General features: G+C 39.6%; 8 protein-coding genes across 19 annotated transcripts in view; 7 read left to right on the forward strand and 1 right to left on the reverse strand.

Moving 5' to 3' along the window:
- Positions 1–10259: 10259 nt before the first annotated feature.
- Positions 10260–49264, forward strand: abl2 (c-abl oncogene 2, non-receptor tyrosine kinase). Of its 3 annotated transcripts, none has more exons than XM_036579173.1 (11): positions 10260–10494; positions 39550–39714; positions 42156–42451; positions 42595–42867; positions 42976–43060; positions 43291–43468; positions 43926–44110; positions 44354–44506; positions 44759–44848; positions 45605–45784; positions 47494–49264. In XM_036579173.1, exons 1-11 carry the CDS (start codon positions 10260–10262, stop codon positions 49197–49199), a joined length of 3546 nt encoding a protein of 1181 aa, XP_036435066.1. In that variant the 3' UTR covers positions 49200–49264. The 3 variants fall into 3 exon arrangements, with proteins under 3 accessions (XP_036435066.1, XP_036435067.1, XP_036435068.1); XM_036579174.1 differs by lacking the exon at positions 10260–10494 and adding an exon at positions 38082–38988; XM_036579175.1 differs by lacking the exons at positions 10260–10494; positions 47494–49264 and adding an exon at positions 38082–38988 and having other exon boundaries at positions 45547–45937.
- Positions 49265–55037: 5773 nt separating this feature from the next.
- On the forward strand, positions 55038–107492 carry fnbp1l (formin binding protein 1-like). Of its 3 annotated transcripts, XM_036579179.1 has the most exons (16): positions 55038–55233; positions 85865–85980; positions 90188–90238; positions 92403–92550; positions 93583–93645; positions 96517–96621; positions 96808–96936; positions 97139–97285; positions 98220–98423; positions 98996–99148; positions 100573–100587; positions 101039–101148; positions 101310–101442; positions 103383–103480; positions 103690–103832; positions 104833–107492. In XM_036579179.1, exons 1-16 carry the CDS (start codon positions 55210–55212, stop codon positions 105009–105011), a joined length of 1818 nt encoding a protein of 605 aa, XP_036435072.1. In that variant the 5' UTR covers positions 55038–55209; the 3' UTR covers positions 105012–107492. The 3 variants fall into 3 exon arrangements, with proteins under 3 accessions (XP_036435072.1, XP_036435070.1, XP_036435069.1); XM_036579177.1 differs by lacking the exons at positions 98996–99148; positions 100573–100587 and having other exon boundaries at positions 55041–55233; positions 104833–104991; positions 106095–107492; XM_036579176.1 differs by lacking the exons at positions 98996–99148; positions 100573–100587 and having other exon boundaries at positions 55041–55233.
- Positions 107493–108973: 1481 nt separating this feature from the next.
- On the reverse strand, positions 108974–189038 carry bcar3 (BCAR3 adaptor protein, NSP family member). Of its 4 annotated transcripts, XM_036579180.1 has the most exons (12): positions 188769–189038; positions 173975–174305; positions 159721–159760; positions 125160–125288; positions 119079–119518; positions 117221–117321; positions 115929–116692; positions 114302–114417; positions 112774–112945; positions 112520–112631; positions 111068–111274; positions 108974–109750 (listed from the first exon to the last, which is right to left on the reverse strand). In XM_036579180.1, exons 2-12 carry the CDS (start codon positions 174295–174297, stop codon positions 109575–109577), a joined length of 2580 nt encoding a protein of 859 aa, XP_036435073.1. In that variant the 5' UTR covers positions 174298–174305; positions 188769–189038; the 3' UTR covers positions 108974–109574. The 4 variants fall into 4 exon arrangements, with proteins under 4 accessions (XP_036435073.1, XP_036435075.1, XP_036435076.1 ...); XM_036579182.1 differs by lacking the exons at positions 173975–174305; positions 188769–189038 and adding an exon at positions 168269–168732; XM_036579183.1 differs by lacking the exons at positions 173975–174305; positions 188769–189038 and adding an exon at positions 161204–161547.
- A 52741-nt stretch (positions 189039–241779) lies between these two features.
- Positions 241780–251853, forward strand: paox1 (polyamine oxidase (exo-N4-amino) 1). 4 transcript variants are annotated; one of them, XM_036579187.1, is made up of 10 exons: positions 241780–241859; positions 241998–242130; positions 243205–243365; positions 246247–246402; positions 246973–247393; positions 248555–248748; positions 249834–250083; positions 250350–250462; positions 251093–251250; positions 251493–251853. In XM_036579187.1, the coding sequence occupies exons 4-10, from the start codon at positions 246249–246251 to the stop codon at positions 251646–251648; spliced, it is 1446 nt and encodes a 481-aa protein (XP_036435080.1). In that variant the 5' UTR covers positions 241780–241859; positions 241998–242130; positions 243205–243365; positions 246247–246248; the 3' UTR covers positions 251649–251853. The 4 variants fall into 4 exon arrangements, with proteins under 4 accessions (XP_036435080.1, XP_036435081.1, XP_036435079.1 ...); XM_036579188.1 differs by having other exon boundaries at positions 243305–243365; XM_036579186.1 differs by lacking the exon at positions 241998–242130 and having other exon boundaries at positions 241791–241936; positions 243305–243365.
- A 1276-nt stretch (positions 251854–253129) lies between these two features.
- mrpl55 (mitochondrial ribosomal protein L55) lies at positions 253130–255326 on the forward strand. Its single transcript, XM_036579190.1, has 3 exons — positions 253130–253276; positions 254162–254363; positions 255067–255326. The coding sequence occupies exons 1-3, from the start codon at positions 253227–253229 to the stop codon at positions 255217–255219; spliced, it is 405 nt and encodes a 134-aa protein (XP_036435083.1). The 5' UTR covers positions 253130–253226; the 3' UTR covers positions 255220–255326.
- A 272-nt stretch (positions 255327–255598) lies between these two features.
- Positions 255599–273839, forward strand: slc5a9 (solute carrier family 5 member 9). Of its 2 annotated transcripts, XM_036579184.1 has the most exons (13): positions 255614–255742; positions 255908–255979; positions 256394–256498; positions 257075–257239; positions 257448–257553; positions 257641–257721; positions 259831–260036; positions 261588–261723; positions 262381–262488; positions 265720–265870; positions 267181–267349; positions 267968–268183; positions 273469–273839. In XM_036579184.1, the coding sequence occupies exons 1-13, from the start codon at positions 255614–255616 to the stop codon at positions 273799–273801; spliced, it is 1977 nt and encodes a 658-aa protein (XP_036435077.1). In that variant the 3' UTR covers positions 273802–273839. The 2 variants fall into 2 exon arrangements, with proteins under 2 accessions (XP_036435078.1, XP_036435077.1); XM_036579185.1 differs by lacking the exon at positions 257075–257239 and having other exon boundaries at positions 255599–255742.
- A 2911-nt stretch (positions 273840–276750) lies between these two features.
- gclm (glutamate-cysteine ligase, modifier subunit) lies at positions 276751–284499 on the forward strand. The gene is made up of 7 exons (XM_036579192.1): positions 276751–277065; positions 279321–279386; positions 280188–280272; positions 280376–280432; positions 281455–281657; positions 282767–282881; positions 283190–284499. The coding sequence occupies exons 1-7, from the start codon at positions 276943–276945 to the stop codon at positions 283357–283359; spliced, it is 819 nt and encodes a 272-aa protein (XP_036435085.1). The 5' UTR covers positions 276751–276942; the 3' UTR covers positions 283360–284499.
- Positions 284500–286766: 2267 nt separating this feature from the next.
- dnttip2 (deoxynucleotidyltransferase, terminal, interacting protein 2) overlaps positions 286767–288358 on the forward strand; it is a 6722-nt gene continuing 5130 nt past the window's right edge. The window contains exons 1-2 of the mRNA XM_036579193.1: positions 286767–286859; positions 288321–288358. The exon at positions 288321–288358 is cut by the window's right edge and continues 2625 nt beyond it. Coding sequence (XP_036435086.1) covers positions 286782–286859; positions 288321–288358 — 116 coding nt within the window. The 5' untranslated portion in view covers positions 286767–286781. The remainder of the gene's footprint in view (positions 286860–288320) is intronic.

The following is a 288358-nucleotide window of genomic DNA, read 5'->3' on the forward strand; positions in this document are numbered from 1 at the left end:
CTGGTTACAGCTTTGGGAGGGAGCAGTTAGGAAGCATTATGTCTAAGCATTAAACACAACACACAAATACTGACTTTGAATTTAACTGCCTTGTTACTTTAATAACTGACACAATACCTTAAAGGCTACTTAACCTACCTTTTTGCACTAGGAGAAGATTTGTAGGGCAAATAAAGACTAATTTTCAGATTTTTCTTTGTTTTCTTTACCACAGTCAGCTTTACTGCAAGCTTGATATAGCTCAATAAGCAGCATAAGCTAGGAACTTGCACAGCTCAGCTAAATTCCCATAATTTGCAGACAATTTATAATAATAAAGCCTGGCCACAACTTACTAAGATGTGGGGATGGGATCAGGATAATGCATGGCTATGATTTATTAAGGCATGGGAATGAGATATTAAATCATGGCCAGAACTTAACTATCACAACTTAACTATATCATTCTCACGCTTTACTAAGTCGTAACCATGGCCTTGCATTATTTTTATTAAGAAGGGATGTCACCAGCAGGGCTCTGTACAGTGGACCAGGGTTATGATATGTTTACACGTCGGCGTTAAAAAAGCACTGTTCCATGCCTTATTGTAGTGGCGTAAAACTCCATGCAGCATGTAAGTGTTGCCAAGGTGATAGCATTCGCCGAAAATTGCCGACGAGCTTTGGCCACCTTTATATAATTGAAGGTGGAAATTAAGGCACGAGGATGCAAGGCTTCAACGTGTTTGGGGTTCATCCTGAACTGAAAGAATTTTTTTATTGACATGATTGAAATACTACAGCGACTTTGGGGTGTTCATGCACTGTGGCTCAATCAGACCCCTTTTACTGAGTGCAAGAACAGGCCCTTGTTACTGTAGTGACAGGCAGTGAGGTCATAAGTGTTTGTGTGTGCATCTGTCTTGCTCTCTCCATGTCAGAGGGCACAGGGGAAGTCTTTCACACTCCAGCTGCCTGTTAAATGACTCACTCTAGTCTTTCTCTCTCACACTCTCACTAACACACACACACACACAGCATTCTTCTATTTTCGGCCAAACACACAGACACAAACCCACAATGTATTTCCCCTACTTCTCCCTCATTCTCTCACTGTCTCTCCTTCCTGCATGTTGTTATTGTGAGTAGTGGCCTGTTCTAACCCATCTGCAGTGTCATTCCTGTTTACTCGTGGAAAAGCAAGAATGTCAGAGATTGACAGTATGTGCTCTTGCAACCTAATGCTTTAGCATGTGAACAAATTAGAACTGAAACAAATATGCACGCTTCTCAGCTGTTGTCTAAAGCCTGACAGTGGACTGAGTGATATGGGATTTATAATGATTTTTCAACATTTTAAACCAGTGGAACCAGCGGTCATGATGTCTACAATGTAAAGCCGTTGTATTTACTATCCAGAAACCTGGGCCTACATGAGTCTCCTGAGATTTTATATGAAGTGTTGATAATGGCAAAGTGGTGGTAAATCCAATGCCCTGCGTGTAGTTTACACCATGAATGGATTTGGAAAATATGTTTAAGGGCCAAAACAATCAGAAAACAATGTCTCAGGCATCAGACAGTGTATTCATAGCTTTTTGTGTCAGAACTTTTAGGGACATTAAATGCCGTCATTGTAAACAAATCTGACTTGGTTAGTTTGTCTAGACTGAAGCATTTCACTGCATGACTTTTCTGTTTAGATCTAAACGATTGATTTATACAGAAATTTTGAAAAACAGTTTCAATTGCACTTGTGCTATTTGTGCATTCACTGTTTTTACAACACAACATTTAAGATCAATTTTATTTTTTAAGGTATGGTGTTTCATTGGCATTTGTTAATTGCAGTACTAAAGAAAGAATGTTTACTCCTTAATTATTATTTCTAAAAGCTGTAATGATCTGTTTTTAAAGCACAGAGTCACGCCGAGGTGTGTGGCTGATCTGTCCTTGTGCAAACAATGAATCTTTTATAAATAAAAGGAGATATTTGTTTTGGGAATTCAGTTGATAGTGTTGGGTGTGGTGTGGTACATTTAAAAAGCAACTCTTTTGCAAGGATGTTTCTGTTGCCTGCCATCTAGTGGTTGAATGATGTAAACACAACCATGGATTCTTCAGGACCCAATGAGCCTTTCCTGGATTAGTGCAAATGTATCTGTTTCATTAAGATATGATGATAGAGAAGGAAAGTGTCTTTCAATAATACAAATGTGTATTATAAATACTGCATAGAAGCCTTGTGTAATAATAATACAATAATACTAGATGGCCAAAAGTATGTGGACTCCCCTCCTCATTTTTAAGTTCAGGTGTTTCAGCCACACCCTTTGCTAACAGTTGTTTAAAATAAAGTACATAGCCTTGCAATCTCCATAGACAAACACTGGCAGTAGAATGAGTCATACTGAAGAGCTCAGTGACTTTAAACATGCCATTGTCATAGGATGCCACCTTTGCTACAAGTCAGTTTGTGAAATTTCTGCTAGATCTGCCCCTGTCAACTGTAAGTGCTATTATTGTGAAATAATAATAAGTGTTTAGGAGTAACAAGAGCTCAACCATGAAGCGGTGGATGACACAAACTCACGGAGTAGGGCCAGCAAGTGCTGAAGATGTATCCTCGGGAGATGCATCATATCTTCACTACACAGTTCCAAACTGCCTCTAGAAGCAACATCAGCAAAAGAACTATGTGTTCGGAGATTCCGAGCAGCTGCACACAAGCCTAAGATCAAAACGCACAATGCCAAGTGTTGGCTGGAGTGGCAGTCTGATGGATGAATCAGGGTTTGGCGGATGCCAGGAGAATGCTCCCTACTGAAATGCATAGTGCCAACAGTAAAGTTTGGTGGAGGAGGGGTGATGGCCTGGGGCTGTTTTTCAGGTTCAGCTCCTTAGTTCCTGTGAAGGGTTATGTTAATGGCTCAGCCTACAAAGACATTTTAGACAATTATATGCTTCCAGTTTTGTTGTAGCATTTTGGGGAAGGCCCTTTCCTGTTCTAGAATGACTATGCTAGTTTGGTGTGGAGGAACTCAGATGGCCTGCGAAGAGCCCTGACCTCAACCAAACTAAACATGTTTGGGATGAACTGGAACATCGACTGCGAGCCAGGCCTTCTCATTCAGCATCAGTGCCTGACCTCAGAAATGCTCTTTTGAATGAACAAATTCCCACAGACGCACTCAAAAATGTTGTGGAAAGCCTTCCCAGAAGAGTGGAGGCTATTATAGCAACAAAGGGTCCTCCATATTAGTGCCATTTGATTTTGGGATGTCCAGCAAGCTCATATGGGTGATATGTATAGATGTCCACATACTTTTGGTCATATAGTGTATGTTGACACCTGACCTATATGAGCTTGTTGGACATCCCATTCCAAAACTAGGTAGTAAAGTATAAATCGCTTCATAGAATATGTTTCCACTGCTCCAGAGTCCAGTGGCGGTGTGCTTTATGCCACTCTAGCCAACGCTTGGCATTGCGCTTAGTAGTCTTAGGTTTATGTGCAGCTGCAATGTAAACTAATGTCATGAAGCTACTGTTGCACAGTTTTTGTGCTAAGGTTGCCTCCAGAGGCAGTTTGGATCTCTGTAATAAGTGACGCAACAAAGGATAGGCACCTTTTACGGGCTTTCACATTACTAACACATACAGTTGAACGGGGCAGATCTAGCATGACAGAAATTTCACAAATTGAATTGTGGCAAAGTTGGTGTCCTATGACAGTCTATAAAGCCACTGCACTCTTCAGTACGACCCATTCTATTGCCAGGCTTTGTCTATGGAGATTGTGTGACTATATGTTTCATTTTATCCACCTGTTGGCAAAGAATGTTTCTGAAACACCTGATCTCAATAATTAGAAGGTGTGTCCACATACTTTTGACATATAGTGCATATTAAATAGATTTAGGAAGAGATATAACTATTGTGCCTGCATGGAATCATGTGCTTGCCCCAGAGAATGGCTGTTCTAACACAGGCTTGAAAAGTCCTATTTGTGCAATACATTTCCAATTACTGAGTTCCTTTAAACTGTATTTATAGTCCACCTGTTTTCAAATTCCACTCAAATAAGCACAAGTAAATGCATGTGGTACATATGACAGTGGCGGCTAACATCAGAAGATGGTATAAACTCTTGCTCATAGAAGATCAGAAAACCATGTCTTTTCTGGCTTTACACAACATTTTGTTGGGGATTTTACAGGTGATGTTTGTCCTCCAGTTTTTCTCAGTTTTTCTCTTTCTGCAAAGCATCGTCTGTGGCAAAATGAAGCTCAACTTCTTTTCGACCTTGAACTGAAGCCATTGTTGTAGGGGTTTCTGTCCAGAGTTTAGTTTTCTTCATCTGATTCAGTAGATCAATATCACTAAAAAGTAAAACTAAAAACTAAATTAAATGTGGAAGGTAAGTCAAAATATACATCACTATCTTATATACACAAAAAAGATGGTTCCTCAAGGGTTCTTTAGTAAAGAAAATAGTTCTATATAGAATGAACACTCAAGGAAGGTTAGAAATTAAAGGGTTCTTTGCATCATGAAAGGGTTCTTCAGATTAATGGAGAATATGTAGTAGATGGTTCTATAAAGAACCTTATATATAGCACCCAAAAGGGTTCTTCTATTGTTACAAGCTTGATATCATCAGCACATTCTCCATCAATCAGACGAACCCTTTCATGATGCAAAAGGTTCTTTGAGTGTCCATAGTTCTATACAGAACCATTCTCTTCACTAAAGAACCCATGAAGATCCATCTTTGTTAAGAGTGTAGTGACTTGGAGTTGTTTTTGATGCTGTTATTTTCTTGTGTTTAGTCATCATTGTTCAAAATGAGTCCTTGCACACCATGGAGTGTGTAATTGTATGGGCCTAATTGTAGTTAATGTCCCAGAGAACACATTGTAAAATATTCAGAATCTTTGTATGATGCTAATGATGAGTGTTATATTAAACATCTGATTAATCTGATAAAGTCTGAATTAAAAGAAACAAACAAACAAAAAAAAACAATACAAATATAAAACATATACCTATCTGAAAACTGTCTAGGCATGGTCCTAATATTTTAATGAGCGTGCTTCATTCTCAGCCTCTGTCCAACACTCCCAGTCTGCTAGACCACTGAAGCAGAACTGAACATAACAGAAATGAGAAATGAGTGTAACAGCCTTTATTTATACAGGTGGTGTTAAAGACCCCTGCTGTGTCCACGGCTCACTAAAAAGCATTATCCTTTTATATGGCATGTTAAAGAAAGTTCTGCCAGACATGCATCTAGAACAGCGGTCACCAACCCTGGTCCTGGAGATGTACCTTCCTGCAGAGTTTAGTTCCAACCACAATCTGCCACATCTGCTCCAGCTAAGTGACTTTTTTGCCTGAATCAGGTGCCTTAGGCCCAATCCCATTTCACCCCTCCCCCCTACCACTTAGCCCTAACCCTCCATTTTGCACATTCATGCCTAGGGGGTTGTGTGTCATGATTCTTGTTGAGATAGAGGGGTAGGGTGAAGTGTTAGGGCTACATGGCCCTTTAAACAGAGGTTTTTCAGTAGCACACTCCAAACCGAGTGTTATGAGAAAAAAAAGTAAACTGAGTAACCAGTTGAACCTGAAAATGTATTTTCTTTGATAAAAAAATATGATAGCCATTTTAATATCTTAATTTAATGTAATTTCAATGTATTATGGTCCTTTTCTTCATAATAAACATGAAAACTGCTAATACTATGATGACGTCTCAGTAGCTAGCTGGCTAAATTTTCCGTTCCACCTCTTTGAAGGCATATGATCCTCTAAATGTAACTAAAGCCCAGCAGCAAAGTTGCTGAACTTTACCCTCCTCTGCTATCACTGCAGACTGGCAGGGTCGCCTACAGAGCACCGCTAGTAGCTTGTTAATGTAGTAATGTTCTTTTTTATTTGAGGGATCCCGTTTCATAGGGGAAGATTTCACCCACTACCCCTTGTAACTCAGTTCCAAGGGGCAAGGAGACACTTGAAAACAAGGGCTAGGAGTAAAAATAAGAAATGGGATTGGGCCTTAGTGTTAGCAATGTGGGGAGGGGCATGTTAGATGCAGGTTGATACTAAACTCTGCAGGAAAGTAGATCTCCAGGAGGGGGCAGGACAAACCACATCAGCCTTGGGATCAGTGAGGTTATTGCTTACAAAAGCAGTGTCCATGATTAGGACCACCCAGTTTACATCAAATAAGGAGGATGTTGGAGAAACACATTGCTCAATTATTGGGTATTGGTAAGTTTTTCACAGGGTTTTTTTTCTACATGTACATTGTGTGTCCACAAGAGCAATATTAACCTACTTAGAAAGAAAACACAGATGTAGGCTCCCTGGGACTTTAACGATTGAATGTATTCCCCCTTTTCTCAGTGTACTCATGAGTTGTGCCTAATAGCCTTCATGCAGATCTACCTTCTTCCCTTTCTTTCCACATCAGAACATCCTGGATCACGTGCGTGAGATTTGAACTGGTAACCAGCATGTAAGGTAGATATTCAGGAGAAGGGTTGGGGAGCTTAAACATAGATGATTTTATTTTGCACTGGAGCTAGATTTGTAATTTGGTGTGCAATCAGTTGAAAACACTAATGGATGCACACAAGAGAGTCTTTAATGAATACAAGTGAATAGAGCTATGCTGCAAAAATGTTCATTAAATGTGTTTCTAGTCACCCACAAAGGAACTTCTTTTCATTTTGGGAAAGTAGGAGTTGAAAAGTGCTAAAAAAAATAAGACAACAGTGTTGGGAAAATGGGAGCAATTGTTTGTTAAAAAAGAAATGTAATTTTGTATAAAGATCTGTAGGCCTTTATTCATATTGGACAAATCTTATAGATCTTACAAATGCCCTCTGGTGTCTAACCTACCTGGAAGAGATTGCTGAGTAGGAGATCCCCCTAACTAGAACATTTACAGAAAATTTGGCAGATGGTCTCGTCCAGAGCGTCTTCCAATTTAAATCATGTGTCAAATATATGTGAATGTAGTGTTACGAGTCTTACCCAAAGACTCCTTTTGGTCAAGTGTGGTGTGCTTGCCTGGGTATTACCTGCTGCACTACACCAAGCCACGGTTGTTGAAGAAATTGCCAAGTAAGCAACCGCTTATAGTGGTGTTAAAATCAGATCTGGGATGTCCTGCAGAGATCAGTGATTTCCCTCTTCTAACACTCTGAAATCAACTCATGGAAGCCTTTGTTTACCTGATTAGTTGAATCGGGAGTGTTAAATGAGGTAGAATGCTAAACTCTGCTGAGGCCCTCTAGGACTGGAGTTTAACCGCCCCCTGTTCTGCATCTGTATATGGTTGATTTCCACAGGCTGTAATTTCAGCCCCTGCCTATTGACTCCTATTTTAAGTGTGTACAGGTGAACGTGTCACAGTTATTGTCTGTGGTAATCAAACTGTACGCTACAGATGGGGCAGATTGAGATGAGGTAGAAACGTGTTAGGGAACTTTCACTTTTTCTTGGTTTTATGCATAATAGCTTATCAGCTATTTTTGTAATATAAAAATGAAACACTGTGACCAAAATGATTTCGTCTGAATTAGTTGCAAAATGACAGGTTTAGTCTCACATTCATAGTAAAGTGTTGTTGCTTCCTTATAGTCATGTTATAGCCATTATTATCTTCAGAGAACATATATATTGCAGGTGGTCTGGCCATTGACCTGTCATAAAAGACCAGCAGTTCGATCATTCCAGGAAAAGACAGAAATACATCAGATAAGATTATGTAGTAATCTGTGACTGAATATATATTTTTCTATGAATATATAAACTGACTGTATATAAACTATAAGACTGACTATTTGATTTCTGCTTCAAGTATCACATGCCCAAATATAAATACAGAATAGAATTCATAGGTTTTGTAATGTAAGGGGAAACAGGCATTTTAAAATCATGTCAAAAACTGAAAAACAACAAAAATGGAGATATCAGGTTTTCCTGCGACATATTTATACATATATATATATATATATATATAATATATATATATATATATATATATATATATATATATATATATATATATTATCATATAAAAGCTGCATTTTGTCTTTACTCGTGTTATCTTTATCTTATATTAAAATTAATTGGATGGTCTGAAGCATTTAAATATAAAATTAGTTAAAATAAGATCAGAAATCAGGCAGGAGCAAATACTTTTTCAGAGGATTGTACAATTGGTTAAAATGTATTATATTGACTTATAACATATCTATTATTTTTGTTTGAAAAAATAAAAAGTTTTAGGCTACTTTAAGAAAAAAAAGTATAGCTTTTATTGTCCACATTCTACTACTCTATTAGTAATTCCATCACATTTTTGCTTGAGTATATTGTGGCATCCACCACTGGCCACACTGCCGTAGGAACGTGGGAGCTGTGGCCATGCAAAGTGGCCATGCAGAGAGGCTCTCGGGAGGTGCCATGCTCCCGGTGGGGACTGGACATTTATTTTTGCTAGATACGTGTGTGTACATGTCATTTGTGCTATTCTTTGTCAGGCTGTGGGGAAGTTGGCGTGATGTGCGCTGCTTACAACCCTGCAAACTCACACTTCCATTTTGAATTATTATTTACACACTTACTGTTTGATCCAAAAAAAGGAAATAAATAAATAAATAAATAAATAAAAAGAGATGGCACCAATTCGAGGCCAGATATCAGGATTGAGTCGGTATCAACAGAAAATGATGGATTGGACATTGGAAAAATAAAAAGAATGAATTCAATCCAATCTGAAAACAAATCTATTCTGAAACAGCACACACTCGTATTGTGTGACGTGATGTTGTATTTCTTCCTACAGGCTGTACTTGTTCCTGCAGAGTGTTTGAGTAGTTTGAGCATGATACCCTGCTCATCATATTCATCTACTCAAAGTGCTTCAGTTAGAAATAGCTTCTTTGGGGCTTCCAAGTTGTACAACCATCTAAGCGTCTGCCCTATCATCAGGAAATTGCAAGTTTGATCCTTATTGATGCTGCAGCCATCTTTGGCCAGGAGTCCAAGAGAGCACAATTGGCCTTGCTCTCTCTGAGTGGGCAGGATACATCACTGTATCACTCAGCACGATGTTAGCTAGTGCAGATGTCTGTTAACAGTACTGGTGGTTAGTGTTCTCCTCTAAGCACATTCAGCTGTCCAATGATGTTGCATTAGCGGCAGTTCAAAAAGATGCGGTGGCGCTTCACATAACTTGGAGGAAGCTTGTGTTTGCCTTCTCCCTCCTATCACTGGTGGTATTGTGTGATTGGAGAGACCTAACTAGTGGGTGGAATATGACTAAACTGGGGAGTCGATTGGAAAAAATTCTGCCCCTCAAAAATAAAAGTGGGTCTTTTAAAGTTTAGTAGTTTTTTCCGTATCGGATAGATCCTGGCTGATTTTGAAGAAAAAGTATTGTCTAATCTGTAATAGCTCAGTCAATCAAAAAATAATTAATTTAAAAATAAATACATGTGGAAATAAAAAATAAAGAAATTTTCATTTTATTTTCTTAATTCTTTTTTTTATTTTATTTTGTTTAATACATTCTTCTTTATTCTTTATTGTTCTTATTACCTTTTAAATTTTTAATAAGAAACTTTATTAGGATCTAAAAAGAGTACCAACAATATACCCCCACCCCACCACCATCCCGCCCCCCCCCCAAAAAATCTCAGAAAATACTGATTTCATGCAAATTCTCTATTCTAATAGGGTTTTTTATTACCTAGGACACTCGGATATTAGCGCTTTGAAGCAGTGGGCGTGGTTATCCCTGTCCCTTCCCCCGCTTTGGCGATGACCACGCCCACTCCCCCTCTCCCAAACCACGGATTGGCTTGTGAACTGCACGCCACTGATTCTGCGGTAAAGATGGCGGCGTCAGAGGGGGCGCATAGTGGCTCGAGCGAAACGGAGCGACCCCGTTCGGGCCCGTTTTAGAAAAAAACAAAAAAACTCCGCTACCAGGGGGGTCGACCGCTCCCGGTTCGCCGAAACGCACACCGAGCAGCGCCGGTCAGTAGAGCTGAGCGTGTAGTGACACCATTGTTTGCTGGGTGGGATCGGGCGCGCGGAGCCGCTAGCCGTGGCGCTAGTGAGCGGAGGGGGAGCGCGCGGGTGGAGGAACAGCCAGCAGGCCGCTGCGCTCTTCGGCCGGGGGGGATGTGATCCGGCCGGACGGCGCGGTGTCCCTCGCCTCGTCCCGCGGATCTCTGTTTTCGCGCACAACTCGCACAATGGGGCAGCAGGTAGGCCGCGTGGGGGACGGCGCCTCTACGGGGCTCCAGAGCCCGCCGCAGCCGCAGCCCCACTCACAGCAACAGCAGCAGCAGCACCAAGGCAGAGCGGCCCGAACCAGCGGCTCCGGGAGGAGAACCAGGGAAGTTACCAGCGCTGGAGCACCAGCGTGCAGGCTGCCCGCCACCGCTAACATGCCGGACCCGGGGGTGAACGTGTTCACCCAGCATTCAGGTAAGGGAACCGTGACAGGGCTGGCTTTTCCAGCTCACAGCTGTTTGTTTTCACGCTGTCAGACGAGAGTAAGGCAGATTTCTGGGAGCTGACGTTGTCCAAAGATGTTTAAAGCTAGCGGAAACACTGCACAGAGGACAGCGGTTTGCTAAGCCGGCTAGCAAGTATGCTAAGGTCAGCTGTAGACAAAACATTTCACACGGTTTGTCCGCTAACCAGTCCATTCTTGTTCTGTAAAGGTAGTAACAGTGAAACTAACCCAGTACTGGGCCCGCATATATTACACCCTGTCTGCATGTGTGTATGCAGCTTCCTCCATTTGGATATTGGGAGCTGTTTCTGTGGAAAGGAAGCACTTTTTCCTGGCCTGGAGGTTTGGACATTGTTATAAGCTTCTCAGTCTTACTCATAATAGAATGGTCAATGGATGCTAACTGGTGTCTTTTTTCTAAGCAGGCTGCTGGTTGATGGGAAGCATTGATGCCATATTGACACAGCCCAAAGGGAAAAAGCAAAGAGCTGCTTATAACGGTGCTGTCTGTATTTCAGTGGTCACGAACAGTTCATTTTAGTAGAAACAAGATATGATCCCTTTTACAATGCTCACAGTAAGCGCCATGGTCTATAGAAAAGCTGTTCGCGAAGCTGCCACTTTATCAAATTTCACACATGCCATTTCACTGACTCAGTTTCACTTGACTGCAGGGTAGGCACACTTATGATGGTGAAGATGATAATAAGGGTGATGTAAGTGTCGTATTGATTGCCATGTTTTTCTAGCCTGGCTTAATCCTTTTATGACAAAGCATCGTTCTTTTATTTTCGTAAGCGGCGTTTTGCATACTTGGCTGCTTTAAAGGCTGTCGTCATTTTCTCTGTCCCTTTCATTCTCGTGTGGCACCCTGAAGTGACAGGGTTTGCTTATGGGAAACAACTGTTTGGAATCCTAATTCTCTGAAATGAGAGGAAACAACCTCGTCCAAGGCAAAGCCGCAGCCTGTCATACACATTATGTAGCCCCAGATGTACATGGCTAACGAAAAGGCCAAAGATAGAAGGGATAACTACTGACTGAGGGGATACTCAGGGTTTTTTAAGGAAACTCAGTTTGGGTTGGGCTATAGTCATGTCACTAGTCTCCTAAAGGCAGTAGGGTCAGCTCTTATGGCTTCTCTGGAGCTGGTTCTCGTGCCCAGTGAAGGCCTCTTTCCCTGAGGGTGGCTCAGTCAACGTCCAGGCTGGGATCGGAAGTGATGGGGATGAGGGAAAGGGCCGGTAGTTTGTGTGTCTATTAGTAGCGAGGCAAAGAAGGGCTTGTCACATCTTGACAGTGAAACCCCTTCAGCTGGAAAAGCTGACCTGCAAAGGGCATCACATTTGTTATTTTTACTCCCTCGTTCTCTCAAATGTCAAGTGTCCTTTTCATAGTCCGAGATATAGGATGGGTTGAAAGTTATTGTAGTAAATCAGAATAATGGGTTGTGTGTGTTTGTGGTGGTGATGGAGCCCCCTGAGCGGACATGCCAGGCTTGACGGTGCACACGTCGTTTTGCGTCATGCGATGGAGGCTCATAGGCAGAGATTGAGGCTGGTTTCCTGTGCTAAGCACACCTGGCTGTCCTAGCCACTGTCTGGAGGAAAGAGCTGATCCTCTCACATCTGTTTCAGCTCGGTCACAGCAGGCACCGTTAGGAACATGTACCGATTAATTTTCCCTTCTTTTCATTCACTTTCAGTCAGTTGGGGATGTGCAGGCACCCAGATGACCGAAGTCATTTCCTAGTGGCTTACTTGTTTTTCTGGAGTGTGGGAAATGCTGAATCACTGAATCTACAATATCTGCACTGCTACATAAAACAAGTAATGAGGGTTGTTCTTCCAGACTCTTCTATTGTTGATATTACAAGCTTTGCACCCACTATAATGTGTGAGCTAGTACCTTTTTATTACTCTACTTAAGCATAAACAAAAGAATGAGCTGCTTTAACATATTGAATTGCTGGCAGGTTTATAGGATCTTTTAGTAGTCAGTTCTGTCCAATGTTGTTTGTGTGCATATTGGCCAATGAACATGGAACCACCTTTTAAGTTTTAAATTATTTATTTTTCAGGAATGATTTCTGGGTGTAAGGTAGTCCACCTGCTTCAGAAAGCAGAAAGTCAAGGAAAATAATTGAAAAACAAGGAGTTTCCAAAACTGAAGTTCAAAAAAATGATTTAAAAACATAGAAAATGGGGCTGCTAACGACCATACAAGAGCTGGTAGACCACCAAAACCATCACCATCAGATAAACAGTACTTAAAGCTTTCATCTTTGAGAGAGAGGAGAAAATCAAGCTCGACTCTTATTTCAAATCTGAAACTCCACAGGTGTTTCTGTCCATCCTGCCTCACTGTGGGTCTGGGAGGATGTGAAGCTGTCAAGAAGCTGTTACTGAGAAAAGGAAATGGACAAAAAAGAAGAAAATTTGCAAATCAAGTATAGAAGCTGACGGTGTTCCTAAAACAATACACTGACCACCCCAGAGTCCAGGTCTCAACATCACTATATGTGCTATTTCTTGGTTGTGAGAAGCACAAAATACAACCAGCTTCAAAGACTGAATATTGAAGGTAGAAAAATATCCCTTCAGATTTCGTTAACAAACTGAAAGCAAGGCTCCTGAAAAGAATGGAAGCTGTAATAAAGGTAAAGCGCGGACATTGAATACGAAAAATTACTACTGTGTAATCTTCTGTTAAGTGTATGTTTATATCATACTTGATGGCCATTTTGTATGGGAAATAAATGAAAGGGGGTCTCTGACTTTGCCACAGTACTGTAGCTGATTACTGCAGTGGTTTGGACTCAAAAAAATCTTTTTCATTTTCCTCTCATTTTCGTCTCTAGTGGTGTTCATAACAAAATTATGTCTGCCTATTGTTAGCGTTCCTGGGTGCTTCTGTTCACGTGTAATGTACCAGTGCCAGACTCTTATCACTGCACTGATTATGCTTAGAGGAACAGCAGAAAATGTGATGATGACCGACCCTATTTCACTAGATAGAATTTAGATTCGGATGAGTCAGCTAAGAGGCTGTGAAAAATCCTTCCTGACCCAGAAGATGCTGTGTATCTGTTCTCTGTGAACCAGGTTAAGCTATTTTGCCTAGTACACACAGACACAAGGTTACAATAACACACTCTCATTGATATGCCTGATTAGATCAAGGTTAAACGGATAGAAGAGTAGCTCTCTTTGAGCTGTCGGAATGTGTGTTTTCACATTCACCTCGGACACGCAGACAGTGAGTCACTCAGCAGCAGGCCCTGTGAGGTCACCGGGCCACTTCAGCTTTCTCCATCATTACTTATTCATCAATTTTGTCTTGCACTTTATCTTGGTAGTGTACCCTGCACCACGTCTCTAGATTCAAAACGATGACTGCTGGAATGCAATGCACTTAACCTCTGCTTACAGACTGGAGGCATTTCGTGTTTGTTTCTGCCTCTTCAAGATCTGATGGTCTTGGTTCTTATGTTTTTTTGAGTCTTTACTGTCATTGGAGCTGCATACATTATGGAAATGTGGTCCTTTTCATTGCTTGTGGAGCTCTCTCGCTCTCTCTCACTCTTTCCTGCTCTGCTTTATATCATCTTAATCCACTTTCATGAAACTGGCAAGCATCACAACCAGCTAAAATAGCCCAGGATCTCTGATGCATAAGCAGATTTGCATTAGGGATAAAATTGGATTAGGCAAATCCACTTTTCTGCATATACATGAAAAAGATTTGACAACATCAACAAAAAACTGACCCAAGAAATGTCATATTTTGAAAGGGAAGTTGTTAATTCACTTTATTTTTTAGCTGCACACTTGGCAGGCCTGGTCTGTGGTCCGATCAGCTCTCAGGTCCAGCAGTAGGGGGCATAAGAGTGCCACCTGGTTCCATGCTTTTGAAAGCTTCCAAAAAGGGCATTTCTGTTTTTATGATTCTTATTATTTTTTAATTATAGATTGTGTGTCTCTATTACAACCTGTATGGCATCATTGATTCCATCAGAATCTGTGAGGGCTATGAATAATTGATGCTTGTCTCTCTGGTCTGGGCTTGCTGAGTGAACATGTGTGGCTGTGCTCCCTCGCCTCTCCCTTAATCCTGCCTCATTTAAAAGGCCTTATCCTGCTCGGGCCCCTCCCAGAGCAGCTCCACTCATCCTACCCTCATTAAAGTGTGGATTAGTGGGAGGAGAGGAAATGATTTGTCTCTGTTGGGGGTGGAGAGGACCTCACTGTTTTGCATCAGCGGACCTAAGCCCACTTCTATGGGTAAACAATAGTGGGGTCCACTAGATCATTGTTTCTCTTTTTAGTTTCAGGAACCAGCTGTCCGTGGCCCTCTTCCTGTAAAGATGGGTCCAGTAGAGTTCCGCATAACTATAGCCTTGATTTAGAGGCTGCAGCAGAAGATCAGGGCAGGCTGAAGCTGAATGGTATCAGATGATGAGTGCATGGTAGTTGCTGGCCAATCAGTGCTTTTGTCTGGGTGACTTTCTTATCAGGTCTTTCTCCCAGCTGGAGTTCAGTACGGGCTTCTCCATCTGACTGCAGCTCACTGATCAGATCGCTGTGGTTAACCAGGAGCGCTGTTCCGTTCTGTTCTCTTAGTTTGTTTCTCAAACATTTGTTTTTGCTCTCTCTCTGTTTTTGACTCTTATCCCTTTAAGTCTCTGCCTCTTCTGCTTTCCTGACTCACGTTCTTTCCACTCTGACTTTCTTTCTGGTTCTCTCTTACCAGAAACTGGCCTCACTCTCCCTCACACTCTTTCTTTCTTGCTCTCTCTCTCTCTCTCACTTACTCTCTTTCTCTCTTTCTCTGTCTTTCTCTCTCTGTCTCTTGCTTTGTGTTTGTGACTCTCTCCCTCTCTCAGTCTCCCTTGATATCTCTCTTTCTCAGTGTCTTTTCTTCAGTTTCTCTCTTTCAGTTTTTGCATTCAATCTGTTTCTCTCCTCTGTCTCTTTGTGTCTGTGTCCCTGTCTCTCTCTGTCTCTTTCTGTCTCTTTGTCGCTTTCCTTGTCTTTGCACACTGTGTGTCTCATTCCTTTAGTCTCTCTCTCTGCTCTTTTAGCGTCTCTCTTGCCCTTTCAGTCTCTCTTTTTCTGTCTCTTGCCTTCAGTTTTTCTCATTGTGTGTTTCTCTTTCTGTCTTTCTCTTTTTCAGTCTCTCTTTCTTTCAATCTCGCCCTCCCTCCCTCGTCTTATACCATACACAAATAAAAGAATTAGGGGTGCACAGATATGTGATATAGTGTTTTAAGCTCATGACGTATCATTTTACATAGCCATGACATTGTTGCCTTAGACACAGCGATTATTGTAAACATGTACAGATTTAGCAGATATTCTTGTCAACAGCTCCTTTCAGGTGGATGTGTCAGAATTAGCCATGAATGATTAATGCATGTTTTGGACAATGGGGCCATAGGCCTGGGTGAAATCTAAAAATAATTAGCACAGTATTTTCTAGTTTAAAAATTGCGATTATCGATTATATCGACACTCCCCCAGCCAATACACGCAGTCCTCAGCTTTGTGTACTTTCTGCTGTCTTTTATTTTGACTATATGCTTAAACTGCTAAACTGTTTTAATGAAAGCCTTTAATAAACTCATGTATAAGATAATATAATGGAGCAACCCAACATCTTTTGAAAACTGCTTCGCCTGTCGTCTTAATGGATGTTACTGCAAATGTGTGTTTATAAGCTTCTTCTGGTGTAGATTCATGGATGCTACCGTCACTCCCTGCTGGGGAAACTTCAGACTGCAAGCAACTTCCAAAGTCATTCCCACGTGCTTTACATATTAAAAAAACAAGGCTTTTTCCATCATTATAGCGGAGTCACTCTGGAGTTCAGCTCTAAATGCCTCTGGAAAACCATGTAGTTTTATAATGTCATAGTTTTCATAAATCAGCTAACCAATGGGATACTTAGGCTATATGGAAAATACTGCAGATTATACTCAGACAGTAAATCGCACACAGCAGACACAGTGGGGAATTTAATCTATTGTACTGAAGTAGATTAAATTATATGTACATGATACTTATTTATGTTTTCTGATACAGTTTCCTGGCAGATGGAGTTCAAAGGAACTTTCTTTACTTCTAAAAGTTTCAGGGCTGGATCTAACTAACTTTAGTTTGGTTGTTTTACTGCAGGAGGTCACACTGAAGCAAGTTGAAGTTCCAAAGCACATCAGCATTTATTTTTGATTTCATACACTCAAGCTAACATAAAGTACAGTACAAGGAAGGAGAAGATACATGCGGTAGTTAAAGCTGGCATCACAGTGTGTAGCAGAGATAACAGGCAACTTCCTAACAATCTCTCTCTCTCTCTCTCTCTCTCTTTTTAGCGCTCTCTCTCTTGCGATCTCTCTCTCTCTCACAAACAGAAAAAAACTGCCTATTGGGACATGCGCCCGCACACTTCTTAAAGGACGTGAACCTGATTTTCCAACACGTTTATCAAGCTGTTTAACAGTAAACTAGTCCTCTCTAGTTCTCACTTATTTCTCTTTCCCAAAAACGTGATTATCGCCTCTTACATTGTCATCGGGTTACTTGTCAGTCGCCAACAATACCTGATTGCATTGCCCTATTGCCCAGGCTTAGGACCAGCAAATTGTCGATTGTGATTTTTACTGATTCCAGTATTGGGATAATAATAACTAAATATTCTGTATGGTAGGTAATATCGTGCAACCCTAAAAATGTTTAATTTTCATTTTCCTCAGTAATTTCTTGCTGCTTGATCAGGATAGAGGCTTGTTTGAAAAGCAAAACAGCTCTTTTTGTACTTTGTCAACCAGTGCTACCTGAGGAAGTTTTGAATGTAACACAACACTGTTCTTCATGTGGAAGTGATGCAACTTTACTTCCTGGCCTGTAGTCACTGTCCTGTAGCTCCATTCAGTGTTCAACCACCTGGCCTTGAATATCATTCATTTTTAATATTCATTTTTGCACCATAGCCCACCACTCTCAACTGTTTTGGCCGTGTTTCTTGATTCCTCAGTTCTTCACTGACTCTTAGTGTTAGTGCAGGCCCAGTGCACACACACTAATATGCTCATGCAATAATTTAAAATGAAAATTCCATAATTGAGGCCACAGAATCTCATAAATCTGTGATTATCCTTACATAAGGGTTATCTGCTCTCAGTTTATAGGATATGAGGTGCAGTAGCTCCAGTAGTGTTGGCTGGAACAGGGCAGGCAGCCAGCAGTGATGACAGACTGAACTGAGTAGCCCCTGGGTCTAATTCATTGGATTCCCATCATCTTAAAATGCTGCGAGAGCCTGTCTTTGAGATATGCCATTGGTCTTAAAAGAGCTGTGTTTCTCAGCCTCAGTTCTTGAGTCATCACATCTCATTCCATCATCCTGAGTTCTACAGAAACTGTGCATTCATTCATTTTGAGAAGTAAAACTAACTGGAAGAAGTTACAGTTTTAAGAAGTGTTTCAAATTTTCATAGCTTCTCTCTTTCACCCAAGTGTAATTGACTGGCAAAGTTTGGTGTGCAAAGTTTGCTTTTTCAGTTACGCACTGGTGCTATGTGGCTGGTGTAGCTAAAAAGTAATGGAATTTGTTTCGTGTGACAGACCTTATTTATCTTTGGAAAATAGTGTAACTTTGATATTTCTGTGAACTGTTCCTTGAACACACTCGTTTTAGGTTGATTGTTTACTATGCCTCTGATGAGGATCTAATGCACACTACCAAAAGACTTAATTGGAAGTCCATGCATAAAGTAAACAAGCAGCTTTAGCAAAAACGGGTTTGGTGTGGAGGACTCGATTCTAGAGAAACTTAACGAGTCAGAATTGTTCACATAGGTGGTGACAGGAACCAGATGTCTAAAGTGTTAAAGGCCTCTAAAAGCTCCTTCACAGATAACCATTGCATGAAATGATTCATATACGTTGCTTGATGTCTGAAACATTGTTTTATGCTCGCTTTGAGACAATTTTGTTCTAAAATGTACTTTTTAAATACATTCATTATCAACATTACATGTGAAAACACAGAAGACACCTGGTTCCTATCACCACCACTGTACAGAAATCTGAGTTGGTAGGTTTCTTTGCAATGCACCTTTTGACATTAAAGCATTCTGAATGGCCTGTGTACGTCTCTGTGATTGAATTTTGCAGAAATACTGTAAAATTAGTGGGATTCCCCTTTAACTATTGCTGTACTTGCTGTAGCTCCCTCTGTTGGTGAAAGCAGCTTTGACTGATTGCTGCCTGTGGCTATGTTTACATGCCTGAGCCTGAACATGTTGCATTACATAACATAGTAATGCACTGCAAAGATGTCTAATGGAAATCTAGCCTGAATCGTAAACAGCAGAGCATGACCAGACAGGGCTGTCTGTTGCATACAATTGCGCAGCCCTTCCTACCTGTGAGATCACTGTGGGCTGATTGTCCATTCGACTCATCGACTTCTCATTAACCTCCATGGCTCTGCTTGGCCAAGCTCGTTAAGCAGTGAAGGCTTAGGTTCTCTTATCTCTGAGACTGATTCAGCTCTGTCAAAGCTTATGAGATCGACTTCACCTGTAGACCGTGATGACACCTGGTCTGAGAGTGCTTATGGGCTCTATAGGCTCATTGACTGAACGGAGCCTGGAAGTGACTCTCATAGCTTTCATGTTGTTGTGTAGGTTGTTTCTGTCCAGGGCTGGATCTTTTGAGCCAGAGTTGAATGCTCTTTTGTTCTTAAGGGTCCAGTCAGGAACTCTTGCAGCATACCAGAGACTCTAAATGATAACAGTACCTCTGTTAAATCTTAGATCAACTATGATGTTGATTGGGTTTTTCCTAACTGGGAGTTTAAAGCACATCACTTAAAGTGAGTGGTGTAAGATATCAAACGCAAGGGCTGAATATTAGCCTAACTGCATTTGTTTTAGGACCTGACCAATAGAACATGAATGACACACAGAGCTGTTATGTTTGTGTTTTATATGTATGCATTTTACAGGTTTTTATTTTAAGTATCTTAAATGCTGTTATGGTGGAGCAGTTGGTTACATGAATTCATTCAAATCCTTAAAAATGAACTGCCGTCATCATATCAGAGCTTAAGCTATTTGGTTTTAAGCCTTTTTTTTCTTTATCTGCAGTGTTTTTCCTGATGCTGATAAATCCACATAGTTTTAATATCAGCCTATTTTATTGGCCTACCTAATTTATTGAAGTTCTGTCTGATGCTGCTGTGACTTAGTAGCTATATGATGCAACTGAGGTAAGAAAGAGGCCTCTCCAGGTGATGCAAGCAGCCGACTTGTTAATGAATCTGCTTCCTGGGGGCGTTGAGTCTGGGTGACTCACTCACCATGGGGGTGAGTGAGGGGCGAGGGGTTAGGAGCTCTGGGGGAAATCTAAGAACACCTCTGAGACAGTCTGTTGGGTCCTGTGATGACCAGAGAGATCACCTAAAGGGTGCTGGTAGTAAAAGAGATGGGAATGTGAGGAAGGAATTTAAATTAAGTTAATTTTATTTTATGATAGCCCGACTATCAGAATGATCACGATTTTATCATTGTTACGAGTAAGATGCGCCATTAACGAAATTGTGATCAGTATCCTACTTTTTTATGTACGAATCTGCCAATAAATAAACATATTTACTCAAAACTAGGGATGGCCTGAACAGCATTTTACAGGCTGTGAAAACGAGTACTGGAAAACTAAGGAAACGGACTCGCGTCCATTTGAATCAGTGTTTCACTCCACGCTGGCTGCCACACACGTGTCCTTTCAAACTGCTGTTTTTTTTCCCACTTGGCCGTTCAAATCACATTTTCTGTAGTTTTCTAAACTATAATTAAAATAGATATTTACTAAATATTTACTAAAATCATTTTTGGGTTTTGCACTGTACTAACAGTGTCAGGATGAGTAGGAGGCTCTTCTTGGATATGGTGATTAAAAATAGGACTGTACGATACTGACATAAAATAAGATGGGTGATAAAGCTGTTGGACATCAACATTACGATATGAGAAAGGATTAATTGTTATTAAAATAGTGCCTCTGACTGGATGTGACTACTTCATACACTTAAAACACAGTACTGTAGTGAGAACAAGCCTAGTGTTAGAGGTGTTTTACAGGCTTGTAGTTCAGGATGAAGGAATTTTTCAGCTGTGTATGTAAGTGTTTTGTAATTGGCTGTTTGGCCTAATGGTTAAGTTACTCGTCCCAGTGTGGGAGAGCAGCGTTTAATCCCAGTGCAGAAACATTCCTTAGACTTTAAATGGTTTGTGCGGAAACTTCTATTGTGATAATGATAAATACTATTTATCTTACTGGCCTAATTAATAACTTGTGATTTTGTGATTTTCTACAAAATAAACAGATCTGCTGTTTGCTGTCCATGTTTAAACCTGCTGTGAAACTGTTTAATTAGCTCTTTTTCTACTATTTCTACTGCTACTTTTCTAATATTCCCACCTGAAGCAGTTATGTGGCCAAGCTTAATTAGAGGCTGTGTGGATTTGATGCGTTGCCATTCTCGAATAAAAGTCACTGTATTTACATATTTGAGATGATTCATCAAACTTGTCATACCTCTACTGCATACCAGCTTGCTCCAACATGTGATTTCTGAGGCATCTTTGCTCTTGTAGCTTAAATGTCTGTGTGGAAAGCTGTGCAGTCTGAAGCAAAGTGACATGGGTGCCTGGCATTAATTTATGTTGCAATGAATCAGCTAAAATGTATTTATTTTTAACCTCCATATATTAACACTAATATAATTCTATGCTATATTATTTAAAGCATTTTGCTGGGTAGATTTATTTTAGGCTACAGTTTTTGTAGCTGACAAAAAGTACCGGTATTTTGTTCTCTACGAAATGAAGAACAAAATACCAACGTAATGAACAAATACTTGAGTGTACAAAGTTATTCAGGCTAGCCCTGATCAAAACCACAGAACCTAATATGGTGGAACTGTATTTTTTCATAACACCAAAAAAATCAACAGTTTTTTGAATAAGTATGAAATTGCCAACACCAGTAATGTAGGAATGGTATTCAAATTCTATGTAAACATGATGTCCTGGCACTTGTATTGCAAGAGTTTTACAGAGTTTTCAAAATTATTCAAATTTAAAACATTATGATTACCAGCGGACTGTGTACACTAGGGGTGCGGGGAAAAACTCGATTCTTAGATGCATCTCGATGCAGATGTGGACGATTCTGAATCGATTAACAAATGTCAAAAATCGATTTTCTAAATATTTAATTTATAAGCTCATGTTGACGGAACGCAAAGGGCGGAACTTGGAAGTGGGTAAGTGCAGCGCCCGGACAATCTGTGACGGCTCACGACAAAAACACAAGTGGATAAGTGAGAAATCCGACCAGCTCCCTCTGCATTAAAAGCCAGGTCAGGTCAGGAGTCACAACCCAAATGATAAGAGACATTTTGTCCTTACAACAAAAATCAAACCACCTTGGGAGCCACAACATTTAATGTCCAGTGTGTTTCAGTATATGATCATGTCCTAGTTTAGGCTGAACAAACGAAAACACAGACTTACTCTGCTCTGCTTTAAGCTTCAGCTATAGCCGCTTTTCTTCCAACTCCGCCAGAAAACTTTTCCTCAAAAGTTGAATAGTTTCTTGTAAAATGTCTCTCAGCTTTCGGCTGTTTTACAAGGCTGAAGTCGCTTCTCACTCGCCAGCTTCTTGCTGAACTTTCCCGATCCACCTTAAATTCTGACTGAGACGCCGAATGTAATTGCGGCACCATTTAAGGTGGAACGGGAAAATTAGAAAGAGAAGCGACTTCATCTTCGCCACTTTTTAGTGTTTGACAGTCTCATATTTAAAGTACCAGGAAACCAAGTGCACTGCTTATAAATGCGAATAAGTCCGTTCGTCTCCAAATGTTCGTCTGTCTTTCTCTTTTCCTTTTTCGTTCACTACTAGCTCAGCGAAACATCGTTGCTCGGTGATCTGCAGTCTTTTGCTCTCCCCCTCCTCTATCACAAGACCAAAACCGAAGTTATAAAATCACTAAAGAATATATGATGTGCTGCGTGGACATCCATTACCACTGGATCTTATTTCACCGTAACAGCGCGTTTTATCGCAGATAAGTGGCAGCAGCGTCTCTAAACAAGAGCAGTGAATGAGAGCCTTCTAGTTCATTTGCCATATCACTTCCATTTGTTTTATTAATAAAAGATATTGGACGTAAATGCATTATGGATCATTACAAATACTTTGTTTTAAAACTACAAAGTTCTCAGACAGTAAGAAAATAGAAATCATGTATAGAGAAAAAAGATGCATTGAGATGCATCGATAATCATTTTATAATCGCATCGCAGCCCTCTGAATCGTAATCGAATCGCGAAGTGCCTAAAGATTCCCACCCCTAGTATACACTGTGATATATCATTAAACTGGTAACCTCTGTGCCTACAAATGAGAAGAAAAATGAGTGCGAGGAGACAGATTAGAACTCCTTGTGTGTGTGAATAAGGTAGTGTCTTTGTTATATATGTGTGTGTGTGTGTGTGTGTGTTGGTGCGAGGGTGAGTCCTTGTGGTTAATGCCGCTCCCTCTAACTGTAAGTGTCAGCCTGCACTTCTTACTGGCTCCTCTTACAGAGCCTCAAGCCCTTAAGACAGACTGTATTACTTCAGGCACTGCAAGCTGATAGGACTCGAATCCTCCATTAACCACAGGTGTTACAGCCAATAAAAGGAGGTTCAAGAGAATGTACGTATCAGATTCTTCATATGAGATCGATGACATTCCTTGTTTGTCATTGGTGCTTATGTGTACCTGGAGGTGGTGAAGTGAACGATAGATAGAATTTGGAGAGAAAAGAGGGACTGAGAGAATGTGAATGTAATCTTCATTTAATTTACTGATGTCCAGAACATGCAGACCTCAGGGATTTAATCTCAGCTGTACACTTTAATTAATCTCTCTGTGGCCATGCTTGGTCGCCGGCTAACGTTTGTGGCTAACTGCATGCCAGTTCCCATGATGGAGGCTTATGCTGTAAGCCTGTTCATCCGTACTTGCCCCGTGATGCTGTAGGGGCCCATGCACCAATTTTCTAACCAGTCTCTCCAGGATAATTAAAGCACAATAACTAAAGTTGACATGGTTTGTCTGCGTCGTTAATTATGTCACATTAATTCATGTTAAGTACTTCATGCTTAATATGAACATGGTGTAAAAAAGGAATTGGGGATATAAATTTGGTATAAATATGACCAAAAATTTGTAGACACAAATACATACATTTCTTCTGAAATCAAGGGTAAAAACAAGACAAGTACTAGGTGTTAGAACATTGCTGTGAGGATTTGATTGCTTTCATCCATAAAAACAACAGTGAGGTCAGGTACTGATGTTGGATGTTCCCATCTCAACTCATCCCAAAGGATTTTTTAGATGGTGCTCCATCTCTCCAGAGAATGCACTTCCACTACTCCACAACCCAGTGCCGGAGAGCTTTATACCTTTCTAGCTATGGCTGAAAGATAAATTATTTTTAATACCAAAATTGCAATTAGAAAGTGTGCAATTTTTAAATCGCAAGAGCTGCAAATTTAATTGTAGCCTGCAAATGCAGAAATTTAACCTATTAACATTGAGCTTATGCCTGTAGATTAGATCAATCAGACGCAGCCAAACATCCACATGATGCACTCATCATGTGGACATCATGTGAACTAACCGCCAGTCTGCTGAACCACGTTCAGTGTTCAAGCCTCAAGCCATAAAAAGTTTATGTGCTTCTTAACCGAACAGGCCTGAATCTTAATTTTTAGAAATAATTGCTGTTTAAATTACAGTCATAATATGTTGATTTAAAAAAAAAATCACAAGTAGATGTTTTCGCTAAATTGTTCAGCCCTGCTTCTAGCCCATGCTCGGCATTGCACATAATGACCTTAGGCTCACTATCAGAACATCCCATTCACAGTGCTTTGCTTTGGAGATTATTCAAGCTGCATGTGTGCAATTGAAAGCCTGTGTCAGCCATGGGTGCATCTTAAAGCAACTAAATTCCCTCATTTGAATGGCTGTCTGGATGCTAATGGACATGTAGTGTAAGCTACACTGTGAAACTGTCAAATAAGCTCCTATACTGATCACCTATTACCAAGCATCCATAAATAATAATGCAGAACCTGTCAATGTGCTTTTTGATCAAGTTGCTGTGTATTTTTTTTAATGTTTTTGTTTACTGCCATAGTAAATGTTTTATATATAGTCACCTTCAGATCAAAGCCTTACAAGTTCATCTTTATTTTTTTACATTTTTCAAAATATGTATGTATTTATATTTGCATCATTTGAAAACACCCTTACTTTGTGTGAAAATGTAAGGAGGAATCCAGAAATAGTCCAAGATGACTTGGAATAAAACCTTTAACCTTTTTCTGTAAAATTTCTGTTTTGGACATATGAGTGACAGTATGTTGTCTTGTGAGTGAAAATATTATGTCTGCAAATCTGAGGATAAGTTGACAGGTTTTCAACACCGCTTCCTTTCTCACTCAGATCATTCTTTTCCTGTCGCTTTTTTCAGGGAAATCATATGCCGAAACTTCAACTGAAACTTGCTGACTAGTGCTAGTGTTGTCTCATTTCCTCTTTCCCGCATGACCAGCAGCTTCCAGTTGAGTCATAACGACGAGGGGAGCAGTGGTCTCTGTTTAACCCTAGGGCCACAGGGCATTCCTCCCCTTTACTTATTCTGTCTGTATACCTGTTCAGTAGAGATGCAACGAATCTGATACCCGGTATTGGATTGGAACAATACCAGCAGAGAGTGCGATGTTGATGGAAAAAGGGGTCTAATTTTATTTGATTTCATTTAACAGTCGAGCCTGAGCAAGCACAGAATTGTTTGTAGTGCATCACAAGAAAAAGGAAAGTAAAGCAGGTCATATGAAAACAATAAAAAACACAGCTGAATATTAAGATAAACAAGTAGCTAGCTACTAGATTAGGCCCTTTTCACATTTCTGCATTTTTTCTGCTGGAAGTAGTTGTTGCAGGGTAACGCTGCTCCTGCTAAAGCAATAACAATAACAACGATAATGAGAAGAGCATGCAGAGCTTACTCAAGTGTTCGAGTTTGAAGCAAAAACAACCTTATTTCTCTGATTCAGTGGTTTGTCAGCTGACGATGAGCAGATGAAAAATGGGTTTGTGCAGTTAACAAAGGAATAAACTTTGTCATATGGAGGAAAAGAACCTCTGTGTCAGCATTTCACTGCTGCTGACTAATGTTAACCTGCCGTTCATGCTTTAAAGTTGCTGTTTCAGCCGCTTTCAGATAAACAGTTTTTTTTTTTTTCCTCCCTCAAAAGCTGTCGACATCTGAGAAAGCGGGTGCTCTGCAGGAAGTAGTTGTTCGTTCACTGGAGCTGGTGGTTGTGGGAAGCGTCTACAGTGGCACTTCGGAACATGACGACCCAGTGCCCCCCCCTGCTGGCATGTGTGCGTGTTTAGCTTTTTGCTAACTAGTTTATTTTTAGCGAGCTGTTTCTAGCGTTCTGGTTATGGTTTTTTCACGTCTCCAGCGATTTATAACTCTGTAGATGTTATTACACTCTGACAGCTGTAAAAGAAATTTTTCCACAAAGCATTTACATTTTTTTATTTAGTTTGGACTTCCACGTTTTTGTGTGTTTGGTTCTTCAAACATTCTGGACACGAATCCTCGAATTTCAATCTTGGCAACTATGACAAAGATCAAGTGACACTTCTGTGGTGAGCTAAAGTGATATCAACGCCTGTATTTCTAACTGTCCGTAAGGCAATAGTGGAACTTGTTTTACCCAGCATTTAAACCCCTTCTGTTTCTTATAAAAAGGGCCTATTATAATGCCTTTTTTGAATCATGTAATTTCTTTATTTTAAATCATGTGGCACTGTGTTTTTTCATGTAGAGTAGTACAGTGTTGATCTAAGCAGTCTGAGCATGGTACTTTTTAGATGGCGGTCTCAAGTGAAGTGCTTCAGTTAAAAATAGCTCATTTTAAAGGAATATTAGCAGATCAGTGTTAGTGATGTGCATTCCGACTAGGACTGCATGAATAAAGTAGTGTGCCTTTCATTAGATGTGCTGCAAGTACAGACTTTTTTGGCTACACATAATAAAATAATCAAATATTTGTAGCTGCTTACAAAATTACCATAGGACTGTAGGCTTACTTTTCTAGAAGAAGGCCCTGGATGTTTGAATTTTTTTATTATTCAAAAATAGCCAAGGGAAATCTGTAGGTCTTCATGTTAGATGAGTAAATGTTTCTTGACTGTTTTTGAGCCTAGATAAGGAGGCAAGTCATTAGCCTCTACCTCCTCAATCACATTCTTAACAACGTGTCCATGGCAACATGTTCAGGCACTCTTGTTTCATAATAGCAAAATTCAATATTTTGCAGGCATTTTGAAACATAATCAGTAAATGTTACAGAATTGTGATTTCAGTGTTTGAATACTGGCACCTTGAACGATTAACCGAATAAAAGTAACCAAGAAAAAGTGGTGCTATACTGTATTGTTTGGTCTGTGCTCTTGACCAGGAGCTGATCAAATGGTGTTTGACCAAGCAGCTATGGCCACAACGGTGACAACTTGGGTCCCGGACACACCAAGCCAACTGTTGACTGTTAGACACTGTCAGGCCATCAGTTAGTGTCGGTTGCTGACTGTTACCTGTAGCTTATGCTGTGTGTCCACCTCTGTTGGCTCTGTTTGACCCCTGTGCAAGTGCAAGTTTTATTGCTACTGAGGGACATTTTAACTGCTTGAATGTACAAATTTTAAAACAGTATTTGAATAGCAGATACCCAACAGGAAAATAAAGACACATTGAAGTTCTGAATGCACACAAACGTAAATAATAAAGTATAGCACACTGTCATTGCATAGACTTAAACATGCACCAGCTGTTTAATTTCACTCTTTAATGAACATTCACTTTTAAAGCTACACTGTGTAAGATCTGGGGACCTCTCTGGTGGAAATGTGTAATTGTACATATATTAATCAGTTTAGCCTTTCACACAGAAGAACTAGGGCTGAACAAATTTGTGGGAAACTGTTATTTGGGCCAAGAGGACCAACATATCCACTTTCTCTTGCTTAAGGCTCTAACCTGGGACGTATTCTGCAAGACTGCCAGTTATTTGTGGTTGTGATGATGCACATGGGTATTTGGTTGCTTTTGATTAGTCTAAATAATCTACAGGCAGTTCACTAGCACTGCGTCATTGGGTTAAACATCCCCACATGAGACTTGTTGATAATGTAAACTATAATTAAAAGTACAGTTTTCATCATTTTTAATTGCAATTTCCATTTAAAAATTATCCATCTTTCAGCCCTAAGAACATTTAACATGGGTTGTGTTTTGCACCTCTTTCCTAAGCAGATGAATCTGATGATTGTGAGTGCATTAAAAGTGTCTTAAAAGAGAACTCAATCAAAACTTTGAAGGATGAGTCTTATGAGGAAGTAAGTGAATTATGTGCTATTATCATGTTTTCATCAGTATAATGTTTATTTTGCATGTGACTTCACTTTTAGGCATGTGTGTGTGTGATGTTAACATGTAAAGAAGTTTGACATGGTCCACAAACTCCGCAAAACGACTTAGATGAGTTTTAAACTCCCAAAGCGAGTCCAAAATGAAAGGGTTAAGATGGAGCATTTGAGCAAAAGCATAGTTTCTAAATGCTTAAACATTTTTTATGTAAAAGAATACATTAATTTCCTGAATTTTAACATGACTGTTATATTTTTAAGAGCTTTTAAACTGCATTTATAGAAGTTTAAAACATCGCCTCATTTACATTCATAATGTCAGTGAGTGCAAACAGCCAAGTCGGGTTTTTAATGGTCTCTGTTTCATCTTCATAAACTTTATTTAAGTAGTAAAAGGACAATACAGATGTTTGTATTAGGAAGAAATGCAATGCAAACAAAAACCACTTTATGTGTGGCGTCCAGTTTGAAAAAACAAGCGTCTTGGAGTGGTTCCAGATTACCACACACATGCCGCGTGGCATTTGGTGTGAAATGGGTTTTAGCTGACGAAAGTTCCTTATTGTTGGTTTGCTGTTTCTAGGGCCCTTATGCCCATTTCCTCAGCGATTTTCCTTGTTTGTCAGTGCGTGCTTGACCTTATGGTCTTAAGAGTCCAGCGGGAGGAGGGGCTCATCCAAAGGAAGATAAAGCAGAGAGTGAGTGGACATGCGGAGAGCTTCATTAGAGCCCCTGATGGACAGGCTACCATAGAATCTTTAACTGCTGTGAATGCGATAAAGAGAAGGCTTAGATAAATGGCTTTGGGTGCTTTTCCCCGCTATACCCCCAGTGCATAACTATTCAGGCTGCTCTGTCAAATTGATGGGCACTGGATGTCAGGCTGACCAGAAGGCCACTTAGCTAACATTAATGCGCTAACCAAAAGGGATACAGTGGCAGTTTTCTAGTGTAGTGCACTTTAGGCAGTGCTATTAGGTATAGTGTTCTAGTGATTCATAAAATGTAGGCAGACTGTGATGATGCACTGGCATCTTTTGCACTGGCAACCCTTTCAGCATGATTTGTAGTGTCGTAACTGTTGTAGAGTCAGTGAATCTTTGGTGATGTGTGAAGGGAAGGCCTGATCTTTCAGATGGTTTCAGCATTACTGGGTGGAGACAGGTATGGCTAACACCTGAGGTAATGTCCTCACATGGTTTAGTTGTTGCACAAGTGTAGCCAAGTGGTGACCACAATTCAAAACAATGCTCAAGAACTTCTTTCCCAGACTGAATGTCCAAGAGCCTCTAGGGGTAGTGAGTGGGGGGTTGATGGGTGAAATTAGCTCAAATGTATATCATGGTATTCTCTACTGTTTGAACAATAACAGAATTATTTTAATATCAAATAAGTAAAAAAAAATGGGGGGGGTGGCGCTAAGGCCGTAGTTAATGCTCCTTATTGTTAACTAATTTAATTATATTCTTTAACGAGAATTTCATATACAACACAGAGTAACTCTCTTAATATCCTTTGGTAATAAACTTTTCAACCTCTTACGCGTTTGCGTTTGTTAGATCCTTCTAAGATTTGTGGCGGTTTTTTTCTAAGTGATAAAGGCTAAAGCAGCTTAGTTATGTGTATTAAATTGACTTGTGTGCCTCCTGTGAGTTCCACATTCAAACAAGGTATTTTCTGCTGTTATAGCAAAGATGCTTTGAAATTCAGCTTTAGATGCCTTTGGGAGAACATGAAGTATTATATCTTTATAATTTTACTGCTTGTAATAGTTGATATTGTTTAGCAAACTGTTTAAAATGAAATTAGTCTTCTAGTTCTTTCAGTTCTCTTTCCCAACATGGTTATCATTGAAGAATTGTTAGCATTAATATGTTTAATCAAAACCATAAATAAAAATTTTCCATTTCAGTTTTCAGTCAAAAATTGTCATTTTGATACATCACTAATAAATATTATTACTATCATTACTATTATTATTGCTGGTATTATCGGTTGTACCAATTTTAAATCATTCAAAGTTAATACATAATAGTGTTGATTAAAAAATACAGAATAGACAATTTTCAACTAAAACCTTTGTTTTTACTCACTCTCCTACAGCCTTTCTTCAGGTTTGTTTTTTAGCTCCTCACTCATTCTCAATTCCATTTTGTACCATATATCTGAAATTTGTCTATAAAATAATGTTTTACTGTATCGAGCAGGGCGGCACGGTGACGCAGTGGGTAGCATTATTGGACATGCTAGATTGCCCCTAGGTGTGTGTGCGTGTGTGTGAATGTATATGTCTGTCTGTCTGTCCTGCGATGGACTGGTGACCTGGGTGTATCCTGCCTTCCACCCAATGACTGCTATGATAGGCTCCAGCTCCCCCCACGACCCAGAAAGAAAAGCGGCTTAGAAAGTAAGTGTGTGTGTGTGTGTGTGTGTGTGTGTGTGTGTGTGTGTGTTGAGCAATAGCACAGCCAGGCTTGCTTAGGTAAGCTTACCACATTATCTATACTCCCTGCCTGTTGGATGGTATTTATGAGCTGATTTGTTCTTCCTTGTCTTGTTCAATAGTTATGTTAAATCCTATTTTGCCCAGCAAAGTGCAACAAAAAGAGTAAAAATGGAAAACATTGCAAGGTAATAATCTAGGTCAACACTGCGTGATGCAGTGGCAAGCAGCAAACAGTAGACTTGCTTTGTGGCGTCTGTTGTGTTGCTTTTATTAGTGCTGTGTAAAAGGCTGCACTGACTAAAGCAGGAGCATCTATAAGGGTTATTCAGCAGTGTAGTTACAGCTTTTTGTCTGAAATGCTCTCTTATTTGAGTTTTGTTTAAGCCGTTCAAGCTGAAATTTATCTTGTCTTGGTCCTGTTTGTGATTCACTGTTTTTGGGCTTATAACGGTATCCACAGTATGGCAAAATCATATGACAGTGTCATAGAGGTATTCACTTTTATACTGATATACTTCCAACCCAAAAGAACTTAGTTTTTAACATTTAAAATGAGCTCTATGTAGGTATGGATGTATTCTTACATTCCTGTAAACACCAGTGGACAGACTGACCCAGGCATGCAACTGATATGTAGATGTTGCCTTGATGTGTTTGAATGATTTTTGTGGAGATGAGCACATCTTGTTACATCTTGTTTTAACAAGTTGTAGCTAATACCTGAGGATACCGCTGCAGTAAACAAATTGGCCACTACATGTTGCCTGTTTGGCATAAAACGCAGAACCTTTAGAAAAAATCGTGGACTGTGTATAGTATACTCTGCTGCTAGTTCTATAGGTTTAACCATTGATCATATAGATCATTTGTTGCTTTGTTAATGTAGATTCATTCAAGTTTTATATTACTAGGCCAGAACTTTCATGACAGCTGGTGTGGCAGTGTTTACTGGACTCGATCAAGCAGAGTGTTAAAGAGAAAACACCAGCTTTGTTCCTGCTGAAGGACCTTATGCACTCTTCATTCATTTCAGATGGACAGTATCAGTCTTTCGTAGTTGACTACTCATCTGGGGCCATTGTCTGAGGGAATCATTGTTTGGTGCTTCCTGTGGCTCACTCTGTGCATTTGCAGTCTGGTCATTCTTAAGGTATTTATGGGCAGATTGTTTCGTTTTATACCGTGGCTAAAAATACCCACCCGCCCCTGCATTGTGAAGCATGCATTGTGATAGCGTGCTTAGCAGGTTCAGATACGGAGGCCTCAGGGCAGGATGTGCGCATGCTATCACGCTGTGCCTCCTGAGTGTTCATCATATAACATCCTCTTCTCTCACCTCCCAGTTTTAGTATGAATTACGGGTGTGCGTTAGGATATGTTTATATGACAATATGTTATAAATATCATGTTATCATGATAAATTTCACCAGAGTTATCAATCGTTCTCTGCCGATTACAACATTGTTTTGTAGCTCCGTCAGGCCCCTCTGTTGTGGCCTGACGTCCCCGGCTTACGACCCAGTCAAAATCTACTGCCATGCTGTGAAGTCCATGACTCAGTCCCTAGTCAGAACTCCTCTGTCGCAGCACAAACTCCCTGGCTTGCAGCCTAGTCAGAATCCGCTGTCATGCCATAAAGTACCCAGCTTACAAGCTAGTCAGGATCCCCTGACATGCTGCAAAGTCCCCAGCTCATGGCCTAGTCAAACTGTGCTGTCATGCTATGAAGTCTGTGGTTCGCGGTCTAGCCAAAAACTCCTCTGTCGCTACGTGAAGTCCTCTGCTTGCGGTGTAGTGAAAATCTGCTGTCATACCAGAACACTGAACAGCTAAGTGTATCATAGAAATGACAGATTTATACCAAATATAGAGACCCCTAAAATAATAACAACCAGTTTATGACTACTGCCATATTGCTCCTTAACATGGACTTAATTATGATTGCAACGCTCGTGAGCTGTGTGAATCCATGCTATAACCTGCAGAAAAATCCCCCACTCTCTGAAATTCTCCCTTTTCCCGAAAGCCTTCCTCCACCCCCTTGGTCTTGTAACACTCTTCATGACATGGTAGGTGGGTGGGCTGTTGAGAAATGGTTCATTTCTATGCTGGTTTAACAGAAGGTGATTTCTGATTTCTGTTCATGTTTGGTTTATGTTCAAAAATGTATTTTATTATGCTGTTATTGATGTGCATCATAAGACCAAAACTGAGGTCTTGAGAGCAGAGGGCTGTCTATCACGGATGTTCAGTCCAGGTCTGGTTTATGATGGGAGTTTAAAAGAGTGAGTGATATTTTGTGCTTTTGTTTTTGTACTTGTTTTTAAACAACTAATATTTCTTAGTTTTCTTTTAGTATGGTGGTGACTTGGGGTTGGAATCACTGACTCATCAGTAATACAATATGCATCACTGTACATGGGTCGAGATTTGATTCACTAGTGAGGTCATCAGATTTAAAACAATACAAGATTTGTAATATGGTACAGCAACCATTATTACCCCAAATCTGGAGGATGCTTAACCCTTAAATGGCCAGAACATGTTGGCATGTCTGTTGCTCGCCACTATAACTTAAGAATAGCTCAGCCCTGTCATTTGTATTGTTTTCCCTATAGTTAGCCTTAGGATGTGACAAGCCTGGGATTTTAAGGGGTTAAGGTTTTTTCCAAACTATCTTGCCATTTTCAGTTTCTAATTTCTTTTTTTTTTATCAGACACCACAATAAAATGTCATTTGTTTTGAATCATATTTGTTCTGAAACCTTCTTTTCCTTTTTTAGTTGGAGGTCAGAATAGAAAAGACTAAAGAAATGTGTTTAGCTAGAACACAGTCATCAACTGACCCCTTTCACATTTCATTTTTTTCCTTGGCGTTTGTTTGGGTTTTAAGATATTGGATTTGGATGGGTATAGATAGAGAGAACCACTTTCTATCCAGGACATAGGGCAGCAAAAGTGCACTCTGGCTGGACGTTACCTTCCCAAAATGATATGTTGAGTTATTTAAGGGCCCATATCTTACATTTTTTTTTGCATTTTTTACCCTGTGGACCACTTACATTTGTCATTATACATGTGTTCATGACCATTTCCAGCCATTATTTTTCCCCTTAAACTGGCTGTGTTTGTTGCTGTGTCTTTAAGACTGAATATACATAAATGTTCATGTATGTAAATGATCTCTGTTCTGATTGGCTGCCCTATGCTGTCTCAGTCAAAAAACAGTCAGGCTGAACCATTACCTATAACTTAAGTGGGATTGGGTGGGGCTACACTTTTGTAGGCTGAGGAGGAAGATATATGTAAATGTGTTGCTTTTTTATGACATCACACAAGTAATGAATCCCCCCCCAAAACAAATTGAAAAAACTGTCCTTACGAATGCAAGCCACCTACAGTGGCGACTGATTCTGGATACCGTAGATGACTCCAGTCTTTAAAGCACTTCTACTGGGATTTATGATATGGCAGTTAAAAGAGCTGCTTCAGAGACTGCAGTAAGGGTGTTTGTATCAGAAGTCTGTGCAGAGGTGCTGCTTCAGCTGTCCCGGGTCTGTCCTGAGCTCAGCGCAGCAGCTGTGTGAGGGGCTCTGATCAGGGTCATCACACTGCCCCCCCCCACCACCCCCCACTCAATATCCCCATTCAACTAGACCCTCTGCCTTACCCGCTTCCCTGTCCCAGCTGTCCCACATGGCTTTTCTCCTACACTGCATACACAGACATACTGAACACGTGCGGCAGACAACACCCTCGTTCACTGCACACAGGCACACGACATGCCCCATGCAGGACAACTGTGCCGAATCAGTCCAAAGGCTTCCAACTGAGGCCTCTCTGCAGAGAAATGAATGGTGCATGGACCATAACTTTACAATAATGGTAAACAGATTGTACTGTCTAATCTTTGTAAGCCTCTTTTCCACTGTAGGGCCAAATGGTTCCATGCGTGGAAAGTAACACGGATCGGTATGGAGCGCTTGCAAACAGTCCTCAGCGTGGTTTCCTTGGCACAGATAGCTAACTGCTCAGAGCGGCAAAAACGTTCAGTGGGAAGTCATGACGTAGCTGTGCGCTGGCAGGTTCTGCGTTCACGTCACTTTTGCGCCACCTCTTCCTGCTTTATTTCAAAACTGAAGTTCAGTTCAGTTGCTCGCCAAATAAATGAATGCTATCTGCAGTTTTTATTCCATCATTTAATGTATGCCAAACCATCAATCTAACAACAATTTCCTGACGCTAATCTAACGTTAGCAGGCTAGATTCAGGCACACCACATGACACAGTACAGAATTGATTCTTACTAACTGGGGCATTACTTACACAAGTGTAGATAATAAAAACTCATGTCTGGCAGAAGAAAGTCGAGTGACTGGTGTCGGAGTGACAGAAATCAAACCTGTTCTGTGGTGTTTGGAGCTCTGGCCTGTTAGCCTTTCTTGAACTAAGGCTACAAATAGCACAAGTTGAGTGACAGCAGAAATCAAACATTTCCGACTTTTGGTTCCATAAAGAACCTTTCAGTGGATGATTTTTTAAAATTACCCTATTTTGTGTATGAGATGTGAGAGTGTGAAGAACCTTTTTAAAGATCCTCCGCATGAAGTTCTATACCATTTTTTACCCTAGAACCTTATGTCCAAACTAAGAACCATTTAGGTGTCTTTTAGAGTGAGCACAAAAGCACTTATGTTCCAGGTACAATACTGATATTGAAACCTTAAATATCAGCTGATACCAATTCAGTATTTCTTCTTTGAAATCTATTAAGCTTTAAAATGAGCTAAAAATGTAAAAGTTGCACTGACATAACACATAATCCAGCAAAGCAGAACATTTGTTCTTTTACGGTTAAACGGTTGAGTTTAATGGTTGAGATTACAAAAGAAAAATAGTTGTGGTTTTTTTTGGCATATGATTCATCAGAAGGAGCTGCTGGCTGTTAACGCTGGGAACGTCACTTCAAGGATTTTCATGGCATGTATGAATGTGTGCATCTCTGCACGTGTGAATGACGCAAAGTCCGAACATCACCAGTAAAAGTATCCCGGGTTTTGTCTGTGAAGGTGAACTGAAGAGCGTGGCTGATGAGAACAGTGTTTTGAAATCTGGGCTTTTGGTCTTTGATGCTGTCTGATACAACATCGTTCTTCCTAATTTGATCTCCGGTATGTTCAGGCTTTTGCTTATTAAGGTAACATGCCCTGTAGGAGTCAAAGAACACCACTCAGCCTGCAGGTCTTTACCAAATATTTTCCATTTGGGATCCTCAAGAGGTTTTTCTTTTCTAAATGGTAGGAGCTTGTAGGTCTCGAGTGGTGTGAATAATTGAACATCCTGTTCTAGTAAAACTTCAGTTCCTCTGTTGAGAATCAGATGACAGAGTTGGAATTACACGCCTTAATAATTTGGCTACTTGCTCCTTCTATTAAATTCTATCGTCTTGCTTTTCATATCTATCTCTCTCTCTCGCTCTCTCTCGCTCTCTCTCTTACTCTTTGGTTGGCATGCGGTACAAATAGAGACATCTGCCAAAAGCAAAAGCCCACCCCCACTACTCTGTGAAATGACTACCCCCTGACTCCCCAGCACACTTTCCAACAAGACCTCCGTATGAGCTTAACTCTCCACATATCACCCCACACACACACACTCTTGCATGTGTCTCCTTCTGACCAGGGCCAGTTACCATGTAGACGCACAACCGTGGTGGGTCAGCTTTCCAGGAGCTGTCTTGGAAATTCTGAATTCTGAGCCACATCAAAGACCAAAAGTGGAGACTTCTGGCTCCTGAAAGAGCCTCAGCAGACAGGAGTGGGTCAAGCTTTCTTGTTTCTTTACTGAGACGACTGTGCCTGCTCTTTGCTGCCCTGAGCCTGCTGGACTAAAGCCTAGTGGGGTTCTGCCTAGGCTTCAACTTGGACTGGGATTGGACTTGTTTTACTGACACTATGTACTGGGAGCTGTGGCTGAGTCAGGTGGCTGGGAACAGAATGCACTATGTGCTTTTTCGGAACAAAGGTGGGGTGAAAACTTTTTGGCGTGGTCTGCTTTACCATGTACATCTCAACAGCATGTTCCTGCAGGTTCTCTGTGCCTGTGACACGTTACATAAATACTGGCAATCTACCACCTTCCGCAAATACTTTGTGGTCATGGCATTTTCTGACAATTAACAGCTTGAGTGTGCCGGTTGCTATGATGTTGTGATGTTTGGTTGTAAGGACTGGGTTGGCCCTGGGCGTATTTTTCTAACCACTATGTATACTCAGGAGCTAGTAGCCTGAGACTTGAGTTATTGGGCTGTGTAGTGTGGGCATCTCAATAGTGTTAATAGCTTTTCATCATTCTTAGAGTTTATATAGATATTCTATACAGAATTATATAGAGACGAGAGGAAGATTTTTTTCACAAACATTAGCATATTCTTTTTACATTATGCAAAATGTTGATGGGTAATCTGCAGACGCTGAAAGCAGTGTATGGTAATGAATATGAGGAATGTGTTGCCCAGAAAGCCCAGGTAGCCAGAAAAAATGTTCAAGCTCTAGCGACATATGAGACAGTCTTCAGAAGGCATTTACAGTTGCACTACCTTATGCACTAAATTCCCACTAATTTCCACTTAGTTAATTATTCACTTATTTAACATTGATTCTCTGTATTGTGATAATTTTAGGGCTGGCCCAATTAATTTTAGTACTTAGGTGTGCATTTATATTGGAATTTGTTTCCTATTCCTTATTTAGTATTTGGAAGTTTTGCCTTTTGTTAAAGCTTTGGACCCCACCAGAATTGTGGAACACTATTTTGAATTCCTCAAATTTTCATAGTTGGGTTTTCATAGTTTCAGTGATTTTAAACAAAAGAATTGATGAAGAACTCAGGAGAAGATTGGCAGGTACATAACAACGAACGTGATATTGGGCTATAAAAGAAAATCAGTACCCTGATAACGTTAGCTAAAGGCTGAACGTAGCCTCACTTTCCCTTACAATTTTGTGAATCGCCCCTTTTCTTTAAGAGACTGAAGCAAGATAAGCTAGTGAAAGGTATTAAAATGGCAAACAATGTTTAAACAAAGAGAAATAACCAAATACACTTCAATTTGTTTGACTGTAGTTTTGATTGTTGAACGTGTTCAGTGAGGAAGCTGAGCACGTCCACAGTCTCTTGTTTAGCCCACATGGAGTTGAGAGATGGACACCATTAGATAACAGGCTCCCTAACCAATTTTACTGCAATCTGCAAATCTATACAAATTTAGTATTAAACACCAAGTATTCAGTGCTGAACGAGTTTTGTTTGTCTATTAAAGTGATTTTATTCGCAATGGAACTGAGCTAAGCAGTTAGCAGTGTTAATATTAACTTGGAATATTAACATAGGTTATGAAATAACTGCTCACTCAAAGTGTGTTATGTTGAATAGTAAGCTATTTATATTGAACCAAAGCTGCATGACTCACTACCAAACGTTTAGTGCACTATCTAGGTATAGAAGCAATAGTTTAATGACCTATGCAGTGTACTATACAGTGAGTAGGAAGCCATTTTTGATTTGACAAACATTAATAAAGAAATACTTTATTTTTTAAGGTAAGTATTAAGAATGAGTATTCGTATATTTGTTCGGAAACACCAGCGAATGTGCGAAGCCAGTAAAATGCTGTCTGGACCAGCCTAATAATTATCTATATAATTAAAAGTAATTAACCCACTAACATTCTGTCCATATTCTAAGGTTTATTATTCAAAAACTACATATAAAACGATGTAAAAGTCATGAGAGTGAATGAACAGGTCGAACAGGTCTGTGAATGTTCTATCTTCTCATTTGTTGATGCGTTTTACCAAAATGTCAGGATTTCACCCAGCTTTAGAAAACACTCATTTTGCCTGTTCTTTTCAGTTTGGTCTCGCTTCACATCTTCCCCACCCTCGTCCTCGGCCTTCTGCCCCCACCCACACTTTCCCTTACTTAAGCTGTGGTGATGGTTATTGGAGGCAGCTGCCTAGACTTGTTCTCTGACTGTGTGTATATACATGTGTATGCGTACATTTATGCCTGTGTGTTTATGTGGTTGGCAAACAGCTGTGAAGGAAGGCCAGTAGACGTAGGCATGCTTGGGCAGTGAAGGGGGAGTGGAAGCTCCCCCGCATTATTTCTCTAACCGTGCGTTCTTGGCCCCTCCTCTTAGCTCCATATATTCCAGCCTGAACAAAAGCCCTCTCAGACAGGCACTCCATCCATTACTCACCAGCTCCCTGCTGGTTTCTGTGGGGAAAGACATAGGTACGATCAGTAGTTCTCTTTGGAGAGAACTTGGAGTATGCCACTGCGGACCCTACCATCTAAGAGCAGCTTTGAAGAAGACTGGGGTAGGCTGACCGGCCCATTGGGCCCCAGACTTCAGGACGTGGCTCGCTATAACCTTCCAGGTATACTCATCTTTCAGCAGTGGTCTGAGCTGAACGGTCAGGAATATCCCTGAGTTTGGGAAGACTTGTTTCATGGAGTTCTTGTCCTTTGGATTGTGGGCTCATTTGGATACAGTGGACTGTATATCTATGTGATCTACATATAAGCAGCTAGGAGCGTTATTGGGTTGTCTTCATCTATTTTCTGATGCCATGTGTGGGGTTTACTTGTGGATTAATATGGATTCTCTTTAATAGATAAGATGTGAAATGTTTGTTTACTCTTACATTACGTTGTCTTAATTCTTGAGTGTCTTTTCTACGTGCTATGACTCGCATTCTCCACCCTCTTCTTCTTTCTCTTCTCGCATATCTTGACGCTCACTCATTCATTCATCATCCCTTGTTTTCCCTCTTCCCTCCCTCTTGCATCTTTCTGAGTCAACCTTCTCTTTGCCCTTCCCAGAGGCACTACCTTCTTTGACGTCTTATCATGCCATTCCCTCTTTTTCCACTACTTGATCACATTTTTTTTCTTTCTGACTTACTCATTCTCTCTGTTTCTCTCTCTGTTTGGGACAGAAGCCCTGCACAGGCCATTTGGGCTGGACTCGGCTGCGCTGACGGAGGCTGTACGTTGGAGCTCTAAGGAGAACCTGCTGGGAGCTACGGAGAGTGACCCCAACCTCTTTGTCGCACTTTACGACTTTGTTGCTAGTGGCGACAACACATTAAGCATTACAAAAGGTATGATGATTTGAAAGAAGTTGCCTAGTATCTCAGGTTGACTTGAATCAACAATCCCCTCCCTTTGACACCCATGCTAACTTGTTTGCAGTGGCATGATGATAATAAGGGGTGTCCAGTATTACACAAGGGTTTTACCACTTTACTTCATTGTCTTAAAACAAGCATCTTTCCTAGGGATGTGATTGTAGAGGTCAGACTCAGATGACAGCCCTTGTGTTGGGCAGCTAAAATCCTGAAACGTTTTATTACTCTGAAATAGCTGAAGGACATTGGGCTTTCGTGTTGGATAAGTAAGAGAATCTGCCTTTTCAGATGAGCTAATGAGATCAGCACTAACAGGTACATCATTGGATGTTGATGAGGACACATTCTTCTACTGGAGGTCTCTGGTCCTCAGTGGACGATGTAGCAACATGTTACTTTGTCAGAGGAATATCTGTCCTCTGTTTCTGGGCCTAGCTAACATCAGCTACAGTAGTTAGCCTGGTAAGCAGCAAGGCTGCGCCAGAGCTGGCCAGTGGCCACACTGTCTCTGACTTTGTCACATCCTTAACAATGCATTGTGGGCAACGCGCGCATGTAAAGCAATTCCTGTTTTCAAATAGCATAGTGTAATATGAAATTATGCTTGCAAACGAGTGACTTACCACATTTTACTGTCCTGTTAAAAAAAATTTACTGAATTGTTTTACTGAATTTTACATTCCCATAATGAATAAAAAATAGTGATTTCAGAATTTGAGTTCTGGCACGGTAGCTTGAGTACTCGAGTACCCATGCACAAGTACATGTTCTGTTGGTCCAGGTGTCATCATAAATTCCACTAAAAATACATGTATAATCCACACTCAGTTTCGCGGTTTGTCCAGTATGGAATTGTGCACATTCAGAATCCAGATAACTATTTGTTAGACATATTATGCAATGTTTGGCTGCAGGAGCCAGTACTTTAAGATCTACATAGTGCACTATGTAGGGAGTAGGGAGTCATTTGAGATTCTGTCTGTTCGGTTGATGTTATGTACAGCTATATTTAAGTGCTGAAATTATAGTGTAGTTATTATAAAGTGCATATACAGTATATAAAGTTGAAGATGTTATTATTGGAAATATTTATTTATTAATTACATTCTTCTTTTCCTCCTCTCTGTTACGCCATTACATCTTCCTCTTTGTTAAAAGTTCTATCCTTGTTCTTCCCAGCAGCAGTGAGAGTGATCAAAGCTGGGCCAGATACTGCTAGCACTACCACTGCTAGAAGCACATGCTGAACCTTTTGCTTTAACGAACCAAACAAAGCAGCAGAAAAAAAAACAGAAGCACAATTTCTCTTTTTTAATTACACAGTAACGCCAGTGCCTCATACCAGGCTTCTGTAAATGAGGCTAATGTTCGTAGCATGAATCAGAGGTTAGCATGGACGCCCCTTGCTCCTTGTGTCACGCTAATGCACATGCAGTTTGTAATCCTCCCAGCTGGTCTCATAGCAGGTGGGTAAACACAGACGGGGCTGATCAGAGCAAGGGAGTTAGCGCTTAGTGGCTATATTTTAATCTGTCTGTATCTCTGCAGTGCCATGCCACTGCCGACTAATGGCTAAGTGGTGTGATGTCGCCTGGCTGGCTCCGGGGTGGCCGCAGCTTCTGTGCTGGTGTGGAGAGAAAGGGGCCAGTCTGCTGGAGTTGGAGGTCTGGGGGTCTTACTACCGCCTGGTGGGCAAGTTAGTATTAGTTACAGAGATTCATTGCTGTATGAAGAGACATTGGTGGTGCCTTCTGGTCCTTCAGCCTCTACAGAGATAGAGACAGGCAGAGCTGAAGATGGCTTAAAAGAGAGGAAGAAAGGACATTTGAGTTAAAGAGATGGAAGGATAAAAATAGAAAGCGATATGAGAGAGAATGATAGGTTGAGTGAGGTGAGCTGCAGTGAAGAACAATTAGAGGCTTTCTACTGCTGCAGTCTTTTATGTAGCTAGTTCAATACAATGATTTCTGATTTCTCTCTCTCTCTCTCTCTCTCTCTCTCTCTCTCTCTCTCTCGCTCGCTCGCTCTGATCCCCACCCTCCTGACTTGGACTGCAGTGGGGTCCAAACAGCCTGCACTTTCTTCTCCCTGATCTCACTGTTGTGAATGGCTACATCACTCTTCATTAATAACTCACTGGATATAGCTGACCAGCCAACAATCATCATGCATTTGCCTCAAACTGCATTGAGTTGTTTGGTAATCTGAAATAGATTTGCTTGTATGGTTTCTGATACAGTGTAACATACTGTTATCTTTAGAAGTACAGGCAAAATTCATGATGGCTGCTGCTGCTGTTTTTAGCTCTGTGACATTGGTTTGCACATTTTTATAAATAACCAAGGCTGTAAGTTTTGAAAGGACTGTTCTTTGAACATTCTCTTTCTCTCTCTCTTTCTTCATCTCTATCTCAGGAGAGAAGCTGCGGGTGCTGGGCTACAATCAGAATGGGGAGTGGAGTGAAGTTCGTTCTAAGAACGGTCAGGGCTGGGTCCCCAGTAACTACATCACTCCGGTGAACAGTCTAGAGAAACACAGCTGGTACCATGGGCCCGTGTCCCGCAGCGCTGCAGAGTACCTGCTCAGCAGCCTCATCAACGGCAGCTTCCTGGTTCGGGAGAGCGAGAGCAGCCCTGGGCAGCTGTCCATTTCACTGCGCTACGAGGGCCGCGTCTACCACTACCGCATCAACACAGCCTCCGACGGCAAGGTACAAGCCTTCTTGTTGTTTGTTTCTGTTTCTGCACTTGATTCTTCTGTTTGGTTGTTCACTTTCACTTCAATCTTTTCACCATTTTATTACTCTGGATGCTCCCTTACCTATTTTGTATCCTGATTTCCCCCCACCCCAAGGTATATGTAACATCAGAAAGTAGGTTTAGCACATTAGCCGAGCTGGTCCATCATCATTCCACTGTAGCGGACGGCCTGGTGACCACACTCCACTACCCTGCTCCAAAATGCAACAAGCCCACAGTTTATGGCGTCTCCCCCATCCACGACAAATGGGAGATGGAACGTACAGACATCACCATGAAGCACAAGCTAGGAGGAGGCCAGTATGGCGAGGTCTATGTGGGTGTCTGGAAGAAGTACAACCTCACTGTCGCTGTTAAAACACTCAAGGTTTGTATTTTTCTGTTCAACACTTGGTACCAGACTAAAGGGCTTTTCATGGTAATATTATAGAGGAATCTGATTATATCCATATAATGCTATGCTTTTGCATGACAGGAGGACACTATGGAAGTGGAGGAGTTTCTGAAAGAGGCTGCTGTCATGAAGGAGGTGAAACACCCCAATCTGGTGCAACTGCTAGGTTAGTACTTGGAACGTCAGCAGTCATTTTTAAACCCTATCCAGCATTCAATTTTCATAATTCATTCTAACAGCCATCTCTGTGGGGTTTGATTTAGCAGTAACCACACTGTACTTGTAAAACATCAGAAATGAAATCATATACATTACTTAACACCAGAGACTCAGCTGCATTCTGGAATCACCTGTTCTTGAGGAACTTAATAGGTTGACATTGGTCTGCTTGTGCAGGTGTTTGTACTCTGGAGCCTCCATTCTACATAGTGACGGAGTACATGCTTCACGGCAACCTGTTGGACTACTTGCGCGAGTGTGATCGAGAGGAGGTGAACGCAGTAGTGCTGCTCTACATGGCCACTCAGATTTCCTCTGCCATGGAGTACCTGGAGAAAAAGAACTTCATCCACAGGTAGAGCAGAGTAGTGGAGATCCTTGGTAATGTGCTCGGTTTTCTGTGAAAACTTTTAGCGTGAATATAGAGTTTAATATATTATTACTTATTATTATTAATAATAATTATTATTCTTGTTTTGACAGAATTTACTTTGTTTCTCATTGGTGTTCTCTTACAAAAATACCCAGTATATATTACACATACAGCATACAATCATTGATTACCCCTTGTGGTGTCAACCAGTCCTGACGGCTAGCCTTGTTACTGTTCTATAGGCTTATACCAAAAAAAAATAAATTAGTATTAGGTTAACTTTTACCTCAGCTGTTGAACAAAACTGTAAAGCTTTTTTCACTTTGTTCTACAATCTCTTTATTAAACTACATGTAGCATAAGGGTGTGCAGAATTGCCTAGTGTTCATGAAGACATAAGTAATTCTTTATCCTATTCTCTGCTCTTATGGTCTCTCAGGGATCTGGCAGCACGGAACTGTCTGGTAGGGGAGAATCATGTGGTTAAGGTGGCTGATTTTGGCCTGAGTCGCTTGATGACGGGAGACATATACAAAGCCCATGCTGGAGCCAAGTTCCCAATCAAGTGGACTGCACCAGAGAGCCTGGCTTACAATACCTTCTCCATCAAATCAGATGTCTGGGGTCAGTCACTTCCAGTTTCAGAATGAACTTTCTGGGAAGTGGGAATGAGTTTGTTTTTGAACTCGTTGTTGTTTTTGATGCTAAGTTATGGGAAATGGAGATTTTGCGCAGAAGGGACTAAAGCATCACCAGTGGAGGGAGATGATTTGGCAAATGACAAAATACTCACAAAGAATTACAGGCCTATTAGGGTTTTGTGTTGTTTCTGGCATGTCTGATAGTGTGTCTGTTTGTGTTCTGCAGCATTTGGAGTGCTGCTATGGGAGATTGCGACCTACGGTATGTCTCCCTACCCTGGTATTGACCTGTCTCAGGTATATGACCTGCTGGAGAAGGGCTACCGTATGGAGCAACCAGAAGGGTGTCCCCCTAAAGTCTACGAGCTTATGAGAGCATGTAAGTGCACTGCAAAATATGTTGTGTTTAGTTAGAGTAATCATGTTATGTGACTCTATTGGTTGCATAGCTAAATGCTAAAAGTGCTTAAGCTCTACACACATAACATTCCCTACATTGCCAGACAGGATATCCCTAAAACTATAACTAGATCGCTAGAAGAGAGGGATTTAATGTGGCCTTTCACTTAAAATTACGTACTCTCGTCACCAGTTTGTTGGTTTTGATGTGTGTATTATTGTACATTCTCAGGTTGGCAGTGGAGCCCACTGGACAGGCCATCTTTTGCAGAAATCCACCAGGCCTTTGAGACCATGTTCCATGACTCCAGCATATCAGAAGGTATATGCACTTCAGCTCTTAGCCTTAACTTTTTTAGCTGTAGTAAGTATTAACTTCATATAAAGGGAAAGACCCTAGTCCTGGATGGCCATACCACTTGACAGCTTGACGTTTTCCCTGCTAGACCAAATCTAATTGAATTCAGCAAGGCATATTAATTGCTGATGGCTTCAGTCAGGTGTGTTTGTGTCATGGCTATTTTTGGTGGGCCGAGGACCACACAAAAAAAAAAAACATCTATATACACACACAAATATACACAAATAAAAAGGTAAATATCTCTTAAATTGAGCTTTTGAAATTTTGGTTAATAACATTGTATTATATTTTGTTAATACTTCATTTTTTAAAAGGAAAATAAGAATTTCATCAGTTACATATAGTATAAAAATGTTTGTTCTCTCATTAGGTGAGTTGGTGGGGTTAGGGTAAATCTCTGGTGAGCCATGCTTTGGGCAGCCCTGGTCTAGGTCTTGGGTTAATTTGCATTTTGGTACTTCCTTTTTTTCCACAGCTGATGCAGTATTGTGGAACAGATTATTTGGTTGCATTAAAAATGTGTTCACCTTTAAAAATGTCCAATACTGGCAAAATGGTTAGTCAGTAATAAACATAACCAAAATTAAGAACGAAAATGAGGGCAGAATGAAGTCAGCCCAGACTCAGTTAGTGACTCAAACTGTTTTTCTTTATCCCAGGTGTTTTAGCAGTTGACTCAAAACGTCAATCTTCTCTCCATGAACTCTTGCTTTGCAGAAGTGGCAGAGGAGCTGTGTAAGACTGCCTCTTCTGGTAAGGGTGGGGCAGTGCATGCGTTCGGCCATGACCAGCCCCTCCTGCCCTGTAAGTCACGTCCACAGAAGAAGCACTCGGACAATAAGGAGAACATGGAGGGGCTGGACGGCCAGCAGGAGCCTGGAGCCCACGGCCCTGCAGGTACATCGGCTTGGCTCTGCTACACCCGAGTCCAGCGCAGACTCAAGAGAATGGGAGTGGTGTTCCTCTTAGACTAAAGGAGTACAAATGTATATACACAGGCATTGGTACACGTGTGGGATTATGTATATCAGCAGTATTTTAGGGTACAGTATTATGGGGAATTTATCTACATACAGAAGTATGCATGTAATTATTTTGTATTATGTTTGCATTATACATGTAAAGTACATTAGCATGTAACATAGCTTTGTGCTACAGATGTTTCATTGTGTAGAACAGTGACAGTATTTTTAGGGCCAGTTTCCCAGATCCAGATTATGCTTAACCAGATTATGAATAACCAGTGCCTATCACTATTTAGTCCATGACAAAGCTTAACCCATGTCTAGGAAACTGTTCTTCAGAGTTTATGTATAAAATTAAAGTATAAAAATGAGCTTGAATCACAAATTGCAACAGAAATTCAACAGCTTGGTTCACTGTACAAACTGATTTGCAAATAACAATTTTTATGTTTGTTCCTTTTTGTCACTTTGTGTAGTTGTCTCTTTACTCTATTGTCCTCTTTCATTGTGCATTACTAAACAAGTCTGCACAAGCACCTATCACCTCCACCCACCTATACACCAGCATGTTTACCTGTGTTTGATTAAAATCACTTTAACCTCTCTGACATGTAGCATTGTTGATGTAATATCTAATTTTGTTTCAACTTTATTTTATTTATTTATATGTATTTTTTTATTTATGGGAGGCATGTGTTTATACTTCACCAAAACATTTTTCACATATACACACAAAGTTCACTCATTGCATGGCCTTGCGTTTCATTTCAAATAAAAGAGAAACATTTTACATCTTTAGTCATTATCTTACTCACCTTTTCCTAAGCAGCCTCATGTTCTTCCCTTTTTACCTCATAAAGAAATCGCCTATCAGTGTGAATTAAAGGACCCTCATGTCCATTGTCTCATCCTCAGTATTGTTGTGGTCATCAAATACCTTGTGACTCCATTTATTTTTTTCTTAATCATGTATAAATGCCTGCTGCCCTATACATTGAGTGAACTATCACAAATTACCAATACAAATTGTCCAAAAACACTTGGATAAATGGGCATTAAAATGCAGGACATTTTTCCTTCTATAAAGTTTTTTATAGGAGAGGTATAAGGTTTTGTTATGACAGCAACAATGTGCTTCATGGTTGTTTGTAACCTTTCATGTTTTTGTATAAATGCATAGTCTCAGCATGACTTCCTGTTATTCCACCATATCTCTCACTGCCCCAACCACCTGATCAGTTTATTATTAACCTTCACTGTTTAGTAGTCATAATATGAAAAGGGAAAAATAGGCTGTCATCTCTTGAAGTAAAATAATTTGGTGCTTATGAAGTGAGGTACACAGCCACTGCACATTTTATAGAGATCAGCCTGAAGAACTGTAGGCAGCAAAAAAATGTACACTGGCTAGAATTCCCCAAATCTGGATTGAGACCCCTGTAGATTACACCATCTATGATATAAACAACCCAAACGAACTTCAGTTTTATTGAATATTAACCAGCTCAGTATTCTAGCTAGTAATGTTGCAGGTCTGTGTAACGTCACTCGCAATAAGATTACTCTCCTGTAAATTAGGAAAGTTTATGGTCCCCTTCTTGTTGATCATCTTTGACCTTCGCCATGTTGTCTTGTGTTTAGGCCTTGCTGCATCCCTGCTGGCGGGTGATAGTCGTTCTGGCAGCTCTCCCGCTCTGCCCCGCAAACAGCGAGACAAATCTCCTTCCAGCCTGCTCGATGACCCACTGGATGCCAGCTTTACTCGCGACCGCAAAGCCGGATTCTTCAGCTCCTTCATGAAGAAGAAGTCCATGTCGTCATCCTCGTCCTCTTCCTCGTTTCAGCCTCAGCACAATCCTCCCATGCCCCCAGAGAGGAGCAACTCCTTCCGTGACATGGAAACGCAGCCACACAAAAAGTATGATCCTGCAGCCGGTTTCGGCGCTCCTCCTTCACTACCCCAGACGGATGGTTTGGGCTTCTCTCCGTCTCACGGAGAAGTCAACCATGTCCAGTCACGCTGCTGCGGTGCCACATTTGGACAGAAACCCTCGGGGTCAAACTCCTCTGGAGGCACCTCTTCACAGGTGGGCAGCAGCAGTAGCTGGGCAGGCCTAGCAGGCTTCTTTACCCCCCGCCTTATTAAAAAGACCCTGGGTTTACGAACTGGGAAACCCTCTGGAACTGATGATTCTGGGGGACAAGCCAAGCCTTTCCCTCGGTCTAACTCTACTTCATCTATGTCTGCTGGCCTGCCAGATTTGGAGCGTATGGCTTTAACGTTACCCAGGAATCGTAGCAAACCAACATTGGAGCGCACAGCCTCCACTGCTTCACAGCCGGAGAATGGCGCCGCCCGACCTCCGGACATTCTGCAGAAGAAGCTGGACGAGGGTACGGCACAGATCCGGGAAAGGCCTAAAGCCAAGCTCCTGCCTCGTGGTGCGTCGGGAGGAGTTAGGGCGCCAGGGGTAGGGGGCGAAGCAGAGTCAGATGCCTGTCGGGGTAGAGATGGGCAGGACGACAGACTAGGCTGGCCTTCTCCATCGAAAACTTCCACAACAGGATCCACAATGGGTCCACACAACCACAAAGTCCCAGTTCTGATCTCGCCGACCTTAAAGCACAGCCCAGCTGATGTGCACTTGGTTGGGGTGGACTCTCAGGGCAACCGCTTCAAGCTGCTGGCTGATGCCAGCAGTGATCGGCCACGACTTATCAAGCCCAAGTGCGCCCCCCCTCCTCCGCCCACACTTCTACGTTCCCTCCAGCACGCCTACAGTGCAGATGGAGCTGAAGAAGTCTCTAGTGGTCCGGAGGTGAATGGAGATGGCGTCAAAAGGTCAGGGAGAGGGGCAGGAGGAGCACGACCGTGCATTCCACCACCGCAAGTGCCTCCAGTGCTCTCTGGCTCCTCTGGTAGCACAACCACAACTGCCCCGACCAAGATGGCCAACGGTGCCTCTGGTGGCTCAGCCCCTGCCTCCTCCAAACTGACGCTGAGACGGACTCGGCAGCAGGCGGAACGTGTGCCCCTGGAGAAGATCAGCAAGGAAACTCTGTTGGAGTGTGCAGAGTGCCTGAGCAATGCTCTCCACAGCAGCACTGAACCCTCCTCCAGCAGCCAGGTCCTAGATGCTGGCCACCAGTTGCTCGACTATTGCTCGGGCTATGTAGACTGCATCCCGCAGACGCGGAACAAGTTTGCGTTCCGTGAGGCCGTGGGCAAGCTGGAACTGAGTCTTCAGGAATTGCGGGCTTCTTCTACTGGTGGGGGAGGGGGTGTGGGTGCCCTGGACAACTTGCACTCTTGTATAAAAGAGATCAGTGATGTGGTGCAGAGGTAGCCGGTGGGTCCACATATCTCCCCCCCTCAACCTGCCCCTCAAGACTTCCAAGTTTTTTTTTTTTGTTGATGGTTTTAATGTATTGTTTTACAAGATTGGTGACAGAGAATATTCTCTAAGTACCTCAGTAAAATCACTACAAATGGTCTCTCTCCCTCTCTCATTGTTTACAGTTGAATTTCTCTTTGAAATCGCCAGTTGGGAACAGAGTTTTACACTTCTATATAAGCTTATTATCCAAAAATGCATTACTGCAGGGGTGTCCAATGTCCAGTCTTATCCAAAAGGTTGATGTGGCTGCATATTTTCATTCCAACAAAGCAGAAGCACACACAATCAGTTGTTTGAAGACTGAGACAAACTGATTGAATGAGTAGGATCAAGTGTGGTCCAACGTGTTTGAAATGAAAATCTGTGGCTATGCTGGTTCTTTATGGTTAAGATTGGACACCCCTGCTGTATGGTCACAGTCCCTTTTACACAGGTTTATCTACTTACTTTGTGACAACTTTGAAAGAGTAGAGACTAATTATTACCCATTCTCTGGTTTATTTCACATATTTATACAAAGACATTAGAAAGATTTCTGACTGTCGTGACTCGCACTAAACAGTTTACTCACAATACAATAACTGGATATTGTCTGTGTCTCAACATACAACAGATACACTTGGTAGAAGTTGATCAGGCATGGACTGTTTGGGCTCAGTGTACACCATTCAGTTATTAAACTTAGCAGTACTGAGCCTTTAACATGAATGCATGTATCATGCAGTGTCGCGGTTAATTTCATTATTTCATAGATCTTTTTATGAACATTTCAGCATTTAATGAAAAGTGATGCCAGTGTGCAGAGGGCGTAGTGCCATTTACCCAGTTGGAAAGGAATATGTTCAATATGTTTTGTGCATTAAATTTTGAAAGTACTGAAAAGGCCTTGAGTTAGAATGGCATAGTGTGTCATGGCCCGTTTTTATTTAAGTGACCTTTAAAGATTACTTTGAGATAGAGTTTTCTGTCTATTGTGGTCTTTCAGTGGAGAGTTCAAAGATTTCACTTGATATCCACAGAATCAGAATCATTCTATTGTTGGAACACTGACCAAACATTATTCAATAAACACAACTTTGTAAAGTTGTCATTTCAGTACAGAATGTTGGGGGGGAACATAAGCCAAACTAACTGTGAATAGGGAGAATCAAGTAGGCATATTAGCTAATAAGGGTAGATCATTAATTTCGGAAACGATTAATTGCATATCAGTTTACATTTGCAAAACTGGGATACATAGAGCTTATATGGTTACACATTTATTGGTTTTGGAGCAACGGGTGTGCTTGTGTCTAGCTATAGAATGACTCGTGAGTTGTGAAGGGTCATTTCAGATCAATTATCAATCATTGTCCACATTTATGCCAAAATGTAAAATATCTACCGTATTCTGGTGTTCCTGTATGTATGGGAATATTGATTATTAGCTTCAACCTTTGGCACCTCAACTCAACAATTGGGTTTGCCAGTGTTTGTTGAAGAATGTTAGGTCAGTGAAGCCTGAGCTTATTTTTATAAACAGATTTGTGTTTGTCCAGATGGAACACAGGCACACGTTTGGACACTGTATTCCCACTGTGACTGGACACTCACTGCAGAAGAACACAAAAACTGCAATATTGCTAGATTTAAATGACACCGCAAACTGCCATTTCTATAGCACATTGATTTCTACAGTTCTGTTTTTTTTTTTTTTAACTTCAGAATGTTTAAACTTGTGTAAACTTGAATTTTAAATTATTTTTTATTAAAAGCACAGGATTTATGTTGTTGTAGATATAATTGTGCATTTATTTCCTTCTCCACAAAAAGCATTCAAGGTCATGTTTGTTTAGATATTGTGAAGTCCTCCAGTGGTTGGGTGAGCAGAAGGATATTGTTTCTGACAGGAAGTGTTGCGATTAAGAACAAAGGTCCCCATCTGAGCATTTACAACATGAATGTATCCATCTGACAAAGACAAGAATGTTGTGTTATTTTGTATGCCTTGGTCTGTCCCCGAAATACTGAAACGCTATCGTTTTAAGTAAGCAACTGAATTAGTTTCACCCTTTTTAAAAGATATATAATCCATATAATTTAAAGGAAGATTATAAATGGTCTACAAAACAGGGTGCAATTTCTTTTTTCTCTCTCTTGTTCTCGTTGTCTGTGTCTTGAACATATAAGAAAGAAAGTTTATCCGAAGCCTCGCAATATCGTTAACATGATTTTGTACTTTTTACACTGGATGTCATTTTAGAGCATAGATGTTGATGGCCTTGCCTTAAACCATCTATGAGATGTAATATGGAAATGTGTTACTGTGTCTTATCATTCATCTCTGAATTTCAGTCCCTCTGTAACAGAACAACATGTGCATAACATACATTTTAGGGAGCAGTTTGGGATTTTATCAGTTGAAAAAATTCCAATTCAAGCTTGGTTTGACCATTTTCCCTGCCATACTCTCTTTTTTTTTCCCAGATTTCATGGTGCCTTTTGTAAGAGATTTCATGGTTATAATACAGAAATGTTCGAATATATTATGTAGATGGCAATGAGGAGTGGTTATTACTTTCAAATCTAAAGTAACATTTAAGTCATCAGGGGTCATAAGGCATCCAACCTGAGAAAGATGTGCAATGTTTTGTACTGTATATGAGAGAAAGACTGAGCTTTTAAGTCTGTTGTTATTTTGCTGATGGGGTCGATTTCATTGGTTAGCTTTTGTTGGAATTACCTCATTTCTGATGGATTTCTATGACAAGCAAAAATATTGCTTCTCTTCCAAAAAAAAGAACTGAAATATCTAAACTATAAACAGAGGTCCAGATTATTCAAACAGCAAGAGGTCTATTGTAACTAGTCAGTTCAAAGTACTATGTTTTACAATGGTATAGCTAAGGTGGGCAACAAATAGGTTTACCCCATTTTTGCATGATTTTCAGGGAGCATTTTGCAGTTGAGCCATTGAAATGGCAAAGTGCTTATGTTTAATTGCCCCTTTTTAACTGCTGATTGATTTCATTTTCACAGTCAACACAGTAGTAATTAATGCCATAAGATGACCATATAATTGAGTTTGCCTTTGTGTTGTTATTTGGCCTTTTTTCTAGTTTGGTATCTTCATTATAAGTGTATTGTATGAGTTGCCAGCTAGACAAACTTATCATTTACATTATTCGTGTTTTTTTTCTTTTCTAAATATCAGTGGAGAAATGGTCAAACAGAATTTCCCTCTCCTATTGTTTTGCCTCTCTACGTTCAAAGCCATCTTACAGTATGTATTAGACATATGCTTTGTCAGTACATATAATCTAACACTTCACTCAACACTTTTTCAAGTTCAGTGCCGAATTTCACTCTTTTTATTTTTGACACTGTCTTTTTTTAATTTATTTTTGTTTTTATTTATTTTTTTTTATATTGAATCCTGGAAATCACACGTTCTTGAACATAATCTTTTGTATTGTGAGGTTTTTAGTTTGTAGTCTTATGTAGATTTTATATACCAAAGGCCACCTCTGCAGTCCTTCAAGTGCAATGACAAACGGAACACTCTTAATTTTGAATATGTGAATTTAACAGGGATTTAAAAATGGCAGAGGTTGACAAATTAACAGTATTTTTCTGTTATGTAAAAAGTATATTTTGTGTGATTCTAATTTAAAGCTCACTTTTAATAGTATATTACTGTGAAGTGCTCCCTCAGTGTTACACTTGATGTAAATAATTAAAATGGGTTGAAACTTACCGTGGTGCTGTATGTATGTGTTTATTTGAAACTACCCAAATCATGTTTTCCATATAGTACATTGTACATTTAATTCATGCGTTATTGCACCTACACAATATTAATAATACTGGTATACACGATTCAGTAATACTGGTATAGTATGTTAACATTTAGACAAAATAATTTACTGAAACAGTGCTTATGTTTTGTTGTAGTAGTAAAGTGCAACAGTAAGAAAGGAATATCTTAAGAAGTTATTGCACTTATCTGTCTTTTCAAATGATATGCACTTCACTTGAATAGTAGCAGCAGCTCTGCTACGTCTTAGAGTCCATTCAGACTAAGCAGTGCGCTTTTCTACTGCCTATTTTGCCATGTTATACATGCCATTGATTGCACTTTCTAGACAAATATGATGAAGGTCCACTGAGGGTGACACATTTTATGTAAAACTGTGTTGCCTTAAATGCACCTTTATATAAATATCCATCTGAGTACAGTGTTTGTGAATTAGGCTATAGCTGACTGCTATAGATATAAGTGGATTGCTTATAGTATGCTGAAACTGTTTCTAGAGTAATTGACAGTAAACATTAAAGCTGTTAGTGTTGGTAATATCCTCAGTAACAGTTTATTGTTGATGTACTTAATAGCATTAGAAAAAGTTTTAGTAGTTACTCTCCTCTACTCTATCTTTTGAACATTCAACAGCAGAACAAAGCAAACGAAACTGAAAATGTCAGAACAACAAACACCTTGTTACCTTTAAAACATGATTAACTGCAGCTTGCAATGGGTAGATCAATACGGTCATGTCATTGATATTGATATTGATATTTTCAATCCCGATGATTCCTTTTGAGAATCAGTCCTTGCACGAAAACATCAGTACCAGGCAGCTGCGTAACAACTCCTCCCTAGGCCTGTATTCAAAGCCTTTGGACTGGCTTCTCTTTAATCCGACACACAAACAATCATGAACAACGTGTGCGAATGGGTGTCTGTATTATCTATGAGCAGAAATTTCAGTTTTATGTTTCAATTTTATTTAGCCTATGTAATACATGTTAAAACAACAGTGACAAAGTGCCATACAACAGAAAATAACCTAAGCCTTGCAACCCCCACTGTAACTATGACTAACCAAACCCGGTAATGAAATGTTTCTGGTTAATATGTGGATAGTGGTGTTTACCTCAGATATATCCAAAGCTGACATTCTTTTTTTCATTTATTCATTTTTGTTCCCTGACCGAATGGAACAGTTAACAGTTAGGGTATTAATTTAAAAAAGATATTCACCAGAAATGTTGCCAGGCTGCTAAACAGGGCTAAGAAAATGAGGTTTGGCTTTGAATTGCATTGAAGACCCTGCTGTAAAAGGACCATAAGAAACCATTAGGATCCTTTACATTGTGATAGCAACCCATCACTGTTGTCAGAAGAAAACTTCATATCTCCATTTTTGGTGTCTTTCAGTTTTCAACATAATTTGAAAATACCTGTTGCCCTTTCCATTGTGTGTGTGTGTGTGTGGTCTGGTTCCACTGACTTACAGTAAAAGTAAGTTTTTTCCTTCACCTGCAAAGTTACAATTTTGAAGATGTGAAGTTTTTTTCTGACAACAGCGATATATGTACATACATGTTTATACACACACACACACATATATATATATATATATATATATATATATATATATATATATATATATATCGTATGCAAGTCTATACCCTGCACACCAAGATTCTACATCACTGATACCAGGTGTTCTCCATATGCATTAATTGGACAATTTCTTTTTTCATAAAGTTATGTTAATACCAAAAATTGGGGAAATGTTTGTTATTGGTATCGGAATATGAGCCGCGGTATTATTTGGTACCGGATCAAAAAGCGGGTCAGTGATATCGTCCATCCCTGCGAGGATACTAATAAAGCATTTTTGTGGCATTGCCACGAAAACTGGGATTTGTCCGTGAACTTTCAAAATGCGGACACATGGTGGTAGCATTGGACTAACTTCTGACCATCCACCCTCATTTTTCGAGGTTTTTTTTTGTGTCGTTGCCGAGTCAAGAGTCCGCGCTGTTGCCTGCTTGCGGGAAATGGAGAAGCCGTAGAGTGGCTGCTGCTTCACATTGGTTTAACTTAGACGACGACAGACGGCGAGACACTCAGCCTTTGAGTTCAGTGCCGGGAGACCTCAGTTTTGGAGCTTTTTCTTCAGCGCAGAGAAAAATGAGTTGGGGAACGGACCTGTGGGTAAGAAACGATTAATTCTTCTCGTCTTTTGTCGGCACATAAGGTCTCAGCGCGTTTGGTGTGACTGGAAAAGGTGCTGCTGGTAGGCTTACCTTGGTCAGGGTTCATACAAATCTCCCGTGTTGGCTCTCATAACGACCGTATGTGTGCAGACGGAGCTAGCTGGCTAACTTTACCTCAGAAACGACGCTTAGACAGATGAACAAAGGACAGTGCGTTTGACATTTTCCTCTTAATTACGAAGCTTCTTATTCGCCAGCTTCTTGTTCGAATTCTCCCATTCCACCTTAAATGGTGCAGCAGTTTCATTCTGGCGCCTGTCTGCCTGAGAATGTAACTGCTACACCGTTTAAGGTGGAACGGGGAAATTCGAACAAGAAGCTGGGAGGCCAACTCAGCCTCATTAATTAATTAGCGTGTATTTCTGTCAAACAAACGATGTATGGTTCTGCCATAGTTCAGAGGGTTATATTCCAGAAATGACTCGCAGTCTGTCCCAGGTTTTTCACATCCTAATTCTCAGACGGAGGTGGGGAGGAGACCCACTTCTTGGGACCAGTTTAAAACAGCGTTTTTCTTGCATTATTGTCGTAGTTTCTCGACTTGAACGTTTTTACATCTATTTTTATACAAGGTAAATGAGCGATAGGTTAACGTACTGTCTCTTGTAGTCATGGTTGCTGGTTGTCAGGTGCCTAAACAATGCGGATACGAGGTCAACAGTTCTTTACTAAGGTGTATTATCTACGTGACTTTTCCGAGATTAGCTAGATTTTTAACAGACATAAATGTAAGTGTTTCTTTTCTGGGCTGCAGACTAACGTTAGCGTTAGCAGTTACCTCACGTTCACGTTATGCTTCCATTCACTCAAACCTTTTCGGTACGTTAGTGCTGACTAGCCTATGGAGCTAAGGAGTTGAGTAGCCCGATCATAGTCCTAAATCATAATTTAATCCTGCGGCTTGTATTTTTGGGCATGTTTCTTATTCCAATGACGAAAAACAGCTAGTCGTGATGAGGTGTTCAACGAGACCGTCGTTTTGTGACATCTTTTCCTCAGAGCAAGGACAATGAAGCCCCTCGAAGATTCCCTGTTTTTAGCCTGGGTGTTGCCCAGTGTTTCACCAGCGGGCTGCCGGAGCCATGACTCCAAAATAAAGGAGAGAACTGGATACACCGCTTAATGTTTTCTCTGTAGCATTTAAGACACAGTAAAACTAAAATTAAAATGAAAACCATTTACTAGGTTTTTAGTGGGCCACGTTGTACGTTTGGTTCACTGGTTGAAAGTAGGAGGGACCCAAAAGTTCGGCTGTAGATCCATTGTCTGTATCGCACTGGGTTGCAGCGCTTTGAGTTCAGTACATATGACTAAACCGGGGATCAGTTTCATATTTCTGGACTGTGCGTTGGCAGTTTCAGTGAAGTCGTGACCACACCAGAGAGACACTCATCTGAGTGATATGATTTGCATCGTATGACGTGGAATTAGATCGCCCATTCCCTGGTGTGACGATTCAGTAACTTGCTACCTATCAATATACACGGACCAGCCATTAAAACCTCCTGGTTTCTACACTCACTGTCCCATTTTATCAGCTCCACTTACCATATAGGTGCACTTAGTAGTTCTACAATTACAGACTGTAGTCCATCCGTTTCTCTGCATACTTTGTTAGCCCCCTTTTACCCTGTTCTTCAGTGGTCAGGACTCCCACAGAGCAGATATTTGGATGGTGGATCATTCTCAGCACTGCAGTGACTCTGACGTGGTGGTGGTGTATTAGCATGTGTTGTTCTCGTACGAGTTGATCAGACACAGCAGTGCTCCTGGAGTTTTTAAACGCTGTGTCCACTCACTGTCCACTCTATTAGACACGCCTACCTTGTTGGTCCATCTTGTAGATGTACATTTAGAGACGACAGCTCATCTGTTGCTGCACAGTTTATGTTAGTCATCCTCTAGTCCTTCATCAGTGGTCACAGGACATTGCTGGCTGGATGTTTTTGGTTGGCAGACTATTCTCAGCCCAGCAGTGACACTGAGTAGTTTAAAAACTCCAGCAGAACTGCTGTGTCTGATCCACTCGTACCAGCACAACACACACTAACACACCACCACCACGTCAGTGTCACTGCAGTGCTGAGAATGATCCACCACCCAAAGAATACCTGGTCTGTGGTGGTCCTGTGGGAGTCCTGACCACTGAAGAACAGGGTGAAAGAAGGCTAACAAAGTATGGAGAGAAACAGATGGACTACAGTCTGTAATTGTAGAACTACAAAGTGCACGTTTTTGGTACTTGGAGCTGAGAAAATGGACAGTGAGTGTAGAAACAAGGAGGTGGTTATAATTTTATGGCTGGTCAGTGAAACATGCTGAGCTACGTGTCACGCACCATGGAAATATCTAGGACATTTTTTGGCTATATCACCCATCATTAAGTAATAAAACTTGAATCACTCTGATGTTTGGTGGGCTGGTGTTTGTTTGGTGTGGACTGTACATAAAATCCCTCTTGTGCTTAGACTGCCTGATTTTTCTGGACATTTTGAATTGAATCCGCCAATTTATGAAATAGCCCATGCTCTGATATGCATTTGTTAAATCACCACACACTCAGGAAGATAAAGTGCTCTTTAGTCCCTGGCTGTATGTCATCACTGAGGACCCAAAACCACAGTCTTGGTTACAGGCCCTGAAACTAGCCTCTAGTTGCACTGTGATTCAGTATCCACAGTTTTTTTTGTTACTTTCATGCCAGGGGCGCTAGGGGTGTTCTTTTTTTCCAATATTGTAAGTGATATAGTGTAGGTGATATAGTGGTGCTATGAAACCCACTTTGACCAATTATCATGGATGTTAATCTTAATGTGATACCATGCTTTGTATTTTTTTTAGCCTTAGCATAGTCACAAGATTTGAGTTTTGTCAAAAAAGGTTAAAATCAATATTAAAACACAATTGTAAGGGTAAAATTGGGTAAAATAGTTCGCTGCGTAACTCAGTATCAGAGTTTCCTACATCAACAGGTTTATTGGTCATTCTACTAATAGTATATGTCATAAATATATTATTATTTTTTTTATTTTTAATAAAGATAACTAAGTCACTTATTCTGAGAGCTATGTTCCCATTGGCTGTGTTATTAGTTAACTACGAGTGTTCTTATCCAGCTTCTCTTTTGGATATTGACATATGCTCTGCCTAACTCTGAGAAACTGGACATTACACAGTGGCCAGGTGACTCATGGCCTTTATTATTTGTACTCATTGTTCTTGCTTTTATTGTACTGGTTGCAACCACAGTAAGCGCAAAGTATTTGTCCAAAGTAAGTTCTGTAAACCTGCATGTCCTTTAGAAAAGAACAAGCGGTAATTAGCTTGCGCTTAGTTTAGGTCAGCAGTGAGCTTTGGGTGTGGATCTGGAACTGTGTGCGTAAGGGAGTGGTGGTTCACACTAACAAGGGAGAGCAGGGTGTACAGACAGGCCTGATGTCCAGCTCAATGAGTATGTAAAATTGCAGGAGTCAGAGCGTCGGCTGTGTGATCCCAGGGGTCGCCTGGAGCTGTGAGGGGAAATGCGGCTGAGCTCCGTCAAATCGCGCAGAACAAAGGGACGATGGAAACTCAATCACAATCATCTGCGGACAGGAAACGGACATCATGCCGCTAAACAATCACAAATGAGTCACAAATGAACGGCAAGGGAGCTCTTGCGTACAATAGGTCTCGTATCCACTATTTCATGCATAACCGTATGGAGAAGTGTTGTGGAATATTACATAATTGCTGACATTCCAGGCCTTGGGTGGATGGTACTGCAGTGGAGAGGCTGTATCATTTGTTTATGTGATGGTTTACATCGGGGCAGACTGGTTAGACCTGTCGGAACACTTTCTATCCTGGAAAAGAGATTTGATTTTAAGTGCATGTGTCTGTAAGATGGATAGATTAGTCATTCTCAGGCTGTGAGCATTTACAGTGCGAAATCTTTCTTGTTCCATCGGCGCGGTCTGACCTTACCATAAGGAGAACACTGCTTTACTTAGTTTTTGGAGGGATTTGTTAAACCCCCCCCAACTTTTGGAATGTGGAGTCCGTCTTTCAGCAGTCATTGTGTAGTGTTGGATTTATGCACAAAGACAAGGGCAGTGAGAAAACCATCCTTCATAAAGTTTTGGTTGAAGTTGCCTATTCACACAAATGAAGGGTTCAAATCAGTAATGCTATTTGTCTTACAGTGGTTTATGTTAGGGTTTGGGTAAGGAAAGCTGGCCCTAAATCAGCAGAATGGAGGGAATTCTTTTACCCAGAGCATAATCCACAGTGCCTTAGTCAGTTGAGGTAACAGCAAGAGGAGTCCTCTTTTCAAGACAGTTCCATTAAAGCTAATCCTCTGTCCTTGGCAGGAGCTTTCAGTCTCTGGTTGGCTGTCTTGATGATGGCTGACCCTCCTCCCCCCAAGCCCTTGTCCACACAGGCTTAGCACACTCGCTGGCAGATGTTGATAGTTTGGTTCGAAAACCGCTAAAGAAGCTTATTACGACTTTGCTAGTTTAACACCTGCACACTGAAAACAAGCTGTACAGCCTGGACGTCCTGTCTAGTGAGATGAAAGCACAGCAGCAGTGAGATTAGATGTGCTTATCGGTTTACGCTTTCAAATCTCATTTTTCAGAAATTTTAGTGGAGAAATTGAGTTGATTTATGGAGTGGATTAATCATCATAGCAAACACTGTGTCAGTTGGAGCCTCAGAACATTGTACACTGTAGAACAGCAGTATGTTGCTATATTTAAATGTTTGAATATAAGGCTAGCAACACTTATTTTCGTCCCTTAAATCTTACTTTGCTTTAGGGATGAAAATCAGTGTTGTCTGGACATGAGAACACTGTAAATCTGCATTAATTCTGAATTTTTATCTTAGAATTAAAAATGGGACGGTATGCAAATTACCTATGTGATATCAATGAATATATTATCTCGGTCTTATTATAAACTACGGCATATGTTTAAAAAGCACAAATGGACATTGAAATCTTTTCACCATGGGTATCATTTTGATTTTATTTTTCTTTTTAACACCAAAACAAAAAAAAAACTCCATATAGATCCAGTCAAATCACAGACTCATGCTTTCTATAGCATTCTAAACTATATTTTAAACAATAACGTACTAAGCGTGATCTTGTTGGTGCGGTAATTACAGAGCAGCTCCTGCACTGTACTAACATTGTGTGGAGGGGACTCTACTAGAAATATGGGCGTAAAGGCTTGTGATTTCATCAAAATGAACAGATCTGTTGTTTGTGCTGTTAGTGTTTAAACCTGCTATAAATATAAAATGGTTAAACTAGAAAAAAAGAGAAGAGCTTATATTCTCACCTGAAACAGTTATATGACAGAGCTGAGTCGGAGGCAGTGTGGATTAGAGCCCTTTCAGAGGCCTCTTTGCTTCCAATGGCCACCTGAAAAACTGTTTGCAGTTTGTGGTGCTCTCATGAATTTATTGATTGATTTATTAAGCATTCAACTAAATTATTTTTAATATTGTTTTTACATCTAAAGGCCTTTGCTAATGGAATTTATTTTAGGCTTTTAGTTTTAGTAAAAATATATATATAAAGGGAAAGGTGGTGTGATTATCATTAAGGTTTATGGTGCAGTATATCATAGTAACCATCCCATCCATGATCAGAATGGTCATGTGCTTGACACATCTGTTGTCCCTAATTCAGAATGTACGTCAGTAATCTTTCCATTCATTGGTATTCTTACAGAGCTTAGATCTCTGTGACAGTGTTGGCTTTGTGTAAGTGCACAGGTTGCTCAGTTGTAGTAATCTTTGTTACCCGGGGTACAGACAGGTGAGACTTGGTGAAGTGATTTATGTGTGTGCCAAGACTTGTGGTGCTGCCAAGCTGTCAGGGTGACCCTACACACACACACACACACACACACACACACACACACACACACAGTTACAGTAAAACATAGGTCAGGAAACAGTTTGTTTGAATTAAAGTCCTTGTATGTTAGTGTGTTATTGCTGTGTGTATAGTAAGTAATATTTTGATTACATACAACACAGACGTGTGTACCTGTGTTGAGAGAACCAGTTTTCTTTGACGTATTGCTTTTGACCTATTTTCGTTGAAGTGAATGCAGGTGGTTTCACAATAGCTTTCCCTTTTAATCTGCCTTTGACCGCACAGCAGATAATATACACAACTATTTCTGTTTACAGATAAGCTGTTCACTGTGAATGTTGAATTCAAAACAGTTTTGCTGCATTTAAAGGGCCCATGTCATGGAAAAACAAATACCTCACATTTTGGAAATAAAGGTTGTTACACATTTAACGGCATGCGAAAAAATTACACGAATGCAAAATAAATATATTTATTTTTTTCTCATTAAAAAGGTCATTTGCTCCTCACAAAATGGACAAACTGTAACATTGTACAGGACGATTTCCACTTGGGAAAAGTGAAAAAAGAGTAGAGTTTCTCCACCTTATTCAGGAGCTGAAACGTTACGAGGGCTTTCACTCGCAGCTGAGTTTGAGCTGAGTTTGAGCTGATTTTGGAGAAGCACAACACAAATTGGCTGAATATCTTTAAGTAGCAAATAAAATCCAATTCTTTACTCCCAGCTGAACGGACAAACAGTGAAACTGGACTACTGTTCATTTTGGAAATGTAGAGAGAAAGTAGCGTGAGGAGCTTATCACTTCATTCAGAAGCTGAAACGTTGAGCTCTTTCACATTTCCCCCGATTTAGTCCAGTTTGAGCTGCTTTCAGAGATTTTGATCTTTCTGACTTTTCTGAAAAAGTTTTTTGCTGGAACACAGCTGCTCCATCATCTTAGTTGTTGTCATGCTGACAGCATGGGACTGTAATTGGTCAGTGAGTTTTTGTCATTGGTGCAAGTTTGCAAAAAAACGAAGAGGGTAAATAAAACAACGTTGCGTGTTCATCGCTCAAGAAGTCATGTTTGGAGGGAAAGACACTGTCAGTTATACATGTGCATGAATTATTATATTGTGATCTGAATAAATCACATGAAAAAATCTCATATAGACAGTACAGGACAGCCAGTGAGAACAGAGGTCATTTACATGCATCAGTCTTAAAGGCGCAGTGTTGTTTTACAGCCTAATTCATTCTAAGGAATAAAGAGAAGTTGTGAAATGGTCATGTAAAAATGAATAAAGACTGTTTTTGGTACATTAAATTTACACGTTATAACTAATCCTCAGGGGGAAAATAATATGCAAGAAAATTGCAGGAAAAAGTCACTCTTAGACTTCTGAGAAGAATAAAATAAAGTAGCCAACCTGGCTGCCTTCAAATGTAGAGTTTGTTGAACTTCTAATAATTAACAGAACAATAAAATGTGTGTTTCCTTCTATTAGCTTATCATTTAAAGTTTAATGAAATTGGAAAAAAAGGCTACCAGTTTAACTCAGGTAAAACAGTGAGTCATATTTTACAGTGGACCTTTAGATATGAGCCTGCCTTGTCTGTAGCCATCATTTTACCAACTTTAAAGTGATAATGATGTCCCTCCCCAGATAAGAACTACTGAGACTCTTCACACTGTCCCAGTCAAACACAGGCTCTTGCTGTTGTCTGTGTTACAGACTTGAAGCTTTTCACAAGCAGAGCTTTGTAGTCCATAATCCTCTCACTTGGCTGTCTCATTGCTCCCTGGCACTCTGTGAAAGGCTAGCAGCTGGATGTGTGTGTCTGTATCACATAACAAGGATTTATTCAGTTTTAATGTCAGAGTTGACATAAACAGAGATGCAAAGCTGAAAATTGTTATGATGGACTAATTAGATGGTTATTAGTTAGGGGACGGCCACTGTAGTGCTGGAGACCACCAGGCTTTGAGGGTCCTGTAACCCTTAGCCTAGTTTTTCAGAGCGAGGTGATTTGAGAGAGATAGAATTCCAGAGAAATTAAGGTCTAACATCACATAAAAGCTGTTTCGTAACAGACGTTGGCCGGACGAGGAGAATGCTCTGATTGCTTGTGCTCTCCTTCTGCGACGTGTCTTTCCAAACACAGCTGTATCCTGGATATAACTCTTTTGTCCACTAGCAGAGAGAAAGCAATAAGAGCAGCACCTCTGCTAGTTTAAACTGCGGCTTCTGCTATGTTTGATAACCCAAGCCGACACCTGCGTAGCCTTTAACCCATTGAAAAACATTTAAAGTGTCCTGGACACTCCACACGTTTCCCAAATGAATCAGGGACTGAGTCATTTTGCCCATACTAAAAGTGATGTATGGTTGTGTCATTTTATATAACTCATATGGCATGGGATCATTTAGCTCGGGGAATTCTGAGCACTCAGAATCAGGGCACTTAGTGTCTGAGCTGTTTTGACAAATTAAGGATAGAAAGTTTTCAAATATTGGGTTGTTCCACGTTTAGAGCTTGAAGAATCACATTTCTATAAATTAGATCAAGCGAACAGGAGGATTTTTTTTCTAGTGCACCTCTAACTAATTCAGTGCTTAGCAGGAGCTTTTATAATGAGTCTACTAATTGGGTAACAGAATTTTAAGCCATTGTGCTGTCTGAATGATTAGACTTCATTTGCCCTCAGACTCCTGTGAGCCAGCAAAGAGAGAATGCCAGGAAGAGGAGAAGGCAAGAGGGACTGTAAATGATCGCCTGGATGAAATGTTTTTATTCTGTGATGTGGTTTTGATTTTCACAAGTCATGATTCTTGACATATGTGCTTGTGTCCTGCTGAGCTGCAGTTGTCGCCATCACCAGTATAGCATATAGTCCCCATTGTAACAAAGCCTCATATCAGCAAAATGGTTTTAGAGGTGTAATGATGCATTTTTTTCAGGTACAATAGGATTTTTCAAATCTGAGGTAGAGATTTGTGTGAATTGTTGGTATTTTATACATTAACATGTCTTGAGCTCTATTCTATACTACACAGATTGGCTCAGATAAATACGTTTTCTGAAATAGAACTTTTTCAATGCTGCCAGCTTTCTTACAAAATAAGCTGAACCACTAGAATTTAGAAATGACTTATAAGCAAAAAAAAAGCCCAGTCATTTGAGCGTGGGTGCGTACTGAGCATAACCCCTCCCCCAACCCATTCCCTCCCACCTCCTCCATCTTTACCCTGACAGGATGCACCCCAGATGCCTAGTTTTGATCACAGGCAGTGGTTTGTACAAAAGACAATTAAGAAGAGACCCTTGAAAGAGACAGAGGGGCATACCAGCAATACAGTTTAAATTTATTTGCTTTAAATGTTGATGTATTGAAATTATTACACCCCTCCTTTGCAGGAGACAGAAAGAAATGTTCTTAACATTTAATGTATGCTGATGTAAGATTTTACTCTAAATTATTTTAATTGGCCCAATGTTCATTCAATGTAAAAAGCAGCTGGTGTAAAAGGAAAAAAAAATTAAAATAATTAAACAACGCTTTTTTTAAACAGTCATGATATGTGGTCATTGTAAAGACAGCATTTTGCTGTAGATTAGTAGTTTATCAGTTTGTCTTTAGTGCCAGTTCTCCACAGTTTAAAACCCTCTGCATCAAGTCGAGCGCTTCTTCCACAGATCACACTGTTACAGGAATTCATAATAAACCTGTGTTGTTGATGTGTTGCATCACCAGGAAAGATCTAACAGACTCTACCACCTACCAGGATGTCTCACAGTCAGAGAATCCCTCATATGTATTCCTTCAATAATTCATCAGCACTGGACCTGAGCGTTCGGTCTCCATTGTTCTCCTCTCAGGAATGGGAAAATGAATTCAGGCTGAGCTCAGGCGGGCTCTTTGGGAATTGGCTGTAGCTCTGCATGGAAGGGTAATAGAGTTCATTGTTCTCAGACTCCCCCATTCACATTTACAGGGCCCCTCAACAGCCCTGACTGATCGTTCATCCCTGTATACAGAGAAAGAGTGAGAAAGAAAACACAGAGAACCAGACTGGACTTTTCCCGCCCTCCACCTTTGTCACGATGACATGCATTGCTTTGTTTACTGCTGATGGAAACATTCCCAGAATCCCGTGATTGGTCACCAGAATGCATTGGGAATGTACATTCACTCACCTTGATTCTTGTTTCGGAGACAGTTTTATGCTTCCCTTCCAGGAGCCTGTTTAAAAAAAATCAGGCAAGCAAAAGTTTCAGGGAGTCTAAGTGACCTGCATACTAACATATAAAGACTGAATTGTGGTTTTGTATACGATGGAGTGGTCTATTGGTTTCCAAGGTAATCCCATGCAATACTCTCTTCTCACAGCAAGTGTCCTTAGTTTCCTTTAGGTTTGAATAAGTAGCCATCAAGTCTTATGTTTTTCAGTTTAAATGCCTGTCAGGTACTCTACCTTTATCTGTTTTAGTCCAAGAGTGCGGCTCTGCGTTTTGTCATCTTAATATACGATTGTACTGTATTTTACAGCCAAACATGAATGCTTTAACCTAGCCAGAAATGGAAGTGTCCTGCTGCTTCCTGAGTTATTCATTAAACATGAGCATGTGAGCAACTTGTGTTCTGTTGTTAGAGCCCTTCACTCTTTGACTAATCATGTTGAACAAGAAGCCTTAGTGCCATCTGTCAATATAATGTCATCATGCTTCACACAACATTTATTTTCTGTTATTTTTGGCATTCTGCAGACACCAGCTCTATTTGTATCATGTAATTATGTGCAAATGTTATCTATGGCTTGGCATGTGGTGGCTTGTCATTTGTGTTAAGTGAAAAGAAATGGAGCGTTGTTAAACCATAAGACTTTATAGAGGAGAAAGCCAAGTGTGTTCACAGTGCCACTGCTTTAGCGTTCTTTTCCCATTTATCGGGCAGAAAGAAGACCCCCTTCTTCATTCAAAGTCACCTTCAGAATGGTGGGGGTTTGCTTTCTGTGCTCTTGTTTCTTTAAACAGGGGTTAAGTCAGTACAGGAAGAGGGGGTGGTATGTGTTGTGTGTGTGTGTGTGTGTGTGTGTGTGTGTGTGTCTCAGCCCCCTCCTTTCCCAAATCGCCAGCCAACACAAAAGAGCCATCTTAAAGTACAAACTGCTCTTAATTAAATGGCCATCAGAGATGAGTTGCAGCGGTGGTGTCCCTCCTCTATAGCCTCTCCAGATGTTTCTAAATCAGCATGATCTTCCAGCACGGCCACCCTAATGAATTCCAAATGAAGCCTACTCTCCCGTGTGATAGTGCAACTTGCTGGTGTTCGGGGACTGTCTGAATGAAAAATGAGCACAGTAATTTTCTCATCCAGGCTGCTTTTGCGTTACGTTGATGAGCATAATAACAGCTGGATATCAGAGTAGCTGTTTAAGACTTGGAATGGCAAAAGAATGTATAATGTTGCCTGATACTTGTTTTTTCCCACACTTTAGTGTCAAGGGTACAGGAAAATCATTACTGTTCATGTTACAGTTTGAGGCTAAAAAGCCTATTGCTTATTCTGTTTGGACAGATCCAGGAATGAGAGAGGCAGGAGGCCAAGCTGTGCTGAAGCATTTATGTTGTGCTTTCCCACTTGGGTTAATATATGTTCCTGTTTAAGCCCTTAAAAGCATAGGCCAAGGACGCTAGAGCTGCATGCACAGATAGGCAAGTGTGGGTTGATGCTAATATCTGCTGATGTGAATGCCAATACATTACCATTTATTAAACATGGTAATTAGGGACTAAATCTACCTGTAGACCTGTCACAGTTGACTGAACGTGTTTATATAACCTGATTATTTTCCACAGTAATGTAAGCTTTGGCTGTCTCTGTAACTGTAGACACTTGTTATGTACACTGTAGTGCAATGTATCATCTCTCATAAGCTGCCAGTTTAGCTACTTTAGATTTATACTATATTAGTTGCATTAAATGTACAAAACAGACAATTCAGTTGTTAATTATGTATATAATAATTAGGCCTAATTGTCAGCTAAAATTTTATCATGATAGGCCTGAATTAGCATTACAGAGATATGTAACATTTACATTATTTAATATTTAAGTAAAGCTGCAAGTGCAGTTAAAATGAATAGCACGTGGCCGTTTTTGCACAGTATTCAGTTCTCCAACTATTCTGGAGTACAATAAATGTTCTTAAATATCGATTTGTTTATTAACATCTGTCTACTGACAGTTATTTGTCAATAGTGATATAAATTCATTGTGCATCCCTAAAGGAAACGGCAAGTTATTAAAAATGTCCCAAATCCCTCCAATTAGTATACATATATGTAGCCTTCTGAAAAAAAGGACTATTGCCTGTAAAAACCCCTCAGCAAGGGAGAGAAATTTTATTTGACAGGTGATAACGACTGACTGTCTCCACACAAGGACGAAACAGTGGCCCCTTTTATTTTTTTTCTTCCACAGCTCCAGCCAAAAGTGGAGCTTGATCTCAGACATGCAGCCGCTGTTGGGTCCTGCTGGTCAGGTGCTCATCAGTGCTGCTTCAGTCGTCATGCTTCTCTATACAACGCATCCAGTCCTCCACACACTGTCTCCTTGTAGGGCTGTGTGTTAATCATCACAGAAGACTGCAAAGTACAGATGAGGCTTCACTTATTGTGTGGGACGGGCAGTCAAACCAACTTCAGATGTTTTTAAGGCTGTCATGATAAGTCATTTACATGAGGTAACAAACATAAGTAGTTTTGGTTAAAGCAATGTAAGCCAGTCTTTAACCTTATCGAGTCAAGGGTTCACTAGTGTTCCCCTCACATAGGCTATACTTAGATGCCCCCAACACCACTACCACCCACACAAGTGTATTGACAGCTACTCAAGTATATTTTCTCACAGTTTAACAATTTACAATTGCTGTTTTGGCCAATTTGAACAGATTTAAAGTTTCACACAAAGTGTCATTGTTGCAAAGCATCACTTATTGTCTCTTTTTCCACCGCCTGAATCTTCACTTCAGCCAGGTTCATGAGATGCTTCACATGGAAAAAAACTTGGAAACATTAACATTCACTTAATTATTGTTTTATTTGAGTACCCCTATAAGTAAACATATGCTCTGATGAATTCAGATATCGATATAGCCATACCACCCCACTGGTTCACTCATGTGTTTTAAGGCATATTACCATCGCATTATGTATTAAATTGTATTCAGCTTGTTCATTGTTGTTTCTTGCAGAAGTTTAGCTTAAACCGTTTCAAGATGGAAGATGCACTTCATGATTTAGAAAAATAGTTGCTAGGATATGTTTTCTGACTGGAAACATGAGCAAGTTTTAACTAATCTTGAAAAGCATCAGAGCTAACTATTCAACCTGTTTTTTCTCTTGTAATGTCAACGGTAGTCATTGAAGGCGATTCAGAATAAAGATTTTGCCTAGGATTCTGCTTTAAGACAAGAGTTGGATGCAATGTTTTGGCACGTGGTTTAGTATTTGTCACAGGAAATGTTTTCAAGAACAGTCCATTTAAAGCGAGTCTTCCATCCTCTCTCTCCTCGTGGCCTTGTCCTCCATCGTGTCTCCAGCAAGCAGCGATGCAGGAAGGAAGCCTGTCCCTGCCTTGGCCTGCATGCCAGAGCTCTAATTGATTGCGGATGTTTGGAGCCCCTCCATTTTTTTCCTCCGCACAGAGGAGGATCTATAAATGCAGCCCATGACTTTAGCTTAGTGTCATATGAGCTGGATGCTTTGAGCCCTATGGGGCATTAGCTTTGCCAGTCATGTTTCTGACTAACATTTCCCACTGTGCATGTTCAGTCCAAACCGTAATGATAACATTAAAGCCAAACTTGTACCTAATGCTTAATCCATGTTTATATAACGCATATTAGCCTGGAAAGTCACTTGAAAAATCCCCGAGGAGAAGCATGAGAGGGTGTGAGTCGGGTGTTGCTCACAGCTCAGAGGGCGTTTTATAATAAGAAATCCGAACACAGGAAATGAGGTGGCTAAATGCTGGAGATGATCAGTGGAGTTTGTTTCTCTTTGTGCTGTTTACAGCTTTAGAGAGCATGTCTCACCATTGAATAATGTCTCAATTGGCCCAGCTCAATAGGTCTTCATCACTGGGCTGCTGTAGAATCCTTCCTTCGGGTTTAAAGGAATGTGGATGGACTGCTGAATGGGGTGCTAGTGGTTTGGGTTGTATTAGCAGTGCCTTTATAAACCATTAGATGAAAGAAAGTGCAAATGATATGAGGTGCTGACAACAATGTGGAGTGTGTGAATCCACTGAGGAGTAGGGTTTTGTGTGGTGTGTGTGTGTCTGTGTCTGTGTTTATATAAAGTAGCAAAATGAAATCTGACAGGCATGTGTCAGAAAATGGAGTGGCAAGCTACTTGTTACACGTGTTAATGCTGCAAGTCATTTGGTTGGGTAATGTGTATTTGTGTGTGTGTGTGTTTTGTTTTCACTTTCTAGCATGGCATCTGGCCTTCCAACCGGTGTTAATGTTCACATTACAAGCCATGTTGTTAAATTGACATTTTCTTTAATTTGGGATGTAAATGATTAACTGATTAGCTAATAACTGACTTGAAAGATTGTTCAACCAATGCTATTGGTAAAAGTAAAACGTCAGTTTCAATTTGAATAGGTGGGTTTATTGTACAAGTTGAGGATTGTTTTTGAATTGTACACATGAGGGTGCAAAAGGTCATTGGCTCTGCTAGATAGGCCTACTACAATGAAGCACACGGCTAAAAATAGTGGTGTTTGGGACCAATTTTTGAAAGGACGACTGCTGCTACAATGATGTACTATATGGAAAGCAAACTGACAACTACTTTGTCAATCTTCTCCAAGAAAAGGAGTGATGAAGGTGGTGTGAGGATCACACAAGTATGCGAAATTACAAAAAAGGATGTGGTGGACGACAACAGCTACTGAGGCACTGAGCCCCAGGTCATGGCATTTATGTCCATGTTTTAACTTTGGCTAGTGCTGAGTGGTAAATATAACTTTAGAGTGTAGAGCTTTCAATAGCCCATCATTGTGTGTTCTTTGTAGTTTTTGGTCATATCATTTTGGGCTGTGATGAATGTTGCTTTTACAGCTATTACTGGCTCTAACTTCAGGCTAGCTGCAGACACTGGATAACGTGCATGTACAGTGAAAAATGCTTGAATTCTTATCTGATCATACTTAAAAGGGTCACATGGGCACAAATAAGATGCATTTGCTCTTGGACGACATAAGAAAGTTGTCCAGTTGGATAGGTGCTGAACAGTCAAAGTCTAAGTGTACTCATTCATTTAGTTTACCTGCACACGGTCAGAGATGCCACTACAATTGCAGTGGTACTACCACTGTGGCAACACTTACATGGCCTGCAGGCCTCTGTCAATCATGTACTGTCTGCTGATTACTCCAGTTCTGCTAGGAGGCACGGAAAACTCCAGCACCACCATGTAAACACAGAATTACCTTCCTGTGTCTTCCAGAATAACTCAACAGACATTCTGTCACTTCAGCATTCTGAACTTTCCTTTGTGATGCAGCATCATTCTGTGTTTTCCCTGTCAGCCGCAAACATGCCGGAGTTTAAAATATGCGAACATGAAGCCTCTGCCTGCTACAGCAAGCAAATTTATAGCAGTGACTCCACTGTTTTTGATTCATTGCTGTTTCCAAGTTGTGGTTTCTAAGACTTGACCTAATACAAATGCATGTGACTGTGTGTCAGTGAAGCTGAAACAGCTATAATCTAGGCATAAAAGGATCACGTCTTGCCTTTAGTGGCCATTTGACTCATCTTGGGTGGAAAAAGAGTGGCATTATTTTCACAAATAGTACAAAATAATGTGACAACACTGTACACAGTGCTGATCTTAGTAACCCTTTTCTGCCTGACATTGCTTTCCTGCCTGCCTTCTGTTCTACTCTATCTAGTTTATGTCTGTCACTACATTTGATACTTTAGACACACGAAGCAGAACTTTTAAACAGGAGGTAGGTAAAAAATTGTTGCTGTCAGCCAGATGAAGCAGCATCAATATTAATGAAGTAAAATCTATCATTAAATTACCTGGAAATGTTACAACATTGACAAACTGACCACTATATTTTGTGGTAACATATTTGATAGCCAACATAACACATGATAGTCTTTTCTGCATTTAAATAAATACTGTAGCCATTGAAACAGTCACTGCTAAAACAACTTGTTTTGAATTCATAGTTTTTATGCTGTTCACTTCAAACTTACAAGGAGTGTTTTACTCCAGACTGCCTTCAGAATGAGAGACAATGCAGCACAGCCAATCAGAACAGAAGTAAATTACATATCACTCCCAAAGGCACTGTAGCAACAGCCTATTTAATTCGGAGATATATAAAGAGGGTGGAAAATGAATTATGACCTGTTTTTGCTACATAAAGCCACACAAATATTGTAAGTGGATCTTAGGGGCATTAAATAATAGAGGATATGACACCTGTACAAATTCTGTCCTCAAGCACTTCTGGAGTAGTTACAAGTCAGTAGCAATTGGATTAAATTCCAAATGTCTTGGTTAGACGAATGGACCCAGGCCAAGTGGGAATTCATGTATAGGGCATTGCTGTGAAACTTGATGTTGGTTTTACGGTGGCAGTGGAGTTTAGCAAGTCTGATGGTGGTGTTGCCCTGCCCAGTGTTTAAACTAAGCTGTGTGACTTAGGCAATTAGTCAGCAGCTAGTTGTGAAACAACTACACCTTGGTTTCTGTAGCTTCTTTACTAGCACGTCACTACAAATATGCTAGTTCCTTTATCTTGATCTACAGCCATGAAGTTTTAAACAATACCTGCATGAATGATGTGCGTGTTACATTACAACTCATCCTCTGTTTGGCTTGCTTGGCTCATAATGGTAAATTAGATTTTGGTTTTCATGATAATCGCTGTTGTATTGAATACTAGTACTTATCGCTGATGTGCAATGAAGTCAGGTTGGTAAGCTGCATCAATTTGTAGTAATCTAACACCACTATCAGCAGCTGCTGAGTTTACTGCTAATCAGTCCCAAATGAGAGTATGTGTAGCTCTCTGGAGGGGGTGTGTGTGTGTGTGTGTGTGTGTGTGTGTGTGTGTGTGTGTGTGTGTCCTGAGGATATAGGGTACCATGGCTGTTCATACAAACGTGTTAGTCCTGCTCTGCTCTTCACAGAGTGCTAAAATGCCCCAGGCTAATCAGATAAATAATTTAACTTTTTAAAGATATGCATTTAGAGTAAGGATCCAAATTGTGGTAAATACTTTTGACCAATAACTGATATAACTTCCGGTTGGTAGTTGCCCATTAATCATTAACTGCCAAGCCTTACATGAGGGACGCAATCAGAGGAACAGTCTTAAAACTGATAGTTCTCGTTCAGAAATCTGGTTTCCTGGGCTGCGTTCAAAGCCGTTGTAATATACTTGATGTCTTAGGCCTGTAATGATCAATTGGCATATTAGTAATTGCAATTAAATGATTTAATGTTCTTTCTTTTTGTTCATTGTATGCAGCTGTTGAAGTGTAAATTGGCTGATTTAGCTATTTGCTTTTTAGCTATCGATACTTGGTAGCTCCCAATTGACAACAGACACAACTTAACTCAAATAAACAAAGCACCAGAGGTCAAAGGTTAGAGCTTTTGTTGTTTTTGTAGGACCCAAGATGTGTCTCAGTAAATGCGTTTGCCATTTTCTTTTATCTAGATGCATTTGCCCCAATTCAACAGATGCAAACGCACACAGTTAACATTCTGTTTGTTGTAGCATAAACATATGGAACTTAGTACTGATTTGTTGGACCAGGGATCAGCTTGTATATGACGTCAACAGTTTGAAACTGTATTAAATATGTCCTATCTAATAAACTGTTTTTAGTTTAAACCAAGGGACTGTTGGCTCCTGATGGGCTAGCAAGGATTTGGTTCAGTGTACATCAGTAGCTGTTGTGAAAGCTGTTGCTATAGTCATGCTATCATTCTCTCCAAACGTGTTCCTGAAACCAGTATTTTTAGCTGTGTACTTTGTAGAGATAAACAATTAACTAATTAACAGTGAACCAACCAATAAACAATTGTTTGACCAATGTATGCGAGTGGCTATGCCTCAATTCTGTGCTGCTCCTCCACCACTCACCACCATTTCCCTTGCACTCCTCAGGGAGATGAACTGAAGCTCCTCTCAGTCAGATGTCATTCTCTGGCTCCGGAACAGTCATGACCTCACCATCTCCAGGACAGATGGTGCAAGGGTCAGCCGCTCTCTGCTATTGGCTGCCTTGCAGCTAATGACCACGAGCGCTGCCAACAGGACCGTTTTAGGGCTGAAAAACATAGCCTGACAATATTCCTTTTTCTCTCTGCAGTCTTCTAACTTTGCCATGTAGTAATTACAGATGTCACTATGGTGCTGAAGTAGCCAAACTGTCTTTTTGCCATATTCCATAGATGCTCAAGGCCTTTCTGTGGCTTGTACATCAACTGCAACATTTAATTAGTCATGATAATTCAGTTTTACCAAGCAAATTTGATTTATGAATGACCAACAGACCTCATGGCTCTATTTTTTTAATGAAAGCTCCCTGTTTACGGTATGTCTTACATACTTACATACCAAGAATAATTACTTTAAGTGAACATTTAATCTAATTATTTAAGCATATTTCTTAGACTGGGGACTTCAGACATTACCACAGATGTAAAATATGTTCTTTATTTTGTCAACGTTGGCTATAAAATGGTCAGTTGTGCAGAAAACAACTGAATAACGTGGTTTGCACAAGATGCTGTTGGCCACATGTTCTTCCCCCTGGACCCTTTCAATAAAGTCTTTATTGAAACAGAGGAGCTGCAGTATTATGAGTTATAAGAATAATGTGCAGCCTCTGACTCAATGACCTATTAGTTTGTACTCCCTCTGCATTTTCTTTTGTTCTTGGAGTGCGTATGAGGGCATATGAGCCATTTAGGTCACTTACTGTCATAAAAAGTTGTTGTTCACAGCCCTTGTGGTACTGGAGCTGTGACCATGGTGGTAGCTTTTGCTTTCTAAACATGCCCTATGACCATAAATGCATCAAACACTACCCACTTCCTTCCATTTACTGGAATACCAGTGCGTGTAAATCCTTTTTATCAAGCATTTCTTGTGGTAATCTTGTTCTGATTTTGTAGTTTGATCTTTGGAAATAAATAAATTTTATTTTTTCTTGTCACTGACTTGTTCAGTTTACTCATGTCATTGTCAGATAGAAAAGGTAAATTCTGCATTCCCCAAGCCAGTTTCTCCATCTGATGCTGTAATTATTGTCTTGTTCTCAGTTAGTTTAACAGCTCCTTATCATCACACTCTCACAGAATCTCAAAAGCAGTGTTTGTGTGACATTTCATGCTTCATCGTGGTTTCAGTAATTGATCATGGCTGTTGCCGTTCAGTTCCCGACCCAAGGGCAGATTGTTGAAGTGGGCGAGGTTTGAGCTGGATATGACATGCATGTGACTTTTGTGAAGTGCTGTAAGTCTGTACTGTGCTTCAGGCAGTGAAATACTCTGCTCAGCCCCCCTCACTCCCTCTCTATTCCTCTCTCATGGCCTAATGCCACTGCCTGGAACTGAGATTGAGGGACCACAGAGCGAGTGTTTATCCAGCGGCCTCTCCTGAGGTCTTCCCGGTGCCGTTTCCGGTGATCACTTTCAGCTTCAGACTTTTGCTTCAGCAAACAGGCCATCCTCAGAGGACAAAGGGGGACTGTCTTATCTTTATGCTGCATGCATATGAGTGCTCTTGCATCATCTTCATGTAGTGTAAAGTACAGCTGGCTGATATTCTTTAGCCTTTTGGTGAAATAGGTTATGTATCTCTCTTCATGTAATCAGAAGATTCATATTTGTTGTTGCATTATGTTATATATGCAGGGAAATAATTGTGAATACACTGTATATCCAAAAGTATCCAGGCACCTCTTCTAATTAATGAGTTCAACTAGTTTAAGGTGCAGCAAATGCTGACACATGTTCAGTTGCGCGCACACAGCTTGTAGAATCTCCTTAGAAAGCATTGCCAGTAGAAAGCAGATGTTAAAATTTGGCCAATATTTCAGCCTGATACTTGATTATGTTTTTATTGTACTATTGCAGAGCAGAGCGCTTAGGTGAATCTGGGCTTTTCTAAAATGTCTGCTTTCTTTTTACTTTTTCTGCATTTGTAACCCTCTTTGACTACATATTACATTTTGTAAATGTCATAAATGTTCATGTATCAGAATAGGCAGACTTGTATGTGAAAGAAAAATTCAGTTATTCTATATTGGTACGTTCTAGTATAAAGCTCTCCAGCACTGGGCTGTGAAGTAGTTGAGCTGCATTCTCTGGAAAAACGGACCACCCCTAATACCTTTTGGGATGATTCAGAGTGAAGTTTGTGATCCAGAACTGATCATCCAACATAAGTATCTGACTACGCTAATGCTTTTGTGGCGGAATGCAATCAAATCCTCACACCAATCTCTCAACATCTAATGCAAAGTCTTCCCAGATAAGTAAAGGCTAAAAGCAAAGTGGGGACAAACTTCCTATTAATATTCGTGATTTCATAGGAAACGTTGCATGATCAGGTGTCTGCAGTCATTTGGACTTATAGTTTTATTTTATAATAAATATTCAGTACATCCCTAGTGTAAAGATTCCACTATGAACTGTGGTCCTCTTACAGTTCTATACTGAATGTGGGAAAGTGTCTTGTGGTGGAGATTAACATGAGGGTGACACACTTATTTTACAAAAAAACAGACCTGAAAAAGAGTAGTTGTCAGGTTAGAAGGATTACTGCCCGAGACGTTGTACTTTACTGTTTCCTTTTGTCACTGAGAGACAGGATACTTTATACCTCTGAATAGCCTCCATGTTGGAGAATGTTTATTTTATGGTCCAATAGAACAAAATGCACAAAGGCTTACTGGGTTGAATGGAATACATTTGACTTGGAAACTTGGCTAAAAACAGCTTGTAGACATGTTCATAGCAGAACTACATAGTGTGTTTGCTGGCTTGGTAGCTGGTCAGGTATGATAATGAATCAATGAATCTGGCTGGTTCATTCTGAAACCAGCACCATGTACTGGGGGGGCGGGCTTTTCTCTCATGACTGAAGTCAATACCATCCATACTATTGTAAGATTTGCTTTCTTTATTTCTTCTCGTCCTTGACAACCCCCCTCCCCCCACTGTCCTGCAGTTTCTCTGCTGTATCCTCTGCAAATGTGATCCTCCCTGTAGGCGTCTACCCATTGAGAGCCTCATGTTACTGCCACTGCTGCTGTCTCTTACTGGCCAGTCAGCATTCTGGCCACATATCTAGCAACAGTGTCTCTGGAGCAGCTTTTAGCATTTGTATTAGGAAAAAGATTTTCAGTGCTTTCAACAACCAGTTGTTTGGTTAGATTTTCAATGCATCACTTCACTTAAAGAGGAAAAACATTTCAGAGATGACTGAGGTTCCACCTGTGGAAAATGGAAGTCTACTGAAGTGCAGGATCACTTTACAGGTCTTTTAGGAAAGATGAACTTGCATGGCACTTGAGCATGACTGTGGCGCCTGACCACCTGAAAAGAAACCTGTGCAAAGAACAACATCGGCAGAGTTTTCTGGTCCTGCCATTTACTAAATCTTTGACTTTGTAGAACTACTAAATATGATTGGTTCTAGTGAGAGCCAAGGGTCCACCTTTACCTTGAAATTACATTGTACAGATGATTTTGAGTAAAGACCAGTTTTATAAGAAATAGGCCTGTCTGTTTTTTTTAACGATTGTGTTTTGAGGTCTCTCAATTGTAAAACAACTGTGAAAATGGTCCCAGATCTTTTGAAGTAGAATTTCTATTGCTGCTGTGTTAAGTGATGGTAGAATAAGCACAGCAACTTCAGAGGTGCTTGCATGCTTTGTGGAGAAACTGCTTACGATGTGAGAATCCCTTACATTGGTGAAGGACAAACCAGGCTAGAACATTTACATTTAGATAGCATAAATCTTCATTTTCTTAGCTTTAGGCATGTTGCTAATAATGCATTCAGTAAGTTTGCAATATTATAATAAACATAAATTTGATTTTTTTTTTTTCAAAAGAAAAAATTTGATCAATTAAGTGATGCAGGCATCAATAGATTTGATCTCTTATCAAAATAGTCATTAGTTGCAGGCTGACATTATTCTGTCTGCATCAAGGGAGCTGATATGTGAAACCTGAAACCCATGCAGGCTGCACGCAGAACATGGAAGACGATGAAAAGAGGGGAGAGGGATTTAGCCAGGAGGTAGCAGGGAGGATGTGGTTGAAACATCAGAGCCAAAAACCCCTCACCACCCCTCCCCCAGCCTCACCTGGGAATTTCCTCTATAGCTGCACTAAAAAAAAGAAGAAAAAAATGAGAATTTGCCAAGGCAATGTAACACAACTAAAATGCATTAAAATACTAATTCACAGTGCAGCAAATATGATCAAAACAGACCGAAATGTGAGGAAACCCATACCGCTGTGAAATTCGCTTCCAGTCTAACTGATACTTCTGATATTTTCTGATTGATCTTGAGCCTGCTTCTTTCACAAGCCCCCAACATGTGGTTTCCTCTTTTAATTTTAATGTTTAATGCATGAAATGAAAGCTGAGAGTAGATATGTTTGTCCCCTCCCAAGCCGCTGATTCTTGGAGGTGTTGGCAGAACTGAAGTTAACTCTGCCTGGCCTGGGGCTCCTGTACAGTTGATCCTAGCTGTTCTGACAGTGCGACATTTCCGTCCATGTCCACTCCAGAGCGCGCCAGATGAGGTGTGCATGCAGCATGTCTGTGTCTGTATTCCTGTATGTCTTAATTCAATGTCTACTTCAAGTTTGACTGTGATTACTGTTCTTCTCTTGCAACCATGTCTATGCAAATGAAGCCCTGATATCAAAGCAATGTCGAAGCATGATTTGCATTTACCTACATTCCCCTAGGCCCTGCTTCTGCAGAGGAATACGCTGTCGTGACTAGAGAAGCAGATGTAGTCCTCTGTTTATTGCATTGTCCTTTGACTTTAGTCATGCTGGTGGAGCCCAGTTAGGCTTTCGTACTCCTGCTCTCTCTTTTGACCCAGCTTCCTGTCATTATTCCACCTAAGGATGTTTTCTTCTGAGGAGATGCCTTTCCTGATAGGGCCATTGTCCAGCAGGTCTCCCAGATCTAACTCACTGTTGTTTGTGCTGTGTTTTCAGAAATGTTTTAAATCTATTTTATAGAATTTGAACAGTCTTTATCTATTTCAGCTCTTGTGCCTGTGGCTATTCAATATGTAATGCTTACTTTGGTTATTTAGCCTTCGCACTACCACCCACTACGCTCTTGGATGTACTGGTATAGCATCACAAATTTTGTGGAGCTTCTTTAAACTCTACAAACTAGTTCTTTGATAGGGTTGCAAATTTTTGACAAATTCTTTTGACCAATAACCAGCAGTCATTAGTCGATGATTAATCATTAACTGGTCAGGAGGAAATCAAGGACAGGGCCCATTAAATTATAAATGGATATATCTGGTTATAAAGTCTGACTTGCTGAGTCACGATCCAAGCCACTGTAAAGTACTTGATATACACACACATCAACTGAATTCTCTATTAATGCAACATGAGATTTAACAAGTGTTCCCTGTATGGACTGTGAAACATAGTTGGGGCCAGGTTTAAGCATGTATGAGAAGTAAACAGCCCAAAACCACACTAAACCCTGTGTAAGAACAATTAAAAATTAATAGTGGAATTAAAAATTAATAGTGGTCTACTGCAAGTTCTGTATTCCAAAGTTCTGAAGTTATATTTATCGCTCACTACCAGTCCAAGTTAAACTTTAATTCCATGACTGGGGCTAGCTTTGGGTCAGTGTTCATCAGTGGCTCTGGCCGCCCACCACATCCTTCTCGATAGTTGTGCACACCCATGTGTGATTTCCTCACACCACCGTGCATCAGAGAACATGGAAGAGTATTTGCCTGCCTTAACGCTTGCTGATGTTTGCTTTCTATATGGTTTATCATTGTAGTTGTGCTGTTGTCCTGTTGAAAAGTGGTCCCCAACACCTCTATTTATAGCTGTGTGCTTGATTGTTTTTCAATAGGTCAATCTAGTAGAATTACCTGTTGCGTACCAATCAGAAATGTTTCCGAACTTGAAGGATAAGCCCAGCTATTCAGATAGGAATGATTGTTTATTGGAAATAAATTTATTATTATTATTATTATTATTATTATTATTATTTCTTTCTTTATTTATTTATTTTGATCAGTAGCTTTGGTTGAACAGTTGTTTTTGTTGTTTAATCGGTTAATCATTTCTCCCTATTCTTCAATATACTGTCCAGAAAAGTGTTCTTTAGGTAAGTGGTTCATCTGTGGTGTCACTTCAGACACCCCTTTTTAGCACCTTTTATATTTACTAATGTGCGCAGCACTGTTGAGTGACCATGTTATTATTGCACAGCATTGTATCACATGGCACAGAATCTTTTTGGTTAGCAATGTTTATGAAATTCCTTTGCTCCATTTACGTTTTAGGAAGTGGCTTTTTATCTTTAAGCACATCAGCTTTCCTTCTTCTCTGTACAGTTTTGACATGATCTGGTTTACATGTTAAACAAATTATTATGAAGAGTGATTTGGCCCATTTCCTGTGAATATTTGTTATGGAATCTGAATGGGGCTGTATTGTAAACAATTGTCATGATATTTATTGTAGCCTGTGGGGTTACACAGCATGCCTCACATTCACCTTTCTGACTGCAGCCACTCAGGACTGTAAATGAGCCTTGTAAATGGAAATTGAGATTTCATATACAAGCCACAGGAATGATCCTACCAGAGTTGAACACAAACAAACAGCTTTGCGCAAGAGAAGGGGGGGTTGGGTGAGGACGTTTGGAAAAATGGGAAGCTAATAACGTTGGAAGCAGCCCCATGTCAGAGACACCATCCCTCAGCAGAGGACGGAAAGCTTGTGGATTGAGCTGAAATTCTCAGGAAGCCTATGAACAGAGGAACTTTCCCCCCCCTTTCGATTCCCCTCCAAATCCACATTTCATGGACATCCCAGCCGCTGAAAAGTGAGTCTGCACTTGGCTCTTTCTTTTGTGCTGTGGAGTTGACACAGCAGGGGGTCCATAACGCTCCACAATGGAGTCAACACTGAGATCCCTATCAGGTGTCTGTAAGCTGAGATCCAACGACTGCCAGCATTGCCAATCCTATCACCTAGCAACCATAAATGCCAGTCATCAAAGGAAGGCGGGCATTGCATGAGCTCATGGCATTAATTATTCATGAGTACAGGGCTTTTGGAGGGAAAGGTGACGTAAGATGCGGAGCTGTAGAGACACTGAGCATGCCCATCTGCCCCTGGCTTCAACAGTAGCCCTCGGGAAAAGCATGCCAGCCAGAGGACCGGAAACAGTATGGCAGACTTGGAATTTTTTTTTTTGTTTCATCACACTGTCAGACCACAAACAGACTGGAATTTTCCTCAAAGCTGTGTGAAATGTGCTTCTTACGGTGCATATTTAGTAGCCACTGCCATCTGTGTGTATGAACCACTGTTTAAAATAACAATTGGTTGAGACTTTACCACTTTCTATTTCTGTGCTTTAATACGGGAGACATAATATGCATTTCCATACAGGCTAGGCCAATTTGTTGGTTTGCTAATGAAGTAGCTTTCAATGCATTTTCACGACTGTGGTTGTCTCGTACTTTATGAGCCTCTAAGTGTCAAGAAACTTGTATGTCAGTTAAAGAGAATGTGGTTCTGATTTTCACTTGGCGGGAAGAGGCCTCACCATGGATGGGCTACAGTGAGAGATTACAGCTACAGGATCCTCTTTTTACTGGGGGAGCATGCCCAATCAGCATTGTTTGCTGTACGAGGTAGTCTTTCACCGTCAGTCCAGCACTTTTACAGTACTTTAGTTTTTTTTTCTTCTGTATTTCAGCTCTACAGTGCGTTGGAATTGACCTCATCTCTAAGTCCTCTTTCCTTGTCAAACTTTGGCTTTCTTTCAATGGATCTTGTGTTCTACACCTGGTTGTCTGTAAAGCAAAGTGTGTTCCTGGAGTTCTGCATCACTTCAGTATTAATTCAGTTCAGCTCAAAGCAAGGAGAATACCAAACTGTCAGGAACTGTGGTGCTTTAATACCATATAGTTAGATATATTTTAATAACATTCTCTATATTTTAATAACATTCTCTACCTATTATGGCTGTCACAATTACTTGCTTAAACTTGATGTTGTAACGATTTAATGCAGTATCCACTCAACTGTTCACTCTCAGGTGTCAGGTTGAGAGTTCTGTCTTTTAAAGAACTTTTGTTATACAAAGGTATACAGTGTATAAGAACATTTTTTTCATGGACCTTAACCATATGTGAGGACTAAACTTTAAAAGGTTTTTCAAATATGGTTCTTTAGTTGATGTTTTGTTTTTTGAAAGATTTGTAGTTGAATGGTTGGTTAGCTGTGTGGCTGCTCCTATTGTTTTGCCACACCTGAACCAGGAAACACTTTGACCTCATTCTGGTCCTTAGGCATTAAGACTCAGCCATTTTGTGACACAAATTAGACTGCTGTTTTAACTTTCAACTGACCTCAGACCAGTTTCATTGTTGCTTTTCTGATGAGGAAGGTTCAGGTTTTGGAAGAGCAAGCTGGTCTTCAGTCAGCACTGAACTATAATCGTTGTGAGTCAGGAATGTGTAAGCAGGTGTATTGCTGGGTGGAGCAGTCACAGGTCTTAGTGATACGGCTCGTGTTGACTGAGTGACGCAATGTTCTAAGCTCATGAGTGTCAGTTATGGTGTGTGTGTGTGTGTGTGTGTGTGTGTGTGTGTGTGTGTGCGCGTGCATATATACACTCGAGTTAAATGATAGTTAAATCGCCGCAGATGGCCGTGGGAGAGCTGTTTTTCCACTCGGGTGAAGCACCAGTCTGCTGCTAAAGTGATTTCCTTCAGCCACCATAGCTGCAGGGGCTAGCACCGACTGCCTACTGGACTGAGAATAATACAGGCCGTCTGTAAAAAGACACACACGTTCTCTCTCGCTCCCTCTAACTCAGACTCTCACACACACAAAGCCGAGTGCAGTGCCTTCATCTTTGCAACACACTGACGCATACGTGCTAGCTTGCTCTGAGCATCACCAGCCCAGAATAAAGTCCCCCGTCCGCCCTTGGCAAAACTGCGGCAGAGTCAAGCTGTGTTTTGTGTTTGTTCACTGCCTGCTTCCTTTCAGACATGCTCCTGCTCTCAAGTCTGTATTTGTCCTCCTGGCACAGGGCTGGTCCTGATTTTCTGCAGAGATCTCTTACTGGAATTTAAATCGGGGTTCAAACCTCTATTTAATGATTCCGATCAGTCATTCTCAGCTGCTAGCTCGACTCCGGCATGACTAAAGCAAATGATCCCCTCTTTGATACTGGCTTTTAACACCTGAGTAGCGCTTAACTAACACGAAGGCCTTCTCTGAAAACAATGATGAGAAGAGTCCCTTAGTCCCTTAGTCCCTTTTCGTCTTTCTCTCTAGTCCCAGTGCTCCTTCTGCTGCCTTTTCTCCCAGGTCCGAAATGCCTACATGTGCAGGGTGTCAGCATTATCAACCTGCAAGTTCTTCTCAGGCAAATTAAGCGTGTTTGACAGACAGCCTTAAACAATTTTTCACTTTTCTATTGACCCTGTCTGATCTGTCATATGAAAATGACAGGTCAGTGTTCACTGAAGCCTGTTGATATGTCATTCTTGTGAAAATGTTTAGTGTGTAGCCTGTATGCAGACATACATTTTGTAAACATTTTATAAAGTGTTACAATAAAGGGTTACAAATGCAGTAAAATGAATAAGATGCAGTCATTTTAGCACAGTAGCCCAGTGTCTCTGAAACGTTCTGCTCTTCTGGAGTAAAGTAAATAAATAATTTCACTATCGATTATATTTGTAATCAAATCTAGCAGTTCTTTTGAGGATTAATCAAATACATTAAATTTGTAGCTGCAAACATGCACATTCATGAGATCCTGCTGGTGTGGGTTTCCTCTCTTTCAGTGATTCATACAAAAGCAGCTTGAAATATATCAGTCGAATCTGACTGAAGCTGATATTTGTTTTAAGCAAATATATGCCTATACACTTATGATTCTGATCATTCTGTATCCCTAATTTTCATGCATCTTTATTTTGTTGTGCTTCAAAGTACAGACAGGATGATTTGACAGAAAAATAACTTGTATAATAATCATGATAATCAAATTTGCTTGTTGAGGCAAAACAATTTGGGTTGGACTAAATTTGACAGCAAAATAGTAGTGTTACATTTTAAGAAAGTCCTTTTAGCATTTAAGCGTTTAAGAAGAAGCTGAGGGAAAAATCAATCAGTTAGTAAAATTGCATTAGTTAGGATAATGGCAAAATAAGCTGGCTGCACGTTGCTATACACTGATTTTTGTTTACAGGCTCTCTATAATTAGTATAAAGTCTTTAGATGATGGATACATTTGTTCAGTGTTCTAGAAGTGCTAGCAAAACTCATGATGTGCTCAGAAAAGCGTATTGTGACGCGAGTTTTCCGCTCCCTACTTTAAAGTGGCTGTAGTGACCAAGATGAGCCTGAATTATTTGTGGACGTGTGTTGTTTGTGGCGTTGAGGCTTCAGTTGTTGTGATCCATGCTGCACATGAGGAGAGGCTGTCTATTGTTCTCTGTGAGGAAATCTGCTGGAGCTGTTTCACCTCAGTGTGTCCCACAGAAACAGTGCCAGAGCTGCACAGCCAGAGAACACACTCCCAGAGTACACAGGGAGCTTCCTTTACCTCTCTCTCTCCCCTTTTCTCCTCGCCTCATCGCCTCACGTCTGGGGAAATTGTCTGAGGGAATACTAGCTTGCACTTATGAATATGCTGCCTTAGGGTTTCAGTCTGCTTTCTCTTTCTCTTTTTCCTCCTCCCTCTCTTTCATTTGTTCGCTGGTTCTTTCGTCCTTTTGTTTCTCTCTGTACCCACCTCCTCCCCTCAGTCTCATCATGAAACCCAGTCTGACTGCCCCGGGCTGGACAGAGGCCAGAGCTCTGCAGCCTGTGGCTTCTTTTAATCCCCCTCGGTTTAAACAGACAGGTTTCCAGTCAAAGAGTGTCTCTGTCTCTCTCTGTCTCTCTCTGTCTCTCTCTCTCTCTCTCTCTATCTCTCTCTCCCTCCCTATCTCTGTCTCTGTACTGTGTCTCTCTTTCTCTGTCTTTCTGTTGTCTGTCCTGCTCTCTCTGTCTGTCTGCACTTGAAAGCTTTACCATAAATAGATTATAACGATGCAGACAGTGTCTAGGCTATTCCATAGCGAGGCGGAAGCAGGCCCATCACATAAATGTTTATTTCAGGCATAGTGTTGTATCAGAGTCCTGTGAGTTGGTTGTGAATAAGGTGATATAATACTTGCCTGGTGCTTAGACCAAGTTGGCATCAGGCAGCCATTTTGTGGACAGAGTAATATCATAGTTGCATGTGTGCTTGCCAAGGATAAGTAATACCATATAAGAGCATGTAGGTTGGCACTTAAGAACATATTCATATTCTATAAATGCCTACCCAAACACATATACAAAACAGCACTGGCATTTGTTATAGAGTAATGTCAAACATTCGAGCTGACCCACAAATAGTTAGGATAAATGGTAACACTTTACTGTAAGGTGTTGTTCATAAGGCTACATGACACCTACATAAGCTTGTCATGACAACTGACATAATCCAACATAAATGTTTATAAAGGCTTATTCCAATAGGCGTCATCTGTCATAAAGGCTACTTTAGCTAATCTTTGGTCAAAACTGGCAAATGTAACCTTTTATAGCAAAGTATGCCTATTGGAATCAGCATTTATAAACATTTATGTACGGTTTTGTCAGTTGTCATGACAAACTTATGTATGTGTCTTATAGCCTTATTAACAGCACCCTACAGTGAAGTGTTACCAGATAAACATATCTAATATTCTTAGCAGTGGTGTAAAATATTATCTGATACTGAGGGATTCAACCGTATTGATTTTGGAATGTTAGAATGAATTATTATTGATTTATTATAATATTAAATGAAATATATGGAATTTTTTTGACCAAAATAAAACTCTCAGGCTATTTTCAAAAATAACAAAAGCGTTCAAAACTTCCAAAAACAGCTTGGTGAATTCTGTTTTCTGCTACTGTCTAAAAAGATAGTCTGTCCACATTGATAAGTATTTTGTAAAATAATTGTGAATAGTACCAAAAAAAGCATATATCTATTTTAAAATAGTGAGGACACTTCAAACAATACGTTGTTTCCTACAGAATCTTTGACAAATCGAATCATTGAGGTCAAGGATTTACATCCCTAAGTGTTGATGTTACATGCAATTTCCTTTGAAATGTATTCTGAAATGGCAGTTTTCTAGTTTGTTCAGCAGTGATTCACGTCTGTGGTTGTCCAACAAAATCATGAGTATTCTTCAAACAGACCATTACATATTCATATATCCTGCCTTACACAAACAGAGAAGTGCCAGTGAAGGCTCCTTCACCTCTCAATGCTCCTCTGTGTTCTCTCACTTCCTCCCATAGGACCAGTTTGAAAACCTCGACAAGCACACACAATGGGGCATCGACTTCCTGGAGCGCTATGCAAAGTTTGTGAAAGAGCGGCTGGAGATCGAGCAAACCTATGCAAAACAGCTGCGGTGAGTCTTCTAATAATAATCGCTACACACACACACACACACACACACACACACACACACACACACACACACACACTGGCTACCTTGTGTGTGCCCATGCACTCTTCCTATCTAACGTTTGAATAAATCAGTACAGGGACGATGGATTCCTGATCTTTTAATTCACTCAAGTTTACAAACTCAAATTAATTGAAGGCAAAACCTTCATTAAATATTTATTGTTGAAAACGTATTTTAAGCATGTCAGAGATTTAGTGCAGTTTTAAAAACTATAGTACTGTGCAAAAACAGAGACCACCCTTCAGTTACTTGATTTCCAGTCAAAACAGTCGTAACGTATAAGTTACTTATGTCTCAGTAGATATTTCTGGGGAGATTTAATAAAAAGAATTCCACTTGCGTAAGGAAGGGAAAGCTCAAAGAAGAAAGTGAAAAAACAAGAGTTTCCCAAACTGCAGTTCAAAAAAATGTTAAAAGGGACATATAAACAGTAAAACTGGGACTCCTAACTACTGTGCAAGACCAGGTAGACCACCAAAACTGTCACAGTCAGATAAACAGTACTTTGTTTTTCGTCTTTGAGAGAGAGAGGAGAAAATCAAGCTCCACTCTTGCTTCAGATCTAAAAAAAGCACAGGTGTTTCTGTCCATCCTTCCACCCTGTGACGACTCAACACTATGTATCAGAAAGGATGCGTCAAGAAGCTGAGAAAAGGAAGTGGACAAAAAAAGAACTGTTGGTGTTCTCAGAACAGTAGACTGACCAGCCCAGAACCCAGAAGTCATCAATGAATGTATTTGGGATTACTTGAATCATGAGAAGCAGAAAGTGCAACCAACTTCTAAGACTGAACTTTAGAAGTGTGGAAAAATATCCCTGTAAATAGCTTTGAAAAGCTGAAAGCAAGTCTCCCAAAAAGAGTGGAAGCTTTAATAAAGGCAAAGAGTGAAGAGTGAACACACTAAATACTGCAGAAGTGTGTGTGTGTGTGCATATGTGTGTGTATATATGTATGTTGTTGAGGCTTTTAGGCATTTTTTAATATCTGTTTTCTGCTATTTTCCTGATGCTAAAAATGAGTAACTTGTATGGCTATTTTGACTGGAATCAGTTCATTAATATTTATAATGTCAATGTTTCTGTTCTTGTCTAGCACAGCAGCCTCGTTTTAAATTCCACTTCTCTTGTTGTTGGTATTTGCCTTCAAAAATGTATTTTAAGGGCTCCCAAATCAGCACTGCAGCCAAAGATTTAAAGTGGCAGTTAGCCACTTTCCTTCAGGTCACCATGTAACGGGTGTTTCTCTCCTACAAATCTGTCTGGCACGTATTCAGCACACTGCAGTTTGTAGGTCAACTTAATGTTTAATAAAGCATTTTTTGCTTGAGGCCAAAAAAGCAGTTAACATGCAAAGAAAAAAACACTGTAATCAGACCATGCATTTATTTTATTTGTTTAATTTAACCTGTTATTTTCATGAATGAGAGTCACATACCACAATGCAGAAATTATATTCCTAACTTGAGTATATTTCTAATGGTTTATACATGTAATTCAGTCAGAATGGTCTGCCTGAAGCAGTTACCATGCTGTTCAAACCATAGTATTGATTCACTCTATAGCATACTCTAATACCATAAGGTGCTTCAAAATGCTAAAAGCCCATTGAGCATTTTCCCTTGGAGGGAGGGAATTGTGAATGTGATGAAAAATCAAACTGAGAATCGGCCACATGCCATAAATCTGCTTCAGGACATGAGCTGAGCAGCAGCTGTGGCCTCCCCTCTCCTCTCTTTCTCCTCTCCACTAACCCCACCGCCAAGTAAGCCGGGCCTCCCTGCGCTCCCTCTGCGTGCTACGCTGTTGCCTGGATACAGCAGTGGAGTCCCGCTTCACCCCTTGTAATCTCTATGATGGTTGTGTTGTAGCACCACAACACACAAGAGGTGTCTGACAAGCCTCTGCATGACACAAACTGACCACTACGCCTGAAATGACACCATGCCGTACCCCTTTGAGGGACAGTGAATGATAGTGGACTCAAGGTTGTTTATTTGGGAGAATTTGCATGATGGGGAAACACTGAGACTAATAGCATTCATAACGAGAATGAGTGTTTATTTGTCCTTGATAGAGGTTTACACTTCATTAGAACAAACATTGCAGTAGTGAAGGCTACAGTCATGTTAAGTAGAGCGTTAATTGTTTTCTGGGTTTCGTCTTCCAGATACGGTTTATTATGTGGAGCTTTCAAATTACACTAAGATTACAAATGTGTTCGTACAGGTGGTAGCTAAATGCATTGATGTGTGATGATACATTGATCTGATCGTCAGTTTTGGGTGGTTATTTATTATAATAATATTTAGTAAGGCTGTGTCCTTTTTTTGGCAAAAATGAAATTCTTACGCTATTTTGAACTTTAATTTAGAGTCACAGTATTTGGAATTAAAATTGACCTCTTTTTATGTATTTCATTATGTACAGTTATTCATTACACAGTTCATTATATCATATTTAAAAGACACCATTCTTGTTTTCCCATAATCTTTGATCAAAGTGTAGTGACTTGCCTGCCTTGAAAACATGAGTCGTAGTGTGTCATTTAATGTCATAGTGCACCAGCAAAAATGAAAAAATATTAACCAATAATGTTTCACCTCCCACCTTTCCCACCTGTCGTTGAGAGAAACATGTGTTTCACTCAGAAATGCATGATGGTTTGGCAGGTAAATGCAGTATGATTTCCAATTTATGCAGAAAATATGAATCTTATTAAAATAATCACATTTAATCAGGGACCTGGGGAGTGGGGCTACTGAGGATGCAACAGTACCTCCAGATTTCAGGACTGTTAAACTGCAGTTGCTAAAAATAATAACAATATCTGACCTTGATCGCAGTAAAGACCTATCTGTGCTGGTTTTAGAGTTTTTATTTTTATATTTTATTCATAAATTTCAAAATCTGCAGTAGCCGTTCAACTTAAATCAATAATGTATTTTCATTGAAGCGAGCCAAATCACTTCTCTCGCCAGCATGGACGTTTTAGGGGCGTGTTGTTAAAACACAAGCAGGTTGATGCAAAGAGGGAAAGTGTGTGTATTGCTGTAGACCATTTCTGTGCCCCACAGCAGCCTAATTATTTTTTTTAACGTCCCATGAAAACGTCCCATGCTTTGAATACATTTGCTTTTTATCAACTGTTTTATCTCCTGCTCAGTGTTCGTTCGAGTGTTGAATCTCAGTATGTGACTATGAGTGTGCCACAATTGGTTACCGTGCCACACATCAACTATCTGATTGGACACTCATTTCATTTTCATAAAGTTTATCCAGAAGGAGAGAGAATAGAGAATTCAGGGTATGCGTCAGTGGTTTGATGCGTCAGTTAGACGTGTATATTTACATGTCTTGCCGCTCACCACCTCACCATTTTATGGCTGTATGGCTATTTATACCATTGTCCATTTTATCAGCTCCACTTACAAAATAGGTGCACTTTGTAGTTCTACGATTAAGACTGTAGATTGTGTAGAGTGTAGATACGAGGAGCTGTGCTTAATGAAGTGGCTGTTCTGTGTATACTTTAATAAGAAACATGATGAGAAACTGCCGTGACTCTGCTGACACAGGTACTGGTGTGCAGTTTTTCCTGTGATCCTGCTCTATATATTAATCACACAGGGAAGTGATCAGTCTGAGCTGCTTTTATTAGTGAATTAGAGGAAGCACGTTTAAGGGAAGTGGTAGGCATCATTAGCCCAGCTCAGTGGGTGTCTGTGTGGGGGGAGGAGAACTCATTTAGTACCATACAAACTCCAACCCCCACTGTATGTCCCTCAGGAGAGGAACATGCCTAAACACAGCAAGGCTGCTTCTCATTTATCAGAGAACTACTCCGTTCCCACTGCCTGTAAATATAGCGTTTTGGGGAAGAAGTGGGGCAAAGGGAAGGGAATTAACATAGTGTTGGGTTTCTCTCTTGTCTTTGACCTAGTTTAGCTCTCTGATGTGTAAACTACACAGACTGTTTAGTCTGACTTCTTTTGTTCTTGTACATGGAAATGAATATGATTTTAAAAATGTTTATGTTCAGGAATGTAATTTCTGAACCATTTGTTTAATCATTGTGTGTGTGTGTGTGTGTGTGTGTGTGTGTGTGTGTGTGTGTGTGTGTGTTTAAATATTTTTGTTATCCAACAGGAACCTGGTGAAGAAATACTGCCCTAAGCGATCCAAAGACGATGAGCCCCGGTGAGTCTTACTTGGAATGTTATGAACAAGGGAATGCAGCTCATTTTAGCTCTGTTACTGCTGTCACAGCACTCATAACTTGTTGCCATTTATAAGCCCACCCATAACATTGAAAGTACATGCTTTATTTTGCCCATTTTTTAAAATACATTTTATAGCTTAAATAAATCCAGCACACTTGTTCATGGTGAAAAAGAAACAGTGTTCTGTAATATTGAGCAAACATTCTGCCAATGGGGTAAACAAGCTTTACTTACTAAGATTTCTTGAAATTGGTAATAAAATCTAGTTCTTAAAGCTAGTTTCCATGAACAGTAATAAGATAAAGGGACTCAATATTAGTCTGTTTCTCTCATCCAAGCCTTTTGGTGAGGTTGTACCTACTGTACAAATGTCATAATAATACTGCTGATGTAGACAGCGGGGAGTATCGGCTGGGCGTCAGTTCAGGAGACTCCCTCTTCCTATAATGAATTCCATTAGATATGCATCATTTGACATGGAGGACTTCTGTCCCTCGCACATTCCATCCTGTGCTGTTACAGTGAGGGGATATGCTGAATGGACAGTGGAGGGGAGATTGTTTGCTTTTGGTGGTAATTCCTATTCAAGCAAAAAGGGGGGATGTCTGTCAAGAGACAGTCAGGATGTTGTCCTCTGTCCATGACAGCAATGTGTGTGCATGTGTGTAGTTTAATAAAGTGAGCAGGTCAAGCTTGTCTGCTTGGCAATCAGTCAACATCAACAATCTCCAGTTCTCCAAAGCACATATTACAAAAAAGAAGTAATGCACAGTGGTGTCTGTGCCACTAGTCTGAGGTAGGGCCTAAGGGGTTCACCTTTTGATCATTTATGAAGCTAGTGATCATTTGTGATTCCTCATTAGTGAACATTCCTGCTTTGATGAATGCATTGCAAAGCCACCCTAAGTTTCTGCAGCTTGAGAAGTGCTCTCTTTCTTTTAACGGAATTAAAACCACACAAAATTTAGGCAACCAGACAAGACATGCTTGATGTTTGATGTTTGCTTCTTTAGTTATGCATTGGAGCTCTACAGGGCCTTCTGGGCCTAATGACTTATAAAAATATACGTTTCTGATTTTGAATTTATATTTGTTTAATAGAATCATCATGCTTGCTGTGAGTATTGTAGTAGTGTTCTTATTTCATTGTGAAGTTTTGGCTTAAAATTGTCCAATTAGGATTTTAGGATTTGACAGATGCCAACTGAGCTCTCCTATTGATTAGGACTTAAGGAGCTAAACTGAAGGCGAACACATCAGATTATTCGCTAACAGTGTGTTTGTCAGTTGTTAGAAATGGAGGACAGCAACAGCTGTGTGCCAGAGTTCTTTACTGAAAGTGTTGCTGTAAAACTGTAAAAATGTCAAATGTTTGTGTTCAGTGTAGAACAGCAAAAAAAATGTTAAATAAATCACTATTAGCTTGGTGCCAATATGCTGCTAGAATCCCGTGGTGCTCTAGCATTTTAGTAGAGGTTTTATGGCACAAAATGAGGGCATCTTGTCTCTTGTTATGGTTTGCTACTGCCAGTTAGTATCATGCAAGCTGTGTGCTCATCACATACTTGTCTCAAACTATGTCAAGTTGTTAAGCAAACTCAAACTTATGTGATTACTGGCACAGTATTACATACTGTTGTCTGGTTTAAAAACATTTAAAAACATCTACTGCTACTGTCTTTAGCTAAGTGACATACTTTTGTTCATTTTTACATAACAACATGTCATAAAGTGTAGTTTTAAGTGCAAAACTAAAAAGCAAACTTTAGAAACGCTGCCTTCATTTGGAGTAGAGGGAAAAAGCCCAGCAATATAAATCTGAATTTTGGCTGAACCATTGTTTTAACCAACTCAGTCCCAAGACTAAGCATTTCAAAAACAAAAAATGTTTTGTTATGAATGTTTCATTACGTCTGCTGCGTGCTAAATATAAGTGTATGAATTATTTTTTTGTTTACTGGGAAATATATAATATTCAGTGTCCAGTATACTGGACATTTAGACTACTTGGCTCGAATACCTGGGGAAAATGAGGAAGTCTATGCTGATTAAAAGTACTGTTTTTGAATGTAAGGTTTTATTATAATAAATCAAGACCAAAGTGCTGAGTGTCTGAGTGAACGTGTGTTTCTGTTTTGCAGGTTCACGTCATGCCTGTCGTTCTATGCCATACTAAATGAGCTGAATGACTATGCGGGTCAGCGAGAGGTCGTTGCTGAGGAGATGGGTCACAGGGTGTATGGAGAGCTGATGAGATACTCGCAGGACTTGAAGGCAGAGAGAAAACATGTGAGTATCTCTGTCATACAGTGCAAAACATAAGCCTTTTTACTAGGATGTGACCAATATGAAACGTTTGTAATGGATGCAGATTTTTAAGAGCTAAAAATTCTGATAACCAATAATATTGAATGATATAATTTAATATTGTCTAAAATTGAAGACTCCAGTAGTTTCCAGTTTGAAATTGTTACATTTTTTTAAACCTAAATGGCAAAAATCTTTGAATATATTGTAAATATATAGTAGCACCAAAGCAGAGTTTCCCGAAATTCTAGAAGCACCAGATCTAGGATTCTGGGAGACTCTGTCCAGGAGATACAATATAAGGTGGTAACTACAGCATAGTAGTCTTTTTAAAAAGACCAGCATATGAGAATGCGCCATCCTCGGAAATTAACTGTTTTCTTCACATCAGAAGTATTTGCCCGTTTCACATGTATAAACACACCGTAAAAGGGCTTGTGTCATGGAAAAACTAATTTTTATGGAAAACACGATTTTTAAAAGCATTTTTTATGAAATGAGAGTTTGATGTAGTGTAACTGTTTCAAAATATACCGCTCACTCTCCAGTCTTGTCCACGTATGGCAACTAAGCTGCAAAAACAGCCCATTTTCATGTGATGTCACAAAAACCAACAAATTGACATACCAGCCATTCAGAATATGTCAGTTTAGCTTCTCCCGTTCACATTAAAGTTAGGAAATGTTTCAGCCTGGTTATTAAATGAGGCATAATACATGGCAGCCAGTCAGAACAGAGGTCATTTGCAAATCTGTCTTAAAGGCACAGTAACAAAAATAGTCTGTTTAATTGCATGGGATAAAGAGAGTTTTGAAAATGGTCATGTATAAATTACGACTGTTTTTGGTACATGATATATAACTGAACATTAGAAGAAAAATAAAGAGGAAAAATGGGCCCTTTTAAGTAGTGCTGCTTTGTTGCTGATATGATAAATATTCATCTGCAAACCAGTATTTTGCTCCAGCTCTGCTCTTGAGCCTGTGTTTTAAAAATGTGTTGTCCGTTTCACAGCACCTTCAGGAGGGACGGAAAGCCCAGCAGTATTTGGAACAGTGCTGGAAACAAATGGACAATGTGAGTATTTGTTAGACTGTGTGCATGCATGTCTGCGTCTGTTTCAGCTACAATGGCAGAGCGTGTGTGTGGATGACCGATCCACAAACCTTTCTCCAGCTGTGACCTGCTCTCCCTCACCCTCATCCAGATATTCAAATCCACACACACGCTCTGTGTGTGTGTTTGTGTTTGAGAGGGAAAGTGAGAGAGCAGGAGGGCATGAAAAGAAACAAGGAAGGGTACAGCAGAAGGCTGTTGGCATAAGTTCATGTATACTACCCAATCTAACCCCCCCCGGCCCCTCCACAACATATAGACACACTTCCTTTACCACACACAAACAGCAGACTGTAACACTGTACAGAGCAAGGCAGTCAGTGTGTGTTGTAGACAGTGAAGCTGGATTGTTTTTGCAGCTTTATGGTTAGTGCAAGTACTAGCCAGCAACAGCTGAATCTCACATCGAGAGTGGCCATGCTGTAATGCCTTAGGTATTCCTCTTTGTGCACTGTCACAAAATTAAACACAGATGTTCTGACAAACTCCAAAGAACAAATTGCCACTTTCGCTCTTTCGCCCCACTGATTTGTTTGCTACTATATTGGATTCTGTCTGGTTTGTTCTATAAAAGTGATGCCAGCTGTTTGATGGGTACAGTGGTGCGAGAGACCTTGTGAACCCTTTAGAATTCAGAAAATATGTTCAGATCTTTGTCTTTGAATTAAAATCTAGTAAAATAAATAACAAACACAGGTACAGACTTTTCCATTCACTTATTGAACGGACTGATCCAATACTAAATAATTATGGTGGACTAATTATGTGAACCTCTAGCATTATCAGTTTAGTCTAGGGGCTAATTTGAGTCAGAAGGTTCAATATGTTGGATAAAAATCAGGTTTGACTTCGGGTGCCTTATTAAATCAACCTGCATCTTCACTATCAACATCTGGTCTTCAGAAAACGAGGTTTTGATGCTCATCAGGCTGGAATTTTTACAAAGTTTGGACTGTCCACCTTCAGGACACTGGAGGACAGGAAAAGAAGGGTGATGGAGGAAATTTGGAGATGGCGCAGAGACGCCCAGGGTAGAGATCTGCAGGCCTCTCTTGCACTGGCTAATGACATTGTTCATAAGTCTACCATCAGGCAAACACCGGACAGGAACAGTATGAATGAGAGGATAGCAAAGAGAAAGCCATGGAAGAATGTGCTTTGGATGGATGAGTTACAAAAATATCTTTTTGGCTTGAATGAGAAGTATCACACTCCTTAAGAACCTCACCCCAGCTATGAAACATGGTTGTGGCAGTAACCTGATTTGGGCTGTTGTGCTGCTGTGGGACCAGGGCAGCAGGACTGATCAATATTTACAATAAACGTTTAGTTGAAGTCATTCCTGCTCACAGAGGTTAAATGAAATCATAGGTTCACTTTCTTTTTTCCTAGAAAGAGATTTGATGTTGGATCATTTCAATAAAGGAATTAAAAGTATAGAATTGCATGTTGTTGTTTTTTTTTATTTTTTTTTATTTTTTTTGAGCTATGTTTATTTGTATGACTTAGATGAAGAACTGACCACATTTTAGGTCACAATGGGTCACAGATGCTGTGTGTGTGGGATAGCCTTGTTTATACTGCATTCTGCCGAAGCTGCAACACATCAAGCAGTATCCGTGTCTTTCTACAACATGCCAGCAATTTCTGTTTTCAAAAGAAATAAGAACTTTTATATGTAGCATGAATTTGATGGACTCAAATGGTTTATATTAAGCTAGCTAGCTACACTGGCTAGAAGCTACTGCTAACAGTAGCTATTATCCCAAACTAGATTACCAGGCTTACAAGTTAGCTAGTAGTCGCGTTTTTGATTGAGCAGTGAAAGGTGGTATTATCCGAAGTATTGCTTCAAAAATTGCCATTAAACTAAAAGAATAATGCTGTTTGGCAGATCGCTAACATAGCTAGCCAGATAGCTTTAAGGTTTGCTACTCATATGAAGCTGGTGTTCCTTAAACTGCTAATGGTAGGCTAGCTAATTAGCGACTGTAGCCTGCTAGCCTACCTTCAGCTAAAAGAGAGTTTAAACAAGGTCTGTAAAATAGACTTCACATATAAAAGTTTTGGTTTGCGTTTATAATATTAGAGAACTCGCTGCTGTAAATGAGTCACAGAACCTGCTCCACGTTAGTCAGCTGGTGCCAGCAGCTAATGAAAACTAGCTCCCTTGTTTAGGAATACAGCTAAGTTACAGTTAGCAATGGCCTTTAGCGTAGCTAGCTACAGCTAAACAACGTCTTTCAAATTCATACTACATATAAAAGTTCTTCTTTCTTTTCAAAACCGAAATATTATAGAAATCGCTGGCATGTTGTACAAAGACAGAGAGACTGCTTGATGTAGGGCAGCTGCAGCAGCAGTAAGCAGGGCTGCACCACACATACAGATGCACACGTTTTAGCTCTGTTTAAAGTTAAATCAGTGCTTCCATCCACTTTCTGTTCTCACTGTTTGTCATAACAACAGTGTACGAAAACTAACATATGTCTGCTGTAGCTCAGTATTTGAGGATTATAGTACACTACTATAACATTTTTGTCATCACTTCTGCAGTAAGTTAGTTGTGTGGAGCGGAAGGTAGTTTTACCCTGTTAACGCGGAAACCGGAAGTAATCTTGGCCCTCTGTGAAAAGGGCCCATTATGCAGAAATTCCGAGAATTCTAGAGAGTTTGCGAACTTTGTAGCAGCGCTGTTCATGATCATTATACATCAGCAGATTAGTGCGTGCAGATTAGCACTCTCGCTGAATGATTGTTGCATGTGTGACCAGGTCATGTTTCATATCAAGCTAAGCTTCTGTTCCTGTTCTTCCTGTTTGAATATGGCAGAGCAAGAAAAAGTTTGAGCGAGAGTGCAGAGAAGCCGAGAAGTCCCAGATAATCTTTGAGAGGTTAGACAACGACATCAATGCCACAAAGTCGGAGGTGGAAAAGGTAGGCAGAAAGTTGTCTTTGTGGCTTGCTGCTGTCCACATTGCTTTAAAATGTTGCATAAGCACTACGTTGGTTGGTCCTACTTCTAAAATATAGTGAATTTTCATTCCAGATCATTCAAGTCACCTTAATTCAGTTTTGACTGAACTTTCTACTTACTGCACCTTAAGTTGGAAGTCCTGTCAGGCCAAAGCCCAGCTGTATTTGAGAACCCACATGGCAGATGAGAGTAAGAACGAGTATGCTGCTCAGCTGCAGAACTTTAATGCTGAACAGTGGAAGCACTTCAATGCGGCCATCCCACAGATATTTAAGGTGAATGTTCGCTTCCCATCTGAATTGTATTGTTTTATATTGAAATGTTTTTAGCTAATTTTTTAGCTAATTAAAAAAAAAATACTATAAAGTTTGTTTCAGCTAAATCATTTTAAAGGTGAGCCTCACTGTTTTGAAACTTCTGCAGAGGACACTTGTATTTGTGTGCATAATATAATTTTTAGGTTTGCTTATTTTACAGAACCTACAGGATATGGATGAGCGTCGAACAGTGAAACTGGGGGAGACCTACCGGAGCTTTGCTGAGGTGGAGAGGAAAGTCATCCCCATCATTTCCAAGTGTCTGGAGGGCATGGTGACTGCTGCCAAAAACGTGGATGAGCGCAGGGTGAGTGAAGGTGCAAAAAATGGGCAACTGTATCAATCTAGTTATCTTGATATTGTGTGTTGGCATACAAAGAAAGAGTGTATTACCTAATCTGATAGCCAGAGCTTTTATCAGAAGTGACACAGCAAAGCAATTATTGCAGTATTTGTATAGCATGTTTCACTTTCTCATATATCAGTTGTCATTACGCTGTGAAGCTGTTGAGAAATGTATCCCCCAGCCTTTGGGCCTTAGGCAATGTAGTCTGGTAAACATTGTCAAAAGTGGGAGTTGGTTTTAAGGAGGATGTTCAACATTGTGGCCAGGGCTTACAAGCTCTTTCCCATGATGCTCATAAAGAGGTCCAATATGACTTTTTCAATCCTATTTGGCTTAGTCTCACTTTCACTATCGCCCAGTGTCCCTCCACCCATGGCCACGGCCCATCTCCTACCCTCTCCACAGAGTAACAGTCCAGTTATTAGAATATTTGTGTTAGTGTTTGTGCTTTGCCTTGCGTGTTTACAAGTGTAGCTCATGCTCTTCTGAGGGTTTCCCATTATCCTGGGCTGTGCTTGTACAGGCCCCTAGGAGCAAGCTGTGTGGATCTGGTGCAGGCTCTTCCAGAATGTAGACCACACCCTCTGTGAACGTGCACGTTTCAGAGTGGCTGACCATCTGGGGACCTGTTCGTACCATTTGGCAATGCCTATGATTCATTACATATAACATGAATAATATGATTCATAACTATCCTCAGCTTATGGAATGGTTGATATTAAGTGTATAGGATTTGAAGAACAGGTTGATTACACAATGTTGCAATACCGTTTACCACGGCTCAGTAGTGTTCATGCAGTCCAACTCACTGCAAAGATCTCATTCCTGTTCTTCAGCAGTGTTATGATTTAATGATCAGCGTATGTTATTTTAACTTGATGTCATTCTACCACAGGACTCATCAATCGTAGTAGAGTCATTCAAGTCAGGGTTCGAGCCCCCAGGTGACTTCCCCTTCGAGGACTTCAGTCAGAACATCCAGCGCACAGGATCGGACGGCACTATTGGAACCCCTAAAAACGACGGAAGCAAACCTGACCCCAAACACTCTATTGGAAAAGCCAAGAACAAGCTGTGGCTCTTTGGGAAAAAGCCCAAAGTAAGACCTGCACACGTACAAGCACATATACTATGCTAACACAATGCCCCACCCTCTTACCTGCTCAAAGTCACAAGACGTTTTACTGTATACATTCATATATGCAGTTTCAGCTGTTTTTAGTGCAGTATTTAAATTTCTGGAAAGACATTTTTACATCAGGTTCTCCTCCCTAATGATTATAAAGCAGTTGCTTTTTCAGAACAGGTTATGTAAACCAAATCTTACAGGCCAAGCGCAAGACTTTGACCTGCCAGGGCTGTAAAAGGTTTAACATGCTGTTAATCAGTAACCTGCTATTTATGGCATTACACTTCATACTGGCATGCCACCAGGGCATTACGGGTTTTGTTTTGTTTTTTTCATTTAACTAGACCACAGTTGTGGAAGTTGATCATGCAGTCATTGTCACCGTCCTTGTTTTTGTAGCTTAGCTTTGTAGCTGCATTTCATGTCTTGATTCTTGTTTTTAATGTATTTAACTTAGTGACTGGGAAGCCGTAGCGAATGCCTTTTTGTTTGTTTGTTTGTTTTTGTTTAGTTGTTGACCTTTTGATGATTTGTTGCCCCAGCTTCCCCCATCCATCCCTCCCCCACCCCTCCCTAGTTTCCGTCATGCCCACTTTCAGTCTCCTAAGTTCCCCACCGAGCGGATAGTTCATTGTCTGAATGAAATGAGAACGGTAAAGTCCAAGATCCCATCTTTCCGGGGTCTAAAGAGAGGGGTAAGAGTTTGCTGAAGTGTGTGTTTGTGTGTGTGTGTGTTTGCATTTCCTGATGATTTCAGTTATTGACTAATCTTTCAGAGAAAGGCCGGTTTTGAAGGTCAGTTTATCATCCTTTTAGGTTCTTAGAGTGCTGTTCTTGGATCGGTTCTTGTATGAATTTGATTGTGGAAAGGAGTTGATGCTAGACCAGCACTCATAGCTGTGAAAAGATTTTGTCAAAGGTTGAAATCAGGGGTTACAGGTGTTGGGTATTTCAGTAGGTATTTTAATGTTTCAGTGGTGTTTGGCCACTTTTAAAGGAATGATTTGGCAAAAAATCCGATTCGCACAAAATTCCACTTAACCCAGATGTAACTGACCAGCCAAGGCATGTTTGCCGTCCAAATTTTACTTCTTTTTTTTAACGCTTGAGCTGCAAGGTTCATGTTGCAAACCACTAGAAGTCAGTAGTCACTCAAATGCTTTTTTTGTAACTACATCCCCAAAATTTCTTTCAACTCAGTCAAACCGCATCTAGGTCTTCATTAGTGTCATGCAGACTTGTTGATGGGGTTTAGGACACAGTATGACTTACTGTAAGCTATAGAAATGAACAAAGCTTAACCATGTAAACATTGTGTAGCTGAAGTGTCTAAAAAGCTACCTGGTGAAGTTTTGTGGTTCAGAGTCATACTGTTCTCTAAACAACATTGACAAATCTGCACGAACTTAAAGACTTGGAGGCTGTTTGAACGGGTTGAGCAAAGTTGGCTTTGTAGTTGAGCAAAAATTGGCTTTCTAGTGTTACATTGTTTGCAGTGTTGGCCTCTCAGCTCCAGCACTAAACTAAAGAAGATACATCTGGATGCTGAACATGTCTTAGCTGATCAGCTACATCTGGGTTAAGTGGATCATTGTGTAAATTACATTTTTCACCAAACCATTAACTATCATTCGTACCAACTCATAACCAGACACTGATCTTCCAGCCAACTAACTACTAAAACTAACTACTAATGGCAATTAGTAGTTAGTTTCAAACAACAAAACATCTTCATGATCATCTGCTCAGCTCTGCATCTGCATTATCTTTCAAGGTCCTGTTCTGAGGCCAGCTAAAGAATAAGTGGCGTCCCTTCATCAGACTGATGCACTCAATAGTGGTCTGTAGTCTATGGCGAGTGTTTGTTGACTACCATAAGAACACTAACTGTCCTGTCCCCTTCCTTGCTGTGTTAACCCTATCTCACCCAGGGGAACCTTTAGACACAGTCTAGGTTTCCAGGCCTCAGCTCAGGTCTGTTGTGTCAGCATGATGAAGTGCTGTTAGTGTCTAAATCCGTCCTTGGAGCCAGAGTATTGACCAATGCTGATGAGCTACTTGTGTCATTGTGTGTTTCTGTGTGTTTGTGAAATGGCGTGGTCTAACCACAACTGCTCAGTGGTCAGTGAAGCTGGTGAGTATGGAGGTGGTATAGTGCTGGAGTGCTGTAGAAATAGCCCTGCCTGTGGACTTGAGTAGAGTCTAGGTCCTAGAGTCAGTCCAGTTTTAGGATCCCTCACCCTCCCAAAGACAGAGAATGAGAGCTTTCACTCCTATTCTTCCCTGCTTATTTGTAAAGATGTCCTTCTTAAAGTGTTTTGGGTTACATTATGTAAACAAGTCAGTGAAATAATGTATTTTTATATGATTCCAATTTCCATCCGTTCTAACCAGTCATGCCTGATTTTACCATACACATTTAATTCTGTGCTGTAAAAGTACATGAGCCCATTAACTCTGGGAAGGACACCTCGTTTGGGATTTGTTTTTGTTTCATAGTGCTCTCTGAGACTGTAGCTGCGTAAAGGTGTCTGCCCACAAGTTTCAACATGTTAGCCGCTAACCGCTAAGCTATGTCTTTCCAGGCCCCAAACCTGGAAGATCTCAGCCACCTCCCCCCGGAACAGAGACGCAAGAAATTACAGCAAAGGATCGACGAGCTCAGTAGAGAACTTCAGAAAGAAATGGACCAAAGGTTGAACATTGCAATAACTGTCCATAAAAATGCATTTATATATTTCTATATATTTTATTTATTTATATAATATCATTTAGATGAAACTGACATGTTTTGTGGTCCGTGTTGTGGTTGCTAGTTTGTGAGACAATTCTCTTCTGTAAATCTCCATCTTACAGAGATGCATTAAACAAAATGAAGGACGTTTATGAGAAGAACCCTCAGATGGGCGACCCTGGGAGTCTCCAGCCAAAGATCTCAGAGACCATATGCAACATGGAGAAGCTGCGCTCTGAGATCCATAAAAATGAGGTAACCTCCCCAGTGAAGCGCCCCATTGTTATGGTCATATAAGGAAATGCAGCCCCCAAAGGCACATCTGGAGAAATGAGCTGTAGTGCACAACTGGATAGCACTGTTTGTTAGTGACACCTTGTGGAGAAATGGACACAGTGCATCTCCCTTATGTTTTATTTTTTTATTTTTGAATTTTCCTTTTACAGAAAGCAGTACTGATGAAATGAGGCATTGGTTTCCTTTGTTGTAAGATATATTAAAGGAATAGTTTGGCACTTCATCCTTACTGCAAATGTGGTTAATCATCTAAGACATGTTTGGTGTTTAAGTTTGTTTCTTCAGTTTTGCACTAGAGATACAATACTGAAGTAGCTATTGGGAGCTTATAGGACAAATCAGTGTTACGCAACAGCAAATAACTTACTTCAGAATGGATAACACAGGTAGCGCTTCTTTGATACAACAGGATTTTGTATTAATCCTGAGATCCTGACTTTTTTTTAAAAAAAAACAAGATATTGGAAAGCAATGTGTTTTTTTTGTTACCTTATTGTAACAGCTTGATAAATCTTTGTTGTTAATTTCCATCAAATTAATAAACATTTCATTACAGGGATTAATGAAGAAGCACTTGCTTTATAGCAGTGTTTTTTCCACTGCACATCTGACCCAATCGGGAACCAGATGAAATTACAACTTTTGTTTTAATTCATTTCCCACCTGCTTGGGAGACAGCTAAAATAACAACAGCATTTATTTGAATAGCGCTTTTTACAACTAGTGTTGTCTCAAAGCAGCTTTACAGAAAAGCAGTTATGGAAGGAAAGCAGTTTATGGAAGTGTTATCAAAGGGATAAAAAAGAAAATAAGAAGTCCATGTATAGACATAAAGAACTGAATCCTGGTCCCATACCCGCATGAGCAAGCCAGAGGCGACAGTGACAAGGAAAAACTCCCTAGGAGTAAGAGGAAGAACCCTCGAGAGGAACCAAGACTCAAGGGAGGAACCCATCCTCCTCTGGTCGACCCCAGATGAAGAGAGAATGACATAGCTAATTTGCTGTTGGCTTTTTTTGGCTGCAAGTCTTACCAAACTCAGGTCTCTCACTGGGATTAATGCTGTTTAAATCAGCTCTGCATGCTTTGAAAGCAGGAAAACTGGAAAAGTGTGTCTAAAATCCATTACGTACTTGGGTACGTTTGACATTACAGCCTCAAACACAAGATTTTATCATTATTGTGGAAGTTTTGCATATTCCGTTTGTATTTACTGTAAATTGTACCATAAACTGAGCTGCTTTCGTGCTGACTCGACGTGAGTTGTCCACCCAGAAGTATAGCCAACATGTATGTTTACAGACATTCTGATTTGGTCTACACAAATTAGCATAGTGCAAACTGCATGCTTAAATCACCCCACACTTCTCAAACTGCTTACAGTCATTAAGTATTGTCAAATAGACTTGGTCACGTGGTTTTTATGCTGTATGACATCTTGCTATCTATGAAAATGGATAAAATACATCATATCTTGTAGCCATGTGTAGCCAACAGCTGTAGCCATCTTTAAGTCTGAATTTTGTCAGTACTTTTTCCATTTTCGTAGAGATCGATGGGTATTTAGAAGCAAGTTTAGAAGCTACATAAGCCTATTTCACAAGTCTATTTGAGATTACATGATTACTTAAATACAAATGTAGGATGATTTGGATGTGTAGCTTGGCTGATGTTAATTTGGTGGGGAGTATACTTTCATTACTTCCTAGCTGTTTGTTATTACCCTTTAGTGCTACAGTAAACATGAGACGTCAGACATGTTTTGACTTCCTTTGGGGTAAGGGGAGAACTGGGTAAATTGAATGCTGATCTATTCTTTTAATGAAAGAGAAAATCCAAGTTGGGAGTGAATTTTTCTAATTCTTACTTTCAAGTTTTTCCTTCTGTCTCTCTCTCAGACATGGCTGGCAGAAGTTGAGGGGGCTAAGCAGAGTTCTCGCAGTGAACGACGGCCTAGCACAGATGTAAATCATCATGCTCCTCATGGCAGAGAAAGGTGGGCATTTAAATTTGTAGCTGCCATAAACAGAACAGTATCATTATGCTAACATAATCTGATCTCCTCTTATTGAGTGTCTAGTCTGACGCTGTCATTTACTCGCATCAAAGTGCAGCAGCTTGTCATCACTGAATGAAACTAATGATAGTATTCATATAGATTATAAGACTACATGTTGTAATTGTTTCTCTGTCTGTGCGTTACAGTCCTGAGGGCAGCTACACAGACGATCACAGCCAGGAGCACCGGTCCCCCCCACAGCCCGACCCACACGAGTTTGATGACGAGTTTGATGATGATGATCCTCTTCCTGCAATTGGACATTGCAAAGCGCTCTATTCTTTTGATGGTACAAACTTATGTACCTGCAGTCTCTCTTTCTGCTCACACAAGTATAGTTTTCTGAACATATGTTTGTGAAGTAGTGTTACCACAGAATGTCTTTGTCTACATTGTCTCATTCACACCAGATAGATGGGAGTGTCTACTGTTAATGTGTTGTCATTGCACCAAAACTGTGTGTACATAACTTGGGTAATTGGTAGGCTGTGTCCATAACATGTATGTAACATGCTGAGGTTTAGTTTCTGTCCATGCCAGAAAGGTGGCAACAAAATCTCAAGGCCTTTTCACACTGATCCATGTTTTGCAGACCGAAAAAAACCCCACTTAACAAGTTTTGAAATGTACATGTTAACACAGTGTTTCACATCAGAGCTCATGGCTGCTTCCATTGCTTGTAAACTCATTTCAATTTGAGTTCCAAGCTAAAGCAGAGCATCTTGTTCCTATTTTCTCAGTTTTAATAAAGATTTAACTATAAATAAGCACAAAAATACTGTTTCTGGTAGCTCCCTGTGTGCCAGCATGCCAGTGTGACCCTCACAACCAGCAAGTCATTGCACATATCAGTTTTATGACTGTTATAATTATCGATAAACTGGTATGTGGTCCCAGCTCTAAAATATTTACCAACATTTGTATGTACCACCCTGTACTTGGTACAGCATTGATACTATTGGGTTATTTCTACAGCTCATTATATAGTTGTAAAAGCTGCTCTAATCTTTTCAGATGCATGAATCCACATTTTGTCAGGAGTTAATGATAATGGATTTGGACGGGACAGAAACTCACACTGGAGATACACTGGAAATAATAAACTCAGACATCCTCTGGAAAAAATTACATTGCTGCCCCCCCAGTATAAAACTAATTCTGCCTGAACAGTACTTTACTTTATGGTGCAGTTATATAATGCAGATTGTTCCGTGAACATGTTATTGCTTGAATTAACTTTTAAATACCTGTGTTTTTGTGTGGGTGTGCATGCACGTGTGTGTTCACAGGCTCTAACGAGGGCACGTTGGTGATGAAGGAGGATGAGGTGCTGTACGTTATAGAGGAGGATAAAGGAGACGGCTGGACGCGAGTCCGTAAGCAGAGTGGAGAGGAGGGCTATGTGCCCACATCCTATGTGGAGATCACACTGGAGAAACACAGCAAAGGTGCGGTCACCTACATTTGATCACCCACGGCATGGTGGCCTGTAAAGACATCAGGAATGGGAACATGTGCATGCCAGAATTGACTCTTTGTGTTGGCAGCACGACTCCCTGAATCATACTCTGTTCACTGTGTGAGCCCTGGACAAACACATATGTACACACACCCATTCTTCCTGAAGTGACCAGGACAACTTTTAGTGTACTATGACTGTATGGTAAAGTATTCTTCCTAGTTGGGAAGGCTTTTCCACAGTGATAGATTAGCTCCCTCTTAAAAATGAACCGTTATTGACCTTTTATTGATTTTACTAGGTGTCAAGCGCACTGTTCTTAATTTGTTCCATTTTGTTTCTGCATGGAAAATTTTGAGCAAAGTTAATTGATTGAATAGTGATTTCTTAATTTTCTTTCATTTTGATTATCCATCATTTTGCCATGACCTCTCGGTCAGCATTGCTAACACTACGTACTGCAATCAGCTGCTCTGCAACTTGTTTTTTCCCATAGTTTTTCTCCAGTAATGCAAGAGGATAAAAGACTTAAGTACTGGTAATGTTTATCAACCATTGTTAATAAATGTTAGTCTCATTTCGGTAAATCTGTTCAGCAGGGACCTTTCTGTACAGAATTGTTGATTCAAAAGCTGCATTTCAGAAGATCTCCCATAAGTGGCAGTGTTGCATGACAAGTTTTTCCACGATGCCATCTTAGCCTTGTACTGCAGAGGTCAGAAATCACTGAGAATAGTTCAAGAGGCTTGGTTAATTAAGTGAAGAGGTTTTGAGATGGTCATATAAACTTGGTGTTTTTTGCAGCCTATACAGCTTTTACGTACACCAGCTTGAGTGTCCTGAGTCCTGAACAAGCAAGGTTGCCTATGGTTATCAGGTGCATATGTACAGCCCCCATTTTTGGCACTAGTGTAGATTTAAATAAGATGATGAAACATATATCTTATTATTTTATATCTTCAAGTCGTTTTATCATGGCTTACAGGATCTCCACAATGATTGTCTTAATCCTGACCTCTTGTCATCGGCCAGCGCCTCTCTAGTGTTGGTCTGTGTGAGTGACTGTACTCTCTCCTCTTTCTGTGGCTACAGGTTCCTGAGTGGAAGAGTGGGGCTCTGTGGTGTTGGTGGAGGGGACATGCTGCTCTGGGTCTATTAATAGGTAGTTCAGGGGGTTTCAGACTGAAATAGACAGAAAGAGTGAGGGTGAAAAACGTAGGAAATGAGGACAGGATGCATGTCTTGCATGCTGACACTGTCATTGCCATTAACATCATTCCATTGCAGCAGAGGCTTGTGGTTTAGGTGTGGGGAGTATAATGCGAGGAATCAGACGCATGAAAGGAGAATAAAACCCAAAGCTTGTTTGATGCATTGATCTAAAAGTGTGCCTGGCACTAACATTCCATCCTGTTGAAGTCCATTCCAGCGCCGTCATGGAAACATATATTTTTGCCTGCACCATCTCACTTAACATGCATGATCTAAACTCATTACTTCCTTCCTCAGGGCTGACCAGTCAGCCCCTACTAGGACAAAACCACTTCAGCCTGTTAACTTCTAAACTCTTGTCACCCTACTTATGATGTCTTGTCTTGTTTGTGTCCATTGAGTATTTTTTTCACATTTCGACTACATTCCCTGATGCATCCAAGAGTCATTGTCATGCCTCCGTGTTCCGCCACCAAAGCATGAACAAACCAGGGTAGAAGCAGGGTGGGACCACAGTAGCCACGCCAAAAGTCCCCAACACGAAAACCAAGTGGCTGCCTGTACTGTGGATCACTGCAGCCTGGTGCAGTACTGACTCAGACCAGCAGGGGGGCCCGCATCACCATACACAGGCGGACCAAAAGCTGGACCTGTGATGACCCTCAGAAATTCACTCAGCATTCCAGCCATCCACTTCCTTACAGCCTATAGAAACCCGTCACTCTGTTCACGATTTCACATGTGCTTGAAGAACACGCGAGAGCCTCATAATGGGGCTCCGAAATGTCCATCTTTCAGTGCGTATGTTTGTGAATGTGATTTCATACATATATGAAAACAATGTGTATGCATATGGATATATGTATACATGTGTATATACCTAGTTAGTTTTTATTACTGAATTGTAAGTATTAACAACTTTTATTTCATACTGAATGTGTTTTTATCGTGTCTTTTTATAGGGTTTTTAACTGCGTGAATGACTTTGCTTCGCTTTTAAAGAATCGTGCCGTTATCTGTTTGTAATCATCGCTTTTTGTGTCTGAACAATACTCTATTGGACCCTGGTCTTAACCAATGCACTTTTTTACCCTATTGCATTTGAATTTGAACTTCAGTGAGTAAATGAATGACTGAGTGAATGAGTGAATGGTGTTGGCGCTGACTGCTATCTTTGTATAATTATATTGTACAGTAAGACAGTGGTGACCACTATGTTCTGGGTTGTGTTTGATCAAGAGCAAACGAGAAATAAATACTAAAGTCTGTTTGTCCCAATCCTCCTGTTTGCCCGTGCATGTTTTGTGTGACGGGAGCTTTTTCAGTATTAAGCATGGAAGACTGATATTTCTTCTATGTTTTGGTATCTCTAAATACTTACTTTCTTGAAATACTGACTTAGCATCTCAAAGCAATGCCTTGCCGTCTCAGGATAATGATGTATTTTCTTGAAAAATTTGAATTGTTTTCTGAAATTGCTTTTTTCTCAGACTTTTGAGATACTATGTCAGAATGATAGTCAATAAATTTAAGAATGTAATTGATTTGGGATAATGTCTTTTTGAGAAACTGCCATTATTTTGCGAAGCTAAGTAAATATGTCAAGATGCTAAATCATTATTTTGAGAAAATAAGTAAGTCCTGTGTGATACTAAATCAATATTTTGAGAAATGAGTCATTATTTCATAATACTAAGTCAGTATACTGCTGCCAGAAATCTAGAAGGAGGGGAAAGACATGGGAATGGGCTTCCATTAGTAATGTATAATAGGATAAATTCTTGATTTTTGCCTGATCACTCTGTTGATCTAGCTAGCAATACCCAAATTAGTATTTGTGGATTTGCAGCCTAATGGTGATACTGAGGCTAAAAAGTAGACAACTCTCTCTAATTATTGTATTTCTTGAGCTACGCAGTTTGTTTATACAGTGATCAAAAGGTCATGGAACACCTCTGTCATGTATTATTGTTATTATTTTTTTTCCAATGATTGCATTTAATGTTAAATGTTAATGTTTTATGTTTTGTAGAAATTTACTGATCCACAATCAGAGTCTAACATTCCTGACTGAGATTAGATGCAAGGACAAGTCCAAAATCAAGAATCAAAGATGTACAGTTTCAGTGGAAAGTGACAGGATCTGTTCCCGCCTCAGCATTAGTTTCACAAAATCACTCCATGTCTAGAAAACGTTCAAAAGAAGGGATATAAAACCTACTACTAACGTACATGAAGATAGGAGACACTAAAGCTTTTCCCACTCATAGCTGAAGACCTTACTTACCTAACTTCAGTTTTCACTTAGTTCCTGGGATGATTTTGAGTTTCAGTTAGGAAACCTGGCTGTTTGATAAAACTTTTTTCTTCATTCTTAGTTGCATATCTTACATGAAACATTGCTGTCTCAACACTATCAGTCTTCAGATTCAGTGGCAGGAGTTGAGTGTTGTGAGCGATTCAGCATTTTCTCAATAAATTGTTCAGTGAAATCATACAAGTCAATGTAACATTAGGAAGAAATAGTGAACCCCTAACAGGCCATCATCTTGCTCTGTTAACAAAAAATATCAGCTTTTGTTGAGTTAAACAGACATTTTATTTAGACATTTATCTATACAGTTGTTGCATCATTTCATATAAAGATATTAAAGGACTATTTACATGTCAATGACACTTAAGAATAAAATATATAACATATAGACTAGCATTCACATGCTTGGCATCGTAACGATTATTTACACCATTTTCCATGTATGTTTTCCCCCAGATACACTGTTGACCAATGTGTACCTCGATACTTTGATTCCAGACTTTCTAGACATTTATTGCTGTACAAACACTACATATTCATATCAGAACACGTTCAAAATGTCCATAAGAACAGAACTTTCATAGTCCACTGAAGCACGTTCATGTGCCTTTCATCCTCTTTCCCCACTCATCACCTGGCCCTTCATTAAAACACACAATTGCCGGTTATGGTAAGTGATGAACCACATGCTTTATTTTCCTCAAACACTTATTTATGCTCCTCGTTGCATCTTTTGTCTTTTTCAATTCTTCATCTCATTATTATTGTCATCTTGTCTTTGAGACCCAAAGAGCGGGAAAATATCCTCTTGTGCTGACAGTCTTAAAAGACTGCTTGTTCTGAGTTCTGTGTACACGATTGGGTTTAATCTTTAGACATATTTTTCCTTTAGAAGGTCCATGGTACCAAAGTACTTGTCAAAGGGGCTTCTTCTTTCACACCACTTTTTTAGACCATGGGGTCCAGTCTTCTGTTTGTGGTGTTTAGAAGATTTAGAAAGTCTTTGCTTGTGCGCAGCTCTTTGAGCTGATTCTAGTCTATTTTCCTCAGAGTTCAGTGTGTTTGACAGGTGGCTCCAGTTTTCTGGACAGTGCGGTCAGAATGAGTTTGAACTTGTCGTATCGTTCCATTTGGTTCACAGCAGCCCCTCTGCTGCCCCACAACAGGCGGAGCTGGAAGTCCGTCTTCAGGATCTCCAGCATGTCCTCATCGGGACAGAAGTCTACAAAAAAATGCAGAAAAATATTAAAAAACCCCATAAAAATAATCAAAAACACCAACGGGACTAACTCCATATTAATGCCTATGGATTTAGAATGAGGTGTCACAATACTTTTGTCCATATAGTGTAGCTCTTTAAAGGAACAGTTTGGCAAATGAATGTATCCAGTTTTCCATGTAGCCCACATGTAGGTAATTGGCTGAGACATATTTGTAGTCCTCATTTTGCTTACTTAGCTTAGAACTGCAGCTACAAGCCTAACATTGCTAACAAACACTGTAACTCAGTAGTCACCCAAATAGCCCAAATTGTTTCAGTAAAAATAAATCCATAAAACTTCTCTCAACTCGCCCAAATCCAGGTCTTGTCAATGTGGTATCGAACACAGTATGACTTAATGTGAACTATAAAAACAAAACTGCACCACCATGAGGAGCCATTTTCTGGAAAACACCAGGGCTGATATTCACATAGCAAGACTGATCTTGGATCAGATTCCTCTGTATTTATGACTGTCACTGTCACAAAAACTGGTTCTAGAGGTGGTTTGTGAATACAGACCTGTTGTCTAAAATGGGAGTTTTGTTCATTTTTATAGGTAACAGAAATTCATCCTAAGCCACAGGAAGACCTGGATGTGGTTTGAGTGACTCGAAAGTTTTAGTGAAGTATTTGTACAGAAACAGTTTGGGATATTTGGGTGACTATTGCATTGTAGTGTGTTTAGCAACATTCGCCTCGCTGCTCAGATTCCGAAGTAAGGGGTAAGTAAATATTAAGACAGTTTTATTTTTCATCAAACTTGAAAGCTTAGTAGTTTTTAAAGACGAAAAATTGTCTCAGTATCAGCCAATACTGCATGTTTCAGTATTAATATCAGGGAATAAACATTTGTGTCATGGCATTTTTAATTGAATTGCAAGAAATTTTACCAATCCATCAAAATCTACTGGTTGATAAACAAAAGTTTCACTGATACTGAAGTTTTCATTTATCACTTAATAACTTATAACCAAACAAAACAGTTTAATCAATAGAAGTTATGTCAGGTTTATAAGGCATTCCCAGTATCCTGGAAGCACAGGGTCAGTCACCGAATGCAAAATTAAATATCTGATACATGATATTGTGACATATTTGGAAAATACCATGATATTGAATTTTATCTGTACTGTCCAGCACTAGCCAAGCTTGTCATTATCAAAGTGTTCATGCTAGAAGTATTTATCTCAGTACTTTTCCCTTTTCACTCAGTGCTACAGTCTACACAAACAGGTTTTTCTTAGTGGCTGATGACTCCTCAACTAATTGTCTTACCTTTCAGGACTCGTTGAGCGTTGTAGGAGTAGGTGTCGGCGTTCCGTGCAACAGCGCGGGCGTCCTCTAGATGGCGCAGCATGATCTCACAGCCCTGATCATTGCTTTCCCACAGCTCCATGCCCTCAAAGGCCACTGCAGGTCTTTCCATCAGGGTGAGGAGGGGCATCAGCAGTGGCACTGTGGCACTGCTCAGTGGCACCTCCGCTGCAGAGAGCAGAACAGTTAGTTCACTCAGGCTCAGTCAAATTATTCACCCATGCCAACCTCCAACACGTGCTGCTCCTGAAGCAGACACTGATGGAACATGCTGTAACTTTAAGACTTTTAAAATGTTACGATATAAAAACCATAGATCAGCAAAAAAGACTGATGTCTTAAATGGCTAATGTTAAAGCTAGTATTTAGCATTGTGCAAACTGCATGCCTGAATCATCCTCCAAACTATAGAAGCAAACTTTAGCCATTGAACGCATCATGTGATCAGGTGTATAAGGGGTAGGAGGGAAAACTGTGTAGTTTAATGTTTTTTTTTCCGGATTTTAACCCTCAGAGAACCAAGCAATGATTTGTTGATTTTTTTTTCTCTTTAAACTGTTTTTACTAAACTTTGATCATAAAAAACATGCATTTTGGAATGTTGTTGCAAAATTGCAGACATGGGTTTTAAAGGTTATTACAAGTTTCTCGTTATTTTAACACAGTTTAATTTAATCTGATCTTAGTGAGTCTAACACACAAAGATGTATAAATCGCCAATTACTAAATGTACTTGAAAAAAAAATCGTTTTATTAACTTCCATTTAAAGTTAAGAAAATTTTTTTCCTTCTTCTGTAAAGTTACCTTTTTAAATGCTGTCGTTTTATACTTAAACAGTAGATTCATTTATATTAAACTGTACTATGAATATATGTGTTCCATATATATAATAAGGACAAGTCCTGAGTTCCATGCCACAAAAGACCTGTTCTGTCTCATAAAGGGTTTGATTACCTGATGAGTTGGATCAGGTTTTATGAGATGAAAAAAAGTTTACACTGTTTGTGCCAGAAGGTCTGCAAGATTGGAGTTGGGCCCATTGATTATAATGGAGAAAAGTGTCAATAGAAAAGTGGTGAACTTTAAGGCCCATGTTGCAGCTGAGCCTCAAATTTGTGTATTTACATCTATAATTTGTTTGTTGTAACTTTTTATGACTGTGTGAGTGTAAATTGAGGGGAAAAAAAAATTTGCACAGCTCTAAATTTGCTCCAAAACACAGAGCAAGAGAGTCATTTGGAGGAGGTTGCTGCAGTTTAGAGTGTGAGATGTTGGAAGATGTAGTTTAAGTGACAAACAATTACTGCAATTTTGCTACAGTGGGTCTCTGAGGGTTAACAGTCTACAACATTGTGAGTCATTGATGTTTGCAGAAGATTCTAACAAGAGGCGTGCCAAAGACAGAAACGTACCACTGCCTTCATACAGGCCTTTGTAGAACGGTTTGAGAGATTTCTCGTAAATGATGGCAGTCTGCGTGTATTTCCTGCGTAACGTGGTCCATGTGTGATCCAGTCTCGTGATCTGTGATCAGAAGGAAGATCAGAAAGACTTAAGCCTGTTTCTTAAAGTCTTATCACACACCAAGCATCTGTCTCAATCTTTCCATTTCCAGCTAAGCTCAGCTGGTCTGTGAGGTAGAGGGGGGTTGCTGAGTGTGTGCTACCTGAGGCATGTCCAGTGCTTTCATTATGGAGGAGAAGGCATAAAGGTCTCCCATGGAGTCTTTCAGTTCCAGAGCGACCAGTATTATCCGGTTTAGTGTGGCCGCTCTCTCATCCAGGCTGCCTGTACAGCCCAAGATGTCCACTGCTACAGCAATCGCCATGGTGTTATGCCTGTATTAAATAGATAGATAAAGAAATGGACAGAATTTACACAGTGCTGGGCAAGATATCGTATACCTGTATAGGTGCCACATATAATAGTGATACTCATAGTATTTTGTGGATTTTTTTCATGGCTTTCCAGATTGTTTAGAAAGTAAACCAAGAGTGAGTTATTTTTCTGGAAAAATATTTTCTTTCTGCTTAATCTCCATAGCACTGTATGTTTCTCCTTGGCATAATAGAAAAACTAATACAGCCATTTTATTGGCTTTCCAAAACAACTAGTGAATCTACACATATCTTCTGAGTTTTTATATGTAATGATAAAGAGAAAAATAGCATTAAATCTGAAAAATTAGTTTCCTGTGAGGACTGTTTTGCCTCACTATCACCTGCATGTACCCCTCTGCCATGAATGAATACAAAAAAATCATTTTATGCCAAAATCTCATCTTAAAACTCTCTGTGAGGAAGCTTTTGAGGCATTAAAGCAGCAATATGTATTTTTTGGTTAAAACTGAAAGTAGTAGCATTATGGAGTAAGGAGAAAAAGAACAAACTAAAATGAGGTGTGTGTGCCCTGCTGTCAGTCACCTTGTTAAGCCTGAAATAATCATTTAAAAGTCAGAGGCAGTGTGTAGTATTACCCAGGATTTTTTTTTTCAGACCTCGTCATACATCTTGCGTATTAACGTCACATGCGCAAGCTCAAAAAGTAGGTTCAGCTCAATATTTTGGTCTTAAACAAAATCTGCACTACACTGATGAAGATGTCATGACAATAGTAGTCCTCCTCGGAAGACATCAAACTTCAGCAAGTTTTGACTGAGATCTCTTTAAATTCTCTTTCAATGTACTCGCAATCATCAGGTTTATCTGCTCTCGGGGTCCAAAGCACAACCCACGTTACAAAATGTTCATGTTGCATGCAATTACTTATTTCCACCACAGAGGTCTCCAAATCCCCAAAACTTACACAGTGCAGCTTTAAACTTGGACGTCCTGTTCCTATAACCACAGTTCTAAAGAATTCTGACCCTAAAATGGAGCATTTTACATCAATGAATGAATAATCTAAATGGCTTTGTAACCATTTACTTATACCAAAATTCTGAAAAATTGCTCTATGTATCTATGCTATACTGTTGCAGTTTGCACTTAAGATTACTGTCCAGCAGCCACACATTTAAAAATGACCACTGTCAAGCTGACTGGAAAGTATTATACAGCACCACAGGTGTTCTGGATTACAGTATTCACTCTTTGCTAACTTGTAGGTGACCAAATACACATGTATGCCTATGTCTACAGTGTAGGTCATCAGTGTGCATCAGCTGTGAGGGAAACTGACAGGGTGCTGTTTACCTTTCCATGAGATCCTGGCGGAGTTGTCTTCCATGCGGAAGGGTCACCAGCTCCAACCCAGAGGTCACACCCATCTGACCTTTCATCTCATCGGAAACGTTCAGTATCCTGGCAACCTAGAAAATGCACAGCCACCACTTAGCACTGAATGTTCTTGCATTAAATAGAAACGAAGAAGGAAGCTTAATGTTACTAAACCATGTTTACAGAGATATTATGGGGTAGATTCCATCATGCTGTTTTCTCATTCATATAGTTAGTCTGGAGGCTGATATAAATAGCCAGTCTGTGATCTAATTTACAAATATCCAAACAAACAGCCTTGTGCCTTTACTGAGACTTAAATGCGTCTAGAACAGATCATTTTCCTCTCAAATAAGACACCCAGTCCAGTTTGTGATCCTGACCTAATTGGATTCATTCTCTACATTTAGCTCATGTTGTCTGACACAGCTAAACACCTCGACCCTGCCTCCAGGTCTCCACCAGGCTGGCAGGAAGAACCAGTCTCTAACTTACTGTCTGAACAAGCAAGAGTCACATGGAAATGCTAATTATGGACCTGTCACTACTGATTGTAGTCAGCCTGTGGGTGTGGATGGGTGGTTTATCCTTTGCCGTTTCATTAGAAGTTGCATGGAAAACCATGGTTTTGTGGAATGTCTTTATAAACCAACCCAAGGTTTTTACTGTACGAGTCTAGCATTTACTTAGTAACGTTGCCCCCAACAGATTCCACCAAAAGGCAACACATCCGTTTGTTTGAGATGTGGTTATATTAACCACTCGCCAGAAAATGTGACCATTTCGGCGAACAAATTAAATTTGCGTTGATTTTTTTTCTCCATCCCCAAATGTGGTCCACCTGCCAAAACATGTTTGGTGTCTGAAGATTCCTTGTTGAGTCTTGTAGCTCTAGTATTGCTCTTGTGAAGGCTAATGTGCATGACACTGTATGACAGTATTCTATTAAAATAGACAAAAGTATGCAGCATAGCTAAAAACAGTATTAGCAGTCTTGAAGCCTGGATTTTGTCTGTACTGTTGTCTGGTTTTGTACATAACAGTAAGTCATACAGTGTCAGAAACCACTTAAGTACTAATTGGTGGGTATGGCAAAAAAATCTAATTTATGCAATTTTCCACTTAGCCAGATGAAGTCGATCAGCATCCAGATCTTCATTAAGGTCGCACAGGCTTTTAAAGCACAGTATGACTTACTGTGAACTATAAAGGTCAGCAGAACATCACTGTGTATCTGAATGCTGAGGGCAGTCAAGAGGTGTTGTGCGGAATTCTGAATCCGTATGTTCAGCTGTTTATTTACAGCTCACAGTAAGTCATACTGTGTTCTAAACCACACTGACGAGTCTACTCGTTTTTGAGAATGTTTTAATGGAAAAGATTTGGGTGACTTGACGTCTAGTGTTTGTTAGCAACAGTAGCTCCAGTTTAATATTAAAGAAGCACTGCAAACATGTCTTGGCTGATCAACTACATATGGGGATCATTTAAAATGTGTGTTTTTTTTTGGGGTTTTTTTTTGACCATTCCTATAACATTTTTTACTTCCAGTGGGGCAAGTGGACAATTAAATACAAACAGTGATGTTGTATTGTAAGCATACCTCACAGTCAGCTTGCAGGATGTGCTTGGCAATGGTCTTAGGGTCCTGACTGACCACCAGTTCTTTGGCCTTTTTCAGCACAGCCATCTCCAGTGGCTTATTCTCTGCCGGCAGAAGCCTAAAGTCAGTGTCCCCTGGCCTGAATGCAGAAACTGTCTCAAATACAGGCCTCCTGAAGCCTTTAACCTTGTCTTTTTCAGGTTCCTCTTGTTCTGCTTGTCTTTGCTCTTTGTCCTCCTCCTCATCTTCCTCCTCACTGCCATTCTCCAGGGCCTCTATAGCGTGATGGTAGGAGCTGCGATCCAGCTTGGTGGTCCCGCCACATGTGCTTTTCTCCTCGTCCGTCTTCAACCGTTCCACGTAGCCATTAGCGTTTGCCTGCGGGCCACTAATCATTTCCCATTCAGCAGGGCTACAGGGGCTCAGTTTGCAGTAGTTCATCTCCGGGCTAGCCAGGCTGACCGGCTGCTGCTGTTGGAGGGGCAAATGCCGCTGCTTCTGGGGCTTCACTGGAGGTACAGGGGCCAGGGGCTGCAGGCACGGAGAGCGGGGAAGTCTTGCGGAGGGCACTTTGCTGGGTTTAGGGGGCGGCTTGGGGCAGAGCTGGCTGTCGGAGCCCCGGATGGCCTCACCCGGCTGGGAGTCGAAGGCCATCCTGCGAGGAACCGTTGGACTAAGGGCAGGCTCACTGCCAGTCCTGAACACAGAAGACTTGGAGCATGACTGGGTCTCCATATGGTGGGTCTGAGCTTGAGGCCTGGAGCCTGGAAACCAAAGAAGATGCATGAATTATTGATGATATCATTATTTATAAATTCATTAGAACTGACAGCTTTTATAGACACTGAAGACACTCTAGACACTCTGAACTAAGAGAGATGTATTCAATCTGATGTGCTGAGAACAAAAAAGGCAAAAATTACAGCTTTCAGCTTGGACACCTAATGCTAAGCTACAAATGATTTCCCAATCTCCAGCCCTGTCAATTGGAATGACATGAACGTGAAACATTTCTTCTGCTTTTCCATATTCTAGATCATCCCGCATAACCTTCCTCCTCAAAACAATTACTTAGCATTCCAATTCCACGCCTCACTTCACACATCAGATTCTCGACAACCGAAAGTGAACTTCAAAGTAAGGATGCCACGTTGACTTTGAGAAAAGACTTTTGCTGAGGTACATGCAAGAAGGAAAATAGTGGGTTTTCAAGGCTGTCAGTGCAGCAGACTGTCAGAGAGGGAGCGTGACAGTGCATCAGTGAGGATGAAAGCGGACGTTAGAGTGCTCACCCAGCGGAAGGAAGCTTTCGGACTGATGGGTCTTCAGCGGTCCTCTCCGCTCCTGAACATGGTTCAAACACGCCGGCTGGCTCCCGCACTTGTCTTTGGTGCTGTGAAGGACAGAGATGGGACAGTTAAACTCTCGTCTGAACAGCTTTGGAGAAGCTGCCGCACAACATAGTAGTAATTTTATACGCTGTGTATGTGTGTGTCGTCTGTTGAAAAGAAGCCTTTAATTTTGTTGGGCCATTTTTTGTCAAGGTTTGTTTTGGCATTTTGCATCATGTTGGTTTTCTTTCTCTTCAGCTTCGCTCACTGACACACATACTCATACGGGCTATCCCCTCCTTAGCCACAAGATTTTTTTTTATCTCTCTTGGCTTAACATTAAAACAAAACATTTTGAGATCACATATGCTTTCATCATAGAATGAAACAGATTTTGAAACAGTTTGTGTTCACTTCTTGTAATTCCTCCCCCTGTATTATATTACATCCTACATTTAATCTTCTTTCCCAGAGGTCCACTAATCACAATTGTGTGGCTTATGTACCAAAAACCTTCACAACTCAAGAGCACTATACTCTATACTATACTCTTTTGTGGCAGGCTGTTTTTGGTACTGGGTCTTTAAGACTGATATTTTCTCACTGTCACACACACACATGTCTCATGGAAATATATATAATTTATATATTGATAAACATATTTTCGTGATGAATGGACTGACAGAAATGGTCCAAAATTACATGGAAAAACCTTGTAATATTGACTTCCATTTCAAGTTAATAATGTTTTTTATTCTCCTGTAAAGTTACCATTTTGAACATATGACAGCAATGGCATGTACATGATTTCTGTTCTGATTGGCTGCACTGTATTGTAAATTGTGTTGTATGTAAATGTGTTGGTTTTTGTGACATCACAAGAACAGTGAATTCAATTTGCAGCTTAGTTTTCATATATCAGTCATGTGAACTGAGGAGTGAACAATATGTTTTGAAACTTGTTTACATACAACATCAAATCCTCTTATTTCAGAAAAGTGAGGAAAATTCAGTTTTCCCTGACATGGGCCCTATAAACATCACACCTACACTACAGTTCCCAAACTCCTATTTCTTTGCATTCATTGGTGTTTCTGGGTATGGTTAGGGGTATAAATATCTGACCTCACAGTGTTTCTGTTTGATTATGGTTCTTTTGGAAATGTGATCTTTCAGACAGCAAACATGTGTCATTAATTAATTCACACTCCATTTGATTTTCGCAAGCGACATGAACTCACTCAACAAATCACTGTTGTTTCTGGTGTTGGCATTGTAACAACCATGATGACAGATTGGCAACTAAAACTTTGACAAAACATCAAGAGGATTAGTTTGTTTTCTTCTTCGCCACGTTTGTAATTGCATCTCCAAAAGCAGCTCAAACTGAGTTACAGACATCTGATCTATCTGTGAAAGCTCTAAGTCTCCTGAATGAAGAGATGAAACTCTCAGTTGTCTTTTCACCTTTGTAAAATGGAAAGTAGCCTTCCCGATATCACTGTGAGCATGTCTTTTGGGATGGCTTTTGGTCACTTGAAGACATTCTTTCATTTATTAGATTTTGTTCTGGTGTGCGTAGTTTTGATGCTGGGATAAAGCTCATCTGAATTAATAGTTTTGTTTGTTCACGTTGTGTTCAGTGTGTAATGGCTTTAACATTCCTGGAGTTTGCCACCTTCAAATTTGCTACATCACAATGCACAGAAACAATACATCAACTACCTTAATACACCGATGCACCTTGGGGATTTTCACACCTCTAATAACTGGTATGACGGGGACACGGACGACAAAATGCTCTGAACTTGTTCCTCACCTGAGGAGGTTCCCACGTCCAAGGGTGTGATCGGGGACGTGCCCGTTCATGATGTTCAAGCTCAGTCGCTTGGAACTCTGGTTCTTCCTCTCTCTCTGGCCAGCCTCCACACGTATAGACCCAACTCCATACTTCTCCTCCAGGCACCTGAGCGGCAAGGCTCTGTTGATGGGCTGAAAGATGATAGCCCCCACTACCTCAGAGACCGGCTGACGATTGCCAACGTAGTATCTGACCAGAGCGGGAACACTGTCAAAACCATCCTTCTCGAACAGATACTGCACGCGTGAGTAGGCCTCGTTCATGGCCACCACCTCCTTGTTGATTTTGAAGTGCTGCGGGCTGTTCTTCCACTGGCAGGTCAGGACGTAGTTCCCGGGGCTGGATAATGAGTCTCGGATCAGGAAGTCACCATCTCGCTGCACCAGGTTCTCAGCCACCTGATGAACAATTGTACATGGAGAGGAATGTTGGACAAACATATTTTTGTAAAGCCAGTGATTAGCACTGCTTATCATGCAGTAGCTTTACATTTTCATGTTTTTCCTGCTCTAAATACACTGATAAAAAAAACTATTAACACCATAATTTATCGCAAGAATTTTCTTGATATTGTATTTGATTAAGTGGGGCGGCACGGTGGCGCAGTGGGTAGCGCTGTCGCCTCACAGCAAGAAGGGCCTGGGTTCGATTCCTGGCCGGGCGACCAGGGTCATTTCTGTGTGGAGTTTGCATGTTCTCCCCATGTCTGCGTGGGTTTCCTCCCACAGTCCAAAAACATGCAGTCAGGCCAATTGGACATGCTGAATTGCCCCTAGGTGTGAGTGTGTGTGATTGTGTATGTCTGTCTGTCTGTCTGCCCTGCGATGGCTCCAGCTGGCTCCAGCACCCCACCGCGACCCAGAAGGATAAGCAGTTTAGATGATGTGTATGATGTATGTATGTATTTGATTAAGTAATGCACATTTCTAAATACATATAAGAGCCTCTGCCATTATAAATGACAGTTCATTGATATCAATGAAGAATCAGTGGTATTGATATGGTATTCATTGGTATTTTTTGATACCAAAGGCTTAATATACAGTACTGTACAGAAGTCCACCAATCATTTATTTCATTTCCAGTCAAAACAGCCATTAAGTACAAGTTAGAACAAGTTTCAAGGAAGTATTTCTGACTTAAAGACTTTTGACTGGAAATTAAATAAATATGGGGTGGTCTTTGACTTTTGTCCAAGGCCAAAAGCACTACCTGGCCACAAAACAAGTATGTAGTGCTGCTGGACTTGATTGGTTTTCAACAAAGGAAACAATTATGCCATTATTGAAGGATTTAACATAGTTGACCTTTAAGCTTGTATGTGAGGCAGGGCATGCAGGTCACTGTTTTGGCTTTCAAATAATCTCTGTCACTTCTTTAATTTAGTCTTTATTATTAAAAGAATCAAACTTTTCTGTCAAGCTTAGCTGTGTTAGACATCAACTGAATTATCAAGTGTGGCCAAGATCTCTGCTGTGAGGTTGCGCATAGCAGCTGTTCTCAGACATCATTTATGGACTAAGGCCAGAAAGGGGTGACATACATGAGGTCAGTGTCTACAGAAGTATCAATGTCTCAGAACAGGCCCATATCATGCTTATAGTATATTCACATTAAAACTGCTTGAAGAAACCCATTTAATGCTTTGAACTCCAGCAGCTGTGTAGACAAAAAGTCCATTCCTAATTTGTCATACATCATAATACTGCTTTAGATAGTGTAATTCTAGATGTTTTAAGACGTTCAATAATGATTTGAGATCATTTAAGCATGATGAATATTCTAGTTTCTCAGTGCAGTTTAGTGTGGATGGGGGACACTGATTTGTTTTGCACTGATTTATCTGCGCTATGTGGTTTTGTTCACTTCTGTAGAGGATTCATAATGCAGGTTGTTACCTGCCTGATATCACGCAATATTTAAGTTATGCTGAAAATCACCCTTGTCAACAGAGGGGATGCAACATTCCCAGGAAATTCCAAGCTTCAAATTTCGAAATCAATCACAAATGATTATCCGCGCCGTTCACAGAAAGGGCAACAGACTCAGTGAACGTCTGGCTGCCTTTTTCCTTGTCTGTCGTTTGTTTTATCAACTTTGGCTGAGCAGGTCTGACTTGTTCCTGTTGAAAGTAGCCTGATATTGTGGCTAAATGTGACCTTTGCTGTGGCCCACGTGCTGGGGGCTTTGTGTGGTGAATAATGCGTAATCATAGGGTGTGTTTCATGCTCAGAGCTTCATTTACACACTGCTGACTGACGCGGCACTCAGAGAAGCATCTCCATGAGCATAACATTCAGAGGCCTCAAAATGTAAGTGGAAGTTTAACTCAAACCTCAGGCTTATTATTAACTGGTAACCAGTACAAATTATTAGGTAACTACTATGAAACTAATATTAGAGGAATTGAAATGGGGGCCCACATAAGGACCCTTGGCATTTAAAACAATGGTTCACTGAAAAATCAAAATGACAAAATGTTCTCCTTTTCTCAATTATAGCTGACCAGCCAAGACATGCTTGGTGTCTGAAATTTCTTTTAGTTATTAGATAGTATAAAGATACCAGACTAATGAAGCATCAAAGTAATGGAAGTCCATGACACCCAAAATCTTTTTTAGTGACTATGAGGCTAATGTAGTATAAAAGCAATGGAAGTGTATGTAACCCAAAATCTAGGTGAGGTAGACTTTTGTTATATTAGCCTTTAGCTCCAGTGCAAACTGAAGAAGCAAACTGTGGATGCTAAACTGTCTTGGACGATTAACTACATTTGGGGTGAGGGTAAAATTGTAAATGTAAATTTTATAATTCAGTGAGCCGTCTCTTTAGGGGGGTTAGCTGGTTCCATGTTCATGCCCACAATTTAGTACATGTATGTTTACTGTGTAAGCAACAGACATGAGGGTGCACAAAGGTACTAGTTCCTGGCCATCATATGATATATGCTATAGTGTTACACTGATACTATATGTCTTAATGTCTGATGACAGTTTTTCAGCACTGACCAATGAGAGCTGGCTCTAATGAGCATAGTGAATGATTGATCTCCATGTTCATGGCTCGAAGTCAAGTCCTGTAAGCGTGGGAAAGAGCAGAGATTGGGCACAGCACCCCCATCTGCTATGTTTCTCTCAATCTCTTTTTTTCATTTTTTTGGAATGGCTCTAAATGAGGCCTGGTGTGGATATGCAGTGTAACAGACTCTTTTGCAGCCAGCTCATCTTACACCTTAATCCTAAAGTTTTGAGTTCGCCTTTAGTTCCTCATTGTTTGAGGTTGACTCAAATGCTGTATGAGTAATTTAGCCTATTCATTTATTTTTGAATATAATTAAAACCCAGTACACAGCAAATGATTAAAGTCTTACTACTTCCCCTCCTTTTTTGGAAAACACTATTAACACATGAACCTGACCGGCCCAGTATTGTGCCTAAAACAAAAGAAAGCTGCTCATTTAAATCTCCCGCTTACACCAGCTACACGAGCTACACCACGTGCAATGGTAAAATCATTTTTATCAATTTCAGCAAGCAGAACCAGAGCATTCTCTGTGTTACGATGTTTCCTATCACTATATAAAACATGCACAGACTTCCTTTTTGCAGTCCTATTTATGCGTTTTCTTGTTTAAAATGGTAGTTTATGGCACACGGTAAATAAAACATTTACAAATCTTTGTCTTTGTTAGATCATGTTCTTTACATATCAAACACACATAACTAGGGATGCATCGATACTGATACTGATATCAAGTATCGGACTGATACTTGATATCAGTCCGATGCTCATTTACTCGTACTCATAAAAATGCACTGATACCAACATCTGATAACATCTGATACCATGTGATGTATAACTAGTGTGCACAAATACTCAAGCTGAAGTGAAAGAGGGTCTGCTTGTGCAGCAAAGTGCTGCTGACCCCATGGCAGTCAGACCAAACCACTGGTCACTTAAACATTCTGCCTTGGCATTTTGCCACTGTGAATACACTGTGCAATTGTAGCCCATTTATAGTATAGAAGTCCATATATACCAATTCTACTTTGTTTGACTAAATAGAACTGCAAAGTGTAAACTTTATAATAGTGATTTCTTAAAAAGTGTCTTTGTAAAATGAGCTGTCTGTAGGGGCTGTGTTGTATCAATATCTTCAAGTGCTTAAAAACATGTACACGTAGTCAGTCATAAAAAAGGTATTAATGCATCCCTACATGCAACAGCAACATTCAGAAAATGTTGGCCATAACAGGTTAAAAAACATTATTGCACGGAATTAACAAAACATTGTTACAATGAGTAAATATTGAAGTATGTCATGGTTTGTATGTTATATAAACATTTGTTTTGTTGCCACAGAACATTATCATTTAGTAAATAACTGCAACAAGCTGAAATCACAGTTCTAAGAAAATTAAGAAAAGCCAGTTAGAGTAAAGCTGGTCTAGGGACCCCAGACAGAACATAAAGGTTCTGATGTTTCTTACTTTTTCTATAAAAGGTGGAAAAATTATGACATGTTCTTTAAAATGCCAACAATAGCAGGTTTAGCTCCTGTGAACTGACTAATGTTCAGATACTGCTAACTTAACTCACTTTGTTGCCACATGAACCACAAGAGTGTAATGCGGCAGTTGCTCGTATCAGGAACTGAATCCTGGTCTTCCGGCTTAACCAGGTAACAGCGCAGCCTCTGTGGGTGATGTACCCTTCAACTAAATTAACAGCAGCAGAAAAGTATAACTAAAGTCAGAGGTTTTTAATAGCTTGTGTGTACCTTCCATAGCAGGAGACTGCTGCACTGAAATTGTGTCAAGGATGAGCTGCAGCAAACACAGCCACATGTCTTTATTTCATTATCATTTTCCACAAAGAGAGTGAATGTTCCTCTGCCAGAGTGGAGGCATGACTCCAGAGCAGTGCAGTGTCGCTCCAAACAAGCAGAAAGAAAACTAGTTAAGCACAAAACATGGCAGTGAAAGTCAACACTGGCTTACAGACATAGCCCATCACCTTCAGTTGAGGGATAGTGCGAGTTCTTCTTCAGCAGAGTAGCTCTGTCTGACATATTTCAGTGTTTTCCCTGATTTAGCGCACCCACTTCAAATTAGGATGGGCTTAACCCCTTGAACCCCTATTATTCAGTTACTAACCTTAAGACTTGTTATTCATTGACTTCATTGACAGATAACACCAAAATATCCAGGATTACACTCCTAAAGACAGCTCCTAAATGGTTCTTAGGTTGGCCGTATGGTTATAGGAAAAACGTTTACTTTGGATACCATTTATATTATGTGGATTAGAGGTGGGCGATATAGCAAAAATATAACACCACAATACTTTTCAACATTTTCGATACACAACATGCATCACGATGTTTCGTTTTTGTGAGGTTTAATAAGTTGGAAGAGACAAGAAAGAGCTAGTAGCTTGACATAATTTAGATACAAACCACCTCATGGACCTGGCTTGGAACCCACTCACTCACTCACATTTAGCAGGCTGAAAATTCTCCACAAGGGGGCGTCCCCTGTTATCACTAAAATAGCTTATGGTGCTTCAGGAGAGCAGTGCTTCGCATCAATGACACTATGTGACATTGTTCATTTACTGAACTGTGCTGAATCCAATTAAACAGGACCAGTTATGCTGTCTTTGTAATGAAGCATGCCCTTGGTCAGTGTGATGATATTTACTATGTTCTCAGAGAAATAATTTAACATGATAACTCTAAATATCACATTGTCCACTGCTAATGTGAAGGTTCTTTAAACTTTAGAAAGACTCTTCTCAGATGCACATTTTACTTACAAAACTTTAAAGAACCATTCACTGAAAGGTGCTGTAAGGAACCAGAAGTGGTTCTTCTATGATATTGCTCCAAAGAACCTTTTATGACACCTTAATTTTTACATATTCTTTCACATACACAACACACAACAGTTGTCCACTATGATATCTAGCTGATCATCTCTCAATTCGTCCAGAGCTTTGATTCAGCCCCTCTCCGCTTCATACCCCGTGTGAGCGTACCTGTCTAGGGATGGCTCCGTGGTACCAGGCGTGGCTCCGCGGTTCTTCACTGCACTGCTTCAGTTCCTCCTCCAACTCTCTGCGCAGCTTCTCAGGAGCTCCATCCATGATGTACTTGTCCCGGGAGAACTGCACATAAATGGGAACAAGAGAGTCTTTCAGCGCCCTCACAGCCATGCTCACGCCGTACACACCGCATGCGTGTTTCTGCCAGAGAACATCCTTCACGCTTCTCTCCCTGGCTTTCATTAACTCTCTCCCTCTCACTCACTCTTTCTCTTTCGTCTCACAACCCTTCCTCTATCTCTCCGTCACTTTCTTTCTCAATATGTAATTGGCTGATGAAGGTACCTGTTCATTTCCTTGACTCAAAAGAAAACCTCCCCTCCCCTTTTTTTCTGAAGTGGAAACTCATAGGCCTTGAAGCACGCCCTACCCTTACCTGCAGGCTGACACACACATACACAAACTCGCTCATTCCTGTTCTGCCGTCTGACTCACCCTGCGCTTTCAGTGGTTCATTTGGGGGGAAACAGAAATTGTGTCACAGGAGGGTTGTGTAATAATCCAGGGGCTGAATGGGAATTATATTATCAATGGACTGTTTACAGGAAATCAGTACGTGAGCCAGAGTCAATGAAACCTCATTATCCTGGTCTCTATGAAACATGACCCATTATTACCACCAACTGGATTCACTAATATTAGCCAAATCTATCTACAAAAGCGTAGTTCCACAGTTAATGTATGAGGTTGCTGATTGTGTATTAATGTGTTAGATAACCAAACCAAATGCGTGACCTGTCAACAACAATGATGAAACAGTGGCACCACATAACAGCTTGTACCAGACAGACAAGACTGACACAGATGAAAAGAGTCACACAAACACCCACATATACTACAATGCAAGCACTAACCTGCACAGTCACAACAGTTCTAACCCTGATTATTCAAGATAACTCTCTCTTGAAATGAAAGCTTTTGTTATAAAAGCCTAATCTTGCCTCAAAAATAGAGTTCCACAGACCCTTCTGAACTGAATAACCCCCATAAAGCAATATAGTCCTGCATTCAGAGCGCTATACAAGGGAAGGGAACCAAAAGTTGTTCTTCTATGGGAGTGCTCCTAAGAATCCTTTCTGACACTTTCATTTTTAAGAGGGTTGGGAACAACTGCCCTCACAGATACACAAAACACAGCAGTGATTCACCATGATCACATGATCACCATGCTATATATCCCTACATTCAAAATAATACACATGACTGATAATAGTGACTCTAAGTAGAGAATGTACAACCAAAGCCAAATACCATTGTATGTGATTTGGTTTTGGTTGTACATGGTGCTGTGTCTTGTGATGATGATGCCTTTGCAGCAGTGCATTTCATTGTCGCTGTGGTGGGGAGACCCAATAGTTGTATGATGTATTTGTACAATGCATGCTGAGAATTGCAGTGGTAGAACATTAATGGAAAAAAAACAAGAAAATCGTGGATTCTGTCAAACAGACGAGGCTGCGTGATGCACTAGAGGATATTACACTACAAACCATAGATCCTTTTTCTCACAGTTATGTTTAAGTACAAGTAAAAGTATTGTAGCATTTACTGCTATTAAAAGAGACCCAGCTTTCACACAAGTCATGGTGCTTTATTTTCTTGCTGTTGTTGGCCACAGCTATGGCATACATAAGCAAGGCTTTCCTCTAACATTTCGCTCTCTGACTCTGCTCACGTCTCTTGTCTCCCTCTCTCTTCAACATGCACACTCACCCAGACACTTCCCCCCAGGGTGGTTTATAGCTCTGCCCTCTACAGTAAGAGTCCTTAGCAAAATTAACTGAGTGCAACAAAGGCTAGAGAATGCATAGCCTAAAACTAACATGCAAAAACATTTCTTAAACATGCTATGGAGTTATTACAATTATCTACAAAATTTAAGTTAAGTTTACAGCAGAGGGCAAAAACATTTTTTACTTTCAATGTCAGTTAATGTAAACGCATTTTATTCCATGCAGTTTTGAAGCAGTTCTATTGGTTCATTCATCATGAAATTTTCTGACAATATAAAAGGCAGCTACTGAGCTCAAGTGATGTAGAAAAGTAAAAATCAATAAAATAGAGATACAGTTTTTCTTTGGACAGCGACGATATGTAACTGATTAAATGTAACTAGTTAGGCTACTATCAACGGGCCTCATTCGGCGACATTAAAAATAAATTTCTTCTTACACAGTTTCTGACATTCACCAGTGTTTTCTTATTTGGGGTTTGGGGTCATGAATGCGATGTAGACTTTTTCTTAGAACCTTTCTTAAGAACAAACTAAAGAAAAAACATAGGAAGATATTGGTGAATGAGGCCCAACCTCTGGTCCAAACCATGTAAAATTCAGTTATTCTACTCTGCTGAAGTATCTGAGAAAGAAAAAATGTTTTCTGGTATAGTGACTGTAATGGCGTATCTTTCTATTAGAAGCAAAAATTTCCCCATTTTCGAGGGAACATTTGAAACTTATGCTTGTGTCTTTGCCCTATTAGTTAAATGCTTGGAATGCATGCTATGTGCAGTCCCCAACCTCAGAGACTTAAAGTACCAGCCTCATGCCCAGCAAAGTAGTTGTGTGGCCCTGCGAATGCTCCATGTGGTACCACCGCTTAACCTCAGGCTAAATCCAGCTCCTGAGAGAGAGCCTCTGCACCACTCTGCATTTCAGCTACAGAGGCCCTGTGAGTTATATGGCAAATAAAGCTGACGTAAGAAGGCAGGAAATTGGGGGAAAAGCATGTTTGTTTGTGTAGTGGAAACGCAAACTGATATGGCAATGGCTGTTTGTTTCAGTGGACGCTTAATGAAGCAAGCTGAACTTCAGTCACTCACGCACATGCACTCTCGTACTCAGGCACACTTAGCAAGCTGGTATATTTCATTCCATTTAGCAGAGAGTGTCCCTTTAGATTAAAATAGCTTTTATGGCTTGATGAACTACTGCTCTGGACTCTCTGGGGCCTGGCTCTCTGTCCTGTGGTGATGTCACTGGTGCTGTGCCTTGCGATGATGTCACTGATCCACGGCTTTTCCATGATGTTCAACATAAAATACGCACAAACAAAGAGATTGCTGCTAATAAATAATCACATCCCCACAGGTAAAAACAAGTACCTGCAGACTAATGGTACTAACGTGTTTTTTATGCTTTCATAAGCCGTCTGAGTCTAATAATGACTCAGATGTCTGAAATATCCCAGGGACTAGATTATTACAACAGTGCTAAGGTTGACTATGCAAGATAGCATTTAGTTTTCAAATTCCTAGGGAAATTCCTAAGATATATGCCCATCATACATAACTGATGAGTTAAATCATGAGGGTAGGTTTTGAATGTACACCTAAATGCTTATATGTGGAATTTCAGGATTGTTTAACTGCAACTGCTAAAAATAATAAAAACAAAATAAAGAAACTCAACTTTAAAATAAATGAATATGTCTGCTTGCTTTATGGTGGAGATTTGAAATTGTGTATTTTTTTATGTTTTGTTTACATATTTCCAAAAGCTGTAGTAGCCGCACAATGCTTAGTGGCCTAATATTGTTTTTTAAACTTCAAAAAATATCTAACATTATCATCTCCCACTTTTTGAACGCATGAGTTTTTTTCAACCATTATTTCTCCCACTCGGTGTGTGTTCGAATGTTAAATCTCAGCCTGCAGCTTGACTACGGGCATGACACAGTCAATTACCATGCCACATATCAACAATCTGATTGGCCACTGCTTAGCTCATTTGCATAATGTTTATCCAGAAGGAGAGAGATCAGAGTGAGCAGAGTGTGCATCAGCAGTTTGATGTGTCAGTAATATATGCATATTGCTGCCTTTTGACGCTTTCTAGCACATTGTGACATGTTCTGTTAAATGCAAATAGTCCAAAAAATTCAAATGAAGAAAAAACTTGCATTTCATTTTGCATAATATGCCACTTAAAATTTCAGCAGCCCAACTCAAAACAACCTTCTGCAGTCCTGCCTAAAGGAATAATCCACCGTTTCTTAAACCCAATCTCTGCCTGCCACATCTGTAGCATACAGTTGGTTATGGCAGATAATAATTTCCCTGCACTTAATAAACACAGAAAACCTTTTGACTTAAAACACATTTATGACACTGCAAAAAATATTGTGGCAAGTAAAAACATGTTGATTATAATTACTTAACCTGTTTAATTGTTTGAAACAAGCAAAAGTATCTGCCATTATTATACTTTCACTGGATGAAAAATGTCTAGAAACAGGTTGGATAGACTTACGATATTCTTACAACAATCACATAATGGGAACTATTAGACATATTAATTAGATTTAAGATGATATCACATGCTGAGGTACCATTTTTCGCAGTCAGTGGGAAGGTGTCTTAGCATCTGCCCACTGGCTTTTATTATGACTGTGGTTTGATTCAACAGATTTTCTGTTTATTTTTTTCTACTTTCAAATCAAAATCATTGCCCATGGTAATTGACTGTATGTTCCAAATGTGGCAAGCAAAGATTATGCTGAAATATGGTGGTCTATTAATTTAACGGCATTTGTAATACACAGTGCCTGATACCAAAGGCCTAAATGACGCACTATGTTGTTACTGTCCTAACAACACCTTATTCTGCTTTGATATAAAGAGGAAGAGACAACAAAACATACACACAAACTAAGAGTCTACTGCTTGCAGATAATCCCCCGCAAGTGCTGATGTTACAGGAAACAAACGAGTCTGAATACAAACATTCCTCACTTACATTGTATGTTGTCATAAGCTTACAATAATGACTCGGTCTAAAAGAGCGCAGTGACTGAAATGGAATGACACGAGAGGAAAAGCAGAAGAGGGGCACTGTCAGCGCACTGTAGTGCATGTTAAGGGTGAGGTGTAAGGTAGCTGTCAGCTTCCCTCCTTCTACATCCCACCAATACCCAACCCCCACCTCTGCCACCCCTCCCTCAAACTCCCATCCCAGGAAAGGATGCTGTCAACCATGTTAGCTCAGTATGAAGTTAAAGCAATGAGCACAGCAAGTTCCCTGCTACTCCCCTCCATGCTCTACCACAACCCACTGCCCTCAGCCCCAGCAAGAGATGGGGAAATGTCTAGATATGTAATCCAGAGAGAGAGGAGATGGCTGTGTATATGGTTGAAATAAGCATATATAAGAACTATGGCTTTATATACAATGAAAGAGAAATCATAGCCACATGCTAAGCCATGCCCTTGATGCAGAGTCATATGTGATCTGTTCTATAAATCACACGCATACTGTTCTACTGACTAGCAAGAAATAGAAGAGGATTAGATTATTTTTTCACTGGGAGAGCCAATGAAACTATCTTATCATAATTGAATTATAATGCATTTTTTCTAATATGCTAAGTATTGCTTACCCAAATTTTCCCCCAATTTAGTCATTGTGACTTCCAATTGCTACATATGTATACACAGTGCTGTCCATGTGGGAGGGGGCGGACCAGCACCTGCTGCCTCTGAGACACGTGAAGCACCACCACATCTTTATCAACCTGCCACTAAGGCAATGCCATTGTACAGCTCAGCATACTTGGAGGAGAACGCTAACTGCCAATTCTGTTACATCTGTTGTATATATGAGTTGTGGGGGAGGTAGTGCCACCCATTTAGAGTGAGCCTCGATTTATAGCTTTTGACTACAAATTATGTCCCCAAACGAAAGCTTTGTCTGTTTTATCTGATAAAGTTTATACAGCAACACTTTACTTGAATCCTTCATGATGTTGATGTAACCATGCCATAAACATGACATGGCAGATGTCATATTACCATTACTGTAATTACCATGACATATGCCGTAATGTTTTATGTCATGAAAGTAAACTAGAGTAATTTATCATGTGACATGACAGGAATTATTATGGCATCTGTCATGACAGCTGTTGACATCTGATGTCTGCTATAATATGTTTATGTCACGGTTATGTCGATGTTATGTAGCAGGGTTCAAGTAAAGTGTTAATGTTTATACTTTAGTGTAAAGTAAATTAGTGTAAAGTAAAAGTTTACATAATTTTTTATTGAAGCAAAACAGAACAGTGAAGTAGACAAAGCAAGATTTCAAAAACGTTCTTCAACCATGGCATCTTTTATTGCATGGATTACTCTTACTAGTATAATAGTGGAGTTTCAGACTGGACAGGGAATCAAATCTTGACCTACTGTGTGCAAATGATGGTATTATCCTCTATGGTATCCAGTTGTTCCTACCAATATCAACACCCAGAGTTAATATGTGGAAAAACAAATGAATGGATTTGGTATCTATTAGTCTAACATTTCTTTGATACATGGATGCAAAGTTTAATGTAACTATTACCACACTTTCATGTCTATAATGCTGCTTTTCTTATGTCTGTAGATTTTGCTGCTTTTTAGCTACTGTCAAGCCAGGAATCTGGGAGTAACACTCACTTGTTCTGCCTTCTTTTTTCCATGTTCAGGTCTTTGAGCTAAATAGATTTAAGCATGCCTTCACACGAGCGCATGCATGCTTACATAAACCCATTTGTGTGAGTTCTGATCAAATGATTGTTTCCGGAACGTTTGTGTATAATGTAGCTTGATTATTTATCCTCATCCATCACCCTGCTGTTGATGACTGATTACTGTCAGCATTGATGCTGTTCACTCAATAATTCCAGCCCCTGCAGCGCTGTCTACTGTAACAGCCCCTCTATGTTTTAATTACCCTGCACAGCATGAGAGAGCGCGTAGGTCAGAAGTGGAGCTGTGTGGTTTATGTTCTGTTCTGCTGCACTCATGTGTGAATGAACATGTGTCACACCTCTAGAGGCTTGACCGTGCAGTTCCCACGGTTGCCAGAGACCAAAGGGAGCCCTGGGATGGCAAAGTCAGAAATGGGCAGGACTTACACTGGACTTGAGTTTAGAGCCAGACAGAGAAAGAAGGAGAGGTCACGTTATAGTTAGATGAAAGCATACCACAGTCCGCTGCACGTAAACACCAGTCCCTTGAGTGAGATGTTTGAGATGGTCAGGCAGTGTGGATTTTTTTGAGCAGCCAGGCGGGGCAAGTCACTGAAAACGGGATGGGCAGGATTTCCAAATTCCTAACTTCAGTCAAATAAAATTATTCATTGCCATTAAATTTGTATAATGGGTAACAATGTCAACTTATGTAAATATGAAGGTATGAAGGAAAATGAAAGTATCGGAATTTAAAACTATAAGGTCAATACCGCCCCCGGTTAATTCTGAGGGTCTCTCATTTACTGCCTTTCGTGGAAACCGTTGATTAAAACTAGACATCTGGGTGCCTCCTGTCAGGGTAAAATGGGCAAGGACGAGTTTACGCTCTGAACACACTCATGCTTGAATTACTGGACTTTTTTCCTGATGTTACTCGGAAATTCTAGAGGTTGTGATTTTGGGGCTTATTTTGTTTGAAGGCTTCATGGCAGGTTTTGAACTACAAACTACAAATAAAATCCTTAGAAAGAAAAAAGGTTGGAGTCAAACACAAAAAAATGATATAGTATCCATTGCATTTGGACATTTTGGCACATAAAATATCAAAAATGGAGCTGAATACCGAAGACCTCAGAGTCAAACATCATATAAATTCTTAAAATATATAGCATGTAGCATTACAACCAGGCATGTGCACAGTTAGACCCCAGAGGGGGCTTAAGCCCTCGCCTTTTACCCTTACATTGTACAAGTGCCCTCTTGGTCAGCGTGTATAATAATTGTGCTTTATGTGGCCATTGATAAAGAAATAGGAATAGACATAGTGTTCGGCTAGGGTTTGATGAGCTTCATCGCTCTTGGGTGCCCCCTCTGGTGCAGTACTGACAACCTGTGGAGATTTTACCTCTTAACTCTGACCTGTCATGGACATACTCGTCCCCACAGCACTGGAAACCCCACCAACAAAAGCACTGATAATTTCTTTAAGAAAGCATCACTTTGCACAGTAGTTACATTGAACAAGTCAGCAGTAAAAAGTGCTAAAAACCTGCTAAACCAAGTTTGTGTTATTGTAAAAAAAAGCATAGCTCTTAAATACAGGTTACACTCACAGGTTTATATTAATGAGATAGCATAATGTGTAACATTACAGCCTAGTATGCGGGACACTGGGGTTCAAGTCACTGCTTTGGTAATAATGTTGTTATTTAGGTGGCCTTCTGAAGAGGTTCTTAACACTAGGTTTGGTGTCCTCTGAAACGTGATTAAACTGTCTCCATTGAGGAAAGTGTTTTCAGTATTCTGCAATTAAATAAAACTTAACCTCTTAAAATCTCAGGTTTATGACATTCTTTGGTAACTACAGGGACTTCAATGCAAACTGGCTGTGCTATTCTGAGGTTATAGAAGTGTGTAATAAAATTTTGGGCCTGCCGACGGGCGCTGGCCATTTATGGGGTAAAATTGGTGTTTCCTTAAAAATGACTGCCCATACATCTCCTTTATATATGTTGTTTAAAACGGGGTAAAGGCAAAAAACAACAACAACAACAACAAAACATGGAGCTACAAGGTTTTGACAGGACAGCGACAATATTTAGACACTGAGAAACCCTTTCCACAGTGCTAACTGAAATAAACCCTGACGCGACTGGTATTGTAGTGACGGGTGGTGCTCTCTCGCAATTTTAGTCAGCAGCGGGCTGAGCCAACACCCCGCAAGCCACAAATTACAGTGACCAGACGACGCATTCTTTTATACTGGCTGCAGGAACCATCGCAAAGCAGTTGTTTGCCCTTAGTCTCTTTTTAATCCCAACACCATTACACAACACAGTGACCAAAAGTCTAAAAAAACACAATAACAGAGAAGCAAAAATTCCAAAAACATATTCTATCACCCTACATCAGTATCACTTACAGTGTATGTGTAGTATACAGTGAAGGATTCTCATAGCTCTGAGGTGAAGTTGGAGTATTAGATTTTTACAACTATTTGTGTGATTTCAGTGCCAGTGGAGGTAGGCTTTCCTGGCATCTCCTGTGCATTCATTCTGCAGTACGCCATCTCTGCATGGAGCTTGGAGCTATGAGAGTGAGCTCAGGCCCATTTAGAGGTGTGCTAATGCCATAAACATTTAAAAATAGCTAAAGCTCGATCACTCTAGCAGCTCCATATCACTGCCATCGCTGTTAATCCTTCCATCAAGCAGAGACATCGGCAACGCATTTACGCACAAATCAATCAGCTAAAAGCCTCCAACTTTTAATAACGCTGACATTTATATTGGGTGTGATTTCCAACCCGCCACGTGGGGTCTATTTGAGCGAGTGACTGTAGGGATTGTTTTTAAATACCAGTGTCATCTTCGACTCTCTAGTTCTGAGTCATAAGGGATTACTGATTTGATGTGTTTGTGTGTATTATTGCAGTCTGAGTGTTCAACCTGGTGGGTTGAAATATGTGGAGCGACCTTTACAAAGACTGACAAAAGTCAGGAAAGGAAGGAATTAAATAAACATCATCACTGTCATAGCAAAACCTTGTACCTTCAAAATGGTAACTTTGTAGAACACTTAAAATAAATAAATAAATAAATCCTCCAAAAGGCTTTGACTAAGTAAAACCTTTAGTATAGAGGTTATTTAAACTTTAAAGGGCTCATGTCTACTCTATTTTTCCCCCATGTCCACTGACAGTGGTAGTGTGGGTTTGTGTATCATTTTTACATGGACATTTCCAACCTCTTCTTATCCTCTGGAATTTTTTATTTTTTAAAGAAGCATCCATTAATAAGTGGTTCTTCTATGGTATCACTGGAAAAAATTCCTTTTTTGGCAGCTTTATTTTTAAAATGTGGAATATGTAGAGAAATGATGTAAATAACTAAGTTTTTAAGCAACAATATGTAGTCTGAATGTAGCCTGATTTTTAAATAGGTTTTTTGTGCGTTCCCTGCAGTAACCCACCCACCACAGCTCAGTAAGGGGTTGCTAATGAGTTGATTAGTTGAAACATCTGTTGGGAGCAGGAAAAACACTAAAATGTGCAGGACAGAGGGCCTCCAGGGCCAGAGTTGGGAACCACAGTTGCAGATAAGTGTCTCAGTTTAAGTAATGCCATCTGTCTAAGACCTCCTGCATATCCAGAGTGTCATATATGTAAAGATTCCTTAATGAAGGGCCCATATTCTCCATTTTCATGTATGTTTTTGTGACATCACAACCATAATGAATTAAAAATGGCTAAAAAAATGGCAAAAATGTTTATTGCAGATTAGTTGGTATATGTGGACTGAATGGGCTACTGATTTAATGTTACATCTTGAAACTTTGACTGTGTTTAAATAACACAGCAAACTCTTATTTAAAAAAAAATCTAAGTTCCCACTCTGTGGGAGTTCATATGGCTGAATGAACTCCCACAGATAGTGAAGCCAGTGAAAGGAATTATTCTCATCTATCTGCACTGAAAGACTGCTTTAGCACCAATCCTCTTTACTGTAAATGGGGTCTTACAGTCAGCATATGTTGTGCAAATGGTTAAAAATCTCTTGGACATAAGGAACCTAAAGAGCCCATCAGCCCCATGTGAATTTACACCTCAAATGTGCTTAAGATGAAACAGCATACTAATCCCACTCTAGCAAGTTTTGCTCAAAGCTTCCTGTGGGACCTGAGGGACAACGACAAGATGCACTAGGATTCCCTAGAGTTTTTGTGGGCAATTAGTGGCCTTTCATGGGCAGTTGTACTAGTCTCTTGTGTTATTTGGTGTAGAGTCTCACCCTTCCTGAGCTGGGGTAAACTGAGACCTCCATATTAGTCATCTTTGGGAGCTTTACCCCTCTGGGGCCTGAAACACACAGCCTGCTTCCGTCCGTATCACTACCATCTCACTGTCCTGGCCTGGTTCAGGGTCCCAGGGGTCAGCACCACATCCATGCGTTCTCTGTACAGGCTGAGGCAACACAAAGCTCTGGGGAACGTAGCGAATCAGAGAATGGCCTGTGGTGAATGCTTATGGAGGATTTATGACCCTTTTACTGTAATTGCAAATACATGTTTTGTTTCGCTAGGTCATCCCCCCAGCCTCATGGTACAATATGTAATCTTTGATGCCCCCCAGACGCCCATACACACATTCTTATTCAGTCCTTAATCCAAAGCTCAGGCTTTTTCATACTTTCCCAGGGTGTATTTGGCAGATTTGTGCATATTGTTTGGCTGAAGTGTAATAACACAACACTCCGAATCTACTTTGTGCCTAAATCAAGCTCCGCCCCCTCATTTTTCCATTGTTTTCTCACTTTCTGTATTTTCTCTTTATTCTCAGATATTATGCCTCCCACACACCAGTTCTGCTAGCTTCTGCCTATTTATATCTGAATTATTTAGATGAGTTTTTCCTTCAAATCTACAGTGATAAAAAGGATGCATCGAGTTACTTGATTCAAATATGTGTTCATAGTGCATAAAACATATGAGTTTACTTTAATTACTTTAATTTTAGTCACAAGTAAGTAAGCTGAAAGATGCGTTGATGTAATATATGATTTATGTCTATGCATTAGAATCAAGTACATTTTAGGCATCACTTTTTTACGGAGCAGCTCTGCTAGGCTTTGCCTATTTGTGCCTGTATAATGTATTTTCCCTTGATCGATCTATCTATCTATCTATCTATCTATCTATCTATCTATCTATCTATCTATCTTTTCTCTCTCCCTATCCAACTCAGATTCCCACTTCAGTTCTAATCACTCTGAGCCAGCTCTGGGCTGGTAAGGAGGGCCTGCGGAGAGGGGATTAGGGCCTGGGGCAGCTGTGTTGGATCACTTTGAACTGTGGCCTCTTTTCAGTATTTCCTCTAGCATGCTGCATTTGCCCTACAGAAAGACAGAGAGTGGCAGAGAGAAGAGGCTTAGCCTCAGGATCCAGCGTCTCCCAGAAAAAGCCTGGAAAAAGCCTCAGAGTTAGAATGAAGATAGAGCCGACAGGAGAAAGACAAGCTAATATAATGAAGTGCCTACACAGAAAATAGTGATGTATTGACTTTACATGATTCAAATGTACACAGTACTGTGCAAATGTTGGAGATCATGAATCATGTATTCAGTTTCCAATCAGAATGACCATTAAGTCATTGAAACTATTCATTTTTCAAGCTCCACTCTTGCAGCAGATATAAAAAAAAAGTGTCTATCCTTCTACTGTAAGAAGACAACTCAACACTATGAGTATGAAAGGATGTGTAGCTGTCAATAAGTCATTAGTAGGAAAAAGAAATAGACAATAAAGGAGAAAATTTGCTAATCAAACAAAGAAGCTGCTGGTGTTCTCAGAACAATGGACCAGCCATCTTAATTCAATGTTTTGGAATTACTTCAACTGTGAAAAGCAAAAAATGCAACTTCTAAGACTGAACTTTGGAAGTGTGGAAAAATATCCCTGCAGATTTCTTTTTCTATGTAGTTTTCTGTTAAACAATAAATATAGTGTGTTGAAAAATGAATAACTTGTAACTTCAAGGCAGTTTTAACTGGAAATTAAATAAAGTAAAGGTGGTCTCTAATTTTTGCTGAATGCTGCACAACCATTTTTTCACATGATTAAAATATATTCCAACACAGTTGCTGACAGAAGTAAGGAAACTGAAAAAAAGATTATTCTGGTGATGAAATATTTCCAAAATTTCCAAATCTCCAAAATGCCAACCTCATAGGAGAATGAAAAACATTCAAATGGTGTAAAAAATAGATAAATGAAGTTTTGATATAACAGTGATGATATTTCATTCTTGTGTAAATGACATACACGTTATAATCATGTTAATTAAACGCACCATTTTCTTTCAGTGTACTGCAGTGAAGGCTTTCTTCCCGAGTACTAAGCCTCCCATCTTTACCTCCAGAACGTCCTTTACTCATTTGCACAAAGCATCAAAATCATTATCACACTACTCGTGGCCAAAGTGACAGCAGAGTACATCAGCCAGCGATGATGTACAGCTCTAAGTCAGAGTCATGCGGGAGGCTGAGGTGATGTGTGCTGGGAAGCACAGTTGCTCAGGGTGATTGATGGGAGTTTGCCAGGCTGTGTCAGCAGCTCCGCTGTGGCCTGTCAGTCAGAGGGCTTCCCACGGCCCCCCGGCTCTGCTGAGCTCACACTTCTGCCACACTCACCAACCTTATGCCATCTCACACTCTCGCAGTGTGTGAGGAGACTACTGTGTGTGTGCTGGCGGGAGGGGTGGGGGGTGGCAGAAAGAGGATAAAATGGACAAACAGAAAGTGCAATATTGGAGCATGGATGTGAGAGAGAGCGAGAGACAAACTGTGAGACACCAGGAGTGTACATGTTGAATTGGAGTACATTTGTGTGTTTGTTTTCATATTTTATTAATAAAAAATGAAAAGAAAACAGCAAGTTCACAATGTCAGGGCCAACAAAATGGTCCTGGCTTTGAAAAGTGCTTTTAAGAAAAGCTACATTTTTTTTAATTTAAAGACAAACCCATTTGGTTCTGTAGTTAAGGTTAGGGTTAAGTCTAGGGTTAGGCTTTTCTTATACAGTGCCTTGCAAAAGTCAGAGACCACTCCTCAATTCTTTAATTTCCAGTCAAGTTATTGATTTTTGAGGAGGAGATTAGACATAAGACAATCCACTTAAATAAAAAAGGGCAAGTCAAAGGAAAATAAGTGGAGAAAAAAAAGAAGTTCAAAGAATTATTAAAAGATCCAGAGAAAATCGGACACCTAATGACATAGTTAGAAGACGCTATGGGCTAGAAGCCATTACTAAGAAAAGGAAATAGGCAAAACCAAACTTTATTTTTATTTCCAAATAAAAGAAAGAAGCGTCTCAGAACAATGGACTGGTCACCCCAAATGCAACCAACTTATAAAACTAAACTTAGTTTTTTTCCCTGATGCTGTAAAATAAGCAACTTGTTACTAAATCACTGTTTTGACTGGAAATTAAATGAATGAAATGTCTGACTTTTGCACAGTGCTGTAGATGTCACTGTAATATCGAAGCCTTTCAATTGTTTTTCTCCTTTTATATTGACAATCGCATGATTTTCATGATCTCTCCAAAATTACTTGCTAAAACTCTTGTTACATTTACATTAAAATTTGTTTTTCCTTCTCCTCAAAAATGACTATTTCATAGACACAAAGCAGAGACAGTATAATACATAAAGGATGTAAAAGATATGAAAGATATGGTAATAAATTTAACTGAAGCGGATGGGAAACTGGAGGGAAAGTATGTGTGTGTATTTGTAGCTACGTGAAGCACGTCCATCAAGTGTTAATATAGCACTTTGGTAAGCATGTAAGCCAGTTTATTTAGGGCAGCAGTGCCAGGCTTTAGTTTCAGGCCTCCGCAGGGCATGGCAATTTTCACAGCTGTAATACACATGCCTGCTCTCCTTGGCAGCTGCACTCACACCCCACCAAAATAAAGCCTCCCATGTTGCTTTCGCCCGGAGGAAATGAACTTTGCGACTGCTCTGCTATAGACTTAGCCCTTCATGGACAAGTCCTCCCCAACTATGTGAAAGGTTGCTCGGTCCAGTCTGAATAAAGAGTCCATGCAGTCGACTTGAACACTGCCCACTCTGTCTGCCTCACACCCACTGTCTCCCACACCAGCCCAGCCCCACACCACACACCGGAAGTCTCCATGACAACCCTTTTCTATATATAGGAACAATCTCCCCCTGCAAAAAATCAACAAGCCCTGAGGAAATCTTCTAAACTTGCTTGGGTCTAGTGGGCTCCCTGTCTAGACACTGGCAGTAATAAATACACTGCTAATTCTGGACAAATTGTTCCGATTTTAAAATTTAGGAATTATATAGATTGATTTCTACTTCCAGAATTTGAAGAATTAGCCTAGGCATCCCAAAATCTGGTTCTAAATGAACGAATCCATGCTACGCCCACAAATGCATTACTCTACAGCTACTTTTGGAAGGCTGGACAAGCTTTCTAGAGCAATGGTTAAATGTCAGTCAAGGTACTAATACCTACATTAAAGTACATTATTAATTTTAAATGAAAGTTTTGTTACATATGCTTCAAAGGTCACAATCTTAGGATAGACTACATCATTTTTTGTCAAGCAAATGTAAGCATGGTGACATTTGTTATTATTTTCAAGCCAGTGATTTCAATTGACTACAGTAACATAGTCCAGCATGGGAGTGCAACATTTTAAAGGAGAAAATCTATCGATGTCTGCTACAGCTTCTCATTAGGGTCCATGGGATTTTTGCTAATGTTCTGTAAAGCTCTTCCATCTTTGCAACAGTTGCTATGAAAGAACACATTGTAGGTGGAGCCCAGGCATGTTCTGAAAATTCCATCCTAAGAATGCCCTGAAAAACAAGCCCAAGAATTCCACATTCTAAAAGTTATTAAATCTTACAGACATTCTAATTTGTACCCGGTATCACTCAGTGTGTCAGTGCACTGATCTCTGTTACTTCCAGGTCTATAACCAAGTGCTAGATTGATAGTTTAAATGTGGATCGATGGCAGGGGAAAGAGCAGATGATGCAGTGGACACTTCTCCAGAGAAAATAAAAATAAATCCATTAATATTGTCTCCAGTTTTATTTGTAGATGCTGTGGATTGTTTAAGTTTTAAATTGTTCTGAATGAGCCATTTAGATGTTTCTTTCTACATTTAGCCTATTAATAATCTATTTATTCTGGAACATCCCATGACACATTGGCCCATCTCATATTACGGGGCTAGCATCATTTCTATATAAACACATAAGGAGAAAATAGTTAGCTATTTCAAGACTTGCATCCAACATACTTAACTTGACATCCTGAATAGAACGGTTTTCCCCCAACATAGATCAAACGAGCTATCAACAGAACACTTGTTCACACTCAGGGTCAGTTTAAAGGCCACGATAGGCTACTATACTGCTGAGGAAGAATCAGCATATTTAAAATGCTTTTGAAATGACGCTTAAGAATGTGCATAACTCACAAAAGTGAGCACACAAATACTCTCAAGTATCACAAGAAGCTATACACTGATGTCTGGCAGACATCTTCACTTACTTTAATGAAAGCAGCAATATATCTAGAGCAAAGACTGGCACAATAACCTGCTTTTTACGACACCCGTTTATCTTCCCTAGTGATCTCTAATCTTCGCACTGCTTTGACAGCTACTCAGGCCAAGTGCACATGTTAACACATAAGTGTCTTAACTTGCGTGTCCAGGAAAGTGGCCAAATCCCAATACAGTAATACAGTTGCAAGCAACAAGAATGTACATACTGTAATGCAGTGCAAAAGTCAGAGACCACCATTCAGTTATTTCATTTCCAGTCAAAAAGACCATTAAGATCAAGTTATAAATTTTTCGGGAGAGGACTAGATAATCCACTTGCATAGGAAAATGGAAAGTCAAATAAAAAAGCTCTCTTGCTTCAGATCTGAAAAATCCACAGATGTTTCTTTCCATCCTACCACTGTGAGAAGACTACTCAACACTGTTGGTCTGAAAAGATGGGCAGCTGTTGAGAAGCTGTGAAATGATAAAAGGAAATGGGCAAATCAAACAAATAAGCTGCTGGTCCATAGAACGATGGACTGTCCACCCAAGAGTCTAAACCTCAGCATCATTGAATGTGTTTGGAATTACTTAGATTTTGGAAGCTGTAATAAAGGCAAAGGGTGGACACAGTAAATACTGAAATATCTGATATAATATTTAGTTGTAGAGGTTTCTGTGTCATTTCTGTCTGTTAACAAATAAATAACTTGTATTCAAAGGCTGGAAATGAAATAAATGAAGTGTGGTCTCTGACTTTTGCACAGTATTGCATATCTGGATAACCTCAGACAAACTAGCAAAATGAGCACTTTTTAGTTAAAAACAATTACTCTCGCCGACATATCAAAACCTCATAACTCCATTTTAAAAAAACAGCTGCTGTTTATATTGTAAGAACATTTCATGATGAATTGGCCAATAGAAATAGTCTAAAATGACTTCTCATTATTAATAAAATCTCATTAACACACACTCATTACATTAAAGTTGAGAACGTTTTTTTACTCTTCTTCTATAAAGTTACCATGGCAATCCAGAGCAAAGCTGTCACTCACCTTGGCCCCAATGACTGAGCTCTTGTGGTAGAAGCAGCACAAAGCTGCAGTGATGGTCCTCAGGACACTGCATCTTTCAGACATTGCTCTATCCTCAGTAATTCCTCACTTTTCCTTTGGAAATAAGTGATGCACCCTTACGTTCGGTTGAAACTCACACTCACTGCTTCCCGGCCACTCTCCGCTCTGTGAGCATGTTCGCTGCTCTGCATGTGTCTGTGTGTATGTGTGCCACTCACTCAGCTTTGGGGTATGAGTGCGAGTGTGTGTGTGTGTGTGTGTGTGTATGTGAGAAGGTTGCATATGCTGCTCCATGCTGTTGCTCTCAGCCCTGCCAATCCATGTATGGAGTGGTGCTTTTCCCATGTGATCCCAGGAGCCAGCCAATCAAATCAAAGCCATCTGCAGTCAGCATACCGCCAAACGCTTAACCACACCCCCAAACACAGAGAGAGAGAGAGAGAGAGAGAGAGAGAGAGAAGCTGGGGGCACATGGGCTTGGGGGTAAGGTGTCAGTGAAGACACAGGGAGGATGAGAAAAAAGGTGAGTTTGAATGTGTGGGTGAGTGGTGTGACAGGGAGTGAGGCCGAAAAGAAAGGGCTAGTAGTAAATTGTTGCTGCCAAAACAAAAATGCATTTCCATTTTTTCTTCCTTTTATTTTTTCTCCTTAGATCCACTTTTTGAGTTCTTCAAAAACAGTCATGATTCACTGCTACATCACCATTTTCCAGCCTCTCTTGATCTCTTAGAATTAACCAGTCTATTTTTGTTGCTCTGCCTTTAAGACTGATAGATTTGATTTACTGCTGTTCTGATTGGCTGTCCTGTATTGTGCCTTATTCAAAAAGTGATCCAGGCTACTACTGTTAACTTCATTGTGAATGGACAGGGCTAAACATCTGTAGGTCGAATGGGCAGATATTAGTAAAAACGTACAAGAAAAATGCCCTTTAAATAAGACACCCTAATAGCTTCATTCAGTAAAAGGAGATGTTTCTTTGCCATTTGTATTCAGCCCATATGGTTACTATATGTACACAAATCCCTTGTTTAACTTGACAGACAGAAGGAGCAGGGTCAGCAACATTATGCACCCCCACCCCACCAGAGCACATGGGAGTTAAGTGACTAGCTCAAGGGCACTATGGTCACATTTAGATGGTAAGTGTGTTTACTCGTTCGTGACTCATTCACCGCCTGTTCACACACGCCACTGACACCAGGTACACCTCATCTGAATGAACAGAAGATATTTAGTAAGATGGTAACTGTCCAAAGATTTTGATGCTGTGTTGCTGTTTTTGTGAAACAGATACCTCTCAATCGAATAGTAAATCAGTTCTTAAAGTCAGCCTGAAACTTAAAATGACCTTTCATACCTTGTTATTTCATATTAGGGCCCATATCCTATTTTTCACTTGAGGTTCGCTTGTAATGTTTGTGTGATTTTATGTACTAAAAACAGTCATCATATGCCTCATTCAAAAAACAGTCAGAGCTGAGGAACTCCTTATAACTTCAGCATGAATAGGAATGTGTGGGGCTAAACTGCTGTATACTGTGCTGCTTTTCATGACCTCACAAAAACAGTGATTTCAAAATGGGCCATTTAGTTTCCATATATATATAGTGTATGGACTAGAAAGTATAAATGAATGGTACTTTTCACAAACTTCAGCAATGTTTACATATTATAGCAAACTCTTATCTTTCAAAACGATGAGGAAATTTCAGGTTTTCATGATACAGGCCCTTTAAGCACAATTCATCATATCACACCATTTAAAAGATAAAATTCTTGTTTTTACATAATCAATGATTGAAGTGTAGTTACATTTGCATACTTTGAGTTTTAATTGCATCAACATGCATCAGCATGCAGGGAAACATTACATTAGTCAATGATATCACATTTCACCTCACCCTACTGGTATCATGATTATATTGCTACATAGTGCAATTGGGATAAACCTTGTTGTATTAAAAATGCACTGGGGAATCAATAATATAGCATAGGTAAAGATCGGCCTGTGTTATTTTGACCAAAATAATGTACTCTTGTTGGATTTCATGAGTACCTTTATTCAACAAAACATCCTAAAACTGATTGGTCAAGCTGCTCTCAGCACACCGTGATTGGTTAGGAGATGATTTGCAGCCTTTCACAATATCAGTATTGCCTATGTATGCAAATATCACAATATAGCAATGTTGTGCCACCTTCATTTTAACATAATGTGATCTCACATGATTATTTTGTCAAGGATCAAACATACAAAAAAAAACTAAGCCATTTAAATGTTAATATGATCCCTGTTTATCTAAATAACTCTTTCCAGAAACAGGATTTGACATGAAACACTTTCTAAAGCCCTGATATCACTCTATCACTAGTGACATTTAAAAGCTAATTTCAAAAGACCAGAGAAAGCTGCTCCTACGATGCATTACAAACAGGATGAGGCAGAGAGAAGGCGCAGTGTGATGGTGAGTGACAGCTCAGCGCTCAGGGAGCACGCCTGTGTCTGTCAGCATTAGCACTGGCCAGCTTCAGCTAGCGCTCTGAGCTCCGGTGCGGCAGTGGGGGGTTTATGTGGGAGAGCATTCCCCAGCAGGGGCCACTCTATCTCCCAGCAGGCCACTCCGTCTGTCCAGCTGGTCTGACCCTCAGCAGGGGGACCTGGGGACCGGCTGGAGCCCCCAGAGGCTTTAAATGGCCGTCTACCTCGCTCCCTATGGGGCTCAAAACCAAAGGCCCACTCACTCTCTGACTAACACAACACTTAACGTTATTGCTTTAGTCCAGCTAGCTGGCTAACTAGAGGGGCTTTTCTTAAAGGGCGTGGGGGTGGTGTGGGCGGCAGTGAGGGCAGCCAGGGACTTTCTCTTGATTAGCTACTCTGTTATCCCTGTAATCCTGAGCCAAGCGACTATTTCTGCTCTTCTCTATTAATAACTTGATTTCTCAGTGTTGTTGTTGCGTTTCTTTTGATATGTAAAGAATATAAAGTAACAAAGACAAAAGTTTGTAGATTTCTATTTTGTTTGTCAGAAACTACAATTTTGATTAATACAACATATGAATAGGAATCTACTTCACACTTCAGTGTTCTTTTAATGTTACTCTGACAAATCATTATTAAGACTTTAACAATCTAAATTCTGTTCTGAATGTGAGCACCCTGAAACAAACACGGAGTCAGACTCTGATGTTCAGAATCTGTCTGCTTAGTAGAAAAGCCAAAGAAAAAATAAGCAAAGATAAATTAATTACAACAGTTTCTGAATGATTAATTATTGATGAAAACTTGATTAATGTGTCTTTATATATATATATTTATTTATTTATTTTTACTTTTAAAGATGTAAATGAGTCAAAGTGCCAGTTAGCAGACTAGCCTCTTAGCATCCACATTGCTTTTTTTCTCACACTTTTACAGCAAAAGAAAAAAAAGACTTCAGGAAAAAAGAAGTGAGATTCTCATTAATTAAACCCACATATGAGTTTAACTACCTACAAAAGTCACTACACTTTGATCAAAGATTATGGAGATACATGAATTTTGTTTTTCGAATCACATGACACAACAGATTGTGCTTAATATGACCAAGAACATGGACTAACAAGATAGAAAAGGTCCATTTTGATTTCAGGTTGACTTTAAAAGGCCTGTCAGTATCTTTTGGCTGTACAAGAGACTGCTTGATGCTTGATTACAATTATGAGTGGCTAATGCTGTTTGAAAACCCAGAATATAACCAGAAGAAACAGTTTATAATCAAAATAAATTCTTTCACAACAAAATCATACAGAGCTGTTCTAGATCTGTTTAAGTGAGTTGGAGTTCTCTTTTCTTCAGCATGGTAATCTTCATCCGTCAGTTTCATACTAGCATGATTAGATGCTTCTACAGATTACTTGCTAAGTGTACTGCAGTTGTACGATCAAAGTTGTGCAGTCAGCTGCTGCAGGTAGCACACACCAGCACAAATTACATACAAATTACATACACATGTTACTTTGTACGTTTGTAATGTCACAACACTGATCTATTTTATTATGTTCAGTTACTCAGGCGGCAGATTTTAACAAATTAAAGGGGACAAAGTCTCTTTGGTTGATGTTAAGCAAGACATAGTGGTGGTTGGAATGAGTGTGTAAAGCATTTGAAAGCTAACAAGCTTAAAACAAGACTCTTGTTTTTCAGTGTGTTTGGACAAAAGTTGACCAGGCCTGGGTTCCCTCATAGACTGGCATATGAATCAACACACTTCAATGGAGCCTGTATATGCCTGAACACATATGACTGATGATTGGTAGGGTGTGTATGTTATTAATTGCCCCTGTTACCCTATCGTTTGGGGGGAGGGGGGGGTACCTTTAATGCTGCCAACAGAGGACAATTCAGTCTGACTCAAAATGTATTTGTATAACAGTTTTTACAACGGACGCCATCACAAAGCAGCTTTACAGAGATCCAGATCCAAGCCTCTAATGAGCAAGCCGAGGGCAACGGTAGCAACTAAAAATTCCCTGAGAGCTTGAGGAAGAACATCTGTGCGTTCAGTCAAGCAATCAAAGCCTCTCCACACCGTATATAAATGTAGTATTTTAAATATACAGTATATATATATATATATATATATATATATATATATATATATATATATATATATATATATATAAATGCAACAAATAACAGTGTTGGCACAAAATCTATAAAACAAATGATGAAGTTTTAAAGGTCTGCACTGTACACACATGCACTACATCATATTTGGAAAGCTAGTGTATCTGTGAGAAGTTTGGCTGGACTGCCTGCACTGTTATCAGTGTTAATTACACCTGAAACATTTATAGACACAAACCATTGGATGTGTATCAGCAAAGTTTCGTTCTGTCCCTTTTTTCCAAGATCATTCCTAAGAGGTAAACAAAGACATTATGGCTGGCTGGCACACCCTTGGAACAATTCTGGAATGTTCTCCCAGAGGGTCAGCTCCTTAAACCAGCTAATTATGCTCAATAAAGCCCCAGCATCCTGTGAGCAAATACATTTTTCCACAGCCTGCTGCGAAAAGAGTCCGGCTTGGTGTTTTCATTCGTGAGAGTGAAAATGACTGGTTTAAAAACAGAACTGAGAGAATGGCGCAGGCCAGGGTAAATATACATCCAACCACAAAGACCAAAGAAATTACTTATAGCAGGCCGCATGGTACCAGTTCCTGTTTAATTATGACATTCTTTTCCTTAGTTACCTCAGAAGCCAGTTGGAAATGCTCGACAGGTTGCTATTGTCCTGTATTGACCACTAGAGGAAAAATATTCAGTTTAATTATAGAAGACACAGCTCATACCTTTAGTCTGTGCCCTGATAAATAGCCTTAATATGGGTGTTACGTATGTGATGACTCATGTAAACGGAGAGAGGATATCTTAGATGTCTACAAGGACAAAGTAGGTCTGGTTTTAGCACCATATAATGTGGGTATATCAGCTGATATAATGGTGTACACACAATGTTATATAATCTCAATGTCACTTACACACATACATAATTGCTGTTTCAATGAGGCCTGAAAAACCCATAAACAATTATTTTATACTTTTCAAGGCACCATGAGACTTTTTAGTTCATCATCTATCCAAATCAAAGCCTTGATTTCTAACAAACTATGGAAAATGCATATTTTAAGGGGACTTTCCAATCTCCTCCAATCCTATAATGTATGACTTTGGACAGATCCACCAGTCCAAAGTCACATTTAGCCCAAACAACACTAGCTGTTACCAGTTGCTGTGTAAAACACAAGCTTTACCACTAGAGGGCGCCTTCTCTCTGTGTCTGTGTTGCCCCAGTGTTTGCTATTGGTGAATACACTGAGAGATGCATTGAAGCTAAGAAAAGCTTTGAAACCAAACTTTCTCTTCATACTTCTCAGACAATGCTGTGTTGGCTTTTGAGCTCTGTGGTGTTGTAGTCTGTGGTGTTCTGATGGAGCATGTGAGCTCTTAGTGCCCAGTTCCACTCATCCTGAGTGCAGTCCTTGTTTAAAGCTAGGTGAAGTTAGCAGCAGCTGATTGATGGGCTTGGCTTTGGTCCTATAGTGAAAGCACTCTCAGCCAACTGTAGTTAAACTCACAGACCTCTGCCTGCAGCCAGGATTTTATTGTGAACGTCAATGACAGTAGCTATGCGCCTGCAGTTGTTTGCCTTTGTGTGTGTGTGTGTGTGTGTGTGTGTGTGTGTGTGTGAGAGAGAGAGAGAGAGAGAGAGAGAGAGAGGAGAGGGAGAGGGAGAGAGAGTCTTGAGGGTGAGCTAAATTGAAAGAGCCATTAGTGCTGGTCTAAAAAATTGAAGAACATGGTCAGTTCCAGAAATAGCTATTAATCCACCCTGTAAATGTCTCCAGTGGCAGCCAAAAGCTATTCTACAGAAGTTAGAGTAATCTATTTTACAACAGAGAATGCATCTGTCACTGCTTAATGAATAGAATCGGTCTTATTGTTGATGTTAAACAAAAAAATGATACCGCTGCTCATATTTCTGAAAGGGTGTTGTACAGGAGATGGAACAGACTTGCTTAAAGCAGCACTACATAATTTTTTTGTTAAAATAGTAGCAGAAGGAGGAAAAAACACGTTAAAATATGGTGTGCATGCTAGTGTGTGCGCGCTGCTACACGCTGCTGCGAGTTGCCCTGCGAGGCCTGAAATCGTAATTTAAAATCTAACTTAATTTCATTTAAAAGAGGTGTCGGGTCAGATTTCGCAGTCTCACTCAGAAGGTCCGAGGCACAACCAATATTACAAAATGTTTTTCTGCACATTGCATGCAATTACGCATTTCCAACAGAGAGGTCTTCAGATCCCCCAAGTGTAGCTTTAATGTACACTAGCGTTCAAAAGTTTGGGTCACTGTTTTTAATTAAATGTGTGAAATGAATATATTATGATGCTACTACTAATTAGTAGGAAAACAAAAACATCTTAGATGTGTCCAAAATGATGAACAGAGCTGCTGTAGATGATTCCTTAACAACTGAGAAAGCTTAAAAACATTGAAAATGAAGTTATAAAATTGTAATAAAGTAATAAAATTGACATCCAGAATGTATATTTGAAAAGTGGCGATCAAATCTCAGCTGAGTAACTTTTCAGTATTTCAATCTACCTTGCATAAGTTGAAGTCAAATGAAATAAAAGCAATTATTAGCATGACAAGTGATTCCAAACACTTGAATGCTAATGTATGTTAATATAATGAGTTTTTATTCCAAATAAAATGTGATAAAGACAATATGTAGGGGTGAATATCTTCTTCCTGGTTACCCTGTACTCCTCATTAATCCTGAAAGCTAACAGTGTACTGTAATGTTGAGGCAGAGGCAGCTTGCAAGTGCAAAATGGCTTTATTAGGGGCAGTTGAATGCTCATAGTCCATAAAATAGGCAGGGGTCAAAACACAAGCAGGCAAGAGAAGATCTATATTCGAAAAAACAAGCAGGGGTCAAATCAAGTGAACAAACAAAGAGAAAACAGGCTCAGAACTCAGATATTCAAACGCAGAGACTTTGCAAGCTAAGTGAGAAAACAAAGGAGTATATCGCTGCTGTCGGAAGAAAACCTTGTATCTCCATTTTTGGCGTTTTTTTAGTTTTTGACATAATCTGAAAATACCTGTTGACCTTTAAACTGTGTGCAAATTTCAAGAGGAATGGATCAAAAGAAATGGCCCAAAATGACTTGGAAAAATATCTGGTTCCATTGACTTAAAAGTAAAGTATGTTTTTTCCTTCTCCTGTAAAGTTACCATTTTGGAGATACGAGGTTTTCTTCCGACAACAGCGATATGTAGCAGTCTTAATGAGTCCAAGATCAGATGCAGTTGTGTGTGGTGAGGAGGAGAGTGGGCAGAGCCAGGGAGAGTCCAGAGGGAGGGAGACATGACGTACATCAAACGAAAGAACTGTAAATATAAATGAAATTGGACCACCACCAAACACCCCATAAGTATACTTAAAATAACTCAGTGTATGCCTTTCTGATACTCAGCGCTGCTAACACTCTGTGCAGTGATGCAGGCAACCATGTAACATCAGTTGCAGTCAGAAGGAGGTCTCAGAAAAATGACAGTGATTAGGGGTTCTTCTTAGCAGCCAGTGCATGCAAACTCAAACCACCATGTTGTTTTGGCTTGAAATATTTCTTTTTGCTTCAAAATGTCTTTTTCATTTGAAGTATAATGTTTTAATTAAGGTTCTTTATGTGGGCCTACCTTCAGTCCCTCAAACCCACCTACATAACTTACACATTAGTTTCATAGTACTTACTTAATCATTTATAGTATTCACTGAATGATACTCTTGCAGCTTAGTAACTAAATAATTAGGTCAGGACTGAAAGGGAGTGAAGGCTTGAAGGTTGATGGATTACTTTTATATGGATCATTTTTTGAATGCTGATCTAAGAGTTTTTCAAATGTTACCCTCTACTGGAAATCAGGTGTGTAGTTAGATTTGTCCTAACCCTGCTGGTCAGTCCTCTGGGTCTGTGCGAGGTCTTCTGGCTGAAAGGCCGCTGTAATGCGGTCAGAGCTCAGCCTGGCTGAAGGGCTCTTTCAGAAGGCTCAGAGGACAGCAGATCTCACAGCGAGAACACAGCCACATTGTTCCTCTAAAGCTCTTTCATGAGCCCTTAGCAGCTTACTGAGCAACAGGCCACAAAGTGTGTATGTGTGTGTATGTGTGTGTATGTGTGTGTGTGTGTGTGTGTGGGTGTGTGTGTGTGAGAGAGAGAGAGAGAGAGAGAGAGAGAGAGAGAGACAGAAGGATTTGGCAAATTCTCGTATGAGAGGTTCTTGCCTCATGAGCACAGTACGGTCAGCTATTTGCTAAGTAGCTTGCCCTTTGTTTCTGGCACTTCCCTTCATCTTTGTGTTCCTGCTCCTTCACTATCTGCCCGTCATTCTAATGATGAGTTTCCGGACATGTGTTTGTGTCCTTCACACCATTCACCCCAACCACGATGACAAGAGATCATCCAGTCCTGTTCCTGCTTAGCACCCTTTTAACTTGGCACAGCAAGAGGTCATAGGCCATCACTTCTGTAATCTAGTACACTGATTTCCACATAGGGATATGTAGGTTTAATTCTAAGTGGATTTAATATTTTGTTGACAGGATTACAAAAATGGGGATTTTTGATAACGTGCTTCATTAAGGATATAAATGCAGAAAACTGGACTTAATTGAAGATGAAGTGTTATTTGACTATCAATTGCTTTAATCTAGGAAAACTTTTTTACTGTGTACATTTGTTTTATTTTACACAAGTATTTGCAAATAATTACGTAAATATATAGTTAATTACATATTTAGATAATATTGAGCTACATTTATGTTTGATTTACTTTCTGTATCAACAGCTTTGAGTTTGTCATTCTGTTTGTTTCAGTGTCAAAAAAATGACCAAAAATGGCAAAACATGACAAGTGCTTTCACTTTCTGCATGACTGTACACACAATGGTTCACCAAATTACACTTCTAATATTGCTTCCTCTAATTAGGTTAAATGTGGCACCAAATGAAAGTTTAGAAACTGCAACTTTGGCTGGTTTTATCTGTTTAAAACTATGAGTGAGAAAAAATTAAATGTATTGAAAGTATACAGCCAAAAAAACATGCATAGGTGTATGAAAGTAAATGTTTTTCAAGACATGCCTTGAATGTCTTAAAGTGTCTTAAAATTTTCAATAAATTCTTAAATGTAAAATTTCAATACAATTAAACAGCAGAAAGAACTTCACATGCATAAATAGTGTGATGTCATAACCATTGCATTGCACAGTATTATCGCTCTCATGTGGTTTCACAAGTTCACAAGTACTGATTCTTGTACAAAATAAAAGTTGTAAGCAGTTTCATTCACACTGATATGAATTTCATGATAATAAAAATAAAATGTGCAAGAACTCAACTCATTAGCAGGAGGAAAAATGGAGGAAAATCTCATGGCCTTGGAGAGTAGCAAATCCTTTGAAGGCCTAAATGTAATTGAGTAAGAGTACTCAGTTTCAGTGACACTTGAGTAAAGTACAAATGTTCCAAAATAATACTTAAGCATAGCATTAGAGGACAATTCTGAAAGTATTTTCCACTCCTGATTGAAGATACCAGTCCAGTTCTGTTGCAGTGTTTATGAGGAACGTATAGTTTAATTGTTCATGCTCTATGGGCACAGAGATGGGCATGGCAGAGTCATTCAATCAAAACCATTGTTGTGACAGGGGTGTCATTCTAAAGCCTTTGTTACTCAAAACCGCCCTTCCAGTTGCAGTGATTCCTGATCGGCGCATTAAAGTCGTGTCTGGTGTCATGAATCTGTGAAGAGTGCAATTAAGCCACTATAATTTATGACACTCCCTCAGTCTCCCAAACATGCTCAGCTCCCTGAGGGTAGTGTTGTGCTCCACACCCAATCAAACACTGATATTTTTAGACATCCAGCCCTCCTCCAAACAGTTTCCACCCTCCTCCCTTTCCCGATCATCTTTGATGATAATAGCCACAACACATCAGAATGAAAGCGATCTCTGGTTCTCACGCAACACTAGCCAGCCCAGTGACTGACATAAAAAAGGACAGCACAGATGATGGTACACCCCTCTATCTTTCACTCAAGCATGCCATCACCTCATATCCTAGCATTCAAAAGTCTGAAATCACTTATTATATTAATAATAATAACACTTTCGTAGCACTTTATTTGGATGGTCCACTGTAGATGTGTTGTAGATGCTCAGCATATCTTTAAGTAACGTTCAACTATATATCCATTATTTGCAACTGAACTTGAACTTCAATGTGAAAGATTCTATTAAATCTATCCGTAACCCTAAACCTAACCCTAAACCTAACCTCAGTGTAAAACCTACACCTACTCCTAACGCTAATCCTAACCATGATGTCATCGATAATCAACTGAATATCACCAGAATGTTTGTTAATGATTTAAGTATCTGTAGAGCATCTATAGGGGACCGTCCAAATAAAGTGTGACCAATATTTTTTGCACAACAAAAATACCATGTTTTTTGGCAATAACAAGACATTATTAAATGATTAATAATATCTCACAATTTCAGTACTGTAGAGTAATGTTAGACACCACCCATCATTTCATTATTCGCCAGTCAAAATGGCCACTATGTCTTCACAACTATAATAGTATCTTCTTTCAATATGTAGCTTGTTCACCCTTTGCCATTATTACTGCTCTTTACAAGACACTTGCTTTCAGTTTTTCAAAGAAATCTGCAGGGATATTTTTCCACACCTCCTAAGTTCAGTCTTAGAAGTTGGTTGCATTTTCTGCTTCTCACAATCCAAGTAACTTCAAATGCATTCAGTAATGTTGAGGTCTGGACTCTGGGGTGGTCAGTTCATTATTCTGAGAACACCAGCAGCTTCTTTGTTTAATTTGCAAATGTTCATCTTTGTTTCAAGCTTTTTCTCAATAACAGCTTCTTGACAGCTACACATCCTTTCAGACCCACCATGTTGAGTTGTCTTCTCACAGTGGAAGGATGGACAGAAACACCGGTGGATTTTTTCACATCTGAAGCAAAAGTGGAGCTTGATTCTCTCCTGTCTCTCAAAGTACTGTTTATCTGACAGTGACAGTTTTTTGGTCTACCAGGTCTTGCAGTTGTTAAGATTCCTGATCTTTTAATGATTTTTTTTTACTTCAGTTTTGGAACTTACTTTTCCTCTGACCTCCCCCTGTTCATATGCAAGTGGAATATAAAAATGAATAACTTCTACTCAATGGCTGTTTGACTAGAAATTAAACAAATGAAGGGTGGTCTTTGACTCTTGCAAAGTACTATATCTATTTATATTATTGTTACACATCTTTTCTAATCATTATGGAGTATTTACAGCTTCCAACAAATGATTTAAAAGTTTTTAGTGCACTAGCATTATATTAGAACAATTAATATGTTTCAGCAATAATCAGAAATGTTGAGAATTTATAAGGGTTTTAATCATCACAAATGTCCAGGCATCTCTGAACTCTGAAGTTCCCCTTTTGTCCTACAACTCCAAACCCTGACCTTAACCATAGGTGAAACCAGTTGGCACAAAAAGGGAGCATTTACCGCAAAAGAACAGGCCATCTGGCCTCAGGAAGTGACATCAGCACACTTGGACTTTGATGTTTCTTCTCCGACTTTCTCTCTGATTGCTAACTTCCTGTTGGTGTAAGGTAAACATTAATCAGCAGTTTGAGAATCAGTTTAGTTGGGCAGGAAAGAGAAAATCACAGCAGTAGCAGCTTATGTGATTAAATATCAATTACGTTTCCAAACATAGACAGACATATCATCACTGTCCGAACAAAATGACAAATATCTCTATTTTTTATTTATATTGTTTTACATTATTTGAACACAGCAACTGCCGTTTACATTGTATGAATTTCACAATGAATGGAGCTACAGGAATAGTCCAAAATTACCTGCAATAAAATATTTCACACTTATTTACATTAAATTACATGCACAGCGACGACATTTTAACTGTATGGGGGCCAACACTTCAATTGTTTTCTCTTAGAACTACATAACAGTAGTTTCAAACTTTAGTTTTCAAACAAAGTAGATGCATTAAAGGGTAAAATTAACACCCAGTCCGTTCTCCCAGAGGCACTGCCACATCGCTGCAATGTACATTGTAACAGTTTTGCACTGCAATATTATAATGTCCCAATGTATTGTTACACCACTAATAATAAGCCTAGGGTTCAATTGGTTAAGTGGCCTGAAGCTTCACAGTGCAACACAATGCAGATTTGCTCGCAGCTATAAGGCTGCACTGCACATACTTTTTTTCTATACAGATCTTCCTGTAGTGATAGAGAGATAGACGCTGCAGGCAATATGTGCTAGACATGCTAAACTCTGCGGGAGTTCTGATAGGGTAACAGTTTGTTGATCCATCAAAACAGTGCTGCCTCTGCAGTGTTGGTTAAACAGAACAGAGGAAATCCTACACTGTCTAATGACAGCAAGCAGAGGTTCACCTTCACCAGGGTGGTGTATGTATGTATGTGTGTGGTTAGGAGTAAGGGAAAGAGACAGGTAAAACATAAGAGCTTGGCACAGCAGAAGAGCCTAAGCCTGTGTTTAGATATTTACCCCTCCCCACCCCCCCCAACACACACACACACACACACACACACACAGACACACATATACATATACACATATACGCAACACCTAACATCTAATACTTGATATTCTTTAGATAAACACACATATACAGACTTCCTGCAGTTCCTCAGGTCCTTGAGATCAGTTCTACTCACTCGTAAGCATTACTGAAGCTAGATTAGATTTACCAAGAGATAATCTGTAACATAATTTGTCAGAATTTGAGCCAGATCATATGGGTTAAAGTGCACTATATGCCCAAAAGTATCCAGACACCATTTCTAACCAGTGAATTCAGCTCCTTAAAGCCCCCCCAAAGTTCCAAAACTGAGTTCAAAGCTCTCCAGCCCTGAGCTGTGGAGCAGCGGAAACTGTGTTCTCTGGGGATGAGTTTGAGGGTGTTTATGAACCAGAACTTATCATCCAACATCAGTACCTGACATCACTAATGCTCTTGTCGCTGAATGCAATCAAATCCTCACAGCTTTGTTGCAACATTTAGTGTAAAGCCTTCTTAGAAAAATAGAAGCTGTTACTGCTGCAAATGAGGGAATAAACTCTCTATTAACACCCTTTATTTCAGAAGAAACACTGGATGGCCAGGCATCCGGAAAAATGTTGGACATATGTTAGTTTTTTCCTAATATTAACATATATAGGCCAGTTTGAAAGATTGTAGTCGGGGGTTCACAAGCTTATTCAACAGGCACCACACTCAGTGACCACCACTAGCATCATACATGGTTATGTTTATCAACAGCTTTTAGGTTGTGTCCTTACTTTAGTGTGAGGTCAGCTCAGACAGTCTAGTATTACTGTTACAGTCTACTATATATATATATATATATATATATATATATATATATATATATATATACACACACACACACAGTATACACATATAGTACTCATAGACCTCCCTTAATTTAATTCATTTCCAGTCAACAGCCATCAAGTACTATTTTTTTTCAAGTTTTTTTACATGTCATTTTTCAGGAGGTATTTCTGAGGAGATTAGATGGGCTATAGAAGATATACTGAGCAAGGCAAAGGAAACTAAGTAAAAAAACAAGAGTTTTCAAAACTGAAGTCAAAAAATATTGAAAGTTCCAGAGAAAACAGGGCTCCTAACAACCATGCAAGACTCACAGACCACCAAAACTGTCACCATCGGATAAACAGTATCTAAAACTTTCACTCACAAGCGTTTCCACTGTGAGAGCTTAAGTCAACACTCTGAGTCTGAAAGGATGTGTAGCCGTTACTGAGACAAGGAAATAGACATGAAAGAAGAAAATCTGCAAGTCAGTTATAGACGCTGGCATTCTCAGAACAGTCTTTGGAAAAGAATGAAAGTCGTTACAAAATTAAAGAGTGAACACACTAAATACTGAAAAAATCTGTTAAATATGTTTTCTGCTTTTTTCCTGACCCCATTTTCTGTATAAAAACAAGTCTGTGTGTGTGTGTGTGTGTGTGTGTGTGTGTTTGTGTGTTTGTGTGTGTTTGTACTGTCTGTACTGTAAGTCTAAGGTAGGATGGTGAGGGGTTTACTAAGGGGTTTACTCTTCACAAAGACTTGTGAACCCTTAGATGATCGCTTCTTACAGAGAGAGCGAGAGTGTGTGTGAGAGTGTGGGACGGTATCTCAGCTGGCTGAGAGAGGTGAATGTGTGGTGACAGAGTGAACTGACAGCCCTCATCAGTGTGAGAGAGCAGACTGCAGGTGTGCACACTGGAAAACCTGATACACCAATACACACTCTGCCAGCCCGTTCAGAGCAATAATACACATCTGTCTGCCTCTGCACAACGAGGTTACCGTCTGTGATGGTGGACGTTCATCAGGACATGATCAGATCACACTCTGGTGTACGTGTGTGTGCACTGGTTCTGTGTTATGATTGTTTTGCTCAAAAAGAAACCAAGATTGTTTTCAATGATGTATTGTCTTGCGCTGATGTATGACTGGAACTACTGTGCTATAAATGCTTAAAGGGGAATGTTAAAACTTCTACGTAATTTGGTTGTTAAGATGTCAAGAGTGGTTTGACGTGAAATGCACCGTTCTAGAGGAACTTACCAAGAATTGTTCACAGTGGTGGTGATAGGAACCAGATATCCCAGTCGTTTAAAAGCTCCCACAAAATTTTTAGTACATGATACGAAACTATTACATGAAATGGTTGCGACGTGGGCTGATAGTGAGACATTTTTTCAAATTTTTGAAATGAGGCCATTGAAATGAAAGCCATTCATAGGGGAGAGGAACATGCAGGGCACAATGAGGCAATATAGTCCAAAAGAAAACTTATTCTTTAAGGTTTACCAGTATTTAACATTATCAACATTAAAAAATTGTCATAGAACATTAGTCCAATGCTATTACTTTTGTAAAAGAAATGACTGACACTGTATTTTGAGGGGTCCTTAGGATTAGGTTGTAGGCTGAGGTTAATGGTAGGGTTAGGATTGGAGTCAGGGTTAGGGTTAGTTTTTGGGTAAGGTTAGGATTAGGGCCAGGGTTAGGGTTAGGTTTGGGTTGAGGTTAAGGTTAGGGTTAGGATTAGGGCCAGAGTTGGGGTTAGGATTTGGCTAAGGTTGGGTAAGGTTAGGTTTTGTGTAACATATTAACAATACATCAACTTAATATAAGTAATGTATCAACAGTACATCTACAAGATATTTACTTCAGTGTATTTAGTACTTCACTACTGCTACTTCACTGATATGTTATTGATATGTTACTGATAATCTGTTAAGAGTTTATTAATCATCTACAAAAGATCACTCCAAATAGTGTTACCAAGAAATGCTTTAAAACAAAAAGGCATCTATGTGTAATATAAAGGACTAAGTAGTGTATGAGACTGTTTATTACTATTTGAAGTTTGTGTGTGTTGATGTTGTGATGTGTGTTTGATCTGGTTTATTGTGGAATATGCCAAAAATCTTAAAAAAAAATGTATTCACAAGAAAATCTGTTAATATTTAGAAGACACGAGCGGATTCACTTGTTGTTTTGCATAGCAAATTTGTATTGTAGACACTGCATCCTTTCCCTGGTTCCTGTTACCACTGTAAAGAAGCTGGAAAGTTTCTCTACACAAAACCATTTCACATCAAAGCACTCTGACTCATGACTTTGTTGACATCTCAGTGACTGAATTATGCATTGAATTTACTATAGTCAAGTCATTATTTGCAAGTTAATCAAATCTACACAGTTTTGTCTTCTACTTACAGCAGAAGTTGTGTAGACATGTTTTTCATATGGCACATCTAAACCAAACAAATTCAATGCTTTAATTTTTTCACCGTATCAAGCAACATAATGCAGTTATTTGAACTACTTTGTTTGCAGGCCTCGTCTACGTTGTTTTTACATCAAGTTAATTTCCTCATTTTGAGACTATAATTATGGCATTATTGCTGAGGTTGTGCTCTGAAGCTCCTCTCAGGAGGATTGCATTACAAACAGTGCTGATCTGATGGAGCTCATGTAAACTCTGCCTCTAGTGTTTCCTGTGCTTCTCCCGGCTTTGGGAGGTGTATGTCTGCAACTGTGCTTATCACAACACTTCTGCTTCCTAACCCTGCAGGCATCAACGCTGGGTTACTTAGCACTGAGGTTGCTGACAAAAAAAAACTCAAGCTTATTCCTGAAGGCCACATCATGAACCAAAGCAACTCTTATTGCAGACTTACATGCACATGCATACACATGTAAATTACTTTCTGTGCGTGTCTGTTTACAATTCAATGGGAAGAACAAGAGACTTTTAATTTGCATCTCAGTAATATAGTATGTATATTTATAGAGGCTAATAGAAAACCTTAATATCCTCTATGCAATCTCAGTCTGCACTGCCCACAGAGAGAGCTTGACTCTGCACTTACTGACCCAAAAGCACTCAGTAGTGTCTGACAGCCTAGAGAAATGACCCTGACCCTAAACACATCACCCTGAACTTCATGAGACTGTATGAAACCCTTCACACAGCCCAAAGAGTCAGTCATGGCTTGAACTGCTTTGTCCCATCCACAGCATTTTGTAGTGATGGTCAAAGGCCATTTAACAGTCAGAAACAAAAACACATGAATGAAAATAGTGCTAGAAATGCTAACAAATAGAAAAAAGACATGCATAAGTGGAAAAAGGCAATGATAGTCCTACCTTGACGTACTCCATGGTGGGGTCCATGCCTCCCGCGTCCCTGCGGCACAGAGACAGAACTCTCTTTAGTGAACACATTCAGTCTGAAAGTTGGTTTGACTGTCCAGCAGTCTGTGTCTCTCTGCTCCTGTGTGAGCTGTATGTACAGACTGTGTCTTTGACTGAGGCACTGATTCACTCCTGCCAGCACTTCCAACCACTGACTGCTTCACACAGCCATGTGAGTCCTCACACACACACACACACACACACACACACACACACAAAGCACTACAGATTATAGATCGTATCAGGTTAAATACTGCACCACAGGAAATAACTTATGAAGAATGAAATGAAGGCAAGAAGGGAGACACTGCAACGTAAAGGAAAGCTCAGAAAGTTAGTGACAATTTCAGAGAAAGTCTGTTAAATAGTTTGGAAGGCTTAAGATCAGTTTCAGTCTCTCTTCTCTCTCTCTCTCTCTCTCTCTCTCTCTCTCTCTCTATCCTTCGTTCATTCTCTTGTATGACTGTCTGAAAAAAAACGTTATCTCCAAAATCGTAACTTTACAAGAGATGGACAAAATATTCTTAACTTATAACGTAAGTTAATGTAACAATATTATTTCCAAGTCATTTTGGACCGTTTCTATTGTTCTGTTCATCATAGAATTTGAAATCAATACAAAGGCATGTGTGTGTGTGTATATATACAGTTATTTTTTGGGGGGGAGTGGGCTTTACACATATGAGAAATATCAATGCAATATTCTGATGAATTAATATCGCCTTTATTAGAGAGATAAAAATGTGTTTTCCATTACATCTTCTATTCTAATTATACTCAAAACTCTTCACATATGCCATGTCCCTCTCTCTCTCTCTCTCTTTTGCCATATGTCCTTCATTCTTATTTCTTCTCTCTCTATCACCCTCTTTCTCTTTCTCTATCTACATCCTTTATGTGCTTTCTCTCTTTCTCTTATTATTCTCTCTACCTCCCTTATTCTCTCTGTCCCTCTCTCTCTACGGCCCTCATTCTTTCTCATTCTCTCACTCTCTAGCTCCCTCATTCTCACTCTCTCTCTCTCTCTCTCTCTCTCTCTCTCCCTCTCTCTTTTTTTTATCCTGTGTCTGAAATTCTTCCAGATTATGGTCAGGAGGTGAACTAATTCCTAAATTTAAGCCTTTCACACAATTTTACATATGGAGTAAGCAATAAATAAATAAATAAATAAATAAATAAGAAAGAAACAGCAACAAAACCAACATCCATCCGTCATGGACATGTGGACATGTCTCAGAGAGGTTACTGATCACATTTAGAAATTTAGCAGAAATAACGCATCACAACATTACGTCTTCAGACAAACATACATGCATGTCTGTATCCATACATATATGTGCTAGTATATTGTACAATATATAAAATAAACTATATATTTCTTTCTACGAAGTTTACCCGCTACTGGCTCTAAACTAGTAATCTGTATATGACTCACGCTAACTGCAGCGAAGGGCCTCGGTCACACCAGTCAAACTCTGCATTTCTCTGCTGAGCGCTGAACGCAGGAAGCGCAGTGGTGAAAGGAGAAAAGAGCGCGTCTCCCCCGTTCACTGTTGGTTAGAGCGGTCAGACTCACTGCTCAGCTCTTTCTCCATTTAGCTCCGTCTGTACCGCCCGCGCTGGCCACGGCCCGGCCTGCCCCCAGCCAACCACCTTTCATCTCAGCTTACACCAAAAAATACCCTGCCTTTCTTTATGACCCTGTGCCTTTCTTTCCCTATGTTCTTTATGACTCCCTCTCTCCCTCGCTCTCTTTCTTCTTTCTGTCTTGATTTCCAACAGCCTGTGTGATTAGGTGTCTCGTGCCCTCAGGGGATGAAGGCTTGTATTCAGGTTGAGTGGAGAAAAGGTACATCCGGAGCCCAGGCCCTTATAAAGCCTTCGACAGAAGCAGCTACCTGTAGATGGGCTTGGCGTTGTTTACCTTTCTCCACTGATGGCACCATAAATCATTCTAAGCTTTGTGACTTTATTTGAGTCCCAGTTTCAATTAACTCCTTGGCTAACATATCAGTGGACACATGAACCAGAGTTCAGGGAGAACTCAGTCAAAAAATGAACTGTAGGGTATAGAAGCAAAACTTGCTGACAGTTCAGAAGTAGTAATTAACCCCTGCCTGAGGTATGCTGTAGCAGCACTTTGTTGGCTCCTCAAAGCAGACCATTCGCTCTCAAAGAGAGCCCTGCAGAGCTCCCATCCATCTCTCTCTCTTTTGGAATCCTGTCTGCCAAACCACAGATGTATTGTGTCTCAAAGTAGCGATTTGTACCAAGCTGAACCTCGGAGTTTCTCCTGACCGCTCCGGTCAGCAGCAGCCCACAGAAGGGAGGATTCAGCAGGTCACGCAGAGGCGCTCAGGCTATTACTGGAGTTCTGTACACAGAGTCTCTGAGATTGGAGGCACTTGACATGCATTGAGGCCTCCAATTCAGCGCTTGTGTACACATGTCTTAGTGAAGGAACAGCACACAACACAGACTCTAGGGGCAGTATGATCCTGTGGCTTGGTCAGTGCAGCAGTCTATTCAGGAGAGTTCAATAGGAAAAACAGTATCAGCTGTTCTTGTTTTCATGCACAGGCAGATTGGTTAGGTGTTTAATTATGTCACTAAACTTTAAATTTTTCCTCAAATTTTAAACCAAATTTAAAATCCTTCTGACCAGGTATGAGCTGACCCACAGCACCGAGTTCTGAATCTGTAATCTGAAAAAATTCTGTCCAAACCCATCCATAGTCTGGCAAAACTCAGCATGAAACTGACTGTAACAAAAGTCTACACTTAAAAAAATACTGTAAATATACTGTAAATATACAAATATCCCACAGTTATCCACTGTATTCTTTAAATACAGCAGTCTGACAAAAAAAGGTGCACAATGGTTAAGCTTCTTTTAACACAGGTTAAAGCGTCAGATTTTATAGTAATTAGTTGTTTTTTACAGAGCAAGTGACTGTTAAATTGTGCCTGGTAACACAGGGGGCGGAGCTTCCCAGCATTAATGCAGTTTCTGTTTAATTTCTTTATCTGCAAATCTGGAGAGGTTGTTGTTTGAGCATGTTATTCTAAATCCCAAAGATACGCCTGAATGCATTTCACATGTTTTGTTATTCCAACCATGATGGTGTTCTTGTTTCAGTTAATGACACTGTAAAAAAAACTTTAAAAGCTGGTTACTGTGCTGTCTGACAATTTTAAGTTAATTAAGCAAATAATAAGCTGACATAGTGTAAACATATTCTTGTCCTGTTAACTTACTATGAGAAGTTCAATTAACTCAAAATTTTAAGGCAGCACAATAACAAACTTTTTTAAAGTTAAAACCCTCCTTTTTTACAGGGTGGATTTTGGTCCCCACTTACCCCTGCTTTAGTTAAAGTGGAACATATACTTAATTTTAAATTAATAATTACACTAAATTATGTTAATTTCAGCTTTGTTTATTGATAATCTGACAACTTAATAGGTGCTAACACAACAAAGTGGGGGTTTATTTAGCTTGCAATTGGTGGTAGTCAGGTTTATAGAAATGGAGATAGAAGTCAGGTTATGAGAAGCTCACGTGATACTTGAACCCAAAAACATTTTATTAATGATGTCAGAACTTGTCCCAAATGACGTAATTAGTCCTATCAGGTTCAGACAAACAGTTCACTGCAAAAAATATTTTCTTGTCAAGTGAAAGTGATAAAGTGGTCTTAAATTTAATCAGTGTGTGTTTAATATTTCTCATTTGGAGACAGGTGTAAGCTGATCAGAAGGCTATTTATAACTGATTATTTACTTCTTTTAAACTTATTTCTAAACTTTTTTACTTGTTTTAAGTCATTTTAGTCAAATTATCTCACTACATTGGCAGATAATATTGCTTGTTTCAAGCATATTTCTTACAACAAGAGAAATATTAGATACAATTTGACTAGATTTAAGATGATTTTACTTGACAATGTACCATTTACTTGTAGTGTTTAGGAACAGACATGATTTCATGCATTAGTGAATCAATGTACATCGCCTCTCTCTCTCTCCCTCTCTCTCTATCTTAGGTTAGACTAAAACAACATCCAAGCAAACTATTGTCTCAGCTAGACTGAAACTTTAGCTATAACAACCGAATCCAGCTGCATGTGTGTGAAAAAGAACAAAATAAGCAAAAGAAGCTCCAACACAAACATGACAGTTAAGCAGATTTGTTTACACTTCAGCTGGGAGCCGCAAAAGGAAATCCTCTAAATCACCTGTTAGTCGGCACGGAAAGCAACAATAAAGATAATGTACAGTGTTATGTTAAAAAAATACTGGACAGGACTGAAAAGGGCAGAGAAGTGTCAGCACCTGGACAGCACTGTCATCCAATACAGTACAAAATTCCATAGTAAAGGTCCTGCCTGAATAAAGGTCTCAGAGGTGATATGAGCACTAGTGACCAAAGCTGTTATGACAACAAGGAACTGCCGGTAGCACTGGCACTGCAGTGTTTTTTATATGACTGTGCTCTCCTTCAGTCATTTGTAATGTTTGCCTGGACTTATCACAGCTGTTTGGTGGAGGACAGTGGCGAGGCAAGGAAAATCGAGCCATTCCGAGAAGAGAAGCCTGATGATGACGCTGGAGCTGAAAGGACACAGGCTTTCATCAACAGCTAACATCGAGCGGATGTTTAATCAGCTTTTATCTGCCCATAGTCTGCCTGACCCTGACAGTAAATGTGCACACACACTCTGTCCCTCACACACACACACACACACACACACACAAACACACACACACACACACACACACACACACTTGTTTTCATGCAATGTCAGGACATGGTGTCATATCAAAGTTTCACATGTCGCTGTTGTTGGAAGAAAACCTTGTATCTCCAAAAGGGTAACTTTACAGGAGAAGGAAAAAACATACTTTATTTTTAATGTAAGTCAATGGAACCAGACTTTTTTCCAAATCATTTTGGGCCATTTCTTTTGGTCCATTCTTCATGAAATTTACACACAATGTAAAGAGCAACAGGCATTTTCAAATCATGTCAAAAACTGAGAAATGACAAAAATGGAGATACAAGGTTTTCTTCTGACAGCAGCGATATGTATTATATCTATGAAGCTGCCTTCACTGTATGTCCAAACATTTGTAGACATCTGCTTATTGAACATTTCTTCTGAAATCAAGAGTATTAATAGTGAGTTTGTCCTGCCTTTGCTGCAGTATCAGCCTCTATTTAGCTCCTTACACTAGATGTTGGAACACTGTTGTGAGATTTTGACTGCATTCAGCCTCAAGAAGAGTACTGAGGTCAGTTCCTGGCACAGTACAGCTTTATTGTACTCTAGCCAGCGCTTGGCATCGAGTATGGTGACCTTAGTCTCATGTGTGGCTGCTCCACAGCCTCCCATTCTGTCCACGATGCTTTGACAAGCTGAGTGTGCGCAATTGAACACGTTAGTGTGTAATGGATGCACCTTTAAGTAGCTGATATATGCATATAATGGATTTATATATTGGAAAACACATTATGTGGTATTAACCATAATACAGCATTGATGGCTCTTGTATGTGTAAAGCCCACTCACCCCCTCCCAACAACGTCACTGTTTAAAACTATTTATCTCAGCTGTAAGTGTGTTTTTGCCAGTAAAAATGCTGCCCAATTAAATAGCTGTTTAAATATAATTTTATCAGGTGCATAATATCTATCTATAGTCAAGAGATTTTGTCCTGAAACATGTCTGAAACACACGGAGTCAGCAGGTCTCAGGTGCAGTAGTATGAGTCTCTTATTCCATTAGCTTTCATCTCTCCCTTTCTCCGTTCCCCCCACTCAATAAATCACCCCACACGATCATGCACACATATCCCCTCTCTATAGGTCTTTGTTATTTTTCAGCTGCACTGTACAGTGTCTCTCTCGCTGTTTTCCTTTCACTGTCTCACTGTGTTATAAATCAATCACACAACAAATGTGCTATCTGTCACTTTTGACCTTCCATTACCCCTTTCATCTCTTTGTTTCTGTCTTTACTTTCTCCATCAGTTATTTCATCTCCCTATAAAGCCATAAATCTCTCAAGCCCCTTACCTGCACTAACCTCATATGTGTGCAGTTTGCATGAACATGTAGCCACAGCTGTTCTACAAATGCAGGTAAAACAAAGCAGTCCAGAAGCTCCACAGCACATGCTTGATGCTCTGTCCATTGCATTCTGTTTAGATGAGCTCTAAGCCTCAGCAACAAACAGTGAAGTTGTTTGAGCTGTGTTTTTGATGTTTAAATTTGGGTTTAAATTTGAGTGTAGCCACCATGACCACCTCAAAACCTTTTGACTACAAATAGTAGTCACCTTTTCTGAGTATTTATGAGTTTAACCTTTTGACCTCTAGACTTATTATTCAGTTTTTAAGGTGGCTTGACATAGCCAACTTACTGTTCTCCGTTTTATTACTGTTCTTTGTCTTCACCAGTCACAGTTTTTGAGCTAGAACCACAAAACTGTACAGGATATTAGGACCTGTTTGGGAAGAGTGTGCTTGTGCTTTTGGGATCGATGCCCAGTTTTCGCACAGCTTACATTCAAACACTTTTTTTTCTCTTATGAAATTAATGCCATAATGTTGAGAAAATTCAAAGCTACCTGACTATGATGTCACAAAAGACATCTCTCATACTGCCCTACATATACATTACATACTGACTCACACACATACACCGATCAGGCATAACATTATGACCACCTCCTTGTTTCTACACTCATTGTCCATTTTATCAGCTCCACTTACTATATAGGTGCACTTTCTAGTTCTACAATTACAGACTGTAGTCCATCTGTTTCTCTGCATACTTTGTTAGCCCCCTTTTACCCTGTTCTTCAATGGTCAGGACCCCCATGGACCCTCACAGAGCAGGTACTATTTGGGTGGTGGATCATTCTCAGCACTGCAGGAACACCGATGTGGTGGTGGTGTTAGTGTGTGTTGCGCTGGTCTGAGTGGATCAGACACAGCAGTGCTGCTGGAGTTTTTAAACACCTCAGTGTCACTGCTGGACTGAGAATAGTCCACCAACCAAAAATATCCAGCCAACAGCGTCCTTTGGGCAGTGTCCTGTGACCACCAATGAAGGACTAGAGGATGATTAGCTCATACTGTACAGCAAGAGATGAGCTATCGTCTCTGGCTTTACATTTACAGGGTGGACCAACAACGCAGGTGCGTCTAATAGAGTGGACAGTGAGTGGACAAAAACTCCAGCAGCACTGCTGTGTCTGATCCACTCAGACCAGCGCAACACACACTAACACACCACCACCACATCAGTGTTACTGCAGTGCTGAGAATGATCCACCACCCAAATAGTACCTGCTCTGTGAGGGTCCATGGGGGTCCTATATATATATATATATATATGAAAGTTGCATGGATGTGAGAGTGAGGAATTCATGTAAAGGTCCATAAACAGGGGTCTGCTAAAGGAGTATATCAGTCCAATACTAACACTGTTAACAATTAATGAAAGCCACCAATATGTACAGTGGTATTTGCATAATGCTAATTGGTAGCTTCAGTGAATGTTAGCAAAATTAGCATTTCTGATCAAACCGTTCATTTTAGGCAGAGGAGGTCATTTTGGCCATGTAAAATTTTTGAGATCATTTTGACTAAATAAATCAGTCATATCTACTCTTTCCTGACCTTTACTGAAGTAGTGCATATTTTAGTATGATATTGTTATGATAACAATATTTCAAAGTACATAAATGTTCTGAGTATTTCTACTAGACAACAGCCTATGTTGAACAAACCAATGAAATTCATTGTGAAGCCTTGGTTGGCTGCAAATATATGGTAAACAGTACACCATATATTCTGGACAACAATGAGTTGCAAACACTTGAGCAGCACCTAGGAGAGAGTGAGGTGATGAAGATGGTTAAGCCCCATCTGAGGAAGGTGAGAAGTTTGCAACAAAACAATGGGTTATGAATGACTTTCATTTCAATTATGCTAATATTTAGCTACACTAAAAGATTTAAATAATATATATTTGTTAGTTCTATGAATACAATTGGTACTTTGTATGAACATTTAGTCTAATTTAATACAAACGCATAGTAACAAATATTTGCCCATGTGCAACAGAAGCATTCCTTTTATATTTTGTCATTCTTTGTGTTTACATGTGAAAGTAAGTCATTTAAAACACAAAGCTTTTTTTACAGAAATGCAATGTTATTTGTAGAGCCTCTGCTGTTAAGTACAAGTTCTGGTGCTTATGGATTAATTAATAAATAATTAAACTCGTAATATAAATTTGTCATCCAGATGTTTTTGTAAAGACATAAACCAACTTATAAAATGTATTTATTTATTTTTTCAATTATTGTCTGTTGTGGTATAAATAAGCATGTAAACCTACAGCCATTCTATTAGTTTTGGAATTCTGGCCTTTCTAGTGTTAATAAATTAGGATTAACTCTAATTCTCGCTCAACTCAGTGACTCACCTGCTGCTGGCCACAGAAGAAGCAGTCCAAAGCTGACCACACGGAGAGTGTTAGTACAGACCAGGTCACAACTGCTGAAGGCCAGTCAAACTTCTATGTATCTCCATGTTAAATCCATATTTGAGCTGAGAGAGAAAGCCCCTGGTACTGAAAGAAAGTCTATGAGAAATACCATCCGTGTATCCTTTGATTGGCAAAAATTAAATGAATGGAAAAAAGTGCCAGCAGTTCTGATTCTGATCTGCTCTGTTTTACGTCACTCTTCTTATAGAACCTCTCCTTCCCTTTGTGACTCTTTCCTCTCTGCTCTCTCTCCTTCTTTCTCTCTCTCTGGTACACACTACCTCATCACCTCTTCCGCATGTCTACTCAGTTGCAGCAAGGTGTTGTTATGGCGACAAGAGTTCCATGAGAGGTCGTTGCTAGCTCTTCTCGTGTGCCATAGCCATTTTTCACCTTTGCTCCCTTCGCTGGCAGTGAAATAGTAGACCAATATTAGGTAACCTTCAAAATGTCAGTGGACAGATGCGCTCGTCCTTGTAGCAAACACACACCTACGCATTAAAACTCACACACGCACCCACGTATGCAGAGTGAAGCACTGTCTGACTGGACCGTATCCAAAAAGAGGGTAGTGTTTGTATAATAAAACACCAGTGGAGTTCAAATTCATGTCTAGACTGCCTTTTATCATTCTGCCAGGTAATATGACTAGCTATTATTTTGGAAGGTGGTGTCATATGCAGCAAAAGGTGTCTCTTATTTGAATGCTGTCTGAGTTGCAGAGCTATTTTATTGTAACATTACAAAAGAGACCTTTTTAGTATGATAAGTCATATGATAAAGCACTTTGGGATGTGCTTCACATTTATATGCAAGAGAACCTTTGCAGTGCTGCTTCTGTGTCTTTTACAAGTGGAACAGTCCTTGTTAGCACTAAAGCTTTTATAGGAAATGAAGGTGATCTAAAAAACTGGATTTAAACTGCAGTTTATGAGTTAATCTTCATTTCTTAATCTCAAGACTTATTATTCAGTATTTACAAGTGGTGGAGAATAACAAAGCAGATAACTTTTAAAAAAGATGGCTCTTCAAGGGTTATTTAGTAAAGAAAATGGTTCTTTATAGAACCATGAACATGCAAAGAACCCATTGCATGATTAAAGGGCTCTTTGCGTCTTCAGACCAAAGGGTTCTTCAGACCAATGGAGAATGTGTTGTAGAAGGTGCTATATGGAACCTTTTCAAAAAGGATTCTACATAGCATCCAAAAGGGTTCTTCTGTTGTAACAAGCTTGACATCGTAACAATAGAAGAACACTTTTGGGTGTTATATAGAACCCTTTTTGAAAAAGGTTCTATACCATCTACAACACATTCTCCATCAGTCTAAAGAACCATTTCACCATGCAAAGAACTTTCATGGTTTGACACAGAACCATTTGCTTTACAGAACGCTTGAAGAACCATCTTTTTAAGGTATCTGTCCATCATAAGTACTTGCACTTTTGGAGTCCTCACATCCAGTCCACTGCATAGTAAAAAGTCCTTCTTTTGGCTTCAATACATCTTGCAGCATGTGTTAATATTTGTTACTCATGTGTGGGAAAAACCAGCATTTTCTAAAGGACAAGAAAGAATATGAAACAAATGCAAAGAAGGAGTTCATGGGTAAGCGAAGCTCACAGAGGCTTGCTGAGGCCACACTGTGCACACCTCCAAAATCTCAACTATATGTCATTAGAACCTGATTGAAACCACTATAGCACTAACCATGACAAGACCCAAACAATACCCAACCTGATCAGAACTAATGGCACAAATTCAAACAGAGCAGAATGGCTAGCAGAAGATGAGCGATGCTACAAACACTTATATGATCCATCTTCAAAATATTACAAAAACAGAAAATATGCAAGACTTTTCTCCTCATTTTCTATTCATTCTGGTTTAGACCCTGCACACCAGTGTACATGGTCACGTTATGTGCAGGTTTGGTTTTAGACACTTATGCAAACATCTGTGCACATGTTCACAGATGCAGAAGTAAAACTGAACCTTAAGGCAGCCAGTTTGCCTTGTAGACAATGTAGTCATGGAATAATAAGCCTTAGACTGGGGTTATTACCATATTCACATATTTACATAAGGGGTTAAATTTGCTAATTTGTTTGGCCTGTCACATTCATAGAAACACACAGAAATTCGTACAGAAATTCAAGCACTAATAAACAGAAATATAAGTACAAGACTTAATCGAGTTATATCTTTACAGAAGGTATCTATGCATCACTCAAGTACAGTGTTTGTGTACTAACACTAGTAATTACTATGAATTACTCAATAACTATTAAAGTAATGTGTAACTGAAGACAGTGAGAAACTGAAGCGTGGGCCCTTGCTGTTTATCTTTCGTCCCCAGTGTCCATGCATTCTCTACACTGTTGTAGAAAGCTTTGCTGCCTTGGCCAGGTCCTCTGTTTTGAGACAGTGATATTATCAGAGAAAGGTGACCTGGTTAAGGAGAAGACAAATCCAAACAGTGTTGCTTTGTTGGCTCATTGTGATAAAATCAGTGAGACAGCAGAGATGACACATGCAGGCCTGGAGCTATAGACAGGGACAGGAGGACAGAGACGGGATTAATAAAGACAGAGAGCCGAGATCAGGGAGACAGCGTGAGCGGAGATAAGTCTCATGGAGATGCAGGAGTGTGGAAAGAGATAGGCAGCAAGAAGCAATGAGAGAGAGACAGGGAGTAGACAGTGGGGCAGTACAAGAGAGGGAGACAGAACGCATGATGGAGGCCAGGCTAGTGCTGACCTGTACTGTGTGATTATATCTGAGCTGGCCTGGTTACTGTATCCTGGCAGTTAAGCCAAGCATTTAAGAGGAGCAGGAACAATCAAGCTGACCACGCTAAAGACCAGTGCCTTTGGTGTGTACATTCTGTGAGCTTTCCTAAACACAAATTTGATTAAACTATATGGTTTAATTCAGTATTTTTGGGCACAGTGGACAACTAATTTTAACTAAACAAAAGAAAATACAAATTTAATTGTGAATAAAAGTATAAAAATGACAAGAAAGCAAGAAAATTCTAATGGATACTGTTAGATGTTCAGGTTCTGGCATTTTTCTTCATCATACTAAATTTAGGGACTCTTGAGGGCCCCAGTCCACCTCTGAACTTCAGACACTCTCTAGGAACTGGATAAGAAAGTCGAAAACTCATGTTTAATCCTTGTGAGTTCCATTATTATTGCTGTCATTTGAGTTTTTCTACATGGTTATTTATCTAGAGGCGTCTGTGATGAAATCAATGTGTCAGGAATGCCTTGCTTGTTTTGAGTAGTGGTGAAGGAAGGGCATGTCACACATAATTACACAGTGAAGCAGGCTGAAGGGTGAGGCTGGCCCATTCCGACGCAACCGTTTGTCATTTGCTGGAGTTTATCACCGTTACGGGAAAATTAGCAGGGAAGGATGAACTGCTACAGAGACTGCTGTCTGTTTAGAAAGAACCCAGGGCTATCATTATTGATTATATTAGTAATAGAGTAATCACACAATTATTTTGATGATTAATCGAGTGATCATATATACAATTTATTACAGCAAACATTTAAAATGACTAATTTTCATATACATGAAAGCTGTAACTACAAGCATGCTGCAATTCGTGAGATCCTGCTAGTGTGGGTTTCCTCTCTTTTAGTGATGCACACAAAAGCAACCTGTGCGCTAATCTATTAATTGGCATTGTAATGACCTGTGAATACAGTGTTTATTATGGTATTATTTGAACTGCAAAGTAATTGTCAAGGCGATTCACAGTGAATGTCAATTGTAATCATGTTATTTAATGAAGTGACTGTGACATCATTACTGGATGCGTGCACTAATTACAACATAAGGATACTGAATTTGATTGACACATTGATAACGCCTCAAAAGCCAAACACCAACAAATTGTCAACTAGTTCTACAACTGAAAATGCTAACAAGCTTTAAAAAACAAAGAACATTTAGGACATTTTGCAGCTTCACTAGAGTAGTTTCTGATTTTACAAGGTGTCTGTGTGGATCTCCATCTGGACTCACTACTGTTGTTATGACTGGGAGTTTATCTGTGGGCAGAGTGTATGAGGTGATTCTCTGCTAGAATGGAGGAATTCACTGGCCTTTGATAACAATACAGCATATTACAATCCCAATCCAGTCTACAATAGGAATGCTGTGCTTGTCTACATCTAAATATTTCCTTATATTAATATCAGAATGAGGTGGTTATGCTTGATGACAATAGGAAGACTAACTGAGTATCTGAGTTCATCTGAAAAAGGTGATGTTACTATTCAGGCACTAAAGGGGTGGGAAGAAGTGAGTTTACATGAGGTGAGTAGACAGAGTCAAGCTCTAACATCTGCACGGCAGTCCAAAAGTATGGAAGCAAGCAGTGATATATGGATATTTTTTTAAGTTTCAAAAATATTTTATTATTAAGCTTGTCGTCAAGCGTTGGAACATGTTTGAGGAGCATCTGAATGGGAGAATCAGGGGGATATGCTTAAGGCTACAATAGAGCTCTGTATAATAATTACACAGTTCACTACATAGGGAGTAGGAGCCATTTGAGATTTAGCTGAAGTTATCTAAAGTATAGTTTAAGCAAGCCAGCAAACAGGGTCCTCCAATAATATTCAGAAACATGTTTTAAGTTAATTATTTTTTCTATAACAGTTACTTTAAAGATGCAATAAACAAAGTAAGCGTTTAATTAGGACCTACCATAAGCATCACTAAACCCAGTGTGGGAAACATAACACCACTGCTGACATTGGAAACCTCATAGGGGAGTTAAAGATTAATTAGCTTTATCGTAGCATAATCGTTTCAAGGGCTAATTATGGAGAAATTTAAAATATAAAACACTTTTTATACAGGGAGACTCATTTGAAAGAGGCCCTGAATATTCTGTAATAACTCCCGCTAGGACGAAGCAATCTAAACAAAACAATGTCCAATGTGCTCCTCAGTATATGGAGCTTCAAACAAGCCAGAATGCCCCTGCGTTGGAGCCATGCTATGTTTAACTTCTGTTTGCAACTTTCAGGTGCATACCCCCGCACCCCTTCATGTGCCTGTCAGGAAACAGAGATCACTTCCAGCATCGCATGTAATGCAATCGATTACACATACGTCAAGGTATGTTTGGTAAGGCGCGTTTTTTGGTTCAGATTGCTTCATCCTAACAGGAGTTACAACAGAATATTCCAGGCCTCTTTTGAGTGAATCTCCCTGTACTGCATACAAAAAATAAGTAGACTTGCTAGGCTATTACATATTTTTGAATTTTTACAAACTCTGAAATAAGGGATGCTTCCAAGTTTGCTAATCCTAAAGTTAGAGCATCTAATCTATAAAATCTAGCATTTTTTTGCTTCTGAAGATGTCTTTGTAGACTGGTTGTGCTTTTCCTCAGATATTGCTCAGATATTATTATTGATGATGTAGAGTAAGATTTAAAAACCTCACAGGACGTTTTGTTTCTGTGTCCTGTACTGGCAGAAATTTGGCCTACACAGATTTTTTTCATATCTGTCCTCTTGTGCAGTGTACGTACCACAGTGAATGTTCGTGCAGCAGATAAGATTACCACTAAGAGCGCTACAGTATTTGACTGGTGGGTGTTGGGTAGCTCACCTGTGCACTGTGCAGTCCTCTCTGGCCACATGAAAAGGCTGGTGCTCCTCTATAATGTTGTGTATGAGCGGAGACGAGGGCAGGCGGCAGCGGCTGGGATGCGGCAGTGACCCACACATTTCCCACGGCCTGACAGGGGCACTGCCACTCCCCTTTTTCTTCCGGGGCAGGGTGCCATGGATTGAGACACTGTTGTATCCAGGAGGAGGCAACTCTGCCACGGCAGGCCTGGAGCTCAGCAAGTCCATAGAGGAGGACAGTGGGCACTGGCGCCCCATGTGCAGATTCCTCGGCAGGCTGGCAAACCTCCCCTCCGCCATCATCCTCAACTCTGTGGAAGCCAATTGAGAGTATGTTGGATTAATGCTGCTTTCACATGCTATCTGAGTTCCTAGACCTGCCAACCTTTACACTATTTACAAAGGAGATCCACATTGCGCACACTGGTGTGAGAACACTGAGTACACATAGTACACCTTGAGAACACCAGGGGTGCCCAATCTTGGTCCTGTAGATCTACCACCCTTGAGAGTTCGGATCCAACACACCTGGCATTTATATTCAGATGCCTCTGAAGGCCTTCATTACCTGGATCAGGTGTGTTTGATTAGGGCTGGAGCTAAACTTCGCAGGGTGGTAGATCTCCAGGACCAGGATTGGTCACCCCTGGAGTACATATTGACTGGTATGATTTGTCCTTTTAAAATATGCCAAAACAGCATCTTCTGATAAAATGGTAAAAGAAAAAATTATAAAAATGGCAGACAAGCCAGTTGAGATTTGAACCATCCATGATCCATGCAGGGTGATCCATGCAGAGTGATTTTTCACTAGTGTTAGCTCAAGCCTTGAGGCTTCTTTTGGGTTGAGTTCTTGATCTAAAAGCTGCAGGTGAACGGCCAATCAAGTTGCAGAAACTTCAGAAAAAATATTGATACTGGAGTTTCCAGCTTGCAACCTTTACTCCCTCGTCTTGGTGGAGGAAGGACAGTTTTAGTCGTCAGTGGTATGAAATGCTTTATTTGTCTAAATTCAAGTTAGTATTAATAGTCACTAATTAAACATTTGCTAAACATCACTATATATCCAAATTGGTCAGAATAGCTAAGTAGTTAGCCATGTTTCCAACTAAAAAGCATTTGAAAGCAAAGACCTCTAAATTAGGACAAATAGGACCAAAACAGGACCATCCAATGAGTAGTGAAGATAATCAGCACATCACATATTCACAACAGTGCTGCCTTCTCAGCTTTGATTACTGACTTCCTCTTTGGAGATATAACACCAGAGCTGAGACCTTTGAAGCTTGCCTTTCATCAATCTGCTACCACAGTCACATTGTTTTATGCTCAGTCATGACACATCACATTATGCTCAGATGGTTTTCTGCATGGGTTATATAATGTTGGCAGGTTATCTGAGGGGAGTCTGCTTTTTGCGGCTCCATTGTGAAAACACGGCTAAGCTGTCATGGTGTTGGGAATAATCACGATGGGTGTTTTGCAGGAGGCCGTGCTGATGTATAAGCAGGGTGCTCATGTCTGCCCTGAGGCATAATACGAACACCGGTGTGCTGTGTTTTGTTACTCTAAGCCGAAATATGAGACAAAAGTACAAATTACACCTCTACTGCTATTACAGAGCTGTCTCCTGGCTGAGTGAGAGCAAAAGAGGCTGATGAATATGGCTGCTGCTTAGAGGGAACCTCCTTTCTGACCACATGAACAGCAGATAACAATCTCCTGTTGCGCTCTCCAAAAGTTATTTACCTCAGCATTCCACAGGCTGCCTGTGGCACCACTAATTGGGCATAAAAGTGGAGCCTCCGCGCGCTTAGCATTGGACACGGGACAGGCACGTCTACACTCACTGACGGATACAGCCTCTGAAAGGTTCTGTGCTTGTTCTTGCATGTCAAAGCACAAATGTCTTACTCATATCTATATTTACTGGTACTAACAATGCAGAGTCTGAAAGTTTTGTTTATCTTCCTGTAAAGGGTCGAGCTCTAGATTCATGCAGTTGCGCTGAGTGCTCGTGTAATTACAATTAAATCTAAGCACGCTCTGTGAGGTTTTGTTTCTTCTCCTTTTTTTCCATTTGTCTTCCTTGTCTCTGTCTTCACTGTAACATTCAGCCCCTTTGCTGATTAAGGAGCTCAGCGCAAAATGTAAAGAGTATATATAATGTGCCAGCATACAAACACGAGCAATCATCAGTATCTGAGCTTTCTGACTCATTAGGAGATGTATGTGTGCACGTTGCCCTCATTAAGGAGTGTGTTCTCACACCACACATATACAAATTTGTATTTGTGTGGTATTTCCATTGACTTCTGTATTACTGTAGCAAAATGCTGCTACATCTACATCAAAGTCAACACTACCCTTAAGTTCAAGAGCAACAGGAGTGAAAATAGTAAAAAGATGGTTTTATGAATGGTTAAAAATTAGTTTATTGATGGCTGTTAATTAGGTCATAAGCAACTTAAAAACATTAATGAGCAATTATTGCACATTTTATTCCATAGTTTCATGCTGACATGGGGAGGGCAAAGTAAGATGGGTAACCAGCAAGATGGACTCACTATTTAGCATGCAACAGGTCCCTGTTACCCTTTATATTTACGTTATAACATCTTATTAATGATTTGAATGACCTTAAAAGTAACTATACAGATTAATGATCATTAAGAAACTCATTTAATCTATAGTCTTAGTAAGTGTTACCAAATAAATAAATAAATAAATATTAATTATTATTAATTCATGTTTTAAGATGTGCCTTTTTTTTTAGTGGAGCAGTTGCACATTCTAGATTTGCTCTTTTTCTGAAAACAAGTTTCCAGCAAGAATCTAAGCAAAGCCCTGGGGCCGACTGCACCAGCCGTACATAAGTTCAAACGTAGGCTAGTTGTAACATAAATGTTTACTAAGTTCAGGTTTATGCATTACTAAAACCATCAAAACCACCAACTAGTTTAAAGTTAAGCTTAGTTGTTAGTAAGTAAACCTCCCCCTTAGCAGGTGGGGACACAACCCAGAAAACACAAAAAAGACCAAAACTTAAAACACTAAATGCTATATGCTGTGATTTTACTTACGGCTCGATTAGCCAGAAACCATTGCTTAACTGCAGCCTATTTGGTTGTCACAAGGAAAAATTAAAGAATACATCAACAAAGGTTACAGATATTCAGTTTTATTCAGTTCAACTTGTACACATTGTTTACTTCCATACTGGATATTTTTTTCATGGAAAAAGTCATCACGTTAAAATGATGAACGCATGGGCTAGTTGTTACTAAGGTCTCAGTAATGACTTTGCACACAAACTTAAGTATAAACTTTGTGCAAAAAGAGTGCAGCCCTCTCTAGAGGCTTGTCATTTTAGCAGCTGTTAAACCATCAAATATTAATCTATGTTCACAGTTTACAGATCTGTCATATTGTGCTCTAAACCACATTGACTAGTCTGTGTGGCCTTAATGACGAGCTGGCTGCAGTTTGAGTGTGTTGAGAGAAGGTTTGGGGTCAAATTTACAGAAAAGATTTGGGTGATTATTCACTTCAAATGTTTGTTAGCATTACTAGCCTCATAGCTCTAGACTTAAGCTAAAGAAGCGCAGTTTGGATACCAAACATGTCTTGTCTGATTGACTACATCTGGGGTGAGTGGACAATTGTGTAAATTTGAACACTTCCTTTGAGTTAATCTATAAAATAGCATCAAATTGCCCTGCCCTAGTCCCTAAACACATGGCACACACAAACATACACATACATAAAGCTATTTGCCTCCAAAACACTCAGACACATAGCAGAGCTGATGCTGCTGTCTAACCCCTTTGTCCTTTTGTAATGTGTGTGTGTGTGTAACCCAATCTGAGACCAAGGCAGCCTCTCTCTCTTCAAAGTGTGACATTAAGTCATGATCTCATTCCAACCATGGGGAGATTCCACCCCAAGACTAGAATAGTTAACACATTCCATTAAAAAAGATGAAGTTTGTTACTGAAAATACAATCATAAGCATGTGTTCCTCTCCAACATAGAAGGCAGTGACTGAAGCTGGAAACTCCCTGGTGATGAAGCCTGCTGGAGTGTCTGAACCTGTACTGTAAACCACACACACACACGCCTCCTGTGTTTCACAGCTTTGGGATCAGACTGACAACAAATAAACAGCCCTTGAGCCGTATTCCCCTGACGCTCTTCCTGTGTTTCTAATGGCTTTATATAAGCTCTCTGTGTGATCTACCTTATGTTTAATAGCTAAAACCACACAGAGGCCAGGGGTTTGAACAGAGACCCTCCATACACTCTGCAGTACCTGCAGTCTGTTTATTTACACAGTGGATTGCCACACCTGGAGCACCTGCATGGTGTCCAGAGCCTTGAAATGGGACACCCCATTCACTCTTACTGCTTTTCATGTGGCCTGGATCGGGTAGCAGACGTTAACATCCACAGATCTCTGCGACTGAGTTATTATTATGGCTCGGTAAAAATCCCCCTGCGGTATTTTTGCCTCTTTTCCGCACTACTGGTGTCACTCACTCATGGCTAAGGAGGATGAGCCACAGTCACACACCGCCTCAGAGCTGGACCTGAACCTCCTGCATACTCAGACAGCATTCCTTCTTTGAAAGGCAGAAAGTAATGTTACGATAGACCAAATTAGAGTGTTTGTATATGATCCCAACATAATGGTTGGCTGCACTTCCAGGTGGATAACTTGAATTCAGTCAGCACGGAAGAAGCTTCCCTCCTAGAAAAACCAGCACAGACCGGCATGGCTGCTCATTAGCAAAACCTGTGTGTGTTGTGTTTCGGATGCTGGTATGCTGGTCACCAGACCAGCATAATAAAGCAATAAGCCCCCATCCCCATGATAAAATCACAGTAATGCATGGCCTCGAGTGGCTTATTGTTTTTATAAAATGGCAGCCAAAATAAAACATGTTAAAATGCAATTTTTAGAACATTATTTAAAGTTATTATCAATAACAATCAACATAAACAAGTATTCCACCAAGAAACATTGTTCCTTTGAAGTATGAAATCATTGCCACGCAACCTTGGACTGCTGAATGAAGAGAAGATCGTTCTGTTGCCCATCACTGTACAATGCAGTCATTTTATTTTTTTTTCCTTTTGTCAAATAAAAATGAACCTATGATAACATAGTACTATTTACTGCAAAAACCTTTTAAGTGCTTTATATGCACTTTTTGGTCACCAAATTACCACTGGGAGTCTTATATATCACCTGTCTAACAGCGCTCCTTTTCCCATGCTGGGGCTAAATCTCAGATGCTCCCTGCTCCCTACGTAGTGCACGACGTAGGAAATTAAACACTGGCTCCTGCACCCCAACAATGCATAATATAGCTAAAATATTAATTTGGGATCTAGCCACATCCATACTTGACAAATGGTGCACTATTTGAATTTCAAAACCTACCTTGCACACTATTTAAGGAATACAGAGCCGTTTGGGATAATAAATCTTTTCAAATATTGAACACTTCTTTTTCATCTGCTAAAATAGCATAATCACTGTGGCCAGTTCTGCCTCTGCAGCGCCCCCTCTGGTTTAGCTCTGTTATGTAAGCAGAGATGTCCACAAGTCAACTTATGCCAAGTTGATTCTTGAGTCTTTAGTCGAGAATTTTAGTTTAGTCCCATTATTAGCTGGAGGCCTTTACAAACATAAAACCCTATTAAAACCTGTCAGGTTCAACACAGCTTCAAATAACAAGTCTTTGACTGAAGAAAACCCCTCAGCCTAAACGACAGAATTTTAGTGCCACAGTAAACACGGTGTTTAAAGCCTGTCAACAAATGTTTCAGATATTTAAGATTTTGTTTCAACATATGCCACAGAGTAAGTGTTTAGTAGTATTATGTACGCTGATCAGCCATAACATTAAAACCTCTTTGTATCTACACTCACTGTCCATTTTATCAGCTCCACTTACCATATAGGTGCACTTCGTAGTTCTACAATTACAGACTGTAGTCCATCTGTTTCTCTGCATACGTTGTTAGCCCCCTTTTACCCTGTTCTTCAGTGCTCAGAACCCCCACAGGACCGCCACAGTGCCGGTATTGTATGGCTAGTGGATCATTCTCAGCACTGCGATGACACTGATGTGGTGGTGTCGTCTTAGTGTGTGTTGTGCTGGTACAAGTGGATCAGACACATTAGTGCTGCTGGAGTTTTTACACTCACTCATCTGTTGCTGCACAGTTTGTGTTGGTCATCCTATAGTACTTTATCGGTGGTCAAAGGATGCCTACAGGATGCTGTAGGCTGGATATTTTTGGTTGGTGGACTCTGTCCAGCAGTGACACTGAGGTGTCTAAAATCTCCAGCAGCACTGCTATGTATAATTTACTACAAAGACTATAGAGATCCAAAAGGAATTCCTAAAGTTTATTTTTTTACAGCAATTTCAGGCTAAACTGCATTTGTTCCATAAATTTTAGCCTGGTCTGCCTTTCGAACATGGCACAATACACTGCAGCCTGTCACCAATGTCATTTACATATAAACAGTCTTACAAGAACCATAACAAAAGCATAACTTGTTGAAAACAGAATTACAGGTGTTTTGGGCACATAAAACCACACAAATGTCGTAGAATGACTTAGGGGACAATAATAAAACACATGTAAAATGTAGAATATGAGCCTGTAGTGTCCTTTCTGGAGCGTCCCAAGCTCCATGATGCTTTGAAAGGCCGAAAGGTGAAAGAAACTGAGCGTGCTATGCCATCGTAGTTTCGTAATAGCTGCAACATGGTGATAACTAAGAGATAAACATCAGAACACGCTGCGTGCTTTTAGGCATAATGGGTATGTGAGTAAGAGGGCCGTGCTGTCTTACTCACTCAGCTCAGTATGTCCAGTACTGTCAGGCAGAGGTGAGTAACTCTGGAGCCCAGTTTGTAAGCTTAATCCCTGTCCTGGCCTGGCTGACCACAAATGAAACACCAGCGCAGTCTAGTATCTCACAGCTCAGTGTTTGAGTGATTCAGCCCAGACCAAAGAGGATTTTTGCAATACTTCATTTTGTAATATCACATTTTGTAATTTTACATTTTATAATAAATGTTTTTATTATATATAATACTCATGTTTTAAAAAATCTCATTAAAAACTACACTACATTCTAATATAAAGGTTAATTTCTTTTGTTTAAAGAACGTCTTCCAGAACTGTAAAATTTTCAAAAATGTACCCTATTTATATATATCAAATATATATAATACGTATATATTTGTCTCATTCCTGCACTATATATATTTCAAAGTTTCTGCATAAATCAATTGTTGAGGTTGTTAAACAAAGTCATTCAAAATGGTCAAATGTGAAATGGGTCACTGTAGAAAGACTTACAGACTTAGTTTTTCTTTGTAGTAGTTTTGATAGGAACCAGCGGTCACAATATTTACAATGCAAATATAGCCATTTTATTCAAAACCACCAATGATCCTAAACACATCTTCTGAGTTTTGTATGTAATACTGATAGCTAAGTAGGAGTAAATTAAAAAAAAAAAAAACTTTCTTTGGGGACTAGTTTGCCTTACAATATGCTACATGTACCTCTCTGCCATGAACAGATATATAAAAATCCATTTTAGGTGACAATCTTATCTAAAAATTATTGTATTGTCTCAGGCAATAGTCAAGATACTCACAACCATTTCTTATAACAACTTTTTGTAAGGGAGCTATAAGAAGCATTATATTTTGTTCACTGTTGTGAACAATTCCATAAGTTTCTCTAGAACAAAGCATTTCACATTAAACCACTCTGAATGACTTTGTTTAAAACCTAAAGATCTAGTTATGCAAGCATTTTGAAAAAATCATGGAATTTTCCTTTTAAAACGTCTCTACCTATAAAAGGCTTTCAGTGGAGGATGTCTGTGAACACTGTTCTAAAGAAATCTTTGCTAATCTTTAAGACTTTTCCATTCATACTAGGCATACCCTGCATGACTGAAACCTACAGTAATTAAGTGTTTTTTCCACTGGCATGCACCCCTCGCGTTAAAAAAGATGCTTTATATAACCGCAGGCTGGTATCTGAGATGCCACTGCATGGTGGAGATTGGGTGCCCCGCTTCAGGCAGCAGGCGCTCCACACTGTGTGTGGCACAGAGACAGCTGTTGGCTGTAAAGGAATGCAGAGGTATAACAGCCCCCCTGCGGCTCAGGATTACGTCAGCCAGAGAGTTAACGGTTAACTTTCCCTTCTAACCACAGATGACGAATATGTGAAACAGAGGGTAAAGACCTTCTTAATTAATCTATTTTATCATGGCCTTTTAGAACCATTACACTTCTACCCCTTATGACCTCCCACTGAAAGGTTACGGCCATCCTTCTTTGTTATATGCACTCTGTCCCTCTCTGCACTGCACACTGTCCTTCACACAGATTCTACATATTTATGACACTCATGAACACACAAATGCACTCCCATAGCAATCAACCTCTCCAGGCCCCGCATACAAATATGTTCTTTCGTAGCAACTGTTGCGAAGTTAGAAGCAAAATCTCAACCTAATGAGAAACTACAGCAACTCTGTAATTGTTGTGTACAATTTAGAGAGTAGCATTCATTTCAATTTGTGTTTATTTGTTGTTTTTGTACTGAAAGGTGACACTGTATGTTTCAGACATGCAGAGTGTGCCTAGTATGAATGTAATAATTTGTTGTGTAATCAGGTTCATGATAGGATGGAGGCAAATTCATTGCCATTTTCAACTTGTGTAGTTCAGATTAGCTACAAATGTAAAGCTTAGCTTGGTAGAGTAGCATTTTAAACTGGAAACTCAATGCTAGATGTTTAACCAAAGGAGCATGAAACATGCCTTGATGGGGCCACAATATACATCCAAAATGAGCTTGATTTTCTTGGCATTTTTCCTAATTATATCCCCAATTTAGTCATGTCCTAACCTACCCACTAGCTAGGTCTTCTCAAATCACACAATACTTCCAAAGCTGGAAGCCTAGCATGAGCATCCTCTGAGGAACGTAAAGCACAACCATATCGTATCATAACTGTTAACGGAACGCCATTGGACAGCTAAACACACTTGAAGGAGAATGCAAACTGCCAGTCCTGTAACATCAGCTAACAGTTGCCTGGCATCACACTGAGTGATGGAGAGATAGGGAGGACCATCCTACCCACCCATGAAAAGCAAGGCCAATTATGTTCTCTTGGATTCCTGGCAATGAATGACTATGGCACCGCCGTCACTTCAGGGCCAACGTTTAGACGGTTGTGCCGCTAAGAAGCCTCAGTGTGCCTGAGTTTAAAACATAAACTCTGTATAGCCCTGCCTACTAACTGCTCCATACTGGGGCACAAGGTTAAAAAGAGGCAGTGAAATAATCAAGCTCATGATGGCAATGAAGAAGAGATGGCAACAATAATAAATAATAATAAATGAAGTTCTTTCCCAGCAACGCATTCTAAATAGGTGTTATTTTACTCCGGTGAAGAAAATAGAGTTTGTCCAATGATAACTCGGACTGTACATGCATATTGCAGCCACGTCACTGCATGTTTTGCACTGCATCTTCTTGTATACTAATGTAGTGGTAAACAATCTTTCAGTGTCTCCATCTGACCGCTATGGCTATGGTCATTGTTGAAGGAAGTCTCTCCACAACACGTCTAATCTAACACAAATTTACATCTGGTTTTAAAAGGCAAAGGAAAATCTAAGCAAAATTAGTTGCTGCAAGTTGCTCAAACTTTCAAAATTCAGAGGAATATGTACTTTTTGCACTACCCCCCCACACTTTGCGCAGCCCTTCAAATTCAAACAAATTTTACCGTAACTAACTTTAACTTTGCATTTACTTTGCATTTACGGCTTGTGCAGCAGTTTTGTACATAACTCATGGGCCAAACACATCTGATTTGTGCCTCAAACAGCGGCAAAAAGCTTAATACATTGTGCCATCAATGTAGTGACTCTAAAGAAAGACTGCTGCAGTTTCTCATCAATGGGATTTTTACTAACATTGTATAAAGCTTGTCTATGCTTGCAACAGCAGTTGTGGAGAGGTCAATTATAGTATTATCTTTTATGATAAGTCTCCTTGTTTTTCCCTTTCCTTCTGTTTTCACTCTCACTTTTCAGCTTTTCAAGGCACCAGCAAATTGTTCCTGACATTATTATCTATCACTCTTTCTAACAGACGCACACACACAGCCTGACTGTCTCTGCCTCGCACATTCTGTCATCTTAAGGAGAGTTAAAATGCCTTTGTTTTCTAGGAAAGCCATTACTGTAATCTCTATTAAGACTGGCCCACACTGTTCACATGAATGCTTTTGTTGAAACAGCCTCACTATTGCCATTCATCCTTGTCAGCCTTTTTTAAAATAAGCCTTTATGTGCCCATTATAAGTTACTTTCATACAGATTAGTTGGAAATGATTATGCAAGAGTATTAAGAGCTGATGAAGGAACTGTATTAGGAACAATAACAGACCACCACCAGGTCACATTGTGCTTTTCTTTCTTCCCTTCATGCAGCTCAGAAACACGTATGCCACCATAAACAGCTTTCGGAGAACACAGAGACATTCACAAACACAGAGGCGCTCACAGCATAAGGTTAAACACATGAAGGAGGAGAATATTCAGTGCATTTCAAAACAACAAGCTGACTATTCTCATCTTGGCCTCTCACGGGCCAGTCACCCCCCACGGGAGCTGGTGGGAATCTTGTGAATAATGCAGTTCCCCTTTAATTAATTCAAACCTGCTTAGTGGGGACAAAAGCCGGGGTGAACGCGTGGGTTTAAAGAGCTCTCAACCCAGAGCCATGCATCAAGCACAACAGTCATTTGGAGTGTGAGAGTGAAAGAGGAGGCCTTCTGGAGTTCTAATGGAATGAATCAAAGTCCATAAGAACACAGAAAAGCCAAGAACAAAGCTGAACATTCTGCTTGGCAATTCATTTAATAGCACTACTTTCTAATATAATGCACATAGTTAAACGTATGTAATCTATACTGTTTATATAGATAGTATAGTATAGTATAGTGTAATATAGTATGCTATAGTATAGTTAGTGTTAGCCTTGAGCCGAAAACTGATGTTGTTGAATATTGTGATAATTAAAATAAATAGATTGCAAATAAAAGAGCAAATAAAGAGCAAATTATTGTATTTTCACTCTTTTCTCATGCTTTGTGAGGTTTTTTTTATTGCTTCACCCTTATTGACCATTCCTTTTATACAATTATTCTAATTTATGGTTCATTCAAAAACAGATACAATAGAAAAGATTGCACTTAATTAACTAGTATGCTATACATACAGAACATCACCGACTAATTAACAGCACACATAAATACTTTGAACACCATTTGGAAAGATTACAATGTACATTTTCAATGAAAATAAAAATTCCACTACGTGAGATCTGCTCTCCAGTACAGAGTAAAATGGACAAGTTCGCCCAGAAGATGGGTGCCAGTGTGCTAGTTTAACAGTATTTTGGTGGCGAACCAAACTAATGCAGAGAAACACTGGATGTTAACAGTGTTACATGCTCACTGTACAGAATTCAGTTATCCTTATAAATTATCAAGTAACATTAGAAGGTAGCCCATATTGGCATTGAGGAAAATACAAGTTATTGGGTATAGCTCTGTAATGCTCACGTTACTTCGTAACTGAGTTTGGATCACGATAATAATGTTTATCGCAACAATTCTGCAGACAATAATTGTTTGTCTAAATGTACATTATTGCCTTAATGTAACTAGTGTAGAATAGTATAGTATTATCGTTAATAGATTGATGTATCATAAACAGATTTAAGTGCGTTGGTAGCAGTATAACTTAGTAGCAGTATGCAAATAAACCTATGAGTTGATTCATTTTATACTTGGTCATTAATTAGGCTCCACCTATAGATGTGTACTTTTGCAGCAACTGTTGCAAGACTAGACAAGCTTAATAGAACATTCAACATAGGAGACTGACAGAATACATATATTTCGACTGATATTTGTTTTGGTTTTTCCCTTTTTTTGTCATGTAATCAATCTAATGTTAACATGGTGGCAAATTCATTATTGTCATTTCCAAATTCCTTAGTTTTAGTTAGTTACAACAACATAGTCCAGCTCAGTAGTGTAGTGTTTGAAACTATACATCAGGTAGAAACTCTATACAAAGTGCACTACAGTTTCTCGTTGGGTTGAATGATATTTTTGCCCAATGTTTAAAGCTTGAAACAGCTATTCTATGAAATAATGCATTATTAATTAATTCTAACTGAACTCTGTTTCTATTTAAATTCAATGCATCTATTACAACCTCACTCAGTTCTGCTTGTAGTTGTTCTAGACTATCCACTGCCAGCAACATCTCTAACAATGGAAGAGCCTTAAAAATAGAATCTGTTCCATGCGAGCAGCAAATCAGAAGTAGACAAAACACTAATGATCTAAAGTCTCCATTGTAGGCTGCTGCTCTTCTCCCCACTGAGCTGGACATATGGCTAGCCATACATCAACACACTCCCTCCACCCTAGCCACAACACTTTCACCATTCAGCTCTTTTCTACCATGATACAGAGCCATAAGAGCGGACAGCCGCAAATCAAAGCTTAAGTATCCTCATAGTCTGCTTTTCCGGAGAATGGCTGACCGTGACGCTCTTATCAGCGTAGGAAGTGCAAAAATACACGCAAAGCTGTGAACGCAACACGCCCATTCACCCAAAGGCGTGGAGCCAGGAGTCATATCCGCCTCTCAGCCACTGGGCTAAAAGTAGCTGTTTTAGCCACGCTACAAATGAACAAATGCTTGAGGAAGAACAAAAAGTCAGAATTAGATAAAGGAAGCAAGTTTTGACGAGCGTAAAGTGACTGCCACTCACACATTGATGATTATTATGGCCCCTGGCCAGTCTTTCAAAGCAAACGACACTGAGGAACAATACTTTTCACAGACACTTGCTTTGTTTGGGGTTATGTGGGGGGGTGTTATAGAGAACATGCTGCTATGGTGCGTCCTGCAGCGCTGCATTCAGATTGTGAGCCAAAACCAAAAGATGGGAGGCATATCCATCACAAAGTTATTAAAGCTCTCAGCGGTAGCTGCCACTCTAGTCCATAGAAACAGTAGCACCCCCCAAATACATACACAGCCCCTTCTCAGCAATAAGCAACCGATTCACAAACATATAGAAACAAATGCACCACCGCAGCAGACTCAGTAACTGACTCTAACACATTCATGCAATTTACATCCAATTGAAAGTCACATCCAATAACACTTAAAATTTGAACATGGCACAAATGTAACATCATAATAATTGAACACATTGTCACGATACACATGCATCAATATGTATCACATTATTTCATTTATCAGCAGTTTGCAAACCAGCAAAGTAGTGCCAATTAGAAAAGGCTATGAAAAACAGAGTACATGATTTGTTTGATACAGCAATCACTAAATGAACTAGATGAAGAAACAGGAAGAACTATCAAAAAAACAACTGTCAAAAATAAATTCATAAAGTAAAATAATGGGATAACGGGCTGACATACAGTCAGCTGCGTGTTACTACATAGTTATAAAGTGACAATAGACTGGCCCGCCCTTAATGCCTGGCATGCAGAACAGTAACACTCTATTTTGAGAGCCCCCTATAGATGCTCTACAGATGCTCGCCTTGTCTTTGACTAACATTCAACTAAATATATATTAAACTCAACCAAACTTTAAATTGAAAGAGAAATTCCACCGAATTTACAAACTGTTAAGTCATCCAGTGTAGTTTGACGTGAAGTAGTTCATTGTAGAGAAACTTACCAATCAGATTTGTTTACAGTGGTGGTGGTAGGAACCAGGGGTTACAATGTCTACAATATGTAAATATAACAGTTATACTTACTATCCAAAATAACCAGTGACCTACACATCTCAAAGCTACCATAAAACAATATCTCAAGCACTAGGCAGAGTATTCATAACCGTTTCATGTAATAACCTGAAGCATTAAATGCTTGAGACGTCTGGCCCCTATCACCCCTCATGTGAACGATTCAGACTTGGTAAATTTCTCTAGAATAGCGCATTTAACCTAAAACCACTCTGAAACACTTAGTTCACATCTTTTACTGATGCAGTCTTTTGAAAGACAAGTGGAAACCCACTTTACTGTAACATAATCTATCAAAACGTATCCCAAATCTAATCCCAACCCCAACACTGCTGAAAATCAGATGAGTTTTCCAGACAGTCTGCTTGCAATTTAAGATAATCTCTAGTATTGGGGACTTGCAAAATAAAGTGTGAACCATTTTGTTTACCAAAACAATACAAAAGTGCGGAAACAGAGTAGATAAATACTAATGTGGTAAATGGAGTCAGTAATGCAGTACGCATAGCACAATATTAGACAGATTGAACAATCAAAACAATAATACAAAGTGTATTTGAAGAAAACTACAGAGAGTATTGCATGAATGGTGTCTGCGGAAGGCAGAGTAAACAAAGCACACATTTAAAAAGCACATTCTGCAGGTGGTAACAAGCTATTTTACTACTCACTTGAATACTCTGAATGAAAGAATACAAAGCAAACGTTTAGTTTAGATAACCAAAAGTAACGTTTTACATCAATTCAAACTTTAAAAAAACTTTTGCTCTGTTCCAATTTTTTCAGCATAGACAACACATCAAAACTCTGTGTCTGTAACAAGTTTCAACTCTGAAGCTCACCTGTCTGAAAGTACTCCGCAGTGTCCCGATGAACACAAACAGATGTGTATTTTCCCGTCTCCGAGTAGCAGGTAAGAGCAGCTCACAGTGCTGTAGCTGGCATGCTCAACTACAGCTGAAACTCCCACTGACGAACAACAACAAGACCAGCGTGCAACAGCTTTTAACAAACAGCCCAGTTCCGCAGACCACGCCAAACTGTGCCGGTGGTTTTCTCCTCAGGAGTCTTAGGATCTCTCTCTCTCTCTCTCTCTCTCTCTCTCTCTCTCTCTCTCTCTCTCTCTACCCCTCTGGGGAGTGATTTAGGATTTCCCAGACACACCCTCTTCACTGGGCAGAACTTGAGGAGTCGTCTCACACACCCAGTTGACTAGTCAGCCCCCCACTGCCCCCACTCCCGGCTTCTGTCATCCTCTTTCTCTCTCTCTGTGTCCTCAGATTACTCAAACACAACCTCTATTCAGTCATACACAGCTTAGCAGCCTCTGTCATTCATCACAGCACTGCTACTGTTAAACAAAGGCTTCCCTTCTGATTAATGACCTGTTTCAGGATAAAACAGTTCAGGCCCCTCAAGCCTTATAAGTTCAGTAACTATTACAGCAAAGTCCAACTAGCGCTAACCTGAAGCGCTGACTGAAAGCAAACTGAGGCTGTGGGCTATTAGTGCCTGTGTTGACCGTGGGGAGTGGGGGCAGACTGCTCTGGCTGTCAGTGGAAAGCACACTTTCCCCTCTCTTTGTCCTCAGATTCCTCCTCATTGTCTGCGGGACGATAACAAACAGTGCAGCGAGCGCTCCTTCCTGACTGCAGCCTGAGAGGAGGGCCAGGTGACTGCATGCTTTTGTTTTCACTCCTTGTGAGGTCCTGAAAGCTCTGTTAGAATCATCAGATATAGACTTCAACAGGAATGGGGCAGTATGAAAATGGCTGGGAGGGTTACTCTTACAGATTACTGATTATCTGTTTAAAAATGTAATTGTAACCTAATCCGAAGGATTACTCCACTAAAAAATTTAATACGATTGCTGTACGTTACTTTTGGGTTATATGTCTTTTTAAAGTCATATAATTGAATGTCATTACAACTTTGACCAACATCTGTGTTCTATCTGCTAAAAGGCCTGTACCAGCTCATAGGGCTTTACATCAGAGCATCGCTGTTTGCAACGTAATTTGTAGACTGGTAGTTGTGATAGCTAATCACTATCGCTAGAGTGGAACAGGAAAACTCCAATAAGAAGCTGGCAAAAAAGAAACTAACTTCAGCCTTGTAGATTTAATGCTGGTAGTATTTTTTGATAAAGAGATTTAGGCTATCAAAATATCCTACCTAGAACTTTTATGTACAGAGCAATCTATAAATATGCATAAATATGTGCTACAGTAGGACATTCCGACCCAAAGCTTAGTTACGTCAAATTAGCATTAGCTTGCATGTAGCGATATTAGTATTACGACTCTTTAACAACCTCATAATTCAGAGGCTCTAGTGATATTCAGGAGAAAAACGTACACAGGACAAAACGTATCAGGTTCTGAAAATTTTAATTTACCACAGGGCGCAATTTTTCAAAAACTCAATTCTCACTCATATCTCATTAGGACAAGTGGAGAGGTTCTGCTGGAGGAGCAGATTCCTTCCAGATCTTCAAAATTAATAAGTGAATATCTTTAAAAATCTCTAACGCGCATGGGAATCGTCCCACAACAGGTATAATATTCAAAGGCTTTTTATTGAACTTCTTATATTTTGCTTATAGCATAAAATCCAACCACACTGTTAATAAATATGAAATTATCAACAGCACTGCTACTGGTTACTGTTAAGATTAACACTACATGTGTTGTCCTGAGATGTGCTTTGCAGGAAGACTATTGCTTTGCAGTGAGCTATTTACTTTCACTGTTACTTAATAAAATGACATTAATGGTAAATGAATATTGGAATTGTTTTTATGGTATAACTATCTTTGAGTTTGACTCCAAACTGTTATTAATGTGTATTTCTTAGTCACTAAGCTGAGCTGTGTTGAACGCTTGTTTCAGATTGAGGAACATGGGAAAATGAAGTGTGTCCAGGAGGTTTAGATTAGTTGGTGTGTGGTATACGGCAGACAGTGGCAAACGGAAAACAATACATTTGAAGCTGCTTAAGTTACTGCACAAACCTGCCTGGACTCCACACAGTCTCATAACTCATAATTGATCAGTGTCAGAAGCAGACATGTGCATGAAAATAGAGATTAGTATCCGATATAGACACCACAGAAGGCTGATATTATACAGCTTTAGCTGTGATGGCATGCAATTAACTCCACAAAGTGCTCGTTTCTAATATGACACTCGCTATGAGTGATGTGTATTATGGACGGAGTAGAGCTGAGATGAAGAGGCTGTCATCATGGCTGGTGTCCAGATCCAAAGCCCAGTCTGTTCTTACCCTGCCTGTCAGTGACAGAGGTCAGCTCAGCTCTGTCTCTGTCTCTCACCCTCTCTCTCTCTTGAAAATAAACACATCCTCTTAAGAGAACACAATTACTGTTGACTTGCTGAATTTAACATATTAACAATGCATAAAATGTGACCTGTGCAAAAGTTGCACTTTTTTTCAATATGTTAAACAGATATTGTGCACAAAAATTTGCAAGATACTGTGAAGGACCTCGAATACAAGGGTTTGAGAGTGATCTATATGTTTTAGTTCAATTCAATGCTGCTTTATTGGGATGACTTTATGGGGTACACTGTTGCCAAGAATAGTAAAGTTTAACTGTTTTGTGAAGCAGTAGCAGCCAGAGAGCTAACCATAATAATAATAATAATAATAATAATAATAATAATAATGTCTCTGTCAAAAGAAAATTTGGCAACTTTATATTTTCAGTTTTTATTTATTCTTTAATTTTATTTTAGAACGTTTTATGAACGTTTCATGCCAAATGGGCTAACAGAACCTGTCTTATGTATAATGTAAGTCTTCTTACATTAATAGACACTAAAATCAGGGATGTATTTCCTGCTCCTGTTAATCTGTCATTTTTGTGATAAAAGGACTTCTTATGATACGATATTTCTTGCATATGGGGGGTGCTGATAAGGATCAGTGGGGTAATAGTGAGCAGTTGGTTACTCATCATCCCTCAGGCAGAGGCGTGTTACCACATGAGAGATGTTTGTGTCCTGTGTCAAGGATAATCATAGTTTTTCTCATTTTTCAACATTTGGGTAGAGGTTTTCTAGTGCATAATTTCCTGTGAAATCTGTTGATATGAATCTCTCTGTCTCTCTCTCTCTCTGTGTCTCTGTCTCTTTCTCTCTATCTCTCTATCTGACTCTTTCTCTCTCTCTCTCTCTCTGCTTTCTTTAATCTGATAAACTGCACCTCCTCAGGCACCTGAAGCCAGAGCCAGTCTGCTTGACCACACCACCTGTAAACCCCCCAGCGGTGTGGTAAATTCTGGGGGTGGGGAACAGGACAACTCCCTCCCAGGGTCCTAAAGGGGGCTCAGTTGACTTGTCCATGCTCCGCACACATGAGTTCTTTTGTCATGACTATTGTGATGTTAGACAAGCTTAATACTGAACAGAATACTGGCTAAAATCCCAGTCTAATGAGAAATAGTAGCATACAACTCTTGTCCTGTTAAATTACCTATATTTAGAGTGTTATTAAATATGAATTACATTAATTTGTTATGTATGAGACACACTGAGCTCACACTGGCTATGTTTACATGCAAAGATTTTTGCCAATCAGATTGAATACATTCCAATTACAGATTAAGACTGAGGTGTTTATATGCACTCTACTCAACAATGTGATGGAAAATTTATGTTTACATGCACACTACAAGTAATCAGATCCAAAATGATGCGCATGCGTAGAGCACCACTTAGTGTTGATGTTACCATGACAGCGAGCATCACGTGAGGTCCAGTCAGAGTGAGACGAGTTTTCGTTTTGTGTGCTTGTGTTTTTAATTGCTTTAAAACTATGGCAGAAAAACGTATTTCACAGAGGAGAGGAAGATGTCATGTTCTGAGACACACAAGCTGGACGCCCATCCCACCGCCGTCTTTAGCTTAAACTTCGTCTCCTCTGCAGATCAGTCTCTGCTCCTGCCATGTTGAGCGTTATAAACTTTCGCTATGACGCGACGCACATGCGCAGAATGTACTTACACATTTCAATTGGGAATGTAATCGGATACAGGCATTTACATGGCTATTATTCTTCTATTTAGCGATTATTTACCGGATTACCCACCTCGTTCAATAGGATAGAAATTGTATTCCAAGTGGCCTCAATCAGACCAGTCTATTCTGATTGAGGTGTAAACATGGACGTATTCTATTCCGATTGAGCCATTAGTCAGATTATTAACGGATTATTAGGCTGCATGTAAACGTGGCTACTGTTAGGAGAAAGTGGATTTTTTTCTAATCAAGCTAATGTTAGCATGGTTGCAAATGTGTCTTTGTTAGTTCCAACCTGCCTACTTTCTATTGGTAAAGCAGCATTTAAACTCAATGTTAACTCTACACAAGATACGCTACACTGTCCTATTAGTCTCAGTGGAAGTTTAGTCAATGTTCTGTAAAGCTTGTCCAAGTTTGCAGTAGTTGCTATGAAAGACTGTATTCATGGGTGAAGCATGGATAGATCAGTTATACTTGCATACATACAGTTATACATATCAATGATTTGCAGCCCTCTGTGTTTATAACAATTAAATATATTTGCTTCATTCCAGCAATGCTGATTAAACCAGCTAATACCGACTATGAGGACGATAGAGCAGATACTAAATGTCTTATGAATGTTTTATTTAATGGGCTGTGATTTCACAGACTACAGACTAGGCAATATAAAGGGCCATTACAGGATGTCAAGAGCAATTTTTCACAAATATAGACCGGGAAAATGACATTAAGCTTTTTCACATCAGACTTTACACTGTGGCTTTTCAGTGGCAATCCGTAATTATATTTGAGTCCCATTCCATAATTATATTAAGAAGTTTTATGGAGGCCACTCCTCTGGATTCCCCCCTGTCATTAATTTGCGCTGAGTCAAAACTCTGATCTATAATCTGCTCTGGGTTAGTCATCTCTTCAGTGAGGCTTCACTGAAGGTCCTGAATAGCACCGATTTCTCCTACTCACAGCTCTTATGCTCTTTATCACCATCTAACTCTCCACCTCTCCCTTTTTCTGTTTTCATTCCAGGGAGGGTACTCATCGTCCTGCTTTTCTCCTTTACTCCGCCCAAGGTTGAAGGAAGTAGCAGTTTATCAGTGGATGAAATGTAAACTGTACTGTTGTTTTCCAGAAATGCTCCATTCCATTACTTTGAATCAGCAAGAAGAAACTTTTCAACTGAAAAAAATCCAATTTCCTCCTAAAAGTGAGAATTTGAGGTCCAACTGTAGTTACAGAAAACCATGACTGCAGGCATAGCTATTAAAGCTGGGGAATAATTATATGTTTAAGTGTTTGCAGGCATAACAGATTTAAGGATGTGCGAGTTAAGGAAAGTTATCAGCATGTATAATTAAGGTACAGTTTCAACCAAGGGAATGATAAAAAAAACCCATAGAACGTGTACGGTAGACTCTTAAAAATAAAAGTGCCAAAAGAGGTTTTTTGGAGCAGTGCCACAGAAGAACAGCCTTTTTGGTTTCTTTAGGTGAGTTTTAAAAAAATTGTGCGTTGTGCATTTAGGGAACCAAAAGTGATGACTTTGTTCTAAAGAACAATATTTGGCATCTTTATTTTTTAGGAGTAAATAAAAACCAGAGATGTTCACAAGTTGATTCATGTCTGAGTCTGAGTCGGGTTTCTGGCACTGGGGTGTGAGTCCAAGTCATCTCAAGTCACTGAGGTGTGAGTCTGAGTCGAGTCTTGAGCCACTGGGGTGCCAGCCCAAGTTGAATCTCGAGTTACTGGGGTGTGAGTCCGAGGCAAGTCTCAAGTCAATGGGGTGTGAGTCCAAGTTGAGTCTCAAGTCACTGGGGTGCAAAGTCAGAGTCATCTCGAGTCACTAGTTTGTGAGTCTGAGTCGAGTCTCAAGTCATTGGGGTGTGAGTCTGAGTTGAGTCTTAAGCCACTGGGGTACAAGTCCGAGTTGAATCTCGAGTCACTGGGGTGTGAGCCCGGGTCATCTCAAGTCAATGGGGTGTGAGTCTGGGTCATCTCGAGTCACTGAAGTGTGAGTCTGAGTCATCTCAATCACTTGGGTGTGAGTCTGAGTCTTGTCTTGAGTCACTGGGGTGCGAGTCTGAGTCAAGTGTCGAGTCAGTGGGGTGTGAGTCTGAGTCGACTCATGAGCCACTGGGGTGCGAGTCCAAGTTGAATCTTGAGTCACTGGGGTGTGAGTCCGAGTCGTCACAAGTCATTGGAGTGTGCGTCCGAGTCAAGTCTTGAGCCACTGGGGTGCGACTCTAAGTCAGGTCTCAAGTCACTGGGGTACAAAGTCCGAGTCATCTCAAGTCACTGGGTTGTGAGTCCGAGTCAAGTCTCAAGTCATTGGGGTGTGAGTCTGAGTTGAGTCTTGAGCCACTGGGGTGCAAGTCTGAGTTGACTCTCAAGTCACTGGGGTGTGAGCCCAGGTCATCTCAAGTCACTGGGGTGTGAGCCCGGGTCATCTCAAATCACTGAAGTGTGAGTCTGAGTCATCTCAATCACTTAAATGTGAGTGCAAGTCGAGTCTCGAGTCACTGGGGTGTGAGTCTGAGTCAAGTCTCAAGTCATTAGGGTGTGAGTTCGAGTCTTGAGCCACTGGGGTGCAAGTCCAAGTTGAATTTTGAGTCACTGGGGTGCGAGTCAGAGCAGTCTTAAGCCTTTTGGGTGTGAGTCTCAGTTGAGTCTTGAGTCACTAGAGTGTGAGTCTGAGTCGGGTCTCAAGTCACTGGGGTGCAAGTCTGGGTCATAGTGAGCCACTGGTGTGTGAGTCCAAGTCGAGTCTCAAGTCATTGGGGTGTGAATCCCAGTCAAGTCTCAAGTCACTGGTGTGTGAGTCCGAGTCATCTTGAGGCACTGAGGTGTGAGTCTGAGTCGAGTCTCGAGTCAGTGGGGTGTAAGTCCAAGTCGATTGGGGTCTAAGTCATCTCAAGTCACTGGAGTGTGAATTTAAGTCAAGTCTTGAGTCACTGAAGTGTGAATCAAAGTCGAGACTTGAGTCACTGGGTTGCGAGTCCAGGTCGAATCTCGAGTGGAGTCACTGGATTGTGAGTCTGAGTCCAAGTCGAGTCTCGAGTCACTGTGGTGCGAGTCCAAGTTGATTAACTTGAGTGCTGCTCGAATGTCTTTTGTCAGAGAAACAAAAGTAGTTCTGTGACATCACTCCAAAGAACACTGACTGAAGAACACCCATGTTTGATTGTTGAAAGACTCTAGAATGTCATCTTCACAGTCGCTCTAGTTCACTTCACTTGTACGTTCTCTTTCTGAACATTCTATGGATGACTGCAAGCATCATATTTGTTTATGTTTGTTCCGTCAGTGCACTCTGGCCTTAATGTGAACTAGAATAAATGAGAAAAGAACATTCTAGAGTCCTTCAACAATCAAACACAGGTATGCGACACCAACCAAATGTTTGTGTTTGTTCATGTTTGTTCTGTCAATGTACTCTGGCCTTAAGAGTGTAGGCTAAAATGCAGAGATTGCAGAGTCCAAGTCATTAGTGGAGCATTTTAGTTTGGTCTTGATATTAGCTGCAGGCATTGCATTTTACAATAGTAACCCCCTCTGACAAACTTGTCAGGTCCAAGACTTTTATTACAGAAAATCCTTCAGTCTGAAGGACAGAAGTGACACACTAAATGCAGTAAAGGTTGTGCTTAAAGGTCTGTAGTTTATATAGCATATAAGCTAGCTAGCATAGTAACTAATCTAGCTGAAAGCTTCAGATAGGTTAGCTGACTTCAGCTTCAATTGTTACATTTCTAATATTATTAAATGCTGGCTAGCAAATTTTCTATCCAAACTTCATCTTAAGCTATATTCACTGTGTGTAGCATTACTTTGTGTCCAACAGACTGAAGGATTTTTTTGTAATGAAAGGCCTGTTATTTGATCTGTATATGGCCTGGTGCTGCTCTGAGCTACAGGAGAATGGCATTGCAGTGATGATCGCTCATGCAAAAGTGATAAGGCACACAAGTAAGGTTGAACAGTAAAGGTTTAATTTCCAGCATTAATGTTGGTGATCCTAATTTTCTCAGGCTGAAATTTCGCAAGTCATGAGTTGAAAAAAAAAGGGCAAGTCCAAGTCTAATCGTGAGTCAGTCAATGTGTGACTCCAGTTCAAGTCGCTGACTCAAGTCTCCATCTCTGCTAAAATCCACAGCAACATGTTGCGCTCTATCTTTGGGCCTTTGCGTCACAGAAGTACAACGTGGAATCTGTCAGTCATAGCCGGTGTTTTCCAGGAGGAACTAATAGCAGGCTCACATGACGGGCATTACTGAGAATCATCTGCTCTACTCATGTTAGCAGTGTTGTCATCAAGGAGGTTCTGAGCCACCATTTACACCTAGTGGCCATGGTGATGGACAGAGAACCTCCAGAATCTATATTTACAAAAGTATTTCATGGCTGATCCAGGGTCAGACTGAACGTTGTAGGTTCTGGTTCCTCTCAGTGTGTCGTCAAAGGTCATGCAGATCCAGAAACTGAAGAAGTGTTGTGAGCATGCCCCAAGTTCCTCCGTGTGCTGTAAAAATGATGGATGTCGGTGTCAGTGAATAGGCTAAGACCTGGCATGCTAGCTAGCTGACACTAGTCCAATTCTTCCATGGTCTTGACCAGTCCATGGTCATTAGTCAGTGTTTGTGAAGACTAATAGCCCCTGCCCACAGGTAACATTTGTCAAACAAACAAGAGCGGTAAATGAAGGTGGCTGGAATGGCTTTTATGGAAGGGCATGTTTTATAGCCAAGCTATCGTCAACTGAGAAGGAAACGTTCTGGAAGTGCTGGACTTCCAAACACACTTTGGTCTTTTTTTAAATGGTACAAGCAGAGCCGCTAACTCCGGGAGAGCGGCCTGTTTATGCTCAGCATCCTGGCATAGAAAGAAATAGGGCTGGAAGTGCCACAGTGAGAGCGCTTTCATTCTTACATACAGTGTGACAGCAAAGATGAGAGGAAACTGCACACCCAAGGAACATCCCGGGCTAAAAAGAGCTGGAGACGAGGGTAAACACCCTGTGTTTTGGATGACTTTTTTTATTTGTCACAATATATCATTTTTCTGGAGATGGATAATCTGGAACAGAGACAGTGAACCAGCAAATAAGTAGTGCTACATTATCCTAACTATAACTAGAACTCACAGTATTGTCAAGATTCAAACTCACCACCTCCTGACTTTATACAGTCATACTACATGGGAGCACACACTTCTTCAAGTGCAGTCATAGACACAATATGCCTAGAAAAGTTTAAGGACTTTATTGTGATAGTGATCATCAGCCCAACCCTAATCGCTAGCGTTTTAACTCTGACTTTAGTGCTAGGCCTTCAGTTCAGGCAAAAACAAGGACAAAACACCTTTATAGTAATGCTTCTAGCATCCCTATGGGATTTCCAATAGTATTAAAGCTAAGCTAACATTGGTGCACATAATGTTTTGACCATTTGAGACTAAAAAGACATTTGAAGCATGTAAAAGACATTCCATAAGTTTTATTTTAAGCTTGTAACCAACATTAACCCATGTTTTATCGTGTTTGAAGTGATTATAGTTTATGTGGTTCAGCAGGAAGGCAAAATTAAAACTATACAGAGCTTGTAGGTTACTTGCTAACTTTCTAGCTTGTGTGGATGACTGATGCATTCTGAAAATTATAAAAGCATAAAAGTCTGTATGTCATCTTAAGCAACACCAAACAGCGTCTCAGATTGTTCACTGCCCCAGATATGTTCACTATGGTTCTTTCATTTCTGTAATGATTTCAACACACAGTATACATGTGCAATTAAACACACCATCCATCTCTGAACACAGGCTGTGTTGTTGACCTTCCAGCACACTTATCTAGGTCAGAAATACTTGTGTAGGCAATGTGCAGAGGCTGCCACTTATGCTGACAAATCTGCAATCTGTACTAATAGTAGGGCAGGCAGCATGCCAACGGCCCCCTTAATGGTACACTTCACACTCCGGCAGCAGCCTCAGAGACACTTCAGTGTCATTCTGCACTGAGCAAGTAGCAGTGACAGTTACAGACACACACAGGGACACAGGAAGGTGTTTTAAGTTGGAGGTGCTGAAATTTTATATACACTTATACATAATGTGGTGACATCATGAAAATGATTTGCCTTATGTAAATTGAGTTTTTTTTTTTGATAATTTACATCAAGCATAATGTGCCTCCTATATGGCACTGCACCAGTCTCCCATGCTGGAGCTTGCAGGTGGTGGGCCCACATGGTCCCCCTTACATTGCCTTTTCGGGCTGAGCCCTTCCGGGTTACAGGGGCTGGCAACTCACTACCCCCATGCCTGGCTCCAGGGTAGATCCCAGGAACCCTCTCCTGGGCAGGATACAAGGTCTCTTATGTCCCTTAGTCATGGGGGATCTCGCTACCATGACCCTTGGTGGATTAAGTGGTTTAAGATGATGATGACGATGCTGATGATGATGATGATGATAATGTGCCTCTGATACACAACCTGATTTTTCTGTTCTCTCTCCTTCTGGATGAAAATGAGTTGAGCGGCATCCAATTTGATTGTTGATGTGTGGTAAGGTAACGGATTGTATCGGATCCACAGTCACACACTGAGATTCAACACTTGCACACAGAGCAGGAGAAATAATGATGGATAAAAAATGAGTGTATTTAAAGCATGGGAGAATGTTTTTTTTTGTCTTTAAACACCAACCACACACACAGATTCAACACAGTCATTAGTTGAAATTTTTAAGTTTAAAAAATTATATTTCGGAGCTCAAAATTAGCCTACAATTCTACATTCACTTTGGTTGTGGACTCTTGCTTGTGTTTTAATAAAACGCCCCCAAAGCGGTAAATGAAGCATTTTGGTTTTCTGTGTGAAACAGCATGGCGACTACACAGTTTGAAAGTAAATTAATGAAACATAAAACATAAAATACAAACTCCACCTTAAACAAGTACACACAGGTCTTTACTACATTCAAATTATTTTAAAGTTTCATTACCAGTCCTGAAAACAGGGGCGCCTGCAGCCCTCTCAGCCACCCTTCCTCTCGCCCCCCTGCATACATATGAGGTTGCAAAAAGAAACTGTGTTTAGACTCATTTCAGTCTAAAAGCACAATGAATGTTAAGGACTTTTGTACCATGAGGATCACTAAGACAACCTGGAGCTGCTCATTGTTTTACTGTATGTTTGAATTATACACCAAAAAATAGATATCTTGGCAAGTGAAATAATCTCAAATCTAGTGAAAATATATAATAGTTCTCATTTTGAGACTGTTGTTTTCTTGAAACAGGCAAAGTGATTTACCAATGGTTAAATAAATGAAATCACCTTATAATATTCTTACAATAATGTCCAAATGAGAATTATTATATATTTTTATTATATTTAAGTTGATTTCACCCCCCAAAACACATTTTTGATATTATAAGAAGATGAATTTTAAAATTCAATAGGAGTTTGCCTTAAATTGAAAAAACAGCCACAGCAACACTGTTGTGTTATTGTTTTGCTATCCGGTGTCAGTGGTTCCCCTTTTGAGTCTTGATTCCTCTCAAGGTTTCTTCCTCTTGCTCTTAGGGAGTTTTTCCTTGCCACTGTTGCCACTGGCTTGCTCATGGGGGCCTGGACCCAATGGATTTTCTGTAATGCTGCTTTGAAACAACACCTGTTTTAAAAAGCGCTATATAAATAAACTTTGACTTTAACTTTTATCATTTGTTTTGGTAGGAAGTTGACTCTCAGGCTAAGCTGACCTCTGATTGTCCATCCACTGAGACTAAGGAAGCTAGAACCTTGTTGTTTGTTAAACGCAGCTCCTGAAGTACTTTAGTGTGGATAGCGTTAGCATTTCTCACAGGATGTGAGAGTAGGTGGAGCAGCTTTCAGGATGGGCTGTTAAAGGTGTCGAAGCCAGTTCAGTCTGACCTCCCGCTGACGCCTCGAACAGCCGAAACCTCTCTCATGCAAAACAATAGGGGTTAGTATCTCTCAAGCATAGGCCAGTGGCTGTTGACTGTAGGTATTCATCATGGGTAAACACGAAGAAGACCTTACAGGAGAACTCAAAGTTCTAAACTTTGTCATGCTGTTTTAGCAGATAAGGTGAGTCAGTGCAAAGTCATTGTTTTGTTGATCATACTGTATGTAAACCAGGCATGTTTGTGATATGAAAAATGAGATTAGGAAAAATCTTTTGAGAGCGCTGATCCAAGACGCAGAACACAACAGGCCATTGAGAGTGTGCCTGTCATTGTAGCTATAGCAGTGGAGTGGAGGCAGTGTGTAATGCTGGGAAACAAGCTTCAGCCTGTCAGTGTGCTCTGTGTGTGTGTGTGTGTGTGTGTGTGTGTGTGTGTGTGTGTGTGTGTGTGTGTCTCCACATGTTGGTGTAAGACTTAATTACACATGAAGAACATTAGCTCCCAGGCTGTGGTAACTGTGAGTTTTGAGGACCACTGGAGACGACTTTAAAATCTCCTGGTAAATCAAAACATGTGCCGGCTCCTCCTTTACACAGCTTACACAGCAATTTGTGTGTGTGTTTTACCATGTCTGCATATCCAGGGTTGGGATGCAATGGAATACGTGTTCAGCTCTGCTAAAGCCTGAGTGTAGTGATCAGTTATAAATCTCAGTGTTAATGAGCTCTGAAGAAAACTGCCAACTAGAAACAGTGAGGAACAGTGTAAATCAAATAAAAATGTCTCATCTGTTTTATTAATATGTGTTCTAATATGTGACTGTCAAGGCATGGTTTGCACCTGAAGCAGAAGCAAGCCCCTGCATCACACCTTCTCTATGTTGACAGGGAACTTGTGTTGTGTTACTGTGTTCTTTAATTCAGCTCATATCTGCCCTTAATTCCGGCACTCCTGCATAATTCCACTCTCATATCTCTTTCATGCTCTCCAGCTGACTCCTGAAATCCTAGCATAACACCTAATTACACTTTTCTCTGATGAAGACCTCCAAGCAGGATAAGCTGGCATCAAGGGAATGCAGACAGCACATGCACGCACGCACACACACACACACAGACAGGGAAACATGCAGAAATATTCCACTCTTAAGCTGAGCAATAAGGCCAAACGTGATATCACAATATATTTTTCCTTATCATTTAATGTCGGTAACCATCGCTAATTAAACTAACTTTTATCTCTGAATATTATTGTCAACTCTGAAGAAAACAAAAAGGCATCTGGTGTAATGCAGTACTGTGTAAATGTCAGAAATCTCTCCATTTATTTTATTTCCAGTCAAAACGGCCATTAAGTACAAGTTATTCATTTTTGTATAAAGGAGAAGTCAAAGGAAAATAAGGAAAAAAAACAGTTCCCAAAACTGGAGTTCAAAAATGATTAAAAGATACAGAGAAAATGGGACTCTTAACAACCATGCAAGACCTGGTAGACCACCAAAACTGTCACCATCAGATAAACAGAACTTAAAGCTTTCATCTTTGAGAGGGAGGAGATAATCAAGCTCCACTCAGTTCTAAAAATATCCACAGGTGTTTCTGTCCATCCTTCCACTGTGAGAAGACTCAACACTATGGGTCTGAAAAGATGAGTAGTTGTGAATAAGATGTACATTTGCAAATCAAGCAAAAAGCTGTTGGTGTTCAACAATGGACTGGCTTCTCCAGAGTCCAGACCTCAGCATCGCTGAATGTGTTTGGGATTACTAGGATCATGAGAAGCAGAAAATGCAACCAACTTCTAAGACTGAACTTTGGAAGTGTGGAAAAATATCTTTAAAAAAAAAAAGGAAAACGAGTCTCCTGAAATAAATGAAAGCTGTAATAAAGGCAAAGAGAGGACACACTACATACAGAAAAAAATATATTTTATAGTATATTTAGTTGTTTTCTGTTAAATACATTTTCTGTTTTTTTCTGATGCTGAAAAATGAAAAACTACTTAACTGCCATTCTGATTGAAAATTAAATAAATGAAAGGTGGTCGCTGATTTTTGCATAGTATGCAAATTATTTATTATTAATATTTTACATGATTTACAATTTGTATTTCAATCCACATGCAATGCATTTAAATGCAAGCAATTTTTCAAATCTCTGCTAAATTAAATACTTATGATGTCATTCAAAGCGGTTTGAACTGTAAAAGCTCCCTTCTAGAGAAACTAGAATTGCTAAAGGTGGTGGTGATAGGAACAAGACATCTGTGGCTTTTTATTCTAAAAGATGCTCACAGAAAGTTATTACATGAAAGAGTTACAAATACTCTGCCTGATGCCTGAGACATTGTTTCATGATAATTTTGAAAAGGTTTGGCTTTAAAGCCAAAGTTAAAACCAAGATACATGATGGTGTTTTAAGACAAAATAGTACCCAGAGAAAACTAGATTCATAACTACTTTGTTATCAACACTACACACAAAAATGCAAATGTTGCGTGTAAGTTCACTGATTAATTGTGTAGTAAATAAAATGGTTGTGTGCAATGTAGACATCACAATCTCTGAATCCTGTCAGAACCACTGTAAAGAAAATCTGAGCCTTTATGTTTCTCTGCATTATCAGAAAAAAAGTACTATGCAAGTTAATTTTTCATTCATCAAGGTACAAACAAAGTAAATATCCCCTCAAAGGTACAACAATAGTTTTAATGTCAAACTGTGATAGCTTAAGTAAGTTTTCCCAGGAAAAGGTACACATTTGTACATATTTGAACCTTTTCATAACCTCAAGTTTTAAATCAAGACACTAAATAAAACTGGAGATGAGACAGATATGGGAAGTCAATACAACTTATTGAATATAATTTCAATAGAATATGTACAATTATGTTCCCTGACTAAAGGTCCCGAAGACATACCCCAAAGGGTATGACCCCAGCAACAGTTCAGTACCTTTTTGTCCTGTTTAGTTTATGGAGAGTGAAAAGTGCACCATTTCACACCAAACCACTCTGAATGACTTCATTTCAACATTGCTCAACAACTGAATTTGCTGAAATGTTGGAATTCCCCTTTGTCAACAAGAATAGGAATCATAAGAATCTGGGATGTTTTTCTCAAACTCACAACCATAAACTTTCCCTCTCCATGAACTATAAACTGAAAATTGCTAGCTAGCTAACTCTGCTAACTGTGCTGCTGGTTTGTGCTGTTGTGAGTGAACGGTTAGACTTCCCTCCCTGTCTAGTAAGTATACGTCACATAACAACAGCAAACTGATCAAAGTTCCAACCTCTACTGGTAATACCAGGACCTCAAACAGGCATTACTGATACTGAAATGAAATGTTTGATTTTGAAAGTTAGCGTTATCGTCTTCTCACCCAGGCCTACTCTACACAGTGCGTCTACACTCCTGTGGTTAGTTTTGTTGAGTAAATCCTTGTTGATGTAGCCCCATAGTCTTCTCCCCCCAAGGACACCAAGTAAAGCGTTGTCTGTTGGTGGGACAGAGCCTGCGGCCTTGTCCCAAATCCATACAGACACACCGTCTCTACGCTCTAAGTGTGATTAATGCAGCACTTCAGCGCGGGGCACTACAATGTCAGTATGACTGGCAGTCACAGGCTCACCCAACACAAACAAAGGAAGAGAAAGATAGAGATGGATCATGGCGATGGCAGAGACAGAGAAAAAGAGAGAGAGTGACACATCCCAGCTAGAAACAACATGCAGATAGAGATATAAAGCCTGCTTTTGTTTTGTCATTCTGTGATTTTTGGGATAAAGTGCGTTTGTGTGGGAATGTTCATCAGAGAGAGTTTATGGCATAGAGGGTGTCAGAGAGGGAAAGGAATGAGAGATGTGAGAAAGATTTAATAATAGTTGTTTTTCTCTACATTTGATTTCCATTGAGTGGATAATTCGAAAGTATTCTATAAAATAAAACTCATTTGATTGTAGATAAATATAAAAACTCATTCCAGTCTGCTAGTTATGTGCACCATTGCAGGTCCTGTCCTGGCTATTACTGAATATAAAATTGCAAAAAAAATATTAATGTGACAAGGCATACTTTAATCATTGAGTTAATAAATCATAAAGTTATGGGATAAAGCACAATTGTATTCAATTTAGATTCTATACCAACAGGTTTGAGTCTGCACTCCTAACTTTTGTTTAAATGTTAATTTTGTTTTAATGTTTAAAAGTGTTTTAATCTTAATTCAAATAAAAGGCAAAAAGGATTTTATCTTCTGCAAAACAGCACTGTATAGACATTCCTCAAATTTAAATTATAAAATATCTTCTCTTCTACTTAGAAAGTCAGAAATTTTACAATCTGCACTTTCAGCAGACTTTCTCCCCTTGTTTCAATGAGTTATAAGCAAGAAACGAATCCTATGAAATTACAGGATGGCTGTGTTACCACCTGCAATAACTATGACTTCAAATGGTTAACCCCTTAAACTATAAGGCAGGGGTCACCAATCTTGTCCACCAGGGGCCAGGGTGGCTTGCATTCCAGTCAAGCAGAAGCACACATGATTCCACTTGTTTGAAGAGCCCATAAAAAAGGTTCCTCACTTAATTTAATTAAAAGTTTGATGTAGTATATAAGCACTTTTAAAGTTTCAAAACATACCCAGTCCATACAGTCCATATATGAAAACTAAGCCATATAGACAGACCACATCACAGAATACAACTCCATTTACCTGCCTATTCAGCCTACAGCAGTTTAGCTCCGCCCATTCACACTGAAGTTATATGAAGCGTTTCAACCAGGACTGATTTTTGAATGAGGCACAATACAGGACAGCCAATCAGAAACAGAGGTTATTTACTTATATCAGTCTTAAAGATACAGTAACAAAACCAGGACAGGACACTGACCTCTCTTGGTCTCCCTCTCGCGCAGAACCTGGATACTGGAGAGGATGTGGATGCGATGGAGTCGACTATGAACCCCTAACCCCAACAGATCTATCTCTGTCAGGTGCAACAGATCCTGCAGAGCGAGAGAGAGAGAGAAAGAGAGAGAGAGAGAAAGAGGGAGGGGGGATTGGGGTTCGATTAATGCCTTTATGCTTACTCATTGTTTCTCAGAAGTCTACTTGGCACCATGCACAGATTACACCTGACCTGCACCACGAAGCCCTCTCACACACAAAAACACAACACACACTCCTGTTGCTAAATCATGTGGTTTAAGCTGGTAGTCTGTTATTACTGGCCCATGGCCTGCCTCTCTGACCTTGTTTCAGCTCAACAACAGTGCATTCTTGTTTCCTGCGATAGATTTGTTTAACAGAGCGTTCCAGCTTTCATTGTTCCCTGACCAGACAAAACAAGAGGAGTTTAATTGTAGGTGGTGAGTTATTTTCTGCTGTTTAGCATTTACTGACTGCATGCCTCAGTACTCATGCATTTACACACACTCACACAGACACAAGCTGCTGTTTGGAACCTGCAGCTGTGCATTGTAATTGAACTGGGTCATTAACCTTTTTTTGTTTTTTGGTTTAAAGAGTTCAGTGAAAAGTCTAATGGAGTCGACTAGCCACGGTTAGTGTCTCAAATATGTGTCTCAAGTCTACTTTATTATTTAGTGTCTGACAGCTAGCATATGACATATTGCTATATATATAAAGGTAACACTTTACTGACTGGCAGTGTTCATTTGATTCATGGATGTATAAAAAAGCAGCTTTTTTTGGATTTTTACCCAATTTGCCAATACCCCTAGCTCACTAGGTCTTCCCCAGTGCTACCAAGTTGGGAGGGGAAAGCTAGTGCATGCTTCCTCTGAGACATGTGAAGCCAGCTACTGCATCTTTTCAAATTGCTGCTAATGTAATGTCATTGGGCAGCTCAACACATTTGGAGGAGAGCTCTAACTCCCAATTCTGTTATGTTAGCTAACACGCAGCCATATTAGTTACCATCACACTAAGGAGACCCACCCAGAGAGAGCAAGGCCTCGGATGGCTGTGACACCACAGGGGATACAATCTCGCAATGATAGGGCCACCACTTAAATTGGGAGTCCTGTCATGAAACAGCTTCATAGAAATCCAGGTCCAGGCCCCAAACAAGCAAGCCAAGGGCAACAGTTGCAAGGAAAAACTCCCAAAGAGTAAGAATCAAGACCCAAAAGTGGACCCCATCCTCCTCTGGTCGACACCGGATAGCAAAATAATTACACAACATGAGCAATATGAAAAAAGATTTCAGAATGAATGTGCAATATTGAGTATGGCATAAAGATAACCGATGACTACTGTTAGAAGCCTTTTAGAGTGAAAATGAGAAATACATCTATAAAAACCTGTGAATACTGTTAGAAGTGTATCATGAAAACTAAAATCCATAAAAAAACATTCATGACAGCATGTTAGTGTAAATACCCAAAGAATCCAGTATTTATTGAAGTGAGCAAGATTGAGTATTTCTAGTTAGAGTCTGTACATGCACCACTGTCATCAGGACAGTGAGTGGGGCACATAATGCCACATAACTCCTACATAAGCCCTTCATAACTGAAAAAAAACCCACATAAACGTTTAGAAAGGCTCATTCCATTATGCATCATCTGTCATAAAGGTTGCTTTTGCCAACTTTGGTGTCAAGATGACTTAATACTTATGTCAGGTGACATTAATTTTCTCATATTAGTGTTATGACACTATCTGGGGTGAAATCACAACATGTTATAACATGTTATAACAACTTGTAGCTCAGTGTATTTTTGGTATGTCAGACGCTGACGCTGATTATGTGACAGATTTTGCAAAGTGAGGATTATTGCGTTTGCTACATTAGCCTCAGAGCAAAGGAGCAATCTTCTGATACCAAACTTCTGATGCCAATCAATCAGCAGCCTTTGGTTCAAAGGGAAAACTCTGCTCACCTGAAATATTCAAGATTTGAAATTTCAATCTGACTCTCTCTTAGGACCTCATAAGCACATTTAGTTCCTTTTGACCGACACATCAAGGCACATGTTCTGTGTGAAATCTCTCACTCTTGCTGCAGTGTTGTCTTTGCCGGTGTTGTTGCAGTGTAGTGGTGCAGTGAGGTGTATTCACTGTTGGTCTAATGCTGGAGAAACAAATGTATGCCGCGTTAGGCTCTTTGTGTGTCTTATCTCAGAAGTACCATGAGGCCCATCACCCAGATGAATCTCTCCTATCAACAACTATTCTCCCACTCTAGCCTTTCATCCTGAGCTGTTTTTGCAGAGAAAGAGAAGGAGGGTGGGAGAGGCAGAGACAGAGAGAGAGAGAGAGAGAGAGAGAGAGAGAGAGAGACAGCAGGGGCAGATGGAAAGTGTCCTATGCTGGTATGGGCCCATTGTGTATCTGCCCTGATTTCTTGCTCTCCTTCACGACCACAGCTGAATCTAACAAGCCATGACAAAAAAACAGCCTCAATCTGACACGCACCATCTCACAGTTTCTGTCCATGTGTGGTCCCACATCAACCCGGACACTTCAAAAATGTTGAGGAATTATTCAGCCTGGGCCGGCATATGAAAAAACCTTGCTGTATTCCTTCTGGCAGCTTGTTTGTTGATTACTGTTAGAGCTTCTGTGACTCACTGAGGTTCCAGACGTGTAAGAACAGCATCTCTTTGTGTTCCATACTTGTGTTTTACAGTAAAAGACATGTGTGAGATGGCTTTTTGCACTGTAAAATTTCAAGTAAAAGCCACTGCCCGTGTTAGTTGTTATTGGTTGGAGTAGAAATCACGCGTGCAGGCCTGTTTCATTGACGGCCATTGAGCCACAGCCTCGTCATGCCCAATCTACCCACAAACAGGCCTCTTTAGATGCCACAACCAAAACAAGACATCAACAATACATCAATTTACCGCCATTGTTTTCACTTTGTTATCCAGAAGCTCCTGGGACGTTTTTTCCCCTCATTAATCTTATGTGGTCCTCTCTCTCTCTTCTCTTAGCTGCTTAGCCATCTACTAAACCTAAATGCAGTAGTGGCACACAGCTAGCATGCATTTAATTAGCCATTCATTACATGACCACATTAGGGTAAAAAAAGTGAGACTTTTTCGCTCTCTCCTGGCCTGGTTTCTGCAGTAATGGATCAGTAATGGGCATTTCATTAGCTCTTCACTTCCTGCAGGCTCTGCTTTGCGACACTGCGGTAGCATTACAGAGGTGATAAGAAGAGCGTAATTCAGCCCGGCTGTCAGCTAGAGTTTAGTAAATGGCAGCGTGAGATGAAAACCAACACCACAGTAATCCTGAGGAGATCCTCCAGCTAAAACAAATTAACCATCGCTACATCTGTTGAAGACATGCTAACTCATCCCACAGCGGTGCCACAGTAGTCTATAAATTGTCATTTTCCAGTATAAAGACTAGGAAAACCCCCTTCTATATCTTAAAAGTGGGAGGACATTTTGAACACTATTCAAATCTTTGGGAAGATTTTTGTGTTTTAAAATTTTTCTTTCTTTTTTTTTGTTGTTTGCTTGTGAATGCAAACGGAAGTCAGATAGCTAATGCTGTGGCTAGGAAGCTAATTTTGTTGCAGAGGTATGTATTCAAATCATCACTACATCAGAGAGAATAGATAGAGAATGACTTGTCAGATGAGGAAGACAACAAGCTAAAAGCTAAAGTTAACAACATTGCTAGAAGAACTAGCATATGTTGTGTTTTGGATGCTGGGTGACAAGCTAAACCAGCACCAGACCAGCATGAAACTACCTTAGACCATCATGGAATTCATGCTGGTCTGTGCTAATCTTTTTAGCATGAAAAGTAGCTATGTGGCTATCTAGATATCTCAGCCTGGCTTCTATTCACTAAATGATATGATCTGGTATCCATTTTGTGCTGGATAAAGACAGAATCACTGTATTTTTTACTTTTTTTTTTTTTGAAGGGCACTAATGCTGATTGTATTTTTTATTAGCATAAAGATCAGTGGCTAGGCTAGCAGTCAGGATTGGTTGATATTACAGGGATTGGTTATAGGATGTCTTTGTGTAATGCATGCTGGGTAATACAGTGAGAGAACACTGATGAACAAAATAAAGAAAATGAAATAAAATTGTGAATTGGGTCAAACTGATGATGGCCAGGCATATAATGCTGCAATACAGAATGAAAAGTATAACAAATTATTGACTGGCTACTATTAAATAACCATTGAAACTGCATTTGGCTGTGATTTCAAAGTGACAAATCTACACATTTTTTCCCAAGCCAAGACATGTTTGCTATCTGAACTTCTCTTCTTGAGTTTTGCGCTGGAGGCTAATTATGTACCTAACAAGTAACAGAATCTTATAGCCCCCGGTTAGAATAATGCAAACCTCATGCCTAATCATCACACACGTGCCTCAGGCTGTTTTGAATTGTTATGTAATCTTAAATAGACTATGGTTTCTGACACTGCATGACACTCTATGACCAAACATATCTTGCCTGAATGACTACTGAATTTGCTTCAAACCATAGCATTAAAATGTTTTATTTTTGTGTTGGGCAAGAGGGCTGGCTAGGTTGTAAAGAGGATCATTTTGGTGAGGACAGTGACACACGTCTTCTAAATGTTAGTCAGGGAGTTTACTGTAAATCGTTAAGATGAGCAAATGTCTTTATGAGGTCATCGCCCACCAGCCACCTGGGCCTCAGAGTGACTGTGTGTGAGCACGTGGTATGTGTGTGTGTTGCTTATTAAAAACGAAACAGGTGGTGGAGGCCAGGTGTTAGCGACTAATGCCTGGTACAAAAAAAGTTTAATGCTCTGTCTCTGCGTTTAAGAAAAGAAAGTGATCAATTCTACAAAAATATTCAGTGAACCCTTCAGGAAACCTCAACCAGATTATAGTGCATTGTTATATACAATGAAAAAGAAGATGCATTTGACTTTATTTGAATCTTTACACTGTTTACACACGCATATTGTATCAACACAATTAGCCAAAAGTGAGCAGTGTTAATGTAACTATGTAATATATTGTTGCTGTCAGAACACAACCTTGGATCTCTATTTTTATCTTGTTCATTTTTTGACACAATTTGAAAATGACTGCTTCACTTTACATTGTGTAAAAATTTCATGATGAATGGACCAATAGAAATGCACCAATATTTACAACATTTCTCACATTGAAAAGAATGTTTCTTTCTCCTGAATAGTTACCATTTTATAGATACAGTTTTTTTTTGTCCAACAGCAACGATATCTTTGCTGTCATATCAAAACCTATATTTTTTATAGACCATCTGAAAAAGCCAACTGCCCATTACACTTTGTGAACATTTCATGATGCATGAACCTATAGAAATGGTCCAAAATGACTTAAATGGCATAAATTAAATAAAAGGAAATCAAACGTTAAAGACAAAGCTGCACTATGTATGATTTTTTTCTTAAAAGAAGTTGAAAGACGTAGTGTTACTGAGTCAGGAGGAAAAAAAACACTAACATATAGTGTGCATGCACTGCTGAGTCACCCTGTAATGATGACAATAGTAGATAATTCACTTACATACCTGGAAGACAAGGTTTGGCTGAGTACTTTTAGAATTTAAATGTGCTTGCAATCATCAGATTCATCCACTCAGGGAAGGAGCCTAGAGCAGAGATGTTACAATATGTTCTTCTGTGCGTTGCTTGCAGTTACACATTTCCACCAGAGAGATCCAAATCTCCAAATTTATATAGTGTAGCTTTAAGATTTTTTTTTTTTTGGTTATCATTTTGGAAGTTTTGTGTATTTACAGCCATTAAATATCATTCATGTGCAAATATTCACTCCCATGTAAAATGAGCCAAGCCCATAACAGCAAAACATTAAGCTTTTAATAGTCTTAACAACAAATCAATAGTCAGTAAATTAGCTAGAATTAAACAAATAAAAAAGCAACTTAGTATGAGATAGCTTTTCTCCTTGATCTCTTTAAATGTTGAAGTCTTGTGGGTAAACTCGCAGGCAGCATTTTACAGAAAGACTCAGTATTGTTCCCCTCAGCAATGATGGCTACAAACACTTGAAAAACACTGCCAAGTCAGTTTTAATGTGTTTAATGTGAGACCAAATAGTCTCTAAAGGGTTTAAATCTGGACTCTGATCAGGCCAAACCATTACGGGGGTTCTCTCCCCTTGCCTTTCACCCCTTGTTGCTCACTAGCAGCTCAACACAGTATCTCACATGTAGCGAGCCAACACTGTCCTAGTTAATATGATAACACTGCCATAGTATTTTGTCTGATTATATTGATTAAACCTTTCCTAGTTAATTTCCATTCTGCTGGAATAGCCACTTGCAGACCTGCAAAAAGAGGCTCCTGCATCACCTTTTCCAGGGGAGGAAGCTGAAACATGAGTTTCAGAAACAACAGTGGCACAATCCTTTGCTAAGGCTCACAAGTAAAGGTGAAATAATGCTTGTATTGACTGTACTGAGTGAGTAACCACACCACAGACACTACTGGAAAGACATTACTTCTCCTACTAAAACTAACTCCTGACTCAGAAAGAGTGAGAGAGAGAGGAACCAGCAGCCTCGGGCAAGTTCAGTCTTTCAGCGTCACCCAGGGCAACTCAAACTGCTTCCCTCTTTTTCCTCTTCAACACTTGACACAGACCTGACAGGAAAGGCAGCCGTACTGATGGGTCAAGTGCCTTTTTGGAGCACTGAGTGTGCTTTTTATAGTCTGAAGATTCAGCACAGTCACTACAAATTCCTGAGCAATGTGATTTCTCTCATATTGATGAAATAGCACTTATCTGTTCACCCTAAATCTTCTTCCTGCACCCAAACATGAGCCTCCCCTCTAAGTTTAAGCTCTGACGCTGCCAAGACAAACAAACTCATTGAACTTGAACAGCATGCTACTCGTGCCTTTGTTTCACCGTCAGCTGGGTAGAATAAGCCCTTAACAGAGTGAATGCCAGAAAGGGCATCAGCGGCTGCCAGGAAGAGGAGTGGAGCGGTAGGGGGGCAGAGGGATGTGTGTGTGTCTGTGTATGCCCTTCAAAACTTTGGGGACATCTCATGTTCTTTTGAAATTTGAATTTTTTTGTGGTTACTGTTCAGTTATCACAAAAATACTTGCAAAGGTTCTGCACATTTCCAAGAGTTTTACTTAATATTTACTTTGAGCATAATTTGCAACATTCATCTAAGTGTATTTCTTTGTACAAATAATAAATTGACAGTTTTCTTTTCCAAATTATTGTTCAAAGCACATTTGGAAACTCTTTGCCCCTGAAGGTGCTTAAAAGGAGACCTCCACTGATTTCTCAGAATATGTATTATATTTTTTTTCAAATCAGTGGAATTCCAATTTAAATACCTGAAAAGTTTGAGCGCTGATGAGCTGCAAGCTGTCCAAGAAAATGTGCAAATTTATAGTTAATCAGTTTGAAAAACTAGGTATCCACAAACCTTTGACAGGCACTGTATCTCATATGAAGAGATGATGCTGGCCAGCTCTGAGCTGTGTGTGTGTGTTTGCTACTGTTTACGATCCCTGGACAGCTCCATCATCACAACAAAGCATTCCAACTGGGATAGAGAGAACTGAAAGCAATCTCTCTAGCAAACCTTTTACATATATTAGGAGTATAACTATACATACATATTGTGGATTTTGCAACAAAATACATTTTCATCTCAGAAGTAAAGAAATGGGATTTGCTTTTTTTTTGGCAAAGTCCAATTGCCAAAACAAGAGTATGAAAATACAACCCCATTTCCAAAAAAGATGGGACGCTGTGCAAAATGTAAATAAAAAATAATAAAGATTCAGAGAATCTGGAAATCTCTGTATGCAAGGGACAAAGCCAAAAACCAGTATTTGCTACTGCCATGATCTTTGGGCCCTCAGCTGGCACTGCATTAAAAACAGACATGATTCTGTAGTGGAAATCACTGCATGGGCTCAGAAACTCTTCTGAAAACTACTGCCTATGAACACAGTTTATCACTGCATCCACAAACGCAAGTTAAAACTCTAAAATGCAAAGAAGAAACCATACATAAACAGGATCCAGAAACACCGCTGCCTTCTCTGGGCGCGAGCTCATTTAAAATAGACTGAGGTGAAGTGGAAAAGTGTCCTGCGCTCTGACAAATCAACATTTGAATTTCTTTTTGGAAATCATGGATGCTGCATCCTCTGAGCTAAAGACCACCTAGCTTGTTATCAGTGCACAGTTCAAAAGCCAGTATTTATGATGGTATAGGGCTGCATTAGTGTGCATGGCATGGGTGATGTGCACATCTGTGAAGGCACCATTAATGCTGAACGATATATACATGTTTTGGCTCATATGCTGCCATCCACAACATCTTTTTCAGGGAAGGCCTTGCTTATTTCAGCAAGACAATGAAAAACCACATTCTGCATGTATTACAACAGCATTGCTACGTATTAAAAGAGTCCGGGTGCTAAACTGACCTGCCTGCAGTCCAGACCTGTCACTACTGATAACATTCGGCACATTATGAAAAGAAAAATATGACAAAGGAGACCCTTAAACTGTTGAGCAGCTGAAATCCTATATCAAACAAGAAAAATAAAACATTTCACTTTTAAAACTACAGTAATTGGTCTCCTCAGGTTATAGAGTGTTGTTAAAAGAAGGGGTGATGAAACACAGTGGTAAACATGACCCTGTCCCAACTTTTTTGGAACATGTTGTTTGCATCAAATTCAAAATAGGCTTTTTTTTTTCAAAAAACAATTACATTTTTCAGTTTCAACGTTTGATATGTTGTCTTTGTAGTATTTTCCTTTAAAATGTGGTTCACATGATTTGCAGATCACTGCATTGTATTTTTATTTACATTCTGCACAGCGTCCCATTTTTTTGGAAATGGGGTTGTATAATTAACATAATTTAGTTGCTTTACTGTTCTTTGTTACTGTTTGTCTTGGTGGACTGTTCGACATTCTGAAGTCATATAATATATAAAGCTTATATTTATGCCTCTTAATCCACTATAGTTGATATTCATAAATTGGACACCCCTCTTAAGTCACCATCATGCAAGTATGCTAGCAACACTCTAGCAACCATGTAGTATACCATATTAACACCCTAGCAACACCTTAGAAGCCACCATACAACCACCAGGCAACACCCTAACAACAAACTGGAATACCACTGTAACCCGAGACCATAGCAACATCACAGCAGCTACCTGGAATTACAATATAAACTCAATTAAAGTATTAAAAACAATCACCAGTGTTCTACTATGTGATCACTGCTCTAACACCTGAAGCATGATGACTTAAAGTCAACTTAAAGTTTGTTCACAAGCTCAGCTTTTCTAGTTAACATATTAAAAGATAAATAAATATAAAAGGACATAATTGTGAATGTTTTTATTTGCAGTGTCTCACTTTCCTTCTGTACCATGGCATATTTCCAAATAATTGGGTTTTTTGCTCTCTGATAGAAAACGGTGGTAGGAGGGGGAGGTCATACAAGATATTGTTATTACTATTGTTTTTCCACTTCCACTGGTGCATGAGTAACAATAAAAAAAATCAGAAAATGTTTCAGAGATGAGCAAAAGTCATTATATTTTGATGAAAGTATTTTGCCTTTTTAATGATATAATGAATGCTGAATATGATCAGGAACATGAACTAACAATGTCAGTTTTGATATCAGCTTGACTTTAAGCAGGCAAAATGGCATATGTTTATCAGTCTCCAGCCTCTCCTGCTACTGGACTCAATAACATTCCTCACAAACTGTGCCAAGGGTGCCTAGCTTCACTCATGTGGGAAAAAAAGCACACCTCAGCTCAGCTGCTCTGAATCCACAGCCAGAAAAGAGAGGTTTGTGCTGCAGATGGATTCAGCAGAGTTTAATACTATGAGAGGAATCCTTTGCAGCGATTCCTGTTTTCCATATGGTAGTCTTTCACAGATTGATAGAGGCTTTTTAAACTGAAGCAGTCAGTGCACAATGTCAAACATCTGGCCATTGTAAGGTTTAGAGCTACAGTTAACAGATCTAAGTAATTTGTGTGCATAAATCAGTGCTTTTCTTTCGCTATCTCATGTCCCCTAAATGATATGAATGATAATAAAACATGAAAATCTGTTACCTGTTGTAAGCAGGCTGTGTCAGGGCCCAATGGAAAAATATATAGTTGCTGTACCTACATATTTTTTTGTTTAAAGAATTTTAACATATAATTTACAATGTGTTAAAATTTAATGAGATGTATAATCTCATGCAAAAAATGTGCCAGGATCAAAATAACAAAACATTAAACTTTTACTGGTCTTCACAACAAATTGTTAGTCAGTAAATTAGCAAGAATTATATTAATTTCTGTTAATGTTTGTTGACGCTTAGATTTTCTCACTCTCAAAGCAATGTCCATTCATAGCTACACAAGATGGGCTCCAGGTCTACCCATCTCTGAGATGACTTTATTTCTGACTCTGCTGGAGACTTCACAGGCCTTGGTGGCTGATCTAAGGTAAACAATTTACCCCAAATGTTGCCAATTGGCCAAGACATTTTGGTGTCTGAGGTTTGCTTATGTAGTTTTGCACTAGAACTATGAGGCCGAGTAATGGAAGCTTAAAGTCGTATGCAAAAATTAGAACATTCCCAGTCAAATAACATATTTTGTTGATTTTCTAAGTGAAAATAAGTTAACACATCCTCTACAGGGAATAAACATAAGACATTGGCTGCAAATTTGCATATCATTTCTATATATTTGATTTTATCATGTTGAGGGAAAAAAGCTTAAAATGTGCCATAACTTTAGCACAGGTCAACATGTTAAATTCAGCAAGTAAAGAGTACTTTCATTTTGTGGTTTACAGAGATATATGTTTATATGTATGTATACAGATAACGAAAACACATTCCATTTACACTTCTGTTAAATTCGATCAAGATCCATCTCTGACCATCTCTGAATGTGGTTTCACTGATCTAATTGTAGATTGAATCCTAATGTGACCCGATCACCAAAAACTGTTCTTCAAGGTGTAAACAGGCCCATAGACTGTTTGTGTATGCTCGTGTATGTTTAAACATCTCACCTCCACTCCGTCGTACTCCTCGTCGAACAGTGTGCAGTACTGCTGCAGGCCCAGCTGGCTCAGCCATTTAGAGATGGCCAGGTGCTTCATGCCGGTTCCACCACTGCACTGCCCTCACAAAGCCTGAGAGAAGGTCACAGTCAATACAGTCAAATGAAAGCAGGTTCTGTTGGCTGCAGTACAGAAAACTGCTGAATTGTTGATGTGTTTCTGTCTCTGTGTCTCTGTGTGTAGGCTTGTGCTGACAGCATTCCTGTTATAGATTAACGGTGCTCAGCCAGACAGTAATTGCTGTACTAACTAGTTTTGTCTGTCTAATAGATAAATTATGGCCTCTGTTTCTGCTTTATCCCTTTTTCCACCCTGCAGGCACTGAGCTGTCACATCGCTAGAAGATTTCTTTTACATAAAACATTGTGTATGGAATTGTTAGCTTGTAGGTCAAAATGATAAATCTTTTATTTCATAAAGAATGCTTTGACACAAATCAGTTTTAACGCAAATATGTGACCACCAAAACTGCTGAGGAACTGCTGTATTAAAAATGGGATGAAACTGCAAAATGTCTTCTCCTGTCTTGGCAGGATGTGTCCAATCATTTAAAATGGCTCTAAGAGGGAGACCATTAAAGTTATTAGATAACTGTGTGTGTATGTGTGTGTGTGTCATGTGCAGTGGACTGTTTCACCTTGCCAAACAGAAATGCTTCATTAAGAATTCTCCCTGCCAGCTACATAAATCTATGTCAGATTCAAAAAAGGATGGATCAGAAAGCCAAGTTTAATAAAATCTAATAATTTAGAACTGTTTATATTGTAGCAAATTAGCTTCTCTCTGTTCCGATCAGGCATAACATTATGACCACGTTTCTACGCTCATTGTCCATTTTATCAGTTCCATTTACTATATAGGTGCACTTTGTAGTTCTACAATTACAGACTGTAGTCCATCTGTTTCTCTGCATACTTTGTTAGTCCCCTTTTACCCTGGTCTTCAGTGGTCAGGACCCCCATGGACCCTCACAGAGCAGGTACTATTTGGGTGGTGGATCATTCTCAGCACTGCAGTGACACTGACGTGGTGGTGGTGTGTTAGTGTGTGTTGCGCTGGTACGAGTGGATCAGACACAGCAGTGCTGCTGGAGTTTTTAAACAGCTCAGTGTCACTGCTGGACTGAAAATAGTCCACCAACCAAAAATATCCAGCCAACAGCGTCCTGTGGGCAGCGTCCTGTGACCACTGATGAAGGACTAGAGGATGACCAACACAAACTGTGCAGCAGCAGATGAGCTACTGTCTCTGACTTTACATCTACAAGGTGGACTGACAAGGTAGAAGCGTGTAATAGAGTGGGACAGAGAGTGGACACAGTGTTTAAAAACTCCAGCAGCACTGCTGTGTCTGATCCACTTGTACCAGCACAACACACACTCAGTCTGTAATTGCAGAACTACAAAGTGCACATATATAGTAAGTGGAGCTGAAAAAATGGACAATGAGCGTAGAAACAACGAGGTGGTTTTAATGTTACTGCTGATTGGTGTGTGTTCTCGGCTCAGAATTATGCCTGAATTATATACTCCAACAGAGGGCAGGGTAGAGCCTATGTCTTACGTATTGGTCAGATTTTCTCTGTTTAGTCTGAAGAACAAAGTACAGAAAGACTACTGCAGTCGGCTAAAGACTACCACACACCAAACGAGAAGTTTCACAGCACCCTGTCAGAGGCTTGCAGACAAATAGCACATAAGAAACGTAACAGAAAAGCACATTCATTCTACACTCGAACAGATTATATGGAATAAAACTCATTTAGTCACTTTTGGTATAAGCTTAATAACTCTTCAACTTGTTTTCTAGATGATGTGTTCTAGATAGCATGGTGAAATGTCATGTGGCTAGGCTAATAACGTTAGCTGAGGTGAAAACAGATGCTTTAACATGTGTCTGTTTATCTTAAAGACTTTAGACCGGGGGTCAGCAACATGCTCCAGAGCATGAGGCTCTTTTACTGCCCTTTTGCAGCTCCACAGCAGAATTATATAAAAATAAAACAATCTTTTGCAGTAAAATAAGTCTCAGCTGATTGTTCTAACACCTAACACTTCAGGCACTATTTAAGGTGAAATGGGAAAATTAAAACAAGAAGCTGGTGAATAAGGTGACTTCAGCCTCGTAAAAAGTTGATTCAGTTTCATTTTGTTTTACAAGAAACTGTTCTAGTTTTGAGGAAAAGTTTCCTGCTGGAGATGTGAGAAAAGTGGCTATAGCTGAACTAAAGCTTAAAGTAGAGCAGAGTAAGTCCGCGTTTTCATTTATATTATTTTTTAGCCTGTACTAGTACATCAGCACATACTGAGACATATTTACAGCCAAGATGGTAAAATGAAGATAAAATGTTGTGGCTCCCAAGGTGATTTGATTTTTGTTGAAAGGACAAAATGGCTCTTCTTAACATTTGGGTTGCTGACCCCTGCTTTAGACTGACGCCTTTCTATGAGTAAATTGTAAGCCACATCTTCTACCATGGATCTGTGGTCTGGTTCTTGGTTTAACATACACTAATAGAGAGATGCTTAGTGAATTTTTTAATGCTGCACACTGCATTTTGTTCTCCTGATGCATCTGACATCTGGCCACAGCAGATAAACAGTTTGAATGTCTGCTATGTGGAACTATTTCACGTTTTCTATGAGGGACATTAGACAAATGATTTATAATCTCTGTTCATGCTACCACCTTTCCAACTTTCCACTTGCAGGAAACCAGTGGACCAGTGGATTGCCTGATGTGAGTCAGCAAGGCTTTAAAGGACCAGACAAAACAACACAAGTGCATGTCTACAAAATCACTCACACATGCAGTGCTCACTTGACACATTCTGCACAAGAAATTTTAACGTACAGCATACACATACATTATTGACCCACTGTATCACTGACATCTGAGTGATTTAGTCCATAAACATTCTGAACTGATGTTGAGAGAAAATACTCAGCCCTGCTATTAAATCATCCTGGATTAGGTTAAGTGTTTTTATCCTGCTCTAACAAATAATGACCTGAAGAGATGAATTACAGTGCAGTCTATAGTGCTGAGAGACCATACTTTGTTACTTACTTTCCAGTCAAAACAGCTATTAAGTACAACTTAGTCATTTTTCCATAAGGAAGGGGAAAGTCAAAGGAGAAAAAAAAAACAGGAATTTCCAAGACTGGAGTTCAAAAATGATTAAAAGTAACAGAGAAACAGTAACTAAACTGTCACTATCAACTAAGCAGTCTTTGAGAGAGAGGAGAAAATCAAGCTCTATCCTTGTTTCAGATCTAAAAATGCACAAATCAAACAAAGAAGCTGCTGGTGTTCTCAGAATACTTGACTGACCACCACAGAGTCCAGACCTCAATGTCATTGAATGTGTTTGGGATTACTTGGATGGTGAGAAGCAGAAATTGTAACCAACTTCTAAGACTGAATTTTGGAGGTGTGGAAAAAGATCCCAGCAGATTTCTTTGAAAAACTGAAATCACGATGCTCAAAAAGAATGGAAGCTGTAATAAAGGCAAATCAGGACCCCTGAAAGGAATAGAAGCTGTAATAAAGGCAGAGTGGACACTCTAAACACTCAAAATTCAACATTAATATTTATATTTACTTGTTGAGGCTTTTGTGCCATTTTCTGTTGTTTCTGTTTTTTTCCTGGTGCTGAAAAGTAAATAACTTATACTTAATGTCTACTAAATGACTGCAAATTAAATGAATGAATGGTGGTCTCTGACTTTTGAGCAGCAATATACAAGAATTTTATTCTTCTAGCTGTGTGCTTCAGCATGTTAGATTTGAAATTAAGCAATGACTGCAGAAACATAGCCCCAATTCAAGGTACTCATATATGTATTGAATGAAAGATGTTGGAATTACAAGCCTATTATTCATGCACACAGTCAATATATACACACATGGACAACTGTCCAACTGCTTCTTGGCCAGCTTTATGTCACTGTATCATTTGTTCATGCACAAAAGAGATAACAAAAGGTCTAGAATTGATTCTAGATGTGGCATTTGCATCTATTTGTGTTTCTGTCTCAAATAAAGCCTAAAGAAGTGTCCATTCCATAAAGCAGGCTGTCATGAAACTGAAAAATCAGAATAAATGAACTAGAGACATAGCCAACACATTGAGTGTGTCAAAACAGTTTAGTACATTATTGAGGAATTGGGGTGAGCTGAGCAATAATGCAACTGAATTAAATCTGACATTCTATACTTTAATCTCAAAGTCAGTGTTTCATTTCTCATTCAAAATGCTGGAGTACAGAGCAAAAAGAACGTTGAATTGGTCACTGTCCACTTACTTTTGCACTATTCAGTGCTGTAACCCTCCATTTGAGCAACGCTAATGTATGTGCTTGAACCATTAATGTCAGCTAACTGGAGGACGTGAGACCTTCTCTAATCCTTACATTATTAGAGTGATGATGAGGATGAAGATAAGGCAAGCTGATGGACTCTCAGCTGAGGGGTGTGCTCATGATCCAATCCCCTTAAGAGCCACATTGCATTGTGGGCACATCTTGACAGTGTCACCTTCTGTAGATTAATCACATTTAGAGTCGTGTGTATGCGTGCACTCATATACACACATATCCCCGCACACAGTCAATGTCATACGTGTTAGTGGATCCTTTACTGCAAAGTCCCGATCAGACTCATTTCAGAAAATGTCTCAAGCTCGCCTCTGACAACCAATCAGTCAGAGCTACTGTAATATTACTCCCTCTTATTCAAAATATTCTTAGTGCAGTGACAGATGTAAGTCTTTGCAGTTTTAGAGTTTAGCACTTCATATTGAATTGCCTGCTTGACATTCAGCCCAACTCAATAAATGAATCATAAATGAATGGCTGCACTTTTGTTTCCTTTTTAGACAATGCAAATGGCACACTTTAAATATTGACAGTATTTTTACCTCAATCAACCTGAGTGCAACAGCACACATCCACTCTGGCAACATAAAGAAACAGCAGCTTACAATTTCTGGGTTATAACTGTACCAACATGTTGTCTAAGATGCTGGAGTGAGGTGGGGGGGAAAGCAACTGGTTATTCAAGTCTCAAAAAGAATGCAGGCATCTGGAGCTGGAAAACGGCAGAGAAAAAGAGAAGATGGGGAGAAAAGGCTTAGAGATAAAGGTATGATTCATTTTTTGTGGTCTTAACGTTTTTTCATTTCTTTTAGCTTGTAGTGGGACAACAAGAAGCAGACGATCTGGAGTCTATGTAAGAAAGCAGGTTCAACTTAAACTTTCTGGCTAAGTTTCAGCTTCACAAACAACAAACACAGATACAGTTAACTCATTTAACAAAAGCAGTTAACAACTTTCTCTGTTAACCCAGTGAAACATAAGGAGGAGTGGCCAAAAAAGGACAAAATATGTAAATATGTAGAACATAAAACTTGTATACTGTTTTATAAATGAATAGCAGTGGCATCAGCAATGCAGATGCCACCACCAGCAGATCAAACTAAGCTTTAACCCCTTAAAATCCCAGGTTTATTACATACTAAGGCTTATGATTAACTACAGGGACTTCAATGCAAACCGGTTGAGGTATTCTTAGGTTATAGAAGTGTGTAATAAAACTTTGGGCCCACCAGTGGTCCCTGGCCATTTAAGGAGTTAAATACTGTGAGATAGACATTTGATCTGGGATGCTGAGAACGTAATCTGTGATTTAAATTGTAACTTATTAGAACCCCAGACAAGCATACAATCACCAGTAATACACACATTAGGCAGTAATCAGTTTACATTAGCTCTCTGTTAAGATTGTTTACTCTGCACTTTCATGAAGATGGCTCATCCACACTGCATTTATTTGAATAATACGTCTGGCTGTCATTTTGATATGTCCAGGCAATTCACATGCCCTTTTTTGAAAAGTGATCTACTATTGACTAACCTGTGTGGCTGCTTGTAAAAATATAACTTTAGAAAGCTGCTTTTTGTTTATGTCATGTTAATAGACCACTGAAGCCTCATCATTCTGTAGTTGGCGTCATGCCTATATTAGAAACTCAGTGTGTAAGATGGATTTCTCTATGGCAAAAATCCTGCTATCCTGCTCTGTGCTTAACAAAATGGTTCCAAACTTGATATGTTTTATTCTACATATCCCACATACATTTTTGCTCTTTCACTGTATCTGAATTACAAGGTCAGTAACGAGCCAAAATATTAATTTTGCTACATGCAACATCATAAGACTGACCTCACCAAAATATACAGCACGCCTTGTCCAGTGTGTTAGTTAAGTTGCTTTGGCAGCAATACAGTAGCAAGTATCATGTTATTGCGTGGAAGTTTAATAGTAGACTTTCATGTGATGCCAGTTCAGTGCAAAGCAGTGGTAGCTTACTACTAGGAAGGTGTAGAAATGTTCATATTCTGACCACTTAATGACCTTATAATTCGGATGATACAGTGACATTCAGTGGACAAATGTAGTGGGACAAAACGTATCAGGTTAGGAATCTCTTTGTTGACCATTTGGTGCATTAGTGGCAGTTCGAAAATCTCATTCATTTTTACCATTGAGAAATTCAGCTCATACCCAGAGTCGTTAACATGGGCGACTATAGAAGGATGCATGACTTCAGAGGTCTATTTTGATCTGTAAAATCATACAGTGACTGCAATCATCACTGGCCCATCTTATGTTTGATCTGAGCACATAATAAAAGTGCTTGAGACTAGCCTACAACTCAGGTAGCCTGGAGCGCTCCGCACAAAAAAACAGGGCAAAACAGCACACAAAACACATCTCTCCTGTTGAAGACAATACAAGAAAACATCTAATTTTGCAAAAAAATGCTTTCAGTATTAATTGGATATTAGCTAATTAGCATTATTAGCTAATTGAACTGTAATGCACTCCCGCTGCCACCATCTGGGTAGGCAACCTCAAGTTCATTCGGCAGCACAGTGGTGGTCTGTTATGAAATAAAACACAATTTCTTTGGGAATACTCACTTTAAAACTAATTTTCGAAGCATATTAACCGAAATATTTGAGTTGGTTGCCTTGCTGTATTTGATTTGTTGCTGTAGCAACAACAAATGAAAGATTTCCCTGCTGTGTTACTTCTGCTGCAGACCAAACTGCACACTAAATAGTATGTAAAAACAGTTCAGTACCATTAGAAGTGCACTCATTAGTGTAGAGAAGTACAGAAGAGTGTGGTTTGGGCTGCAGCCTTAGGTCAAAAGCCCATTGTGTTCAAAAGTCCCAGCGGCTCCAGTGGATGTTTGTAGCTCTACTGTACTACATCTTTAAACATTTTCAAGGAAATGTTCAAGGTAATTCCTGATTAAGGATGCAAACATAAACAATGTTGTCTGCAATTTTTTTGAGCTTGAAAAAACTATTGTTAAAGATCTCAATGATTTCAGCACAAGTTCTGCTGCTAAAGTCTACCTTTATCTCTGCTTGATCCTTCACCTTGAGTTAATACGGTAACACAACAGCCCTTAAGATGGAGTGGGGGATTCCCCCAAAGGAGAAGTGGTTTGGGGGCAAATCAATAAGGACTTTAAAAACAGTGTTGAAATGGAGGGTGAGTTCTCAATAAGTGCCACTAAGGCTTGTGACAGGAACTTATTACTACACTCTGCGGTCTAGAGAGACGTGAAGCCACACACCAACCTGGCTTCTTTTACATCCTATTTGGAACCGGTCCACTTCCTGTTTCCTCCCTTGTGGTTGCAAATGCATAATTAAGGAGAGATAGATTAAATCTAGCAGACTATTATGCTTATGATTAGTCTTTGGATTAGCTTTGTTTCGCAATATTAACATGTTGCTCTGACCGCTGTCAAAAAATATCATCCATCTATAGTGAGTCCTTGTACTGTACATTGACTTCTAAACAGAAGCAGTTAAAAATCTTCCCAATCATGGCTTGGTATGTCAATAGCCTTAAATGCTCCTTTGTTTGTGCCTTGGCTCCAGTGTTTCTCTAATCATGAACTACTGTGACGTCAGCTGCAGTGAGATTTCATCTCCTCCTGGATTCCTTGAGGCCTATAAAGCACAGATGTGGAGTAAGTAAGCCATAAATGCTCAGTGCCAGTCTGAGGCCCACCAGCCCCATTCCCTACCACATTCACTGTGCTGCATGTAGCCCTTTTAATCCCTGCTCTATTGTGTGGAGACTGGGGGGATACCTTTTCTTAGCAGATGCTCTACTGCTGTCTTGACTGAATGCAACAGTATGGTTACCTGCTTTTCTCAGTGCAGAGAATAATGGGACAATGGATTTCATGCAGAGCCCGGGCTGTATAGGAAAGGAAGTATTACTCATTGCTGGGGCATTGTGTGTCAGCTGGTGACAAGACATACATGTGCCATACTGCTCAAACGTCTAGAATCACTGTTTTCAATCAAATTAAAACCACTTTTCCTGCCGATATATATATATATATATACATGTGTGTGTGTGTGTGTATATATATATATATATATATATATATATATATACGTGTGTGTGTGTGTGTATATATATGTATATATATATATATATGTGTGTGGGTGACGTAGCGGGTAGCAGGTAACGGGAAAATTTGTACAAGAAGCTGAGGCACCTGAATGTAGTCTAGCTTCTGCATGTTTTAAAGTGGAATGGAAAAAATCCAAACAAGCAGCTGGTGAAAAAGAAGCTGACTTAAGCTTCATTGAGAGTTGAAATTTATTTTTTTGGTGTCATAGAACCAATAGGTCAGTATTGTTTTGTCCTGTTTGCTAATGTTTGTGATAGCAACTGGTTAGCTTCACAGCAGCAACTGTAGCGACAGTTTGCTAACCCACAACCTAGCTAACGTTAGTTAAATTACTTGTAGTGTCGTTATTCACTGTAACATTTTGTCATTGTTTTGTTTGTCTGTACAATGTTTGCGAAGGGTTTTATGGCCACAGAGATCTAAAACGCATTGTTTGCCATTGTTTGGCAATACGTGTCCATGAATTTGGGAGGCGGAGCTTCTGAAGAACCAGCTAAGGAAGGGGTGTATTTGTTTTGCTGTTGAGTTCAAATATCAACAATCGCTCTCCAGAATCACATATTGCCTCTTTAAGTACTGTTTATCTGATGGTGACAGTTTCGGTGATATACAAGGTCTTGTATGGTTGTTAGGAGTCCCATTTTTTTCAGTTTTAGAAAAGTTTCCTCATTTATTTTCCTTTTACTTTACTCTTCTATATGCAAGTGTATTATTTTATATCTAATCCTGGCAGAAACATCAGTTTTAACCATTTTAAATGAATACAAGAAAGAAATTTGAGGAAGCTAAGGTGTATTTGGGTTATTTGTGTGAATGTAGTTGTCTTTTTGAAGGGAAACAGAATGTCAGTGACTTCTTTGGGAACAGCTTTTGTAGGGAGGACACAGCTGTAACTTGTTGGTTTTAAGATTGGAGAGAGCAAAAGGGTGCACAAACTACTTTGTGTGAGTTATTGTTAATAAAATAATGATCATCTGGTTTCAAACTTTTAATGGTATTGTAAGTAAGGCAGGAACAAAGTAGCAGAAAGATGAGGAGGAAAAAGTTTCCATGTGTTTACAAAGTTTCATTATTTCACAGAGGACAGATTTGGACGTCCATTAGCTGCTGCTACACTGAGACTGAGGATGTAATTAGACATCATGAACTGTCCAGCCTCATAATAGGACTGGAGAGTGAAGCCAGGCTCAGCATACCAAAAGTGCACATGTGGGAGGTCTACAGAGGCAAGCAGATGCAGGCTGTACTCATCAACACGCATGCAGAATGGGGAATGCACTGTATGCTGATTTATGTTGGTGCTGCATGTTTGTGTATGTGTGCATATAAAAGTATTGCGACTGAGACAAATGTTGACTGTGCACATATGTGTCTATGGGTGTGTGTTCAGTGTCAGAGAGTGGGAGACAAAAGACAGGAAATAGTCAGTTGCTGTACAGACAAATCCTTCCTCAGTCAAACAATGCCATCTGGCAAACTACAATAGTGTACAAAAGTCAGAGACCAGCACTTCATTTATTTAATTTACATTAAAAAATAGCCATGAAGTATCAGTGTTAGTTCAAACGCAAGAAATATGTATTTAACAGAAAACTACATGGAAGCCTTCAACACTAAGAATAGCAAATCTATCTATTTAATGTATCCACTCATTACATCTGCGCACTTTAACTTTTCTATCCTTCCAGTCATAAAACCAAGGAGTTACAGCTGACACTATGACATTACAACCATCACTTTTAGAGCTACGCATTCGATTCAAGCCATAAATGTCAAAATTCAAGGAAACATGAGGAAAAAACACCTCTACAACAATTGGCGCCAAGCTAATGGCGATTCACATGAACATTTTTTGCCTGTTCCAGATAGTGTTCAGAAATCACTGGGCCTTCTCTGATAGCCTAAAAGATCTTGAGGGTTCTCATCTGATTGCAACTGACATTAAAGCTGACACCGATATTCTGTTACCCTTCAACAAGACAACATTCACACAAGCAACAACCCAAACGTATCTTAACATTTCTTTCTCATGTGCATCTAAAACGGCTAAAGGAGATATACAGTGAAATGTCAATTTTATGTTTAAACAGCACTGTAAAATGTGGTGATCTACTCTTATTAGCCAGATATAGCGCAGCTGTGTTGCTAACTAGACTAACTACTCCAGCCGATGTTAGCTAGGTCTAGAAACAGTGAAAATACATTTCCTACAAGGCTTTATGTTGGCACATTGTCCACTGAGGAAAAAAAGCCACCTGTAAGAAGATGAACAACCTCCATCAGCATCAGTTTTGTACCAGTTAAGCTATTAGCTCATTAGCTCATCTGATATTAAAACATACTTATTTCCCTCAACTATTTTTGATTGTTAAAACATGTTTTCAAATGTATTCCTCTGCGTGCTGCTAAATGTTTGTTCAAAAAGGTAAACCTACATTAATATCAAAGTCCTTTTTTTTTGTTATTTCTTCCCCACAGTCAACTGATTGTCCATTCATGAATGCTTATGGATACTTGAATATCAAAATCAAACTTACACATCCCTAAACATGTTATACAGTATCAGAAACCACAAAACAAGTCTTTTTTGTGATTATTTAACAACTTGCTGCAGTTTAAGACAGATATTTGACTATGCACAATTATATAAGCTTCCATTATGTGTTAGCTTTATTAGCCTCATAACTCTAGCTCGAAACTAAAGAAGCAAACTTTGTGCAGCATGTCTTGGCTGATTAAGTATATTTAAGGTAAGGGGTGAATTGTGCATTCCAGGCCTATTTATGTACTGCATTTAAATGTACATCTACATACATAAAAAAAAATCTGAATCTGAAAAATAAAAATATAAAGCATGCAAAAATGTAGCCTATAAACAGCCAGTGAAGAGTTACTTTTAACTGTGTACAAATACAGTTTGCTCTCACTTCAGTACAAATGGCTACTTAGACATTAACTTCAATGCATTTTTCACCAATTATTCCAACTCTAACTCAAGGGGTACTTGGCTCTAAATATTTGTTAGCTGCAGAGGAGACAGGCACCACTCTCCCTCCTCTCTCCCTGAGCTTTTAATCTGCTCTGCTTGCAATAAGGCAGATAACAGCTCACTTTATAACAGCTCTACTATAAACAACTACAAAGTAAATATGCGATAAAGAAATATCTAAGGCACTGATGATTTGCAGTTAAGGATGAAGTAGTTACACAAAGAGGCCTGTGAATAAAGAGGACCACACCCATTCACTTAACCAGTAGCTACCAAGACAGGTCTCCAATCAGGGCATGACTAAATAAACACCAAACAATAACACACAACAACAATGCTACCCAAAGTCGAATGGCGAAGCACAGTCAAAAAGTGTCACATTTTTTAATTGCTCATGTGTGCATGGTTGGGGTGTAACAATACATATATAAACTGACAATACAATTTTTGCTAACACTTTATTTGATACCTGCTACATAAGATTGACATAAACATGACATAGCAAATGTCATATGCTGTCATGAGTTGTCATGACAAATTATGTCATTGTCAGGTTGCCATTACTGTTAAACATTATGAAAGATGTCATAATGTTGAATGCCATGGTGAGTATGCTTAGCAAAAATGAGCATGTGACATACGTTGTAATGACATCACATCATGATAATTACCTGTAATGATAACATGGCGCTGTTATATTACTGAACAAACTCATAACAGCATATGACATCTGGCATGTTTATTGCATGGTTATGTCAATGTTAGGTAGCCATGTTACCCAATTTTCAAATCTGAGGTCAAGATTTGAATTTGAATTGATTTTCAATATTTTGTATGTTAATGTCTTAATTCTGCAGAGAACTAGTTATATAAACAATACAATCCTATACAAAAAAGATGCATTTAGATGGCTAGTTTAGTTAATTACTGACAGTGGTTTCCACAAAATATAGTAAACGTGAAACTCTTGCAAGAGACTAAGTGAACAAATCAGTGGTCACAGTTTTAAATTTTCACAGATGTTTTGACATTTTTTACATTTTGATAGTGTATTATAGTCAACACCATATTGAAATGGCTTAAATATTTCAAATTTTCCCCCGTACCCTAAATGTCGTTGATGAGCCAAGGCATATTTGGTGTCTGAAATTTCCTTGTCTAGTTCTCCACTGATTATCATGAAGTTGTACAATGCTAATTGATTGGTATATGCATCCATTACTTGTTAGATGCATTACCAGTGCCAAAATAAAGAAACAAACTTTAGACAATACATGTGTCTTGGCTGCATTTGAGTTCAAAGGAAATGAATAAATTGAACTTTCATCTATTTCAACAGACACCCACTGTCTTCTGCAGTGTGCCTTCTGAATGAATTTGTGCCAGCCATGCCTGAAGTATGAAAACACGCTCATTGCATTCTTTGGCAGCTCTTGACTCATCCTCACAAACACGCTGCCAGATTCTCCTGCCTTCTCAGCTGTTCACACCACAGTAAACAGAGGCAAGAGGCCCCAGGTCCAAAGTGTGTGTGGGGGTGTGTATGTGTGTTGGAGTATCTCTTTCGTAGCACTCTATGGACATAATATCTAGGGAATCTTAAACAATAGATTCTTGTGGTAAACTAACATTGCCAAGATTTGCCATCGTAACACACATTACTGTGTAATTGCTTTTTTGTGCAGATATCAGTACTCTCTGCCTCTGAAATAAAACCAAGAGCATAAAGATTTGCTATGTGAGTGATCAAAAACCATAAACTCAACTTTGATGTGAGAAAACATACCCTGCGAATTAGGGCAGATATGTGGAACTACAAATAAACATTTTGTTTTCATTTATGTTTCTTGAGAATGGATCCATCTTCTTCTCCAAACAGGAAAACCCACAATCTCAATAAGAAAACTTGGGAAAGTGACCTTTAAAGGAGTCCCAGAGGCCCCTATAGTTCAGCCAAGATTCCAGAGTTTTTTAATTTAAACCATTGAGGCCTCCATTCTTTTAAAGAGACTAATTAGTTAAGGGATACCTAAACAACCCAATGACAATGCATTGTAACAGTTGCTTATTCATAAATTAGACTGAAATATAAAACACATTGTAAAACGTATCTCATAATTGATTCACATGAGTAAATAACATCCACATGAATAACAAATATTGCAAAAGCACTATTATTTACCCAGTTTTCTCCAAAAATATGAACATTGCCAGTTCCCCCTGTTGGTTAGGTTCCTCCCCCCTATTGCATGCTGTTGTTAAGTTAGAGGGTTGAAAGCTAGCACAGCATCTTTTCAAACTGCTACAAATGGGAAGCTCAACCACTTGGAGCAGAATGGTAATGGCCAATTCTGAGTCCACCAAAACTAAATAGACTGAAAGACAGAACTGTATTGGTATAATACATTTTATTATAGAGCCCCACTAGTGGCATCCCCTCATAATAAAAAATAACACATGGTCACAACTTACTAAGGTGTGGTAATGGCTTAATTGGCTTACTAAGTCTTGGTCATGACTCAATTATCCAGTCCCTACACCTTACTAAGTCATGGTTATGATGTAATTATCTTGTTCCTACACTTTACTAAGTGATAGCTATGACTCATCTCATTCCTATGCCTTACTAAGTTGTGGCCATAACTTAATTGTCTCCTTACTACTTCCGTGCCTTACTAAGTAATGGCCATTCATGAGGATCCTGTTCCCACACTATAGTAAGTTGTGGCCATGCATTGTTTTTATTATGAAGGCTTGTAATCAGTGGGGCTCCATATTTTATTCATGTTCAATCGCTGTACCCATATGAATCAACCGAACTCAGTGCATTCCTTTTTTTCTGTGTAGAATGCTGTACAGTTGAATTCATTGATGCCTTACAAAAACATTTCCCATGTCTTGCTCACTGAGATTGTAGAGGTTGGAGTTGATTAGATAAACTTGCACATTACAGATTAGGCACCATTTAGGGCAAGACCCATATTAAACCATTTGTGTGTGGTGGCGGCATGTTAAGTGTAGTGTGACCTAAAAACAAGTCTAATAAGCTTGAGGTCAAAGCAAATAATATAAAACTGACAACAGACCATTTTGTGTTTATAGAGGGGAGACCAAAGCATCTATACAGCACAAATGCACACACAGCACTGATGTCACCTAGTATTGATTATTGCCTCATGGCTGAATAGCGCAACACCATCGATATCTTCTCAAATTGAATTCAGATAAGGCAAAATGAATAAGCTAGTCCGTTTAGCCAATTACTGCTTCTGTCATTCAGTGAATCAATGATTAATTGTCATAGAGTTAACCTACTATTTATGGTTTACCTTAAAAGATTTTTTGATTTGTTATTTCAATTTAAATAGAGTGTTTTGTTTAGTGTGAAGCAAGTAATACATAATATGTATGCAGTGAAAATCTGGAAATCTGGAAAAAGAAAAGCGATTATATTTAATCCTAAGTTTCAGTGGTGACTATATTTTGTATATTTTCTGCATTAACCAGTCAATCATTTCAGTATCCACTTGCTATCACTGACTTGTGTTCTCCAGCTCATATCATCAAAAAGGAAACAATGTATCCAGACCCAGGTTGCCAGACTGGGTGTACGTGCCTTTGCTGGGCTTTGTGCATGATGAGAGAGACCACATGAGAAAGCTCCCAGCATGCCTCAGTGTTGTGGCGAGATGGGAGCCTAAATGCTGCCAGAGGTTCCTCAGGTCCCTCGCCCTCTCTCTGTGGATCTGCACTGCACATGCTCCAGGCTCAGACTGAACTGAACTCAGCTGGAGCTCCATGCTCAGTGCCCTGGCCAGACAGATTCTTATTTCTCTAATGGATGCTGTTTGAAGCAGCATAGCATTACTGCAGTCTGGATCCAACGCCAGAACTTTGATGAAGGGCCCATGTTGGTCCAAGTTTTGCAAAAGGGGCAACTCACCTGACCCTGAAGCTAAGAAAGTAAAGAGTTTAGTTATATAACACTCTTTTTGACTGACTCAATGTCAGACACTGAATGTAAGAGTACAGGTTGTACCTGAGTATCTCAAAGGAGAGGCATCCTTAAGGCATTTTATAATCATTTCTCTATCGCAGGCCACTTGCAAGTGTTACACTGAAAACAGTAAAAATAAAGTATATTACATCAGCACAGTTATTGCCAAAAGTACAGTACAAGCACAATTGTGTTGATGTAATATAGTGTTGTTCATGTGGAATAATTGAATCATTGAGATGTAAGAAAAGTCATTCAGAGTGTTTTGTTGTGAAATGGTTCATTGTAAAGAAACTTCACAACTCAAATTTCTTCACAGTGGTGGTGACTGGAACCAGGGGTTGTGATGTCTACAATGCAAATATAGCCATTTTATTCACTTTCCAAAATGACAAGTGAAGCTACACGTTCTTTGAGAGTTTTTATGTGTAATGTTGATCATTGTAAAATAGAGGTAAATTCAAAAACCATTAACGTGTTCTAATAAATACATTTTCGGCCAAAACCTTATCCCAAAACTATCATAAAGCAAGATCTCAGACATCAGGCAGTGTATTCATAGCCACTTCATCTAATAACCTTCTGTGAGGGAGCTTTTAGAGGCATTAAATGCTTCAGATGTCTGGTTCCCATTAACCTAACTGTGAAAAATTCAGACTCCATTTCTCTAGAATTTAGCATTTGACATCAAACCACTCTGAATGACCTTGCTTGCATCTTAACCATTTAAATATGCAGACATTTTGAACAATTGTTGGAATTCCCCTTTAATACATCACTTTTTACAGTGTACTTTTGATTCATTATCTTCTTTAGATTTTTAAGTAACAAAGCCACTGTAATTAGGTCTACTCATGCACATGAAGCTTAAATTAGTTAAATGGTTGTTTCTCTGTCATTTATTTGTCTGGGAAACAAGGAATAACGTCTATAAGCAACAGCATTTGTAGTGAGTGCATTCATTTAAAATGCTGATATAATGCAGTCATTACTGAAAGACATACTGAACCGCGACGTCCCAAAAGAGAAGCATCCTTTAGTCACTTTCCATTACTGACCGCTTTCAGGCATATCTAGACTGAAAACTTTTTTTTTTAACAATCTGCTTAGGTAACATGTAAAGAACATACTCATTTCAATTAACAGGGCTGTGCACAAATCTAATCTTACACTTTAAAGCCAAAGGTTTAAACAATGTGAGTTTCTCAGTTTCATCACAGTGATATAGACAACAAGCAGTTATTCTGCTATAGGCAACAAGCACTTACAATCAACTTAACACACAGTTTCATATATGCAATGTGAAACTTATGCAATGCAGTCATTACTAAAAGTTACACTGAAAGGATATTTTACATTTAATGTGATATTGACAGTGCAGGGCTGCACTTGGACAGTTTAGAAGAAAAGTTCAGTAAGCTCTGGTTGCTGAACTTACCTTAGTTCTTCTGTACAGCCTTTGGGATGCTGATAAATCCAAACAAGCTCTGATGATCCTTCAGCTTCCCCGCCAGTGTGAATGAAAAATCACTTATTCTAGTGTTCTAGACAACAGTCCAAATACAACTTCACTGCAGTGGCACTGTCTCCTGCACTCCACAGCAGCAGCGTGTGTGTGTGTGTGTGTGTGTGTGCGTGGGCACTCATCAGGCTGTCAGGATACACACGCTCTCTGCTCGTCTTGCCTCTCGCCTCAGCTCGCCTGCACTGGAGCACACACAGAGATGCTGACATACACAGCATTCCTCACACAGCACTCAGGAACACGCGCAGACAGGCACACACGCAGCCTGTCACTCCAACCTTAGATAGATAGATAGATAGATAGATAGATAGATAGATAGATAGATAGATAGATAGATAGATGTAATGAGCCTTATTATGTAATAAGCCTGGGATTTTAAGGGGGTAAGCCTCAGGAAAAAGCAACATATATATAACAGAGAATTACAGTCTCAGCAACTAAATGTAACACCAGAAGCTTCAGTATTTAGTGTGCGCACTCTTTACCTTTATTACAGCATCCATTCTTTTTGAAAGACTTGCTTTCAGTTTTTCAAAGAAATCTGCAGGGATATTTTTCCATACCTTCAAAGTTTAGTCTTAAAAGTTGGTTGCATTTTCTACTTCTTGCAATCCAAATAGACTCATCACTCAAGAAAACTCCACATCTGAGATGCTCTTGTGTTCTAGTGCCAAGTTTCTTCTTTTTTGTCTATTTCGTACATTCTTTCCTTACATCCTTTCAGACCCATAGTGTTGAGTTGTCTTCTCACACCTGTGGATTTTTTCAGATCTGAAGAAAGAGTTGAGCATGATATTGGTGATCTACAAAGTCTTGCACATTGTTTTCTCTATATCATTTAATAATCTTTTGAACTGCAGTGTTGCAAACTTATTTCCTTTGACTCTCCCCTTCCACACACAAGTGGATTATATTCTAATATAATTCTTTCAGAAATATTTCCTGAAAAATTAATAACTTAAAGTACTTAATGGCCATTTTGAAGGAATGGTAAATAGATGCCACTTAATACGTAATTCAACCTACATGTGTAGTCATATGTGCGTATATTAGGTGACAGCCAATGGATCAGCCAGTCAAAATGTTCAATTGAAACTTGCTGCTCTAGTTCTACTTTGTCCACAACAGTACACCACTTTGTTAATAAAATGGAAGGAGAGGCAATAAATGTGCTTCTGTGCTTTGTCCCTTCTTCTCTACTGTAGATGACAGGCAGTGTGGTGAACACAAACAGCAGCACTTACGGTATAATCCTGCAATGAGGCAGCCAGCCAAGACTAATTCAGCTGTGCTTTAACCATTCTTCTGCAGATATGACCTTCTGCTGTCATTTCCTCTGCAAATGCACATGCCATGTCCAATTTAGTGGAGAGTAAAATAAAATTAGATGCAAGAATTCCAATGCTTAAAATCACTGATGCTAGAAATATATGTATGATGTAAGCACAAAAGGATCACTTATATGGGTTAGGTTTAGGAAGTAGGTAGAAGAAAAGACAGTTGGTGACTGACAGGTACAACACATAAAATAAATAATAATAAAAAATCAACACAAAATAGTCATTAGGTCCACAGGATTGCCACAGTGGCATACAGCACGAGAGGCATTCTGGCTAAAACTACCATTTAATGTTATTAGTCATGTTATGTAATATTCTGCAGTGCAGCAATGTATCCTTCAGCCTTCCTAGTTTGAAGGAGTTCACAACCTTGTATGCTTTTTCTGTGTTGGTCCATCAGTGTTCTCTAACAATACCCAGCATGCATTATGCAAACACATGATGCAACCACTGGGAATCCTTCCCCTATGCTATCTAGTGATGTATCACTGATGTAGAGAGTAATAAATACAGTCATAATATCCGGCTTCCTATGACTTCTGCTGCATAGCCAGCAACTGGCAAAAAAAATAAATAAATAAATAAACAGCCTGTCCTCATGTGTCTACACCAAAGTGCTTGTAGTTTTTTTAAAGGGGACCTACTATGTTTTTTTCCTTTCCTTTAGTGTGTTATATAGCTTTTTGTGCTTATAAATGATCTGCAAAAAAAAATGTGTGAATTTCAGTCCTTATCCTTTGTTACAAGATGACACAATCTTGTAACACAATTCTTATTGCCGGCCTACTGGCAAGTTTGGCACACCCTCACACAAGAGAGCTACAAAGTAAAGACTTACTACCCTGAAACGTCCTGCTCTAGTCTAGCGAGCAAAGGTGGATCCTGTCTACCAACTTGTTCTACCTGACTTTCAGAATTGGACTCAAATTGATACGGCAGAACCGGCACCACTGTAAGAATAGTCACAGCAGTGAATGAGTCACAGAGAATGAGCAGAGAAGTATGTATGAGAAGTATGAGTATGGCAAAAATAATTTGTTTTTGGAAAACTGAAGCCTGCAAATCTATTCTTGTAGAGCCCAAAAATAAATTTATGAACACTGAAAATGAGCAAAATATGTCCCTTTTAAAAGTTCTTCCCACCTTCAAGATACAGCATCAGAGTGTGATTTCCCTTGTCTTTAAACCAGAAAATCTCACTCTCTGGACTAGTGTGCACTATTGTAGGGAGCATGTAGGCATGTTCACAATAGATGTAACAACAGGTAAAATTTTAATTTAATAATAGTCATAATAATAATGCATTTTATTATAATGCACCTTTCATTTAGGATAAATTTTTAAGATGCTACAAGGGTAAATTCAATACAATAAAAAAGCACAAAAAGACAAAAGACAGTACATAGACAGCAACAAACCACTATTACATTTAAAAAAAAGGCCAGAGTGCCTCTTTAAAGCACCAGTTACTGGTTTAAAAGAAGAGTTTTGAGTGGGATAAAAGTAGACCCCCTCCCCACCCCCACGCACGTAACAGTGTGGAAAACGCTAAAACAAGAGACATGCTGTAGCTAGCACTAGACATTCATACCCAGCACCATAAAAGAGGCAGCAGCTAAGTGTGCTTTGAGAAAGTGTCATTAGACTTAAATGAAAGCCTCATAGAGCCTGTGAATGGATGTGCTCTGCTATCATTGCTTAATGGTCTTCCCTCTGTGTGAGAAGATGAGAACAAGTGGCAGGGCATCTCTGGTTTCCTTTTGATTCCCTGCACTAGCACGCAGCTCCGTTGGGCCATAATGAGTGCATGAGTGAGCGTACAATCATGCCTTTCTCTCCAGCAGGTCCTAATTGGTGCTACAAATATTGACATGCCAGTTTGGTGAGGCACTGACTGTAGCAGATGACATGACTGGCAGAGCCATCTCCTGTTTGAGAGAGAGACCAAAAGAGAGACAGAGAGACAGAGACAGAGCAGATAGTCTCACAATGGCTCCAGTTAGACTCAAAACACATGTCCCATTGTTGGTGGTTCATTTCTAGTTTACTGTAGGAGGGAGAAGGGAACCCACACAGTGCTGGAGTCACTTCAGCCGCTTGGGAATTGTTTAACTGGTATTGGCAACAGCCTTTACAGGAATATTCCAGCATTTGTCAACCTAATCTCTATTTGCTGCATCTATAATATGTGGTCAGCTACCATGGACAATAGATTTTGACCTGTTTCTCTTTTTCTTAGAAAAAATAGAAAACCTGTTGACTTGAAACACTCTTATACAGAAGTGTTAGGTCCATATTAGTATAGATATACCAACACATGGACAAAAGTCTTGGGACACACCTCTTTATCATTGAATCTAGATGTTTCATTCTGTCCCATTGCCACAGGTGTATAAAATCAAGCACCTAGCCATGCAGTCTGTCTTTACTAACATTTGTGAAAAGATAGGTCGTTCTAAAGAGCTCAGTGAACTCAAGCGTGGTGCTGTAATAGGATGTCACCGTTGCAACAAGTCAGTTTGCGAAACTTCTTCCTTCCTATATTACGATCAACTGTGAGTGGTGTTATTGAAAAGTGGAAGCGTTTAGGAACCACAGCAACTCAGCCCGGAGAGGTCACGTAAAGTAACAGAGCTGGTCGCCGAGTGCTGAGTCTCATAGTGCATAAAAGTTGCCAACGCTCTGCTGACTCTGTAACTGCGCTGGAAGCTTCATGGCAGGGGTTTCCATGGCCAATCAGCAGCTTGCAAGCTTTACATCACCAAGCACAAAACCAAGCGTCAGATGGAGTAGTGTAAAGTGGCCGCCACTGGACTCTGGAGCAGGGGAAACATATTCTGTGGGGTGAAGAATCAAGCTTCTCTATCTAGCAGTCTGATGGACGAGTCCGGGTTTGGCCAGGAGAACGTTACCTGCCTGACTGCACTGTGCCAAGTGTATACTTCAAGGAGGGATAATGCTATGGGGTTGTTTTTCAGGATTTTTAGATCCCTTAGAAATATCTCTTCTTTTAGCCATATTAGTTGCATATCAGGAAGAGCTTTTGTTAAGTGGCCACAGCTGTTACTGCTGGTTTTAGGATAGGGATTATGAAAGATTTAAAGTGGCAGTAGGTGCACGAAAGTAAAAAAGTGGACAAAAAAGTGAACAAATTAAGCACTAATAGATATTTGATATTATACTTCTGTGTTTTTTTTTGTTACATTCAGGTATATATATATATATATATATACATAAAATGCGTACATGACTCATGTACGATAGCACATCCCAATATTGTATAAAACCAGCCCTGTGTGAGCAAGAGAGAGGACTCACTTCAGACATTGCCCCTGGACAGTCCTGCCCTGACAAGCCATTCCAGCTCACAGTGGAAAACTGCACCCTGAGAACATAACACTGATCCTGCCCAAGACATACACTATCCTCTTCTCTCTCCCAGGCACGCCTCCAGTTACTGATCAGTCATTTGGAGTTACCTGATCAGTCTGTAATTAAACAATGAAGCATAACTGTGTGATTTATGATCATTTCTTGAAGTATTAGAATAAGCAGCCTGTGTGTGGCTTCTTTATTCTGAAATGAAAGTTCAGTAGCACATTTCAGACTGTCGTCAAAACATATCATCACTGTTGTAATAAAATGGTTTTATTTCAAGTAATTGTGGGCTGTTTCTACTGGTTCATTCATCATGAAATGTTCACACCGTATAAAGGCACCTGCTATGGTAAGTGATGTAAAAAAAATGGAGTAACAAGGTTTTGTTTTGTCAGTAGCAATATGTGAGAGCAAGAGCTGAGGTGCAGTCATGGCCTGACCACTCTGCAGACACAGCCTCATGTCTGTGCATTGTCTTCACCATCTTTGGCCTACAAGGCAGGTCTATTCTCCCCTTCAGACATCATTTATCACTCACATTCACCTACCTTCTGGGCAAGCCCCTCTCAAAGCCCCCTGCTGCCTGTGAATCACAAGAAACTGACTCTGCACACAATAAAAACGGAAAGATGATCAATTATACCGGTGACAAATTACTGTTACAATAAGGTCACTGCTTCATTTGGCAATGGCTCGACAAAAGGCTAGTTTGAGCAGTGAATGAGTGAATGGGTGGTTGCTCTACTGCCCGGGCTCTGCACGTTTAAACAACGTTTGCGCACTGCAAATCAGAGCAAACAGGTTATTTTCGTACAATCTGATGACATTGACAATTGAAGGTATTTGGGAACAAAAATCACCTAATTTAAAACACTTTTCCACACATTTAGGTGAGAAATGTATTACTAGGAGCACAGAGGATGCAGTACATGGTATCTAGTTTGAAAATGCACTAAACAGTGAAAATCATATGCTGCTATACTTGTGGTCATCACTAGGCCAGTTCTAGGCAGGCGTTAGACCCCTCTAAATGTTATTTAGCCCCCTTTCCCAAATTAATGAACATTACTAGTTCATTCACAATATACTGAGAGAGCAGGGCGTCACCTGGGGGAGGCGCTGCTGCTGCTCTATTGCAGCACTGCCTCTGCTGTGCTGAAACAGTAAGTAGTTATATAAGTGAATTTACCCTCCTACTATATGAATTTGTGGCAAATTATGGTTCGTATATCTTGCTATCTGAACATAATTTACTTGGTTGCTTGTTAGCTTGCAAGAAATAGTGTTTAAGACATAGTGGCTCTGTACTTAATACAAACCATAAAGAGACAAATCCACTGTATGCCAATATGACCAAATAGTAATTTTTGATACATTTTCTGTTCCTACTCTAAAAGTTGATGAGCAGACATTTGGGGCCATTGAAAAAAAAAAACCTGGGGGACCATGCCCCTAGATCCTTCTAGTACAGGCTTAGCCCCCCCTTATGCATGAACCTCTAGTGACACCCCTGGTTAAACCACCGAAATAGCATATGAACATTTTAAATGGTGTTTTGGTCCAGCTGGAGTTTAAAATGGCAATAAAAGGATTCCCTGACCCAGAAAATAGGAATAACAATTAACTACTACCTTACTAAATTTACTACAGATATGTCTCATTCAAGGGCCCAGTTAGGCAGGGTATTTAATTTTAGGTACAGATTTTGAACTTACTGCTTTTCTGTAAGCAGCATAAAGTGAGCCCATATCCCAGCTTAAAAAAATATTATTATTATTGCTAATTTAACCTAATGGTAGAATGCAGAAATGCAAATAAAACAATAAGCAGGCAAAAAGCTTTATAAAAAGATGAAATGGTTGCATCTTGAAGCCAACAATCCCAACAAGAACCATCTAAAAGGCTATAAGAAGAGTGCAACCCTACTGAACTAATCAGCAGTACTTCTATTAATCTCTGCCACTGTGCTTAAAATAGTATTTGAACAGTGTAGACTCATGGCACAATGTTTTTTGCATCCCTGATCTAACCTGTTCAGCTATTATATTAGGACATTTGATTTGACCTGCTAGAAAGTGATCCATCCCCACCATCTCTCATGAGAAAACAAGCATATTTCTATACTATGTAAAGCTTATTAAATATTTTTTTTCTTTCAAAATTCTATTTTTTAAGCATTTTAGTAACAAAGTGTCATACTCTGCCTGTTTTGTCCTTTTGAAACCTTCTTTTCTTATTTATTTGTATATTGTTTTGTTATTCTGGCCCTCAGCCCACCGCAAACATTGCACTTTGGCCCCCAAAAGTTTGGGCACCTGGTTTAGACTATGGCTTTCATCATCCATTTCTGTTTAAGCCCCTAAACCAACACTTCTTAGCACTAAAGCTTGATTTATTTTTGATGTCATTAGACTGTTGCTGACTGATTGCACATTAACCCATTTAATCCCAAAGTTTTGTTAGTACACAAATTTTATTCTGTGGGCCTCATTATACAAACTATATACCTGCTGAAAAAATAGCACAGACCAGCATGCATTCTATACTGGTCTAAGCTCATGCATGCTGGTCTGGTGCAAGTTTAGCTGGTCATCCAGCACGGCCATGCTGGTTGTCTAGCATACCAGCATCCAAAGCACAACATACGCTGGTTTTGCAGGTGACCAGCCTAATAACTTCCATTGTTGCTGATTAGCATACCAGCACCCAAAACAGAAGATATGCTGGTTTTGCAGGTGACCAGCCTAATAACTTCCATTACTGCTGACCAGCATCCAAAACAAGATATGCTGGTTTTGCAGATGACTTCCATCACTGCAGACCAGCATACCAGCATCCAAAACACAGCCATGCTGGTCTATGCTGGTTAACGTGTCTTCGTTACTTTTACTAAAAAACGTATTAAGCCTTTCTTATCAGAGCTTTACAAATTCAAAGCAACTGCGAGTTTGGACGGGTCAACATGACCGCAGCAGATTGATGGTAATGTTGTGTTTTGGTGCCCCCTAGTGACCAACCGAATATTAGCGCAGGACTGTAAACACTGAGGAGCATTAGCTAAGTTTCAGTTCAGCACGGAGAGATTCTGCTAACGGAAGTATGCTAACGTTACATACCGAGAGAAGAATTAACCTCACAATAAAGTGTTGGATTACTGCCACGCTACATGTGATGGTCAGTAAAAGTCGTTTTCTGCTAACTTTCAAGACTGTTTAGACTGTGTTTCGTCTCGCAGGCACAAAGATGGCATCGCGTTTTTGGGTTTGGAAAACCCAAAACAGACCCGAAGGCTGTTAGGAAAATCCAAGTAGCTGTGTGTTCCTGAAGGCTAGACCAACTTCAAATAGGAGATCCTACAATAACTACAAGTAGGTTGGTCTTAGCTCCCAAAAAGTTTGCATTCTGTCAAACGCTTTGCTAGTAGCCTAAAACAAATGTACGCAAACAGACTTCACTCTAGCGGGTCCAGGCCTCTTTTACGACTTGGTTTAAACTTAGTGCTTATGTCAATACTATAAAACGTTTACCTTTTAATATGGTAGGGTAGCGTGTCCTCAGGAGAAACTCATCGAAATGTCCGTCTATAGCTCGGCTTTATTAAACTCAGCACAGAACAGCGCACAGAAAAGGGAAAAACACTGTCCTCAATATTCCACTCAATAGTGGCATACTCCACTATATTTCACTCGCTGGCATATTCCACTCAGCAGTGACATATTACTCTCAGAGACTGGCATATTCACTCAGAGAGTGGCATATTCCTCTCAGAGACTGGCATATTCCTCTCAGAGACTGGCATATTCACTCAGAGAGTGGCATATTCCTCTCAGAGACTGGCATATTCCTCTCAGAGACTGGCATATTCCTCTCAGAGACTGGCATATTCACTCAGAGAGTGGCATATTCCTCTCAGAGACTGGCATATTTCTCTCAGAGACTGGCATATTTCTCTCAGAGACTGGCATATTCCTCTCAGAGAATGGCATCTGGCATATTCCACATGTGGCCAGAATGTGCCAGTGGCATGATAAACGTAATTTACTTTCATTCCAGTGCCAGAAAATTGTTAACAGGCCAGTCCACTGAATAGTGCAGCTTTATAATTATTGCAAATAATTATACATACACGAACATAAAAAGCATTAGGATCCATAACATCTCAATTCACATACCAGAATTAAAAATGAAACAGACAAAAACAAAACAGAGCCCAATTGTGATATTTTGATCAAGTTTATTACAAAGCGCTCATCGGGGTTAAACCAGAGGGTAGTGAAAAAGTAATAAAAACATAGTGGCTGCTGAGAGGAGTTTCTTTACCAGTCTTTCTTTTCATGTCTAAAAAAACTGAATGCTGCTACAGTTTCTGGAGATGATGACACTCTCATGACGTACTCCCTTTTGGCACCCGCCCATTTGGGTTATGCCCCTCCCATTTGCAGGTTTTCCCGCATGCAGTATTACTGTACTCTGAAAATCAGAGCCGTCCTCTCTGCAGACAGTTTGAAATAAAAGGGCTGAATCATTCTCTGTGTCCTGCAGAGCGGTGCAGCGTTTTACCTCAGCTCAGTCAGCTCGTTCAACAATACAGACCTTCTTACAGGTAGGCTTCTTTAATTATTGTGTTTAAGTTTGTACTGTTGAATTTCAGACTGCAAACAAGACTGGAATGGCTGATCTTTTTTATAGGTCCTGAGCTTTTTAAAGAGCATAACACTTTAATAACAAATGTGTGATCTGGCTTTCACTTTCATATTTCATAAGATCATTCAAAAGGTGGGTGTCATATAACTGTCTTCTTTCCAGTCAAATAGATGGGTAATGTAATTTTAAAAGCATCTTTGATTTTCGGCTTTCAGCAGTAAATTGTAAGCATAAAGCATTATGTATATGATCATAAAACACATTTTCTGTTAATTTGAGGGGAACTTTTACCAAAAAAATTTCATGCAGTTACTGAATAATTTGCCTTACGATTTGGGCATGTAAATTCAGGTGGAAAAAATGAAATATACACTGGAGGATAAGAAACTACATACAATCTACATTCTTATAATAACTCTCCAATAATCATTAAAGAAGTGGTTCACCAAAAAAATAAAAAGTACACAATTTCCAAGCTGATTAGCTGTTTAGTGTTTGAGGCTAATGTAGTAGAAGTCCATAGTCTTCCATTACTTTTTAACTGCACAACCCACATCTACAGGGCACAACTAACTAAGCAGGCATTGGACACAGAGTTGTTTTCCACTTTCTCTTTTTGGGATAAGTGGAAAATTGCATGACCTGCATTCTTCCATTTAACCTGAGATGAATTGGATATGCTAGAGCGCAGAATACACTAAATATACAGGGCAGATGCTCTACTACTCTGAGTTCAGTTCCAGTCCACCTGACTCAGATTCTCAGATGCTCTTGAAGGCCTTGCCTTAGCATCAGGTGGGTTAGATTAAGGCAGGTGTTGTGCCGAATTCGGAACCCCTGCCGGGAGAAGCACCCCCTCTCGGGAGCTCGCACACCGTCTTTTACTCGAAAGCGGAGGAGATCCGCTTTCACTTTGTACCAGCTAAAAAAACATGAGGATCACACTCATTTCTTCTAAACTACAGTGACTCGTAAATGATAATAAAAGAGGATAATGGAGCCTATATACACCCTATGACACTGAGTCTGCATTCACCTCATATACAAGATAATTTACAAGTACTTGCTGCTTGCAAACATATACTACTACAGTAATTTCATAGTCAACTCCAGGGAATGGTAGTGCTTTATATGACAGACCACTTGCCAGGAAGTTCATCCCCTCGTAGTTTTTTGCTGAATTGTTGTTACAGCCATGAAAATGTATTGCAGAAAACACACGCTGGCTCTAAGTGTATATCACTAAAATATTTCATAACTGTGTACATAGAAAAAAAGGTACAAGACGATACTTTTTAAGTCAGTCCACCTGCTAGGAAGAGCGTCCCCTCTTAAATCAGGCTACGGGGTTGTTGCATCGATGAAACACAAGTATCACATGTTGGTCACAAATGTGTATGACTAAAATGTGTCAGCAGATAAAAGGCTGTGGGGGATGCTATGTAAGGCAGTCCACCTGCCAGGAAATGCACCCCTCCTAAATCTGGCTACATTATTATTACTTTCAGCTAATACATACTGGTCCCAAATATGTGTGATTAAAACATTCCTCTTTATTGATCCACGCATGAATTGATTTTAGTCCCACATATTTGGGACCAACATGTGATAACTGCAAGTTTTAAGGATGCAGTAACCACGTACACGATTAGAAATAAAGGTACTATGCGTGTACATGTTTTGCTCATCAAGGTAATGATAATGTAAACATGCCCTCAAAGGTACAACAGTGGTTTTAAGGTCCAATTGTGTACCTTAAATAGGTTTTTCCCAGTGGAAAAGTACGTATTTGTACCTCTTCTTAACCTAATGTTTTAAAACAGAACAATAAAATAAAACGCCTAGAGACGAGACAGGGTGTGTGGAGTCAGTACAACTTAGAAAATATAATTTCAATGGATCATGATACCATTATGTATACTGACTAAAGGTGCTGAGATGTGCCCTTGAGGGTACCACCCCAGTGACAAGAGGGGTACTGTCCCAGTGACAGTTTCATACCTTTTTTCCTAAGACTGTAACTAAATTTAAGAGGGGTGCATTTTCTGGCAAGTGGACTCCCTCAAAAGGCATCCCCCTTTAAATTTCTTTCTGTTGCCACAACTATGACATATATTTAGTAATACATGTTTGGGCCCATATTTGTAGCCTGATTTAAGAGAGGGGGCTTTTCCTGGCAGGTGGATCCTCTTGTAACTTTCTTTCTATGTACACTGTCATGAGATATTTTAGTGATATACACTTAGAGCCAGCGTTTTCTGCAAGAAATGTTCATGGCTGTAACAACAATTTAGCAAAAACTGTGAGGAGAATTCATTTCCAGGCACGTGGTCTGCCATTCCCTTGAGTGGACAATGAAACAACTTACTTGTACAAGTTACACGGCAGCAGTATCAGTGTATCCAGATTATAATGGGTTACATTTCCTTTTAGATTTTTAACAAGTCACAGCCTTTGCTGCAAGACTTCTGTCAAAATTTCTCAGCTATAAGAGTGAACAGTGTATAAAACTTAAACCAGATTGGTGAGAAACGCGGTTAGTGGCGAGATTCATTTGTATATTTCGTTGTGAAGGAAAAGCAACGTGCAAGTGTTGTATACGAGGTGAATGCAGACTGCGTAGAGTGCGCAAACAGCGGTGTATACAGGCTACATCATGCTCTTTTATCATTACCTATGAGTCACCGTAGTAAAAGAAACAAGCGTGATCATTTGCACGCAGTCGATACAAAGTGAAAGCGGATCTGCTCCGCTTTCGAGTATGAGACGTCGGAGCAGAGTTGAGCAGCCTTGTTTTATATGTGATGAAAACCTAAATATCTCTTTATTAAACGCATCAGTAATGAAGGACGGCCAGCAGCCTCGGATTGTGGTGGTCGGTGCTGGTGTGGCTGGACTCGGAGCGGCCATCAAGCTAAAAGAACTGGGCTTCACTGACGTCACTGTGGTTGAAGCGGCGGACACTGTTGGAGGCAGAGTAGCCAAAGCGAATATAGGTAAACTCTGCTGAATGAATGTATACACTACTGTTCACAAGTTTGGATTCACCATTCCAAAGTTTTTAATAGTGTAAAATCAATTCGGTTGCATAACCGTTGAAATGGCTGTATAGCATTGAAAATTATTATAAACATTTGTATTTTCATCAAAAATTTTAAAGCTATTGTAAATAGATAATTACAGTATATTATTTAACATGTAATAACATCTTCCTAAAATATTTAAAATATTGAATAAAACATCTAAAATACTGTGATTAGTTTATAGTATAGTAGTTTATTATATTGTATTATCAACAAAAAACAAAATGACTAATGATTACAACGTTTTGAGGTCGTCTCTGCAAGGACTAGTTTTGCGAAAGAGGAAATCAGAAAATGCTCCTGAACACATGATCTGGATTTCACTTCTCGTATTTTGTGTGAACAGCACTGACTCTTCATGTGACGCAGGCTATTTTTAATGATAAAATTGCTGAACGTAGAACTTCATTTGCCATTACATAGCCCTTGCCTGATTATTGTCACGTCCATCCTACATTTCATTGATCTGTTTGTTTTGTGCAGGGAAGGCATGGGTTGACACTGGAGCTCAATATATCCATGGTTCATCTGAAGAAAACCTGTTCTACTGTCTTTTAAAAAAGTATGGCCTTCTCAGCCAAGTCCCTGATGAGGGAAACACCGTGTTTTACAGACACAACGGAAGCAAAGTCGAAACAGAATTTGCCGAACATGTGTACGAGGCGGGGGAAAGAATCATTCGGGATCGTGGAAATATCTCGGGGGGAAGCTTAGGAGAACGTTTTGCAGAGAAAGCTCATGCTGTCATTGAGGCCTCGCAGGCTGATAAGAAGAGTGTGCAGGGTGTTCTTGCCTTGGTTGGGAAAGACTACCTGCTTAGCATTGCAGCCTCAGACCTTCACAACGTCTCTGCAGATTCATGGCAATATTACATCAACATGGGGGATGATCTCAACGTGGAAGGGTAGGAAAAATGTTCAGATCAGACCAAGTTTACATTCAAACTAAAATCTTAAAGTGATGACTCAGTGGCTCACTGTCCCAAGTCTGCTTTAGTTTTGCACTGAAACTATGAGGCTAATGTGTCTAACAAAGAGTGGATCAGGTCAGCATTGTGCAAACTGCATGCCTAAAGCATCACACACTTGCCTCAAGTCAAGTCAGTGTGAATTGGAAATCATAATGCATTTTTCTTCTGCACACTGAAGTATTTCAGATTGAAATGCAGTATCTGGGCAGATCTTTGAACTAGCTGAGCATTTTTGCTCCATCTTAGGCAGGGTAGTCGGAGTGGGTGGTGAAGCATTATATTATTGGTTAATATTGTTTTTCCATGCCCACTGGTGCATGGTGACGTAATCAAACCTCAGATGTTTTACAGATGGGTACAAGTCATTACATTTTGATGTAAGATTACAGTAACAGTAAAACAGTAATTTTTGCATTAAAATGAAATGGTGTGGTTGATTTCAGGTTGAATCGATAGACATGATTATGTAGTTTCTGACACTCTGTGGCATACTGTTATCTCTAAAAATGGACAACGGTACATACAAAACTCAGGTTTTAAAATCGTTGCTACTAGTGGTTTCACATATGCAAGGTATCTTTGCGTACTTTTATTGTATGCAAAAGTTTAAACACCCCGGTGAAATGTTTTGTTGATTTTTGAAGTGAAAATAAGTTAACATGTCCTCTACAGAGAACAAACGTAAATATGGTATTTTTCAGCAAATGTTAGTGCACAATATCTATGAATTTGATGAGTTTTTTCTTCTGAATATGTTCAGTTCAACAAAAAAAACTGTAATTGTGCATTAAACTGTGCAGAAGTGTGTTCTCTGTAGAGGATATTTTAACTTTTAACTTAGAAAATTAACCCAAACTTTTGCATACGACTGTAAGCGTTTAGTTTACGGTGCAAACTGGTGGCTGTAAGCTTGTTACTTGTTAGCTGCCTTAGCTGCAAAGCTCCATAAACTGAAGAGACACTAAACATGTCTTGACTTATCAAGTACATTTTGGTTAAGAGGAAAATTGGATAAATTCGATTTTTAGTTGAGTCACTGCTTTAATCCGAAACAGGGTTAATGTTGTTGTCCAAATTAATGTTTCACTGTTTTAGGTTCATGTTTCAAATAGTGGAAAAGTTAGCAGAGGATTTCCCCAAGGAGCGTTTGCTGCTGAATAAAGCAGTAAGAAAGATCGAGTGGGACGGCTCTTTCCCTGGTACAGAAGGCCTAGAATACCCTGTGCGTGTGGTGTGTGAAGATGGAGCGGAGATTCTGGCAGATCATGTAATCGTCACTGTATCTCTTGGTGAGTAGGTTTATGCACATAAAACAACAGTTGTATGCAAAAGTTTAGGCACCGCTGGTCAGATGTCACATTTAGTTGATTTTGTAAGTGGAAAAAAAATTAACACCACCTCTGGAACAAACTTAAGTATGAAACGGTTCTTGTAACCAGCTAACAATCTTTCTAGTCTTGATTTTATCACTTTTCTTTGCAGAATGCTTCTAGTTGAGAAATATTCATAGATCATCTTGTATGCACAGCATGTTTAAGAACCTTTATCTTTTGTTTATTAATAGTTAATGGTTGATTTTGATGTATGGTTTGCATCATTGTCCTGTTGTAACATCCTACCTCTTTTCATCTTCAGATATTAGCTCCCAGGCTTTGTTGATATTTAATAGAGTCTTTTCTTTACTCTCACAACCCCAAAGCTTAATAGATCCACACTGATGCTTAACAGTTGGCGAGGTGTTCTTTAATTGAAATGTTTCTCCTTTTTCTCCTTAAACATACCTTTGGTGTTTGTCGAAAAAAAAGTTCCATCCCCAAATATTTGTCCCGTCAGTCCACAGCACTTGTTTCCCAAATGCCCCTGGCTTATCTAAGTGTTTTGCATACTTCAGATGTTGATTTTTTTTAATGACATCAATTTGTTTTCTGATTCCCCTCCATGTAGAAGATGTTTGTGTAACAACACTGTGTAGTGGGCCGGGGCATCACCTCTCCCATCCTTGTAGTTGACGATAATGTGGGGTTTTGCTTAGCATAGCTGACCAGTCTACGAGCAGATTTTTTCTGAAATTGTTTTTGAGTTTCCAGATCTTGTCTTGATTTTAACAGTTCTCCTTAACTTCCCTTTCTGAATGGCATTTAGGACATAAAAAATTACAAGCTGGAACAACACAAGTAATTTGATCAGAGGTGCCCAGAGTTTTGCATACAGCTGTATGTGTCTGAATTTTACCTGGTCAATTCATCCTTCTTTTTCAAGCCCACACATTATTGTTTAACAAAGCATAAGTCTTTTGTTTTTGATTCTTCATTTGGGTAATGGAATAGAGACATGGCTCACACAGTTCTCTAAAAGCACATATTTTTTTTCACAGGTTGCCTCAAAGCTGAAGCAGCTAACCTCTTTAACCCCAGCCTCCCAGCAGAGAAGATGGAGGTGATTGAAAACCTATCTTTTGGCAACATGGCTAAGATTTTTCTAGAATATGAGGAAGCCTTCTGGGAAAAGGATGTCAGTCGCATTAGTCTTATTTGGGATGACGATTCTATTGCATCTGTGTCCACCAGTCAAACCGAGTGGCTGAAACACCTGAACGTGTTTACTGTCATGAAACCTGAGGAAAGGTAACGGCTGTGTTGAACGACAATAAAATCATTTTTATTTTAACTCCTTACCATTTACAAAGCTAGCAGCAGATCCAGACTTCCATTTCTTGCTCCTACACCCTCATAGTATCTCATTTGCATTGTTTTCCATGTAGGTGCTGAAAGACTTGGGGCATGCAAAGCACTTAATGATTAAGCACAGGCAAATTAGATTCATTTAAAAGTAACATGAGATTATTGGTACGAAAAGACACATTTGATTTTTAAATGTTTATGTGTTACAGGTTTGGCAATATTCTGATTGGTTGGTGTCCTGGAGATATAGCTGACCTGATTGAAACCATGACAGAGAAGGAATTAGCCAGTGCCATCACTGAACATATCAGGATTTTTACTGGTAAATTAACCATGAACTATTTCATTCACAAAACTTGAAGGGCCATGATCTGAAAATAAATGTAGTTGTTTTTTGAATTAAGTAATCTGATATATTATGTAAACATTGTCAAGTTTCAAAATGTACAATTCAGATTTAAGTCCATACTGTCTATCTGTGGATACTAAACTACAGAAACAGCCCATGTTCAAGTCACTGTTTTTGTGATGTCACAAAAACTAGTACCTTTACATTATATCTGCCTATTCAGCTTGACAGTAGTTTAGTCCCATTTATTCATTGGAATTAGGGCACGATACAGGGCAACTTGTCAGTGCACTGATCAGTTAGATAACTAGTCTTAAAGGCACAGATAAAGAGAGGTTGAAGAACTGTCATGTTAAAATAAATTATGATTGTTTTTGGCACATCAAATACAATAAAATGTAAGTGGACATCAGAGAAAAAATAAAATACAGGAACAGTGTAGGATATAGAGTGTTTAAATAAGCCTGTTTTTCTTCATATTGTTTTTTATCAGGGTTTTGATTAATACTTATAGAAAGTATCAAAAGTATGTAAATGAATTTATGAAATTATAAATTTGTCAGAACAAAAATCTGAAATGAGATATTCATTCTGTCTCTCTAGGAAATCCACATATTCCTCCACCAAAGAGTATTCTGTGCACACAGTGGCGTAAAAACAACTTGACGCGCGGTTCCTATACTTTCCTCCCTGTTGGTGTAGATGGGAAAGTCATGGATGTCCTGGCTGAGCCTTTGTTGGCCACTAAGAACCCTAACAAGGTGACTGCCTTTTCATAAGACTGAAGTCACATGACTCTGTATTATAGTTAACCTAATGAATAACTGTAGTAACAGTAAGAATGGATACATGTATTGGCAATAACATTTTTGAAACATTCTTTCACTGAAAATGTACTGAAAATATGGAAGGTCATGTTCATTTGCAAATATGGGTAGAAGAAGAATATTTAAAAATGTGTGCACCCTTTTATTTGAATATAATTTGGTTGTTTGTGTTCCAGGATCTTCAGGTTTTGTTTGCTGGAGAGGCAACCATAAAGACTCTGTATGGTACAGTGCAGGGATCTATAACCTCCGGACACAGAGAAGCAGAGAGGCTGGCGCAGCGTTATGGCAGGACAGCACCCCCTGCTGTTCACTGTGAGAGTCACACTTAAGGGCCCACTGTCACACATTCTTCCCTGAGTTCCACTCTTCCAAAAAGAGTCCTAACTGATTTACAGACCTTATCTTATGGCCTCATAACCACATGACCTCTCTAACAGATTGTTTTTTGCCTGTGCTTTTAAAACTTACCTCATATTTTTAAATATATTTTTCTGCAGTTTCCTTTCAAGATCAATAAAGATCTATCTGTCTGTCTGTCTGTCTATCTGTCTATCTAAATGATCACTGTTCCATTATGCCTTAAAAAACAATCCAAGATGAAACAGTACTAACTTCATCATGAACTGGCAGAGTTAAACTGCTGCAGAACAGGCAAATGTATCATCCCTGTTGTGACAAAACCTCATATCTCCAAAATACCAATTGCACAGGAAAAGGAAAAAAAAAGTAATTCTGGAGTATTTCTATTGTTCCATTCACCATGAAATATTAACACATTGTAAAGGGCATTTTCAAAATCTGAAAAAAATAATAATAAGTAAATAAAAACAAAAATGGAAATATGAGGTTTTGTTCCAACAGCAATGATATGTAAATACTTTGGTTTTTGTGACATCTAAAAAAATGGGCTGTTTTTCCAGCTTAGCTTCCATACTGCAAATTATTCTTCAAAGTCCTTTTTTGCCGTCATTGTAAAGTGTTCATGGGTTTGTATGAGACACTATTATAAATTGACATTATTATTATACAGGGAAATTTTGTTTTTCTGTGTTGGGCTTGTGGGCCCTTGAAAGTTAAATCCATTCCACTTGCTCGTTCTATTTGTGCATTCTACTTTTCTTTTTCAAAAGATTTTTTTTTTTCAGTTTTGCTGTTTGCAGTATGAACAATAAACAATGTGGAGGTGTAATGACAATATCATGAACGAAAGTTTATGATGAATGGTGAATAATTGTGTACCCCATACAGAAAATAAGTATATGTAAAGTGCATTTATCAACATGAAAATGGCCAAAAATTTATTTTAGCTTAGTGTACTTTAGTGTGTAAAAACATTTTAAAATGAAACAGTATATTCGAAATGTATCTCACATATGATAATACATGCCCGTGTGTTTCTTTTCCATATGATCTCACATGACTGACACTCACCATAGAGTGAATAGCCACAAGCACAGTCTTTTGCTTATCAAATTATCATTGCTGAAGAACCAGCAGATTATACAGTTTGTCTATAATTCCAGTTTGATTATTTTTGATCATAAGTGTTACGCCTATAGATCTACCTACGGTTACGACCTTAACAAATCCGCTAGATTTAATGAACGTGTAGTGGGAAAAACGAAGTGGGGCAGACAGTCTGTTTTGTTTCACAATGAATGACAGCTGTCGTTGTAATACATTACAGCCACGAGTTTTTCATTTTATTTTCATTTTCTGTTCAGCTTATTTTCATTTTGTTCTATGTTTCGTTACGTGGTGAACTACAGTAGGAACCATTCTCTATGCCGTGTTTCTGTACGGCAAAATTTTACAAACACATCTTATGGTTAGTGTGGTTGGTGGTGACCTTTTCTTTTCCAGCATCGTTTCAGGAATGCAGTAGATAAAAAACCCAACTCAATGTTATGAAAATGGCTCTGCATAAAGTCTGGATGAATGGCAGGAGTGTGTTCAGGTGAGTAATAAAACAGCGGTGCTGTCAGTTTGGTTAGCTTAGCACAGCTAACGTTATGCTGGTGTGAGGGAGCAGTGAAGTTCAGTTTATCACCAGGATGACTAACCTAGCTAAAATATCAGAGTGTAGAGGAGGTTTAAACAGGTTTAATACTGACTACTTTAAACTGTACATAGTGCTCGTGTTTGTTAAGCGTATAATCTTGTAGAACGAGATGTAAGATGACTCATCGTTGTAGAGAAGCTTTATTCAAACTATGTTTATAGAATTCATACCAAGCAAACCATGAAAGCCTGATTGCATCGTTTGGGAGTGATACAAGTGCTGCACGTTTAACACTGTATGCGGAGAGTTTAGAAGAAACCTTAAAGTCCCCCGCTTTTTTTAAATAAAATGTTAAACGTAGTATGTGAACTTTAATGTTCTAATGTTCTGTTCACTACCCATTGAAATTAAGCTGCAAAACAGCCTGTTTTAAAATCAGTTGTTTTTGTGTTTTCGTGAACTGTGTTCAGACACTGTTCGCTTTTTTAATCAGTGACCATGGTCTTCAGTACCTTTGGCGTAGGCACATCATTTCATACAACTTCAGAATCATAACTTCAGGTCCAGCTACCTCACAGTCAGATGTAGCGTGAGCATGGTGAGCCCAACTCTTTCAGAAAGTTAAGAAAATAGCTGCAGCCACAGTTTGGCAGTCAGAGTTATAAATCAAAGTTTTATTGTTCTATAAAAAGCTGTCTGTAATCTTTGACTTGTTTCTCTGAGTCACCCTTTCACTTTCACTGAAGTAGACTGTGTCTGAAGTAACAAGCTCTCTTTTCCCTGCTGCTGTGAATACAAGTGAATACAGATCTTGAATTATGTGACTTTCCTCCATCTTAGGTGTCTTCAGGAAGTGATCTCCCAAAGATGTTTAGTTGCTGTATCGTCATTTCACACCACGCACGCTCAGTCAAACTCCAACAGAAGCTCAGTGGTGCGCTGTGGCAGGCAGAGATATGAGCGGTTGTACCCAGTCTTGTTGGTGCGTCCAGACGGGTCCACCATCAACATCAGATACAGGGAGCCTAAAAGAATAGTAATGGTTAGTATAATGTTTTGTGGTATGCTGTATATGTTGTCCTAAATCATCTGAACGTTCATGTCGCCACTGTCTGATCAAAACCTTTTTCTCTGTTGTTTCTAATTATCATTTGAAAACTACATCTGCCCTTTACATTCTGTGAAAATTTCATGACCAGTAGAAATGGTCCAGAATTACCTAATAAATCTTTAAATGAACTTACATTAAAGGGTCATTTTTTCCCTTGTGAAGTGTTTTGGAAAGGTTTTGTTACAACAGTGATGATAAACAGCACCCTGCAAAAGTCAAGAGACCACCTTTTCATGTATTTGCAAAAAAACATGTATTTGACAGAAAAAAAATCCAGAAGCCTCAGTGACAAAATATAACAAAAATTTTCAGTATTTTTTGTGTCCAACCTTTTCTGTTATTACAGCTTTCGTTCTTTTTGGGAGTCTTGCTTTCAGTTTTTGAAAGAAATCTGCAGGGATAATTTTCCACACCTTCTAAGTTCATTCTTGGAAGTTACTTACAATCTCTGCTTCTCGTGATCGAAGTATTTCCAAACACAATTGGGAGCTTCACATTGAACGCTTTTGTCTAATTATATGTTAAATATATGTTTTTTGCTTTTTTTCCCCCTCCAATTCTGAAAAATTGTAATGAATGGCCATTTTGAATGGAAATTAAATAAACAAAAGGGTGGTCTAAATTTTCTCCTTAGATGCCTGTGGATATTACCACTCTCTCAGAGGAGGAGAGGAAGATCAGGATGCGTAAAAGGGGTCCTAAAAAGACAATGGTTAAAGCAAAGAAGGATGACTTTGAGGATGACTTCAAAGTGGACGACTACAGCAAGTTCTGGAAGAAAACATGAACCAAGGACCGAGGCTCACTTCATTTGGCTTATTTATACTGTTTCACATGTACAAAGCATATTTACACTGCTGTGATTTTGGTGTCATTAAAGGTTTCTGAAATCTACATGGTTATGGATCTCTCTCTTTGACTTAAATTAGACATTCAGTAACCTTTTTATTGGAAAGCTAGAGTAATACATTCAGCATGTCTCCCCTGTTAGATAGGCTGGTAAAAGGTTTTGGCACAAGTCCTTTCACAGTACATCCTCATGTGAAACGTTTCTCAGCCATGTTTCCGGTTTATGTATAACCAATAAGGTGAGTCAACATTTTTGATAAAAACCTGCTTAATGATTGACTGAATCCACACTAGCCTCAAAGTTCACACTCTTTTTCTGCAGCATTTTTAAAATGACATCTACACCTGAGCTTGTAACGGGCACTGCGGAGCCTCAGCAGAATGGAAAGTTTAAACTGGAGATTCCTGATATTGTGGTGATAGTGGTGTACTTTGTGTTTGTTCTAGCGGTGGGAATATGGGTATGTTTAATTGTTCACTGGTTTTTGCTATGTTTGTGTGATTAAGATGGTAGATACACGGATGCATTATCCCTCCTATTTTTTTCCAAAGCATTCACATTTATATATGGTTTGGTTTAAATTTATGCAGTTTTTGTTTTTCATATTTTTTTTTTTTCTTCAAAGTCATCAATCAGGGCTAACCGTGGGACAGTTGGAGGATACTTCTTAGCAGGCAGATCCATGACATGGTGGCCAGTGAGTTTTTGCTAGTCTCTTTCTATTGTGCTACTCTGTATTGTGTACATCTGTCTTGTAATGCACATGCACTAGTAGTTATCCATTCATCTAGCTGCAGATGTGCACCAGGAAGTTTTTCTGTTTTCATTGCTCGTTTTCAGGCACAGTTGATCAAGAAGAAAGATATACATGCTAGAACTAGAGATAAAACAGTTTCCTGGTATTACAGTTTTGGTGATGATAGCCTTATGTGTGTATGTGTTAAAATACAGTAGCTATATTATAGAGTAATGCATGCAGGCCATTCATGCACACATTAGGCCTTTTCAGTCAAAGAGTACAGAACATAAACAGTCCTTTACTCAAGCTGTATATGAATGTTGTGAAAATCAAGTATGAATTTGGCTGCTCTGATATTTTATACACTCATAGATTGGTGCTTCTTTGATGTCCAGTAATGTGGGCAGTGGCTTGTTTGTTGGATTAGCAGGGACTGGGGCAGCAAGTGGAATCGCTGTTGGGGGATTTGAGTGGAATGTAAGTTGATGCAACTGCTCTATGTCCTGCACCTAACACTACACTGCTTTTACTATTAAGCTTACAAACAACTTGCACAGTCTTGTCTTAAAGGGGCATTCTGGCCTAAAACTAGCTTTTAATATGCTATTTGTTATGCAGTATTCTGTAACACAGTATTGCATCCCTCAGTGTCATTGGTTTGACAGAATTATTCTTTTTGTGTTTTCATCCATCAGTGTTTCTTCACTAAAATACCGAGCATGCATCATGCAAATATCATGCAACCATTGGGAGTCCTCCCCACAGTGATAAAGAAATACCAAAGATGAAATATCCTTTCTGGAAATACTGATTTCTGGCCTAGCCGTCTATAGACTAAGAAATACAGACGTCATGTTCGGCCATCTTCTGCATTCAGAAGGGGGTTAAACCTAAAAATCTCACTCTAGTAGCTTGTGACGCTGCTGTAGGAGGCGAACAAGCATGTTTACAATAGATGTAGCAATGATCACATTTTTTATTTTGGCCAAAGTGCACCTTCAATATATTTAGGAAACAACAACACTGATGGGAGTTTTGTGCTGTTTATGGTAGGCAGCATGGGTCCTTGTTGCCTTAGGCTGGATCTTTGTGCCTGTGTACATTTCTGCTGGAGTGGTCACCATGCCCGAATACCTGAGGAAGAGATTTGGGGGCCAGCGCATTCGAATCTACATGAGTGTGCTGTCTCTCATTCTCTACATCTTCACCAAGATATCAGTAAGGCTGACCTTTAGCCCATTAAAGGCCCAGGATTCCCCACTCTTACATGTTACATTTTACGTTACTGAATAATAGGCCCTGACATGTCATAAGCCTGGGAATTTAAGGGGTTAATGAATAGGACGTAATAACCTGTGACATACATGAGCCCCGAAATGTACTGCAGGTCTAAAGACTTTTCACTATTTTATTTTGCTCTGTCCAGACAGACATTTTCTCTGGAGCTTTGTTCATTCAGGTGTCGCTGGGTTGGGACCTGTACGTCTCCACTGTAGTGCTGCTTGTAGTCACAGCACTCTATACTATAGCTGGTAACTAATAACACATAACACACACTTTGCTATACAGCTAGTGCTTTTGCTGAAGAGGATCCATTAATTGCTGATGTTTTGTTGCAGGTGGGCTGACAGCCGTAATCTACACTGATGCCTTACAGACTGTCATTATGGTAGTCGGAGCATTTGCTCTCATGTTCATAGGTGAATTTCTTTTAGTAACTTACATTATATGGCTGAAAGTATGTGGACACATGATCGTCACACCTATATGAGCTTGTTGGACCTCTCATTACAAAACTATGTGTATTAATATGGAGTTGGCCTCCCTTTGCAGCTATAGCAGCCTCCACTTTTCTGGGGAGGCTCCCCACAAGATTTTGAAGTGTGCCTTTGGGAATTTGTGCCTCTTCAGTCTAAAGAGCATTTTTGAGGTCATACACTGATGTTGGGAGAGAAGGCCTGTCTCACAATCGATGTTCCAGTTCATCCCTAAGGGCTTTGTGTAGGCCACTGGAGTTTCTTCCACACAAACTCCTTTTTATAGAGTCTTCAGTGAATAGGATAAACCTTGTCTTTATGGACAGTGCTCTGTGCACAGGGGCACATGCTGGAACAGGAAAGGGTTTCCACAAAGTTGGAAGCATATAATTGTCTAAAATGTCTTTGTATGCTGTAGCAGTAACATTATCCTTTAGTGGAACTAAGGGGCCTAGCCCAAACCCTGACAAACAGCCCAGACCATTATCCCCCCTCCACCAAACTTCACAGTTGGCACTGTCCATTCCGGTAGGTATTGTTCTGCCAAACATCAGATTGCCAGATAGTGAAATGTTATTCCAGTGGTGGCTTATTTTTACACTACTCCAGCCAGCTGCATTGTGCATACTGATCTTAGACTTCTGTGTAGCTCGTCTGTCAAAACCCATTTCATGAAGATCCTGATGCACAGTTCTTGTGCTGATGTTGCTTTCAAAGGCAGTGTAGGGAGTGATGCAACAGAGGCCCCACTTTGAGAGTTTGCATGATTTACCGCTTCATGGCTGAGCTATTGTTGCTCCTAGATGCTTCCATTTCACAATAATAGCATCTGCTGAAAGGTGAAGATCTAGCAGGGCAGAAATTTCATGGACTGACTTGTGGCAAAGGTGGCATCCTATGACAGTGCCTGATTTAAATTCACTGAGCTCTTCCGTATTACCCATTCTACTGCCAATATTTGTCTATGGAAATTGCATGGCTGTGTGCTTGAATATATAGATAGCGTAGATAGTGTAGCTGATCGCAATAATTAAGAGAGGAGTCCATATCTTTTGGCAGTATTTTAAGGTAGTCAGACAGTCTATAAGAACAGGCTATTGTTATGAAAGCACAAATGAAATGTACACTTTATATATTAAATAATACTGACTATTAGGGATGCACCAAAATTTCAGCCACCATATATTTTCTGGTCAAATATTGCACTTACAGTTTTCATTCAAACAAGGAAGGAAGGCCAAAAACAGCAAAATATTAAATATGCCTACAATGTAGTGTATAAATCTAACCCTTATTAAATAAAGTAATTGGTAATGAAAATGATTAAAAACACTGTTCAGTTTTCTTTGCTTTACTGCAAGTCAGCTCAGTGGTGTTCTTTTTTTTAGCATTAACCCATTCAGTGAAATTCTTTAATGGAAACAATATAATACTGAGTAACACGATATCTTTTGGTAATAAACTTTTGAACCTCTTGTTTTTAAAGTTACTTCAGTCATGTACAGTCAGATCCTGAGGTCTTTGGCTGTTTCTTCTCTCAATGACAAACACTAAAGTGACTTGCATGCTAATATGTGCACCTGCTGAAGAAACTCCAGACTGCAAGGTCCATGTGTTTATTTAAAAAAAAAGAGGTCTTTTCCATCATTATAGAGGAGGCGCTCAGGAATTTAGCTTTAGATGGCTTTTTAAAACAATAACATTATATTTTATTTATAATAATGTATACTTTTATATATATGTATTATATAAATATTAAACATTATTTAAATGAGTCCTCTAGTTCTCTGAGTCTTTCCCAATCTGGTGATTATTACTTTGAAGCATTATTATTATGTTATTTCAAATGTAATAAATCATTTTCATTTACTAAATGAAAACTCACTCAGTCAGAAAAATGGGTTCTTTTATACATACATACGTGCGTGTGTGTGTGTGTGTGTATATATATATATATATATATATATATATATATATATATATATATGTATATATACCCTACTGAACATCTCTTTCTTAACTAGTAACGCTCTGCATTCTTTCCCTTAACAGCTTTTGCTAAAGTGGGCTGGTATGAGGGTCTGCTGGAGCAGTATGGAAAAGCTGTGCCTGCAATCACTGTTCCTAACACTACATGCCACCTCCCACGACCAGATGCCTTTCATCTCTTCCGCGACCCGGTGACAGGGGACTTGCCCTGGCCGGGGCTGCTCTTCGGACTGACCGTACTGGCTACATGGGTGTGGTGCGCTGACCAGGTAAACCACCCAGCATCTGTCACTTTTGAAGGTTGGATCTGTGTCTAAGATTTTATCTCATAAACCCCTGAAGGAACATTCTTCAGTTCCCCACACTTACACTACAAAGTGTATATATGAGTTCCACAGTAAATAAAGGGTCATTTATAATACCTGCTAAATAAGAAGTCTAAGGATTATTAACTGAACAATGAGCCTAGGGTTTAAGGAGTTAACATACTGGAAAAAATACAACATAAAATATTAAATGTACCATGAACTTTTGAACAGGATATATTTTATGTTTTATTTTCCCCTATTATGTTACATTCAGCAAATTAGCAGTTGTGCATTAAAATGTGCAGAAGTGTGTTAACTTATTTTCACACATCAACAAAACGTGTCACTTGACTGCATATGACTTGAGGACTATTTCTTAAAAGGCAATGTTAGGACCAGAGGTAAAGATACTTCAGTTGTGATCCACCCATCCCTACTAACAACAGTGCAACTTAACAACCCACTTGTTATTCTGGTAGAGTATTTGTTATGAATACATTAAGCCAGTTCTTTTCAATTCAAAACTTTAGAGCAGAAAAGCTCTTTTTACCTGATAAACAGGCTAAGCTCTGGGCTGGTTTGAAGCCGGTGCTCGGTGCATGTACATAACGTGTCATACAAGTTACTACAGACTGTCTAGTCACTAATAAGGGTCTTCTGCAACAAGCACAGATTGGTGATCCTATTGTTCCTGCTCTTAAACTTAGCAAATAAAAACTGCACTAAAATTTGCAGAAAAATAGCATGTTTAAGTTTGTTCCCTCATGAGGGTGTGTTAAATTATTTTTAGGTACAAAATCAACAAGACCTAATTTGAGGGTGTTCAAACTTTTGTGTACGGTTGTATGTCCATCCACCATCATCTGACACAAGTTACTTGAAAATCTTGCTTTAATTGCGCATATGTTTTATTCTGCTCTTACAGATGTATGCAAATGTCTAGGCACCCTGGTCAAATGACATTTGTTGATTTTAAGTGAAAATAAGTTAACTCAAATGCTACAGAGAACACATTTCTGCACATTTGAAGACACAGTCACTGTTTATCTGCTGAATTTTACATAAAAAGCATAAATTTGGTTATGGCACTATTCATATTTTATGTTTTATGTATGTCCAAGATTTTAAACTCAGCAAATAAACTGAAATTGTTCTCTAGAAATTGCAGATAAATGCCATATCAATCAATCAATCAAATTGCAAAACATGTAAAACTTGTCACCTTTTGCACACCGTGGGTAATAGTAATATTTCAATTTAGATAGTACAAATGTTCTCCTTTTTATGTGCACAAGACTCACACTTTTAAAAGTGTAGGTATCTGTATTAATATTGGGAGACTAACCTCTGTCTTACTGAAAGAAAATCACTGGTATTCCCCGTCTCTAGTTGTTAGTCTGCTGGGAAGCAGTTTATCAAGCCAGACAGCACAGTTTCCTGCTAAGAGCAATTAATGTTAATATTGCTGTGACTTACCTTTGCCCTATGCCGCTGCTGTGTTACTATCTGCAGGTAATAGTGCAGCGGTCCTTGTCTGCCAAAAACTTGTCGCATGCCAAAGGTGGCTCTGTGCTGGGAGGCTACCTGAAGATCCTTCCCATGTTCTTCGTTGTCATGCCTGGCATGATCAGCAGAGCACTCTACCCAGGCACGTCTAATTGATTTGAGACATACACCGACTAGCCACTTCATTAACTATACCTCCTTGTTTCTACACTCGTTGTCCATTTTATCAGTTCCACTTACCATATATGTGCAGTTTGTCATTCTACAATCACAGACTATAGTCCATCTGTTTATCTACATACACTGTCAGCCTCCTTTTACCCTGTTCTTCAATATTCAGGACCCCCACAGGACCACCACAGAGCACGTATTATTTGGGTGGTGGATAATTCTCAACACTGCAGTGACACCAATGTGGTGGTGGCTCTGCTGTGTCTGATCCACTCGTACCAGCACAACACACACTAACACACCATTGAAGGGGGCTAACACCACATCAGTGTTATTGCAGTGCTTTGAATGATCAACCACCCAAATAATACAAACAGGTGGTTCTGTGGGGGTCCTGACCATTGAAGAACAGGGTAAAAGGGGGCTAAGAAAGTACATAGAGAAATAGATGGACTACAGTCTGTAAGTGTAGAACTACAAAGTGCACCTATATGGTAAGTGGAGCTGATAAAATAGACAATGAGTGTAGAAACAAGGAGGTGTACTGAAGTGGTCAGTTGGTGTAGTATCTACTAACCTCTACCAAGATGCTAACAGAACGGTAATTTTTTTTGTCTATTCATGGTAGATGAGGTGGGCTGTGTGGATCCTGATGAGTGCCTTAGAATCTGTAAAGCTGCTGTAGGCTGCTCTAACATTGCCTATCCTAAACTGGTGGTGGAGCTCATGCCAGTAGGTATGGCTGCCTTGTGTTCTTGTAATTATATTAGTCTGATCAGTGCACTTCAATGTCTGTATCTCTAACACTGTTAATACAGAAATACATCCATAGATGTGACACCTGTTTCAGTATGAAGTAGTCATTATGTACTAACATAATCGTAATGCAGATTTATTAGAGGTCGGGATTTTGGAATTCCAGTACAAATTTTGGATTTTGGAATTGTATAGAGGTGTAATATAAGGAATTTGGATTTTGCAGTTCAATTTATTTTTTTTAATGGTGTTATGGGTGTGATAATAATTCATATTAATAAGAGGTACTGGTGCAAATTTGGGTGGATGGCACATTAATAAATTAATTGAAGCTCCAGGCTCCTGAGTGGCACAACCATCTAGCAGGGGTGTAAAGAGTACTGAAAATCCCTACTCAAGCACAAGCACTGTTACTGTAGTGATAATTTACTCAAGTACAAGTATTAGTAAATAAAATTACTCAAGTAAGAGTAAATGAGTAGTTCATTAAAAAACTACTTAAGTACTGAGTTACTTAGTTACTTTTTCGTATTTCCGCTGTCACAACCTGAACATATTTCTGAGCTGACTCAGCTACATCACTGGAAATAATCTGTACAGAAAAACATTAAAGCAAAACATGATAATATGTGGGAAAAAGTTCTGAGAGCTCAGACTGATCACAGTCTGCTCTGCTAGGGCACATTTACACACCTTTCTGTGAGCTGTGTAAGGAAAAAGGTTTACATTAAATTGCATGCATTTCATGGTTAGACGATTATATAAAACGTCCTAGTTTATCTGTTTCCAGTAAAGTATTTTAGAATCCCTGAAAGACGGTGCAGAGGGTGTTACTGTTTAATTAAGTTCATTTAGAAGAAAAAAAAACTGTAAATTTATGAGTAGATTGCTTAATTAATAATGTAATTTTAGTGAGAGTCCTGCTGCCCATCAGAACATTTCTACCATTAAAAACAGCAGCAACATCAGCAACTAACCCAGCTTTGATTTTTACTGTAATATATTTCACCAGTAATCATGCTGATCACTTCATACAGAATCAGACATTATTACTGCATTAGACAGTTAAACAGCTACACAGCCTCTCACAGTTAAAGACAAACACCGAGGCAGAGAGAGAGAAACAGACAAACAGAGAGAGAGGAGAGAGAGAGAGAGAAAGGAAGAGAGAGACAGAGGAAGAGAGAAAGGAAGAGAGCGAAAGAGAGAGAGATAGAGAGAGAGGAAAAGAGGAAGAGAGAAAGGAAGAGAGAGAGAGGAAGAGAGAGACAGAGGAAGAGAAAAAGGAAGAGAGAGCGAGAGAGAGGAAGAGTGAGGGGGGGAGAGAGAGAGAGAGAGAGAGAGAGAGAAAGAGAGAGAGGGAGGGGAGGTGGGGAGAGATCAGATCAGGCCAGTCAGCTTAAAGAATGACAGCGTGACAGAATCACTGTCCAGTGTTTATGTTTATGAAGATCCTGTATTAGACTAGATTTCTTGTCTCACAGCCGTAAACAACCGTTTATCTCCAAAACGACAGCTAAACTAGGCTGTATAAATGGGTAAACTGTAGGCTGTGGGCGACACCTGTTAACTAAAGCAGCTGACAGACACTTGTAATAAAATATGCACAGCATATTTCAAGTTTAATAAACAGAAGTATTATAGCATGGTACCTGTTTAGTTCACATCAGCTAGCTCGGCTAATGCTGCCTCAGTCGAGTAGAGCTGTGAAAGCGGATCTCAGCAGGTTTTGTGTTTGGCCGCTGATAATAACGCTGTTTTCTTTAGTTCATGTGAAAACGAACAAAGATGATGTGCTGGTTCAGTTCTCCTGTGTCCTCCTCCACTAAACTGGACATCTCTGTAGTGTTTTTCCTGCTGGAGCTGCTGTTTTTTGATTGGTGAATCTTTTAAATTTAACTGCACGTCGTTCATATTGATTTTGATCATATTGATTCAATAATAATTTATTTTTACTCTGTAACGTTATGAAAATTAAAGTAGCGAAGTAAAAGTATTTCATTAAAAATTAACTCAAGTAAGAGTAAAAGTACTATGATTTAATTCTACTCCAAAAAGTACCGTTACAGGAAAAACTGTACTCAATTACAGTAACGAGAGTAAATGTAATTCGTTACTTACACCTCTGTGCAAAAAAAGTTATTTTGGCTAGTGAAGTCATCTTAAATCTACTTGATATATCGAACATTTCTCATTTTGAAATTTATTTAAGAACATTATACCATTATTGAAGTAGTTTCAACAGCACTAAGCCAAGCAGCTAGCCTAACACTATCACTAACTTAACTTTTATTTGTATCAACATTAATGTAATTTAGGAACAAAACATCAAGTCAAAGTCAATAAAAGTTCAAGATGTGCACTATCTAAGGTTTCTTTTGTTGAAATTGAAAAAGCATCATTACTGAGTGGCGACAAAACAGGCTAAAATGATTAAATGTTTAGGTCTGAAATGCAAAATCCACATTATACTGGCGTAGATATGATGGCAAAGGTAGATAAATCCTCAGAAGACACATCCTCCAAGTTTCTACTGAGTTCTCCTTGAATACTCTTAACGCACTCGCAAAAGTCAGATTCATCTGCTCGAGAAAGGAGTCCAAAGCAAAACCAACAATACAAAATGTTCTTCTGCACATTTCATGCAATTACACACTTTCACCAGAGGGGTCCCCAAATCCCCAAAACTTACATAGTGCAGCTTTATTCTGACAGTAGTTTATTTTATACTGTTTCTGTTTGTCCATTCATCATAAAATTTTACCACAATGTTAGTGGTTGCTGGTGCTCCACATACGGAGCCTTGGCTTCTCAGACATATGAAAATATATTTCTATATTTTACCAATTTGAACATATTGCTTCTTTCAGAATTGGGAGTTGGGAGAGAGTAGTCAGATATTCATATTTATTCCCACACCTTTAAAACGTCATAAAGCCAAAATAGATGGTTGTTTCTCGTAGTTATATAACTGTAGGCATACTCTGTTTACCTAGTTTTACTTATAAATCACTGTAGGAAGGCTGTAGCCTGCTGACCTCAGTTTCCCCACTTTTCAGACCACATTTTCACCCCTGATTAGAGGTTAGGATTTTGGTATTTCTTTACAAAGCAAGGTTAGCAAACTCTGCATTATCTACATTAATGACCAAATATTTTGCATATTCTTTTCTTTCTTTTCACCCTCTTTTTTTCCATATATTCTTGGCAGGTATGCGAGGGCTGATGATTGCGGTGATGATGGCGGCTCTGATGTCCTCCCTCACCTCCATATTCAACAGTAGCAGCACCCTCTTCACCATGGACATCTGGCAGCGCATAAGACGCCAGGCCTCTGAGAGGGAGCTCATGGTCGTAGGCAGGTAGGAACACTCCGCGTTATGTAGTGACACGTCTGTACAGCAGTGATGAACATACCATTTGTTTTTATCAGTAACTGTAGTGTCTTCTGTTGGCGCCACCAAAGTCTCAAGTATATGTTATGAAATGCACAACAGTTTTGAAACCTTGAGGAGAGATTTACTCAGATAAAGAAGGAAAAAAATGGGATCACTATAATAAAACATCAGTAAGGATATTAATTTACTGATAATTCATATAACAATAATTCATATAATTACTGAGGCCAAGTTTCTTCATAAGTCTTTTTTAGGGCTCAGAAAAACAAGTTTTCCACACTTTAAAAAAAAAAAAAAACGATTTTGATTTAGTATGTAAACATGGTTTAAAGTTTCAGATCAGTCCATACAACCCATATAAGGAAAAGAAGTTTACTTTCATTTGTCACAAACACCAGTGCATTTACACACAACTGCCTATACAGCATTTTAGCTCCACCCATTCACATTAAAACTATAAGGAATGTTTCAGGCTGGACTTTTTTTTTGAAAAGAGCACAATACAGGGCATCTAATACGAACAAAGCCCATGTACACATATTGCTCTTGAAAGCACAGTAACAAGAACAACATGTTTAATAAGGGATAAACAACAGTTGGAAAACATCTATACATGGACTCCTTTTTTATTTTCTTTTATTTTCTTTTTTGTTTTCTTTTTATTCTTTTAATCCTTCCAAAACTGCTTTTCTGTAAAGCTGTTTTGAGACAACACTCGTTATAAAAAGTGCTATACAAATAAATGTTGTTGTTGTTGGTCATGTAAAAATGAATGATGACGAATGATGAATGACGTTTTTGTGACATAAACCCACACAAAAGTGGAAAAAGACAAAATACATGACAAATGTAATTGAATATATAAACATCTTAAAAGGGTACTATTTTATCATAACTTTTTTAGTTATTTTTGAATGTAATTTCATAATTTTATTCTATTTTATACCTATTTATTTTACCTATTTATTCTAATTACCTATATGGTAATTCTTCCCATTTTGATTTTATATTATTAATTTTATTACAAATGAAAACATGAGTAACTCTTTACATTGTGCAAAAATGTTATGATGAATGGAGCAATAGAAATTTTGAAAAACAATTACACTTATAGATACTGATATATATATTAAGGTAAGAATGTTTTTCCTTCTCCTGTAAAGTTATTAATTTACCTCACAATGTAAAGTTTTTATACAACAATGTTATGCTGCGTCTCCATGATCAGGATCAAGCCTATTGTTCCTACAGTCTGTTCTTGTGTACATCCACAGGGTGTTTGTTTTATTGCTGGTAGTTGTGAGCATCTTATGGATTCCAATCATCCAGTCAGCCAACAGTGGACAGCTTTTTGACTACATTCAGGCCATAACCAGTTTCTTGGCTCCTCCCATCACTGCAGTGTTTCTTATGGCCATCTTCTGGGGACGAGTGAATGAACAAGTACGTTATCCACCCTGCAGTGCAGATTACTATATTGATGACATCATCTCGTCAGTGTGCTTTGTTCTAGTAGTGGGCGATACTTCAGTTCATCCAGTATACCATCTGAAATTCATCTTAAGCAATGGGTTTTGTCATTACTGTTACACCAGTATTTCACAAATAAGTGCAAATAATGCAACATATATACAACATATATACAGTGCAAAGCACGTAAATTCTCTCACCTTGAAACCTTGTTTCTGTTCTTATTATTTTGCCTAAGAAAATTTTTTTAGATTAAATTCAGTTGTTAAACTGAACTCCCTTAATAATACGCCATCATTAATATACAAAAATAGGTTTACTTAAGCATCCAAAGTGGTTTTATTAATACATTAATACACTATACTATGAATATAGAAACTGTCAGATTTTTTTAACACCCACTACTATTTTATTCTCACTGAGTTAATCATAGTGTAATACAATCTACTAATGACTTACTGTTGAAATTCCTTATACTGATAGTTTAACTAAGGAAGTACGTTTTAAAGTACATTTTCTTTAACATTTTTTTTTAACAAGTGCTCAATGTGAACTGTGTTCCCTAATTAGGCCGTGTGTTTAACTCTGCAGGGTGCATTCTGGGGTCTGATGGTGGGTCTAGTTATAGGGGTCACACGAATGGTATTGGAGTTTGCTTATGGCACCCCTTCCTGTGGGGAGAAGGACTTGCGGCCGGATCTTCTGAAAGACGTGCACTACCTCTACTTTGCTCTCATTCTGCTAGCTCTGACAGGCCTGGTCATTATTGTAGTGAGCCTCTGCACTGCCCCCATTCCAGACCAACATGTAAGGATTTCTCACCCTCTCCACACACACACACACACACACACACACACACACATACACACACATACACACATATTGCCAAATGTATTATGTGCAAGGTGTCTTAGAACAAGGTACTATGATAACAAAATTATATTACAGATTTATATTAAGTATTTTAGAGCATTTCTATTGGTCTATTCATCCATTCATCAAAATGTTTATATAATGTGACATTGTATGAATGTACAATGTAATATAATGTAGCTGGCATTTTCATATATAGATGGCATACTGGGTATTGTTTAGTATCGGTGTCAGGCCAAGATTAGCGGAAAATCTCATGAGTGGCATGACCATCTAAGCATTCTAATGTCAAGAGATGGCAAGTTCGATTCCCGCCCATACCACCATCGACAGGAGGCTGCAGAGCAACTGGTCTCGCCCTCACCCCATAACTCAACACAGTGTGAGTTAGTTGTCAGTTAGTGTTTTCTCATCCAAACATGTTGAGCTGTTTGAAAAGAAGCTGGCTTCATGTGTCTCGGAGGAAGCCATCACCCTTACAATATTGATAGTATTGTGTGATGGGGAAAGACCTCACTAGAGGGATATGAAGTTGGACTAAATTGGGGAGAAAATTGTGGAAAAATGGCAAAAAAAAAAAAGAATGAATTCAGTCCTATAACAAATCTATCGTAGAATACCACACACTCACATCGTGTGATGCCATATTGTTAGCTGTGTATTTGGTCCTGTAGAGTATTAGAGTGTTTGAGTAGTTTCAGTATTAAAATTAAGTTCTTAAGTGAAGTGCTTCTGTTAATTTTAAAGCTTACTCATATTTAAAAACAAAAAATATTGCATTCTATTGGCATGAAACAGAAGATTGTAATATCAGTATTGGCACAGAAAAACAAAAGTGGTATTGTGATACTGGTTTTGATATGAGCATTCTATCGTCGAGATCGCAAGTTCGATCCCTGTCCATACCACCACTGACAGGAGGCCACAGAGCACAACTGGCCTCGCTCTCACCCCATAACTTAACACAATGCTAGCCAGCATGGGTGTCTGTTTGTTGACATAACAGAATGGTCAGCTCATCAAAGCATGTTGAGCTGTTGAAAAGCTGTTTGAAAAAAGAAGTTGGCTTCACCTGTCCTGGAGGAAGCCTTCACCTTCCAATGCTGGTAGTATTGTGTGATGGGGAAAGACCGAGCTAGAGGGACAGGAACTTGAACCTGACTAAACTGGGGAGAAAAATAGGGAAAAACCTCACTGGATCTTATATCAGAGGGAAAAAATTAATCCAGTCCTGTAACACCTATCCTAAAATAGCACACACTCACATTGTGTGATGTCAAATTATTAGCTGTGTATTTCTTCCTGTGGAGTATTAGAGTGTTTGAGTAGTTTCAGCATTAAATTAATCCTTAATTGAAGTGCTTAGGTTCATTTTATAGCTCAGTAGTAAGTAAGTAAGTAAAGTTTATTTATATAGCGCTTTTTACAACAGGTGTTGTCACAAAGCAGCTTTACAAGGATATGAGCATTACAAAAAGAAGTCCGGGTCCGAGCCCCCATGAGCAAGCCAGTGGCGACAGTGGCAAGGAAAAACTCCCTAAGAGAAACAGGAAGAAACCTTGAGAGGAACCAGGACTCAGAAGGGGAACCCATCCTCCTCTGGTCGACACCGGATAGTAAACATTGTTAGTATAAAGTATTATAGTACAAAAACAGGGTAAAACGTGAAGGAAACAATTAATTTGAATAGTTCAGTTCATGCAGCAGAAGCAGCAGCATCAGTGGGGGCAGGTTGTGAGGGTGAGGTTTGCACGGTGAGCAGTGGCACCCGATCAAGGCAGCAGAGGCAGCAGCATCAGCAGCAGGATGGGCAGCTGTTCAACTCGGCAAAAGAAAGAGAGGAAAAACACAGTCAATGGGTGATTGATTAATTTGAATTAGTTTGAATGATTGATTGGTTCAAGTGAATAATTTTGAATAGTTCATGCAGCAACAGCAGTAGTATCAGTGGGGTCAGGTTGTGAGGGTGAGGTTTGCACGGCGTTGTACAGCAGGAGGCTCAATGTTGGTAACCCGGTCCAGAGGGCTGGCGAGCAGTGGCACCCGATCGAGGCAGAAAAGGCAGCAGCATCAGAACGCACAGGATGGGCAGCTGTTCAACTCGGCGAAGAAAAGAAAGGAAAACACATAGAGAGGAAAACACACAGAGTCAGTTCTGTAATGGGTGACCGATCACAAATTACAGTGTTAGCAGAGACTCTGGCAGGTATAGAACTAACAGGGAAAACTAATTACCAAAGGCTTGAATATACAAGTAGGTTTTTAGCCTAGACTTAAAGACTGAGGCTGTGTCTGAGTCCCGAACATTAACAGGAAGACTATTCCAAAGCTGGGGGGCTTTGTATGAGAAAGCTCTGCCCCCTGACGTAACTTTATTAATTCTGGGTACTAATAGTAAGCCAGCACCTTGTGATCTAAGTAGGCGGGATGGTTCATAGTGAGAGAGAAGTTCACTCAGGTACAGCGGGGCGAGTCCGTTTAGTGCTTTATAAGTCAGCAAGAGAATTTTATAATCAATCCGAAATTTTACTGGCAACCAGTGTAAGGCTGATAAAACTGGGCTGATATGGTCAAACTTTCTGGTTCTAGTAAGAACTCTGGCTGCAGCGTTCTGGACTAGCTGAAGCTTGTTAAGGCTTTTGCTGGGACATCCAGCCAGCAGGGCAATACAGTAATCCAGCCTTGAAGTAATAAATGCATGAACTAACTTTTCTGCATCCTGTAGAGATAATGCATTTCTCAATTTAGCAATATTGCGAAGATGCAGGAAGGCTGTTCTAGTAATATTAGTTATATGTGTGTCGAAGGACAGATCAGGGTCTATAATGACACCAAGGTTTTTTACATATGAGCTTGATGCAACTGAGAAATTGTTAAGTTTAAGTGTTAGATTAGACAGTTTGTTTCTGGCTGCTTTTGGACCAAGAAGCAGAACCTCTGTTTTATCTGAGTTTAGAAGGAGAAAGTTACTCGACATCCAGTCCTTTATGTCTTGTATACAGGCTTCAATCTTGCTAAGTTTAATTCTATCATCTGGGTCGCTTGTTAAATATAACTGAGTGTCATCGGCATAGCAGTGGAAGTTTATGCCGTGTCTACTGATAATGGTGCCCAGTGGTAGCATATATAAAGTGAATAATACAGGTCCTAAAACAGAGCCTTGTGGAACACCATATTTTACTTTTGTGAGAACAGATGATTCACCGTTTATATTAACAAACTGATACCGATCAGTGAGGTAGGACCGGAACCAGGAAAGAGCTGTTCCTGTTACCCCTACAAGGTTTTCTAGTCTGTCTAGTAAGATAGTGTGGTCTATTGTGTCAAATGCCGCACTAAGATCGAGGAGGACTAACAAGGACACATGATCTTGGTCAGAAAATAATAATAGATCATTTACAATTTTTACTAGTGCTGTTTCTGTACTATGATGTGGCCTAAAACCAGATTGGAATTTTTCATGTATTTGATTCCTATGTAAAAAGGAGCTTAACTGTTTTGCTACAACTTTTTCCAAGATCTTAGATATAAAGGGGAGATTCGAGATGGGTCTATAATTTGAAAGTTCGCATGGATCGAGGTTCGCTTTCTTAATCAGAGGTCTAATTACTGCTAGTTTAAGAGATTTTGGGATGTACCCAAGGCTAAGAGAAGAGTTTATTATTGACAGAATAGGCTTGGTTATTTCTGGCAGAATTTCCTTGAGTAAACCTGTAGGAATCGGATCTAGCATACAGGTAGATGATTTCGCGGAAGAGACTATTTTAAATAGTTCATTTTCTTGGAGTAAGGTAAACGATTCCAGCCTCTCTGCAGGAATATTATAATATTTTCAAGGTTGAGGCTGGCATTATGGGGAAGCAGGTTTCTAGAGTTTAATTGCGTATTCTGAATTTTCTGCCTAATTTTTTCAATTTTATCACTAAAGAAATTCATAAAATCGTTGCTGCTATAGGCTGATGGCATCTGGGGTTCACTAACTGTTTTGTTCTCTGTTAGTTTAGAGATTGTGCTGAAAAGTAATCTAGGATTATTCTTATTGTTTTCTATGAGAGAGGAGAGATAAGCTGAGCGTGCTGTAGCAAGTGCTTGTCTATAGTCTGTAAGGCTCTCCTTCCAGGCGGACTGGAACACTTCTAGCTTAGTCAGGCGCCATTTACGCTCAAGTTGTCTGGCGTTCTGTTTTAAAGCCCGAGTGTTGTCATTATACCAGGGGGCGAGTTTTTTCTGCCTTACTATTTTACTTTTTAATGGGGCCACACTATCTAGAGTAGATCGAAAACTATTCTCTAAGAGCTTGGTCATAGCATCTAGCTCAGTAGGATTAGATGGACAGATGAGAGCGGCTGATAATTTAGGAAGGTTTCTAATAAAGCCACCAGCTGTGGAGGGAGTTATTGTCCGCTTGACACAATAACATGGTGATGAACGCACATTACCACTAAAGTGAATTTCGTAAGAGATTAAGTAATGGTCAGAGACTGCTGTGCTCTGGGGGAGAATGGCTAAGTTATCTATGTTTACACCAAAAGTCAGTATTAAGTCTAGAGTGTGGTTGTGGTAGTGTGTGGGCCCCTTTATGATTTGGGTGAAACCTATGGAGTCTATGATAGATATAAATGCCTTGCTTAGTGCATCTTGGGGATTGTCTAAATGGATATTAAAATCTCCGACAACTATTATTTTATTTGAAAGCGTTATTAGACTTGATAGAAACTCAGAGAATTCCTGTAAGAACTGAGAATACGGCCCTGGTGGCCTGTAGACTGTAATTAGTGTAAAGGAATTTTTATGTGTTCCTTGATCACTTATATTAAGAAAAAGGACTTCAAAAGAAGAGAATGTATAGCCTACTTTCTGCCTCACGCCTAAAGCTTTAGTATTTAAAGAAAAAAAATATTGAATCCTATTGTCACAATGCAGAAGGTTTCAGTATCAGTGTTTGTACAGAAAACAAAAGTGGTATTGTGTTACTGGTTTTGATATGACAGTGATGATATGTGATTCCCTCTATGTAATAAGAATTTTCTAAGCCTAACCCTAACCTTAACCTCAGTCACCAAAAGTTGAAAGAATAAAACTTTTGTTTTTGAAGATAAGAGCTTGTGTTTAAAAAACACAACACGTTTGCTGGTCCTAATTAGTTAGCTTACAATATATTAAACAATAATGTCCACTGTGACATTTATTCACACCAATGAACCTACACTTCTCTGCAGCTTATTCGTTTAACCTGGTGGACAAGATACAGCAAGGAGCAGCGTGTAGATCTGGAGGATCCGTGGGCAACCCCACCTGCAGCAGAAGACCCCAACCCTGCTGGCTCTGACTCACAGCTGGAGCAGGACAGGCCTTCGTGCTGGAGGCGTGTGGGAATGTGGCTGTGTGGGCTGTCTGAAGCACCCGGGCCGAAGCTAAGCTCAGCTGAAAAGCAGGCTCTGGAGAAGAAGCTGACCAGCATTGAGGAAAACCACATCTGGAAAAATGTTTGCAATATTAATGCCGTCATTCTGCTCACTGTTAATGTGTTTCTTTGGGGCTACTTTGCTTGAGAATAACAATTAGAAATACATGGCAAATATCTGCTTTACTGGGTGTTTTGGGTCACTTTCAAGAGTACCTGAGCCATGATAATAGATAAAACACTAGAATATACAGTACTGTACATATGAAATAAGACTGACAAATCAAAATCATTAATCTTAATGGCAGTTATTTTCTAAGATGTCCATAATACTTAATAAAAAAAAATGCAATGTACACAACTAGCACAGACATATTAATTCCACACTACATGTCTGTGCACACAAAGGCCCAATCCAATTTCACCCCTTGCCCCTACCACTTAGCCCATACCCCTTCGTTTTATGTGTTCAGGCCCAGGGGGTAGGTTGTCCCGATTTGTGTTGAGATAGAGGGGTAGGGCAAATGTTAGGGCTACATGGCCCTCCAAATGGAGGTTTTTCAGAGGCACACAAACAGAGTGTTATGAGAAAAAAAGAAAAACCGGCAAAATGGCTGCCCAAGTGGTCAAAGAAATTCACAATTGTAAGTATGTTCTCTGTTATAAAATTCGATAACCATTGTATTGTCTTAGTTTAATGTCGTTTCAATGTATTATGGTCCTTTTCGTCATAACAAGCATAAAAATTCGCTAATAGTATGCTGATGTCTTGATAGATAGCTAGCTAATTTTCCCGTTCCACCTTAAATAGTCCAGCAGTACTGACGCCTGAAGCACCAGAATGTAACTGCTGCTCCATTTAAGGGGGAACAGGAAAATTCAAACAAGAAGCTTGCGAATAGCTGACTTCAGCTTGATATCCCTGAAGACTTAGGGGTGGGTGATAATAAATAATTATCGCATCCACCTCTTTGAAGGCATAGGATTCTCTAAATGTAACTAAAGCCCAGCAGTGAGGTTGCTGAACTTTACCCTCCTTTGCTATCACTGCAGACTGGCAGGGTTGCCTGCAGAGCACCGCTAGTAGCCTAGTAGTGAAGTAATGCTCTTCTGTATTTGTGGGTTGTCCCATTTCTTAGGGGAAGATTTCAACCACTACCCTTCGTGACTCAGTTCCAAGGGGCAACATGACACTCAAAAACAAGGAGTAGGGGTAAAAATAAGAAACGGGATGGGCCAAAATGCTAAAATGTAAGCATTTGGCATTAATGATTGTTTAAACCTTTCTCTCTAATTAATCTGTAACTACAGAAGTACCTTTTTCCTGAAAGTTAAGTCTAACTGTAAAAAAAACATGTAATCTAGTAATATACACAATTTATTTCTATTCACAGCCTACAAAAGATTTACAAACAGCCTTTGCTGGTCATTTATCCTGTTTATACCTGTACAGAGGAGCTACATCAGTAAATTACTCCACATATTACTATAAGCCTGTTATGCATTTTTTTCAAAGACCAGATGAAAATACATATCACTAAATTAAAATGTTGACTTGTGTTTGGTAATGGAGCAGCTAAATCAGAAAAATGCTAATAACTGATTCTGTTGAAAAAAATTAGTAACATTTTGGCGAATAATTCATTTGTTTACTGTGCAGAAAATAAACATTTTGTAAACAACAAATGTGCTAAACTTTATCGTATTTAAAATGTAGTCAAATAAAGATTATTTCTGCTTTAAACCCAAGAAAAAATGTGTTTTTGTAAAAATAATTTTCTGACATATGGCAGTGCATAATTTTAACTTTCTTTGGTTATCAATGAGCTTCACACAACTTCATTAACATGTACAAACACTGTATGCTGCAGTCAGTCAAATTCTGACTCCATGTTCACACACGTCATGCTGTGTCCTAAACTACATCAACAAGTCTTCATGTCCTTATTGAAGACCTTGGGCACGGTTTGAGCGGCTTGAGAGATGTTTTGAGGACGTATTTACAGAAAACAGACTTGTTTTGTGATCATTGATTCCTAGTGTTTGTTAAAAATGTTAGCCTCATAGCTCCAGTGCTAACCTAAAGAAGCACCAAATGTCTTGGCTGATTGGCTACTTCTGGGATAAGTGGAAAATTGTGCAAATTTAATTTGTCACAGAAGGATTCCTTTCATGTTTTGAGAATATGCTTCTCAAGGGCCAATTTCATTCTACAAGCACTTATTTATGACACATGAGGTACACCTACCTTGCACCTACACCCATTGTACATTTGTCCAGCTCAACTTACCACAACTTTGTAGTTCCACAATTACATATTATAGCCCATCTGTTTCTCTGCACATGTTCAGGACCACCACAGAGCAGGTACGCTTTTAAACAGTTCCACTTACTTTCCACTCTGTCAGACACACCTACTTTGTTGGTCAACTTGTGGATGTGAAATTAGAGACGATAGCGAATGTATTGCTGAAGTTTTTGTTAATCATCCTTTGATTGTGGTCAGCTTCTGGCTGCTGGACGCTGAATGTTTTTGGTGTATGGACTATTCTCAGTCCAGCAGTGACACTTCAGTGAAAACTCCAGCAAATAATACCTGTGGGGGTCTTAATCATTGAAGAACAGAGTAAAAATAGAGCTAATTATGCAGTGAAAGAGATGGACTACAATCTATAACTGTAGAACTACAAAGTGCACCTATATAGACCTGACAACATGGATGTGGATACAAAGAAAGTATATTTATTTATATATGTTATTGTAAATAAGTCCTGAAAGGACTTGACAAAGTGTAAATTTAAACCCTACATTTCAACACTTTAATTATAAGAGGCAAGCTAAAAGGCTTTCATAAGCTCCATTCCTTACTATTTTACCACTACATTACTATATGCTATTAGAGATGTGTATATATATATATATATATATATATATATATATATATATATATATATATATAGCTTGTATTTTTGCTGACGTATTCCTCTGTCATACTTTGGTTCAAACACTGTGGAAAAAAATATGCCACGTCATGGTGACCGGCAAAATGTAATTTGACTGATCCGATTCCAGTCCGGGTTTTCTCTGCTGCCCGCTCCAGTCTGGCGTCCTGCTCATTATCGCTTTCGCCTTCAATGTAGTGAATGAACGAAGCTACAAATGCAGAGTCATACCAAACCTCTGAGCGCAGAGCCACGGGAATCGCGGTCTGCGTGGCCATATTGAGATTATAACTAAATAGTCTGAAGACACTCCAGCGAATTATTTCTGTATAATCAGGCTGCTGGACATGGAGCCTCACGTCTACGCGAAGATGTTACTCGACCATGCCACAACTCTGAGGCTACACACGGGCAACCTGGTGAACCGCAGTCGGCTCAAGAAGAAATGTCCGTCTTCACAAAGTGAGGAGGTAAATCTGCTGGTCATCTCGTTCACTTGATCGGGCTTTACCCTTCCGTCCGGTGAAGACAGTGAAGCAGTGCTGTTTTCTCTTATCGTAATTCATGACGAAAACCTCGCCGTTATTTCCGTTATTTAAAACTGCGTTGTTTTGTCTGTGTTTGCAACGGTGACGTCATTACGAGTCTGATCTGGCATGGTCAAGCCCGGCAGACACTGCGATTTTAACCCGGTTTGTTCGGAGCGGACTGAATTTCATATTCGGGCCGAATTTCAGCTTCATTGGCCGTCGTGGGCCGTACAGTGTGAGAGGGTCAGCGATGCTCTTTTAACCGCCCAAACCAGTTTCTTCTGAGCAGTAGGACGGGCAGATAGATTTCTGACAAGTGAGAAATTGTGGTCGCATGTCTCAGAGTTTGAGCAGGTCTCACCAACCGACTTCTCAAAGTCCTAAAACCGCACACAATCACGACCACTGCTCCTACACAGGTGAACACACACAACCGGATGCAAAGAGTCGACATTTGCGATACCAGTGTCCGTATATGCCGACTTTTTCCCGTTTGACTGAATGGAATTGCGATATATAAACGTAAATATGGCTTATTTTTTAAATCGTCTTTGTAAAACTGGATGTAGGCCGCCTTGTTTTTAGTTTTAGTGTGGCAAAAGTTAGCAAAGCTGTCATAGTAAACGGTTCAACAATGGCTGGATCTCAAATGTTCCCCTCCTTCCTATATAGTGCACTAGCTATTAAGTTCTGGCTTCTACACTAAAACAGTGCACTATGTGTTCAATATGGAATTGGGCACACATGGCTGAATCCCACATGGCTATTTATTTGACACATGATGCACTGTTCGGGTGCAGGAGCCACTGTTTTAATTCCTATGTAGTGCACTACGTAGGGAGCGGGAAGCCATTAGAGATTCAGCCACTGTTTTGCTCGAGACTCGGATGCGGCATGTTGTTGTTTTGAATGAAACAACTTTATTGGACATTTCTGTAGACAGCTGTGTTTAGGGCCCGGTGTCACCTGCAGTGTGAGCAGTGGGACAGAGCGCTGTCCTCTTCTACAGTCTGAGCAGATAAACCACAGGCTTTGGCCGTAACGTTGCTTTATGGCTGATTCAGACGTACAGTGTAAGCTGTCACCAAGAACAAGATTTCTAAAATCGCAGTGTATGTCTGGCTTGACAGCAGCTTCTGAACGAACTGCTCTCTCACTGAGAACTAAGTTAGCTAGCTGTGTTAGCTAACGTTAGCTAAGTTAGCTAAAAAGAGTTAGGCTGAAAGCTGCTCTTGACCAGCCCTCCACAAAGCAGCTGCGGATGTTTTATACAGACGTTCTGTAAATAAGTCTAAGCTCTAAAGTAAATTAGCTAGAAGGCATTTCTGGTTGGTTAGTAACATAGGTTAGTTTACTAGTTTGGACGAAGCTGAAGTCAGCTTCATATTCGCCAGCGAATTTTCCCGTTCCACCTTAAATGGCTCAGTAGCTGCATTCTGAGGCGCCAGAATGTACATCATTTAAGGTGGGACGGGTAAATGCGAATAAGAAGCTGACTTCAGCTTCGTCTATTTTGACTGATTTAGCAAGCTAGGTTAGCTAATTTAGCATGTTTCACTTGACTGTATCAGCACAGTGTGAAAAGCACAGAGGCTCTTTCTAGCACGCAGATTCCACACATTTGCAAAGCAAATTTCAGGTTCTAAAATCGAAAGCAACAACGCGTTGCATCATAATCTATACAGAGCTTTGTTACTATAAACACATTTTCAGATTTTAAAACTGCTATACTGAAAATCCAGCCCAGGTCTGTGAGGGATGGTTCTAAACTTTCACCTCACCGTGTGAGAATTGTTCCGATCCTCAGACACACATAAGTGGTCCACTTTGGTCAATGTTTACATTAGGTCAAGTTAAACTCATAAGCAGGTGCAGATTTGTAGATATGTTAGCCTGAACCGCAGGCTGTAAAGGCTTAATGGCCAGTTTCAGTTTGAAAGTTGGGTCTATTTATTGGGACTTAGGCCTTTAGGGCCATTGCAGTGTTGTTTTGCCATTTGAAATCTATTTTTTTTTTTTTGGTTCAGGCTTAGGCTTAATCTGGGTTTGGGGAAATGGACCCTAAAGTCTGAGGCTACATCTGCTTGCACACCTTACTCCATTTAGTCAGCTGCCACAGAACTCAGCAAACATCCAACTGCATGTTTTTTCCCTTAACGTCGCCTTACTCGTTTTTTTTATCATTTTATCCTCAGCTTCAAGACTGCATCAGAGCAACGCTTAGTGAGTGGTTTGCATCTATACCCCCAGTTACTGAAGCAGTAAGTTTTTACACTGCACACACACTTTACACACCCACAGTTTGAGGAAATTGAAAGAAAAAGAAGTAAAAAGAAGTTTACAGTAAACCAGACTAGAACTTTATAATGTGTAAGAACTACTTGAAATCAGGTTGATCTGTGCAGAATGAAATGGAATGGAATGTTTGGCTCCATCATCATTCTCTTGGCTCACCGCAGTGTTAGTGTTAGAGTTTTCATCAATAGTGTGTCTGATTAGTCAGTGTATACAGATGCACATGTGGACTGACGCAAGATTGCGTGACAAAATTCAAAGGAACTGAGCTTTTCTAAACGTTTTGTGATGCTGAATTCATCTGTTGAATGTTGAAAGCATTCTTGTCAAAACCGTTGGGCGTAGGAAGGCCTTATAACTGTTAGTTTATCGACCTCAAAGTCTGCAATGATGAAAGAAAACTGTCATGGTGATCATTCATGGCAAGTTAGCTTAAATAAACAGTGTGGACTGTGAGGTCTGAGTGCTTTCGCTCTGGCTCCATCCTGCAGCACTCAGCAAATCTGCCGCAAAGAAGAGAGTGCTGGTCTTAACTCGCACATAAAGCTAAGGCTTATTGAGGCATTCCTCTGCTGCAGTCCAACAACACAACATCAAGTTTTTACATGCACAAAAGGGTCACGAAGGAGTTAAACGACCACAAAGGTTTTGAGTCAGTCTAGTAAGTTGAAGAGGCAGAGAGAAAAAAAAAAACACCCTGACATGCTCAGATCTTTCAAGTGCCTATTGTGGTATTACTCAGTCTTTTGTCTGTGTATCTTTACCAGGAATTGCCCAGGATTCTGGATTGCACAATCCCACAGAGTACAGAGGCCATTACACCAGAGGAGAGAGAGGAACTGAAGGTTTCTGGTGAGGGCTGCTTGACTTAAAGAAAGAATAAAGGCTGTGTTTGTACTTCTACTATGCCCCTGTGGTGCACTGTCATCACATGCTGTTTTTCTTCTTTCTTCAGTCAAGCTGTTTCTAAGCGAGTCTGATTGCTCATCTGTCCAAAATGCTGTGGATATGGGTGAGTGCCAGTCAAAACACTGTTATTTGTCGAGTTTATTAGGCTTAGTTTTGTCACACACTTGAAGGGCCTATATTTTACATTATTCATGCATGTTCTATATTTCTCATAAAGCCCACTGATGAGGCTTGTCTGCTTTTATGTACTGGAACCATAATTCATAATTCGGTCATAATTCATTTATACATGACAAGTTTCCAACCTCTCTTTATCCCTTAAACTTAAAAAAAAAGACCCTAATAAAAGATCTGAGTGGTTGTCCTGTTTTGTGCCTCATTTAAAAAGTAGTCTGGGCTGAAATACTGCTTATAATTTCAGCATGACTGGGCGGGACTAAACTGCTGTAAGCTGCGACATTGTAAAATCAATGAATATTTTCCAATGAAACGATGAAATTTCCATATATGGACCTGTACAGACTGAAAAGTGAGCAGTATATTTTTAAACTTCAACAGTGTTTATATAAGAAAATTAGGAAAAATTTGTTTTTCCATGATACAGACCCTTGGGGGTAAAACTGTGACATGATTGCTAAAGAAATATGAAATACTGAAGGGTCATACAAATGCTGCCAGTTAGGGGTGGGCAACATGCCAGCATTTTATCATCAATGTGAATGTCTGAGTATATTATGGATAAGGTTAGTGGTTCTAGAACACTGAACAACACTGAATAATTTCAGAATAATAATTATATTGTTATATATAATAATAATAGCTGTTATAATTAGTCCTGTTTCACTGAATTTAGTGCTTCATTATGTTAATGTTGAATAAAAATGAGTGTATTTTAATGAGTTTGATAGTGTTTTTTTGTGTGGCACTACTATTGCTTTTTTGTTTGAACTTATCAAACAAAATATGGTGATATGCATTGTGTATCAAAGTACTACAACATTTTTTTGTTATTACCTACTTCTAGTGCCAGTAACACCTTTTCAAAATCATCCTCAGGGCTTGAAGAATGTGTATTTGACTGTTTGTTAGTATCTGGCTCATTGTGCTTGTGTTTCTCTGGCCCAGCTTGTGCATCGTTGGGTGTGTCTCAGCTGGACTCGGTAATCATCGCTCCTCCTCTGCTGCCGGAGGGTGAGAGTCTGGCCTTGGCTCACCTGCAGCCTTTGTGGGAGGAGCTGGAGGGGCTTGTTCACAGCCAGAAGGTTGCAGCTATTGGCACCTCAGACTTGGACAAGACTCTGCTTGAGCAGCTGTACAACTGGGCACAGGTAGGAATGGGAAAGGCTGTGAATCTTCAGTGTTACAACAAATACAATGTAACACACAGACAACACAGACCTTTATAATAGCAACTGTTATGGAAAGACTTGGAAGAGCAGAATGTGTCTTTTGTTTTTGTTTCTTCATAACTGTGATATTTAGAAAATGATACAATAAATATTTATTGGGAAGTATTATTTTGTATTCCTTTACAAAAAGTATTCTTTGCATTTAGATGAACATTTCCTATCATGATTGACTGATTCTTTTTATTGCCACACAACATGGTGGTAATTGTTTCCGATGTATCAAGATGTAATTTGGCTCTGTAGGAACACAGAACACAAAAACATATTGGAGTATTTTAGTAAGAAAGTATAGTATTATAAAATACATTTAAAAAAAAACCCTTTTGAAACGCACCAACTTTCTTTATGTGTTTATAGTTTTGACTTTTTGGCCCTTGCCCAACCAGAAGCATTGCATTTTGGCTCCCCCAAGGCAAAGTTCCAGCACCCCTGATTTAAATAAATTTGAAATTATCACCAGCATTTCTATTGCTTAGTCTTCAGATTAGACTTGTCCTGACGCATGCTTGGCAGTGAAATAAGTCTGTTGAAATAAGCTGTTTATTACCGTTACAACTTTGTAAAGAAAGGTGATTAATACAGTCCAAAATAGCATCCTTCTTCCATTTGTCATGTCGGTGACACGATTACAAGTTAGATTACTTTAGTTAGATTTAATAATAGATCAATAATTTAATTGGTCAGAGCTCTCTTCGATATTCATGAGTGTGTGAATGGAGTAGTCTGTATGTCAAGGCCAGGGCTACAGCTTATTCTGTTAAGTTTCAGAGGAAAATAAAATCATTGCTGCTAGAAAAATTACCTCATTGTTTTTTAAGCTTTTTCTTTGGATGTATGCACAACGAATAAATGCTACCTGTTGTTATACACCATCTTTGCCCTTATATATTAAGGATCACAGTGGAAATCAGTCTAGGACTTTAGGATATTGATGCAATTCTTTCATATAAACTAAACTAAATCCCTAATTCTAGAACGTTTGCAGAATGTTCTGAGTTTGCGTATGTATGTTTTTTTGCCTTGTTCAGGTGAAGCCCAGCAGTAACCAGGTGAATCTGGCTTCCTGCTGTGTGATGCCTCCAGACCTCACTGCGTTCGCTAAAGAGTTCGATATCCAGTTGCTGACACACAATGACTCTAAAGGTGCCAAACCTTTTCTCCCTTCTTCCCTCCCTCCTGCTTATCTTCTGGATATGACCTAGATAAGCATGTGTTGATTTAAGACAGGATATAGATACAATGGCACTGATTGTTTTGGAAGTGTTTGAAGGCCTTTTCTTTGAACACATTTAAGAAAAAAGAGATCCACCAACCTAAAGAGCAGCACCATTACCATAGTTTTGCCATATTTGTGTAAAATTGCAGTTACTACACATTTGACCATTGTACAGTATGTATGTCTTTTGCAATACATAACACTGAGTGACAGACATTTTAATGGCTGTTTGTAGAGCTGATCAGTGCGGAAGGCTTTCAGGAGGCTGTACAGGAGAGCAGTAAGGACCTACAGGTGGCAGACTGGAGGCTGGAGTGGGTCTTGCGGTACTCCATCATCGTCAAAAGCCGAGGCATCATCAAAGCCAAAGGTTACCTTATTCATGCTAAAAAGAAGACCCAGTAGGATGACCCAAAACAAGAAGATTTGGGTCAACTATATTTCAGTCCACCTAACTTGCGGAATTTACAAAAATAGATTTTAGCTTGCTCCATAAAGTTCTTTAATGAAATGTATGATTCAGATTTTAATTTTTGTCCTGAATGGTGGGAAGGTGGAAATTGAACTTCAGCTGACTCCAGCTATATTGTGAAATCTTTTTTCAAAGCGCTTTAACGCTTTAACAGGGTCTGGGTCTATATCCAACCTTTGTATCCTACTCCATTGCAGGGGGTATGTTTATGAATTTACATAATGTAGATAACCAGTGTCTAACAGGGTTAATGTACCATACCATGCTCAAGTCTGTTCAAGTGCCTCCTTTTGTTAGTAATTCCTTAACTTGCATTTGTCAATGCTAAACAGATACTATGGAGATTTAAAAAGTCATTTTAGAAAAGGTTTTTTCCTCATTAAGGAACATGGAACCATACGTTAAGTTTTTAATGAGTGACAGAAGTGTGTTACTGGAAGCGCAGAATTTAATGAAAGTTAGCTTTGATGAGGCTAGATAACTTGTAGAAATTAATAATTCCCAAAAGTTTACCAAAATGGATTTTACAGATGGTTAGGTAGTTATTGCTTAGCATTTTTTGTCTTTTTCTCTGTTTGATGTTTAGAATGCCAGTGTTTCAACCCTGCTGGTGTTTTGTGTCATTTATTTTAAGTACTGCTACCCTTAAAACATGTACACAGATATGTGGCTACTTGTCATTCACAGTTTTTGAGATTCAGATATTGCAGCCCTGTCTAAATGTTTTACTTAAGTAAGATATTGCAGATATTTAATAGAGAACTATGGAATAACTATTGGCACACTGTACGCATGCATGGCATGATACAGCATGTGTTTATTGTATATAAAACACTGGAAAATTCCACACTTGAAACAAAGTGAAGATTGTTTTTTTTTTCTGATAACAAGTTGATTGTCTGAAAATATATATTTTTACGTGTGTTTATTTATTCATCACAATGACAATTTATATTTGGGTCCACAATGAAGATCTCTCAGTACTGTACCTGTAATTACTGTTTTTGAATGTGCCCATGTAAGTTGTAATATGTTTTTAACTGGGTTTATAAATCTAAAATTCAAAGATGGCTTTTGATGCTTTCTATTTGTGTTGCCTTGTGTTTCAGCAAAACATTAAGGAATATTGAACACAGCAAATGAAAACAAACCACTTACCAAGGATTCTTACCACACTTTTTGGTCAAAGTCACAATGCATTGTGCATTTTGGCAAGATATCGGCTACTGCATACACAATGTATTCTGTTGTATACTTGAGCACCTTTTCATAACTGCACTTTTTGCTTGGAGACCTAATGCATTGTGCATTCTCAACACAGACAAAATGCAGAAATAAACAGAACTGGCCTGAACCTAGCATTTAATGTTGTTTGTTATCTTAGGCAGTATTATGCAGTACATTATTACACACCTCTGCCTCATCATTTTGCCAAAATGAATGATTTTTTTTTATCATTTCTGTGTTTTCTCCCTATAATACCCAGCATGCGTTATATAGCAGATAATGGTGCAATATTTAGTGGCATCTAGCGGTGAGGTTGCAGATTGCAAACAACTCAATACCATATTATACTACACTAGAGTAGTGATGTGTGCATGCTTAGTAGGACAAATTGAGCCTGGCCAGAGAACCTGTAGAGAGGAGAATTACCACCAGAGCCGGTTTATACCGCTACGTAATGTCTTCCGGGTTTCTCAAACGCTAGAGGGCGCTCCAGAGCAAAATAAATGAGTTAAGATTGCGCATTTGAGCAAAATCATAGTTTTAAATGCTCAAACTTCTTTTAAATGTAAAAGAATACATTTATTTCATGAACACTGAATAGCATAAAACATTTTAACACCGCTGTTTTATTGTTAAGAGCTTTTAAACTCGAGTTATAGAAGTTTAAAACGGCGCCTCATGTTCGTCCATGACGTCTGTGAGCGCGAACAGCCAATGAGCTGCTCGTTCGTCAACCAATAAGCGCTATTTTAACTTTTCGTTTTTGAGCTCCATTTACTCCCATTCATTGCGGACTCGCTCGCGGTCGCCCTCTGCTGTTTTGTGGTCCTGTTTTCGATATAACGGGGGAAATAGTAAGTGGCCAGGCTCCTCATAAACCGGCTCTGGTAATTCTCTCCAAAAGTTCTCTGGTAAGTCCCGCCCTTCAAGAAAACGAGCTAATCAGCTTATTAGTTACGCCGCGAACGGGGAAAGCCCCCCCCCTCTTTGTGGAGTTCTGCGCAAGCGCAGTAGCCACAACAACCCGTGCGTTATTGAGCCAAACATTACAGACTATTTATGAGATTTTTGTCAGATTTTATCAGTGATTTCAAATATGTTGTCGAAACGGTAATTTGACCGTCGCCTTTAAATATTAAGGTTGTTCCCCTTTCAATCAGATAGGAGTCTGATCTATTATGGCTTGCAATAACCTAACTGCCCAACGGCGTTGCAAAGATGATCGTGGCGTGAACAGACTGTTTCTTACACACTGCTCCTTTGAAGGCGAAATCCACCGATTTTTCAAAACCTCTGCATAGGTCAATCACTGAAAACAAAGTCATGGTATGAAAGTTTGGTATGAAATGCTCTGTGGTAGAGACACTTGACGCGTCAGATATGTTCACAGCAGTTCTGATAGGAACTAGACGTCTGAAGTTCATTGTAAAAGCTCCCTCACAGAAGTTATCACAAGAAATGTTTATGTATGCTATGTTTTATGACAGCTTTGCAACAATATTTTGGCATTTTTTTAAAACACTCATGGTGGAGAGAGAAAAGAGTCAATAAAAGTCTTTTTCCAGATTTACCTCTATTTAACCATCATCATTGTTTAATTCAAATACTCAGAAGACTTTTGTAGGTTCACTGGTGGTTTGGGATAAAATCATTAAATTTGCACTGTAAATATATAAACATTGCAACTTCTACCACCACCACTGTGAAGAAATCCAAATCAGTTCGTTTCTCTATAATAAAGCATTTCAAATTAAACCACTCTGACTTCAACATCTCGACAGCTGAACTATTTTGAAAAACTCGTGTAATTCCCCTTTAACTATGAAAACAATAAGCCAGCCAGCAAAACAAATCAATCCACTCCAAATAGCCGCTCAAACACATTTGTAGTCTTTCAAAATTGACTTCCACCATCAGTCTGCAGCTATCTTCAGAAGAGGCGAGCAGGTATGTTAGCGATAGTTACATTTTTTATTTTGTCCTGAGTGTTTGGACAGAGAAATCCCTGAAGAGCGCTATCCTGCTCTTTCAGGACCTGAATGAGCTTCAGTTACACTCCATGCCGTCGTTTATCGCCGCCCAACTGAATCGATGCTTCTGCGTGTCCATTAGTCGAGAGTGAGTGCGCATGCTCAACGTCAAGATGGTGGCCACCAGGAGAGGAACACGCGTTGGCTCCCCAGTAAAAAATACAGACTTAGTAACGGTAAGCGGTTATTATTAAAAGCTCCAAGTGATCGGTGATAGTTTTATTTAACCAGTAACCAGTAATTTAACCACTGACAAAGTGTGTCCGGGTTATAGGCCAGTCGAGCCGAGATGGGAAGCAATAGGCTAGCTGGTTTGCTAGCCGAGAAACGTGAATCTGTTGTAATGGAGTGTAAAATGCAGATTTATGATGGCAGGTATTTTAAACAGAAACACATGCGAAATGGCACTTCAGTTGTTCTTAGCTGTTTTCGCGGTTTGTGTTACATTAAGCAATTGTTAGGTTTAGCAAAGTTTGGGAGCTGGTCATGCGCTCGTCTTACTTTCCAGACACGAGAGCAGGAGCAGATTTACCGATTCTGGTGCTGTAGGCAGAAAACAGGAAAGACGGGGCCTCCTGGGTGAACGTTTTAAATTAGTTAAGACTCTGTTCTACCGAATGGCGCATCCGTCTTAATGCTAATACATACATATGTTACATACATAGTTAACACTCCTTATTTTGAGGCAGTCGTAAGAACGTTATAAGATTATTTAACTACTTCTAGCCGTTGTTTTGCTGCTAGAAGTAGTTAAATGGGGACGACAGTAAGTTAGCTCTGGGAGTTAAGCAACAAACCTTTAGCCTTCCTGACTCTTCTGCGTTTCTCTGCTGCACTTGCATAACTTTATTTGATTTTCCCACTCATCACTCAAAAAACCGTCCTCCTTTCATGTTATATATTATTGGTTAATTGCCTGGTTCATATTAGTCTGTGTTTACACAGTTGTGTCATCATGTAACATAAAACAGTCCATTATAACCATGACCGAGGGGTGGGGCTGCATAAAATGTACTGAAAATACAGTATCTAGTTTGTATTTTCTTGGAGGCCCTAGGTGGCTGCCTACCTTTGCCTAGTGCAGAGACACCTGTGCATGAGGACTGGAATGGACGTAGTTAAAAAATTTCTTCTTTGAGTTATATAACTTTTCAGGAATGGCCTAGCTCTCAAACTAGATGACTAAACCGCACTGGATGACCTGAATTGCCCCGCTTCTGTTTTACTGCTCTGCTTTTCATATGACGTCATCTTCATATATGGTTCATGAATGTTGAGGGAATGGCTAACTGCCCAGACGATGATCATTATAGTTATTTATTCTACTGGTTGTGCTCAAAACTTTACTTACTCATCCAGTTTGTTACTGGCATAGTGGGCTCCACAGCAGACCCCAAGGGATTTATAAAAAATGGGTTCATGTAGCTCTTTGTGTCAGTTTCATGACAATAGTGTTGGAGAGATTTGATAAAGATTGGTGAGCCATGTTTACATTTAGTTTTCTCTGGTAGTCAGCTATATTTCTTAGTATTAATAAGAGCTATGCATATTGCTTGAGCTTTACTTTAAACAGTGATCACTTTTGTCGTTTGCCATTTTCATTGCTTTTATCTAACTTTTAAAAATATGTTTAACAGGAGCCTTCTACTTCGGTTAGGAGAACAAGGCGTAGAGT

This window comes from Colossoma macropomum, unplaced genomic scaffold, assembly GCF_904425465.1.
Source record: "Colossoma macropomum unplaced genomic scaffold, Colossoma_macropomum, whole genome shotgun sequence".
Classification (NCBI taxonomy): domain Eukaryota; kingdom Metazoa; phylum Chordata; class Actinopteri; order Characiformes; family Serrasalmidae; genus Colossoma; species Colossoma macropomum.

What these genes read in the sequence shown, in the direction of transcription:
- fnbp1l (XM_036579179.1), top strand. Translation starts at nt 55,210, where the DNA reads ATGAGTTGGGGAACGGACCTGTGG. An exon ending in GCTGGAAACAAATGGACAAT is followed by an intron (nt 93,646 to 96,516) that starts GTGAGTATTTGT and finishes TGAATATGGCAG; the next exon opens with AGCAAGAAAAAGTTTGAGCG. An exon ending in CAGAAAGAAATGGACCAAAG is followed by an intron (nt 101,149 to 101,309) that starts GTTGAACATTGC and finishes TCCATCTTACAG; the next exon opens with AGATGCATTAAACAAAATGA.
- gclm (XM_036579192.1), top strand. Translation starts at nt 276,943, where the DNA reads ATGGAGCCTCACGTCTACGCGAAGATGTTACTCGACCATGCCACAACT. An exon ending in AGCTGTACAACTGGGCACAG is followed by an intron (nt 281,658 to 282,766) that starts GTAGGAATGGGA and finishes TGCCTTGTTCAG; the next exon opens with GTGAAGCCCAGCAGTAACCA. An exon ending in GACACACAATGACTCTAAAG is followed by an intron (nt 282,882 to 283,189) that starts GTGCCAAACCTT and finishes GGCTGTTTGTAG; the next exon opens with AGCTGATCAGTGCGGAAGGC.
- bcar3 (XM_036579180.1), bottom strand. Translation starts at nt 174,297, where the DNA reads ATGATGGCGGAGGGGAGGTTTGCCAGCCTGCCGAGGAATCTGCACATG. An exon ending in CGAAAGCTTCCTTCCGCTGG is followed by an intron (nt 116,693 to 117,220) that starts GTGAGCACTCTA and finishes TTTGGTTTCCAG; the next exon opens with GCTCCAGGCCTCAAGCTCAG. An exon ending in CGCCAGGATCTCATGGAAAG is followed by an intron (nt 112,946 to 114,301) that starts GTAAACAGCACC and finishes TATTTAATACAG; the next exon opens with GCATAACACCATGGCGATTG.
- paox1 (XM_036579186.1), top strand. Translation starts at nt 241,862, where the DNA reads ATGCTAACGTTACATACCGAGAGAAGAATTAACCTCACAATAAAGTGT. An exon ending in CTGCCACGCTACATGTGATG is followed by an intron (nt 241,937 to 243,304) that starts GTCAGTAAAAGT and finishes TGTGTCCTGCAG; the next exon opens with AGCGGTGCAGCGTTTTACCT. An exon ending in AGTAGCCAAAGCGAATATAG is followed by an intron (nt 246,403 to 246,972) that starts GTAAACTCTGCT and finishes TGTTTTGTGCAG; the next exon opens with GGAAGGCATGGGTTGACACT.
- slc5a9 (XM_036579184.1), top strand. Translation starts at nt 255,614, where the DNA reads ATGACATCTACACCTGAGCTTGTAACGGGCACTGCGGAGCCTCAGCAG. An exon ending in TTCTAGCGGTGGGAATATGG is followed by an intron (nt 255,743 to 255,907) that starts GTATGTTTAATT and finishes TTTTCTTCAAAG; the next exon opens with TCATCAATCAGGGCTAACCG. An exon ending in ATTTGCTCTCATGTTCATAG is followed by an intron (nt 257,722 to 259,830) that starts GTGAATTTCTTT and finishes TTCCCTTAACAG; the next exon opens with CTTTTGCTAAAGTGGGCTGG.
- abl2 (XM_036579173.1), top strand. Translation starts at nt 10,260, where the DNA reads ATGGGGCAGCAGGTAGGCCGCGTGGGGGACGGCGCCTCTACGGGGCTC. An exon ending in CGTGTTCACCCAGCATTCAG is followed by an intron (nt 10,495 to 39,549) that starts GTAAGGGAACCG and finishes TGTTTGGGACAG; the next exon opens with AAGCCCTGCACAGGCCATTT. An exon ending in ACACAGCCTCCGACGGCAAG is followed by an intron (nt 42,452 to 42,594) that starts GTACAAGCCTTC and finishes CCCCACCCCAAG; the next exon opens with GTATATGTAACATCAGAAAG.
- mrpl55 (XM_036579190.1), top strand. Translation starts at nt 253,227, where the DNA reads ATGAAAATGGCTCTGCATAAAGTCTGGATGAATGGCAGGAGTGTGTTC. An exon ending in AATGGCAGGAGTGTGTTCAG is followed by an intron (nt 253,277 to 254,161) that starts GTGAGTAATAAA and finishes CCTCCATCTTAG; the next exon opens with GTGTCTTCAGGAAGTGATCT. An exon ending in AGCCTAAAAGAATAGTAATG is followed by an intron (nt 254,364 to 255,066) that starts GTTAGTATAATG and finishes TTTTCTCCTTAG; the next exon opens with ATGCCTGTGGATATTACCAC.